Source organism: Hemiscyllium ocellatum, chromosome 5 (assembly GCF_020745735.1).
Source record: "Hemiscyllium ocellatum isolate sHemOce1 chromosome 5, sHemOce1.pat.X.cur, whole genome shotgun sequence".
Taxonomy (NCBI): Eukaryota; Metazoa; Chordata; class Chondrichthyes; order Orectolobiformes; family Hemiscylliidae; genus Hemiscyllium; species Hemiscyllium ocellatum.
Window position 1 is genome coordinate 131,209,302 of NC_083405.1, and position 288,358 is coordinate 131,497,659.

The 288,358-nt window shown below is 43.7% G+C and overlaps 2 protein-coding genes across 2 annotated transcripts; one reads left to right on the plus strand and one right to left on the minus strand.

Annotated features, from left to right (window-relative positions):
- The first annotated feature begins 521 nt into the window (after positions 1-521).
- Positions 522-34,897, plus strand: acaa1 (acetyl-CoA acyltransferase 1). Its single transcript, XM_060825202.1, has 12 exons — positions 522-1,302; positions 2,952-3,045; positions 5,937-5,994; positions 6,081-6,160; positions 12,448-12,490; positions 15,889-15,996; positions 18,380-18,460; positions 20,363-20,553; positions 23,358-23,537; positions 29,109-29,164; positions 30,390-30,535; positions 32,980-34,897. The coding sequence occupies exons 1-12, from the start codon at positions 1,144-1,146 to the stop codon at positions 33,053-33,055; spliced, it is 1,272 nt and encodes a 423-aa protein (XP_060681185.1). The 5' UTR covers positions 522-1,143; the 3' UTR covers positions 33,056-34,897.
- A 9,847-nt stretch (positions 34,898-44,744) lies between these two features.
- On the minus strand, positions 44,745-221,897 carry dlec1 (DLEC1 cilia and flagella associated protein). Its single transcript, XM_060825652.1, has 40 exons — positions 221,796-221,897; positions 213,675-213,805; positions 211,672-211,764; positions 209,275-209,415; positions 203,455-203,623; positions 194,264-194,380; positions 182,403-182,593; positions 179,732-179,943; positions 172,563-172,647; positions 164,603-164,690; positions 153,959-154,132; positions 150,701-150,837; positions 142,031-142,123; positions 138,274-138,364; positions 136,509-136,671; positions 128,025-128,217; positions 122,926-123,008; positions 121,515-121,689; positions 117,722-117,815; positions 110,437-110,567; positions 109,013-109,171; positions 102,860-102,999; positions 92,697-92,850; positions 91,111-91,221; positions 90,384-90,514; positions 90,111-90,290; positions 86,024-86,100; positions 83,371-83,522; positions 79,499-79,614; positions 75,897-75,967; positions 72,155-72,375; positions 71,519-71,656; positions 70,002-70,124; positions 66,210-66,304; positions 64,784-64,871; positions 57,870-58,064; positions 56,270-56,395; positions 53,027-53,180; positions 49,507-49,630; positions 44,745-44,908 (listed from the first exon to the last, which is right to left on the minus strand). The coding sequence occupies exons 2-40, from the start codon at positions 213,780-213,782 to the stop codon at positions 44,785-44,787; spliced, it is 5,217 nt and encodes a 1,738-aa protein (XP_060681635.1). The 5' UTR covers positions 213,783-213,805; positions 221,796-221,897; the 3' UTR covers positions 44,745-44,784.
- Between the last annotated feature and the right edge of the window lie 66,461 nt (positions 221,898-288,358).

Sequence of the window (288,358 nt, forward strand, 5' to 3'; positions counted from 1 at the left end):
CTAATTCTACTCCTGTACCTTATGGTTAAAGTTTTAAAACCAACATGACAGAGCCCTCTCACCATTGGCAGCTTTCCTTCAGTAATTTTTGGATTGTCAAGTTCTGAGCAGGGAAGGGCCAGCTGGATCAGTGCTACACCTCAAATACTCACAACCTACACTAATGACCTAGACATGATCCCGTCTGTGGTAGTTCAAGTTAGTGGTGACACTAAAGTAGATCAGGGAGTGGATTATCTAAAGGAGGTTTACAAAACCTACAAAGATATGTTAAGTGACTAGGCCAAAAAAAGAACAGATAGAAAATGTGCAAATGTCCACTTTCGTGAGAACAGAAAAGCAGCATACTAATTAAATGTTGAGATTGCAGAACTCATTAATTCCCAGGATAACCGTGTGTGAAAAGTGTTGGTACCGGCATTGCTGCCTGCAGACAGTATTCTCACTGGGTCGGATCAGGAGTTCCGGGGTTGGATCAGAGAAGCTGTCATGTGACAGGAAAATGTTACAAATTCGGAAGAGATAGAAATTAGCAGAGCTGCAGGGAAAGAGAGAGACTGTGAAATAGAGAAATTAACAGAGTAATACAGGGGGAGAGACTGGGAACAGAGGGAAATTAACAGAGTAGTACAGGGAGAGAGACTGGGAACAGAGGGAAATTAACAGTAATATAGGGGGAGAGACTGGGAACAGAGGGAAATTAACAGAGTAATATAGGGGGAGAGACTGGGAACAGAGGGAAATTAACAGAGTAATACAGGGGGAGAGACTGGGAACAGAGGGAAATTAACAGAGTAGTATAGGGGGAGAGACTGGGAACAGAGGGAAATTAACAGAGTAATACAGGGGGAGAGACTGGGAACAGAGGGAAATTAACAGAGTAATACAGGGGGAGAGACTGGGAACAGAGGGAAATTAACAGAGTAGTACAGGGGGAGAGACTGGGAACAGAGGGAAATTAACAGAGTAATACAGGGGGAGAGACTGGGAACAGAGGGAAATTAACAGAGTAGTACAGGGGGAGAGACTGGGAACAGAGGGAAATTAACAGACGAAGTGAAAGGCACAGTTTCACTGAAAAGTTTTGGTGCCAGGTAAAAGGCAGTAGCTCCCAGCCGTATCTGCTCCTGTCCTCCCTAGAAGATGCTTCGGCTCCAGGTTCTGTCCGGCCACTTGGCCCCGGGTTCCAGGCAGCAGTTGTCCCAGCCTCAGAGAGTGGAGGCCGGCAGAGCAGAGCAGGACGTGGTATTGGTTCACGGAGTGAGGACTGCGATCGGCAAAGCCAAGAGGGGGAGCTTCAAGGTGACGGAGGGAGGGGAGAGGGTGGTGAAGAGTGGGGAAATTTCTGTGGGAGTGAATGGGGGGGTGGGGGAGGGACTGAGAGAATCAAACAGTATCAGAAGTAGCTGGAAAAGCTCAGTAGGTTGCCAGCTGTGAGGGAAGCCAAGTCAAAATTTTGTGTCCAGTGACTTTTTTTTAACCCATGCCCTTTGATCAGCAGGAACACAATTCCAGGTGGTGACCTTCAGGGCCCGGTTTATGTTGGACTTTTGTCGAGTGGCGATTTCCAACTGGAAATATTCCTCACTGCCTTGAGTCTGTAAATGTTCCCTTCGCAAATCATTGAACACATCCACCCCCACCTCCGTTATTTGCTATTTATATAAATGATTTGGGAGGAATGGTTAGTAAGTTTGTGGATGACACCAAGATTGGTTTGGAGATGCCGGTGTTGGACTGGGGTGGACAAAGTTTAAAAATCACACAACGCCAGGTTATAGTCCAACAGGTTTAATTGGAAGCACTAGCTTTCGGAGCGACGCTCCTTCATCAGGTGGTTGTGAAGCAGAATCATAAGACACAGAATTTAGAGCAAAGGATTACAGTACTGAACAAAACTAGATTAAATCTTCCATCTTTTAGAATGGAATTGTTAGTTTTGATTCTTTAATATGTAAATCCCAGAACCCCAACTACCTCCTCAACCACCTCTCACATTCCCCTCCCACTAGCCCATCCTCGGGAAGTATTTTCCCCCCCAACTGTGTTTGGAAATGTAGGATGATTCAGCGTTCCAATATGATACAGTTAAGGCTGGATTGAGGGAAGTATTTTGAATAATATTTTTTTCTCCGTGACAATTCCTTTGTCTTTCCAGTGGCTCAGTGATTTGCATTGCATGCAATTCTGGTCTCCTTCCTGTTGGAAGGATGTTATGAAACTTGAGAGGGATCAGAAAAGATTTACAAGGATGTTGCCAGGGTTGGAGGATTTGAGCTACAGGGAGATGCTGAACAAGCTGGGCCTGTTTTCTGTGGAGCATCGAAGGCTGAGGGGTGACACCTCAGAGGTTTATAAAATCATGAGGGGCATGGATAGAGTAAATCGGCAAAGTCTCTTCCACTAGTTGGGGGAGTCCAGAACTAGAGGGCATAGGTTTAGGGTGAGAGGGGAAAGATTTAAAAGGGACCTAAGGGGCAGCTTTTTCACGCAGAGGGTGGTACGGGTATGGAATGAGCTGCCAGAGGAAATGGTGGAGGCTGATACAATTGCATTATTTAAAAGACATCTGGATGGGTATATGAATAGGAAGGGTTGAGCAGGATATGGACCAAGTGCTGGCAAATGGGATTAAATTAAGTTGGGATATCTGGTCGGCATGAACGAGTTGGAGCAAAGGGTCTGTTACCGTGCTGTACATCTCTATAACTATGACTCTTTGTGCAGGTTAGTTGAATTGGCCATGCTGAATTGCCCACAGTATTCAAGGATGTGTGGGTTAGGTGCATTGGTCAGGGGTAAATATAGAGTAATAGGGTAGGGGATTGGGTCTGGGTGGGGTATTGTTTGGAGGGTAGGTTTGGACTTGTTGGGCCAAATGGCCTGTTTCCACACTGTAGGGATTCTCTGATTTAACACTGTGGGGTTAGTTATTTCTGTGATTCTTGCAGGACACCACACCAGATGAGCTGCTGTCTGCTGTCATGCTTACTGTGCTGAGAGACGTCAACCTTGACCCAAGTCTCCTTGGGGACATTTGTGTTGGTAATTGAAATTCTTTCCCTCTTAAAATTCCAGGAAAAGTCCTTTTTACTTTCAAATTATAGTCCAATTTATACCCACAACAGAACATGTTAAACACAAAGAATTTTGGATGCTGGATATCTGAAAAATAGAAGTAGCTGAAAGAACTCAGCAGTTCAGCCAGCATCTGTGGAAATAAAACAGAGTTAATGCTTTGGGTTCAGTGATCCTTCTTCAGAATTGATTTGTAGAGTGGAAAAAGTCATACTGAAGATGGGGCTGGGTAGGCAGAGTTGGAGCCGAGAGAGAGAGAGAGAAAACAACAATTGGGAATAATGATGTGGAAGTGCTGGTGTTGGACTGGTATGGACAAAGTTTAAAATCTCACACCAGGTTATAGTCCAACAGGTTTATTTAGAAGCACTAGCTTTAGGAGCATTGCTCCTTCATCAGGTCGAAGGAGCAGCACTCTGAAAACTTGTACTTCTAAATAAACCTGTTAGACTATAACCTTTGTGGGCGGCACGGTGGCACAGTGGTTAGCACTGCTGCCTCACAGCGCCTGTAGACCCGGGTTCAATTCCCGACTCAGGCGACTGACTGTGTGGAGTTTGCACGTTCTCCCCGTGTCTGCGTGGGTTTCCTCCGGGTGCTCCGGTTTCCTCCCACAGTCACAAAGATGTGCGGGTCAGGTGAATTGGCCATGCTAAATTGCCCGTAGTGTTAGGCAAGGGGTAAATGTAGGGGAATGGGTGGGTTGCGCTTCGGCGGGTCGGTGTGGACTTGTTGGGCCGAAGGGCCTGTTTCCACACTGTAAGTCTAATCTAATCTAAAAAATCTAATCTAGTTTTGTGTGTTTTTTAACACTTGGGTAGACAAACAAATGGGTAATGGTCAACCTGGGGAGATCAATAGCTGCTAATGGGGACCATTAGTGGCTGACAATGAATTGTTTGTGGTAGTAGCTGATGTGATGACAAGGCCTGGTGTATGGAGGCTGGTGCACAGGCCCTAAATTTCTTAAACCTGATATTGAGTCCTGAAGGCTGCGGGGTCCACAAGTGGAAAATGTTAGATTGGTTCCTGCAATCAAGGAAGTTGCAGTTCGGTATGGTTTTTCAAGTTAAAAGGATCAAAGGGTGTGGGAGAAAGTGGAAATGGTATTGAGTTAGATTATCACACTGAAAAATGGACAAGCTCAAAAAGCGTACTCCTGCTATTTTCTATCATGTACAAGCGCAAAATTGAAATGGACTCTCCAGTAAACCCTGGGAAGGCCGTATTCGGATAGAAATAAAGTGGTCCTGTACCGTAGCCCCTGTTCCTATGTAGCTAATTTGCACCTGACAATGATCCAAATGAACAGAAATCTAGTTTCTGAAGTCGAGGGGTAAATGTTGTTCATGAGACTGGTTGTGATTGTCATTGCTCTTCACAATAGTGCACTGGAATTGTCAACATTCTGGGGGGTGGGGGTGGGGGGATTGGCATCTCTACTGGCAGCTCTGAGAGAGTGGTATTCCCTCAGAATTGGGAAAACCCAGCCTTAGATTCTGTGCTGAACTCTCTGCAGTGGGTCTTGCACTGACAACTTGACATGAAGTTAGTATGCAGGTGCAGCAAGTGCCTTACAAGTGTCATTTACTGCAAGAAAAATGGAATATTAAAGCTAGGGACCTTTTGCTACAATTGTGTGGAGCATTGGTGTGGCTGTGTCTGGAATACTGTGTGCGCAGATTTAGTTTCCTCCTGTAATGCAGCAGAAGCAGTTCAGAGAAGGATCACTTGGCCGCTACTTGGGATGGGTTGTTATGGGGGAAAGATTGGTCAGATTGGAAATTTAGAGGAACGAAAGGTAGCCTTATTGAAATGTACAGAATCTTGAGATTCTAGCGGGAAGCTGAGACAGTGTTTCCCCTTTTTGGGAGAGATGAGAACTAAGTTTAAAACTCGGGGCCTCTCAATTTAGACGGAGATGAGGAACATTATCTCTGAGGGTAGCCTTTAGAACTCTCTTCCACAGAGAACAGTAAGGCAGGGTAGATAAGTTCTTGACAAACAAGGGAGCCACAGGTTACCAATGGGAAAGTGGAGTAGAGGCCATAATCAGATCACCCGTGATCATATTAAATGATGGAGAAGACTCAAGGGGCTGAATGGCCTTCTCCTGCTCCTAATCTGTCTGCTCATATGTCCTGACTCCGCATTGATAGTGGAGCCCTCTACCAACCCACTGGTCCATAAAGCTGAACCAAGTTTTGACAGTCTAGACGTTACTGCAAACTATAGTAGGTTCTGAATTTATGCCGTCAGGGAGAGCAGATGGGCACGTTGCTAATCTTTCTACCCCTTGTAAAGGAGCAGGGCCCTGACAGAATAGCTGCTTGGGTTGTCAGTCATCGTCCGTAAAGAGGGAAAATAGGTTATTCAGCCGATTGAGTCTGCTCCGCCCCTGAACAGGATCGAGGCTGATCTGGTAGTCCTCAATCCAACTTTCCTGCCTTTATCCCCATAACCCTCGATTCCCTTCCAGGTTCAAAATCTATCTCAGCCATGAATATTTTCAATGACCCAGCCTCGACAGCCCTCTACAGTAAAGAATTCCACAGATTCACTAAGTTCATTTCAGGCATTCCTCTATCTCTAACTTACGTATGCGTGACCCCTCCTTCTGAGATTGCACCCTGTGGTCCTAGACTCTCCCACAAAGGGAAACGACCTCTCTTCATCTCCCCTGTCAAGTTCTCTAAGAATCTTGTATGTTTCAGTCAGGTTGTCCCTCATGCTTTTGAAGTCACTGCCTTCAAAATGTTGACAGCGTGAGAGAGTTTGAGCGTTTGCGAGTGGGAAGTGGATATGAAAGGCAAGTATCTTTTGATGTCACCCTCCGTGTTTGTCTGGTCTTCCTTCAGGAAATGTCCTACAGCCGGGTGCTGGGGCACTGATGGCAAGGGTGGCTCAGTTCTTGAGGTAGGTGTTTCCATTCCGATTCCTCCCAAATCATTTTGACCGTGTACTCTAACTCATTTAATCTGTCTGCTGTCTCTCCTTGCTAGTGGCATTCCTGAGTCTGTCCCTGTGTACTGTGTCAACAGACAGTGTTCTTCTGGGCTGCAGGCTTTCATTAACATTGCGGGTAAGTGCTTTTGGTTCGATCGTGACTGTTCCACACGAATGTCAGTTTTTGTCTTTCTGTACTGGTTTCACGTGGACTGTAGAAGCTGTTACTTTGTTAACCATTGGTGACGCAGAAAGACTTTCACAACCAGTAGAGTAATTTGTGAATTGTAGACGCTGTTGTAATGCAGGAAATATGGCAGCCAGTTTGCACCCACAGACGTGGTTGAGGGATAACAATGGACAGGGACATCAGGGAGAAATTGCCTGCTCATCCTTGAGATATTTGCCATAGGGCCTTTACATCCAACTGCTTAAGACAGCACCTCCTCAGCACCCCCTCAGCACTGCACTGGAATACCAGACCGGACTTTGTTCTCAAAAGCCTCGACTTAGATTAGATTCCCTACACTATGGAAAAGGGCCCTTCGGCCCAACAAGTCCACACCCACCCTCTGAAGAGTAACCCACCCAGACCCGTTACCCTGCATTTACCCCTGACCAATGCACCTAGCACTATGGACAAATTAGCATGGCTGGTTCTCCTGACCTGCACATCTTTCGGATTGTGGGAGGAAACCGGAGCACCCGGAGGAAACCCACACACAAACTCCACACAGACAGTCTCCCAAGGCTGTCGAACCCGGGTCCCTAGCTCTGTGAGGCAGCAGTGCGAACCACTGAGCCACCATGCTGCCCTACTTGAACTTCTGGTTTTGAGGAGGAAATGCTCAGTATAGAAATGTGGTGCCAGTCAAGTGGGGGCTGCTTTGTCCCTGGATGGTGTCAGGCTTCTTGAGTGTTGTTGGGACTGCACCCATCCAGGCAAGTGGGAAGTATTCCATCACAATCCTGACTTTTGCCTTGGAGATGGTGGACAGGCTTTGGGGAGTCAGGAAGTGAGTTACAGGGTTCTCAGCCATTAGCCATTAGGTACCTCTAGCCATTAGGTACATTTTTTTGCAACAGTCCGACAGTTACTTTTACAGATTTTTAATTTCCAGGTCTGGAGCCCATTGATTTGAATTCAAGAAAAACCTGGAATAGAAAGCTAGTCAAATGGCAACCACTAGGCCTTTGTGATTGTTGTAAAAGTCATTAAATCAAGTCATACAGCACAGAAGAGGCTCTTCGGTCCATTGAGTCTGTGCCAACCTATCTGCATTAGTCCTTAATGTCCTTCAGGAGAGGAAATCTGTCGTCCTTACCCAGTCTGGCCTACATGTGACTCCAGACCCACAGCACTGTGGTTGATTCTGGGTGCCCTCTGAGTAATTGGGGACAGGCAATGAATGCAGGACTAGCCAGTGATGCCCACATCACATGAGCAAATATAGAAGAAACATCCAGCAAGTGGTTAGGGTCTGGAATGTCTGGAAATATCATAGAGTCCTACAGGCCCTTCAGCCCAGACTGGTCCATGCCGACCAAAATGTCCATCCACACTAACCTCATTCCCCTACACTTGGCCCACTAACCCTTTCCTATCTGTGTAATTGTCCAAATGCCTTTTAAATGTTAATGTACCCACCTCAGCCACTTTCGCTGGCAGCTCATTCCATATGCCTAACCACCCTCTGTGTAAAAACGTTGCCCCTCAGGTTCCCTTTTATTCTTTCCCCTCTCACCTTAAACTGATGCCCTTGATCCTTGATTCCCCAACCCTGGGAAAAAGACTTGAGTCTATTCACCATCTCCATGCCTCTCATGATCTTATACACCTCTATAAGGTGCCCCCTCAGTCTCCTACACTCCAAAGAAAAAGGTGCTAGGCTTGTCCAACCTCTCCATATAACTCAGACTGTTGTGTCCAGGCAATATCCTTGTAAATTTCTTCTGCACTCTTTCCAGTTTAATAACATCCTTCCAATAGCAAGATGACCAAAACTGAACACAATACTCCAAGTGCGGCTTCACCAATGTCCTGTATAACTGCAGCATAACTTCCCAACGTCTACACTCAGTGCTCTGCCTGATGAAGGCCAGTGTGCCAAAAGCTGCCTTCACTGCCCTGTCTACCTGGGACTCCACTCTCAGAGAACCGTGCACCTGAACTCCAAGATCCCTCTGTTCCACTACAATCATTGAAGCACTACCATTCACCATGAAACTCCTACCTTGATTTGACTTTCCAAAATGCAAGACCTCATATTTATCTGTATTAAACTCCATTTGCCATTTCTTGGCCCACTTCCCCAGCTGATCAAGGGCCTGCTGCAACTTTTGATAACCTTTATCACTGTCCATGGTTTGAAGGAGGATGTTAGATGATAATTTAAATAGAAATATTGTGCTGGGTTTTTTAAAATTTCATTTGGGATGTGGACATCACTGTCTCAACCAGCCCTAATTTATTGCCCAACCCTAATTACCCAGAGGGCAGTTAAGAGTCAACCACACCACTGTGGGCCTGGAGTCACATGTAGGTAAGGATGGCAGATTCCTTCCCTGAAGGACATTAGTTCCAGGGAAAAGGATGGAGAATGGTGCTAAGCCAGGATGCTCATATGGAAGACCAGTGAAAACGAAAAGGCTAACTTGCCTCTTGCTGCTCTGTTGGGGTTCTGTGACTTTGCTCTGAAAATTGGATTTAACTCAATGTTTGGCTCCTGTCACTTGATTGTATCTGAGTGTGTTATTGATGATGGCTGTGTGGGGTTGGACTTTGGTTGAAAGGTAGTGATTGGAGCTGAGCTGGAAGGTCAATGTACTCTGGAGATTAGTGACCTTCATTTACCTCTGTGTGACTAGCCAACGTGCTGTGGATTGTTGACTTAGCTTCTACATCAACAAAGAAAAGGCTTCCATTTATATCAAACCCTTCATGATCGTCAAATATGGTCCCCCCATTTAGCAACACAGTAACGGCCAGACAATCTCTTTTTCCGATGTTGGTTGAGGGAAAATATTACGCAGAGCATCAGGATGAACTGACCTGGACTAATGTTTGGCTGATTTAACAAAAGGTATTGAAAAGCCAGCTGCTCTGACCTTGCAGTGCTCCCTCAGCACTGCATTGGAGTGTTAGCCTTGATTCTTTATCTCACATCCCAGGTGGGACTTGAACCCACAACATTCTGACTCTGGGAAGACCAAATGCTGGCATTGAAGCCACAGTTCAGGAGATTGAAAGTCAGTGCCCAGCAATAATGGTAGATGTTGCAGGGAATAGTTAGAGATTGCGAATGCCCCACAATGGTCCATCATTGCTGTACTGGCACTGTTTAAGTGACAACTGTTCACTCCTACTCCAACATCCTCTATCCCTTATGCTGTATTATATTTTGCTCCTCCTTCTGTTATCAAAGTTCCGTTTGTGTTGTTGTTTCTGTCTGGGCCACTTGCATGTTTTAACAACTCTGCAGGAAAAGGAGCTCCCAGCCTCCCGTTACGGTCAGGCAGCTGATGGCAGGATTTGCTCACTGTTTTCAAAAGCCCTCAGCGGTGAAAGTTTGATGGGCTGAATGGCCTCCTATTGAGCTGTAAGCTCTCCTGATTCTGCTTTCTAACACATCAATGCGAGGTGCTACAGTTTGGGAAAGCAAATCCGAGCAGGGCTTACACACTTAATGGTAAGATCCTAGGGAGTGTTGTTGAACAAAGAGACCTTGGAGTGCAGGTTCATAGCTCCTTGAAAGTAGAGTTGCAGGTAGATAGGATAGTGAAGAAGGTGTTTGGTATGCTTTCCTTTATTGGTCAGAATATTGAGTACAGGAGTTGGGAGGTCATGTTGTGGCTGTACAGGACATTGGTTACGTCTCTTTTGGAATACTATGTGCAGTTCTGGTCTCCCTGTTATAGAAAGGATATTGTGAAACTTGAAAGGGTTAAGAAAAGATTTACAAGGATGTTGCCAGGGTTAGAGGTTATGAGCTACAGGGAGAGGCTGAGGAGGCTGGGATTGTTTTCCCTGGAACGTTGGAGGCTGAGGGGTGACCTTATAGAGCTTTACAAAATCATGAGGGGCATGGATAGGGTAAATAGACAAAGTCTTTTCCCTGGCGTGGGAGAGTCCAGACCTAAAGGGCATAGGTTTAGGATGAAAGGGGTATGACATAAAAGGGACCTAAGGGGCAACTTTTTCAGGCAGAGGATGGTTCTTGATGGTGCCAGAGGAAGTGATGGAGGCTGGTACAATTGCAACCTTTAAAAGGCATCTGGATGGGTATATGAATCGGAAGGGTTTAGAGGGAAATGGGCCAAGTGTTGGTAAAAAGGACTAGACTAATTTAGGATATCTGGTCAGCAAGGACGAGTTGGACCAAAGGGTCTGTTTCCATGCTGTCCATCTCTCTGACTCTATAACAGCTGTCCTTCACAACCATCTCTCCTCGAACAGCAATGGGCTCAGTTTCTCCACTGGGGCTTTGTTCAGTGTAATTCACCTGCTTACTCAGTAACTTACTCCAGCTGCTGTACAGCAAGATCCCAGGCTGCTGTTTGCCTCTCTGGAAACCAAAACTCTGAATCTAATTGTTCTCGGTGGGGTTTTGAGTAAACAATGATATAGTTTGCACTGGTGGAACGGTCAGGAACCAGAGCACGTGGGGTTAAGCTGTTTACGAAACAAGCAGAGGGGAGGTGAAGAAATTTATTTACTCTCTTGGCAGGTTTCCCGAACACAAGGGAGGGTGGGAATGGACTGAGTCGTCACTTTAAAAGGAGGATCAGATAGGTACTTCATCAGAAGACAATGTCAGGGCTATGGAGAGAGAGCAGGGAACATTGAACAAATTGGGAAGAGTTTAAAAATAACACAACATCAGGTTATAAAGTCATAGAGATGTACAGCACGGAAACAGACCCTTCAGTTCAACCCGTCCATGCTGACCAGATATCCCAACCCAATCTAGTCCCACCTGCCAGCACCCGGCCCATATCCCTCCAAACCCTTCCTATTCATATACCCATCCAAATGCTTCTTAAATGTTGCAATTGTTCCAGCCTCCACCACTTCCTCTGGCAGCTCATTCCATACACGTACCATCCTCTGCATGAAAAAGTTGCCCCTTAGGTCCCTTTTATATCTTTCCCCTCTCACCCTGAACCTATGCCCTCTAGTTCTGGACTCCCCGACCCCAGAGAAGAGATTTGTCTATCCATGCCCCTCATAATGTGAACATCTATAAGATCATCCTTCAGCCTCCGACGCTCCAGGGAAAACAGCCCCAGCCTGTTCAGCCTCTCTCTATAACTCAAATCCTCCAACCCTGGCAACATCCTTGTAAGTCTTTTTTGAACCCTTTCAAGTTTCACAACATCTTTCCGATAGGAAGGAGACCAGAATTGCACGCAATATTCCAACAGTGGCCTAACCAATGTCCTGTACAGCCACAACATGACCTCCCAACTCCTGTACTCAATACTCTGACCAATAAATAGTCCAACCGGTTATTTGGATTATAACCTGGTGTTGTGATTTTTAACTTTGTCCGACCCTGTTCAACACTGGCACCTCTGCATATTTGTATAGAGTTATTACACAACAAATGTGGCCATTCAGCCAATTGAGTGTCTGCCAGCTCCCCATGGAGTAATCTGGCCAGTATCCCCTCCCCTTGGCTCTATTCCAACAGCTTTACAAGTTAATAACCCTTTCAAACACTCAAGAAATGTGACACCTTGCAGGATAAAGCAGCTGGTTTGATTGGCACCTCACCCATAAATATCCATTCTCTCCATCTCTGACACTCAGTAGCAGCAGTGTATATTATATGCAAGATACACTGCAGAAGTTCACCAAAGACCCTCAGACAGCACCTTCCTAACCCACCCCACAACCCCACTTCCATCCAGAAGGACAAAGGCAACAGGTACATGGGAACACCACCCCCTGCAAGGTCCCCCAGGCCACTCGCCATCCTGACTTGGGAATGTATCGCTGTTTATTCAGTGTCGCCAGGTCCATTGTACTTCAATGGACTGTAGTGATTCAAGAAAGCAGTTCATCCCCACCTTCTCAAGGGGCAACTAGGGACGGGTTAAAAAATGCTGGGTCCAGTCAACGATGCCCACATCTCATGTGTGAGTTTGAAAAAGAGACTTCACTGTTCATCCCTGCTCCCACAACCCATGTTGGGGGGCAAGTTCCAAGATGGCTCTTTCAGAAAGCCTGCTGGAGTTATGATGGGCCCAATGGCCTTCAGTGCTCTAGCAGTCTAATAGATATAAAGAGCTAAAGTACAGTCACAGGATGTGCAGTTTGCTGCCATTTTTAATGAATGTTTTATGTGGGTTTTAAACTGAAGAAGTGTGACTGATGATGAACATTCAGTGCCTGACTGAAGCAATGCCTTTCTCTTCCAGGTGGTATCAGGAACGGTTCCTATGACATTGGCCTGGCGTGCGGGTAGGTTTCTTGGTGAACGAAGTACTCTGCCACCCCCTCCCCCAGTTTTATTTCTCTGCATGCTATGCATGAGTGGCATGGTCTTCAGGAGGGGTTGGATGTGCTGGCAGTCAGTGCTGACCCAATGGGCTGAATGGCCGATTCTTACCCAGTGCTAATTGCATTACCCGAGGAGCAGGAGAAGCGACGTTTTGGGCATGAGCCCTTCATCAGGCTAACGTTATGCCCATGGGGAGTAGGTGGGAATGTGGATTTGATCAGACCAGCCATGATCTTCATAAATGTAGCAGCAGACTCAAGGGGTCGAATGGCCTCCTCCTGATTTTATGTGACCATTCTGTCTGTACATTTGGAACTAGTTCTCCATGATCCTTTAGAGGTAATTATTTCTGCCCTGATGTGTTGGCAGAACTTGTTCCTCCTAACACAGTGTTGTTTGACAGATGTCCATACACATCTCTAGATAATGACCTTTCAGCCCATTGAATCCTATCCTTTTACCCTTGACCCTTACCCTTCCAGTGAATAGCAACCCTGACCCCTTGGTCTCGGTCTATCTGGGGTTAGTATTTTAGACAAAATCTGTTTTCCTGTTTCCGGTGGGAATTTCAAATTGTACAGTTCAAATCTGTTCAGTTTTAGAGTAGACTTGAAACAAAACATTTGAAATATTAACTCTCTGTCTCCACAGACCTGCTGAGATTCTCCAACACTTTCTGCTTTAGTTCAATTTCTAGCATCCACTGTTCTTATTTTTCTTTGACTGGACAGTTTTAACCTGTTCTGGTTCTGGTTAAATTAGAAAACCAATCTCTCAATTAATCTACAAAAAAAAACCCCGAAACAGGATTGAGTAAACTCCAGGATCCAGATCGCCAAATTATTCCATTTGTCTCGTGCTCCCTGATAATTTGACAGTGATATTGACTTTTATCACATTGCGCTGAATCCAAATCAAAGTCAGTATCTCGAGTTAATCAGGAGTAAGTGAGGACTGCAGATGCTGGAGATCGGAGTCAAAAAATGTGGTGCTGGAAAAGCGCAGCCAGTTGGGCAGCATCTGAGGAGCAGGAGAGTCATCAGGATAAAGAGTTTATGCTTGAAATGTGGACTCTCCTGCTCCTTGGATTCGTCCTGACCGGCTGTGTTTTTCCAGCACCACATTTTTTCGTCTTCAGTTAATTATTGTATTTTCAAGATGTCACTTGAATTTCATAAAGCCGTGAGATGTGGGAGCAGAAGGAGGCCATTCAGTCTATTGAGTCTACACCTGCCATTCAGTGAGAGCATGGCTAGAATTCCTACCGTACCAAAAGAGGCCATTAGGTCCATCGAATCCACATCGACCCTCTGAAGAACATTCCATTCAGATCCAATCTCCTACCCTAACCCTGCATTTCTCATGGCTAATCCATCCAGTCAGAAGACTCTGGGAAATTTATCATGGCCAATCCACCTAATCTGCACATCTTTGGCTTGTGGGAGGAAACCAGAGCACCCGGAGGAAACCCAGGCAGACACAGGGACAATGTGCGAACTCCACACAGACAGTCGCTCGGGGGTGGAACCAAATCCCTGGCGCTGTGAGGTAGCAGCACTAACCACTGAGCCACCGTTCCATCAGTGTCTGATCTGATAGCCCTTAACTCCGCTTCCTGCTTTTTCCCCACAGCCCTTGATTCCCTTCCTGATGAACAGTCTCAGCCTTGAATATACTCAGTGGTCCAGCCTTGACAGCCTTCAATGGTAAAGAATTGCACAGATTCACTCCCCTCAGAGACAGGGCATTCCTCCCACAGGGGAAAATGTGGCACAATTAGGACCAATCATCCATTCAGTATGGGGCTGTGTATGGAGAGAACCACCCCAACAGAACAGCTGAGGTCTGTTGTATCTGGATGGTTTTAATTAATTAATAAAGAGGATTACTAGGATTGTTAATTACTTAATAAACTGATAACATTAAGTGCCACTGACCTGGAACAGTACTAAATGGAGACCTTTCTTTCAACATTTAGCCTTTTCTCACAATCATAACAGTGTAAGGCAGCCATTAGGCCCATCTCCAGTGCCACCTCTTTGAAAGAACTGTTACTGTTCCACTCCCACTTCCCTCTTTCCTCGCAGACCTATAAATTAAGATATTTATCCAGTTTCCCTGTTGTAAGTTCCAGTTGAGGGTTAGGGTTAGGGTTCCTTTCAGGCAGCACGTTCCAGATTGTAGACATTCGCTACGCTGCATTTTACAGAAAAAAACCACGGCTTTCACATCATGTGAGCTGCTCTGATTACCGAACCACCCGCCAGTGGAAATAGTTTCTCTTCGTTTGGTTATCTCTGTTAAATCTCCCCTTCCCCCTCCCAAATCCGGGCAGACTGGAGCAGCTTCTCCAGTCTTCTCACGTAACTAATGTCCTCCATTGTCCTGAGTACCAGGGCGCGAGGGTTTGAGCTGGAGGCGCTGAATAGTCTAGGGCTGTTTTCCCTGGAGCACCAGAGGCTGAGGGGTTACCTCATAGAGGTTTGTAAAATCATGAGAGGCATGGATAGGATAAATAGACAAAGTCTTTTCCCTGGGGTGGGGAGAGTCCAGAACTAGAGGGCATAGGTTTAAGGTGAGAGGGGAAAGATTTAGATTAAATGATTAAATTCCCTACAACGTGGGAGGAAACAGGCCCTTCAGCCCACACCGACCCTCCGAAGAGTAACCCACCCAGACCCATTTCCCACACTATGGCCAATTCATCTGATTTGAACACATTTGGACTGTGGGAGGAAACCGGAGCAAACCCGTACAGACAGTCGCCTGAGGCTGGAATCGAACCTGGGACCCCGGCGCTGTGAGGCAGCAGTGCTAACCACTGACCCACCATGCCGCCCCTAAAAGGATTTAAAAGGAACTCAAGGGGCAACATTTTCACACACACGACGGTATGTGTATGGAAAGAGCTGCCAGAGGAAGTGGTAGAAGCTGGTGCACTTACAGCTTTTAAAAGGGATCTGGATGGGTATATCGATAGAACGGTTTAGAGGGATATGGAGAAAGTGAGGACTGCAGATGCTGGAGATCAGAGTCGAAAAGTGGGGTGTTGGAAAAGCACGACCGATCAGGCCGCATCTGAGGAGCAGGAGAGTCAAGATTTCGGGAATAAGCCCAAAATGTCGACTGTCCTGCTCCTCGCATGCTGCCTGACCTGTGTGCTTTTCCTGTGCCACATTTTTTGACTTAGAGGGATATGGGCCAAATAGGACTAGATTAGTTTAGCATATGTGGTTGGCATGGACGAGTTGGACTGAAGTGTCTGTTGCCATGCTGTACTGTTTGAGTATGGACACAGTATTGCAACTAGGATCAAAGTCAGGAGGTCTTAACGGACAATGTGGTGTTTTTGATGCAGAGTGGAAAGCATGAGCCAACGGGCAGTGGGTGACCCTGACAACCTTCGGGATGTTAGCAACCGGATGATGGACAACGAGAAGGCCCGGGCCTGCCTGATTCCCATGGGGTAAAGCTCACTCTCCTCTCCTAACCTTGGAATGGTTTGTAAACTGTGATTAACTAGCTCTTTCCCCACTCCAAACACCACGCTCGACACATTGATGTTTTTTCCTGGGGTGCGACCGACAAGGGTCTTTTCCCTAGGATGGGGCAGTTCAGAACGAGGGGGTGTATTTTTAAGATGAGGGGAGAAAGGTTTAAAAAGGATGAGAGGCAACTTTTTTTTTACACGGAGTTTGTGTGTTGAATGAACTGCAGAGGAAGTGGTGGATGCAGGTACAATTACAATATTTAAAAGATATTTGGATCAGTACATGAATAGGAAAGCCTTGGGGGGGATATTGGCAAGTGGGACTAGTTCAATTTGGGAACCTTGGTCAGCCAGACTCATTGGACTGAAAGGTCTGTTTCCATGCTGTGTGACTATGACACCGTGCCCCTATGATTCACAAGTCACATTTAGGTTAGACCCGGTAAGGATGGCAGTTTCCTTCCCTGATGGGCATTAGCGAACCAGGTGGGTTTTTGTGATCAAAAACAACAACAGAAACTGCTGGCAAAGCTCAGCAGGTCTGGCAGCATCTGCGGAGAGAAACCAGAGTTAACCTTTTGGGTCCAGTGACCTTTCCTCAGAACACGCTGGGTCAGAGCTACACCACTTTTACTGCATCCACAGTTCTTTGTGTTTCTGTTTAGTTTTTAATGATAGTTGAATTAAACCTCCATGAGCTTCCACCCATAGAACAGTGGCCTGGCCCATGGTTTCCTTGCCCAGTGAGGTTACTGCTATGCTACCATCACGCCTCTAACAGTGCATCTTCTACAATAACATTGAAATCTAGCCTCTTAATTAAAGAGGTTATAAAAGATGAGTCATCTTGGCCTAGTGGTGTTTTTAATCACTTGACTATTAATCCAGAGACCTTGGTAATGTTCTGGGGGCCTGGGTTCAAATCCCACCAAAGTAAATTTGTATTCGATAAAACTTTTGAATTAAGATGATCATTAAACTGTTGTCTGATTGTCAGAAAAAAACCCATCTGGTTCACTAATGTCCTTCAGGGAAGAAAATCTGCCATCCTTACCTGGTCTGGCCTACGTGTGAATCCTGAGCCACAGCAATGTACTTGACATTAAACTGCCCCCTGGGCAATTCGGGATGGACAATAAGTGCTGGCCTAGCCAGTGATGTCGACATTCTATAAATGATTAGGAAGCAAACAATTCAGGGATTCAGGGTCAAAACTGTATTTGAATCATTGATTAGAATTGACTGCAGCTAACGCTATGTGACAGGTTCTGCAATATACACCCTCCAAACAGTAACCAGGAGAACAGGTTCTCCAAAGATTGAGCTTATGGTGTGGGGAGGTGATGGCTGAGTGGTGGTATTGCTGGACTGTTAATCCAGAGGCACCTGGGTTCAAATCACACCAGATGGTGGAATTTGAATTTGAGAAAGGTCTGGGAAAAACAAGAGTCTAATAATGACCATGAATCCATTGTTGGTTTTTTGAAAACCCATCTTGCTCGCTCATGTCACGTAGGGAAGGAAACTGCTACCCTTACCTACATGTGACTGCAGACCCACAGCAATGCAGATGACACTTAGCTGCCCTCTGGGTAATTAGGGATGGGCAATATATAGAACATAGAACATTACAGTGCAGTAGAAACCCTTCAGCCCTCAATGTTGCGTCAACCTGTGAAATCAATCTGAAGCCCATCTAACCTACACTATTCCATTGCCGTCCATATGCCTATCAAATGAGCATTTAAATGCCCTTAAAGTTGGCGAGTTTACTACTGTTGTGTTCCACTCCCCTACTACTCTCTGAATAAAAAAAACTACCTCTGACATCTGTCCTATATCAATCGCCCCTCAATTTAAAGCTATATCCTCTTGTGCTCGCCATCACCATCCGATGAAAAAGGCTTTCACTGTCCACCCTATCCAACCCTCTGATTATCTTATGTCTCAATTAAGTCACATCTCAAAACAGCTTCAAGTCCCTCAGCCATTCCTCATAAGACCTTCCCTCCATACCAGACAACATCCTAGTTAATCTCCTCTGCACCCTTTCCAAAGCAGTGACCAGAACTGTAAGCAGTATTCCAAATGTTGCTGCACCATAGTTTTGTACAGCTGCAGCATGTTGGCGATACCTTCAACCTGTGACAGAATAAATTAAAAAAAGGATGAGAGGGAGCTGCATTTGGATAGCTCCTTTCATAAGCTCAGGATGTCCCCAAATGTGCAGTGTGACTGTTGGTTTTGATGGAGGAACTGATTTAAATGGTGTGGGGGGTGGCAGAGATTGTTTGCTGTCCATCGCTGTGATGTGTCTTAGGATGACCCATTCACTGGTCTCTTTCTCTCTCTCTCTTAGGATAACTTCGGAGAACGTGGCCGAGAGGTTTGGAATTTCCAGGGAAAAGCAGGACTCCTTCGCCGCAGCTTCCCAGCAGAAGTAAGGTGCCCCTCCCCACCCCTGCCAACTCGATGGGTGCATCCAATCAGAACATTAGATCCTCGGCATCCCTTCACTTCTTCAGATAAGCCCTGGTCTGTTTCTCATTCACTTCAGTCCTGGTTCTAATCGCTCTCCCTCTGGTTTATAAGACCAACATCAAATTCTACTTCGAATCATACAGTTCTGAAGAGGCCATTCAACCCATCGTGTCTGTACTGCCAAAGCTGCTGTAAATCACACTAGAAGTCCCACTTTCCAGCACCAGACCCATCGCCTTAAATATTAAGACACTTCAAGTGCTTGTCCTTAAAGATTGCGAGGTTTCCCACATACTGAACCTGTTTTTTTTCTCTCGTGCTTGGCTGTGACAATTCTAATTTGACAATCCTGCAACACACCAACAGGGGGATATATACCTTCCCAAATTACTTCCTGGTCTCTTCACTCCAGTGAGTTATGTTCTCCTGCCATACTGAGTGATGAATGGAGATTGAACCTTCCTGATCAATATGGTCCCTGGGGAAACTCACTGTACTGCAGCCAAAGCAGGAATATCTTTCCTGTAGAAACGTCCACATATTATATAGACATTGTGCTTTTACATTTGAGATGGGAGACGTGCTGCTGGAGTTTTTATCTTGCAATTGTCAGGACACATGCAGGAATGGTAAACGTTAAATGATCACCGCATTTATACTACAGGAATAAAAGGTGCTGACATGTTGTCAATTTGTGCCTTTTATAACAAGCCAGTAAATTGTTATTAACCTTTTATAACTGATTTTCTTTTCTGAATGTTGCAGAAAAAAGACATGTTGTCTGCCAAGAGCAGAGCTCTGTGTCTTAGTATTTATAGCGTACAGTACACGTGAGCCCAATTGACCAACCATCTCCATTTGTTGCCTGTATAATTTCTTTGCGTGTCAGGATTACTCAGCAAATGCAGAATCATGTTGAATGCTGGACAGTTGTGGTTTTTACAAGTGCAGCCTGTATGAGTTAGACTCAGGACCAGACAACTGAAAGGATATGCTGTTTGATACAATTCCTCAGTCTGTCATCCATGGATAGAAACAACATGTCTGTGTGCCTTTTTAACTCAACAAAGTCGGCGATGGCTGTTGAACCCCAAGACAATTGTCTGATTTAAAAAGTAAAGAAAGATTGGCGGTTAACTGTCAATCGTTGTTGATTGGTGCCTATCCTAAGGCAATGCCTCTACTGATTGGAGTCCACTTGGAAACCAGCTAGCACTGTCCTCTCTTGCAGCATAAATGTTTTCTTGAAGTATAAGCGTTTTTCCCTTAAGTCTGGGGCAGCACAGTGGCTCAGTGGTTAGCACTGCTGCCTCCCAGCACCAGGGACCTGGGTTCAATTCCATCCATGGGCGACTGTCTGTGTGGAGTTTGCACATTCTCCCCGTGTCTGCGTGGGTTTCCTCCGGGTGCTCTGGTTTCCTCCCACAGTCCAAAGATGTGCAGGTTAGGGTGGATTGGCCATGGTAAATTGCCCATGGTGTTAGGTGCATTCGTCAGAGGGGAAAGGGTCTGGGTGGGTTACTGTTCAGAGGGTCGGTGTGGACTTGTTGGACCGAAGGGCCTGTTTCCATGCTGATGGGAATCTAATCTAATCTAATCGGTATGCTTGAAAATGTCCTGATGAGTGTAAATTGAAAAGCTTGAACAAAAATGTGTAATTTTCAAATGTTTTGGATGACCAAACAATTTTTTAGAAAAATTAATTTAGAATTAAATGTTCCCACATTAGTAATAGCATTTGAATGTGATTATCCTGAACAGTAGCCTGAGCCTATAGAATGGACAGTCCAGTAAGATCACTACAGTACTATGGTCCCCCATCATCGGTCAGTGCTCATGTACATTTTGTTTGATATTGCAGAGCGGCGCAGGCTCAGAGAATGGGCCTATTTGATGCCGAGATCACACCGGTTAAAACTACCATCCTCGATCCAGACGGCAACTGTAAAACCATCACCGTCACCCAGGATGATGGGATCCGAGCCAGCACGACGCTGGCCGGTCTCGGTAAACTGCGGCCAGCATTCAAGGAGAATGGCAGCACCACGGCAGGTACAGACCCCAGCGCCGGGAGTCAGCCCAGGGTTTGGCAAATCTGACGGTGGGGAGTTATAGACCAGGCCAAACCCGCTCAAAACATTTCAAGAAGGTAGCCCAGACCCTCACTTTGCTAGTTGTTTTAAGCAGGTTAGTACAATGAAGGGATGTAACTTAGTCTGATCTTTAAATAGGATAAAAAGCTGGCACGACATCAAGGGCTAAAGGGCCTGTAGTGTGCTGTACTATGTTTTATAACATGGGTATTCCAGGAGTAATGCAGCTGGTCAAACCACTTAGTTTTAAACAAAACAGAAATGACTTACAAGATTACTGAATGAAACACAAACAAAAGAGAACAGAATACTGAATAACATAACCTGTCTGAAAGACCAACAGATCATCCCAACTTACTGATGCTATTCCCAATACTTGGAACAATCCCCATAAACACCCCCGGCACATATGGTAAAATCAAACACAGGGTCTTATAGGAGAGAAGTCCGAGAGAGCGAGAGGGTCAGCATGGCCCTGATTCTTTGGTTCCAGCAGCTTCCAAACTGTCTTCAGTGAAAAGCCAGACCAAACCAGAGAGAAGCTGGGCTGGGAGAACTGGCCACTCCCCTTTCATTGTGCAAATGTTTTTTTTTAAAAGATTGGAAAGGCTTTTGCCTGAGGCAGTATCTATTAGCTATAATCAAAATGACCCTAAAACCTATTCAAGCCCAGACTTTTCGGAACCTGTGCTTTTATGACCTCCTGAATAAAAACCCAAGGACAATGTAACCTTGTTAAAGGAGCAGTATCGTCACAAGGGATGGATGGAGGGGTGTGGGGCAGTGGGGGAGCGGACATTGGCGATCTTCCAGCTATTTCATTGGGAGGTCCCCGGTACCACACTCGCTGCGTCTGAGAGTGTACAGTCAGAGCAGAGTTGACGCGGTGCTCAGTTGATTTTAAGACAGTAAGGACTGTGGAACCTGGAAGACAGACTCAATAGATGAGAAACTGGATAAGCACAGCCGGTCAGACAGCATCCGAGGAGCAGGAATGTCAACATTTTAGGTCTGAAATGTTAACTTTCCTGCTCCTCGGATGCTGTCTCCATCGATTTTAATCCTGCTGAGCCTGGCAAAGTGAGTATCTTTTACAAGTTGAGAAAGCTGCTTGAAAATTCCCTGAGGCTTCTTGAGCTCAATAAATAGAGGTATTGAGTACAAATCGAGGGTGTGTTGCTAACCTTTGGATGACGCACAGTGAGAGTGTTGCCTCCAATTCTGAGCACCAGACTTTAGGCAGGAGGTCTTTAGGCTTGGAGACGGTCTCGAGGTTTATTTAAATGGTTCCAGCAAATCAAATACAAAAATAGTAATTTACCCATCAGTCTTACGCGTTAATTGGTGAGACCACATCTGGAGAAATGTGTTCCCTTTTAATCTCCTTATTTTGAAAGGATGCAAGTCTGGTGGAAGCGATTTAAATGTTAGTCCTAAGAAAAATGAACAAACAGTGAATTTCCACTGACCCTTAGAGGTGTGTCTGTGTGAATCTCACAGCTGAGGACAGCCGAAGTGTCGTCAGAGGCTGAGGGGTGACCTTATAGATGTTTATAAAATTATGAGGGGCATGATTAAGGTAAATAACGAGGTCTTTGCCCCAGGGAAGGGGTGTCCGAGACTAGAGGGCACAGGTTTAATGTGAGGGGGGAACGATTTAAGAGTGCTGAGGGGTAATGTTTTCACGCAGAGGGTGGTGCGTGTATGGAATGAGGTACCAGAGGAAGTGGTGGAGGCTGGTACAATTACAACATTTAAAAGACATCTAAGTGGGTATATGAATAGGAAGGGTTTAGAGGGATATGGGCCAAGTACTGGCAAATGGGACTAGATTAATTTAGGATATCTGGTCAGTATGGATGGGTTGGACCGAACATCTCCATGACTACAACAGGATTTGGACCAGATGGGCCAATGGGCTGAGAAGTGGCAGATGGAGTTTAATTCAAATAAATGCAAGGTGCTGCATTTTGGGAAAGCAAATCTTAGCAGGACTTGTACACTTAATGGTAAGGTCCTAGGGAGTGTTGCTGAACAAAGAGACCTTGGAGTGCAGGTTCATAGCTCCTTGAAAATGGAGTCACAGATAGATAGGATAATGAAGAAGGCGTTTGGTATGCTTTCCTTTATTGGTCAGAGTATTGAGTACAGGAGTTGGGAGATCATGTTGCGGCTGTACAGACATTGGTTAGGCCACTGTTGAAATATTGCGTGCAATTCTGGTCTCCTTCCCATCAGAAAGATGTTGTGAAACTTGAAAGGGTTCAGAAAAGATTTACAAGGATGTTGCCAGGGTTGGAGGATCTGACCTACAGGGAAAAGCTGAACAGGCTGGGGCTGTTTTCCCTGGACCGTCGGAGGCTGAGGGGTGACCTTATAGAGGTTTACAAAATTGAGGGGTATGGCTAGGATAAATAGACAAGAACCCTTTCAAGTTTCACAACATCTTGGTCCAGATCCCGTTGTAATCTGAGGTAACCTTCTTCGCTGTCCACTACACCTCCAATTTTAGTGTCATCTGCAAACTTACTAACTGTACCTCTTGTCAAAGTGTGCAGAGAGGTTGGAGTTTCATGAAAACTGTGGCTTGCCAGTCCCTCTTGTAAGGTGTCAATGAGCGAATTGTAGTGCAGAATAGGATTTTCCCTGACCTGCTTCCTGGGTTCCCTCTTTCACCCATGTTACCTGGGTCTGCCTCTGCCCCTCTGACCGTTTCTGCATGGTTGGAATGCAAGTGTTGATGACTCTCCTTGTTGTCGCTAGGGAACTCGAGCCAAGTTAGTGATGGTGCGGCGGCAGTTCTGGTGGCAAGGCGTTCCAAGGCCGTTGAGCTGGGCCTTCCCATCCTGGGCGTGCTGAGGTCGTGTGCAGTTGTTGGAGTGCCGCCTGACATCATGGGGATAGGACCTGCCTATGCCATCCCAGCGGCGCTGCTGAAAGCAGGTAAGGAGGGCAGGGTGGTCAGGCAACCCTAAACACGGCGGTATTCCAATGCAGCTTCACTCATCAGCATGTTATAACAACAACTTGCACAACACCCTTTCTATATTTATGAAAAAAAAAGTGCTGAGATTTCACAAGGGAGTGTTTGCAAATGAAATTTGAGGCTGTCGGGGGAGGCTATCGAAACGTCGGTCGAGAGATGTAAGGTTTGAGCAGCATCTTTGAGGGGGAGGTGTTTAGGGAGGGAATTCCAGAACTTTGGGTGTGGGAAGTGTAAGGCCGAGCTATCAATGGCAAAGTGACAGAAATCACTTGGATTAGAGGGTGGCAATGATCTCTGAGGTTTATAGTGTGGAGGAGGTTAGGGGGATAGGGTGGGAACAAGGTCTGAAGAGCACTCTGAGTCACAGGCTGTTTTTTTTTAATGGAGATCTTTCTGGGCCAGGAAACAAATATTATTTGGTGCATGGGGAAAGCGGACAGTCCATCCTGTATATGAAGGAGAGAGTGTGCCTGACTGATGTTTCTGTTACCTGGTCCCTGTACACAGCCCAAGAACCAGGCATTACCCATCATCAGAGAGTGCAGGTGCCTCAGTCCACCACACTGTGACCCATAAATACATACACGCAAGTAACATACGTACAGACACTGGGACACACACACAACACACAAAAGACATACACATGTAATTTCTCACATCGCTTTCACTTTGTTTATACATTACATTAAATCTACATTCCGTTATGAGCTGAAACAGTTTTTAATTCTTCCCCCATCGCTCTGTCCAGCCCACTTGTAATTTTCAAAACTTCAATCATAGTCATAAAATTATAAAGATATACAGCACGGAAACAGACCCTTCTGTACAATCCGTCCATGCCAACCAGATATCCTCAATTAATCTAGTCCCATTTGCCAGCTCTTGGCCTATATCCCTCTTTGGGAGGCAACACGGTGGCTCAGTGGTTAGCACTGCTGCCTCCCAGTGCCAAGGACCTGGGTTCAATTCCAGCCTCGGGCAACTGTCTGTGTGGAGTTTGCACATTCTCCCCGTGTCTGTGTGGAATTCCTCCCGGTGCTCTGGTTTCCTCCCACAGTCCAAAGGTCAAGTGAATTAGTCAGGCTAAATTGCCCATAGTGTTAGGTGCGTTAGTCAGGGATAAGTACAGGGTCGGGGAATGGGTCTAGGTGGGTTACTCTTTGGAGGGTCAGTGTGGACTTGTTGGGCCGAAGGGCCTGTTTCCATACTGTAGGAAATCTAATCCAAACCCCTGCTAATCATATACCCATTCCAATGCCTTTTAAATGTTGTAATTGTACCAGCCTCCACCACATCGTCTGGCGGCTTATTCCATACACACACCACCCTCTGCATGGAAACATTTCCCCTTAGGTCCCTTTTTAAATTTTTCTCCTCTCACCCTAAACCCATGCTGTCTAACTCTGGACTCCCCCATTTTCTGTCAGCCATCTACTTTCCAGGGAGAACAGTCCCCAACTTCTATCTATCCTCACAACTGAGGCTTCTGCTTCCTGGATCCAGTCTTGTGAATCTCTTCTGCAGTCTCTTCAATATTAAAGTATATTCCCTCCAACATGGAAACAGGCCCTTCAGCCCAACAAGTCCACAGCAACCCTCCAGAGTAACCCACTCAGACTCATTTTCCCTCCATTTACCACTGACTAATGCACTTAACACTATAAACAATTTAGCATGGGCAATTCCCCTGACCTGCTCATCTTTGGACTGTGAGGAAACTGGAGAACCCGGAGGAAACCCACACAGACACGGGGAGAATATGCAAACTCCACTCAGACAGTCATCCGAGGCCAGAATCGAACCTGGGTCTCTGGCGCTGTGAGGCAGCAGTTCACTATAATGTGGTATCTACTACTGCACACAGTGCTCCAGCTGATGTCGTACAAATTCAGTATCACCTCCTTGCTCTTATACTCTCTTCCCCTATTAAAGGGGGTGACGCGGTGGCTCAGTGGTTAGCATTGCTGCCTCACAGCGTCAGGGTTTGATTCCGACCTCAGACGACTGTCTGCATGGAATTTGCACATTCTCCCTGTGTCTGCGTGGGTTTTCTCCAGGTGCGCTGGTTCCCTCCCCCCAGTCCAAAGGTGTGCGGGTTAAGTGAACTCACATGCTAAATTACCTATGGTGTTCAGGGATGTGTAGATTAGGTGCATTAGCTCGGGGAAGTCTAGAGTAATCAGTGTAGGGGAATGGGTTTGGGTGGGTTGCTCTTCAGTGTGTTGATGTGGACCTGATGGGCCAATGGCCTGTTTCCACATTGTAGGGATTCTCATTCAAAGCCTCGGGCACTGTATACTTTATTAACTGCTCTGTCTAAGTGTCCCTATACTTTCAATGATCTGTGCACATGAATGCCCAGGTCCCTCTGTCCCTCTATCTTACGTTGTCTTTCAATGATCTTTTGTCCTAAGTACATCACTTCACACACTTCTGCAATATATTCATCTGCCATCTACCTGCCCACACCACCACCTTGTCTTTGTCCTTCTCACATTCCATACTGTCCTCCGCACAGTTCCTCCAAGTCTCATGTCATTTGCAAATTTTGAAGCTGTCCTCTTGCGTACCAAGATCCAGATCTTATAGAAATGTCTAAAATCATGAGGGACATGGTTAGAACGAATAGTCAAGGTCTTTTCCCAAGGATAGGGGAGTCCACAACTAGAGGACATACGGAGGTTTAAGGTGAGAGGGGAAAGATTTAAAAGGGACCTGAGGGGCAACGTTTTCACACAGAGGGTGGTACGTGTATGGAATGAGCTGCCAGAGGGAGTGTTGGAGGCTGGTACAATTACAGCATTTAAAAGCCACCTGGATGGGTATATGAATAGGAAGGGTTTGGAGGGATATGAGCGAAGTGCTGACCAATGGGACGAGATTAGGTTAGGATATCTGCTTGACAAGGATGAATTGGACATAAGGGTATGTCTCCGTGCTGTACATCTCTATGACTGAGTCTCTATCCTTAATGTACATCAGTAAAAGAAAGGGTCCCAGTACTAACCTCTGGGAAATTGCACTGCGAACCTTCCTTCGACCTGAGAAATATCCATTGACCATTAATCTCTGTCTCTCCTCACTTGGTGTGGGGGGGTGGGGAGTGGGTTAGGATAGACTGGCAGTTTTAGCTGAAGAAAGGGCTTTGGAATGAGGAGTGTAGGAGCATTCCATTCAAGGTCGTACCCTTTTTAGCTCCCTGCCCCCTCAAGCTCACTCCCAAAACTCCCTCCCTCCTGTCACTGTCGAAACCTGAGATTTACCTTCAGTCTGATCTCCTGTTCCTCAGGGACTGCATGGCCATCCCTGAGTTAGGGAGCAGCCTCCCAGCCTGACCAAACCCTCTCCAGCCTCAGGTAGTGCTGTTACCCTGAGCCACTTACTCACGTGAAGTGTGCAAATGGATATGGGGCATTCCCTGATAAAGTGGGAGGCGATGGCCTGGTGATATTGTCGCTGAAGATTAATTCAGAGACCCAGGTAATGTTCTCGGTACCTGGGTTCAATTCCAGCAGATGGTGTAATTTGAATTCAATAAAATTTTCATTCAGAGTTTAATTATGACCACAAAACCATTACTGATTGTTGGAAAAACCCACCTAGTTCACTAATGTCCCTCAGGGAAGGAAACTGCCATCCTTACTGACATGTGACTCCAAACCCATAGCAATATGGTTGAATCTCAATTGGCTTCTGGATAATTAGGGACAGACAATAAATGCTGGCCTAGCCAGCGATGCCACGTCTGTGAATGAATTAAAAAAGAATCCTCACCCTGTTGTCTGACACCCCTGCCCATTACTGCCGGGCAGTGTTTTTTTTAGATTACTTAGAGTGGAAACAGGCCCTTCGGCCCATCAAGTCCACACCGACCCGCCAAAGCGCAACCCACCTATACCCCTACGTTTACCCCTTCACCTAATACTATGGGCAATTTAGCATGGCTAATTCACCCTAACCTGCACATCTTTGTGACTGTGGGAGGAAACCGGAGCACCCGGAAGAAACCCACACAGACACGGGGAGAATGTGCAAACTCCACACAGTCAGTCGCCTGAGGTGGGAATTGAACCTGGGTCTCTGGCCCTGTGAGGTAGCAGTGCTAACCACTGTGCCACCGTGCTGCCCATAGGTGGAAGTTTTGATTTGAAATGCAGACGGTGATTCTGGTTTTACTGTTCAGGGCACGATGTTGTGGCCAGTATTAGAATGTGGAAAAGCAGCAAACACATTTCCTCTCGGCCTTCTCTTTTTCTCGGAGAAACATGGTTAATTGACACCATTGCTGCTCATAATCCCCTCCCTCCATCTGCACCATCATTCTACAGTTGGTTCTGCTATAAGGCAATTAAAGAACCTAGACCATTATTTTGCAACGGGAACTTTCCTGACCATTACTGGCTATAATGTGATTCCTGTCCTATTGGTTTAAAGGGTGCTGTTATTACGCGATTTTCTTATAATGCTGGATTGCACAAGAACACGTTATGTCAGAATAAACTGTACTTGTTCGCTCGATTGCAGCACTATGCTGTCTGCGTTGGGACAACACAATGTTCAAAGGAAATCCATTTCGGATTATTAGCAAAATGACCCAGAGTGGAGGGGGCTGGGGAATAAGGAGAATTGCTTTATGGACTATGGGAGGGACCATACTCTGGAAAAAAAACAACTTGCAAAAGCGAATTGGAGGAATACTTGAAAGAATTTTTTTTAAAAGCCAGACTTGCAATTGATGGAAGGCTCTTTGCAATCACTGGACATCTCAAAGTACCGTGTGGTCAGTGAAGGGTTTGTTGAACTGTAGCCAGTGTTGTAATGTGGGGACCTTGGCCTCCACCTTGTACACAACAAACTCCCAGAAGTGGCCGTGTGATAATGACCGGTTAAAATGCTTGCTTCTGTTTGATTGATCAGTCGATTTGTTTAGGGGTAAATATTGGCTAGGCCATCAGGGAGCAGTTCTCTCCTGTTCCTCAAAACCGTGTCGGGAGATCTTCCTCATCCACCCGAGAGAACGAGTCGTGCCTCAGTTTAAAAGGCAGCATCTCCTGAGAGAGGTTTAGAGGGATATGGGGTCAAACGCAGCAAATAGGATTAGTTTAGTTTAGGAAACCTGGTCAGCATGGACGAGTTGGGCTGAAGGGCCTGTGTTTCTGTGCTATGACTGTATAACTGATACTGCACTGGAGCATGAGCCTCGATTCTGTGGTCAAGTACAGAAGTGGCACTTGAACCTGGAACCTTGTGACATGGAAGTCAGTCTGTTACCAACTGATCCACAAGTGGGCAGTAGTTGAAGGAGCAAAATCTCTGAGTCTATGAGGAAAATAATGCAGCGTTTTGAACTGATTGGATTGGTCTTTGAGAGAGCCTGCATGGGTGTGATGGTTAAAATGGCGTCCTGTATTGTATCAGTCTGTGTTCCTGTCTCCTTTGACCAAAGCAATGGTCTTGAGTTCATTGATATCTAAAGACCTTGTTTGGTTTGATTCCTAAGTTTTAATATTTTTCTCCCTCTCCATCAGGACTTACAATCGATGACATTGATGTGTTTGAAATTAATGAGGCGTTCGCTAGCCAGGTGAGACACACTCGCGGTAAACATTAGTTACTACCTAAATCTGTGGATGTACTGAATGGAAGTGCAGAGCAGACCAGCTGAGCTTGTCTGTATTTCCTGTTTTAGGTCTCACTATTAACATGACGGTTTCCAGTGTCCTCCCCTTCATCTTGTAGTTTCCAAATTCGGTAACTCACAACATGTAAATGAAGAAATGAAAATCTATGTCAATTGAAAGCAGATTGTTCCTGCAGCCCTGATGGTTGCAGTGAGTACTGTCTACAAGATGCACTGCAGCAACTCATTAATGCTTCCCTTGGCAGCACCTTCCAAACCTGTGACCTCTACTTCCAAGCAGGATAATTGTATCCACACGTACGCCCCAAGCTCATCACCATCCAAACTTGGAAATGTGTTACCATTCCTTCACCTTCGCTTTGGGTCAAAATTCTGCTACTCCCTCCAAAACAACACCTTTACCAGATGGGCTTATAGGATCCCTATAGTGTGGAAACAGGCTGTTCAGCCCAACAAGTCCACACTGACTCGCCAAAGAGCACCCCACCCAGACTCAGCCTCCTAACCCTATCCCTGTAACCCTGTGTTTCCCATGGCTAATCCACCTAATTTACACATCCCTCAACACTACGGGCAATTTAGCATGACCAATCCACCTGACCTGCACATCTTGGAGTGTGGGAGGAATCCGGAGCACCGGGAGGAAACCCACACAGACTCGGGGAGAATGTGCAAACTCTACACAGACAGTCACCCAAGGCTGGAATCAAACCCAGATCCCGGGCACTGTGAGGCAGCCGTGCTAACCACTGAGCCACCGTGGTACCCAGACTGGATTCTGAAGACCATTGGAGATGGTTAACAAATGCTGGTCATAGAGTCATAAAGATGTACAAAAACATGCTGACCCAATATGCCAAACCAATCGTGTCCTATTTGCCAACATTTGGCCCATATCCCTCTAAAACCTATTCATCCAGATGCCTTTTAAACGTTGTAATTGTACCAGTATCCACCACTTCCTCTGGCAGCTCATTCCACACACGCACCTCTGTATGAAAAGGTTGTTCCTTAGGTCCCTTTTAAAGGTGTTGTCATTGATGTCCACAAACTGTATGGAACTGGGCTAGACAGTAACTGACAGTAACACACACACTCTCACTCTCTCTCTCTCTCTCTCTCTCTCTCTCTCTCCCTTTCCCTCTGTGATTTCTTCCTCCTTTCTCAGGCTTTGTACTGTGTTGAGAAGCTGGGTATCCCCATTGAGAAGGTCAACCCTAATGGGGGTGCCATAGCACTGGGGCATCCATTGGGCTGCACTGGAACCCGACAGATCGTTACCCTGCTAAATGAGCTGAAACGGAGAGGGAGGAGGTAAGTGTCCCCATTTGTACAGCAGAGCCTGCCTTCACACAGTGAGAAATTCCCAGTCCCACTCCCCATCAGTTATCAATGGGGTCATATCCGTTGCATCAGGAGGAAGCAAAATCAAGTTTGACGAAAGGCTATCCAGTCTAGTAAAACTCATCCTTGTGAAATGTTTGCCTAGTTACACTCTTGTTTGATTAGATTAGATTACTTACAGTGTGGAAACAGGCCCTTCGGCCCAACAAGTCCACACCGACCCGCCGAAGAGCAATCCACCCAGACCCGTTCCCCTACATTTACCCCTTCGCCTAACACTACGGGCAATTTCCCATGGCCAATCCACCTAACCTGCACATTTTTGGACTCTGGGAGGAAACCGGAGCACCCGGAGGAGACCCACGAAGACACAGGGAGAATGTGCAAACTCCATACAGTATGTCACCTGAGGTGGGAATTGAACCCAGGTCTCTGGCGCTGTGAGGCAGCAGTGCTAACCACTGTGCCATGTGTGAAAAGTCTTAGAATGTTTTACTATGTTCAAAGTGCTATATAGATGCAAGCTATTGTTGAAAGAACAGAAAACTACTCACATAGTTTGAAGCCCCGGAGATATGAGAAATATCTTGAGAAATAATTAGTTTATAAAAGAAAAACTGGTGGTATTGGCAAGAGAGCAGCGAGAGTGCACTTCTTTGTGGCAGTGCTGTGGGAATCTGTTACATGTAACAGTTAGCTGACAGAGCCTCTGTTTAACAGCTCATCCAAAAGGCAGCTTCCTCTGACAGTGCAGCACACCCTCTCTGCTGTACCAGCCTTAATTCACACACACACACACACAACTGTGAATGCTGGAGATGTCAAACAAAAACAGGAATTGCTGGTGAAAACCAGCAGGCAGGATGTCTGGGAAGAAAGCAGAGTTAAAGTTTTGAGTCCTGTGACTCTTCCCCAGAACTAGCCTAAATGGCTGTGCTCACGTCTCTGGCATGGGTCTTTATATTAATTCATTCACATGATGTGGATATTGCTCACCCAGTCAGCAATTATGCCCTGTCACTAATTGCCCTTGAGAGAGAGTTGGTGTGGAGCTCTCTGCACTGCTGTAGTTCAGCTGGTGAGCTTGAACCTGTAGCTTCTGTCTGAGAGGCAGTATTTACTAACCTGGCTGGTTCTTTCATTATGGCATCTCTGTGTGCTGTGAACAGCCTGGTGTTTTCTAGTGCACACACAACGGGCTGAATGGACCTATCACCAACATTCCCACCCCCATTCACATATTGTACTCTTTGCTAACTGCTCCCCAACCCCACCCCCATTTATCTCTCCACCCTGGAGGCTTCCTGATGAAGGGCTTTTGCCCAAAACGTCAATTTTCCTGCTCCTCGGATGCTGCCTGATCTGCTGTGCTTTTCCAACACCACTCTGATCTAAACAACGGGCTGAATGGCCTCCTGCTCTGTACTAATTCCGTTATTCTCACTTCATTTCCCACTCTCCAGTAAATGATTGACTATTTTTCACCTACAGAGTAACTCTTCCCCAGTTGAAAGCAAAATACTGCAGATGCTGGAAATCTGAAACAAACACAGAATGCTGGAGAAACTCAGGAGGTCTGGCAGCAACAGTGGAGAGAGAAACAGAGTTAATGTTTCAAGTCCAGTAGTTTTGAAGAAGTCATGCTGGACTCAAAATATTAGCTCTGTTTTTTTTCACCTGGTCTTTGCCCCCACATTTGTTTTTCACCCATTCGATGGGTCAGTGGTTAGCACTGCTGCCTCACAGCACCAGGGTCCCAGGTTCGATTCCAGCCTCCAGCGACTGTCTGTGGAGAGTTTGCACATTCTCCCCGTGTCTGCGTGGGTTTCCTCCGGGTGCTCTGGTTTCCTCCCACAGTCCAAAGATGTGCAGGTTAGGTGAATTGGCCAAGCTAAATTGCCCACAGTGTTAGGTGCATTACTCTGAGGGAAATGGGTCTGGGTGGGTCTTCGGAGGGTAGGTGTAGACTAGTTGGGCCGAAGGGCCTGTTTCCACACCATAGAGAATCTAATCTAATCAAAATGTCCTCTGATTCTGCTTTCCAGTTGAACAGAGCTGGGATTTTAATGACAAAAACAGAAGTTGCTGGAAAAGCTCAGCAGGTCTGGCAGCACCTGTGAGGAGAAATCAGAGTTAATGGTTTAGGTCTGGTGACCCTTCCTCAGAACCGAGTTCCTCAGTTCTGAGGAGGGGTCACTGGACCCTGAAACATGCTCCTTGGATGCTGCCTGACCTGTTGTGTTTTCCCAGCACCACACTCTCGACTCTGAAACATGAACTTTGATTTCTCTTCGCAGATGCTGACAAATCTGCTGAGCTTTTCCAGCACACTTGTTTTGTTTGATTTACAGCATCTGCAATTCTTTCATTTTTGTTTAATCTGGGATTTTAATGACCCTTTGTTTGTGTTCCAGGGCCTATGGTGTTGTATCCATGTGTATTGGGACAGGAATGGGAGCTGCTGCTGTCTTTGAATATCCAGCAAACTGAAACCCTCATCATTGAAGATTATGGGTGGATAAACTGCATGGGCACATCACACAAGAGCCCAGTATTTACTCATTGATAATCCCAGCCTGTGCTCTTCCTTCATGATTCAACGATATCTAATAACTTTCACAGAGACTGATAACTTTTAATGAGAAATTCAAACTTCTAATTATTTAGCTGAAAGAGTGACGTCAAAAACAAAATCAATCAAATGCCTAAAAATCATATTCACTAAACACTAAAATAAAACTAAAATACTGTGGATGCTGGAAATCCGAAACCAACGCCGAGAAAGCTGGAGAAACTCAACACCTCTGGCAGCACCTGAGGAGGGAGAAAGAGTTAACGTTTTGAGTCTTCCTCAAGGAGGAAGTTATGAAGAAGTTAAACTAGACTTGAAAAGTTAACCCTGTTTCTCTCTCCACAGATTCTGCCAGACTTGCTGAGTTTCTATAGCACATTCTGTGTTTGACTAAATTTTCTTTTTGTGGTGACAACTTTTAAAGACGTAGAACTTAGAATAAGGCCCTTTTGAACCTTCTCTGCTGTTCAATAAGGTCGAGGTTGTGGTCTCAATCCCACTTTCCTATCTACCCAACCCAATTCCGAGACTCCCTTATCTATGGAGACATTGCACTTATGGTTTAAACTATAGAAATAAAAAATTACTGATCACTTTTCCCAGAATTACAGTTCTGATTGTTCCTAGTGGATTGTTTCCTTTCTACTTCCCAACTTGATAACTACAGAGGAACCTCGATTATCCAAATGACACAGGCAGGGAGTATTTTGTTCGAATAATCGAATGTTCAGAAAATGGAATGTTCCGATAATCACTGGGACACTGCAATCTTGTTCGGATAATCTGAAATTTGGATAATCGATGTTCAGATAATCGTGGTTCCTCTGTACTTGTACTAGAGTTGCCCTTTACTTGGGAGGGTTACACTGTAGGGCTGTTCCTCTAGCTTTGAGCAAATGTTTCAGCCTTCTCTAACTGAGTGTGATCTCCCAACTGCATTCTGAGTGGTGAATGATAGAATCAGCCTTTTGTTTTTTTTTAACATGCAGGTCTGATTTAATTCTATCCTTGCTTTGCTGATGATCTCTCAGTTAGCTGCAGATCTTACAAGAAAAACTTGCGATTGCTGTCTGCCTGAGATATTTGTGCATTTATAGGGAAGCCTGTAACCTGATCTCAAAATGGTTTCCTCTACCCTTTGCTCCATGGCAACAGGAAGCAGATTATCTTTGCATCTCAGTAGATTTGCTAATCAGTTATCCCTGATCCCAACTCTCATATTAGAAGTAAAGAGAGAATTTACAGTACTTAGTTTACAATGTAATAGGTGTAACACCTCTCTGGGACTTTGGGACACAGGGTCTATTCATGGCATGTTCACTACCTGCTGATGTCTCCCAGTGTACTCTCAACAAAATAATCCAAGTTTCTTCAGATCCATAATAGCTCTCAGGTAGCTACTAGCTCTGACTATTCAACAGCGAGAGAACCTTGAATTAGTGGACATTGCATCTCCAGTTTTAAATGAAACTGTAACTAAGGAATATATTTTCCAAGTCCCAGTTTTTAATAAGTAGGTAGACAGATTTTTGAAATATCAGGAGTTGACAGCTATGCTGAGCTGGCATGAAAGAGGTGTTGAGATCTGGGGTAAATCAGCCATGATCTTGCTGAATGTTGGGGCAGGCTGGATGGCCTGCTGCTGTTCCTAAATCTTACATTTCAAGACCCTTTTTGTCTAACCTATATTTAAAATTAATTCGTAAAATATGGTGGAAGATACAATGCCAAGCCATAATAAAGTTATAATTGTAACCGTCTTCCTCAGTCCCTTGGTGTGTTGTTCTGCTCCTGATCAAGTTGCAGTGCCCAGGTCTGATGCTAATACTCTGGAATCAATGGGCTGAACCTCTCTTCAAGGTGGGATAATGTTTTAGCTGGAATTAAGATTTTGTGGAGTTTCAGGTCACCAGGAGTCCATTGCATTTGGAAATCTGTGATGTGATGTAATTAAAAACCCAGTTGCTCGGTTTAACTCTCTGGTTAAAAAGGGGTAGTACCAGGATGATTAGATGTGGCCATTTTAGATTCAGTCACCTTGCTTGATCTGCCATTACGTGGCCAGGCTCACTGACTGCATGGGCACTTGCGTAAATGTGAAATCCTTTAAATTCTGAAGCCTGGACTCATTGCATGATTTCAAAACTGTGCAACTCTCCTCCCTCAGATTTCCCTTTTTAACAGTGTGCACATGTTGGAAACCAACATTTACAGCCTCCCTATTCAGCCAATCCCTATCATTTCTCTTCCACCTTGTAACAGAACCATGATGATGGAAATCTGGGGAGCTCACTGATGTTGTCAGCCTGGCTGATGTGCTGGGGATACTTTGCATCCTTCCCTTCTTGCTGACTAAAACAGCACGTAGGACTGCAGTGCAGCCAGATGTAGAGGCTCTAAACACAGACAACCAGGGACCGCAGCTTGTTTCATTCAATAAAACACAGACTCATTCTTCCTGGCTGATTGGCAGGATGTGTTATTGCTGTCACTATCCTCAGCAACAGGTCACAGTTAGTTTTAATCAACCTGTTCAGAGATGTTAACACACCTTCGGAGCAGATGGCACTTGAGAGCCTGGGCCTCCTGGCTCAGAGGTTAGGACTATACCACTGCACCACATAATCTCTCATCAGGTTATACTGGAAAATTTAATGGTTAATTAAGCATGATTCAGACTAGGATATGTTTGATCTGTAATAAGAAGAAACAACATTCATTCCAAGTGTTTGTTTTTTTGCTGAGGGTGGTAAGTAAAGAGTATTAGATGCATTATGTTTCACGACTAAAATCATCATCTTTCTTACAGTTAAGCTGACTTGTTTTCCAACTTCTTTCTAATAGAGGTGTTATTCTTAAAATACAGTCATCAGTTTGAGTCTCTGTTGCTTCAATTCATTGACCTCTTGGGATTTGAAGGAGTTCAAGAATTGTGCTCATTTCATACTGGTACCTACGTTTACAACTAAAACTTTATGCCAGGCAGATTGGCTTGGTGGGCTTGGGAAGGGAGGGGAGTAGCAGAGGCAGCTGATCGGATTGTCTCCGTCTTCGTGACTGAGAAACCCCATGTATTCCTCACACTTGGAGGGGTGGATGGAGGAGACAGGATGATGGACAGTGTTTTACAAAGGAACAAAACCTGTGTTGGTGATATTTAAGGGTGGCACAGTGGCTCTGTGATTAGCACTGCTGCCCCACAGCGCTAGGGACCCGGGTTTGATTCCAGCCTCAGGTGACTGCATGGAGTTTGCACGTTCTCCCCACGTCTGCGTGGGTTTCCTCCGGGTGCTTCTGTTTCCTCCCACAATCCAAAGAGGTGCAGGTTAGGGTGAATTGGCCACGCTAAATTGCCCGTAGTGCTCAGGGATGTGTTGGTTAGGTGCATTAGATAGGGATAAATGTACAGTATTGGGTAGGGGAATGGGTCTGAGTGGGATACTCTTCGGATGGTCGGTATGGAATTGAGCCAAATGGCCCATTTCCACACTGTAGGGATTCTAATTTTTTTTAAAATGGAATGTGGTTGTGGTTTGGCCATCCTTGATTACATGGGAATATTCTCTTGGATGGGATGTGGGTGTTAATAGTTAAGGCTGATATTGTGGCATTTCAAAGTGCTCATCCAAGTACTTTCTAAAAGTTGTAAGGTTTCCTGCCTCTGAGAAATTACATTACAGATCCCACCACAATCTTCTGGATGAAAAGATTTGGATGCAGTTGGTAGCTTGGGAATAGAGCTTGGTAAAGAGACTGAAAATGATGGTTTTGTTCTTCCTGTATAATTAATTGGAGGAAATCTCTGATTGGCCTGTACTGGATATCAGATAAACAGTCGATAAACAGATATGGTGGAGGAGGTGGAAGTGAGGTAGAGATGACTATCATCAACATAGATCTATATGGTAGAAACAGCAAAGGCAGCTGCTTGGATGGTCTCTGTTAGTGACAAAGATTATTGTTGGAGGTCAGCAGGGAGAGAGGTTTAAAAGGACAATATGCAGGACAGAGCAGTGAGGAATTTTAGCAGATGAAACTGGCACTGACAGTGCTAGGTGTGGGGTCCAGCCACATCTGGTGATGGTTAAACCAATTGTCTGCAATATTCTTCCTAATCTACATTCCTTGCCTTTGAGGAAGTGTGGACATAGACCACAGCAGAAGGAATAGCCAAGCTGGAGAAAGTCACCATTTTATTGGATACTATGTCAAAAGTGGAGGTTAGGTGTGATGAGCAAATTGTAGAAATGTGACAAACAGAGGGTTCTGTGGGGATTTTGAACTCAGTTGTAAGCAAATTGGGGGTAATCTTTTCTTCAGGAGCCACTGCAGAGAGAACTAGCCATTTGGATACAGAACTGGCTCAAAGGTAGAAGACAGAGGTTGGTAGTAGTGGGTTGTTTTTCAGACTGGAGGCCTGTGACCAGTGGAGTGCCACAAGGATCGGTGCTGGGACCTCTGCTTTTTGTCATTTACATAATTGATTTGGATGTGAGCATAAGAGGTACAGTTAGTAAGTTTGCAGATGACACCAAAATTGGAGGTGTAGTGGATAACAATGAGGGTTACCTCAGATTACAACGGGATCTGGACCAGATGGGCCAATGGGCTGAGAAGTGGCAATGGAGTTTAATTCCGATAAATGCGAGGTGCTGCATTTTGGGAAAGCAAATCTTAGCAGGACTTATACACTTAATGGTAAGGTCCTAGGGAGTGTTGCTGAACAAAGAGACCTTGGAGTGCAGATTCATAGCTCCTTGAAAGTGGAGTCACAGGTAGATAGAACATTGGTTAGGCCACTGTTGGAATATTGCGTGCAATTCTGGTCTCCTTCTTATTGGAAAGATGTTGTGAAAATGCCAGGGTTGGAGGATTTGATCTACAGGGAGAGGCTGAACAGGCTGGGGCTGTTTTCCCTGGAGCGTCGGAGGCTGAGGGGTGACCTTATAGAGGTTTACAAAATTATGAGGGGCATAGATAGGGTAAATAAGCAAAGTCTTTTCCCTGGGGTGGGGGAGTCCAGAACCAGAGGGCGAGAGGTCTCTTTTCTATCTTTCTCCTACGGGGCAACGTTTTAACAGAGGGTGGTATGGCGTGGAATGAGCTGCCAGAGGATGTGGTGGAGGCTGGTACAATTACAACATTTAAGAGGCATTTAGATGGGTACATGAATAGGAAGGGTTTGGAGGGATATGGGCTGAGTGCTGGCAGGTGGGACTAGATTGGGTTAGGATATCTGGTCGGCATAGGTGGGTTGGACCGAAGGGTCTGTTTCCATGCTGTACATCTCTATGACTCTAAGTATTGTTTGGGAGTTCAAGGGTGATGTACATGTTGAGTGTTTCAAGGAGATGTTTAGTGTTGCCCATCTGTCTAATATATATGATAGGGCAAGAATTTGAGATGGCCAGATCCCTAGGGATGGGTGTCTAAAGTGGTTTTCTCATAACAGCATCATCGACTTGTACAGCATGGAAACAGACACTTCATTCCAACTCTTTCATTCCAACCAGATATCATGAATTAATCTAGTCCAATTTTTCCAATCCCACTGTTCAGTTGCAAGGTGGGGAAGATTGCAAACACCCAGCAGTACCCGGGTCCCTGGTTAGCACTGATGCCTCACAGCGCCAGGGACCTGGGTTCAATTCCAGCCTTCGGGCGACTGTGTGGAGTTTGCACATTCTCCCCGTGTCTGTGTGGGTTTCCTCCCACAGTCCAAAGATGTGCAGGTTAGGTGAATTGGCCATGCTAAATTGCCCATAGTGTTAGGGGTTACTCTTTGGAGAGTCAGCATGGACTTGTTGGGCCAAATGGCCTGTTTCCACACTGTAGGGAATCTAATCATAATAATAGTAGCTCTAGTTTTAGTCAAGTAGACAGGATAATACCAGAATGAGAACTGAAACATTAACTCTGATTTCTGTCCACTGACGCTGCCAGACCTGCTACATTCTTTCCAGCAATTTGTGTTTTTGTTCTTTCAGTTTTTTTTGTAGAATGATACCAGGATCCAAGATGGAGGAAGGAAAAAATTATGGCTGTAAGAGCTGCTCCTTTTTGAGGTATTTTGGGTGTTGGAGGTCACATCCTTGAATTCTAGGAGCAGCAATTACTGTTTTATATGCTGTTGCGTTATTTTGGAACTTGGGGGAAAAGAAGATCAAAAAGGAGGAAAACAGACGAAAGGCAGTGACCACATGGTCAGTGAGGGAGAGAGAGAAAGAAACCTACACTGCTAACTGACACAGCAGGGAATCTGCACAGTTACTGCCTTTGATGTTTGAGTTCATGTATCTCTAGACATCGGAGTGCGTCTAGGAGAAATTAACAAACAGTGAAATTCACAGCTGATCTTGGAGGAACCTGTGTGGGATAGCTTACAGCACAGGAACAGATTAGTGCATTGTTTTTAAGTGTGGCCTTGCTGTAAATCTACAGTAGTGAGTAGAGTTGGTAATTTCTTGATTTTGATTTATTGAGATAAAAATATAAACCATAAGTACTAAGTTAGCCTGGAGCCCTTTTTTTAGAGCAATACGTGCTATTTTCAAGGTCTACAGATTGTGAAGGAACAAAGATGGCCCTTGGTAGAGTGCTGTGCTCTTCCTGGGTTAAAAACAAGGACTACAGATGCTGGAAACCAGAGTCTAGATTAGAGTGGTGCTGGAAAAGCACAGCAGGTCAGGCAGCATGCTGCCTGACTTGCTCTGCTGTGCTCTTCCTGTCAGATGTGGGAGTTTAGAGAGAATTTCCATGTTACTGAGGATTATGTCTGCAGGAAGTGTCTTTGGTTGCAAATCCTATCAGATCACATGGATTGGTTGGAGCAACAATTAGAGGCAATGAGAATTTACAAGAGCAAGGGGGTGTGATGGATGGAAGTTTTAGAAAGGGAGAAAAGCTACAGATGCAGTCAGGTAGACAGGTTACCTCCAGGAAAGGTAGCAGGGGTAGACAAATAGTCCAGGAGTCTTTCAGGCATCTCAAACAAGTATGCTGTTTTGGAAAATGTAGGGAGTGATGGACTCTCAGGGTAATGTAGCATGAACGGCCAAGTTTCTAGTATCAAGACTGGCTCTTATGTAATGAGGGGAACGTCAGGTTCCAAGTGATCAATTGTTACAGGGGACTCTCTAGTCAGAAGCACAGCTGTAATGCTATCCCTTATCAAAAATATCACTCCCCCCTCCTCTCTTGCCCCCCTTTCTATCTTTCCTGTAGCATTTGTATCCTGGAACATTAAGCTGCCAGTCCTGTCCATCCCTGAGCCACGTCTTTGTAATTGCTATGATATCCTAGTTCAATGTCCCTAACCATGCCCTGAGTTCACCTGCCTTCCCTGTTAGGCCTCTTACATTAAAATATCTGCGGCCAGCAGCGAAAAATCAGAATGGTATGTTGCATCGCTGGTGCCAGGATCAAGGATATCTTAGAGAGGGTGCAGAATGTTCTCAAAGGGGAGAGGGACCAGCAGGAGGTCATTGTACACATTGGAACTAACAAAGGAAGGGAAAAGGATGAGATTCTGAAGGGAGAATATAGAAAGTTAGGCACAACTTAAAAAGGAGGTCCTTGAGGGTCGTAATATCTGGATTACTCCCAGTGCCGTGAGCCAGTGTGGGGAGGAATAGAAGGACAGAGCAGATTAATACGTTGCTGAGGAGCTGGTGTAGGAGAGGAGGGTTCACATTGCTGGATCATTGGAATCTCTTCTGGCGTAGAAGTGACCTGTACAAGAAAGACAGATTGCACCTGAATTGGAAGGGGAGTAATAAACTGGTAGGGAGACTTGCTAGAGCTGCTCGGGAGGATTTAAACTAAAAAGGTGGGGGTATGGGACCCAGGGAAATAGTGAGGAAAGAAATCAATCTGAGACTGGTACAGTTGGAAAAAGGAGCAAGTCAAATAGTCAGAAACAAAGCAAAGTACAAGGTAGGACTGACAAATTAAACTGCATTCATTTTAATGTAAGAGGCTTAACAGGGAAGGCAGGTGAACTCAGGGCATGGTTAGGGACATTCAACTAGGATATCATAGCAATTTACAAAGACATGGCTCAGGGATGGACAGGACTGGCAGCTTATTGTTCCAGGATACAAATGCTATAGGAAGGATAGAAAGGGGGGTAAGAGAGGAGGGGGAGTGACATTTTTGACAAGGGATAGCATTACAGCTGTGCTGAGGGAGGAACATCCTGAGAATACATCCACGGAAGTTATTTGGATGGAACTGCGAAATAAGAAAGGAATGATCACTTATTGGGATTATATTATAAACCCCCTTATAGTCGGCTGGAAATTGAGAAACAAATTTTAAGGAGATTTCAGTTATCTATAAGAATAATAGGGTGGTTATGGTAGGGGATTTTAACTTTCCAAATATAGACTGAAATTGCCATAGTGTTAAGGGTTTAGATGGAGAGGAACTTGTTAAGTGTGTACAAGAACATTTTCTGATTCAGTATGTGGATATATTTGACCTACTCTTGGGAAATAAGGCAGTGCAGGTGACTGAGGTGTCAGTGGGGGAGCACTTTGGGGCCAGTGACCATAATTCTATCAGTTTTAAAGTAGTGATGGAAAAGGGTAGACCGGATCTAAAAGTTGAAGTTCTAAAGTGGAGGAAGGCTAATTTTGACGGTATTAGGCAAGAACTTTCAGAAGTTGACTTTGGGCAGTTTTTTGCAGCTAAAGGGACGGCTGAAAATTTGAAAGCCTTCAAAACTGAGATGACGAGAGTCCAGAGACGGTATATTCCTGTTTGGGTGAAAGGAAAGGATGGTAAGTGTAGGGAATGCTGGATGACTAAAGAAATTGAGAGTTAGTTTAAGAAAAAGAAGGAAGCATATGTCAGGTATAGACAACAGAGATCGAGTGAATCCTTAGGAGAGTATAAATGAAGTAGGAGTATACTTAAGAGGGAAGTCAGGAGGGCAAAAAGGGGACATGACATAGCTTTGGCAAATAGGGTTACGGAGAATCCAAAGAGATTTTATAAATACATTAAGGACAAGAGGGTAACCAGGGTTAGAAGAGGTCCCCTCAAAGATCAGCAAGACAGCCCATGTGTGGAGTCGTAGGTGATCGGGGAGATACTAAACGAGTATTTTGCATCAGTGTTTACTGTGGAGAAGGACATGGGAGATATAAAATATGGGGAAATAGATGGTGACATCTTGAAAAGTGGCCATATTACAAAGGAGGAGCTGCTGGATGTCTTAAAACACATTAAAGGGATAAATCCTCAGGACCTGATCAGACATATGCTTGAACTCTGTGGGAAACTAAAGAAGTGATTGCTGGGCCCCTTGCTGCGATATTTGTATCATCAATAGTCACAGGTTAGGTGCCAGAAGACTGGCGTTTGGCTAACGTGGTGCCACTATTTAAGAAAGATGGTAAGGAAAAGCTAGGGAACTATAGACCAGTGAGTCTGACATTGGTGGTGGGCAAGTTGTTGGAGGGAATCCTGAGGGACAGGATTTACAGTATTTGGAAAGGCAAGGACTAATTAGGGATAGTCAGCATGGCTTTGTGTGTGGGAAATCATGTCTCACAAATTTGATTGAGCTTTTTGAAGAAGTAACGAAGAGGACTGATGAGTGTAGAGCAGTGGACGTGATCTACATAGACTTCAGTAAGACATTCGACAGGTTCCTCAAGGTAAACTGGTTAGCAAGGTTAGATTTTGTGGAATTCAAGGAGAACTAGCTATATGGATACAGTACAGGGTCAAAGGTACAAGACAGTGGGCGGTGGTGAAGTGTTGCTTTTCAGACTGGAGGCCTGTGGCCAGTGTTGTGCCACAAGGATCGATGCTGAGTCCACTGCTTTTCATTATTTATGTTAATGATTTGGATATGACATAAGAGGTATAGTTAGTAAGTTTGCAGGTGAAACTAAAAGCAGAGGTGTAGTGGACAGCGAAGAAGGTTACCACAGACTACAACGGGACCTTGATCAGATGGGCCAATGGGCTGCAGATTGGCAGATGGAGTTTAATTTAGATAAATATGAGATGCTGCATTTTGGAAAAGCAAATCACAGCACGACTTACCATATATAGCAGAGTCATTAAGGACATTTAAGCGACTGCTGGACAGGCACATGGAGAGCAGTGAGTTGAGGGGTGCGTAGGTTAATTATTATATTTTACATTAGGATTAAACCTCAGCATAACATCGTGGGGCAAAGGGCCTGTTCTGTGCCGTACTTTTCTATGTTCTATATACTCGAGTAATAGTCAAATTTTTGACTACTTTTTAAGGTCAAATTTATGGGATCAACTGTCACTACTTTTGAGGGGCTGAAATTCATGCCCATCAAAATTTATGCTGTATCATTAGCAGAAGCCCAACTGATCTGTAAACAAATAAAGGGGGGAAAAGAAACGAATTTATGGTAATTCTGAAAATCTGGAACGGAACATAACAGCCAGCGGACTGGAAGACAGGGCATAGTGTGGAACAATCGGCAAACCGGAAAGCTGGAGCGGAACATGATGGCCGACACACTGACTCATATACGTTGATCTGTTATCTGTGAAGAACTAGGGTCAACCTTTACACAAGATATCTGGAAAATTCCAGGTTACTTGGCCAAAAATAGGGGGTCGATGTCTACATGAGATCGACTATTACTCGAGTATACAGGATATACACTTAATGGTGAGCTCCTGGGGAGTGTTGCTGAACAAAGAGAATTGCAGGTTCATGGTTCCTTGAAAGTGGAGTTGCAGGTAGATAGGATAGTGAAGAAGGCGTTTGGTATGCTTTCCTTTATTGGTCAGAGCATTGAGTACAGGAGTTGGGAGGTCATGTTGCAGCTGTACAGGACATTGATTACATGACTTTTGGAATATTGCGTGCAATTCTGGTCTCCTTTCTATCAGAAGGATGTTGTGAAACTTGAAAGGGTTTCGAAACATTCACAAGGATGTTGCCAGGGTTGGAGGATTTGAGCTACAGGGAGAGGCTGAATAGGCTGGAGCTGTCAGAGGCTGAGGGGTGACCTTATGAGGGGCATGGGTAGGGTAAATAGACAACACCTTTTCCGTGGGATCGTGGAGTCCAGAACTAGAGGGCATAAGTTTCGGGTGAGAGGGGAAGATTTAAAAGGGACCTAAGGAGTAACTTTTTCATGCAGAGGGTGGTGCATGTAAGGAATGAACTGCCAGAGGAAGTGGTGGAGGCTGGTACAATGACATTTAAAAGACAGTTGGATGGGTATATGAAAAGGAAGGGTTTAGAGGGATATGGACCAAGTGCTGGCAAATGGAACTAGATTAGGTTAGGATATCTGGTCGGTATGAACGAGTTGGACTGAAGGGTCTGTTTCCGTGCTATACATCTTTATGGCTCTGACTGTAGTAGAGCACAGAGAGAGTAGCACTGGACATACTAAATAGTCATCATTTCAGCCCTAACCCAGTGTCAATTAAGATTAAATGAAACCTCTCTGTGATAATTAATGAATGCACCGCGTGTGCCTTTCACACAAGAAACAAGCCTCTATTATGGGAAATTTTAGATTTAATAAAAAGGCAAATCCTTTTATAGGTTATATGTTTGTAAAGCTAATACAGCGAAATGTTTACATTGATTGACTTGTCGGAGAAACTTGAGCATTTTCAATTTCTGCTGACACTATGAGACAAACATAGCTTCGTATTTTTCGTCAAGTGTCCCTCTTCCTTGCACTGAGAATTTTACCGGTTTCTCACCCAGAATTCCTTGGATGACAATATTGGTATGATACATTTTCTCATCCCTGTGATGGAATAAAACAAAACAAAATTACTTCACATACAGGAGTGAGTGAGAAGAAATCAGAAAACAAATAAACAGCCTTTAGCAGCAGCAGAAAAAGTCCTGAGGCTGGAAGTGATCATCCAGTGTTCAGATAATGACCCCAGCTTTTCGTCGTATCTTTTGCTATCTTGCCTCTGCACACTTTCCCCACTGTTTCTTAAATACCTAAGCCACTGTACATTCCCCAACTACCACATTCCCTGAATTTAAATTTATAGCTCTGAGTTATTGGCTTCAACAGCATTTCATTGAAATGCTCATTACCAAACTCACGGTGTGGTCAGACAAGACACATAACCGTAAGTTGAGAGTGTGGTGCTAGAAAAGCACAGCAGGTCAGGCAGCATCCGAGGAGCAGGAGACTCAATGTTTTGGGCAAAAGCCCTTCATCAGGGCTGATGAAGGGCTTTTCTGATGATCGGGCCTTTGCCCGAAACGTCGACTCTCCTGCTCCTCATATGCTGCCTGACCTGCTGTGCTTTTCCAGTACCACATTCTCAACTGTAATCTCCAGCATCTGCAGTCCTCACTTTCTCCTAGTTAGCACGGGGTAAACTCTCCTGCTTAATTTAAAACCAGCAACACAGAAAAGATTCATCCCGCGCAATAATCTGTGAAAATTGGAGAGGCCACGAATTATTTAAAGTAAGAATTAACAACTTTATTTCTCAAAGTATAGCAGAGAATAATTAACTAACAACTATTTACAACTCAGTCCTCTAACCTATCGTTTACCTTACACAATACTAGTCCGATAAAACTCCCAATTAAGATTAAAAAAACAAAACTCCTTATCTCAAAACCAGGCAGTTTTTAGTTCTTCCATTTGGATCTTCCTGTGTCTTTTTTTCTTCTTCTTAGGGATTGTGCTGCACAGTTTACTGATTGATAAAGGTACTTTTAAGAGAGCTATTTTTCAGGCAGTCCTTTTACATGCTAGTAGCTTGGCAGTTGTCCTCTCAAATGTTCAATTTTCCCCGGTCTTATACCCCCAAAGCATCGGATGGTGTCATTGGCTTTTAAGATTGTCAATGTACTAAATTCAAACTGGATTGGAGTTGGTATTTTTGGGGGTATAATTTAAACTGATTGGCCTAATTCAAATTTGTTTTGTCGTTTCCAGGTAACCAGCTACCCTAGCTACCCCAGTAACTGGAGCACCTGTTACATTGTATCTTATTGAGAACACTTGGTGCTGTCAGGTAGCTCTACCAGCTTTTAACTCTCTTAAAGGTACAGTACACCCACATCATCATGACACATAACCTTAAGACCATAACCAGTCCAGCCACATCAATGTTATGACTAAAAGGATGAGTCTGAAGCTGGATTCTGAATTCTACGGAAGTAACTCAATGATTCTCAGTGACCTGCTACTATCTACAACATACTGAATGTGCTTGAAAAGATGGTTTTTATGCTTAAAACCAAAATAACCGAGGATGCTGGAAATCAGAAACTGAAAGAGAAATAGAACATAGAACATAGAAAAGTACAGCACAGAACAGGCCCTTTAGCCCACGATATTGTTTCCACCATCACCACTGGCAACGCATTCCATACATTCACAACTCTCTGCATAAAGAACCTTCCTCTGACGTCTCCTCTACACCTTTCCCCTTATATCTTAAAACTATGACCCCTTGTACCAGTCAATTTTGCCCCGGGGAAAAGTCTCTGGCTATTGACTCTATCTATTCCTCTCATTACCTTGTACACCTCGATCAGGCCACCTCTCTTCCTCCTTCTCTCCAGAGAGAAAAGTCCGAGCTTTTTCAACCTTTCTTCATAAGGTAAGCCCTCCAGTCCATGCAGCATCCTGGTAAACCTTCTTTGCACCCTCTCCAAAGCCTCTGTATCTTTCCTATAGTAGGGTGACCAGAACTGGACACAATATTCCAAGTGTGGTCTCACCAGGGACTTGTAGAGCTGCTGCAAAACCTCGTGGCTCTTAAACTTGATCCCTCTGTTAATGAAAGCCAAAACACCATATGCTTTCTTAACAACCCTATCCACGTGGGTGGCAACTTTGAGAGATCTATGTACTTGCACACCCAGATCCCTCTGTTCCTCCACAATATCAAGATTCCTGTCTTTAATCCTATATTCAGCACTCGAGTTCGACCTTCCAAAATGCATCACTTCACATTTATCCAGGTTGAACTCCATCTGCCATTTCTCAGCCCAGCTCTGCATCCTGACAATTTCGTGCTGCAGCCAGCAATAGCCCTCGATACTATCGCCGACACCTCCAACCTTTGTATCATCGGCAAATTTATTAAGCCAACCCTCAACCTCCTTGTCCAAGTCATTTATAAAAACTACAAAGAGCAGAGGCCCAAGAACAGAGCCCTGTGGGACCCCACTCACCACTGACCTCCAGGCAGAATACTTTCCATCTACAACCACTCTCTGCCTTCTGTCAGCCAACCAATTCTGAATCCATGTAGCCAAATCTCCCTCTATCCCATACCTTCTGACTTTATGAATGAGCCTATCATGGGGAACCCTATCAAATGCCTTGCTGAAGTCCATATACACCACATCCACTGCTCGACCTTCGTCGACCCGTCTTGTTACCTCCTCGGAGAACTCAATAAGGTTTGTGAGGCATGACCTGTCCCTCACAAAGCCATGCTGACTGCCTTTGATCACGCTATGCTTTGCCAAATAGTCATAAATCTTATCCCTCAGAATTCTTTCCAAAACTTTGCTGACCACAGACGTAAGACTGACCGGTCTGTAATTGCCAGGGATTTCACTACTATCTTTCTTGAAAAGAGGAACAACATTCGCCTCTTTCCAATCCTCCGGTATGACTCCCGTGGAGAGTGAGGAGGCAAAGATCTTCGCCAGCGGCTCAGCAACCTCCTTTCTCACTTCCCAGAGGAGCCTAGGATAAATCTGGTCTGGCCCTGGGGACTTATCAATCTTAAGGTTTTCCAAAATTTCCAGCACATCAGCTTTATCAATCTTGATCTGGTCAAGCTTGTATCCCAGCTCTTCAAAGTTCTCATTCACAACAAGGTCCCTTTCCTTACAGAAAACTGAATAAATACTCATTTAGGGCTTCCCCTATCTGCTCATATTCCATGCACAAGTTCCCTACGCTATCCCTGATCAGCCCTACCTTCTCCCTGATCATTCTCTTATACCTCACGTATGAGTAAAATGCCTTTGGGTTCTCCCTAATCCTTCTTGCCAAGCCTTTTTCGTGCCCCCTCCTGGCTCTTATCAGTCCATTTCTGAGCTCCTTTTGAGCAAGCCTGTAATCCTCTAAAGCTGTGCTGGATCATTGCTTCCTCCATCTTACATAAGCTGCCTTCTTCCTTTTGATGAGAAGCTCCTCTGTTCTCATCATCCAAGGTTCCTTAATCTTACCCCTTCTCATCTGTCTCAGAGGAACAAATTCGTGCAGCACTCACAACAACTGCTCCTTAAACAGTCTCCACATGTCTGCTGTGCCCTCTCTGTGGAATAATTGCTCCCAGTCTGTACTTCCCAACTCCTGTCTCATAGCATCATAATTTCCTTTTCCCGAATGAAATATCTTCCCTTGAAAGGAGACCTGAATTGACCCTACCCACCACCTTCACCTGGCTGAGTCTATTCTCACATTAAACAACGTTTCCTTTAACCCAGACTCACTTACTCCATGTCAAAGGTGTAGCTCCAGGTACCCATATGGGTCCCAGTTATTCCTATCTCTTTATGGATTACATAGAACACTCCTGTTTCAGTCCTACTCTAGCACCCAGCCACAACTCTTTCTCTGACAGAGTGATTACATCACATAACTACCTTAGGGAGCTCGGTTAGCTCAGTTGGTGGGAAGGCTGGTTCACAACACAGAGAGATATCAGTAGCAAGGGTTAAATTCCCACTACCTGCTGACGTTACCATGGATTCTCCTTCTACCACCAATTGTTGCTCTCTAATCCCAGTCCAAAGATGTGCAGATAAGGTGAATTGGCCATGCTAAATTGCCCATAGCGTGAGGTGGATTAGTCAGAGGTAAATGTAGGGGAATGGGTCTGGGTGGGTTGCTCTTCGGAGGATCAGTGTGGACTTTAGATTAGATTACTTACAGTGTGGAAACAGGCCCTTCGGCCCAACAAGTCCACACCGACCCGCCGAAGCACAACCCACCCATACCCCTAACACTACGGGCAATTTAGCATGGCCAATTCACCTGACCCACACATCTTTGGACTGTGGGAGGAAACCGGAGCACCCGGAGGAAACCCACGCAGACACAGGGAGAACGTGCAAACTCCACACAGTCAGTTGCCTGAGGCAGGAATTGAACCCAGGTCTCTGGCGCTGTGAGGCAGCAGTGCTAACCACTGTGCCACCGTGCCGCCCACTTGTTGGGCTGAAGGGCCTGTTTCCACACTGTAAGGAATCTAATCTAATCTCATAATCTAATCTAATGAGAGAGCAGCCCTAGGGTCTGGTAGCACTGCCTTTATTTTATATCCACAGTTTTGCTTTACAGAGGACAACAATCTGCTGTCTCAGTCAATATAACAAAGATTTGAGAGCACATGTTGATACCTGGCCTTGAATGTGATCTGTATTGCCATTCGACTTGTTGATAAATAGATGGAGTGGGCCGGTAAAACGCCAAGCTCGGGACAAATTTCAAACACACCCTGGTCCTCCTGGCTTTCAACTGGAGCTGTGGAGAGATGAGAAGAGTTCAACATTGATTAACACTATCCATTCAGTCTGGCAACAAAAGACGGTTCACCATTTCCCCCTGGACAGGAAGAAAGTGAAGGAGTGGGATAAAGGACTTTCAAAATGTTGGTACTCTCTTGCCTTGTTGCCTCTGTTGTGTGACTATCCCAATCCCAGCTTCACTAATGCCACTTTGTCCATTCCTGGATTGGCCAGTCTGAGTTTTTGTTCACTCTTTCAGGGGATGGGAACAGATTTGTTGCCCAGGAGAAATTGAAGACTGTAGACGCTGGAGATCAGAGTCAAAGAGTGTGGTGCTGGAAAAGCACAACCGGTCAGGCAACATCCGAGGAACAGGAGAGTTGACGTTTCGAGCGTAAGCTATTCATCAGGAATCAGATTTGTTGCCCAGCCAAATTGCCCTTGAGATCATCAATAAAGTGTCGGTAACAGAAACAGAAATTACTGGAAAAACTCAGCAGGTCTGGCAGCATTGGTGGAGAGCAAAACAGAGTTGATGTTTAGAGTCCAATGACTCATCTTGAGAACTGAAGGACTGGGAAATGATGATTTTTCTCAAGGGGAAGAAGGAGTAAGTCAAACGGATAATGAAGGTTCCCAGAGCAAAAGACAAAGGGAATGCTAATGATGGGAGAAGAGTGATTGAGATGCTAAATGTTAATGATATGTTTGGATAGGTGAAACTAGGTACGCTGTCCTGACAGCAAAGCCAACTAGATGGAGGTGGAAGTGTATGATATGGTGGACAGTACTACTCATGCTCTGAAATAGTTTAACTCAATATTGAGTCCAGATGGCTATAAATTACCTGAACAAAAAATGAGGTGCTATTCCTCCAGCTTATTGCAGTGGAACACAGTGGCCTAAGATGGAAATGTTAGTATAAGAGCAGAATGGTGCATTGAAGTGGCAAGCAACTGGAAAGCCCCTTCACTGGACCCAACAAGTTAACTCTGTTTCTCTCTCCGCAGACACTGCCCGACCTGCTAAGTTTTCCAGCAATTTCTATTTTTGTTTCAGATTTCCAGCATTCGCAGGACCTTGTTTTTTTTTAATAAAGTGCACATCCTGCATGGTCCTGCATCCCTGCTAAGAACTAGGATGACTGGGCCTCCTTCATGGAATGATTGCTGCAGCCAAAAGAGAGGCTTTTCACCTATTCAGGTTAATAGAAGCGAGCCCAGATCATGGAGATGAAAGAATCTAGAACTAGAGGGTCCCCATTTATAACAGAGATTTTTTGAAACCTTTTCCAAAAGTGGACAGTGTTTTGTGTGTTGAAGAATCGATTGTCACATGGTCAGTAGATGAACTTGACATCTTATGTAATTGCTGAAAATGTGTTGCTGGAAAGGCGCTGCAGGTCAGGCATCATCCAAGGAGCAGGAGAATCGACGTTTCAGGCATGAGCCCTTCTTCTGAAGAAACGTCCCGAAACGTCGATTCTCCTGCTCCTTGGGTGCTGCCTGACCTGCTGCGCCTTTCCAACAACACATTTTCAGCTCTGATCTCCAGCAACTGGAGTCCTCACTTTCTCCTAGAAGATCTTATGTAATTGTCAGCCCAAGCCTGGATGGCATCCAGGTCTTGCTGCATTTGGACTATTTCCATATCTGAGGAGTCACGGATGGTGCCTAACATTGTGCAATCATCAGGTGAACAACCCCACTTCTGACCTTAGGATGGAGGGAAAGTCATTGACGAAGCAGCTGAAAATGGTTGGGCCTAGGGACATTGCCCTGAGGAACTCCTGCAGAGAAGTTGTGGAGTTAAGATGAACGCCCTCTAACAACCAAAACCATTGTCTGATGTACCAGGTATAACTCCAACCAGTGGAGAGTTTGCCCCCTGACACCCATTGATTCCAATTTTGCCGGGGCTCCTTGATGTCACACTTGGTAGAATGTCGCCTTAATGTCACAAGAGGTGGTAATGGACTAGTGGCTTTCTGGCTGGACTGTTAATCCAGAGACTCAGGTAATGTTCTGGAGACTTGAATTTAAATAAAAATATGGAAGTAAGAGTCTAATTTTGACATTACTTATTCCTGAAACACCGACTCTTTTGTTCCACAGATGCTGCCTGATCTACTGTGCTTTTCCAGCGCCACACTTTTTAACTCTCATTTCCAGCATCTGTAGTCCTCACCTTCTCCTATTCATTGTTGATTGTTGGAAAACTCCATCTGGTTTACTAATGTCCTTTAGGGAAAGAAACTGCCGTCCAGTTTGGACTACATGTGACTCCAGACCCACAGCAATGTTGTTAACTCTTAACTGCTCTCTGGGATGGGGGGCAATAAATGCTGGCCTAGCCAGCAACATCCACATTGAATGAATGAATTAAAAAAACTGTCTCCCTCACCTCACCCCTCTGGAGTTCATAATTAATTTGACCAAACGGCCCTTCAGTAACTCAAACTGAGTGTTAGTGCATATAGTGATCATGAAACTACTGGATTGTTCAAAAACCCATTAGGTCCACTAATATCCTTTAGGAAAGTTAATCTGTCATCTATCTGGTCATGTCTGTTGTAACTCCAAACCCACAGCAACATGGTTGACTCTTAATTACTCTCTCCAGTGAATTCACAAGCCCCACTCAGCAACGTTCCAGGAGGGTGGCTCCCCACCACCTTCTTAAAGACAATAAGTGCTGACTTTGCCAGTATTGCCAATAATCCGGGAATGAATTTTTAAGAAGTGTTCTGATTAGCCAACTATAAGGAGAGTTATTGGTCTGCTTTTGATAACTGAAGAGCACACAGAGTGGGGAGCTTTGACAGTTAAACCTTTTTATCTCCTAGTGTTTGTATGTTTATCATGGATTTCCCCCCATACCCTTGAATCTAATCCAATTTACAACCCTTTGCATTTAAAAAGAGACCAAATGTTGAAATAATGCTGTTTGCTATTAGCGCTGAAGTCAATTATACATGAAATCAAACAATGCTCGCTCTCATTTCCCTTGGTCCCAAGTGGACCTCCAGAGGTATGTGTGTGGCATGGCTTCTGGAAATGAAAGCCATGCATCAGGTCGCTGATCCATTTGGAAGGAACATTGGTATCAAGTCACTGTTCCAAAGAAGTGTAATATTGGACTAGAAATGTTCACTCTATTTCTCCGTCCACAGATGCTGCCAGACCTACTGAGTTTCTCCAGGATTTCCCTTTCCCTTAAATCAGATTTCCAACATCTGTATTTTGCTTTTATACATTTGGTACCAAGTTAATCTCCCAACTCTGTGTTGGAAGCTGGGATTACACACCAATTGTCCACAGCCCATACATTTGGAAGGCCTATGATGAACTACATTGGTGTACAAAATGGATGGTAATCCTCATCTCAGTGAGTAAGGCACTTCAAGTCTTACCAATTGTTGCAGACCAGAAACTCTTTGACCCCGTCCTGTTCAGGAGGAAGATCTCCTTTCTCCTGCATTGTCCAACCAAGCAGATCCCAAAATTGACATTGTTGGTGGAAAGCTCAAGGAATGGCAGGTCGAAGAAAGCATGGAGAGGAATGAGCTGTAAAGAGGAAACTCAGTTTTCAATCTCAGTCTTCCCCACAGCACAGGTATCCCATACAGTATTCCAAATAACAGAACAAACATTTGTAAATTTGTATTTTGCCAGTCAGGAACAAATGGAGGGTGTATCATGAATGAAGAAGGAGGTAGTAAGGTTGCTTTCAAAAGAGATGTCATTAGAATAGATTAGATTACAGTGTGGAAACAGGCCCTTCGGCCCAACTAGTCCACACCAACCCGGTGAAGCGTAACCCACCCATACCCCTACATTTACCCCTTACCTACCTACACCCCTAACCTAACACTACGGGCAATTTAGCATGGCCAATTCACCTGACCCGCACATCTTTGGACTGTGGGAGGAAAACCGGAGCGCCCGGAGGAAACCCATGCAGACACGGGGAGAATGTGCAAACTCCACACAGTCAGTCGCCTGAGTCGGGAATTGAACCCGGGTCTTGGTGCTGTGAGGCAGCAGTGCTAACCACTGTGCCACCATGCTGCCCATCATCTATGATGTGATCTAAATTTAGTTCATCATTATCCTCCAGGTGAATTGATTGTTAATGAAAATAACCCAAATATCACTGTAGTAATAAAATAACAAAAAAATTGGCAATTCAGTTACAAATACTTTATTCAAGATCAATAAAGAGGGCACTCAGGAGACTGCATATCTTTGCCACTTTGCATTAACTTTATTTGAATTACACATTTTTTCCTGGTTTGTTGAAGCTCTATAACTGTTATAACCTTTGATTAAGAGCTGCCATCTTGCTGAGGAAACAATCAGGCTCATCAGCTTTCTGAAACCTACTGTGGAGGCTCTGCTCACATTTGGACAGCTGTGATATATTGCAGCACAGTAGCTGAGATAATCCGGAAACAGTCAAAATTCGAAAGAAAACAACAAACATCATTTAAAAAGAAAAAAAGCCAATTTTCCCCATCTCTCACAGTTAACTGGTGGATTCTATAAAAAAAACAAATAGAGTCATAGAGACATACAGCGCAGAAACAGACCCTTTAGTCCAACTCGTCCATGCAGACCAGATATCCTAACCTAATCTACTCCCACCTGCCAGCATTTAGCACATGTCCCTCTAAACTCTTCCCATTCATATATCCATCCAGACGCCTTTTAAATGCTGCAATTGTACCAGCCTCCACCATTTCCTCTGGCAGCTCATTCCATACACGTACCACCCTCTGTGTGAAAAAAGTGGCCTAATGAAATGCTTTATACAGTTCCAACATAACCTTCCTGCTCTTAAGCTCTGTGTCTCAGCTAATAAAGACAGGTATCCCTTATGCCTTCTTAACACCTTTATTTACCTGTCCCACTATTTTAAGGGGCTGGTGGACATGGAAACTAAGGTCCCACTGATCCTTGGTGTTTCACAGGATCCGACCATTCATTACGCATTCTTCTGTCTTGCTTGACCTTGTCTTAGAAAGCAGTGAATCTATGAAATTTATTACCGCAGAGTGTTCTAGAGGCTGGGTCATTAGATATACTCAAGGCTGAGAGAAACTCATTTTTAATCAGTAAGGGAATTAAGGATAATGCTGGAAAGAATGGAAAGTGGAGTTGAGGATTATCACATCAGCCATGATTTCCCTGAATGGCAGAGCAGCTAAAGTCTAACTTCTTCTCCAAACCTTATGTTCTCACTTCTTTCCTTTTCTCATGTGGGATGTGGGCATCACTGGTTGGCCAGCATTTATTATCTGTCCCTAGCTGCCCTTGAGAAGCCCATATAATATCTTAACTGTCTCCCTCAGCAATGTGGCTGTCCCTGCATCACATGGTCTCCAGTCGTTTAAGAAAATAGTTCACCACTATGTTCTCCAGATCAATCATGTATCGGCAATAAATAGATACAAAACTGGCTTCATCATAGGAGACAGGGGGTGGTGGTGAAAGGATGCTTTTTGGAATGGAGGGTTGTGACTAGTGGTGTTTCACAAAGATCAGTGTTGGGACCTCTGCTGTTTGTGGTCTACATAAATGATTTTGATGAAAATGTGGGTAGTCTAATTAGTAAGTTTGCGGGTGTTACAAAGATTAGTGGGATTGCAGCCAGTGAGAAGGACTACCAGAAGACAGAGCAGGATATAGATCTGTTGGAGGCATGGGCGGAAAAATGATAGATGGAATTTAATCTGGATAAAAGTGAGGTGATACATTTTGCAAAGTCAAATACAGTTGGAAATTATACAGTAAATGGCAGAATCCTTAAAAGTGTTGATATGCAGAGGGGTCTGGGTGTACCTGTCCACAGATCACTGGAGGTGGCAGTGAAGGTGAATAAGGTAGTAAAGAAGGTCTATGGCATGCTTGCATTCATTGGATGGAGCATTGAGTATAAGAATAGGCAAGTCATGCTGTAGCTTTACAGAACTTTAGTTAGGCCACACTTGGAATATTGCGAACAGTTCTAGTCACCACACTATCAGAAGGATGTGGATATTTTGGAGAGGGTACAGAAAAGATTTGGAAGGATGTTGCCTGATATGGGTGATCTTAACTATGAAGAAAGATTGGATAGATTGGATTTGTTTTCAAATCCAAAGGGTTGAAGGGCAACCTGATAGAGGATTATAAGATTGTGAATGGCATGGACAGAGTGGAAAGTATGAGATTTTTTTCCCAGCGTGGAGGGGCCAATTAGTAGGAAACAGAGGTTCAAGGTGCGGGGAGGGCGGCGTTTACAAGAGATGTACAAAGCAAGATTTTCACACAAAGATGGTGAGTGTCTGGAACGTAGTGCCAGAGGAGGTGGTGAAAGCAGACACAATAGCAGCATTCAAGTAGCACCTGGACAAATACACGAATAGGAAGGGAATATGGATCCTTTAAGTGAATACAGTTTTAGGATGGAAGAGCAATAATTGTCAGTGCAGGCTTGGAGGGCCAAAGGGCCTGTTCCTACACAGTATTGTTCTTTGTTCTTCTTTGTTCTAAGTGCTGGTCCAGTCACATGATATAAACCAATTAATAAAAGAAGAATAATTCTTATGAGGAGGAAAGAGAACCTGGTACAAAAACTTCAAAAGGCCATGTATCCTCTGCCTGTATCTTACCTGTGTTGTCTTATTGTTGTACTCAATCACAAGGTCCTGCTTAAACTCCAGTTTCCGTTTTCTCCTTGGACTCCAATTTTCCTGGCATTTCAACAAGTCCAGAGAAGTGCAAAATGCAATGGTGACCTGCAAAGAAAACCAGGAATCATTAGTGTTGTACGGGACTGGGTACCTGTTCGCATTGTTACAACTGAAGTAGGAGGGGTGCACTGACTCTTTTTTAGTCCCACTCCTCCACTGGTTTTAACACGCCCTAACTATAACCATGTTTATGATATGAGTAATTCTATAACGACTCAGAAATAGGGAGTGTCAGGTTCAATATTAAAAGCAAATCAGCCAGGTTTCTTTAATCAATTGCGAATTGTTTTATTGTCAAAAACAAACTTACTCAAACAAAGGTAAAATAATTAATGACAAACAGTTTGGACTATGCAAATATAGATTCTATGAGCTTTCTAATAAGCTTACACAGGCAGGTGCACAAGCAAACTTGTACAAATAAACATGTGCAAACATTAAAAAACACACAATACACACATACACCGCTACAGAATATTACATTGGTCAAGAACAGCTAAACTCATGAGAAATGGATAAGTCACGATTATCCCAAGTATTCTGATTCTGAAGCTTGTCTGTACACACAAACTGGTGGAATGCCTGGCTGAATTCCCTCTTCCTCAAACGGTGGGGCATATTCAAACAAATCCTCTCCAGCAATTACATCAGAGGATATGAACATTGTGTGGGAATATGGCACTGAAGAGGAGGGTAAAAAGTGAGGTCTGCAGATGCTGGAGATCAGAGCTGAAAATGTGTTGCTGGTTAAAGCACAGCAGGTCAGGCAGCATCCAAGGAACAGGGGATGCTGCCTGATCTGCTGTGCTTTAACCAGCAACACATTTTCAGCACTGAGGAGGAGGGTCAAAATCCTGGAATTCTCTTCCTTAAGGTCTTGTGGCTGTTCCTACACACCAAGGATGGCAGGAGTTTAAGAAGGTGGCTCATCACCACCTTCTCAAGGGCAATTAGGGGTGTGTAAAGAATGCTGGCATGGACAGAGAAGTCTATAACCCATGAACAAATTAAAATAAATGTACCACTCTCACAGTATTTTGTAATAACCCATTCAGTCTATGCATGATTGAACTGGTAAATATGTATTAGGTTTATAGCATAATATTTTCAAAGGAGGCAGGAACACATGATTGGCGGGCATACTAAATGCTGTAATGATGGATAAATGTTTATCCTAGGTGTATGAATTCATAAATGTGGCACATTTAAGAACACAGATTTTGGTACATTGTTGACTCTGCATCAGTAACCATGGCCAGGAACTGCTCCCATGCCTTTGATGTAAGTGTCCCAAAAGCACCTTCTGTACGTGTAAACAGAGTTCCTGCTGCACTTCTGGCAACATTACACATTAGGCTCAGGGAAAGTTCCTCAATTTAGATAGGGCTATGACTTTAAGGCAATGCTAATGGGAAGGGGTGAAGAGAAAACTCTCATGACATCACACTTCAGAACCTAATTTGAGAGAAGGTTGTAGTTAAGTCTCCTTCCCCTGTATTCCCTCCTTGCTGACACTTACATGTGTGCATTCTCGGGGGTTTAGTACCAGCATCTTCGCATTCTCTTCCCTGTCACTGTTTGAAGACTTAAGGCTGTTTTTGGGGTCCACATTCAAAACGCAGAAAGGTCGTTTCAGTAAAAACTGAAAGTATAGAGGAGTCTCAGTGGTATTCGTCAGTTTGAAGCCACGCGTCGTCAGGATTTCCTTTTGGATCTGGATAGAGAGAGAGAGGGTAGGAAGAAAATCAGGGAAAGAGAATACGTAGTTCATGTTACTGAATGGGTAGGGTTTGGAATACACTGACAGGGTGGTGAATGCAGGCATCACACAGGAATTGAATAAACACTTGAAGGAGGAAAACAAATGCAAGGATATAGAGGAAAGGTGGGAGTGCAGACCTAAATGAAACACTGTCTGGTGCAGATTCAATGGGACAAATGGTCACCTTCTGTGTTTTACAATCTATGATTCTATAAAATCTATAGAATTCCAGCCTCTCACTGATTAAGCAGAAAGACTAATACTCCTGCTGTGCTGAAGAAAGAACTATTACCAGCTCTTAGTCTGGTAATCTTTGTTTTAATTAATTTAGCGGTCCTAATTGGTTAAAAATAGAAAATGAATTACTCATTAATTTTAACACAAAGAGACACTCATATAGTCCATTCTGGGGAAGGTGGGACTTGTATATGAAGGACGGGTTGCACCTGATGGGAGATTTGTTCATGTGGTTCAGGAGGATTTAAACTAGTTTGGCAAGTGGGTGGGAACCAGAGCTACATATCTCAGGGGGGGGTTGGAGGATGTAGTGGATCTATCGGGAAGGTTTTTCACGTGAGGAAACAAAGGGATCGGTTAAAGTGTGTCTGCTTTAACAAAAGGAGTGTCAGAAATAACAGTGACGAACTTAGATTATGGATCAGTATTTGCGACTATGATGTTGTGGCTATAACGGAGCCGTGGGTTTCACTGGGGCAGGAATGGTTGCTAGACGTTCCAGGGTTTAGAACATTTAAAAAGAACAGGGAGGGCGGAAAAAGAGAAGAGGGTGTAGCATTGCTAATCAGAGAGTGCATCACAGCTACAGAAAAGAAGGCTGTTGAGGAGGGTTTATCTACTGAGTCAGTATGGGTGGAAGTTAGGAACAGCAAGGGAGCAGCCACCTCATTGGGGGTTTACTGCAGCTCCGTAATAGCAGTAGGGAGATTGAAGATCTCATAGGCCGGCAGATGTTGGAAAAATGCAGATGTAATAGGGTTGTTATTATGGGTGACTTCAACTTTCCCAATATTGACTGGACTTCCTTAGTGCAGGTGGTTTGGATGGAGCCATTTTTGGCAGGTATCCTCAGTAGGGTTTCCCTACAGTATCCCAAAATCATCCATGTGCTTATCTAAGGATTGTTTAAATCTCCCTAATGTGGCTGAGTTGACTACATTGGCAGGTAGGGCATTCCATGCCCTTACCACTCTCTGCATAAAGAACCTGCCTCTGACATCTGTCTTAAATCTATCACCCCTCAATTTGCAATTATGCCCTCTTGTACAAGCTGACATCATCATCCTAGGAAAATGTCTTTCTCTGTCTTCCCTATCTAATCCTCTGATCATCTTGTATGTCTCTATCAAATCCCCCCTTAACCTTCTTCTTTCCAATGAGAAAAGACCCAAGTCTGTCAGCCTTTCCTCACAAGGCCTTCCCTCCAGACCAGGCAACATCCCAGTAAATCTCCTCTGCACCTTTTCCAATGCTTCCACATCCTTCCTGCAATGGGGTGACCAGAACTGTACACAACATTCCAAGTATGGAAGTGTGGCCGCACCAGCGTTTTGTGTAGTTGCAGCATGATATTGCGGTTCCGGAACTCAATTCCTCTACCAATGAAACCTAACACACTGTATGCCTTCTTAACAGCACTATCCACCCGGGTGGCAACTTTCAGGGATCTATGTACATGGACTCCAAGATCCCTCTGCACAGCCACACTACCAAGAATCTTTCCATTGACCAAGTACTCTGTCATCATCCTGTTATTCTTCCCAAACTACATCACCTCACATTTAGCTGCATTGAACTCCATTTGCCACATCTCAGCCCAATTCTGCAGTTTATCCAAATCCCCTGCAACCTGTGACATTCTTCCAAACTGTCCACTACTCCACTGACTTTAGTGTCATCTGCAAATTTATTAATCCATTCACCTATGCCTGTATCTAAGTCACCTGTAAAAATGACAAACAGCAGTGGTCCCAAAACAGATCCTTGTGGCACACCACTAGTAACTGGACTCCAGGCTGAATATTTTCCATCAACCACCACTTGCTGCCTTCTTCCAGAAAGCCAGTTTCTAATCCAAACTGCTAAATCACCCTCAATCCCATGCCTCTGCATTTTCTCCATCAGCCTACTACATGGAACCTTATCAAAGGCTTTACTGAAGTGCATGTATACCACGTCAACTGCTCTACCCTCATCTACATGCTTGGTCACCTTCTCAAAAGACTCAATGAGGTTTGTGAGACATGACCTGCCCTTGATGAAACCATGTTGACTATCTGAAATCACATTGTTGAATGCTAGATGATATAAATCTCATCTCTTATAAGCCTTTCCAAACCTTTCCTACAACAGAAGTAAGGCTCACTGGTCTATAATAAGCTGGGTCATCTCTATTGCCCTTCTTGAACAAGGGCACAACATTTGCAATCCTCCAGTCCTCAGGTACTAAACCTGTAGACAATGACGACTCAAACATCAAAGCCAAAGGCTCTGCAATTTCCTCCCTAGCTTCCCAGAGAATCTTCGGATAAATCCCATCTGTCCCAGGGGACTTGTCTACTTTCACTCTTCTAGAATTGATAACACCTGTGCGTAACTAACCTCAATTCTTTCCAGTCTAATATCTCATACCTCATTTTTCTCCTCTTCCTGAGTAAACACCGATGAGAAATGTTCATTTAGTACCTCTCCGATCTCTCCAGGGTTCACATTCAACTTCCCACTTCTGTCTTTGACTGGCCCTATTCCTACCCTAATCAACCTTTTATTCCTCACATACCTATAGAAAGCTTTAGGATTCTCCTTTATTCTACTTACTAAAGACTTGTAGGGAACTTGTGCGTGGAGTCTGAGCAGATAGGGAAAGCCCTAAATGAGTGAGAAAGGAGGTTGCTAAGCCACTGGCGAAGATCTTTATTTCCTCACTCTCCACGGGATTCGTACTGGAGAATTGGAGGGAGGCAAATGTTCCTCTTTTCAAGAAGAGTAATAGGGAAATCCCTGGCAATTACAGGCCAGTCAGTCTTACGTCTGTGGTCAGCAAGGTTTTGGAAAAGATTCTGAGGGATAGGATTTATGACTATTGGGAAAAGCATAGCGTGATTAAAGGCAGTCAACATGGCTTTGTGAGGGGCAGGTCATGCCTCATAATCTTATTGAGTTCTTTGAGGAGGTGACGAAACAGGTCGACGACAATTAGACAGTGGATGTGGTGTATATGGACTACAGCAAGGCATTTGGTAAAGTTTCCCATGGTAGGCTCATTCATAATTCAGGAGGTATGGCATACATGGAGTTTTGGCTGTCAGGATTCAGAATGGGTTGGCTGACAGAAGGCAGAGAGTGGTTATAGATGGAAAGTATTTTGCCTGGAGGTCAGTGAATTATGGTGAGTGGTGTCCCGCATGGCTCTGTTCTTGGGCCTCTGCTCTTTATGGTTTTTATAAATGACTTGGATGAGGGGTGGGTTAGTAAATTTGCCAATGACACAAAGGTTGGAGGTGCCATTGATAGTATCGAGGGCTATTGCAGGCTGCAGCGTGACATAGACAGGATGCAGAACCAGGGCTAAGAAATGGCAAATGGTGTTCAACCTGGATAAATGCAAAGCGATGCATTTTGGAAGGTCAGACTTGAATGCTGAATATAGGATTAAAGACAGGATTCTTGGCAGTGTGGAGGAACAGTGGAATCTTGTTGTTCAAGTGCATAGATCCCTCAAAGTTGCCACCCAAGTGGATAGGGTTGTTAAGAAAGCATTTGGGTTTTGGCTTTCATTAACAGGGGGATCAAGCTTAAGAGCTGCAAGGTTTTGCTGCAGCTCTACAAGTCTCTGGTGAAACCACACTTGGAATATTGTGTCCAGTTCTGGTTGCCCTACTATAGGAAAGACATGGAGGCTTTGGAGAGGGTGCAAAGAAGGTTTACCAGGATGCTGCCTGGACTGGAGGGCTTGTCTTATGCACAGAAGTTGACTAAGCCTGGACTTTTCTGTCTGGAGAGAAGGAGGAAGAGAGGAGACCTGATCGAAGTATACAAGGTAATGAGAGGCATGGATAGAGTCAATAGCCAGAGACTTTTCCCCAGGGCAGGATGGACTGGTATGAGAGGTCATCGTTTTAAGATATTAGGAGGAAGGTATAGAGGAGACGTCAGAGGTAGTTTCTTTACACAGAGAGCTGTGAATGCATGGAATGCGTTGCCAGCTGTGGTGGTGGAAGCTGGACTGCTGGACATGCACATGGACAGCAGTGAATTGAGGGGTTAAAAGATTAGGTTATTAGATGAGGAATAATCCTCGGCACAACATCGTGGACCGAAGGGCCTGTTCTGTGCTGTACTTTTCTATGTCCTATGTCACAGAGTCATAGAGATCTTCAGAAAAATGGCCTTCAGCCTATCATGCCTAGGCCAGTCAAAAACAATCATTTAACTGATCCAATCTCACTTGACCTATAGCCTTGTATACCTTGGCACTGCAAGTGAACAGCTAAATACTTCTTAAATGTTATGAGGGTTTCAGCCTCCACCCCCACTCACAGGCAGTGAGTTCCAGATTCCCATCCACTGAGTGAACACATTTTTACTCATATCTTCTCTAAATCTCTGGCTCCTTTCCTTAAATCTATTCTCCCAGTGATCCCTCCAACAAGGGGAAATATTTCTACACTATCTATGACCTCCATAATTTTATATGTCACAATCACACTCTGCCCTCAGTCTTCTCTGCTCTAAGGAAAACAATCCCAGTCTCTCTTCATAGCTGTAACTCTCCAGCCAGGGAACATCCTGGCAAACCTCCCTGCAGCATTTCTAGTGCTATCACATCTCTAAACATTAGCTTAAGAAGATGCTGTTTACTTCAAGATAGCAATAGTTACAAGTTATATTGGCCAATTAGATATAACTAACAAGAGACAATGATGACACATCAGTCTCCATCAGTTTTAGAGTCAAAGAGTCATAGAGATGTACAGCACAGAAACAGACCCTTCGGTTCATGCTGACCAGATATCCCAACCCAATCTAGTCCCACCTGCCAGCACCCAGCACATATCCCTCCAAACCCTTCCAATTCATATACCCATCCAAATGCTTCTTAAATGTCGCAATTGTACCAGCCTCCACCACTTTCTCTGGCAGCTCATTCCACACCTGTATCACCCTCCATGTGAAAACGTTGCCCCTTAGATCTCTCTTATATCTTTCCCCTCTCACCCTAAACCTATGCCCTCTAGTTCTGGACTCCCCGATCCCAGGGAAAAGACTTTGCCTATTTATCCTATCCATGCCACTCATAATTTTATAAACCTCGATAAGGTCACCCCTCAGCCTCCGATGCTACAGGGAAAACAGCCCCAGCCTGTTCAGCCTCTCCCTATCGCTCAAATCCTCCAATCCTGGCAACATCCTTGTAAATCTTTGAGCTTGACTTCACTTTCCCTACTGAAGAGTGCAGGACATCATCAGATCAAGTGAACCTTAATACAATCGGCAATATTAATCCTTTAAGAACCATTACCGTATTGAGCAAACACCCAGGACGAAGTGAGGAAGGAGAGCTTATGATCATAGAATCCCTACAGTGTGGAAACTGGCCATTTGATAATTGTACATTGTACACTGTTAAGTCTAATGGGAGGCAATGGCCTAGTGGTATTATCACTAGACTATTAATCCAAGAAACTCAGTTAATGCTCAGGGGACCTGGGTTCAAATCTCACTATGGCAGATGGTGGAATTTGAATTCAATAATAATCTGGAATTAAGGATCTAAGGATGACCATAAAGCCATTGTCAATTGTCAGAAAAGCCCATCTGTTTCACTAATGTCCCTTAGAGAAAGAAATCTGCTATTCTTACCTGATCTAGCCTACATGTGACTGAAGACCCACAGCAATGTGATTGGCTCTTAATTGCCCTCTGGGCAAGTAGGGAGAAGCAATAAATGCTGGCCTAGCCAGAGATGCCCACATCCCATGAGTGAATAAAAAATACTACCTGTTGTCTTCTGAACAGGAGGGGGGTAAAAGGCAAAAGCATCTAGGCCAGGGTTGTGTCAGGTTAGAAGCAGCAAGGCAAAGGGTTCTAGGCTTTGATCATTGAAAGCCCTGCCCCTCAGTGATGGAATAATCAAGAGTTCAGAGGCAGAAGACCATTGGCAATTGATGGGGATATGGGACTGGAGGAATAATTAGAGATCAGACATTGGAGGAAGTTGTAGTTGCAGATGGGAAATTCCAATCTTGAGAGGGTGGCAAAGACAAAGTAATGAATGTAATTCACAAAAGGGGGCTGTGTGCTAAAAGTGGAGTGTGGGGGAGGTGACAGAAGGGTGGGCAAGGAATAAATGGTTGGTGCAGATTTAGGAGAATAGAGATGTGTTGGGGGAGGGGAAATCTTGCTAATGTTCTTCTTGTGGAAACTGCATGTGTGAGAGCTTTATGTGAGAGCAGAGTTAGCCGAGGAATGAAAAGCTTGCTGTCAACTGGTCTTGAGACACAAGTAATAAAAAAAACACTTAGCTAGGTTAGTAGAGGCCTCTATCACCAGGCATACACTGAACTGTATCTCAGCAAGAGATCAAGGTTAAGGGTTTTATTTTAACAAAGTGATACTTGTTTTGAGATCTGAGTCAATGTTAAATCACTCACCTCGCCTTCCAGTCCATCTGGGATCAAGTCACTTGCAGCTGCATAAAATGAAAGGCCTTCATCATCGTCATCCATTTCCACTCTTAACCTGAGCACAGACAGCTTGTGAGTGTATCATATTGTTTTCTGCAGCCATTTAATAATGCTCTATGAGGACCTTTGGTTGCAAGTTTCCCTCAAACTCATGTGGGATGCACCCACCTTTGGTTCCAAGTTTTCTTGCATTCTGTCTGTCATGAATGTTTTCTGTACCTGACCCATTGTAATCTGTGTATACATTCGGCAACTTAAAGAGATCTGTGTCAAACACTGTCACACCGAGCTTCTGATTGAAGGTTTTAAATAGAGGCACCCCTGATGTGGAGGAGTTAATAAACTGATCTCAAACCGACAGCTGGAGTATTATGATAATGTTTCTCGGCTGATGGACTCCAGGATCTTATGTTTTGAGTCAATTGAGCTGCTCTCACTAAAATCGCAATGGGTAAAGACACCATGTGACATCTGAGCTACACAGATCACGAGGATACTGAGGTTAGGCTGTTTCTGCTGTTCTTAACAAGACATGAAAGGTGGTAAGGTAAAAGAAAAGTATTGTGGATGCTAGAGTTTTTAAATAAAACCGAAAATGTTCAGGAAGCATGGCAAGTCTGGCAATATGTGTGGAGAGAGAAAGAGAATTAACATTGTAAAGAAGAGTTTTTTGAACTCAAAACATTCACTCTGTTTTTCTCTCTCCACAGATGCTGCCAGACCTCCTGAGTTTCTCCATAACTTTACGCTTTTGTTTATGAAAGCAATTACAAAATGTATGTCCAAAAGTGTGTGTAATAAGTTACAATCGATTTCAGTATCCTGGTTTGGGAAGGGAAAGAGCCAGCTGATCACCTCATTCCTCATTGTTAACCAGTGACTGATGAGAAAATACAAGAATGTGGATGATAGATAAGGTGAGCAATGGGCTCTACCTATAACGTCTGGCTCTCATTAGTGGTCTAATATAGTGAATGGCCACTTGAATATGGTCATATAGAGGGATCTTATAAGCAGAGGAGAGACTGTGGAGATAAAAGCATTGGTGTGAGGAGAAGGAAGTCAGGCTATTCTCATTTGCGGAGAAAGTGAGGTCTACAGATGCTGGAGATCAGAGCTGAAAATGTGTTGCTGGAAAAGCGCAGCAGGTCAGGCAGCATCCAAGTAACAGGAAATTCGACGTTTCCTGAAGAAGGGCTTATGCCCGAAACGTCGAATTTCCTGTTCCTTGGATGCTGTCTGACCTGCTGCACTTTTCCAGCAACACATTTTCAGCTCTGTTCTCATTTGCATCCTGAGAACTAGGCTTGACAAACTGCCCTCTTAACCACAAGTGCCCAAAGAAATAATAAAGGAGAAAGAAGATGGGTAAAATCAGTGCAGTTATACTCACAAAGCAGGCTTTACAACTGCCTTGAAGTCGAGACGTAATGCCTCTTTATCATAGCCTTGACATCGAGTCACTTTTCCAGGTACTCCAAATGCCAGCTGGGGGTAGTGCACAAAAAATAAGAGTAAGTTTTTTGGCTAATTTAAAACTAACAACATTTTATTACATTTGGAATGTTAGATTGTGTTCACCGATAAAATGGGACAGTGACGCAAACAAAGAAGATGTTAAGACAGCTGAAGAAAGATGTCAGTTTTAAGGAATGTCTTAAAGGAAGAGAGTGGAGCGAAGTGGTTTAGGGAGAAACTCCAAACGACCACTGAAGGCATAACCACCAATTGGGCAGCTGTGTGAATGCTGGAGGTGGCGCAAGAGACCAATATTAGAGGAACACAGCTATCTAGGAGGGTTGTAGGTTTGAGATAGGAAGGCAAGACAAAGCAAGGCCTTGGTATAGTTAAATCTGCATTTAACAAAGACATGAATGAGGGTTTCACCAGTGTATGGGTTTATTTCTGCAAATGTTCCTCCTTTCAGATAGTATAATGGTAGCATTGGTGTGAGTTTGAAAGGTGCGGCACCAGAACCTTGTCCCGGACAGCCTTTAAAAATGGGGGTCTGGAATTGAGAGTCTGAAATGTGGATTATTACCAAGTGACCCACACACACCCAGTTGTACATGCGTCTGAAAGAGTTAATAATTGTTGGGTGCAGTAAGCATCAACATAGTGATGATGTCAATGGACTTGGTCAGAGTGAGGAAGGAGACAGTAGGAGAGATACTTGAGGCTTGTGTGCTCCTTACAATCACTATAGTAATGTCAGGCTTGTCCTTGTAATCTGTGGAAATTGCAGCAGCGCAATAAACTGCATATCATTTACCTCAAGAGATCCTCATCCACACTGGATCACTTCAGGCTTGAAGGAATGTGCACGCGAATGTGCACGCACACATGCCCAACAGGTTTATATTCCATTGCTTCTCCTATCAATCAATCTCCACCATCATGTCTGCCAGTATAGAACTAAGCAAGAGGGCAGCCAGATGTCCAGTTTTGTACTGAACAGTCCAGTCTTTTAGCCAACCTAGTCACAGACTCCACATCCCTTACTTTGATCTTTGTTTATTTAGCTTGGCAAAGCAGTGGCCTATACTCATTCCTTTCCCTGTTGCAGCAGCCTCAATGTGATGGGGTCACAAAAAAACAGGATTTATTTCATTTCCTCAACCCCAAAGTCTGACCAAAGATGCAGAATCTATTAATGTGATGACAGCTACTTCACAACTTATGGCAGTGTCTAGCAGCCTTTGGTGCTGACCATCCTAACATATTAACTGGTATAAGGATGGTTACAGACACAAAGGAGTGTTAACCAAGTATCTGGCAGACTATTAATCAGCCTGTGAATCCTTCCCCTATTTCAAACTCTTCAAGAGAAGATGTCACACAGTAACAATAGGAACCTGCTGGGAAGAAAGTTTTCCTATCTTTTAGTACTGTCTAAAGAGAAAATGCAAGTGAAATTGCTGGAATGATTTAGAGTTGGGGACCCAAGTGTAGTGTCCCAAAGTTTGCAGATGACACTAAACTGAGTGGTAAAGCAAAGTGTGCAGAAGACACTGAACATCTGCAAAGGATATAGATATGTAAAGTGAGTGGGTAGTATAGTACATGCCTTCAACTCCACAACAAAGGTCTGGCAATTGGAGTCCAATGTTGATAAATGTGAAGTCATCCATTTTGGTAAATTAGATGGAAACAGGCCCTTTGGCTCAGCAAGTCCACACCGACCCCCCGAAGAGTAACCCACCCAGACCCATTTCCCACTGACTAATGCAGCTAACGTTATGGGCAAGTTAGCATGACCAATTCACCTGACCTGCACATCTTTGGACTGTGGGAGGAAACCAGAGCACCCGGAAGAAACCCACGTAAATGCAGGGAGAATGTGCAAACTCCACACAGCCCAAGGCAGGAATCAAACCCGGGTCCCTGGTGCTGTAATGCAACAATGCTAACCACTGAGCCGCTGTGCCGTAGGAATAACAGCCAAGTGGACTATTATTTAAATGATGGAAAATTGCAGCATGCTGCTGTGGAGAGGGACCTGGGTGGCCTTGTGCAAGAATCACAAAAAATTGGTTTGCAGGTGCAGCAGGTAATTATGAAGGCAAATAGAATATTGTCCTTCATTGCCAGAGGACTGGAGTTTAAAAATAGGGAGGTTATCCTGCAGTTGTTTTGAGTGCTGGTGAGGCCACATCTGGAGAACTGTATATAGTTTTGGTCTGCTTGCTTGATGAAGGATGTACTGGCAGTGGAGGGGGTGTACAGGAGGTTCACTAGGTTGATTCCAGAGTTGACAGGGTTGGCTTATGAGGAGACATTGAGTAGGCTTGGACTATACTCATTGGAATTTAGAACAGTGAGGGGGGATCATATAAAATTATGAAGGGAACAGTTAAAATAGAAGCAGGGAGGTTGTTTCCTCTGGCGAGTGAAAGTAAAACTAGGAGGCAGAACCTCAAAATAAGGGGGAGCAGATTTAGGACTGAGTTGAGGAGGAATTTCTCCTCTAAAAGGGTTGTGAATCTGTGGAATTCCCTACTCAGTGAAGCAGTTGAGGCTACATCGTTAAATATTCTTACGGCAACGATAGAGTTTTGAACAGCAAAGGAGGGTTATGGTGAGTGGAGGGTGTAAATGGAGCTGAGAACACAAAAAGATCAGCCATAATCTTATTGAATGGCAGAGTGGGATCGATGGGCCAGATGGCCTTCTCCCGCACCTAGCTCTTATGTCATTATGGAAACACTCAGCAATTCAAAGGGTGTTTGTGGATGAGGAAAATGGAAACAGAGTTAATGTTTAGGTTGATGAATTTTCATCAGAAATGGAAAAGGTGTTGAAATGGAATTGGTCTGAAGCAAGGAGAACAGGGAGATGGTTGAAGGGGAAGGTTCAAAAGGGAAGGCCTGTGGCACTGCTGAAATGAGATTAAATGACTGAAGGGTTGGTTACGTGGGACCAAACAGAGTGGGATTGGGTCAAATAAAGAAACAAAAAGGTATTGTCTCGAGAAAGTGTAATGGCAGAACGATGAACAAAATGCTGACCAGGGTCAAAGGAAGGGATAATAAGGCAGCAAAACCAAAACCTTCAAAGAAAATAGAAAGCAACAAAAGTCCAGAAATACATAAATGGCCCACAGTTTCTCGGGCTTATACTGAGTTTCACTGGAACAACACAAGAGCCGAGTGCAAAAATTTCAGTGAGAGCAATGCGGAGAATTAAAGTACTAAGTTTGTGCTAGGAAGAGCATCAGGAAATACTCAATAGCAAAGGTGTTGGTTGTGCAATTTTAAAGGGAGTGGGAATGGAGCACATAAAGAAACAAAGGCTTTAGTCTAGCAGAGGGGCAAATAACAGGATGTTCTGTAAATGTTTTACTGATTCCTTCCACATTTTTCATCGGTACTCAGGTTGATGAAGGATTCCATCATTTCTTTTTAGGCATTGACAAAGCTTTTTAAGGATTTCCATCAATTGTACCAATTTGGGAATTATGTTAACAGGAGAAGACACAGCTCTGGAGCTACACAACATAAATATGACCTGACAAACACTCAATCATCCTCAGTTATTACAGAAATGTTAAATAAACAGGAAAAAAAAAGTGGTAGAGCAATTTCATGATAAATTCTGAGATATTGGTACTGGCACAGCAGAATTTGCTGTTTGTATTTGAATATTTAACATTAAGTTCTCTATCTTTACTGAGATGGTATATCACCTGATCATCTAGACTGAGATATCCGAAAGCAAAACCTTCACACTCTACATTTGCCGTCACTTCAGTCTGTGTGAGTGGAGTGAAGGAGACATTGATGGTGACGAAACTACCAGCTGGAACTACCTGGGAACCAAGAGATTCAACATAAATTATCATGAGTGTGTGAACATATTGAGAAAACTGTCAATCAGTGAATCAGGTTAACATTCCATCTATCAACTAACTGCTATCCTTGCTGAGATATTTCCTCCTTTGCCATGTATCTAAAGTTTTAAACAAACATCTGTTGAGTCATCTTACTGATGAATGCCCTCTGAAAATTCATATTCCTTACATTGACTGCATTCCCTAAATAGTCAGGCAGCATTCAAGGAACAGGAAATTCGACGTTTCGGGCTAAAGCCCTTCATCAGGAAAGCCCGAAACATCGAATTTCCTGTTCCTTGGATGCTGCCTGACCTGCTGCGCTTTTCCAGCAACACATTTTCAGCTCTGATACTCCAGCATCTGCAGACCTCACTTTTTACTCGAAGATTTTAACCTACTGTGAATCCTCTTGCAAGGATGCCTTCCTTGAAGAAGCTCTCTTCCTCCTTCTACAAGGATTTCAGTGAGTCTCTCTCTCACTGCACACCCCAGGACATCTCCTCTGCATATTCCTGATTTAGCCCGAAACGTCGAATTTCCTGTTCCTTGGATGCTGCCTGACCTGCTGCGCTTTTCCAGCAACACATTTTCAGCTGCATTCCCTAAATCAATACCATCGAACACCTCTTCAATGAACTCTACTGATATTATCATTTTGACTTTACTTTAATAATCCCAACTTAGCTGTAATTGATTAACCAATGCATAATGCAATGGTTGCTAATTTTGTCTCATTTTATGGATTGAAATCTTGATTTTAATCAAACCACTCTGGGAAGGAGGGACAGTTGGGGAGATGAAGGTAATGGACTGGAATTACACACTAACTGATTTAACAAATCACAAACCACAAACCACAGTGTAAAATGGCTTTCTGCTCCATTCTCACCAAATGGTTTTAAATTTCAATTGGGATTTATGTAACTGATGCTAAACTAATTGGATTACAATGACCCAGTTTATTCTTCTCTCCAATTTGAGGTAAGGAGCGTGTCAATTGGCTACTTTCCAGACCAGAATAGCAAATCTGAGGAACAATGGAAAGTTTGGCATCTTAGCCCCCTGCTCTTTCTTCTCTGAACCCTTTTTGGCAGCCTGGGATGTGCATTCAGGGCTGGTGGCAGATGGAGATCTGCTCACCTTCGTTTAGATTGAACTGCTTTTCTCTAAACGTCAAGAGAAATAGGGAATTCCTGCCTTTCCTGGCCTAGATCACCTGCGTTCTCACTTCCAGCATCATTTCTCTCTATGCCTGAAATAGGGAATTTTAAGGAAAGCAATTTTTACTGATCACATACTAGTGTTGCCTCGCCATCCTGCACACTGCACCACTCTCTTTGTTGGGCTCTGTGGCATCAGTATCCACTTACCACCTGTCGTGGGGTCACGTAATATGGATAGTCTGCTGCAATGCCCTTGTGGGCTCGTAGAACAACAGAAATTAGAGGGCTTGCTGGCTTTGACTCTTTCTGTTCCTCCTCTGGCACCTCCTCCTCCTCTTCCAGTTCCTAAGAATTAATACAAGTTTAAAAAATGGAAGTTTTTTTGTGAATAGCTCTGAGGAATCTTGAGATTTAAAGCTTCTGCGATATTTCTGTAACTGCAAGAATTGCCATTCAAGTAGAATTTGAAATTTAGCTAGTCTTCAAATCGGACACTAAAGATACAGGCAGTCAGTATAACAGCAATAGGAAAGGCTGATAAACCTAAAAACGAAAAGTCGTGCATTGTCTGTACAAGGGAGCATTTGAGTTTTATGTTGTTACAACTCAACTGGGTTAGCACTGTTAACATTGACTGGGAATAATATTTTGCCATCAAATGTGACCCAAAAGGAATATAAAGTCTCCCTGCATAGGTGGCTTTAGGATCTGGCAAAATAATGCTTCGAGCTAAGTGCCAAACATGATGAGGCAATGATGCCAATAAACCTTAAATCAAGATCATGCATCAAAGTACACAGTCCAGTGGCTGAGTTCCAGATTGTGAATAATTATATCTCTTACACATTCTGTTGTTTGGAGTGCTGAAGAGCTGCTCTCTAGACTGTTAGGAATAGCATCCCAGTCATAGCTGTGTGCACTTTCACTAGGAGCAATGCTAATTCCCATTATCTCAGTACCACTCTCATCCTTCAGTGGGAACTGTTGCCCATAGGAAATAATCAGATCCACCAGCTGCAGGTCATCCTTCACATGGTTGTATGTCTCCCAGTCCAACCGAATATCTAGGATTTTTAATTAAAAGAAGCATTGTTAACCTACAGTCACTTCAGGTCAATTTGGTGTCAGTATGTTGTGTGTAATTTCTTACTGAATAAAGATTATGAAGTTAGATATCAAACTAGCCTGACGCAGGTCCACACTGTGTATTATGCGAGTGGTCAAGTATAGGTTTGTGCACTCAAATACTTATATGTCTACCTGAACTGGTAGGTCAGACAATGAATAAGTGCGTAAAGACACAGAGGGTCATGTTTTATGTCCCTCCAAGTAGAACAGCTCCAGCAGGGGACCCGTACCCCATAACTTCTAGGACCAACCAGGATGGTGTGGAATTGGAACCAAACCACCAGTTCTTGCCAATCACTGGGTCAAAACCCTAAAACACCCTCCCAACCATATTGTGATGGACCCACTCTACATGGACTGCAGCAGTTCAAGAAGGCAGCTTACCACCACTTGCCCAAGGGATGAGCAACAAATATTAGTCTCGCCAATGAAGCCTACATCCCATGAAATAATAGGAAAGAAAATGCCAGATGGATTTAGATATCATAATGTGAGTGTGAAGCACCTTTTTAAAATCATACATTGCACTGGGGAGAGATGTGTAAGAATTGACGGACTGTAGTCCAGTCTCCAAAACATTGCAAGCTGCATCTCACTTAGGTTAAGTCCAGACAAAGAAATTGATAGAACACTGAATTTTATAGAAACAGTAAATAATATAAAAGCTAAAAGGTAATGGTGATACCACATATGAAAAATATCTTGGATTCATATAGTGCTGTTAACATTACAAAATATTCAAAGGCACTTTATCAGGCCGGAATCACACAATGAAGTTTTAGTTTAGATGAATAAAGCTTAGTCAATGAGCAGGCATTAAATGATGTCTGAAAGGAGGCAAGTGAGGTAAAGAGGCAGAGAAGTCAACTATCCCAGCAATTGGGACCTACGTTGGGACCCCTGTGAAAGCACAACCATCACTGATGCAGCAACTAAAACTGAGAATACTCAAGAATTAGAAGTAAAATTAGAAATTTCAGAGAGTTGTTGGGGCTGGAAAAGTTAACAGAGATAGAGCAAAATCAGGTCATGGAAATGTGTGGAAACAAGGATGAGAATTTTAATATCAAGATGTTGTTTGACTGGGAACCAAAGTAGATCAGAGTTGAAAAGTGTGGTGCTGGAAAAGCGCAGCAGGTCAGTCATCATCCGAGGAACAGGAAAATCGACGTTTCGGGCATAAGCCCTTCTTCAGAAATTGCAGAGGGAGGAGGAGAGCTTCTTTAAGGTAGGCATCCTTGCAAGAGGATTCGCAGTAGGTTAGATCAACTCAGAGAAAGTGAGGACTGCAGATGTTGGAGACCAGAGTTGAAAAGTGTAGTGCTGGAAAAGCGCAGCAGGTCAGTCAGCATCCGAGGAGCAGGAAAATCGACGTTTTGGGCATAAGCCCTTCTTCACGATTCCTGATGAAGGGCTTATGCCCGAAACGTCGATTTTCCTGCTCCTCGGATGCTGACTGACCTGCTGCGCTTTTCCAGCACCACACTTTTCAACCAAAGTAGATCAGGTGAGTTCAGGGATTTGGTGCAAGTTTGGGCATAAGCAGCAACAGTTTGGATGATCGCAGTTTATAGTGTACAGAAACAAAAACAGGAATTGCTGGAAAAGCTCAGCAGGTCTGGCTGCATCTGTGGAGAGAAATCAGGGTTAACACTTTAGGTTCAGTGACCCTTCCACAGAAATTGTGGAATGTGCGAGGCCAGTCTGGAGAGTTTTGGAACAGTCAAGCCTAGAGGTAAAAAAGGGTTTCAGCAGCAGATGAGCTAAGATTAGGTGAAGCCGAGACATGTTAAGGGGGTACAGACAATCATAGTGATGGCACAAACATATTGGAAGCTCATTTCAGGGTCTAAGGTGGCGAACAGACTGGTTTAATCTCAGACTGTTACCTGGAGAGTGATGTAGTCAGTTAGTAGGGAATGAGTTCAGAGAGGAGAAAGTGAGGACTGCAGATGCTGGAGATCAGAGCTGAAAATGCGTTGCTGGAAAAGCGCAGCAGGTCAGGCAGCATCCAAGGAGCAGGAGAGTCAACGTTTCAGGCATGAGCCCTTCTTCAGGAAGGGCTTCATGAATGAGTTCAGAGAATCCGGGACAGAAAATAATGGCCTCAGTCTCCAAACGTTTAATTAGAAGAAATTTCTGTTCAATCAATATTGTATGTTGGATAAGCAGTTTGATAATTCAATGACAGCAGAGGAGTTGAAAGTGGTGAGGTAGAGTGGAGCTCGGTGTCATCAGCAGACTTGTACAAACTAACATGTGCCTTTGGACGATGGGGGGAAGCATGAAGAGGAGAAATTGGAGAAGGCCAAGGATAGATTGTTGAAGGAGCAAGAAGAGAAAACAACGTAAGGGATTATTAGATATAAGTGAATGAATAAGAATGAGCTGAAAATGTGTTGCTGGAAAAGCGCAGCAGGTCAGGCAGCATCCAAGGAACAGGAGAATCGACGTTTCGGGCATGAGCCCTTCTTCAGGAATGGAACCAGGAGGGAGCAGTGAAACCCAGCTGGACAACAGTGGAGTGGCGTTGGAGGAGGATGGTGTGTCAGTTGTTTCAAAGGCTTCAAACATATTGAGAAGGATAGTAAAGTGTACCTTCGTTACAACCACATGATGCTAGTTGTGACATATTTCACGACTGTGACAGGGACGGAAATCTAATTGGAGGCGTTCAAACATGCAGCTGCAGGAGGGTTTGAGAGATGACAACATGTTCAAGGATTTGAAAAAAAGGAGAGGTTGAAGGTTGGGCAGCAGTTGGCACAGAAGATTGTAAATCAGATGAATGTCCTTAGTAATTGATAATCACACAACACAAGGTTATAGTCCAACAGGTTTATTTGAAAGTACAAGTTTTTGGAGCATTGCTCCTTCATCAGGTGGCTAGTGGGGCAGGATCATAGGACATAGAATTTATAGTAAAAGATCAAAGTATCATACAACTGATGTGATGTATTGAACAAACCTAGATTTCTCCACATCTTAGTGACTGAAGCAGAGACTCTAGAAATAGGCAAACAGGTGATTGGGAAAAGGGTGGACAAAGAGCACAGGAGACATAGTCGCACTGAGACTATTGCTCACACGCTGGATAGAAGCTTATTGTGGATTGGGTATACAGCCTAGTTTCATGCTGTAATTTCAGCATAATAGCTGAGCTAGCTACACACTATAGCTTCACTAAGACAGCGAGAACATCTGCCCTTGTTAACTCAACCATCTACCGGCTGACCTTGCCAGATAGAAAGCATGTAATGATTTTTAATATCAATTTGATCATGCACAGCTAACTCAATCAACTCCTCACCAATTAAGCCAAGTGTTTGCCCTCACTACTGAATCCAGCAGGAGAGCTAGTTTCAGATTCCCTAGATCAATGACGCTTCCACTGATGTTAAACAAGCTCATGTAAATTTCACTGTGGAGAAAATAAATCACAAGTTGCAAGACCTACCATAGGGACCCGTATTGATGAGACGTAGGGAACGGGAGACAGTGTCACCTCCAGCGATATGGGTACCAAACCTGCAAAACAAAATGTTATGTAAAGCCCCCCTCTGGTTCAGGTATTAGCAGTCAATATGCTAATAAAATGACTACATGCACCAGATCCAGTGTATGAGACAGTCCCGAATTTCCTCACCACAGGTCACTTGCCGTAGGACATTTTGAATAAGCTTAAGTTGCGCTATGATCCAAAAACTGTGATGATTGTGAAACAAGGAACAAGGAAAGTTACCCTAACCCCTCCTTTATATTCCTATCCTCACAAACATCACTTCCATCCATTGATAAAAATCCACATCTAGTTAAACCATCCATGATGTCCCACTCCATAAAGATCAGTTCAACCCACCCGCAGCCTGCCTTCTAACTCACCACCCAATATGGGGCAACTTGCCTGAGCAAAACCTTCCAACAAACACAACTTGGATCAAGGAAAGGGGAAATAACAGCAAGTCACAAACAAGTTTCTTGTGACAAACTCCTTCTGCCTAATGCAGGTTTTGAATTACCATGGTGAGAGTGGTCCTTGCTAAACAGGTTCAGGACAAGCTCATGCCCCTGTGCAGTCAATCTCTGCTGTGTAGAAGCTAGAAAGCTTGTGAGGGGTGGCACGGTGGCTCAGTGGTTAGCACTGCTGCCTCACAGCCCTAGGGTCCCAGGTTCAATCCCAACCTTGGGCAACTATCCGTGTGGAGTTTGCACATTGTCTGCGGGGGTTTCCTCCAGGTGTTCTGGTTTCCTCCCACAGTCCAAAGATGTGCCTGTTTCCACACTGTAGATAATCTAATCTAATTACAGGCCAGTTTAATTTCAGTGGAGCCTCTAGAAATGATTATTTGGGACTACCATTAGTAGTCACAATGAAAAAGGTAGGCTGATTAGGAAGAGTTATAGTAACATAGAAAATAGGAGCAGCAATAGTTCATTTGGCCCTTTGAGCTTGCTCCTTCAATCAATTCAACTCAACTCCCGTTCCCACTTTCTCCCCATACCCTTTAGCCCTAAGGCCTACATCTAACTACTTTTTGAAAACATTCAATATTTTAGCTTCAACTACTTTCTGTGGCAGAGAACCCGAGTAAAAAATGAGGTCTGCAGATGCTGGAGATCACAGCTGCAAATGTGTTGCTGGTCAAAGCACAGCAGGTTAGGCAGCATCTCAGGAATAGAGAATTCGACGTTTCGAGCATAAGCCCTTCATCAGGAATGGCTTCCTGATGAAGGGCTTATGCTCGAAACGTCGAATTCTCTATTCCTGAGATGCTGCCTAACCTGCTGTGCTTTGACCAGCAACACATTTGCAGCTGTGGCAGAAAACCCCACAGGCTCACTACTCTCTGTTTCTGCAACTGGTGTTTCAGTATAAACTTATTACACACTTCCCATGGGAAGACACAAACAATGTTGCACATTACTGAGAACATAGAACATAGAACATTACAGCACAGTACAGGCCCTTCGGTCCTCGATGTTGCACCGAACAGTCATACCAATCTGAAGCCCATCTAACCTACACTATTCCATGTACGCCCAGAAGTGCATCCTCTACAGATAGAAAGCATACTGATCAGTTTAGATTTAGCAAATGAGGAAGTTATTGCTAGTCTTTGGGAATTTGTATCCATTGTATACATTACAGCCTTGAACAGACTGGATTGATCTCTAACTGTTGCCAGGGGCAGGGATGGAGCTGGTAGCAAGGGAACAGTGTGTGGATTGAGGGCTGGTAACAATGGTTTCCCAATATTTAGTTGGAGGACATTTTGGCTAATGCAGTACTGCATGCTGGGTAAGCAGCAGTCAGATAACTTAGCAACAAAACGGAGATGATGTTGCCAAGGGACAGCTGAGAAAGGAGTGGGTGAGTGACTCTCAAGTGATACCAAAAGTATCAGTATGGGAGAGGGAAACAGGCAAGTGCAAGTGATTCTTTGGTTCCATTTTGATGATTCAGAATAGAACTGTGTAAGAGCAGTTCCACCCAGCTGGACCACAGGAGAAAAGAAGGACGACACAGTCAAATGAGTAATTTCAGAGCGACACATGGAATGACACAGTGGCTCAGTGGTTCGCACTGCTGTCTCACAGTGCCAGGGACCTGGGTTTGATGATGAAGGGCTTATGCTCGAAACGTCGAATTCCCTATTCCTGAGATGCTGCCTGACCTGCTGTGCTTTAACCAGCAACACATTTTCACCTGGGTTTGATTCCAGCCTCGGGTGACTGTCTGTGTGGAGTTTGCACATTCTCCCTGTGTCTGTGGGTTTCCTCCGGGTAATCTGGTTTCCTTTCACAGTCCAAAGCTGTGCAGGTCAGGTGAATTGGCCCTGCAAAATTGCCCATAGAGTTCAGGGGTGGATAGGTTAGGTGCATTAGTCAGGGGTAAACATAGGGTAGAGGGAATGGGTCTGGGTGTGTTATTCTTCAGAGGGTCAGTGTGGACTTGTTGGGCTGAAGAGCCTGTTTCTGCACTGTAGGGATACTATCCTAAGAGGATGTCATATGATTCATTTGCTTATTTTACCATCCACTAGATGCAATGTGAGCTGAATGTTTACATAGATGTTTTTGTCAGGTAAAAGACAGAAACTGGCCATTCAGCCCACAGTCAGCCCATGTTAGGGTATACTCTCTGTTAGTAAGTTATTCTGATCACATTTACCCTCCCTGTGCTTATGGCCCCTCAACATCTTTACATTCATCCACCTATTCAAGTAAATCTTGAACACTGTCATAGTTTATAATTAAATTTCCTACAGTGTTGAAACAGGCCCTTCGGCCCAACCAGTCCACACTGACCCTCCAAAAAGTAACCCACCCAGACCCATTTTCTCTCTGACTAATGGACCCAGCACTATGGGCAATTTAGCATGGCCAATTCACCTAACCTGCACATCTTTGGACTGTGGAAGGAAACCACAGCACCCGGAGGAAACACACACAGACACAGGGAAAATGTGCAGACTCCACACAGATAGTCACCCGAGGCATGGAATTGAACCTTGGACCCTGGTGCTGTGCGACAGCAATACTAGCCACTAAGCCACCATGCCACTCACTACGTGTCTCACTCTGGAAGGGAAACACAAAGTCTCACAGCTTGTGAGGGCAGAGGTTTCTCACACTTTCTGCTGGAGATCCCTTACATTTAATAGTGTAGGGTCTGGGGGGTGGGTCTCTGCCAATAATACAGCAAAATCTGTCTCTACTACTGTCTGACCTTTCTGAAAAATAAGTTGGAAAGGAAAAGGCTGGGGACTCTTGAAAAGATTCACAGAGAGGATTGCCCAGGCAGATCCATTGTTTCTGCCTGCTCCTGCCCCAAAGAACTTATTTCTTCCTACCTTCACTCTTTTTCTCCCCCCTTGGTCAACCCCTTCCCACTTACATCTTCTAATGCTTTATGTCAGTTTTAGAATTTCCAGTTGGCACAGCAATTGCTCCACCTCCTCTTCCTTTAAGAGCAAGCTAAAGGAGTGTCACCATTGGAAAACCCATTGTCCCAATATGATGGAGGTAGTAAAATCATAGACTCAACAATCCTTGTACCTGACTACCGGGCCTTGCATCTGGTTGTCCTTCTGAGGTCCTAAAACCTTGAAGTACAGTGGAATGCCTTTAACAGACAGTTGCATGGGCACATAGGTAGGCTCCAGATCTCCAACCTAATGGAATAATGGATATCATTGGTATATTACACATACACATTGGATATAAATGCAAAATATTCAGTAAAACACATTGCATCTCTGTGGTCTCATGAATAAAGGAGCGAGACCGAAATATTCATAATAAAATATATATGGAAAATAGATAATATCAGTGCTGACATTCCAGTGCAGTACTGAAGGAGCACTGAACTGTCAGAGATGTTATCTTTCCAATGAGACTCAATCTACCTGCTTGAGTATATGTAAAAGGTCTCATTGAGGCTATTTTAAGGGGAGCTGAGGAATTACCCCCAGCGTCTTTGCCAATATGTATCCCTCTGACAACATCAGAAAAACAAATTATGTGGTCATTAAAACAGCAACTACAGTTTTAATTGAGCATAAAGCACTCCATAAAGAGATGACTGCGAGTGAATACGTCAGAGTGTCTTTTGCTTCCTTATTCAATGGCCATAAAGGAACATGCTCGGTTTTAATCTTGATTCCCCGCACAGACAAATAGCTTCAGCATGCAGTGAGTAGGGGAAGGCAACCAGTTGCTGGGGACCTGCAACTCAGCCTGGAGCTTTGAGAGCGAAGGAAAATAAATTGGAAAGAAAAAGGCTGGAGAGTCTTGAAAAGGTCCACAGAGAGGATTGCCCAGACAGACCCATTGTTTCTGCCTGTTCCTGCCCCGCAGAACTTATTTCTGCCGACCTCGACTCTCTTTTCTCCCGCCACACGCCCCTTGGCCAATCCTTTTCCACTTACATCTGCGATTCTTCTGATGCTTTATGTTAGTTTTAGATTTTCCAGTTTGCAATTCCAGTCACCTCCTCTTTACTATGGACGTGCAACCCCTTTACAGGTCCATCCTTCATCATGGTGGTCTCAGGGATCTATGCTACTTCCTGGAAAATAAAAGCCTGAACCGGCCCCATCCACCATTACCCTCCTCCACCTGGCTGAGCTTATCCTCACTCTGAACAACTTCTCCTTTAACTCCTCCCACTTTCTTCAGATCAAAGGTGGGGCCATGGGTACCTGCATGTGCCCCAGTTATGCCTGTCTCTCTCTATGGGCTATGTGGACCACTCTTTGTTTCAGTCCTACTCTGAGCCCCACACATAACTCTTTCTCCAGTAAATTGATTACATCATTAGTGCTGCCTCCCTCTTTTGTCTGGAATTGGATAAGTTTATCAATTTTGCTTCCTTTTTCCACTCCACTTTCACCTTCACCTGGTCCACATCCTTTCCCCTCCTTGACATCTCTGTTTCCATTTCTGGGGCTAGACTGACAACCACTATCTACTACAAACCTACTGACTCTCACAGTTACCTTGACTACATCGTCACACCCAGTTTCCTATAAAGGCTCCATTCCATTCTCTCCATTTCTGTCCCCATTGCACGTGTTCCGATGATGCCAGATTTACAAGATGGTCTCTGACATGTCCATCCTCTTCCTCAACTACGATTCCCCAAAATGGTAGTTGACAGAACCCTCAGGTGTGTCCAATCCATCTCCCGCACTTTGGCCCTCACCTCTTCTCTTCCTTCCCACAACAGCAATAGGGTCCCCCTGGTCCTCATGTATTCACCCCACCAGCATCCACACCCAAAGGATCATTAGCTGCCACTTCCGCCCACACCCAGCGAGATATTACCACAAGATCCACATTCCCCTCCCCTCCCTTGTCAGCTTTCCATAGGGGCCATTCCCTCCAGGACATCCTGATCCACTCTCACCTTCATTCCCAAAATGTCCCCACAACCCCATGGCACCTTCTCATGCAATGGCTAAAGGTGTAACACTTGCCCATTTACCTCCTCCCTCCTTATTATCCATGGCCCCAGACAAACCTTCAAGGTGAAGCAGCGATTTACCTGCACTTCACTTAATCTAGTCTACTACATTAGCTGCTCACTATGTGGCCTCCTTGACGTTAGGGAGATAAAACGCTTTGGGGTGAATGCTTTGTGGAACACCTATGTTTTGTCCATAAAAATGACCCGAGCTTCCAGTTGCCTGTCACTTCAACACTGTGTTCTGTGGCCAATATCTGTGTCTCAGGCTTGCTGTAGTACTGCAAAAAAATCTCAGTGCAAGCTGGAAGAACAGCATCTCATTTTCAATTTGGGGATCCTGCAGGCTTCAGGTCTCAATATCAAGTTCAATAATTTAGGGTCCGAGCACCTTCTCACATGTCCTTACCCTGACCCTCACACCATGCCTTGTCATCACACGGACTGCTACCACAAACAAGACATTGTCACCCAGTAATCAGCAACTACTGATGCCCCAGGGCTGACCTTTATCTATTTCTTTGTCTGTTGTTCTCTCTTTCTCTCTCTGAGCTTCACCTCCACCTATCATTTACTCCTCCTCCTCTTCCCCCACATTTTCAGCATAAATGCCAACCTTTCGCTTGCTACAATCAGTTCTGAAGAAGAGTCACTGGACTCTAAATGTTAGCTCTGCTTTCTCTCCACAGATGCTGCCAGACCTTCTGAGTTTTCCCAGCAATTTGTTTTTGTTTCTGATTTCCACCATCCGCAGTTATTTAGTTTTGTTATTGCCTCCTTTCTTGAAAAGTTCCCTCTTTCTTAAACGGATTATGATTCTTATTAAAGTGACATTCTCCAGTTGGTAACCCACATGTATCCTGCTGGCTGCGAGGGATACTAGGGTTATACTCAATGTTTGCATCTGTAAGACACCTCCATGAATATCACCATATTCTGGTCCATACAAACATGAATGACAAACAACACTTTCCATCAGGGAAGATTAAACAGGAGGGGTCTCTTTGCCTTTGACAAGTGAAGGGTGAGGGGTGAGCTGTTAAAGATCAATACAGAAGGTGGTTCCTCTTTTGCTGGATTCCAAGACTGCAACTGGAATTGATGTTTCTATCATAATCCACTTAAGAAAGAGGGATCTTTTCGAGAAAACTAAATAACTGCAGATGCTGGAAATCAGAAACAAAAACAGAAATTGCTGGGAAAACTCAGCAGGTCTGGCAGCATCTGCGGAGACAAAGCAGAGTTAACATTTAGGGTCCAGTGACCCTTCTTCAAAACTGATGGCGGTGACAGGGTCAAGTGTGAGCCGGTGTGGTACCCGGCATCGGTGGCATCTGCATTGGTGAAGTCCAGTGAGGACTCATAGTGGCGAGGGGGAGGTTAGATGATGCTGAAGAGTGGAGACTTTTATTCCAAAGTCCTGAAGGGACTCCTGCCTGGCCACCAGGCCCATGGCAGAGCACTTAATAAAACAGACTGTAAAGTTGAACACTTTGTCTTTATTTCTTTATTCTTCTGCCTTTATATTCGAGATGTTTTGATTTATTTTTCTGTGTTTTAAGATGGCGCTGGAAAATGGCAACACCATACAACACTTTTTCACTGTTATTTCACACAATAAATAAATCAAATCAAATCAAATAAATAAATCAAAAGAAATCATAAACAGGGTTTGTCAATATAAAATAGTCACGAATAAACCTTAAAAGGAATTCAGGAGAAATTCCTGTACTCAGAGCACAGGGTAAAATGTGGAAAACATGATCGCAAAGAGTGATTGAGGTGAAATGCATTGAAGTACTTTAATAAGAGGTTTGATAGGTACATGGGGGAGAAAGGAATAGAAGGATATGCTGAAAAGGCTCATGTGCAGTGTAAACATAAATCTTGATAGGCTGGGTCAGATGGGTTGTTTCTGTGGTGTAGGTTCTATCTAGAGGACAATGAAACAAAAAATACAAACTCTGCAAATCAAATAATCGCTGTAGTCTCCCCACATGTTGGCAAAGGCTGTGATTTCAATGGTCAGCTGTTGGTATGGCTGCAGGGTCCCTGTCTTCGGTTGGACAACAAACGCTGCCCCTTTCCTGTGACAGAGCAGTACGTCCTCAAATTCTGTTGGGGGGAACAGAGGAGGAGAAGGAAAAGTGAAAAGATCTGAAAGATGTGTGGCAAATGTATCTAAATGGTTGAGCATCAGTCCAGTACTTGAACACATAATCTGCACTGGCATTCTCAGTATGGAGCTGAGGGAGCGCACACCATTGGAGGTGCCACCCTTCAGTTAAGACTTTAAACTGAGGTTCCATGATGCTGCAATCAAGTGGATGTAGACAATTCCATTATGCTATTTTGAGCAAGTGCGGGGTTGAAAGATCTCATCTACAAGATGGCATTTTCAACAGTATGGAACTCCTTCTGTATCACATTGAAGGGACAGCCGAAGGTTTTGTGCTCTAGACTATGGTGTGGCATTTGACCCACAATCTACATGAACCAGCAGCAAGCTGGGAGACAATTGGAGCCAAAACATCCGCGTTGCTGTGACACAGCCACCAGGAAGAGTGGCCCTAGCCATAAAATTGGCTCCTCCTTCCACTTCGCCAGCCTAACTGGGTGAGACCATCTTCATTCTCAAAATTGCAGAAGGAATCTATGCGCACTCCTATTTTGAGGTGAACTTGCAAAATCATTTCTGCGTCTGATAGAGCCTCTTGACTTGCAAACCCTACCACCACCTTTAAAAGGACAACGAATCTGTTGACAGACGGCATGCTAGGTGACCTAACAATATGCATGAACTCAGGACTGCCAACACACTAAAAAGTCAGACTCCCAACACGCACTAGATAGCTCAGCCCAAAGTGTTTAATCTTTATTTTCTTCTAAACAGAACTGCAGAATCATTCTACATTCTTCAGACAGGGAGGTCAGGATGTCTGTTTAGTATCTTACCTGAAAGATGGCTTCACTAATACTGCAATACTCCCTTAGCCTAAGTTAATATGCTCAATGTTATTGAGTTAAGCTGACACAACCTGCATTACTCTCAACACTGAGAAAAGGATGTTGTTAGGTTAAGCTCCACATAAAACTGCGTTGATATTTTGGCACAAACTTGGAGGGATACTGCTTCACAGAATGAACCTGTTGGAGGCCAAGTCTGCCTGTGGACATCAAAGGTTCCAATGGCACTATTTGAAGAACAGGAAGTTCTCTGGGTGACCTGGTCAATTTCCTCCACTAATCAATGACGACCAAAAACAGATCGATGTTGAGGGTTATTTAGGTTAAATCATGAAGAAGTAGGAGGCCACTAAGCCATTGGGCCTGCACTGGCTCTCTGACAAAGCTATTGATTAATCTCAGAATCTGTCAAGAGAGACGTGGCCTTTCAAAACAATATAAAGTATCTGTAAGGGACTATTCTGGCACGTAGTTAGTGTAATTTCTAATGTAATAGGCCAGAAGGTCTAGGTTCAAGTCCCACCTACAAATCAGCTATGTCTGAATTGGTTGATTAAAACACATTTTATAAAGTATTCCTTTGTTTTTTATTTTTGGTCTGTGGTATTTTAGTTTTATTCATCCGGGAATGTGTGCAAGAATTATAGAATTCCTACAGTGTGAAAGCAGGCCATTCAGTCCATCAAGTCCACACCGACCCTCTGAAAATCATCCAACCTAGACCGACCCTCTTACCCTAACCCTGTAACTCTACATTTCCCATGGCTACGCCACTGAGCCTGTACATTCCTGGATGCTATGGGCAATTCAGCATGGCCAATCCATCTAACCTGAAATCTTTGGACTGTGGAAGGAAACCAGAGCACCTAAAGGAAACCCACGCAGACACTGAGAGAAGGTCTGCACATTCGCCCAAGAGTTGAATTGAACCTAGGGCTCTGGTGGTGTGAGACTGCAGTGCTAACCACTGTCCCACCGTGCTACTGTAAGAAACCATCTCAAGATATTCCATGAACCTCTCACCCAGACTATTAATGCTAACCTGATGTTTTCCAGTCTATTGGTAGATTAGTCATCCTTAATTGTGTTCTCCCTTTATCACAAATATCCAATATTTCTTCTTGTATACTATGTGCTACATTGTGGCATCATATGAACCCAGTACGACACACTGGTAGAGGTGGCAAATGCCACAAGATATAAGGAGCCATCATCTCACAAGAAAATACAGTATATTGCCATTCTTTCATTGTCATTGAACACAATCCTGGAACTGCTACCCCTCATCACTTGGACTGCAGCTTTTTCAAGAAAGCAGCTTAGCACCATCTTCTTATGAACAATCAAAAATGCAGAATAAATGCTGGACCAAAGTTCACATCCAATGGACAACCAAAGGCCTGTGGAGAAATACTGAGCTAATGTGGATCTATCAGGTGGACAACTTGTGTGTGGGATTTGCTGGCTGGGCCAGTATTTATTGCCCATCCTTAGCTCCCCATGAAAAGAGTTGCCTTCTCAAACTGTTGCAGCCCACATTTCAGATCTTGAGACTCAGGCTTTATCCTGAGTTACCTGTAGATCAGCAATCTTGCAATATTATTTAATTGACATAGTTGCTGCAATAGTATTATGGGTTGTGTTCTTACCACGCTGTAGTTGATTCTGTGACTTGCTTGGACCTTCTGTAAGGCTCACTGTTCTTTTAAGGAGTGGTGTTCTGGACCTTAAATATGTGAAAAGAATCCAGAATTATCCTTTCAATATACTGCTGAGAATATAAAATTGTTGGGAATCACAGGAGCAATGATAGAAAATGGGAATATTGTGGTCATCTGTTGTGATTCCTTGGATGGTTCAGTGTTAAATTTTGATTGATAATTGCTCTGCGAAGGGGAGGCTTTACTGCATTCAAGATACTATATAAATGCATGTTGCTGTTATTTGGAATCTGGGTCAGTCGTAAATGTTAAATATAACTGAAATTAGGAGATGTTACTGGAGAAATGATTTTGGTGCAGCATAACAGAAAGTGCCAATTTGGCAGCTAGTGACATAACTGTGAAGATGGGAGAACTAGAGACTGGATCCAGAATAAGCTGGAGTTATGGTAAGGGAGAGTTGCAGGAGGCAGAATAGAGGAATTGTAGAACTGGAGGAAATTACAGAGATAGGAAGCAGTGTGGTCAACAAATACGCAATATTGGAGGACCAAGAGCCAATGTATCATAACATTAAGGAGTGAGTGCGACAAAAGGAGGCCACTCAATCCATTATGTCTGTGCTGGCTGTCTTCAAGAGTAATTCATCTAGTCTTTTCCTTTTAGCACTTTTTCCTCCACGTCTGTGGACGGCACAGTGGCACAGTGGTTAGCACTGCTGCCTCACAGTGCCAGAGACCTGGGTTCAATTCCTGCCTTGGGCAACTGTCTGTGTGGAGTTTGCACATTCTCCCTGTGTCTGCGTGGGTTTCCTCCGGGTACTCCGGTTTCCTCCCACAGTCACAAAGATGTGCAGTTAGGTGAATTGGCTAAATTGCCTGTAGTGTCAGGTGAAGGGGTAAATGTAGGGGAATGGGTCTGGGTGGGTTGCTCTTCAGAGGGTCAGTGTGGACTTGTTGGGCTGAAGGGCCTGTTACCACACGTTTGAGGCGGCACGGTGGCACAGTGGTTAGCACTGCTGCCTCACAGCGCCAGGGACCTGGGTTCAATTCCCGCCTCAGGCGACTGACTGTGTGGAGTTTGCACGTTCTCCCCGTGTCTGCGTGGGTTTCCTCCGGGTGCTCCGGTTTCCTCCCACAGTCCAAAGATGTGCGGGTCAGGTGAATTGGCCATGCTAAATTGCCCGTAGTGTTAGGTAAGGGGTATATGTAGGGGTATGGGTGGGTTGTCGCTTCGGCGGGTCGGTGTGGACTTGTTGGGCCGAAGGGCCTGTTTCCACACTGTAAGTCATCTAATCACACTGTAATTAATCTAATCCTCAAAGTGGTGTCCTCTGATTCTCAATCCTTTCATCATTGGAACAGTTTCTCCTGGGTGTGAATCCCCTGTCAACCTTTCCTTCACCAATGTGATGAGCTCTAGCTTCTCTAATCTAATCATTCAACTTCCTCATTCCTGGAACCATTTTCATACATCTTTTATAATGTCTTTTCATCCTTTCTAAAGAATGGTGCCCAGAACTGGAGGCAGCTCAGTACGCAATATTTCAAGGTGATCTATATGGGTTTATCATAAATAGCCTAGCTTTGCTCTCAATTTCCCAACTTATAATGTCCAGATCCTGCATGTTTTAATAACTGGCCTTTCAACCTGTCCTGCCACCTTTAACCATTTGTGCACAGATCCCTCTGTTTCTACACCTCCTTTAGAATTGTACTTTTCATTTTATAGTGCCTCACCATGCTTTTTTTACCAAAATTCACACCTCTCTGCAATACATTTAATCTCTCCCCGACAAGACCCACTTCTTGATCAACCAAGAAATCAATAATTAGTTTCACTCACAGATGATAAAAGCAGAGGCAAGGATTTCATAGCAGTTAAAACAGGGCAGGGACAGAAACAAGTAATGGAAGTAGAAATTATTTGACATGGAGGAGTAATGGGGTCAGAAGCAAAGCGTACAGTCACATATAATGCTGAATTTGCAAAGTGTAGTCTATGACCACTTCACCCTGATGGAGGAGCAACTCTCCAAAAGCTTGTGATTTTAGATAAACCTCTTAGACTATAACCTGGCATCATGTGACTTAGTTTATGACTGATACGATGTGAGATAGACCCAGGATAGAGAGTTTGTGCAGGACTGAAAACATCAGCAAGGCAAAAGTGAGGACTACAGATGCTGGAAACCAGAGTTTAGATCAGAGTGGTGCTGGAAAAGCACAGCAGGTCAGGCAGCATCCGAGGAGCAGGAAAATCGACGTTTCCTGATGAAGGGCTTTTGCCCGAAACATCGACTTTCCTGCTCCTCGGATGCTGCCTGACTTGTGCTTTTCCAGCACCACTCTGATCTGAAAACATCAGCATAACTCTGCTCAATGTTTAGCTAGCGTAATTTTCAGCTCATCCAACATTAAATATTGTGAAGCAGTAAGATACAGTAGAGGCAGCAGAGGGGACAAGCTACAACGCGGCAAAAAATGATCCCCTAACTGGAGAGAATATCGTAAATGTGAGGAGCAAATGAGGAAGGGTTTGATCTTTGTGATATTCCTGAAGTGATATTGCAAGGATGGGAATGAGAGTCATGGCTGGAAATGATGGATCTCTGTTGAAGCAGCTCAGACATGCATCAAACAAAGAACTTTACCTCCACCTGCCCCTAATGTAGACAACAAAGGACAGGCACTGGAAATAGATGGATCTGGTGGCCTCTACTCAAGGCATCAGGCAGGCCAAGAAGAGAAAGGAGGAATAGAAAATCCTCCGTGGGTAAAGTACACAGAAAATACTATTCTTGGTTTTGTTTAGGAGCCTTTCTTTGTGGTGGGAGAGCTGGGAACAGATTTGAAAGGCAGTTTCTGGGTCTCAGAGATGACATTAGAGGAAAGGGAAATTACTGATGATTGCAAGAATTGAGGGGTTGAGGCTGAGGTTTTCTTTAAAGAAGAATTGCAATTGTGCATTTGAAAAGGGTTAGACCCTGAAGAAAGGGAAGCATTTATAATGTCAGTTTGTATGGGAGTCAGATGGGGACGTTTGCTTTTCAGGGATTTAGTGGGAATATAGCAAGGTCTCAAAATTTATGGTGACTTCTCATGTTTGGATGCTATCAATGCAAGGAAACACGTGTAGAAGAAACTAACGCAAAAAAATTATAAAATTTATCAGTTGCTTATGTGTTACAACATTCAAATGTCAGTTAGTTCAGCTGGCTGGATAGCTGGTTTGGCATGCAGAGTGACACCAGTAGCTGAGGTTACCACGGAAATCCCCTCTTCTCAACCTCACCCCTCACCTGAGGTGTGGTGACCCTCAGGTTAAACTCAGCACCAGTTATCTCTCTCTCTCTCTCTAATGAGCAAGTAGCACTGTGGTGCCCTGGATTGTGGTGACTTTATCTTAGAACACTGAAATAATGAAAATAGAGGGTGCACAAGATGCCATAAACACTGATATCTCAGAAGACTACATGAGATTAAAAGTAAGAAATTTAGCAAAGACAGCATGAAAGCTATTCTTTTTACAGAGAGGGTTGTAACTGAAATGGAAACCATGTTAATGTTATTTTGATATTGCAGTGTAAAGAGATATACTGACAAAGAATTTCATTGTTGGGGGAACAGCCATTCATGGTTCATTCCCCATGCCAATGCCTTGACCAGTCAGAGTCGATTTGTCTGATTTAAAATTAAAAAAAGCTTGGATGTTATCCTTTTCCTGGTGCGTTCTCCGTGGCAATACCTCAGCCAGAGTATATTTTCCAACACATTAGCACCCTCTTGTCATGCAGTGTGAATTGTTATTCCCTGTAAGATTTGGTATTCCTGCCATTCTGTCCTGACGTAGGCCAGATGACAAGCACTGAAAGCGTGTTTCTTTTTCAGCAATACTCTATAACGTAAGTATGTTACTGCTTGCGTGGAGAATAAGGATGTGTAGGCTGGTCAGACAAAACAGTTGTGTTATGATTTATGAGTAATTCTATTTGACTATTTAGATATGTAAAATTCTGGTTGAACAGTGTGGGAAATACAAATACCTCAAACCCTGGTTTTGCGACGTTACTTACTGATTACTTGACTGACTAACTGCCAGCCTGCTGACTGAGGGGGGCACTGGAGAGCAGCTGCTAAAGTAGTCCACTTCCAGATTGAACGCTGCTGGAATGGCAGTGTTGTTGGTGATCAACAGCTGCCTCTTCATTGTGCCATGCACCATTACCTCACTGAAATTCAAAAGTAGCGAGTTGCTGTGTAAAGAAGACATGAGCAATCAGGATTGCACGTTGTGCATAATTATAACCATTTAAATTATGAACAGAGAAAGCAGTCCCAAGGATTACCTCTCCTCGTTGCTGTCAGCAGGAATGCTGTAAGTGATGTTCAGGCCCTTTGGCTTAGCCAGTATCTCCAGCAGAAGAGGTTCTTTCATCTCCTCTACTATGCATGAGAGCATCAAACCACTCAATTCACGCTACAAGGAAGGATCACATTACTCAAAGACAGCATCATTGAGGTTTGCTTGCAGCAAGCTGAAGACATAAACCAGAATATTCATAATTGCTTTGAAATCTAATGATATGTGCACTTTAAAACCGAACAAACAAGTTGCTATTGTGTTTTTTTCCAGCCTGAGGATTGCCAATCTTCCAGGATTGTCCTGGTGTCTTCAGGAATTGATAATTAATCTCCAAGAGACACTGCAACACACCTGGAAGAAAAGGCACAGAGGATTTGAAGAATTCTTTCACCATTTGGGGAAGAATGTCTGTGCAGCTGACACTCATGCATCATCCAATTGGCTAATGAAAATCTATTTATCTTCAGCTGTGAGAAGGCATTGCATCGTGAGAATGGACAAATCAACCAATCAGCGTGGGAAGGACGAAGAGACAGGGCAGTTAGAGGGAGGAGGTTGTGTGATGTAGCTCCAGGAACACATCCTATTGAGTGCGAATCATTGGACAACTTCCTCAGAGGCTGTAGAAACGGGATTGTAATATTATAAATCCCTCATAATAACACGTCAGCACTGCTAGTGCTGACTTGATGATGTTCCTGTACACTCACCATGCTATAAGCTGTTAATTCCACACACGCTGTGACTTCTTCATTTGGCCCCAGAGTGTAACTTGCTGCAGAGACGGTGACTCTATATCGATGAGCTTCACTTTCATGCAACTTATTGACAAAGATGGACACATATGATCAAATCAGTATCATCAAGGAGTCATTGATTTTCAACAACATGGAAAAAGCCCTTCAGCATGTCAGGTCTGCACTGTCATCAACCACCTTTCTATTCTAATCCCATTTGTCCAGTACATGGCTTGTTCTAATCAACCTGTTCAGAGTTGTCATTACAAATGGACACTACCACTCTGCCACATGAATTTCCACCTGTAGCCTTGTACACCTGATGGGGATCTACGGTTTACATGCTTTAACAAGACAGAGGTCCGCTGACCCGAGAGACTTTGTGCCACAACACTGTTAAAACAATGGAGATTACAATAAATTTCAAAGATGTATGTGGCATTGTTAGCATAATGTATCTGAATGCACACTTATGGGACAGGCCAGCATTTAGTGCATGTCATTGTACTTAAAAATAAGGGCAAGAATTTTGAAATCAAGATGTTGGGGTTGATGAATGGAACTGGGTATGATTAGATACAAGCACCATGCCTCTGGATGATATAAAGAAGTGAGGACTGCCGATGCTGGAGATCACAGTCTAGATGAGAGTAGTGTTGGAAAAGCACAGCTGGTCATTTCGGGCAAAAGCCCTTCATCAGGGCTTTTCCTGCTCCTCAGATGCTGCCTAACCTGCTGTGCTTTTCCAGCACCACTCTAATCTAGACTCTGATATAAACTTGTAGACAACTCTCTCCTTGAAGAATTCGCCTTTGAAATTTTTCAATATTTACATTCAGGGTAAACTAACAATTCAAAAATGTGTGTACAGTTTTAAATAGAGGTCAAAAATTTTCAGGCAGCTCATCACAAATTCACAAGATAATTGTGGACAAGAAAATTAATTCAACACATTTTATGATTAGATTAGATTCCCTACAGTGTGGAAACTGGCCCAGCCAGTCCACACCAACCCTCCAAACAGTAACCCACCCAGACCCAATTCCCTCTGCACCTACCACTACGGGCAATTTAGCATGGCCAATTCACCTGACCTGCACATCTCTGGACTCTTAGTTCACTCACCTAGAATGACCGTGGTATCAAAAATAGGCTACCAGCACCATCCAATCAACTCATCCATAAACCATTCAACAGTGTAACAATCTACATGGCCCTTCTCATAGTCTCAGAGTAGGAAGGGGGAATGGCTTCTTGAGGTCAAAGATAAATAGGTATGATACGTTGGTTAAACCATATATCTTGAAAAGAAAATGTGATATTAATATTAACTGAAAATAGTACCTGATCAGGTTGATGAACTGCTCGATGAGATGGTTCTCACACATTATAGCACCTCATGTTCAAGCAATAGATAAAGAAAGACTGCGCAAAATATATGCTGCATGGTGTGTGTACCTACACCACATGGACTACAGCTGTTTAAGAAGGCAGGATTACATCACTGGATTAGTACTGCAATTGTTTGCCTATGTGCTTAGGGCTTTTCTCAGACTTACCTCTCCCCACGTATATTTTGTTGGTAGTAATGTCTGGTTGAAGATTTTCACTGTCTCCTGTGCAGGGATCCCAACGTAGATATCTTTGAAAGTGACTGTAGAGGACAGCAGGCACACCTGAACTGCCTGGACTTCAGCCTTCACTGCAATATGACTAGTGAGGAAAACAGTAGTTATCAAAGCTTTTATTCTGCTCTGTACCCACTTTCTAAATGCTGTATTTTAGGTAGGACATTAAACCCATGCCCCTGCAATCTCAGGCTGATGTAGAAGCTCTGAAGGTGAACAAGGGAGGATTCCCTGGTAGGCTAAGATAAAAGGTAGGGAGGAGGGACTTGGGGGAGGGGCATCTCCATCACCCCTCCCCCAAGTCCCTCCTCCCTACCTTTTATCTTAGCCTGCCTGGCACCCTCTCCTCATTCCTGATGAAGGGCTCTGGCCCGAAACGTCAAATTTCCTGTTCCTTGGATGCTGCCTGACCTGCTGTGCTTTAACCAGCAACACATTTTCAGCTCTGATCTCCAGCATCTGCAGACCTCACTTTTTACTCGAGGATTCCCTGGTATGCTGGCCAACAATTATCCCTCAATCAAATTACTGAAAACAGAGACATTGCTGCAATGGTAATGTCATATGACTTTGCCAAGTCTTTGAGTGGAACTTAATGCCCTTCCCTGTGGTGAGCTTGATGGAATGGAATTATGGTGGCTCAGTGGTTAGCACTGCTGCCTCACAGTGCCAGGGACCTGTGGGTGATTAGGATAGAATGAGGGGCTGTATCTGGACAGGGTACTCTTTGGAGGTCAGTGCAGACTTGATGGGCATGAATAGCCTTTTTCTGCACTGTATCAGGATTACTTGATCAGACAGGAGTGCATGAGGTAGGGAATCTGTCTTCCCACCTCAACTTGGATTACATCCAAGAACAGACCTCTACTGCCACTGCCAATTAAGACCTTTCAGTAGCAGTGCATTAACATAATGACTGATTGAGAGGATTAGCATCAGGAAGGGGACAGATTCTCATTGAGAATCACCCCATCCTTGCTGTCGACCACCCTTGCCAACAACTCCCTCTCGCCATCATCCCTGGGATACAGGAACAGTATGAGATGGAATATAATATCGGTAATATCGGTAAAAGAGGCAGCATGGATTTCGGTCATCTGCCTTCTAGCTCATGTCACTTCCATTCAAACCTGCTCTGATTTCCTCCTGCTTATGTTGTACCATCAGCATCAACAACAATACATTCTATCCCTTCATTCAAGTAATTGATTTAGAACATAGAACATATAGCGCAGAACAGGCCCTTCGGCCCTCGATGTTGCACCGACCTGTGAACTATTCTCAGCTTGTCCCCCTACACTATCCCAAAATCATCCATGTGCTTATCTAAGGATTGTTTAAATCTCCCTAATGTGGCTGAGTTGACTACATTGGCAGGTAGGGCATTCTACGCCCTTACCACTCTCTGCATAAAGAATATGCCTCTTCTGTCTTAAATCTATCACCCCTCAATTTGTAGTTATGACCCCTCATACATGCTGACGTCATCATTAGATTATATTACTTACAGTGTGGAAACAGGCCCTTCGGCCCAACAAGTCCACACCAACCTGCCGAAGCACAATCCACCCATTCCCCTACCTTTACCCCTGTACCTAACACTACAGGCAATTTTAGCATGGCCAATTCACCTGACCTGCACATCCGGAGCACCAGGAGGAAACCCACACAGACACGGGGAGAATGTGCAAACTCCACACAGTCAGTCGCATGAGTCGGGAATTGAACCCGGGTCTCTAGCGCTGTGAGGCAGCAGTGCTAACCACAGTGCCACCGTGCCGCCCACTATCCTAGGAAAAGGACTTTCACTGTCTACCCTATCTAATCCTTTGATCATCTTATATGTCTCTACCAAATCCCCTCTTAGCCTTCTTCTTTCCAATGAGAACAGATCCAAGTCTCTTTTCCTTTCCTCATATGACCTTCCCTCCAGTCCAGGCAACATCCTGGTAAATCTCCTCTGCAGCTTTTCCAATGCTTCCACATCCTTCCCGAACTATGGGGACCAGAACTGTACACAATATTCCAAGTGTGACCGCACTAGTGTTTTGTATAGTTGCAGCATGATTGTTATTGTGAATAGTTAATGCCCCAGCTCTGATCCCTGTGGCACTCTACTAGTTACAGTTTGCTAACCTGAAAATGACCAACCTATTTCAATTCTATGCTTCTTGCTCAATAGCCCCTCCCAATCTCCTTTCTCTCCCAGCACCAGCCCCCCTCCAACCATAAGACCATAAGACATAGGAGTGGAAGTAAGGCCATTCGGCCCATCGAGTCCACTCCGCCATTTAATCATGGCTGATGGGCATTTCAACTCCATTTACCAGCGTTCTCCCTGTAGCCCTTAATTCCTCGAGACAACAAGAATCACACCATATCCAACCCTCACCCAGCACATGCCGTCACCCCTCCCCCTCCCAACCATCAGAACAACTCCAAAACCTCACCCTGAGCCTTGCCACATATTCACTAGCTCCCCACCCCATGACCTTGAACTCTCTGAGGCCAAACAGCCTGTCCTCAGGATCGGGCTCACGTTTGTGCCCCTCCACCTGCACCATGGCGAGTTCTGGAACCGCCACAACGTGGAACTCTTCCTTCACCACCTCTGCCTCCGTGCCTTCTTCTTTGACAAAAACTTCCAACCTCCCTCTGAGGACCCCTTCTTCTGCTTCCCACCTTACCCATGCACTCGGTCACCTCCCCACCGACCTTGTGGCCGGCCTACACCTCTTCATTGCAGACTGCCGACATGACACTTTCTTCACCCTCCTCACCCTCTCCAACCTCACCTCCTCCAACATCACTCCCTCCGAACATGCAACACTCCACTCACTCCGCACCAATCCAATCCCGCTGACAAAGGCAGGGTTGTGGTCTGGTGGATGGACCTCTATGTCGCAGAGGCCAAACACCAACTCTCCGATACCGCATCTTAACGTCCACTTACCCACGACCCCACTGCGACCCATCAGGCCAAAATCACTTGCACTGTCCGTGCCCTCATTGCCTCAGGTGATCTCCCCTACACTGCCTCCAAACTCATAGTCCTCCAGCCCCACACTGCTGGTTCTACCTGCTCCCCAAGATCCACAAGCCCAACTACCTTGGCCGACCCATCGTCTCGGCATGCTCCTGCCGCACCGAATTCATCTCGCCTTACCTCAACTCCATCTTAGCCCCCTTGGTTCAGGCACCTCCCACCTATATCCACAACACCAAGCATGCCCTTCATCTCTTCAGTAAGTTGCAGTTCCCTGGCCCTCAGTGCTTTATCTTCACTATGGACATGAGTCCTTATACACGTCTGTACCCGACATGGATGGCCTCCAGACCCTCCACTTCTTCTTCTCCAACAGTTCTGGTTCTCACCCTCAACAATTTTTCCTTTAGCTCCTCCCATTTTCTCCAAATCCAGGGTGTGGCCATGGTACCCAGATGGGCCCCAGCTACGCCCTTCTTCTTTGTTAGCTAAGTCGAACAGTCCCTCTTTAGTACCAACACAGGCACAGTGCCACAACTCTTCCACCGTTGCAGTCATCGATGTATTGGTGCAGCATCCTGCACCCAGGCTGAACTGGAGCAGTTCATCAACTTTGTCCACAACTTCCACCCTGCCCTCAAATTCACTTGATCCATCTCAGACTCCTGTTCCCCTTTCTTGACCTCTCCATTTCTATGCTGAAAATGTGTTGCTGGAAAAGCGCAGCAGGTCAGGCAGCATCCAAGGAGCAGGAGAATCGACATTTCAGGCATGAGCCCTTCTTCAGGAATGAGGAGAGTGTACCAAGCAGGCTAAGATAAAGTGTAGGGAGGAGGGACTTGGGGGAGGGGCGATAGGTGGAAGGAGGTTAAGCTGAGGGTGATAGGCCAGAGTGGGGGTGGGGGCGGAGAGGTCAGGAAGAAGATTGCAGGTTAGGAAATTGGTGCTGAGTTTGAGGGTTGGGACTGAGACAAGGTGGGGGGAGGGGAAATGAGGAAACTGGAGAAATCTGAATTCATCCCTTGTGGTTGGAGGGTACCTAGGCAGAAGATGAGGCACTCTTCCTCCAGCCGTCGTGTTGCTATGGTCTGGCGATGGAGGAGTCCAAGGACCTGCATGTCCTTGGTGGAGAGGGAGGGGGGGGTTGGAGTGTTGAGCCATGGGGTGGTTGGGTTGGTTGGTCCGGGTGTCCCAGAGGTGTTCCCTGAAACGTTCCACAAGAGGGCGACCTATCTCCCCAATATAGAGGAGGCCACATTGGGTGCAGCGGATGCAGTAAATGAGTAAATGATGTGTGTGGAGGTGCAGGTGAATTTGTGGCGGATATGGAAGGATCCCTTGGGACCTTGGAGGGAAGTAAGGGGGAGGTGTGGGTGCAAGTTTTCATTTCTTGCGGTTGCAGGGAAAGGTGCCGGGAGTGGAGATTGGGTTGGTGGGGGGTGTGGACTTGACAAGGGAGTCACAGAGGGAGTGGTCTTTTCGGAACGCTGATAGGGGAGGGGAGGGGAATATATCCCTGGTGGTGGGGTCCGTTTGGAGGTGGTGGAAATGACGACGGATGATGTGATATATATGGAGGTTGGTGGGGTGGTAGGTGAGGACCAGTGGGGTTCTGTCCTGGTGGCAGTTGGAGGGGCGGGGCTCAAGGGCGGAGAAGCGAGAAGTGGAGGAGATGCGGTGGAGGGCATCGTCGATCATGTCTGGTGGGAAATTGCAGTCTTTGAAGAAGGAGGCCATCTGGGCTGTGCGGTGTTGGAATTGGTCCTCCTGGGAGCAGATGCAGTGGAGACAAAGGAATTGGGAATATGGGACGGCGTTTTTACAGGGGGCAGGGTGGGAGAAGGTGTAGTCTAGGTAGCTGTGGGAGTTGGTCGGTTTATAGTAAATGTCTGTGTTGATTCGGTCGCCCGAGATAAAAGTGGAGAGGTCTAGGAAGGGGAGGGAGGAGTCTGAGACGGTCCAGGTAAATTTGAGGTCGGGGTGGAAGGTGTTAGTAAAGTGGACGAACTGTTCAACCTCCTCGTGGGAGCACGAGGCAGCGCCGATACAGTCATCGATGTAGTGGAGGAAAAGGTGGGGGGTGGTGCCAGTGTAGCTGCAGAAGATGGACTGTTCCACATATCCTACGAAGAGGCAGGCATAGCTGGGGCCCATGCGGGTGCTCATGGCTACGCGTTTGGTTTGGAGGAAGTGGGAGGATTGGAAAGAGAAGTTGTTCAGGGTGAGGACCAGTTCAGTCAGTTGAAGGAGGGTGTCAGTGGAAGGGTACTGGTTGGTACAGCGGGAAAGGAAGAAGCGGAGGGCTTTGAGTCCTTCGTGATGGGGGATGGAGGTGTACAGGGACTGGATGTCCATGGTGAAGATAAGGCATTGGGGACCGGGGAAGCGAAAATCATGGAGGTGGTGGAGGGTGTGGGTGGTGTCCCGAACGTAGGTGGGGAGTTCTTGGACTAAGGGGGACAGGACCGTGTCGAGGTATGCAGAGATGAGTTCAGTGGGGCAGGAGCAGGCTGAGACAATGGGTCGGCCAGGGCAGGCAGGTTTGTAGATTTTGGGCAGGAGGTAGAAACGGGCAGTGTGGGGTTGTGGGGCTATGAGGTTGGAGACGGTGGATGGGAGATCCCCTGAGGTGATGAGGTTATGGATGGTCTGGGAGATGATGGTTTGGTGGTGGGAGGAGGGCTCATGATCAAGGGGGCAGTAGGAGGTGTCCGCGAGCTGGCATCTAGCCTCAGCGGTGTTAAGGTCAGTGCGCCAAACTACTACCGTGCCTCCCTTGTCTGCAGGTTTGATAGTAAGTTTGGGGTTGGAATGGAGGGATGTAGGGCTGCACGTTCCGAGGGTGAGAGGTTGGAGTGGGTGAGAGGGGTGGACAGGTTGAGGCGGCTAATATCGCGGCGGCAGTAGACTATGAAGAGATCGAGGGTGGGTAAGAGGCCAGCACGGGGTGTCCGGGTGGATGGGGTGTGTTGGAGGCAGGAGAAGGGGTCGTCAGAGGGTGGGCGCGAATCCTGGTTGAAGAAGTAGGCGCGGAGGCGAAGGCAGCGGAAGAATTGTTCGATGTCTCACCGCGTGTTAAACTCGTTAATCCGAGAGCGTAGGGGGATGAAGGTGAGGCCTCTGCTGAGGACTGATCTTTCATCCTCAGAGAGGGGGAGGTCTGGAGAGACTGGGAGCTATGACCTCGTGTGGGCCTGGAGCTGGGAGTGGAGGCAGGGTTAGGCGTGGGAATCGGGGCTGGGATGGAGATCGGGGCGGTGGTGGGGTTTGGCGTGGGGGCAGGGTTAGGCGTGGTGACAGAGATCTGCGTGGGGGCGGAGACGCATGCGGCGTGGTCGTTGTGCAGGTGAGTGATGTCACTGGGGACAGAAGTGGCTGAGGTGACGGCAACCCAGGGGGCGGACGTGGCTGTGGCGATGGCAGAAACGGTGTTGTTCCTGACAGCCGTGGACCCCACGGAGGCCGCGAATCTGTCGGCGATGGTCTTCCTGGCGATTATGGAGGCAGCTGTCTGGGTGGCGACCGTGGAGGCTGCAAGGTCGCTGGGGGTGGAAGTGATGTCATGGTTTGTGGCAGCTATTGCTGTACACCTCCATCCCCCATCACGAAGGACTCCAAGCCCTCCACTTCTTCCTTTCCCGCCGTACCAACCAGTACCCTTCCACTGACACCCTCCTTCAACTGACTGAACTGGTCCTCACTCTGAACAACTTCTCTTTTCAATCCTTCCACTTCCTCCAAACCAAAGGAGTTGCCATGAGCACCCGCATGGGCCCCAGCTATGCCTGCCTCTTCGTAGGATATGTGGAACAGTCCATCTTCCGCAGCTACACCGGCACCACCCCCCACCTTTTCCTCCGCTACATCGATGACTGTATCGGCGCTGCCTCGTGCTCCCACGAGGAGGTTGAACAGTTCATTCACTTTACCAACACCTTCCACCCCGACCTCAAATTTACCTGGACCGTCTCAGACTCCTCCCTCCCCTTCCTAGACCTCTCCATTTCTATCTTGGACAACCAAATCAACACAGACATTTACTATAAACCGACCAACTCCCACAGCTACCTAGACTACACCTTCTCCCACCTTGCCCCCTATAAAAACTCCATCCCATATTCCCAATTCCTTTGTCTCCACCGCATCTGCTCCCAGGAGGACCAGTTCCAATACCGAACAACCCAGATGGCCTCCTTCTTCAAAGACTGCAATTTCCCACCAGACATGATTGACAATGCTCTCCACCGTATCTCCTCCACTTCTAGCTCCTCCGCCCTTGAGCCCCGCCCCTCCAATCGCCACCAGGACAGAACCCCACTGGGGTCCTCACCTACCACCCCACCAACCTCCATATACATCATATCATCCGTCGTCATTTCCGCCACCTCCAAACGGACCCCACCACCAGGGATATATTTCCCTCCCCTCCCCTATCAGCGTTCCCAAAAGACCACTCCTTCCGTGACTCCCTTGTCAGGACCACACACCTCCACCAACCCAATCTCCACTCCCGGCACCTTCCCCCGCAACCGCAAGAAATGCAAAACTTGCACCCACACCTCCCCCCTCACTTCCCTCCAAGGTCCCAAGGGATACTTCCACATCCGCCACAAATTCACCTGCACCTCCACACACATCATTTACTGCATCCGCAGCACCCGATGTGGCCTCCTCTATATTGGGGAGACAGGTCGCCTACTTGCGGAACGTTTCAGAGAACACCTCTGGGACATCTGGACCAACCAACCCAACCACCCCATGGCTCAACACTCCAACCCCCCCCCCCCCACTTCACCAAGGACATGGAGGTCCTTGGACTCCTCCATCGCCAGACCATAGCAACACGACAGCTGGAGGAAGAGCGCCTCATCTTCTGCCTAGGTACCCTCCAACCACAAGGGATGAATGCAGACTTCTCCAGTTTCCTCATTTCCCCTCCCACCACCTTGTCTCAGTCCCAACCCTCGAACTCAGCACCAACTTCCTAACCTGCAATCTTCTTCCTGACCTCTCCGCCCCCACCCCCACTCTGGCCTATCACCCTCAGCTTAACCTCCTTCCACCCATCACATTTCCAACGCCCCTCCCCCAAGTCCATCCTCCCTACGTTTTATCTTAGCCTGCTTGGTACACTCTCCTCATTCCTGAAGAAGGGCTCATGCCCGAAACGTCGATTCTCCTGCTCCTTGGATGCTGCCTGACCTGCTGCGCTTTTCCAGCAACACATTTTCATCTCTGATCTCCAGCATCTGCAGTCTTCACTTTTTCCTCTCCATTTCTATCTCTGGTGACATTCTCCAGACAGATGTTTTCTACAAACCCACAGATTCCCATAACTAACTGGACTACACCTCCTCCCACCCAGTATCGTGCAAGAACTCTATCCCATTCTCCCAATTCCTCTGCCTCCGCCACATTTGCTCAGATAAGGGGACTTCCCACCTGTGAGCATCCCAGATCTTCATCTGTTTCAAACAACATGCTTTTCCTCCCTCTGTCATCCAGACAGCTCTCCACCTCACCACCTCCATTCCCCGTTCCACTGCTCTAAACCCCCCCCAATCCAACGCAATAAGGATAGAGACACCTTGTCCTTACCTAACAAACCAGCAATCCAACACATCGTCCTTAAACACTTCTGCCAACTCCAACTAGACCCCATCACTAAGAACGTCTTCCCCTTCTTACCCCCCTCTGCCTTCTGCAAGGGCCAGTCTCCCCACCAAAGCCCCAAAATCCCCAGGTACCTTCCCCTGCAACCGGAAAAGAAGTAAAACCTGCCAGTACACCACCCTCCTCACCTCCATCCAGGGCCCCAAACAGTCCTTCCAGGTGAGACAGAGGTTCACCTGCCTCTCTTCCAACCTAGTTTACTGCATCAGATACTCTCGATGTGGTCTTCTCTGCATCAGGCAGACCAAACGTAAACTTAGGGAATAGTTCGCAGAGCATCACAGCCAACCAGACCTCCCAGTCACCGCCCATTTTAATTTCCCTTCCCACTCCCTTTCCAACATGACCATCCTTGGCCTCATCCATTGCCACAATGAACCAAACCGCAAATCGGAGGAACAATATTTCATCTTACCCGGGCAGCCTACAGCCCGGAGGACTCAACACTGAGTTCCCCAATTTCAAATACCCTCTCTTCCCATCCCCGACTCCCTTCCCAGACCCTCCCCCTCCCTTCCACTCCTCCCTTCCACTCCCTGCCACTCCTCCCATTGACCAACCAGATCATACCCTCTGCTGTCATCTTCAATCCCCACTTCAACACCGTGCCCCTGCTACCCCCTTGATCTGCAGCTCCCGCTACAGTCCTGAAGAAGGGTTACACCTCAAACATCGACTTCCCCACCTCCTGATGCTGCTTGGCTTGCTGTGTTCTTCCAGCTTCCTGCCTGTCTACTTTTAATATTCCTTCAATACAATGAGCTCTCAACTTGAATAATGAACTTACATGTGGGAACTACCAAATGCCTTCTGGACATCTAAATACATTAGTGGGTTTTAAGAAGATTTGTAGCTCAGGTTGAGGTTCTGGATATAGGTTTGCTTGCTGAGCTAGAAGGTTTATTTTTCAGACTTTTTGTCACCATACTAGGCAACATCTCACTAGTATCCTTACATATGGATGAGGAAGGACACCACTTCGACTGGGACAACAAATCCATGCTAGGATAAGCCAGACAGAGACACGCATGAGAATTCCTAGAAGCATGGCATTCCAACCAGAACTCTATTAACAAACACTTTGACTAGGATCCCATTTACTACCCCTTGAGAAAAAGAACAGGAAATGGCTTCACCATAGGAAATTATATCACCACAGGAATTGACATCACCATCCAAGGAAACCCAAACACGTAACTAAAAAGTGGGCTATACCACCAGTGCTTCATCCGGAGGCTCACTGAAGATGTTACCTAGTATGGTGACGAAATGTCTGAAAACGAACTTTCCAGCTCAGCAAGCAAACCTAATCCAGAATCTAAATACATTTCATCTATCAGTTCCCCTTTATCCATCCTGCTTGACATATCTTAAAACACACTATGTTCACATCAAATACAGGAAATTGTGGAGAAGGCTTTTTAGCCCTGTTTACCTTGTATTTCCATTTTCCACTTTCAACTCAAGAACTGTCTTCAGGCTTTGACACTTTGTTGGAGTAAACAGGATAGTCACATTGTGCTCAGCCAGTGGTAGCAGTTCTCCACTGGACGGTTCAAAGGTAAACTGTGAGACCTGGAATGGGAAAATGGTTCATGCCACAAGTCTCTAACATCTATATGTTTGAAAAGAAAAACATTGCAAGACTAGTGGAGAAAAGCAGGAAGGTATGACTGATTCAATGGCTCTTTCAAAGAGGTCCTACAGGATTGAGGTGCATTGCAGAAAGATTCTCTGAATAGGTTTGTGCTTCTTCTAGTTCATAAGAATAATGTGACCACAAGAATATATCAGGGGCAATTCTGAGGAAATTACCCCAACTTCTATCTCCCCAATTCCTGCCCACCATTTTCCAGAAATGCGAATGGAATACTTTCCACTTGACTGGATGAGTGTTGTTCCAATATCAAGAAGCTTGATATCATCTGGAACAAAGTAGGCTGCTTGATTGTCACCTCATCACTTTAAATAAATATGACTTCCATCACTGATGCAGAACAACAGGATGTATAACTTAAAAGGTATACTTCAGCAACTTGTCAAGCCTCCTTTTTTCATTTATACGCTTGTAAGATCTGGATGTCACTGGCTTGCCAGCATTTGTTCCCGTCCATATTTGCCCTTGAGAAGGTGGTAGTGAGCTGCTTTCTTGACCTGCTGAAGTTCATGTGTTGTAGGTAGACCCAAAATGCTATAATGAAGGGAATTCCAGGATTTTACCGAGTGACACTGAAGGAACGGTGATATATTTCCAGGTCACAATGGTAAATGGCTTGGAGGGGAATTTGCAAGTGATAGTGTTCCCATGTAGCTGCTGCCCTTTTACTTCTAGATAGGCGTGGTCATGGGTTTAGACCATAAGATATGAGAGCAGAATCAGGCCATTTGGCCTATCAAGTCTGCTCCACCATTCAATCATGGCTGATCTGTATCTCAACTCTACTCTTCTGCCTTCTCCCCATATCCCTTGACCCCATTACTAATCAAGAATCTATCTATTTCTGTCTCAAATACACATAATGACTTGGCCTCCATAGCCTTTTGCAGGAATGAGATCCACAGGTTCACCACCCTCTGGCTGAAAATATTCCTTCTCATCCGCAAGATGACGCCCGGGCATGGCAACTCTTTGTGCACTGCCACCAGCAGATCATCATCTATTACAATCATTATACTCTTTTAAATCTCAATTTCAAGTATGCCAGGATTATTAATGATGTTATCTTAAATCTACTTTCAGGTCTGGCACCCCACTGTTATCAGACTTTTGAATGGAACCTTATATATTAAAGTTGATCTTTCTCTGCACCTTCTCTGCAGCTGTAATGCTATATTCTGCATTCTGTTCTATTGCCTCAATGTACTTATGTATGGAGTGATTTGCCTGGATAAAAAACTGCAGATGCTGGAATCCAAAGCTGACATGTAGGAGGCTGGAAGAGCACAACAAGCCGGGCAACATCAGGAGTTGGAGAAGTCGGCATTTTGGATATAACCCGTTATAACCCAAGGGTTGTCCTTTCACTCTGAGGATGAGGAAGCTGTACACTGCTTCTACTGAGCATTGGTGGTAGAGGGAGTGGATGTTTGTGCATGTGGTGACAATGTAACTAGAAAACTGACAATCTCTATCATCTCAAAGGACCAAGGGGAGCAGATACATAGGAACACCACCACCAGCAAGTTCGTCTCCAAGCCACTCTCTAATTTGACTTGGAAATGTATCACCATTCTTTCAATGTCACTGGATCAAAATCCTAGAGCTGCAGTGGATATACCTGTACATGGACATGGACTGTAACTGTTCAAGACAACAGCTCAGCACTACTTTCTCCAGGGCATTACAATAAATGCTGACCCACCCAGAGATGCACAGATTTTGTAAATAAACAAAAGAAAAATGATCCCATTGATAGGAGAATTGCAAATTTGGTTTTACTGCAGTATTCCAGCAATGAGAAAAGATTACTGCCATTCGTACCTTTCAGAATTGTTCAACAATTCAGTTAGATCATCCCTGATCCATACATCAATATCAAGTAATCTTCTTTCTTCTGATTTCTTAATATAACCCCAGTTCTTAAATTTTCAGTTAAACCCAACATCCACAGCCTCTTAGGGGGCAGAGGGTTCCACGTTTCGAACTGTATATGCAGCTGTTTCCTGACTTCACTACAAAGGAGAGACTAAATGATCCCATTAAACACAGATTGGAGATGGAAAGGTGGCACACCAGCATTGCACTTATCCACATTCCCACATACAAAGGAACCACGATTACCTGAAGTTGATGGGTGGGCAGTTTTTAATTCGGATCATTGATTATTCGGATAATTTATGCAACCTTAAACAAAGGAAGCCTTACTGCACATAATTGTGTTCAAAAGCATGTTTACAGAGTTTTTATTTCATTCAATCACTAAAGTTTGTACAAACGCTGGATATCACTTAAAAATTCATGACAGTCTACGAATCAAATCACTTTTTGTGCACCTGTACAGTAAATAAAATTTATTGAGGTGAAGGTTAGTTATTACTTTCAAACAAAATATCCAGCCACTGTTGCTTGAGGTGCTGCTATCTCTTTCTTTTTTGCAAATGATAACATTTGATGATAATTCATCAACTTAACGGCATTGACTGCATCTTGTGCCTCGTAACATTCCCTGAAAATTCACAAACTGTCGACAGCTTCGTTAATGGGATCTGGAGGAGGTGTCGGTATCAGATTTTCCTTACCATCCACGGCATCCATAATTTCCTGCTGTTCTTCTGCAACGATGTTGACTATCTGATCATCGCGGAGTGTCTCCGTTCCGATGTTGTTGTCACAGTTTACCCAAGCATCGATCTCAGCCTGTACAAAGTCTCCTAATCCCAGCTGTCTGCCGTTTTCGGTGATGTCAGTGGTTAGCCTTTGATCTGGATGGGTGTCCTATTCACTGGCACAGTTACCAACATGCCAGCCATTGTACCAACATTCCGCGACTGTCGATGGCTTGATGTGGTCCCAAGATTCAGTAATCATGAACAAAGTGTCCTTGACTGTGAACGTCTTTATAAGTTCCTGCAGTCCTTTCTTTGCATTGTCTTCACCCAGGACAGCACACAATATGTTACAGCGATAATATCTTTTCATGATTGCGATGATTCCCTGATCAAGAGGGTGTAATCTTGAAGTAGTGTTTGGTGGTAAAAACAAACACTTGATAGCTCCCGTCTGCTGATTCTAACTGGCTGCCTTTCACAGTGTGTGCCCCCGTGTTGTCAACAAGCAGAAGGGTGCGTTGTTTGTGTCCAGTGCCTGCCAAATGTGACTTGACAGCGGGTACAAATTCTTCATGAAACCAGGATGAAGAAAGTAGATATGTCATCAATGCCTTATTTTGTTGTTTGTACTTTTCGGGAATCGAGTTTCTGTCACAGTTCTTGAAGCAACGTGGATGAGCATATCATCCTTTGCAGACAAGCGGTAATTTGAGTGCTGGTGGTGTTGACACAAGGGAAAATCATGATCCAATCCTTCTGCGCTTTATATCCCGACACCTGCTTTTCCGTGGTGGATGCCAGAACAATCCACTTCCATCAGCATTGTACAATTGCTCAGGTTCATGAATGATGGAGTGCAGTTTCTGTCTGTAGCCTTCCACGGTGCTGTCATCCACGGAATTCTGCTTTCCAAGAACGCTGAGTTGCCTAATGCCGTGACGATGCTTGAAGTGGTGCAACCAGCCAATGATACGCTGTGATCAAACTCACCAGCGTGGAGTCATTCATGGCAACTGGCAGCTTTTTCTAGTATCATCGGGCCAGATACGGGAATCCCCTTTTCACGCTGCTATGAACACCACAAAAACACAGCTTGATCGAGTTGCTTATCCTTAGCTGGCTTCTTGGATTTTCTTTTTAATGCATTTGTAGTGTCACTTTGGCTGATGAATTTCTCAGTCACCGGTCTTGCTTTCCTGATGTTGGACACTGTCACTATTCCTATGTTGTACTCCTGTGCAATCTTTGATGCCTTTTCACCACAATCTAGATGCTGTAAAATCTCACTTTACTGCTCAATTGCCACTGTGGTCTGTTTTCTCTTCACAGACATGGCAAGTACATACAACAAACTCAATCAGTTATACCAGATACAAACTTGGAACAAAGTCGTAGAGGGAATGAAGACACCATTGATTTTGTCATGCATTTTAAATCCTTCAGCATGTCAGTCATTTTTATGTGTTAAAGTTCTTTCAACACTGCTACAATTGACCCACTGAGATTGTTGCACCAGTGTCATTAACACCTCTCTTGTTGATGTAATGTTTGCACATCCTCTTCAGTGCAAGTAACCCTCATTTACCCTGTTCTGTAAACCAAAGACGCGATCGGCGCACCATTGTCGGTTACACCATCTGTAACGGTTTCACGTGATCTACCGATCCGGTTCGGATAATCTGATTTTCCGATAATTGATGTTAGGATAATCGAGGTTCCTCTGTATTGGGTTCAGTTTGCATTTTGTCCAAAGCAAGATGGACACAGCCCAGTCCATCTCACAATCCAACATGCCATGCATTGACTCCGTCTACATTTCTCGCTGCCTCAGAAAGGCAGCCAACGTCATCAAAGACCCATCCCACCCCGGTTAGAATCTCTTCCAACCGCTTCTGTCAGAAAGAAGACCCAAAGGCTTGAACACTTGTACCAACAGGTTCAAGACGAGCTTTTTCCCCGCTGTTATTAGACTGCTGAATTTCAAATGTAATGCTGATCTTGCTTTTCGTGCAACATTTTTGCAGCCTTAACATTGTATTCCTCGCCCTGTTCTATGACACTGTGAAATTTGTCCAGTATGATCTGCCTGTACTGCACACAAAACAAAACTTTCCACTGTACTTAGGTGCATGTGGCAATAATAAATCAAATCAAAAGAGGGATTTCACACACTGGAGCAATCCTTTTATAACACCTCCATGTCCATCTGACCCCACAGGTTTTCAGATTGTGCTTTTCTTTTAAATTTCGGCTATTTCTTTGTGATGAAAAGAAGATATATCTTGGGAATCACGTCTGTGACCAGCGGAGTGCCACAAGGATTGGTGCTGGGTCCACTACTTTTCGTCATTTATATAAATGATATGGATGTGAGGATAAGAGGTATAGTTAGTAAGTTTGCAGAAAATACCAAAATTGGAGGTGTACTGGACAGCGAAGATCTTGATCAGATGGACCACTGGGCTGAGGAGTGGCAGATAGAGTTTAATTCAGATAAATGTGAGGTGCTGCATTTTGGGAAAGCAAATCTTAGTAGGACTTGTACACTTAATGGTAAGGTCCTAGGGAGTGTTGCTGAACAAAGAGACCTTGGAGTGCAAGTTCATAGCTGCTTGAAAATAGAGTCACAGGTAGATAGGATAGTGAAGAAAGCATTTGGAATGCTTTCCTTTATTGGTCAGAGTATTGAGTACAGGAGTTGCGAGGTCATGTTGCAGCTGTACAGGACATTGGTTCGGCCACTTTTGGAATATTGCATGCAATTCTGGTCTCCTTCCTATCAGAAGGATGTTGTGAAACTTGAAAGGGTTCAGAAAAGACTTACAAAGATGTTGCCAGGGTTGGAAGATTTGAGCTATGGGGAAAGTTGGAATAGGCTAGGGTTGTTTTCCCTACAGCGTCAGAGACTGAGGGGTGATCTTATCGAGGTTTATAAAATCATGAGGGGCATGGACAGGGTAAATAGACAAGGTCTTTTCCCTGAGGTGGGGGAGTCCAGAACTAGAGGGCATAGGTTTAGGGTGAGAGGGAAAGGTATAAAAGAGACCTAAGAGGCAAAGTTTTCACGCAGAGGGTGGTGCATGTGCGGAATGGGCTGCCAGAGGAAGTGGTGGAGGCTGGTACAATTGCAACATTTAAAAGGCATCTGGATGGGTATATGAATAGGAAGGGTTTGAAGGGATATGGGCTGGGTGCCGGCAGGTGGGACTAGTCTGGGATGGGATATCTGGTCGGCATGGACAGGTTGGACCGAAGGGTCTGTTTCCGTGCTGTACATCTCTATGACTCTAAGTCTCTCACATTCCGAAGCCACACTGACCTCTTCATTCCGTTCCTTCAGGCATTCTGGACTCTCCTGCAGATGCCACAAAGCTGAAAGCTGGCATGTGTTCTTGATCTGGATGGTGCACATGGCACTAGTTCCCAGTCTCATTAGACAGAAATCCAGAGACGGAAGGTCAATGCAAACCTGGGCACCCTGCAACAGCAGCACAAGCAGTGTATATTTAGAATTTGCAGGGGAATACTGTAACGGTGGCAATAAAACAGCATCTGGGTCCTAGGGAATTTTACTCAACAAAGAAGCCTTGGAGTGCAAGTTTATAGCTACTTGAAAGTGGAGTCACAGGATAGTGAAGAAGGTGTTTGGTACGCTTTCCTTTATTGGTCAGAGCATTGTAGTTGCGGTTGCACAGGACATTAGTTAGGCCACTTTTGTGCAATTCTGGTCTCCTTCCTATCAGAAGGATATTGTGAAACTTGAAATGGTTCAGAAAAGATTTATAAGGATGTTGCCAGGGTTGAGCTATACAGAGAGGCTGAATAGGCTGGGGCTTTTTCCCTGGATAGTCGGAGGCTGAGGGGTGACCTTATGGTGGTTTATAAAATCATGAGGGGCATGGATAAGGTAAATACAAGGTCTTTTCCCTGGGGTGCAGGAGTCCAGAACTAGAGGGCATAGGTTTAGGGTGAGAGGGGAAAGATTTCAAAGGGACCTAAGGGGCAATTTTTTCATGCAGAGGGTGGTACATGTATGGAATGAGCTGCCAGAGAAAGGGGTGGAGGCTGATGCAATTGCAACACTTAAGAGGCTTCTGGATGGGTACATGAAGAGGAAGGGTTTAGAGGGATATGGACCAAGTGCTGGCAGGTGGGACTAGATTAGGTTAGGATATCTGGTTGACATGGACGGGTTGGACCAAAGCGTCTGTTTCTGTGCTGTACATCTCTATGACTTGATCTAATGGAAAATCTGAACAAACTAAACTTATCTCCACTGAACTTTAGAAAAGTAAGAGTTGATTGACACATACAAGATCCTGAGGGACAGAAAGAGAAATTGCTGGAAAAACTCAGTAGGTCTGTCAGCATTTGTGCAGAGAAAGCAGAGTTAACACTTCAGATCCAGTGACACTCCTGAAAATGCATCTGACATTTGGAGTTCTTTGGTTTTCTCGTAAGATCCTGAGGGAGCTTAACAGGGTTGATCTGAAAAGGATGTCTACTGTTGAGGGAGAATCCAGAAACTGAGGTTGTCATTTTGAAATAAAGGGTCATCTGTTTAAGACAGAGATGAGGAGAACTGTTTTCTCTCCAATGCTCTTCATGATGTTTTGTTACATTAAATTTGCTGTACAAATATCAGTTTTTGTTGACATTAAGCCCTCCAGCAGACAGAATATTAACCTCTAGGATATTTTGGAGAATTCATGCTTCTACTTTGTAATATAATAGCTCACTGACCATAAAAGCTGCCTCCACATAAAGGACCACTGGCTCTTCCTGATATCTGATGTGACATGGCAGACGGTGCTTTATTTTCTCCACCTTGCCTCCAGTAAGCAACAGCTCCAGGTCACAGTAATCATTGGGCTCTATAAAGAACACAGAGAGCTCCAGTCAGACATTTTATTTTAAGAAAGGTAATAGCATAGAGCTTGTTGATGATTAAATGACCAAACCACCAAGGTGTTAACCAAAATAACTTGCCCTTTTCAGCATTTTTCACAATGTTACAATATCTCAAAGCACTTTCAACCAATGACGTACTTTTGAAGAGTAGCCGCAGTCATAATTGGTCCAGTCCCAGCTGATGTTATCACTGGACAAGTGAGATCTCAGATAAAAGTCCAGCTTGATAGATTATATTTTATATATTTGGTTTAACAATGCTGCAGGTTTGGCTTTAACAATAAAGTAAGATTATAATGCAAAAGAAATGAAAATAGAATAGATCAAATAATTTACATTTGACATACATTTTAAGATTTGAAAATATGATAAAATTATAATCCCGTTAATTGCAAAGGCATCTCTTTCTGCACTCACATCAAAGACAATTCCTTTCTCTCTAATCCCTCTCTGATTTAACTTAATGGTGACTTCAACTCCCAGACTTGAGAATCTGATAATTTCTTAATAAAGCCTTCATACTGCAACTAAGCTTAAACTTTCTCAACTTCAAGTAACATCTTTAGTATTTGAAGCTAACACTTCCAATCTGGAACCTTTACAGAATGCCTTAGAAGAAGAAAACTACTTTTATCTTGTCCCTTTGTCATGAACAACTGTTTTACATACCCAGCTGAAACAAACAAAAAACCTTTCCAAGCTATGGCCTCTAATAACAAAAAAAACATATTCTATTAAATTGAAAAGTTAATGTACAACTATTTTACGGTTTTTTGCTCAAAAAATGTTTGCAATATCAAGAAAAACCCACTAAACTCCAGGAATTTCACACAGTGTTTTAAGAGAAATCACTATAACTTCACAAATAAATACAAGTTAGTCATTAAACCCCTTCAGACAAACAGAAAACCCATATATAACTAGTTCAAAACTTTAAAAATTCAAACTCAAAATAAATAATATTAAAATATACATAAATTATTCAGTTTACATCACATAATCACACAACCATTTTGAGAACAGTAAAATACAGCAATGTAGGTGCTCTTTTTTTCTGAAATATCTACCAAGAAAAGTAGGGTACATTTTTTGCACGAGAAATTAGAAAGTAGTTTTTGTTAATGGCATCATGATTCCTTCAAGGGCACTGATATTAGTATACCTTTCCTCCCAGTTGACTCACAGAATTAATCTCAAACAGCATTGAAAATACTTCTTAAGGACCTTGGGATAGTATCTATATGTAGTCCAGGTCTTGGAGACATCTAGAAAGGACAGAAAGATGACTGCCTTACACACAATATTTGGCTCCTCAGCCCAACCAGCCGCTTCCTCTTTCCTTACCCTTTTTTATCTTCTTTCTTTTTCTTTTTCTTCATCTTCTTCCATTTGGCAGCAAAAGGGAAGGTGACATCACAGACGAGGGTGGCCAGAGCATCACTCGAGGTGAGGTGGCGCAGTGGCCTAGCCTGGTAGTGGAGCCAGGGACTCCTGATTATGGTAGGCCCAGAGTTTGTCAGCAAGCCTGTGGTGGCAGTTCCTGGTTATGGTAGGCCCAGAGCAGGGACTCCTGGTTATCAGCAAGACCTCAGAGCCAGGGACTCCCAGTTGCAGAGCCAGAGTGGGTCCAGCATCAGCACTGGTAGTGGAGTTGACAAAGTGGGCCCAACAGAGAAGAGATGGTGCCTGAAGAGTGGTGGCACTGATGTTGATGGTCTGGTGCAGGCAGTGGAGGTGGGGTGGTGGCGCAGGTGTTGTTGGTCAGCTGGCTCAGAGCTCAGGATCCATGGTGGAGGTGGTGGAACCAAGGTGGACACTCTTTCAGCTATATTTTTTATATTCTTAAACTATTCAAAATGGCACCAGATTGAAGATTTTTACTGTAATTTATTGTATTGTCCACAGTAAAATGCAAGTGATAATAAATCATTCAAATTCACAAGGATTTTGGTATTAGTTACAATTTTTAAAAGACATTCAGACATGGACATAAATGGGACACGTTTGGTGGGATATGGGTCAAGCACAACAGGTGGGACTGCTTTATTTTGGAATTATGGTTGGCATGGACTGAAGGATCTAAAGGGAGTTCTCATAGACTGGGTGCAGTGTTAGGTCTAAGTTGATTTCAGTCTTAGATAAGAACTGGGCTCCCAGTTAGGGAACTGTTCCAAGTTTGGGAGGATCTCCAATAACCTTGATGGAGGAATGGACCAGAACCTGCCCTGGGAAGGGCTGGTAAAGGACTTGAGTCTTCTTGAGGTTGAGGCAGAGACGGTAAGGAGAAAGTAGCTCTCGGCCTGAAAAGTTGACTTCTTGCTCTTCGGATGCTGTCTGACCTGCTGTGCTTTTCCAGTTTCACATCTATTAACACTTGCTCCCAGCCTCTGCAGTCCTTACTGTCTTCAAATGAAAAAGTAGTATTGTGCACAAATAATTTCTTCCCATTTTAAAGAGATATTTTTATAGTGGTTCTGTTCACCGAGCTGGAAGTTTTTGTTGCAAACGTTTCGTCCCCTGGCTAGGAGACCTCATCAGTGCTCTGGAGCCTCCTGCGAAGCGCTTCTTTGATGTTTCTTCCGGTATTTACCTGGAGCTTCGCAGGAGGCTCCAGAGCACTGATGATGTCTCCTAGCCAGGGGACGAAACGTTTGCAACAAAAACTTCCAGCTCGGCGAACAGAACCACAACAACAAGCACCCGAGCTACAAATCTTCACACAAACTTTGAACACTTACGGGCGAGAGACGCTGAGACAAGCCAGGAAATGGGAATCCTGCACTAACCGCCTAAGCGCAACATATGAACAACTCCGGTTCCTACACATGACCACTATAAATACCGGAAGAAACATCAAAGAAGCGCTTCGCAGGAGGCTCCAGACCACTGATGATGTCTCCTAGCCAGGGGACGAAACGTTTGCAACAAAAACTTCCAGCTCGGCGAACAGACCCACTACAACAAGCACCTGAGCTACAAATCTTCGCACAAACTTTGAAGATATTTTTAACTTTAGCAAAGCTGTCAGATAGCAGTATGCAATTGACTTCAATGGAAAAGAATCAGATACTCAACATCATCTTTTGTTCATGAAATATATCTAAGTTTCACTGCTGACCTAGCATTTATTGCCCAATCTCTAGATGCCCTTGACGAGGTGATGGTGAGTTGTCTCCCTTGAACTGCTGCAGGCTATTTGGCGGAGGTACACCCATAGAACTGGTTAACGAGTGAGTTTCAGGATTTTGACCCAGGAACACTGAAGAAGCCGCAACATATTTTCAAGTGAGGCCACTTAGCAGCTTTAAGGGGAACTTTCAGGTGGTGTCTTGTAACTGCTGCCCTTGTCCTTCTAAATGGTAATTATAATGGGTTTGGAAGGTGCTGTCTAAGGAACCTTGGTGAATTTATGCAGTGCGCCTGAGGTGAGATCAGAACTGAGTGTCACCCATTTCACACTAATAGATAAATTCCCTTCCCAGTCTAAAGCACCCTCCCCTGTTTTCCATTTTGCCTCTGTTTCACCCATCCCCCCATCCCCTACATATTTTGTCACATAGCACTGGCTTCGGCCTTGTTCATTCACAGCTCCTAATCTCACTATAATCTCTCTCTGCACTGTCATTATCACCTCTTTATTGCTACCTTGGCTTCTGTAGCCATGACTCACCTTCTCTCAGCCCAGTATAAATACCTCCCTATTTCTCCCTTTTTTTTAGCTTTGACAAAGGGTCAGTTAGACTCAAAACGTCAGCTCTTTTCTCTCCTTACAGATGCTGCCAGACCTGCTGAGATTTTCCAGCATTTCTCTTTTGGTTAAAGCACCCTCCTTCCACTTAAAATAGATGCACAGCAGGGTTACAATCAATCAAACAAATTACAGATTCAACACAAAAGAAACGAGAAAGGTTCTATGTTTAATCTCACATCCATCCTGAATCAGCCAATCTCAGTCAGTGTAATTAGATTGATTCATTCAAATGCAAGTTAGACTTCTTATAGAAAACTTTGTTTAAGGATAAAATATTTGAGCAATTTAAGACATATTGTAGAATCATAGATAGGAATAATACAAAAGGGGAGGCCAGTCAATCCTTTCTGTCTGTGCTGTCTTGGTGCAAGAGTTACTCAGTTAATCCCAATTTCCACTACCTACCCATAACATTGACTTTGTCAAACAATTAAAATGCTGCATCTGTTTATACTCAGGCTGGAACATCACATTCTGGATCAGTGGTGCTGGAAGAGCACAGCAGTTCAGGCAGCATCCAACGAGCCGCGAAATCGACCTTTCGGGCAAAAGCCCTTCATTTATTCCTGATGAAGGACTTTTGCCCGAAACGTCGATTTCGCTGCTCGTTGGATGCTGCCTGAACTGCTGTGCTCTTCCAGCACCACTGATCCAGAATCTGGTTTCCAGCATCTGCAGTCATTGTTTTTACCTGGAACATCACATTGTCAATGAAGCAGCTGGTTGAAATTTCAAAACAAAAATTGCTTGGACGATGCAAAGATGTTTTTTAATCTAATTAAATCTGAGGAAGAGGAATCTGAAAAATATTGGCTTAAAGCAAAGATGGCAAAACCAATGGATAGGGTGAAAATTGATAGGAGGTCATTGTGGAAATGCTTAAACTGCATAAGTCACCTGGTCCAGATCACTTTCATCCCAGACTGTTAAAGGAAGTAGTAATACAGATAGAGGAAGGGCTTGCCTTGGCCTGTTTCTGGTTAGGTGAATATTCCTCGTTAGTAAGTTGAAAATCATTTCCTTCTCTTTGCGCACTTCCCACTGCCTCAGGAAAGCAGCCAATATAATCAGAGACATCTACTACCCAGTTATACTCTCTTCTGCCTTCTTTCATTGGACAGAAGGTATAAAAGTTTGAAAACACTTACCAACAGATTTAAGAACAGTTTCTTCCCCACTGCTTTCAGGCTTATAAACAGAACTCACATAAATCAGAGTTGATCATTCTCTGTACTTTTTCTGTTGATGTAACACTATATTCTGCATTCTGTTCTATTACCCTGATCTGCTTATGTAAGGTATGATTTATCTGGTTAGCATACAAAACAATACCTTTTACTGTATATCGTACATGTGACAACAATAAATTAAATAAAATCAAACCAGGCGATCTCCACCCATTGCTGTCTCTCTTCTCTGTCTACAGAATCTCTGCCCATTTTATTTTAGATTAGATTATCTACAGTGTGGAAACAGGTCCTTTGCCCCAACATGTCCACACCGACCCTCCAAAGATTAACCCACCCAGACCCATTTCCCTTTGACTAATGCACCTAACACTTCGGGCAATTTAGAATGGCCAATTCACCTGACCCACACATCTTTGGACTGTGGGAGGAAACGCACGCAGACATTGGGAGAATGTGCAAACTCCACACAGACAGTTGCCCAAGGCTGGAATCAAACCTGGGTCCCTGGTGCTATGAGGCACCATATGGCCCATTTTCCCACTTCGCAGTTCCTTACTCCCAATGGCAGGCCCTCACCTCTCCCGTAACCCCGTCTCCCATTTAGAGCGCCTCTCTCCTCTCTGCAGCCTGATATGATAAACCCTTAATCTCATTAATTCCAAAAGCATCCCTTTACAGTACTCATATCAGAAAGAATTCCCTTCTCTATCTGAAGGGTCTGAAGAACAGTCATTGCACCCAAAAAATTAACCCTGCTTCCTCTCCACAGATACTGCCAGGCCTGCTATTTTCCAGTAATGTTTAAGTTTGTTTCTACTTTCCAGCATCTGCAGTTATACAGTTACAGTCATACAGATGTACAGCACGGATACAGACCCTTTGGTCTAACCTGTCCATGCCGACCAGATATCCTAAATTAATCTAGTCCTATTTGCAAGCATTTGGCCCATATCCCTGTATTCATGTACCCGTTCAGATGTCTTTTAGATGTTGTAAAAGCCTCCACCACTTCTATTGGCAATTCATTCCATACAAGCACCAACCTCTGAGTGAAAAAGTTGCCCCTCAGGTCTCTTTTAAATCTTTTCCCCTTTCACCTTAAACCTATGCCCTCTAGTTTTGGACACCCCTACGCTGGGGAAAAAAATCTTGACTATTCACCCTATCCATGCCCCTCATGATTTTATAAACCTCTAGAAGGTTACCCCTCAGCCTTTGACACAGCAGGTAAAATAACCCCAGCTTATTCAACCTTTCCCTATAGCTCAAACCTTCCAACCCTGGCAACATCCTTGTAAATCATTTCTGAATCCTTTCAAGTTTAACAACATCTTTCCTGTAGCGGGGAGACCAGAACTGAACACAATATTCCAAAAGTGTCCTGAAAAATGTCTTGTACAGCTGCAACATGACCTCTCAACTCCTGTACTCAATCCACTGACCAAAGGCAAGGTTTTAGATTTTTTTTGTTCTTTTTGTTTAATTGACCAATCTCAAAATTTCACCTGACCCTCAGGAATCGAGGTCTACCACCCTTTTTGTGAAAATGTAATTCTTCACATCATCCTGAATGCCTCTTGATTAGATTAGATTAGACTTACAGTGTGGAAACAGGCCCTTCGGCCCAACAAGTCCACACCGACCCGCCGAAGCGCAACCCACCCATACCCCTACATATACCCCTTACCTAACACTACGGGCAATTTAGCTTGGCCAATTCACCTGACCCGCACATCTTTGGACTGTGGGAGGAAACCGGAGCACCCGGAGGAAACCCACGCAGACACGGGGAGAACGTGCAAACTCCACACAGTCAGTCGCCTGAGTCGGGAATTGAACCCGGGTCTACAGGTGCTGTGAGGCAGCAGTGCTAACCACTGTGCCACCGTGCCGCCCACTGTGCCACCGTGCCGCCCACTGTGCCACCGTGCCACCCACTGTGCCACCGTGCCGCCCACTGTGCCACCGTGCCGCCCTCTTGCTTGGAATTCTGTACCAAAATTTAAAAAAATCTCTTTCTCTATCCACCCTATTTAATTATCTTAAACATTTTGGTTAATTTACCAATTTTCTACATTCAGGAGAATACATAGCTAGTCTATTCCAGCTGCCCCTAAGTACTTAAGCACCTTAGCCTCAATGTTATTCTGAGCGATTCGCAGTTTCATGATATTACCTATGGCTCCACAAGGTGGCAGCACCTCCAGGATGTGAGAATCGTGCACACTCTCCCATTCGAAGTATATGGTGGACTTGCTATAATTCCACATCTGCAGTAAACACAGCACAAAAAGGTTGAATGTATTTGTCGTGAATTACCATGTATGATACAGATTAGTTTGTTTTAAGTCCCTCATGTTTTTCCTTCTGAAACACTTTCTGGTTAAACTGATGGGATGTTTAGGTTACTGTTAACATGTGGAACAGAGGGAGCTGCTAACTCACATGTCCTCACCAGGAGATTTTCTGGGCACTGACTGACTGAGAAGTAAGCCCACCTGCAGAAGTACTGTGGGTGGCGTTAATGAGGGAAAAATGGGACTTCCATCCTCTCACTGGAAATTGCAAACTGGGAGCTACCAGCACTGCAGGCAGGTTCACAAGCAAGGCAGTCGTGACTGAAGTAAGCTGGAGGGGCATTGGCTTGGATCAACTTAGGAAGAGGGTGGTGGATTCAGAGAGCAGGCTGGTATGAAAGAAGAAGTGGTGGGCATTATCCCTGGAGGTTATGGCCAGGGGAAATGGGCCACATCGGTGTTCAAAGCTGGTGGATCCTCTGGGCCTCTAGGGGAATCACAGTGTTTGGGTCATGGTCAGGGTGAGCCCAGGGACATGGGCCAGGGGCAGCAGTAGGGCCTCCAGTTGGGAGCTTACCCAGACATACAAAGAGTCTCCACAAAGTTAGTAACCATGCCTCCTCACCACCATCTTCCTGCTGCTTTAAAAACTTTCTTTTACAAAAACTCTCAGCCATCCATATTATGGCAGAGGTTACATATTTCAATTTTCCCACTTCCACATCATGGGGGTGAGCTCGGGAATGGTGGAAAGGTATTGGGCTGGTCATCAGCCCTGTTTGAAATGTACCTCTTCCACCTGAAAACTCACCTGGTGGAAGCACGTAGGAATAGAGGAACAGGAGGAGGCCATTTAGCCCCTCGAGCCTGTTACATCATTCAATGAGATCATGGCTGATCTGTGGCCTAACTTCATTTCTCTGCCTTCGGCCCATATCCCAAAAGCACACTTTTGCTTAACAAAAAAAATTATCTATCTCAGATTTAAAACTAACAACTGATCCAGCATGCACTGCAGTCTGTGGAATAGAGTTCCAAACCTCTGCCCCATTTTGGATATACAAATGTTTCCTGACAACTCTTGAGTGTCTAGCCCTAATGTTTAGACTATGCCTCCTTGTAAAATCCAGCCTTTTGTGGCCCCATACTTAAATGCTTATTCTTTTTTTGTCTGATTCTAACTCTAGTGCACAACTCAAATCTGGAAAGCATCAGAACTGAGCTCTACACTAACCTTCACTGATGTATCGTCACAAAAGTGCATTTTCACAAGAGGCAACTGGATAGCAATTAAACCTGTTTATTTCACCTGTCCTGGGGGCAACTTTTCACCCATTTATACATTATCTTTCATTACTGCTCTCCACCTGTTAATTTTTATAGAATAACATTCAGGGCCCATGTTACTAGAGTTGAGGAGAAAATGAGGTCTGCAGATGCTGATGAAGGGCTTATGCCCGAAACGTCGAATTTCCTGTTCCTTGGATGCTGCCTGACCTGCTGTGCCTTTACTAGAGTTGAGGCCTTGAATAACTTAGGATGAAGTCAGAAGTCACAAGATACCAGGTAATAGTCCACAGGTTTAATTGAAATCACAAGCTTTCAGTGTGCTGCTCCTTTGTCACCTCCGAAAGCTCATGATTTCAAATAAACCTGTTGGATTATAACCCGGTGTCCTGTGACTTCTGACTTTGTCCACCCAGTCCAACACCAGCACCTCCACATCACAGCTTAGGATGAGTAGGTCAGCTGGTGGCAGGCAGCACCAATAGGCAAATCCTCCACAGAGGAAGGGATTCAGACCTTAAGTATCGAATATAATTGCATGAGGCTGAGTTAGAGGGACAAGGGAATGAAGGATTATGGGGGGCAGGCAAGAAAATGGAGTTAAGGTCACAAACAGATCAATCTTGATCATATTGGCTGACAGCAGGCTGAAGGGGCTGAATAGCCTACTTCTGCTTGTCGTTCTCACATTAAATTATTTCTCTTTTCCCTCGGATACTGGCTGACCTGCTGAGTGTTTCCAGCATGCTTAGCTTTACTCACACAGGCAGTGCAACCAGATATATTTACCATTCAAATCCTCCTAATATTTATTGAGAAAATTTCATCTCTTAGACAAAGAGACATAATAAAATAATTACACTGAAATTAGAAGGCACAACAATGCCTTTTCTTCCTCAGGCAGCTTACGAAGTTCAGCATGTCCATAAAAACACTCAGCGACTTCTACAGATGCCCCATTGAGAGCATACTGTCTGGGTGCATAATGGCCTTGTACAGCAGCTGTCTGCCCAGGACCGTAGAAAACTACAGAAGGTGGTGTGCACAGCCCAGACCATCACGGAAACCAACCTCCCATCCACGGACTCAATTTATATTTCTCGTTGTTGTGGAAAGGCTGCCAACATCATCAAAGACCTCTCCGTACAACCTCTTCTGTCAGGCAGAAGATACAGAAGCGCAAACACATGCACTAGCAGGTTCAGGAACAACTTCGTCCCTACTGTTATTAGGCTGATTAATGGACTCAAATAATAAGACCTTGCTAATGTTGATCTTTCTTTGCACATCTCCTGTATGGTGTAACCTGTATGCCTCACTCTGTCTACACACCCTATGATATGCATGTTCTTGTTTGCTATGATCAGTCTGTACTGCTCGCAAACGAAGTTTTTCACTGTATTTTGGTACATGAGACTACAATGAATCGAATCAAATCAAATCGTTAACAAGCTATTTGTGACAACTGGCCTATGTGTGTGTTTATAAACACATAAAAGTTCCTCCTATATTCATCTAAACTTATCAGTGTAACCTTCAATTACTTTCTTCTTCGTGTACTTATCAAGCTTCCCCTTAAACATCCTTCTCCTTATTACATCAACTACAGACTTCCAGTTTGTTATCCAGATTTATTTCCCTTCGTTCCCAACCAGATATTTAATGTTTTCTAAAGACTACATCAGCATTGGCATTTCTTGCATATATCTTATCTTAAGTACACGCAGCTCAAGAGAGTGTGCTGCATGAACATATACACTTCTGCAAAATCTGACCATGAACTGAACTCTGGGCTCAGGTCAGAGCTTTTCAGGAGCAGGCTGGTACATTAATATCTCTGTGCTGATCATACTGGTCTCATTCTCTATATCTCACTGCTGAATCACTAGATTTTAGAAACCTCTATTGGGTTAGCCCTTAGTCTTGTGAAAGCAACCCAAGCCTGTTCAGCCTTTCCTGGTAAGCTTACAGTCGATGAAATGTGGAGCTGGAAAACGCACAGCAAGTCAAGCAGCGTCAGAGAAGTGGGGAAATCGACGATTCAGATCAGAACCTTTCATGAGTCCCCTGCTCCTCTGATGCTGCTTTTCCCAGTTCCACATTTCATCGACTCTGACTTTCCAGCATTTGCAGTCCCCACTTCTTCTAAGCTGATAAGCCTTACAATCTCAGTGCTGGTATTCTACCTGAAAATACACATGCATCCTCTTCAGTGCCCTGATAAGGAGTATAAAACTCAGTACAATCCTCCCAGGTGCGGTCTGTCCAAGCTTCTACACATGTTCAATATAATTTCACTGCTCTCCAATTCTAGATATGAACCTTCTAGAAATGAACCTCGGTACTTGATTTGCTTTTTTCATCCAGAGACATTTAAATTCAAACCTCAAAATACTTTTTCAGAGTTGTGCCCAGGTAGTTCTCGCCGGGGATGAAAATGGCATAAGGCCTCAATAAGACTTGAAATGGCTCGGTGTAGCCCTTAACCTCCAGCTCCATGCCGACGATATTAGTCATTGCTGCAGAAGCTGTTTTCATTGACCTTTCCAAACTACTTTTCCTGAAATGTATGAGTGGAGAAAAGGATTTAGTTTGAAGGAAGTAAACCTTTGGCACATTGATTTTATTTTGTATCCAGCAACGATTATTATAGAGTCATAGAGATGTACAGCATGGAAACAGACCCTTCGGTCCAACCCGTCCATGCCAACCAGATATCCAAACCCAATCTAGTCCCACCTGCCAGCACCTGATCCATATCCCTCCAAACCCTTCCTATTCATATACCCATCCAAATGCCTCTTAAATGTTGCAATTGTACTAGACTCCATCACGTACCACCCTCTGCATGAAAAAGTTGCCCCTTAGGTCCCTTTTATATCTTTCCCCTCTCACCCTAAACCTATGCCCTCTAGTTCTGGACTCCCTGACCCCAGGGTAAAGACTTTGTCTATTTATCCTATCCATGCCCTTCATGATTTTGTAAACCTCTATAAGGTCACCCCTCAGCCTCCGATGCTCCAGGGAAAACAGCCCCAGCCTGTTCGGCTTCTCCCTATAGCTCAAATCCTCTAACCCTGGCAACATCCTTGTAAATCTTTTCTGAACCCTTTCAAGTTTCACAACATCTTTCAGATAGAAAGGAGACCAGAATTGCACGCAATATTTCAAAAATGGGCTAACCAATGTCCTGTACAGCTGCAACATGGCCTCCCAACTCCTGTGCTCAATACTCTAACCGATAAAGGAAAGCATACCAAACGCCTTCTTCACTATCCTATCTACCTGCGACTCCACTATCATAGATTCAGATTTATTTCAGGGAGAACTGATCCTTTCGTGACAAGGAGGGCACAGCTGGCAAAGGGCATGGATTCTTGTTAACCTACGATAAAGTCACACAGTCATACAGCAGGGAGACGAGCTCTTCAGCCCAACTCATCCATGCTGATCAGGTTTCCTGAACTGAACTAGTCCTATTTGCTTGCGTTTGGTCCATACTCCTCTAAACTTTTCCTATTTGTGTACCTGTCCAAATATCTTTTAAATGTTTTAATCATACCCGCCTCTACCACTTCCTCTGGCAGCTCGTTCCATACATGCACCATACTCTGTGTGAAAATGTTGCCCTTCAGGTCGTTTTTAGATCTCTCCCCTCTCACCATAAACCTATGCCCTCTAATTTTAGACTTCCCTATCCTGCAGAGAAGACCATGGTGTGGGAATTCATTCGAAGTATGAGTACAAAACAAGGTGAGGCATGAGAGAGAGATGTGCAGGCACATATCGAGCTCACCTACTGGTGTTACACTCATTGGCATTCAAAGGCTCTGGAACATCTTGTAATACAAGGTAAAACACATTGTGATACTCCTTCAGCTGCAAAACAAAAACAACATTTCATTCAAGGAAGAAATTAACTTCAAATAAATATCATAATTATAACCTTTTGTCAGTCTTTGTGATGATAGTTCAAAATTGATGTTTCAGATGATCTGTGTGACTACTCTTTCTACATATCCATGGGCCTATTGGTCATTTATATTTTTAACATCTCTAAACAGGCAGACATGCCCTTAGTTTAACACCTCATCACAAAGATAGCATGCCCTGGGGTTCTCATCTAGATTAGTCAGTGTGAGTTTTGATTGAGCACAGGTGTAGGCATTTAGAAATGCAAAATTATAATCAGGAAGAATCCACCTCCAAGTTTAAAAATTGGACAGCATATTGGTTCAGTGGTTAGCACTGATGCCTCACATTTTACGATTTTACCCTCGGGCAACTGTCTGTGTGGAGTTTGCACGTTCTCCCTATGACTGTGTGGGTTTCCTCTGGGTGTTCCAGTTTCCTCCCACAAGTCCAAAGATGCATAGGTTAAGGGGATTGGCCATGTTAAAATTGCCCATAGTATCCAGAGATGTGCAGGCTAGGTGGATTAGCCACAGTATTTGCTATGTTACAGGGATGGGGTGGGTCTGGTTGAGATGCCCTTTCGAGGGTGAGTGTGGACTTGATGGGCTGAGTGGCTTGTATCCACACTGTACGGATTCTCTAATCCTAAGAATCAGCATATCTTCATTAAGTATGTCATGCCTGACAAAATTCTTGAACTCTTTCAGAAGGATACTAGATGGTTATTTGGATAGTAATCATATGCAGTAATATGGGGAAAAGGCAGGGGATTGGCACTAGATAATAGAGCTAGTGTAGGCACAGTGGGCCAAATGGTCTCCTTCTGCACCATGATAGGCAACAAGCAGGTTAGGTAAAGGGAAATCAGTAGAAGTAAAATGTTTGGAATGCCAGAGGGTGTTTGATATGGTACTGCACATAAGGCAACTTGATAAAATAATAGCCCACGAGAGGTGTAATAAATTAATATGGATGAAGGATTGACTAAAATACAAACAGGAAGTTGGGATAAGTTTTGAGAATGGCAACTTTTAACTAATGGAGTGCCACAGCAGTTGCCACTTAGACCACAATTACAAACAATATATATTAATGAAATGGGTGAGGGAAGGGAATGTACTATCACCAACTATATGAATGACATAGAACGAGGGAGGAAGATAGGTACAGAAGATGATACAAAGTGTCTACAGTGGGAAGCAAGAGGGCAAAACTTGGCAGATGGAAAATAATTTGGGGTATGTGAGGTTATGCACTTTGGCAGGAATTATAGAAGAGCTGAATATTATTTAAAAAGGGAAACACTGCAGAAAGTTGTAGCTCAGAGGAATTTGGGTGTCTTTGTGCATGAATCACAAAAGTCTAGCATCCAAGTTTAGTTAGCAACTGGGAAAGCAAAGGGAATGTTGACCTTTATTTCAAGGAGAACCGAGTTAAAAAAAGATCTTCCTGGGGAAAAGACCTTCACTATCCATCCTATCCGTGCCCCTCATGATTTTAAAAACCTCTATAAGGTCACCCCTCAGCCTCCGATGCTCCAGGAAAAATAGCCCAAGGTTGGTTTTTAGATTAGATTCCCTACAGTGTAGAAACAGGCCCTTCGGCCCAACAAGTCCACAACGACCCTCCGAAGAGTAACCCATCCAGACTCATTATCCCCTGACTAATGTACCTAACACTATGGGCAATTTAGCGTGGTCAATTCACCTGAGCTGCACATTTTTGGATTGTAGGAGGAAACCGGAGCACCTGGAGGAAACCCATGCAGACACAGGGAGAATGTGCAAACTCCACACAAACAGTCACCTGAGGCTGGGATCAAACCCAGGACCCTGGCACTGTGAGGCAGCAGTGCTAACCACTGAGCAACCGTGCCACCCATTATTCCAGAGTTATTCAGCCTCCTCCCTATAGCTCAAACCCTCCAACCCTGACAGCATCCTTGCAAATCTTTTCTGAACCCTTTCAAGTTTCACAACGAATTTCCTATAGTAGGGAATACACAGTATTCAAAAAGTCGCCTGACCAATGTCCTATACAGACTCAACATGACTTCCCAATTCCTATACTCAATGCACTGACCAATAAAGGCAAGTGTACCAAACACCTTCACTACCCTATCTACCTGCGACTCCACTTTCAAGGAGGTATGAACCTGCATCCCAAGGTCTCTTTGTTCAGCAACACTCTTCAGGACCTTCCCGTTAATTGTATAAGTCCTGCCCTGGTTTGCCTTACTAAAATGCAGCACCTCACATCTTTCTAAGTTAAAAGGCCACTGTTGGAATATTGCGTGCAATTCTGGTCTCCTTCCTATCTGAAAGATGTTGTGAAACTTGAAAGGGTTCAGAAAAGATTTACAAGGATGTTGCCAGGGTTGGAGGATTTGAGTAATAGGGAGAGGCTGAACAGGCTAGGGCTGTTTTCCCTGGAGCGTTGGAGGCTAAGGAGTGACCTTATAGAGGTTTACAAAATTATGAGGGGCATGAATAGGGTAAAAAGGCAAAGTCTTTTACCTGGGGTCGGGGAGTCCAGAACTAGAGGGCATAGGTTTAGGGTGAGAGGGGAAAGATATAAAAGAAACCTAAGGGGCAACTTTTTCACGCAGAGGGTGGTACGGGTGTGGAATGAGCTGCCAGAGGATGTGGTGGAGACTAGTACAATTGCATTTGAATGGGTATATGAATAGGAAGGGTTATGGGCCGGGTGCTGGAAGGTGGGACTAGATTGGGTTGGGATATCTGGTCAGCATGGACTGGTTGGACCGAAGGGTCTGTTTCCATGCTGTACATCTCTATGACTCTAAACTCCATCTACTACCCCTTGGCCCACTGGCTCATCTGATCAAGAACCGGTTGTACTCTGAGGTAATCTTTTTCGCTGTACGCTACATCACCATGTCATCTGCAAACGTACTAACCATACCTCCTATGTTCACAGCTAAATCATTTATATAAATGACAAAAAGTAATGGACGCAGCACCGATCCTTGTAGCACACACCCTGCTGGTCACAGGCCTGCAGTCCAAAAAAATAGATGGGTAAATATTTATACTTTTGTATTGCAGATCTTGTATGAACCATCTTAAATTGTTTGGATAAGTCTTGCAGGAATAGGGGTCTGAGTTGAATGTTCAGCTATGATCATATTGAGTTGCACAACAGACTGAAAGGGACAAATGGCCTTTCCTGCTCCTATTTTCTATATTTTATTTATTAAAGATATTATTATTTTGAACCTAATACAGGGAAGATATATAATTAGCCATGTTGATAATTGGGCAGACCATTTAAATTTATGCTGCGATCAGTAACATCATGGAATATGAGGGCTATCTTTTTATTTTGTGGTTTTTAAAAAAAAATTGCAGACTGAAATGAGAAAGAACTATTTTAAAGCTAATATTTTGAAAGAATGGCTGTATGGTTTGAAAGTAAGTAATCTGACACCCATGGCAACTGTTTGAACAAGTAGTAATTGAAATGGTTGCACAGGGAGAGCCACGTGGGGGGGTTCTACGTACCGTATCTACATGCAAGAAGAAGTTGATTGGTCAATGCACTAGTGAATAGTTGTCAATGACAAAGGCCTTTTGCCTGCCAACAGCCATGTGATTGGTTGTCAAGAAACCAAACACTTGGGACTGGGTCCAAGATACTGAGAATAGATTTGATCTCTACCATCTCAGGACTGCCTCCCTGAACTTGCAAGTCAATTGAGGGCAGCATGTTGGCTCTGTGGTTAGCACGGCTGCCTCACAGCGCCAGGGACCTGGGTTTGATTCCAGCCTCATGCGACTGTCTGTGTGGAGTTTGCACATTCTTCCTGTGTCTGTGTGGGTTTCCGCTGGGTGCTCTGGTTTCCTCCCACAGCCCAAAGATGTGCAAGGTAGGTGGATTGACCATGCTAAATTGCCCATAGTGTTCAGGGATGTGTAAGCTAGGTGCATTAGTCACAGGCAAATATAGGGTAGGGAAATGGGTCTGGGTGGGATACTGTTTGGAAGGTTGGTGTGGACTTGTTGGGCCAAATGGTCTGTTTTCACACTAGGGACTCTATGATTCTATAACTCACTTTAAACCTGAAGAAAACCAGTTAATCGTTCCTTCAGCAGTTGCTGTAAGCTGTGACTTATAATTGATCAATCTGAGACATTGCATGAGTGAAGCAGTCACTATGTTCCTCATTAAAGGGAATCAGGGAAGAGAAGTTTGGATCAGAGAAGAACCAACTCATCAGAATTTGAGGACAAAGACTATGGACCTGTCTTTCCAGTGTTTGCTCTTCATCAATGTTTTTTTTCAACGTTTGAACTTCTGTGTATGCAATGAGGAATTGAGTTTTAACAAATAGTGCGACATGCCTATGGGTTGATAATGCTTTCCCTGTTTCTCGAGACGAATAACTTGTAATAAATAGTAATTCTTGTTCATTACTGACACCTGGTCCATGCTTTCTATCAAACTGGGTCCGAAAATCAGTTAACTTGGTACTTTTATAAAGTCATTTCGAAATCTTTAATATCGGTGACAAATCTGAGAATAGCAAGATTGGATTTCCAACATGCTACCCCAATGAGTCATAGCAAGGACCAGAGATAAACAGTGGACTCCTCCAACCTTGGTCATCACAGAATCTTGTCTGAGTGATATGGAGCACGAAACCATCATTGATCGTTGTAAAGATCCATCTAGCTCACTTATGACCTTTAGGGAAGGAATTCTGCCATCCAGACCTAATGCAATATGGTTGACACTTAGCTGGCCTCTGAAATGCACTCTGTCCAAGGATAATTAGGTATGGGCAATCATTGTTACCCTTGCCAACAACACTCACATTCCATGAACAACGAATGTTTTTTTTGGTTTACTCTTATCAGCTGATGGGGGAAATAGAAAGGAGTTGAAAAGATGTGGCAAATTGAGGTTTGAACAGCGATTTGGAAATTTCAGAACGACAGAGAGAAAAATGTTTCTCACCTCCCGCGGGAAATAAGCAAGGATGAACTCATGATCCTGGTGAGGCGCCAAAACTCCATTATCTGGGCTGATGTGAAAGGCGGATTTTAAATCCTGATCGTAATCCAGGTTGGTGGGTACGACTGACTCTCCAGGAATAGGACATACCAGATTCGGCTTTAGTACTTGCCAGCAAAAGGGGAGCTCCACATGCCTAGAAACAAGGGATATTTACAGAAGCTACAAACTCATCATAAGTGGGAGTTGGTACAATTGCAACATTTAAAAGGCATTTGGATGGGTACATGAATATGAAAGGTTTGGAGGGATATGGGCTGGGTGCTAGCAGGTGGAACTAGATTAGGTTGGGATATCTGGTCGGCATAGACGAGTTGGACCGAAGGGTCTGTTTCCGTACTGTACATCTCTATGACTCCAATCCCATCTCACTGCACACAGCCCATAGCCCTGCAGCTTACAACACTTAAAGTGCAGATCCAGGTACTTTTTGAAAGAATTTAGGGTCTCTGCCTCCACCACCAACTCAGCCAGCAAATTTCAGATTCCCACTATCCTCTGCATAGAAATGTTTTTCCTCACCCATCTCATCCCCCACCACCACCAATCCTTCTACCGCTTAGCTTGAATCTATGACCCCTGGTTTTGAATTCTTAACCACTACTGCCACCCAACCCACCACTCCTTTTATTGTCACCCACTCCATCCTCCCTGAAAACTCTATGTCCAGACAAATGGAGCTGCCAATTTTGCCCCTCTGTTAACAAGGTTTCCATTACAGCGACAACATTGTGCTCTTAGTTCATCTGCCTTGTTTGTAATGCTCATTGATTTGAAGTATAAACAGCTTCACCCCGTCGATTTCCTTTGCTGGATGCTTTTTAATCCTCGTTGCTTTTGTCTTTCCAGGTCGCTGACTACATCACTACTGTTCTACCTCCTGTTTCTTGACCTGAATCTGACTCAGCTAAGCCGACACTTTGGTTCCCATCCCCTGTCATACTCATTTACTAGCCACACCTTCTCAACTTTGTTTCTCGCCTGAGATGTGGTAATGCTTATGTTAAACTTGCCACCAGTTGTTTCTCTCTAATGAGAGATCAGTCATGTGGGACTATGGCAACTTTATTTTGTAATTCATATGTAAAACACCAGATCACTTGCATAAATGTGCAGAGACACAGTTACAGAGCAGCTAAAGGTCAAATAGTTATTCACAATGATGTTGATAATCTCCAATAAAAAATAAATCAGGTGCATTCATAATCTAATTGTTTTAGCAAGAAGATGTTTACGTCAATGGACATCTTAATAATTTAAAGTTGGTTACCAGAATAAGATTCCCTATAAGATTGTATACCATGGGTGAAGAAACAGAGGTTACAAGCAACCACTGTGAGACTACATGGTCCTGGAGGTAAACTCCTCAAAATTAAAACTTTGCTACAAGCAACTGTGTACACAAGGGGTGTAAGACAGTCAAGAATATATATGTCATAAAATCAGAAGTTGCTGGAAAAGCTCAGCAGATCTGGCAGCATCTGTGCAGAGAAATCAGAGTTAATGTTTCGGGTCCGTTGATCCTTCCTCAGAACACATATATATGTATTTCCCAAATCGGGAATTTTTAATCTTGAGCAAGAACGCTTGTTTTGCTCTCAAAGTTCTTTGAAAAGTCAATGAAGCTGGACAGTGCAGGAGTACTTAAATTGTTCAGCTCTTCTAATACAGTGCCCTTACCTCAGGGCTGAAAGGCCTAGATTCAGGTCCAACCTGCTGCAAATATTTGTCTGGGCAGATTGATTAAAATGTACCCTAATTTGTTTCCAGGATTAGAGATAAGCATTACTGAACACAGTGTTAAAGGAGGATGTGAAGCAAAGGTTCTGGTAGGTGCCATTGAACAAGCTCCAAGATTGATTATCACATTAATAGTGTGAGAGTTTTCCTCAACCAACAGTGCCATTTGGGATTGCCTCAGCACAGGCACTTTTCAACAGATTACAAACAATATTCTGAAAAGTTTAGAAGGCATATGACACACAGCAAGACTGTCAAGGAACATGAGTTACCAAATGCCTACAAACTCCAGGACTCACCCTCAAAACTAAGTGTGAATTTTCTGAGGAATCTATTCATTTCTTAGGACACGTGGTCAGAAGTGATGGAATAAAAGCAAAAGCACAGAAAACTAAGTCTGCTGTCAGTTCCTGAGGTTTAGGGATGATAAACCAGAGCGTCAAAACTTGCTTAATTTGGCAATTTGACTGAACCCTTGAGACAACTCCTCAAGAAGATGGAAGGCTGATGCTGGAATCTACATCAGGGAAATGTTTTCCAAGAGATCAAGGATGTGTTGACATCCACAGACACCCTGGGCCACTACAATTCAGTCCTTTCCAACAATTATAGTTGTTGATGCTTCAGGCTTAGGAGCAGTGGTATTTTAGGATCAACCAGAAAGATGTTGGAAACCTGCGTATTTAACCATCAGGGCATTGTTAGGCATAGAAGCTCATTATACAGACATAGAGAACGAGGCTCTCTCAATCATATGGGCTTGCAAGAGGTTTTCAGACCATATTGTTTGGCCTAAAACTACTCATAGAAATAGACAATAAACTGTTAGCCTCCTTGAGGCTAGCAAGGATTTTGTCCATGGACACAGATTTACCTACGAGACATGTTCAGGGATAGCTACAGATGATGGCAGATTAGTGTAGGGTGACAATTGATAACCATAAACACATGACAAATTTGTTAAGAAAATTGTGTACATGGGCACTGTATAACTGTGATGTAGTGGCAGCAGACTAAAATAAGCTCAAGCAACTATAACAAGAACAGAAGAAAGACTGAGAATGTGTAGCCCCTCATAGGTTTTGTGGTGAAGGTTGGCCAGATCAAAGGTCGAATTCACTGGCCCTGAGACCTATTTTGAGCATCAACAGCAGTCCACAACCATGGAAGACTTACTGATGTTTGATGAAAGCTTGGATGTTCCAGCTTTGTTGCAGGAAGGTATCCGAGAGATGATACATCAGAGAAATTTGGAGATCACCAACTACAGACCTAGTCTCGCTTCGTGGCTCAGATCTCAAGAGATTGAGAACCTTACAATCAATTGTGACATTTGGGTATTAACAGGGCTGAGCGGAAAGCACTACTGATACCTTCCAATTTCCCTACCCAACACTGAGGAGTGGATTTATGCCTAAGAAATGTCCTATTTTATTATGGTTGACTGTCTTTCACAGTGAATAAAGGTAAATTTGACTTATTATTGTCACATGTATCCTAGATACAGTGAAAAGTTCTGTTTTGCAATACAGGCAGTTCGTACCATACAAACTGTATAGGGGTAGTAGAACAGAGCGAGGAATACAATGTGGCAGCTGCAGAGAAGATGCACAAAGAGTGAGATCAACGTTAAATTTAATGTTTGAGCGGTCCATTCAGAGTCGAAAAACAGTGGGGAAGAAGCTGTTCTTGAATCTGTTCGTTCATGTGTTTAAGCTTTGGAAGAGGTTGGAAGAGATTATAACTGGGGTGAGAGGGGTCTTTGATGATGTTGGCTGCCTTTCTAAGGCAGCAAGAAACATAGATGGAGTCAATGGATGGAAGGTAGGCTTGTGTAGTGGACTGTGCTGCGTTCACAACTCTCTACAGTTTCATACGATCCTGGGCAGAGCAGTTGCCGTACTAAGCCATGATGTATCCAGATAGAATGCTTTCTATAGGGTGCATAGAGGAGAACAGAATATTCTTTTATTGTCACATGTACTCCATTATCAGTGTACAATGTCCACCTCTAACGGTGACATCTTAGGGGCAAGTGCCTGGATATAGTTCTTGGATACAGCAGTGGAATAAAAGTTATTGCATTACTTTACAGAGTTGAAAAATAAGTCAAAAATAGGAGATCATTAAAGGGTTGACAAAACAGTAAGGTAGGACATTTCAAATAGATATTACGGTGCAGCAGCTCAGTGCAGGGCCTCTGCATGTGGTCGAACCGCCTGCAGCAGCCCCAGTCCAACAGCTGTACACCCCCCCCCTCTGCTCCAAGCCCCAGTCCACTCTGTACCGGCTCTCAGCTGCTCCGAGACAAGTTCCAATCCTGCCTCCACCATGCTGGTGGCCACCTGGGACCCGCTGCAATGCTCTGGGGCTGCTGCCCCATGCGGGTGTGGGGCTCACAGCCCATGTGCTGTACCAGGGACTCATTGCTCACACTGTTCCAGGCTCACAGCCCATGTGCTGTACCAGGGGCTCACTGCTCACACTGTTCCAGGCTCACAGCCCATGTGCAGTACCAGGGGCTCACTGCTCACGCTATTCCAGGCTCACAGCCCATGTGCTGTACCAGGGACTCACTGCTCACACTGTTCCAGGCTCACAGCCCATGTGCAGTACCAGGGGCTCACTGCTCACACTGTTCCAGGCTCACAGCCCATGTGCTGTACCAGGGGCTCACTGCTCACACTGTTCCAGGCTCACAGCCCATGTGCAGTACCAGGGGCTCACTGCTCACGCTATTCCAGGCTCACAGCCCATGTGCTGTACCAGGGACTCACTGCTCACACTGTTCCAGGCTCACAGCCCATGTGCTGTACCATGGCTCACTGCATACACTGTTCCAGGCTCACAGCCCATGTGCTGTACCAGGGGCTCACTGCTCACACTGTTCCAGGCTCACAGCCCATGTGCTGTACCAGGGCTCACTGCTCACACTGTTCCAGGCTCACAGCCCATGTGCTGTACCAGGGCTCACTGCTCAAACTGTTCCAGGCTCACAGCCCATGTGCTGTACCAGGGGCTCACTGCTCACACTGTTCCAGGCTCACAGCCCATGTGCAGTACCAGGGGCTCACTGCTCAGACTGTTCCAGGCTCACAGCCCATGTGCTGTACCAGGGACTCACTGCTCACACTGTTCCAGACTCACAGCCCATGTGCTGTACCAGGGCTCACTGCTCAAACTGTTCCAGACTCACAGCCCATGTGCTGTACCAGGGCTCACTGCTCACACTGTTCCAGGCTCACAGCCCATGTGCTGTACCAGGGGCTCACTGCTCACCCTGTTCCAGACTCACAGCCCATGTGCTGTACCATGGGCTCACTGCTCACCCTGTTCCAGACTCACAGCCCATGTGCTGTACCAGGGGCTCACTGCTCACACTGTTCCAGGCTCACAGCCCATGTGCAGTACCAGGGGCTCACTGCTCACGCTATTCCAGGCTCACAGCCCATGTGCTGTACCAGGGACTCACTGCTCACACTGTTCCAGGCTCACAGCCCATGTGCTGTACCAGGGGCTCACTGCTCACACTGTTCCAGGCTCACAGCCCATGTGCTGTACCAGGGGCTCACTGCTCACACTGTTCCAGGCTCACAGCCCATGTGCAGTACCAGGGGCTCACTGCTCACGCTATTCCAGGCTCACAGCCCATGTGCTGTACCAGGGACTCACTGCTCACACTGTTCCAGGCTCACAGCCCATGTGCTGTACCAGGGCTCACTGCATACACTGTTCCAGGCTCACAGCCCATGTGCTGTACCAGGGGCTCACTGCTCACACTGTTCCAGGCTCACAGCCCATGTGCTGTACCAGGGCTCACTGCTCACGCTGTTCCAGGCTCACAGCCCATGTGCTGTACCAGGGGCTCACTGCTCACCCTGTTCCAGACTCACAGCCCATGTGCTGTACCATGGGCTCACTGCTCACCCTGTTCCAGACTCACAGCCCATGTGCTGTACCATGGGCTCACTGCTCACACTGTTCCAGGCTCACAGCCCATGTGCTGTACCAGGGCTCACTGCTCACACTGTTCCAGGCTCACAGCCCATGTGCTGTACCAGGGGCTCACTGCTCACACTGTTCCAGGCTCACAGCCCATGTGCTGTACCAGGGCTCACTGCTCACACTGTTCCAGGCTCACAGCCCATGTGCTGTACCAGGGCTCACTGCTCACACTGTTCCAGGCTCACAGCCCATGTGCTGTACCAGGGCTCACTGCTCACACTGTTCCAGGCTCACAGCCCTCCAGGGGCTCACTGCTCACACTGTTCCAGGCTCACAGCCGTCTAGGGCTCACTGTTCATGCTGCTCTGGGACTCCCAGCCCAAGTGCTGCTCCAGGGCTGACTGCTCCAGAGTCTTGCTGTTGATGACTCCAGCTGCTCCAGGATTCACCTCCAGTGTTAAGGGGAGAGAAGAAGGAAAAAAGAGAGGAAAGAATAGGAAAAAGAAAGAAAGGAACAGGCAGTGCAAAGGAGCTTTGGGAGGAGCATCCTACTCTGCTGCCATCGTGTTGCCAATAAAAATTGGTAAGAGTCTTTACCGATGTGCCAAAATTCCTTTGACTCCTGAGGAAGTAGCGGTGTTGTTGTGCTTTTTTGGCCATCGTATCAATGTGGGTGGACCAGGACACATTGTTGGTGATCGTCATTCCCAGGGACTTGATGCTTTCGACTATCTCCACCTCAGCTGCATTGAGTAGATAGGCATGCCCTCCTCCTTGCTTCCTGAAGTCAATGACCAGCTCTTTTGTTTTGCTGACATTGAGGGAGAGATTGCTTCTGGCACAGGTGGGGTAGGTGATATTTGATGAGTTGGATGACTGAAAACTAAAATACATTATCTTCCATTTTATGATCCATGTTGGCAAATAACAATATAACATATATCTTCATTACTGAAGGATCAACAAGCTGTCCACAATAATAGATCTAACTGTGCACGATAGTTAAACCAAAGGGAAACAGGAATGGATAGGGGACCACAACAGGAAAGATTCGGTTGTTCAAGAGGCAGCAGACCACAATAATATATTGTTTGTGTAGCTCAGGGAACTGTACAGAGTAAACAGAAGAATTGCATTCCATTGTGAACCAATCATCCAACAATACTTGACTGGGATATAGCCAATTAAGGGTGTAATGATGAAGTGGATATATAGATTTCACAAGGTCAAGAACAGAATCAAAGTTAATAGTTCCCAATAAGTCAAAGACCAACCAATCTTCCAAGTCTGAAGAGAATGTGCTTTGGAAGATTAGTGAATTCCTCCAGACTGCCTGAATTTGTGAAGTCAGAGACTGGGGGTCGAGGGAATGGGGTAAAGGTAAATGTAATAATATAAATGAATGTAGAAATGGTAATAATGGAAACAAACACTTGGGGAGACGATGTATTGGGTGTCTAGTTCTAAAAACATTATGCTCAACCAAATACAATGATGTCTTAAGAATTTGAATGGGTGAATAGGATCTGGATCTCAAATCTCTTCATAGACTTAGTATAGTCATAGACACAGTTAGTATCAACATAACTTCCACCTGATTGCTATCATGCAATAAACTACATTGTTTGTAAGGCAAGAATTTCTTATTCAAGAGTGTGTTGCTGGGAAAGCACAGAAGGTCAGGCAGCACCCAAAGTGCGGGAGAATCAACATTTCAGGCATAAGCCCTTCATCAGGAATTCCTGATGAAGGGCTTATTCCCGAAACTTTGATTTTCCTGCTCCTTGGATGCTGCCTGATCTGCTGTGCTTTCCCAGCAACACACTTTGACTCTGATCTCCAACATCTTCAGTCCTCACTTTCTCCAAGAATTTCTTATTGTATTCCTCTACCATTCTAGAAAAAGCAGACCATGTGATTCTGAACCTAAAAGGGGTGTTGTGGCAGGAAATCTACCATATGGTGACCAAGAGTCCAGCTAACTCATAGATGAAGAACAGTGGTGAGGAACCATCAGACAACAAGGTGGGCTCAGTGGGAAGGCCATATCAGCTGCTGGATCTTTAGAAATTATTAGGCGCACTTAGACTGGCAACATTTAAGTTAGTTCAGCAAAGTGCAGGCCCCATTTGGAACATTTTCTTAAAATCACTTTGATGCCAAAGAATCATAGAATCAGGTGACTTCAGGTTACACTGTGTCTAAATTCTTCCGTGAGCTAAAGATATTGCAGTAAAGATATATAGGGGAAATGTGTGAGCTGGTCTTTTGCACGATTGCATAGAACAAACTTGCAGAAAGCTTTTTTTATAGCAATTGTAATGAGGTCAGCCAGCTGGACTGCATAGCACATAGAATAGGAATCCATTCTATCCAAACAGGAAGTCCTGATTGACATAAAAAGATTATTGACACTGTGGTGCCTGACTTTGTATGAGGTAGTACTCAAGTCAAGGACTGTTCATTTGTAAATAAAGGGCAACTTGGTGATGGGATACCAACCTCTGTAGACTGACTTCACTTTCAGTAAATGTGCCTCAGAAACAATGTCAAGGAAGTTTACCATATTAGTGTATTTACAAAATTCTCAGAATGACTCCAGAATATTGGGCCAAAATAAAAAAAACACAGAATACCTCTATCTGTGGCAGTTTTTTTTTCAAGCATGAAGCCACTGGGAGGACTGGAGCCTTAGTCCCCAAGATTTAATTGATTCCTAATTGAGACGTTGGAAAGACTTACGTAGCATTGCGGAGGCTGAGTATCTTTTGAGAACAAACACATGGGTTGGTAGCATCAAAACGCACAAAGTGGTCTGCTGTTACATCTCTACATTCTCCTGGGGCAGTTATACTCTCTCTGCCAGAGATAGAGATGAACTCCAAAGCAACATACTGACCACTGCCTGCAAAGACACAGGTAAATGAACAGTGAAAAGTTGTGTTTATGTCTCTTTTTTTGATTGTCAGCTAATGTGTGATTTACTGAGTAAAATAATTCACTTAAAAGGTTTACTCTGCCTGTTTTAAATGAAAATAGCAACTCAATCTGGTTGCAAAACTTGTGGATTAACTGTATAAACTGTGGGTTAAAGCCTCAATTAATTTACACCTATTGAGAATGCTGGGTTATGCAGGAATATATTTCTATTGGTCCATTCCAAGTGCTCTTTATTCCTTGCATAACAAAGAGCTGACCAATTAACAAAAGCAACTCAACCAATTCTTCCATTGGCTGGGTACAATGTAACCCACTCTTCCATACACTGTGTACAACATAATCTACTCCCACAGACAGTTTTGTTTTATATGTTCACAGGTTGTTAGCTGTAACAGCATTTATTGCCTATCCATAATTACCCAGAGGGCATTTAGGAATCACCCACATTGCTGTGGGTCTGGAGTCATGTGTAGACCAGACCAGATAAGGTCTGGCAGTTTCCTTCCCTGAAGGACATTAGTGAACCAGGTGGATTTTACAACAATCTACAGTGGTTACATTGACCTAATTTATTTGAAATATTATTGAGTTCAAATTTCATCACCTGCCATGGACTTCAAAATCATATCCCCACAAAATTGGCCTAGGATTCTGGATTGTAAACCCAATGACATTGCCACAATGCCACTACCTCACCTACAGTACAATCTAATCTGCCCTTTCAGAGATCATGTACAATCTAACCCAGTCTTCCATAGATTGTGGACAATCTAACACTATTCCATGGATGTGTACTCACTATTTCACACAGTGTGTAGAATGTAATCTAATTTTCCATAGATTATGTAAAGTCTAGCCTACACTTTCATAAACTGTACAACTGAATCTAACCTTCAATAGATCATGTACAATCTAACTAACAATTCCACAGACTGTGTGCAATCTAACCAACCCTTCCATGGAGATGTAAAGTTAATCCATTCTTCCATAGACCATGTACAATCTAACTAACAATTCCATAGACTATGTACAATCTAACCCACTCTTCATGCAATCTAACTAACTGTTCCATAGACCTGTATCATTTAATTTGCTTTTGCAATGACTGTCTAAACTTTTACAATTTTCCATTGACTATGTACAATCTAAGTTACTATTCCATAAACTGTGTACAAATTAAATGAATGTTCCACAGACTATGTACAAACTAGCTAACCTTTGTGTAGAATGTGTATAATCTGCCTCCTCTTCCAAAAGCTATGTATCAAAACAGTTCTTTTGTAGACATTGTTCAACCTAATCTATTCTTTCATTGGCTCTACACAACCTGACTAATTCTTTTCACAACTCCATCCAATCTTACACACGCCTTCCACTCTCTTCTCACAGGTAATGCAGAATAACACTAATGCCCCACTAACACTAAATAGCTAGGCTGTAATTTAAAACAACATTTCCACGTACTTATATTACCAGTGAAGATCTTGGATGATGTGTTGGAGATAGATTTGGAGGCAGACACATTATATTACAGATCAAAAACACTGATGGAATTTCAGATTGTTACCTCTGAGTACAAAGTCTTTCACGTGGCAGTTGTCACAGACCATAGTAACAGTTTGGGAGAAGGTATCTGAAGAAGGTGGAAGAAAAGCAACCTAGAAATACAGATATCATATCATCAAAATGGTTTTGTGTAATTCTTCTCAGTCAGTGGGATGAAGGCTTTATTATTAAAGCTTAAAGCACATAAGACAGTAGAAATGTTGCAAGGGGTGTGGCACAGTAATTGCTGTCGAAAAAACTACATGCTACAGTCTCAGTTATGCAATATCAGGGAGGGACTGTAGTGTAATGGTCTCATCAATGGACTAATAATTCAGCAAAGCAGGCTAATGCTGTGGGGACATTGGTTTGAATCATTTCAATGCAGATGGTGAAATTCGAATCATTAAAAATTTGAAATTTAAAATCAGCACAATGGCGGCCACTGTAAATTTATGTAAAAATCCATATGGTTCACCAATGTTTTAGGGAAGAAAATCAGTCTTCATTACCCAGTCAAGCCCATATGTGACTGCATGTTAACTGTCCTCAATCTGACCCCAGCAAGCCAGTCAGTTCAAGCCATAATTAGGCGTGGGCAATATATGCTGGCCCAGCCAACAATGCCCACATCCAATTAATATATAAAAACTTGCATACATATAGCACCTTGATTCTAGTATGAATTTTCCAAAGCACATTACAGAACTCTTATCAGTCAAATTTTGACCTTGAGACAGATAATGAGATATTAAGACAAGTGACCAAAGCTTGGTCAAATTTACGTACAAAATCATGAGGGACACAGTTAAGGTAAATAGGTCTTTTTCCCTAAGATGAGGGAGTTCAAAGCCAGGGGGCATATTTTTAAGGCGAGTAGAGAAAGTTTTAAAAAGAATATGAGAAGAAACCTTTTTACACAGAGAGTGGTTAATGTGTAGATCGACTTACCAAAGGAAATGGTGGGTGCAGGTACAGTTACAACATTTAAAAGATGTTTGGATAAATACATTAATAGGAAAGGTTTTGAGGTATATGGGCCAAATGCAAGCAGGGGATAACTGGTTTAATTTGGGAACATGGTCAGAGTGGACTAGTTGGGCTGAAGGTTCTGTTTCCCATTCTGTATAACTTTATAGCTCTATGAAAACAGAGAACAGTAGTGATGTGAAGGCGATTGGTTAGATCAGTTAGCTGGACAGTTCGCTCACAATGCAGAGTCAACGCCAACAGCAGGGGTTCAATTCCCACACTGGCCGAGGCTACCATGGAGAGTCTCTCCTTCTCAAAATCTCATGAGATAGCTTTGGCAAATAGAATTAAGGAGAATCCAAAGGGTTTTTACAAATATATTAAGGACAAAAGGGTAACTAGAGAGAGAATAGGGCCCCTCAAAGAGCAGCAAGGCGGCCTTTGTGTGGAGCCACAGAAAATGGGGGAGATACTAATTAAATATTTTGCATCAGTATTTACTGTGGAAAAGGATATGGAAGATATAGACTGTAGGGAAATAGATGGTGACATCTTGCAAAATATCCAGATTACAGAGGAGGAAGTACTGGATGTTTTGAAATGGTTAAAAGTGGATAAATCCCCAGGACCTGATCAGGTGTACCCGAGAACTCTGTGGGAAGCTAGAGAAGTGATTGCCGGAAGACTGGAGGTTGGCAAACGTGGTGCCACTGTTTAAGAAGGGTGGAAAAGACAAGCCAGGGAACTATAGACCGGTGAGCCTGACCTCGGTGGTGGGCAAGTTGTTGGAGGGAATCCTGAGGGACAGGATGTACATGTATTTGGAAAGGCAAGGACTGATTCGGGATAGACAACATGGTTTTGTGTGTGGGAAATCATGTCTCACAAACTTGATTGAGTTTTTTGAAGTAACAAAGAAGATTGATGAGGGCAGAGCAGTAGATGTGATCTATATGGACTTCAGTAAGGCGTTCGACAAGGTTGCCCATGGGAGACTGATTAGCAAGATTAGATCTCATGGAATACAGGGAGAACCAGCCATTTGGATACAGAACTGGCTCAAAGGTAGAAGACAGAGGGTGGTGGTGGAGGGTTGTTTTTCAGACTGGAGGCCTGTGACCAGTGGAGTACCACAAGGATCGGTGCTGGGCCCTCTACTTTTTGTCATTTACATAAATGATTTGGATGTGAGCATAAGAGGTACAGTTAGTAAGTTTGCAGATGACACCAAAATTGGATGTGTAGTGGACAGCGAAGATTACAACAGGATCTGGACCAGATGGACCAATGGGCTGAGAAGTGGCAGATGGAGTTTAATTCAGATAAATGTGAGGTGCTGCATTTTGGGAAAGCAAATCTTAGCAGGACTTATACACTTAACGGTAAGGTCCTAGGGAGTGTTGCTGAACAAAGAGACTTGGAGTGCAGGTTCATAGCTCCTTGAAAGTGGAGTCGCAGGTGGATAGGATAGTGAAGAAGGCGTTTGGTATGCTTTCCTTTATTGGTCAGAGTATTGAGTACAGGAGTTGGGAGCTCATGTTGCGGCTCCACAGGACATTGGTCAGGCCTCTGTTGGAGTATTATGTACAATTCTGGTCTCCTTCCCATTGAAAAGATGTTGTGAAACTTGAAAGGGTTCAGAAAAGATTTACAAGGATATTGCCAGGGTTAGAGGATCTGAGCTACAGGGAGAGGCCGAACAGGCTGGGGCTGATTTCCCTGAAGCGTTGGAGGCTGAGGGGTGATCTTATAGAGGTTTACAAAATTATGAGGGCTATGGATAGGATAAATAAGACAATCTTTTCGCTGGAGTAGGGGAGTCCACAACTAGAGGGCATAGGTTTAGGGTGAGAGGGGAAAGATATAAAAGCGAACTAAGGGGCAACTTTTTCACGCAGAGGGTGGTACGTGTATGGAATGAGCTGCCAGAGGAAGTGGTGGAGGCTGGTACAATTGCCATATTTAAGAGGCATTTGGATGGGTATACGAATAGGAAGGGTTTGGAGGGATATGGGCCGGGTGCTGGCAGGTGGGACTAGATTGGGTTGGGATATCTGGTCGGCATGGACGGGTTGGACCGAAGGGTCTGTTTCCATGCTGTACATCTCTATGACTCTTTGACTCTATGACTCTCACCTGAGATTTGGTGACCCACCCAGTAAACTACCACTACTCTTCATTGAGGGGTCAGCTGTGTGGTGTGGTCAGACTACGGTGATTTTGCCTTTTACTTTAGGATCTGCTTAGAGAGGAACTTAAAGGGTTTTTAGTACCAGCTAATTGAAGTGATGAACATTGGGAATGCACATCTTGTCATATCTGTAGGAGTGACGAGATCTCAGAGAGTCCTGAGGTTAATGAAAGTTAAGGAGATAGTAAGGATTGAGGCCGCAGAGGGATTTTTAACACCAATTGATCATTTTAAAATTATGATATTTATAGATTTGAGATCAATTTGGGTCAGCAAACACAGGGTGAAGGGTGAATGGGACTTAGTGGAGGTTACGATATTGACAGCAAACGTTTTGGATGACTTCAACTCTATCAAAGGTGAAAGATAGGAGGGCAGCTAGGGGTGAATTAGTACAGTCAAACGTTACTAATTGTTCCATTCAGATATTGAAGAAGCACATTTTGTCCTAGTGTGTCTTAATTAGTATTACACAACACTGCTGACACTGACCCTATTGCAATTATCTGTCCTTTCCTGAATTCCTACATATTTAAAATCTTAATTTAAATGGTTGTAATTGGATTAAAGTTTCATGAAATAAGTTAGAGCATAAATCGTAAAAGGTTTTACTGACCTCCATGATCAGGGCCTGGCCTGGACTCAGTTCAAACACTGCAGGCCTGATTGCAAATGGAGCGACATCTAGAAACCCAGCAGCTGCCACACTCTACGGAATAAAAAGGAGACACTGCTTGAATCTTGAATATGGTAATATCAAATAACAAGATTTTTAAACTTTTGTTAAGATGGATGATGATCGTGATTAGAACATAGAACATAGAAAAGTACAGCACAGAACAGGCCCTTTGGCCCATGATGTTGTGCCAAGGTTTAATCCTAATGTAAAATATAGTAACTTAACGATGCACCCCTCAACTCACTGCTATCCGTGTGCATGTCCAGCTGTCCCTTAAATGTCCCCAATGTCTCTGCTTCCACCACCACCGCTGGCAATTCATTCCATGCATTCACAACTCTCTGCATAAAGAACCTACGTCTGATGTCTCCTTTATACTTTCCTCCTAGTATCTTCAAATTATGACTCCTCATACCAGTCAATCCTGCCCTGGGGAAAAGTCTCTGCCAATGACTCCATCTATTCCACTCATTGTTTTGTATACCTCGATCAGGTCTCCTCTCTTCCTCCTTCTTTCCAGAGAGAAAAGTCTGAGCTTATTCAACCTTTCTTCATAAGGCAAGCCCTCCAGTCCATGCAGCATCCTGGTAAACCTTCTTTGCACCCTCTCCAAAGCCTCTGAATCTTTCCTATTATATTATTTGTATATGCAACTGAATCCAAGCAATGACAAGTCTATGATTGCTCAAAGAACATAGTGGCACCAGGAAGCATTCCTATCAGGTAGTCACATCTCTGGGTACAGGATGCTGTGAATAATGAGTAAAGCTTTGCTCTGTTTATTGAAATTCATTGTCAGAAATACTGCTATTTCCATTAGCCACACCTAGTACCATAAGGAATGAAATTTATAGCTTTTGTGCAGTCGGCTCATATCCGCTGTAGACTGGACAAAGCTATTTCCAAAATCATTTCAGCAAGAACCCTCACAGACAGATTACCATATAGTCTTTCAGCACAGGAGGTTTTGAATAAACAACAATAAAATTTATGAAACAAGAAAATTAAAAACATCGATAGTGTATGGGACCACCTATTTTACTTTTGGACCATAAGTTGGAAAATGGTAGTTGGATATTGCTATATTATTAAAAACTACTGGGAGAGTTTGTTTTTAATGCAACTTGAAGATCAAGTGAGATTATGTAACGTACACTTTCACTCTACAAGATTACAGGCTTAATCTTACTAATAATTGACCAAGTGTTATTTATGGTGAGTTTACCTCAACTCACTGGAGTAGCATGCTGGAAATCAAGATCTGTTATTCCAGAAGTCATCACAAAAGTTAATTTACTCATATTCTAGACCCAGGTTGACAGAAAGCCCAGATCAGGTTTCTATACTTAACAAAACTACTATTTATTACAAACAAATCAACTGTAGGTACTTGTACACAGTCATGAACCATGGACATATAACTCTATTAATTAAAGTGAACACATTTTCAAAAGCTCTACCTACAGGTAAACAATTATAACACTACTAGTCAAAACTCTAATCCCCTTGTAAGCTACTCTTCTCTCGCTCTCACACACACACACACATACAAATGCACGCATGCAAAAACATAGTTGTTATGGATGGGGGAGCACTGGGAAAGCAGTTTAGCGGCCATCATTCACACAATCTGTTAAGATGATTCTTGTGCTGAACAGAATGCTGCTTCTGGGTCTTCCACTTTCCAGATGCATCCATTGGTTTGCAAGAGGCACAGGGTGGGCTGGTTCATTGTTTAAAAAGTCTCTAACTAAAAGTCACTGCTTACAGCAACTATTGAACAAAAGGCAAACTTGTTTTCTTCAGGCTTAAAATGGCTTTTGCTGCAGAGAATTGAGAGAGTTCAGAGCTGGTGGAGGTGTTCAGGCTTTTTTGTATCATATTCACAGCCCCAAGCTGTTCAGATACCTAAGTTGTTCAATCACATAACTCTTGACAGACAGGAGACCTTTGTCATTGATAAATGGTCACTGGTGCACAAACAACTCTGTTACACATTGCCAACCACATCTCCATTTACACACAACCTTTTGACTTTAGTTTGTGTTTAACCACAGCTGTTAGAGCTGCACAAACAGTGTTCACAATGAGTATCATGTTACTTGCTTTCAACCAATGCAGCAATCTTTGTAATCCCTGGCTTTAAAATAGCTTTTTCTCATTTCAATCCACAATTTAACGAACACATAATCAAGCAGACAGGTCTTTTGCAAGCTTCATGGAAATGTTTCTCTCCACAAAGCTTAGCGAGCTTTCTCACACCATCATCACAAACCCAACTCACTACCTATGCATCACTCTCTTATAGCATCTCACTCATCACATTCTCCCACTTGTCACAGATGGAAGTATGCATCACTGCCAGGATACGCCATGATCCCTGGCATCGACTTCTTGTCTGAGCCCCAGTCATGCCTTGGCAAGTACCGGCAGTCCAGAATTGCCCTTCACTGTGCATGAAGTGGAACATCAACCATAAACCAATGCTTCTCAGATAAGTGGCACAGCTGAGACTTCATTACCCATAGAAGTGCACAGCAAAGCCATATAGCGTACACATCCTCAGCCTTATGTTACAACCCCATCTTAGTCTTTCTCCAACGTCCAGTGTCGCTCAGAGTCTTTTCATTGTTTAATGTGCAATCATCACATATAGGAAGAACTTGCAAAAGGTAAGGCTGATGCATTGGCAACAATCCTTGGCCAGGAGTGCTGAACAGATGATCCATCTCAGCCTCCTCCAGAGGTCCCAGCATCAAAGATGCCAATTAAGATTATTTCATCTGCCCACAACCTCTGCAGATTTATAGCAATGTCAAAAGCTGGCAAACTAATGGTTTGTTCAGCACCTAAACTTCCATTATATAAATTAGAGCAGAACAAAAACCTAATTATCCATTTTTTAAAAATCATACAACACCAGGTTATAGTCCAACAGGTTTAATTGGAAGCACTAGCTTTCAGAGCGCCGTTCCTTCATCAGGTGGTTGTGGAGGGCACAATTCTGAGACAGAATTTATAGGAAAAGTTTACAGTGCGATGTCACTGAAACTATATATTGAAAGATACCTTGATTGTTTGTTCAGTATCTCATCTGTTAGAATGACCATGATAGTTTCATTCTAACAGATGAGAGACTTAACAAACTATCAAGGTATTTTCAATGTATAATTTCAGCTACATCACACTGTAAACTTTTGCTATAAATTTTGTCTTACAATTGTGTCCTCCACAACCACCTGATGAAGGAGCGTCGCTCCGAAAGCTAGTACTTCCAATTAAACTTGTTGGACTATAACCTGGGATTATGTGATTTTTAACTTTGTACACCCCAGTCCAACAACGACATCTCCGAATCATAAATATCCATTGACATTTAGAGTTAAAATAAGTTAACTGTGCGGGAGGAAGAAATCCTTTAACTCCATAGGCTCAGTACTTAATAGAGCATCCAGAATGCTAGACACAGTTGAATTTGGGTTGTTCTGAAATGTTAACTTTGGTTCTTTCTACACAGATGCTGAGAGACTTGTCAAGTTTCTCCAGCATTCTCTGTGTTTGTTTCAGATATCAGTTTCAGTATTTTGCTTTCATTTAAGGAAGTGGGATGCCTCATTCAGGATTTCCATGATTTAAGGTCCCTTGCAGCCATAAAATCACAGGGTTTATTATCTCGAAGTAGTCATTATCTACCTTATGCTCCTTCTTACAGTCCCAGCAATGCTCACTTGAGCTCTGGCACTGCTGGGAGTGATGGGACTATCAGATTGTCTGGCAGGTCCTAAGGTAGTGGGGGAGTAGAAGTCGCACTATTAACTGTGGGGCAGACTTTTGAGGAGTGAGCTGGCTTCCAGACAACTTTCCATCTGGATGAGCAGTCCATGCTGCCTAAAATCCAGCCCCATAAGTTCATTTCTATTCAAAACAAAGAATTCTGTCAAAAGTTTCATAAGCCCTGGCTCTTTCAGTCACCTGCCAAGAAACATTGCTTGAAACTTGTTCAAGGTACAGTAGGACAGTGTCATTCATTGCAGTTTTTCTGTTGCCCTTGTTGTGAAGTTGAAGGTGTGTACTGTACCTTTAAGAAAGAGAGACTGCTGTTCTGAACTGAGAGATTAGAAGCACCTGTGTACATGATAGATGACAATCCCAGAGTGTACTGGAAAATTGAAAAGATGTAATATTTGGCTGTGAAATGGATACCTGAGTTTTGGTTTCTGTTTTGACATAATTCAAATTTAACCGAACACTTTAAATTATGTCCCAGGATACTAAAACCCAATCTAATTTGAATTTATTGTTTTGCCAAAATGTGGATATAAAAATGTGGGCAGATTGAAAATTGGTCAGAGAGCAGCTGCCTTAGAGAAACTGGAGAGCTAATTGCCTAACATCTTGCTCTCCAAGAAATTAGGAAACTCTCTCTATCAAAGGTACCTTTTCACGTGAAACATTCTCACGCCAAAAAGAAAGAAGTCAACCTCATCCGGAAGAGTACAAACACAGAAGAAAACAGCGCTGTGTGGTTTTGAAATTAAGTGGATACAATTTTAATAAGTGTCTTATTGGAACAGCATATTGTTATAGAGTTGGAGGCAGATAGTAAGCAGTTAAGAGAAAAAGGGGGCTTAGAGTTGTGAATAGTGGTTGTTTAATGTTCACTTGAAGAGTTAAAAAACAAATTAATGTTACTTTCTTTCAATAGTGGAATTTGGGAGTTCTCTGTCACTCATATTTTAACAGATTATGAGGCAAGATGAGCTTATCTGGGTGTTCGGTTTAATTAACAAAGGGGATCACTTCTGTGTCGCAACATCCTTAAGATCATTTTGTTGAAGTCATGGGTCACCCAAAGGACACTCTGAGACGTTGAATGGTCAACAGAGACTGAAGGTGATTGCCAGCCAAATTGATGGTATGAGCAAAGACCTTTTCACAGTGTACACTGCCACACAGAGTTACTTAGCTGTAAACTTCAAAGAAAATAATAGGAGAAGAATTTGCAGAGATATGAAGAAAAACTGTTGAATGGACAGAACTGGATAACTCTTTGAAAGAGCAAGCACAGACTGAATGGGTTGAATAGTGATGAACTTAAGATTATAGATCAGTACTTGGGGCGATGATATTGTGGCCATAACGGAGACATGGGTTTCACAGGGGCAGGAATGATTGCTAAATGTTCCAGGGTTTAGAACATTTAAAAAGAACAGGGAAGTGGAAAAAGAGGAGGGGGTGTAGCATTGCTGATCAGAGAGTGCATCACAGCTACAGAAACGAAGGCTGTTGAGGAAGGTTTGTCTACTGAGTCAGTAAGGGTGGAAGATAGGAACAGCAAGGAGATAGCCACCTCATTGGGAGTTTTCTTCAGACCCCCTAATAGCAGTAGGGAGATTGAAGAACTCATAGGCCGGCAGATTTTGAAAAAATGCAGATGTAGTAGGGTTGTTGTTATGGGTGACTTCAACTTTCCCAATATTGACTGGAGCCTCCTTAGTACAGATGGTTTGGATACAGCCATTTTTGTCGGGTGTGTTCAGGAGGGTTTCGTTACTCAGTGTGGAGACAGGCTGACAAGGGGGGAGGCCATTTTGGATTTGGTGCTCGGCAATGAGCCAGGACAGGTGTCAGATCCCGCAGTGGGAGAACACTTTGGTGACAGTGACCACAACTGCCTCACATTTACCATAGCCTTGGAGAGGGAAAGAAGCAGTTACCGAGGGAAGATATTTAACTGGGGAAAAGGAAATTATGATGCTATCAGACAGGAGTTGGGAAGTTCAGATTGGGAGCAATTGTTCCACAGAAAGGACACAGCAGACATGTGGAGACTGTTTAAGGAGCAGTTGTTGCGAGTGCTGCACAAATTTGTTCCGCTGAGACAGGTAAGAAGGGGTAAGATTAAGGAGCCTTGGATGACGAGAACAGAGGGGCATCTTGTCAAAAGGAGGAAGGCAGCTTATGTAAGGTGGAGGAAGCAGGGATCTAGCTTTAGAGGATTACAGGCTGGCTAGAAAGGTGCTGAGAAATGGACTGAGGAGAGCCAGGAGGGGGCACGAAAAAAGCTTGGCAGGATGGATTAGGGAGAACCCAAAGGCATTTTTCACATACGTGAGGTATAAGAGAATGATCAGGGAGAAAGAAGGACCGATCAGGGATAGCGTAGGGAACTCGTGCACAGAGTCTGAGCAGATAGAGGAAGTCCTAAATGAGTATTTTGCTTCGGTTTAAGATTAATAAGTCCCCAAGGCCAGACCAGATTTATCCTTGGTTGCTCTGGGAAGTAAGAAAGGAGGTTGCTAAGTTGCTGGCAAAGATCTTTGCTACCTCACTCTCCATGGGAGTCGTACTGGAGGATTGGAAGGAGGCGAATGTTGTTCCTCTTTTCAAGAAGGGTAATAGGGAAATCCCTGACAATTACAGACCAGACAGTCTCACGTCTGTGGTCAGCAAAGTTTTGGAAAGAATTCTAAGGGATAGGATTTATGACTATTTGGAAAAGCAGAGCGTGATTGAAAGCAGTCAGCATGGCTTTGTGAGGGGCAGGTCATGCCTCACAAATCTTACTGAGTTCTTTGAGGAGGTGAAGAGACAGGTAGATGAAGGTCGAGCAATGGACGTGGCATTTGATGTGGCAAGACATTTGATAAGGTTCCCCATGGTAGGCTCATTCATAAATTCAGGAAGTATGGGATACAGGGAGATTTGGCTATCTGGATTCAGAATTGGCTGGCTGACAGAAAGCAAAGAGTGCAGCTGCAAATGTGTTGCTGGTCAAAGCACAGCAGGCCAGGCAGCATCTCAGGAATAGAGAATTCGACGTTTCGAGCATAAGCCCTTCATCAGGAATAAGAGAGAGAGAGCCAAGCAGGCTAAGATAAAAGGTAGGGAGGAGGGACTAGGGGGAGGGGCGATGGAGGTGGGATAGGTGGAAGGAGGTCAAGGTGAGGGTGATAGGCCGGAGTGGGGTGGGGGCGGAGAGGTATGACCTGGGGGGTGCAGTGAGAGAGGGACTCACTGAAATCCTTGTAGAGGGAGGAAGAGAGCTTCTTCAAGGAAGGCATCCTTGTAAGAGGATTCGCAGTAGGTTAAAATCTTCGAGTAAAAAATGAGGTCTGCAGATGCTGGAGATCACAGCTGCAAATGTGTTGCTGGTCAAAGCACAGCAGGCCACAGCTGCAAATGTGTTGCTGGTCAAAGCACAGCAGGCCACAGCTGCAAATGTGTTGCTGGTCAAAGCACAGCAGGCCACAGCTGCAAATGTGTTGCTGGTCAAAGCACAGCAGGCCACAGGGAGTGGTTGTAGATGGAAAGTATTCTGCCTGGAGGTCAGTGTTGAGTGGTGTCCCACAGCACTCTGTTCCTGGGCCTCTGCTCTTTGTAGTTTTTATAAATGGATGAGGAGGTTGAGGAGTAACGTAGTAAATTTGCTGATGACACAAAAGTTGGAGGTAGTGTTGACAATATTGAGGGCTGTTGTAGGCTGCAATGTGACATAGACAGGATACAGAGCTGGGCTGATATATGGCAAATATTTTGGCTTACATTAACAGTGGGATCAAATTTAAGAGCCCCCCCCTCAAGGTTTTGCTACAGCTTGAAAAGTCCTTGGTGAGACCACACTTGGAATATTGTGTCCAGTTGTGGTCGCCCTACTATAGGAAAGATACAGAGGCTTTGGAGAGGGTGCAAAGATGGTTTACCAGGATGCTGCCTGAACTGGAGGTCTTGCCTTATGAAGGGACATTGACTAAGTTCGGACTTTTCTCTCTGGAGAGAAGGAGGAAAAGAGGTGATCTGATCGAGGTATACAAGATAATGAGAGGCATTGATAGAGTCAATAGCCAAAAACTCTTCCCCAGGTCAGGGGTGACTGGCATGAGGGGTCATAATTTTAAGATATCAGGAGAAAGGTATAGAGGGGATGTCAGAGGTAGGTTCTTTACGCAGAGAGTTGTGAATGCATGGAATGTATTGCCAGCGGTGGTGGTGGAAGCAGAGTCATTAGGGACATTTAAGCAACTACTGGACATGCACATGGACAGCAGTGAATTGAGGGGTGCACGGTTAGATTATTTTATTTTACATTAGGATTAACCCTCGGCACAACATCGTGGGCCGAAGGGCCTGTTCTGTACTGTACTTTTCTAAAATAGATGTTTGTGTCATTGCTATATTGTTCAGTGCTATTGCCAGAATTATAGTCTGTGTTGGTAATTTACCACATGGGTGAACTTCTGATCCCAACTGCGTGACTGAAATTGGTTTAATAGTAGTTCTTTCAGTTGTGCCACAGACATTGAGATAGCAATAGATCCTGAAGCTATACCCAAAATGGCAAGTTGAACCAACAACTTTCTAGTCGTACAGTTCGGCAATATCTATAGCACAGTCAACCACAAAGTGAGTCTCTCAATTAAAATAAAGAACAGTCATTTGTTCAAAAGTCTCTTTAGTCACTTATTTTTACAAGGAATTTCCCCTAAATAAGCAAAAATTCCAAAGCTTAATCATGAAACACACATTCATGAAAACACCGCAAAGACAATCCAACTTACTATACCTTCATTTTTTTTTGAGTCCAAAATCTTGGCACGCAGAACTCACCCTGAAATTTGTAGTTGGCCACATTTTCTTTGGCATCACACAAAAACAGCCAGAGTTGTAGCCATCATTTCTACAAAGGAACTCTGTGATCTTCACTCCACCCACCAGGCAATATCCACAGTCTAAAGTACCAGGTACTGTGAGTCAGATAGAAAACAGCCGTTTATTCTTTGCATTAATCATACAACAAAAGGTCAAAATTCTGTTCCATTTCAATCTTTCTGACTTTTGGTGCTGGTTTGGTTTGCATTATCAACTGCTCCAAATCTAGAACCCTCTTTTCCCTTGTGCTTATATTACGTCTCCTAGAAGCTTCTTAAAGTGTTCTAAAGAGGGGCATGGATAGGATTAATGGTAGTTGTCTTTTTCCTCGGATGGGGGCACATTTTTTAAGGTGAGAGGAGAGCAATTTTAAAAAAGACATGAGGGGCTTTTTTTTTACACAGAGGGTTGTTTGTATATGTAATGAAATTCCTGAGAAAGTGGTGGATATGGATACAATTACAGCAATTAAAAGGCATTTGGATAAGTACATGAATAGAAAAGGTTTGGACAGATATGAACCAGGAGCAGGCAGATGGGACTAGTTTAGTTTGGAATTATGTTCAGCATAGACTGGTTGGGCCGAAGGTTCTGTTTCTGTGCTGTATGACTCTATTCATTGAATCCCTATGGTGTGGAAATAGGCCATTTGGTTCAAGAAGTCCACACTGACCCTCCATTCAGTAACCCACTCAAAACCATTCCCTATTACTTTACATTGCCCCTAACTAATGCACCTAACCTACACATCCCTGAACACTATGGACAATTTAACATAGTCAACTCATCTAGCCTGCACATCTTTGGGCTGTGGGGAGAAACCGGAGGAAACCCGCACAGACAGGTGAAGAATATGCAAACTCCACTCCTTACTGGCCCATGGCTGGAATCAAACCCTGGTCCCTAGCGCTGTGAGGCAGCAGTGCTAACTGCTCAGCCACCGTGCCACCCAGGAACAACTTTGAAAATCTATGACTGTCTTGTAGAAAGATTGAGTTGCCATTATGATTACAAACAAGCACAATGAATTCTCTTTAGGTAACACAGTGGGGTACAATATTATCTGTAAAAAGCTCATTTGGTACAAATTTATCAAGTAAAACATCATTCCAGATTTTATATTCTGCCCCGGGTCTAATTTGAGACTCTTGAATTAGTTACTAGGGAACACAGCTATTTGCATCATGATGCCTTCCCAATAGTTTTTACCTATGGAGTACTTTCAGTTAAGTGGGCTGCAATCAGGGGTGGAGAGCAACAATTGCTCCTTATAATAGGGATCGGCTACCCCATTGAACAGAGGTACTGTCACTGGACATCAATTCAAGATTCAGAACTGGAATTCCGATGTTTGTTCCTGGAGTGCTGGTCAAAACCATCCCTCCAACTCTGCAGTAACAATCTGAGCTTAGCCAAAATTCAGTATCCTGCTGGATTTAGACATCACTGCCAGAATTTTCCTCACAGGCTTCACATCACACTTTGGAATACAGAAGTCAAAGGTCAAAAGAACTGGGATTGTCTACTCTTTAGAAAAGGTCAAGGAGCCTAGTGGGAAAAAGCTTTTAAAAGAGAATTAAGAAGTTGTTTTATTCCTTAATTGCTGGAGAAAAACACTTTGTTTTGGAAGGGTCTAGTGCTGGAGATTGCCTAACTACAGTCTGTGGTCTTTTAGATTCTGTTTTGCTACAGACAGAATTGTTCTGCTATGGATAGGCTTAGAAAGAAGTAATTTTATCTATCTCTTTTGTTTTCTCATACTCTCTCTCAATGAGTTACAACATACCCTAAGAAGAAAACCAGTTGAAGAAATATCTCAGTGAAATATTTCCTGAGGATTGGAAAATCTCCAGGAATCAATATATTAGAAGTTTACTGAGGTAACTTGTACCAAATATTATTCCATTTAGATAGAGAGCCTTTGCTTTTCTTCCTTTTAGTATTTTTGTAACCTTTAACCTTGATTTACACTTATATTTATATTCTCTCTCTCTTTCTGTCATTTGTTTGTGATTTCCCATATTAATACATTTCTCTCTTCCTTTGTCTCTACTCTCTGATTTATGAAACATTCGCAAATGTGATTCCTTGCCCAACTATTTAGTTTAAAGCTCTCTCTACTGGTTATGCAGCTTTTGGAACATGCTTCAGATGTAGAATGTCTAAAACAATATACTGTATATTCCACTGTCCCACATACTAGTCCCAGTTCTCCGGAAATAGAACCCACTTCTCCCGAACTAGTCTTTCAGCCACACTTTAGCTTCCCTAATTTTATTTATTCTAATCCAATTTGCTGTGACTCAGGTAATAATCTAGAAATTATTTATCCGAAGATAATCCAGAGATGATTACCTTTGAGATATCGCTTTTAAATTTCATACTGCCTATGCAGAACCTCTTTCCTTGTTTTCTCTACGTCATTGGTATCTACATGAATCAACAACTGGATCCTCTACCTCCCACTGCATGATCCTCTCCAACTCTGAGAAGGTTCCCCAAACCCCGGTACCAGATAGGCAAGACATCCTCCTGAACTTTAACTGAACTATGGAGAATAATGTCAATCTCCTTCACTATAGTGTCCCCTACAACCAACATATTCTTCTTTGCTTCCTTCCACTTGAATGGCTTCCTGAAAATTATGCAAATTGTACAATTATATGACACTGAATAGAAATCGTCCCCAGTTTCTTTGCCAACATTCTTCTGTCAACAATTAGACATACCATTTCATTACACATCCATCTCATTGCTATTTACAGAGCATTACCAATTCAGTATCAAATGGTTGCTAAGCTTATTTATATATTGGAAGACTTCAAAACGAATCATTGTGCCAAAGAACCTTAAGGCATTCCACTATACTATGATCCTGGGTAAAGCAACAGCGTATTGGAAAAAAGATTAAGGGCGGTGAGCCTTCCTAACCTCTTTGTCATTGTTGGCATGGAGGTAACAAGAAAGAGGAAGTCACAAAAATAAAGAAAATTAAAATAGTATCAAGCTGACTTGCAAAATGAAAGGGGAATTTCCAAGAAGGTTCTCCTGCATGCCTACTGTAATAACCATTTAGACTTTTTTTCCTGGGTTTTATTGACAAAGCTACAGGAGAACTTCACTTACAAAATTCTTTGGTGTTTGTTGATTGTTAATTGTCTCATAATAACAGCCCCACCCCTCCACCACCACACCCCTACCATAAGAATTACGCACAGGTTAATATGGGAGGAGATCTTCTGGCTTCAATGGGGACGACGAGTGGATAGGGTGTCTGTGTCTCCACTATTAGGAAATCCTCATATTCAGCTGGTGAATCAGGAGCAAATCGGACAGTGTACTGGCAGCTCATACCCGGAGCAACGATGCCTCCCTCTCCTGGAAATTTACCTGTTTGGTGACACAGAGTTAGACAAAAGGAAAGCAATTAATGTGATGCTTTGACAGCATGCATCACCACCAGAGACAAGTTAATCATAGAATGATTAGCCTATCATTTTTGTGCAAGTTGTCTGACAGGGCGACCAATTAATCCAATTCCCCTTTGATTTTCTTTTCTCAAGTAATTTACCCAGTTCCCTTCCGAAAGTGACTATTGAATTTTACCACCTGTCAATGAGTGCACAATTAACCATAACTTTTGCAGAGTGAAAAAAAAGTATCTACTGCTTTGGCTTCTTTCTTACATGTGTTTCATTATTGTTTCATACATGTAGACTGTTAAGGTGCAAAGACGGTTTTGAGTAGAGTGATATGATTTTCCTGTTGGATGTAGGACATTAGGAAAAATTTCCACATTACTGATGATTATGTCTGCATGAAATGTGTTTGCGAATCCTATCAGATTGCATGGATTGGTTGAAGTAGCAGTTAGAGTCAATGAAAAAATTTATCGGAGTCAGGGGACAGAAAAGGTGGGAAGAGTCAAAGGTAGAAAAACCACAGATACAATCAGGTAGATAGATGGGTTACCTTGAGGAAAGATAGGAGAGGTAAGTAATTCATGCAGGAGTCTCCTGTGGCTATCCCCAACTCAAACGAGTATACTGTTTTGGAAAATGTAGGAGGTGATAGACTCTCAGGGAATGTAGCACTGACAGCCATGTTTCTGGTACTGAGACGTGCTCTACTGTGATGAGGGGTATATCAGGTTTCAAGTGATTGGTTGTGAGAAGGAACACTCTAGTCAGAGGCACAGACAGACCAAGGTCAAAGATGTCTTGGAGAGGGTGCAGAATATTCTCAAAGGGGAGAGAGAGAGAGAGAGACAAGCTGGTGGTTGTTGTACGCATTGGAACCAATGACATAGGGAGAGAAGAGGACAAGCTTCTGAGGAGAGAACATAGGAAATAAGACAGGAATTTACAAAGTAGGTCCTCAAGGCTAGTGAGGAGGATAGAGCAGATGAATGCAGGGAAGAAGGATACACAGATATGGATCATTAGTATCTCTTCTGGAATAGAAGTAACCTGTATAAGAAGAATGAGTTGCACCTTAATTAGAAGGAGACTCATATACTGGTGGGGAGATTTGATGGAGCCACTTGGGAGGATTTAAACTAGTAGGGTTAAACCCAGAGAGATAGTGAGAAATAGAAACACAGGAAATAGGTGCAGGAGTAGGCCATTCAGCCTTTCAAGCCTGCATCACCATACACTGTGATCATGGCAGATCATGCAATCTCAGTATTCCATTCCTGCTTTCTCTCCATACCCCTCGATCCTATAGCCACAACGGCCATGTCCAGCTCCCTCTTTATATATCGAATAAACTGGCCCCAACAGCTTCCTATGATCCAACAGTTCCACAGGTTCACAACTCTCTGAGTGAAGAAATTCTTCCTCATCTCAGTCCTGAGTGGCATATCCCTTATTCTTAGACTTGGTAGTTCTGGACTTCCCCAACATCGGGAACACACTTCCCGCATCCAGTCTGCCCAGTCTCATTAGGATTTTATATGTTTCTATGAGATTCCCTCCTCTTCCTACTAAACTCCAGTGGGTACTAGCCCAGTCGATCCAGCCTTTTTTCTTATGTCAGTCCCATCATCCCGGGAATCAGTCTGGTGAACCTTCACTGGACTGCCTCAATCACAAGAATGTCCTTACTCAGACTAGGAGACACACAATACACAAGGTAGGGCCTCACCAATACCCTGTATAATTGCAGCAAGACATTCTTACTCTGACACTCAAATCCTCTCACTATGAAGGCCAGCATGCCACAAACTTTCCTCATCACCTACTGCACCTGCATGCCATCTTTCAGCGACAGTTCCACATTAAGCAGGAGAGGGTTCAGAAGAGATTTACTAGGATATTGCCGGGTATGGAAGGGTTGAGTTATAAAGAAAGGCTGGATAGGCTGGGACTTTTTTCACTGGAATGTTGGAGGTTGAGAGGTGACCTTACAGAAATTCATAAAATAATGGATGTTTTAGATAGGGTTAATTATAGTTGTCTTTTCCCGAGGATGGGGGATTTCAAGACTAGGGGACAGATTTTAAAGAGGGATTTAAAAAAAGACAGCAGGAGCAAATGTTTTACACAGAAGGTGGTTTACGTGTGGAACGAACTTCCTGAGTAAGTGATGAATGTGGGTACAATCACAATGTTCAAGAGTCGTTTGGATATGTACATGAAAAGGAAAGGTTTGAAGGGATAGGCAGGTGAAACTAGTTTAGGTTGGGATTACATTTGGCATGGAGTGGTCTGACTGAAGGTTCTGTTCCTATGCTGTTATGACTCTATGGCATCCAGGTCTCATTGCACCTCAGCATTTCCTAAAATATTCCTATAATAATGTTTTTGGAAGCTCACATTTATCCACATTATATTGCATTTGCCAACTTAGCAAACCTGTCCAAGTCACCCTGCAACTTTGAATCATAGAATCCCTACAGTGTGGAAGCAGGCCATACGACCCATTAAGACCACACCAATCCTCTGAAGAGCATCCCTCTCAGACCCACCCCCTCTATCCTATCCCACCCTATTCCCATGGCTAACCTACCTAATCTGCACACCCCTGACACTAAGGTGCAATTTAGCATGGCCAATCCATCTAAGGTGCACATCTTGAATTGTGGGAGGAAACCAGAACACCTGGAGGAACTAGACGTAGACATGGGGAGAATGTGCAAATTGAACCCAGGTCAATGGCACTGTGAGGCAGAAGTGCTAACCACTCAGCCACCGTGCCACCCCCTCTGAGCATCCTCCTCACAGAACACGCTGCCACTCAGATTAGTGTTGCCTGAAAATTTGGAGATGTTGCATTCAGTTCCTTCATCCAAATTGCTCATGTATATTGTGAACAGCTGGGATCCCAGCACTGAACCCTGCAGTACCCCACTTGTCACTGCCTGCTGCTCTGAAAAGGACCCATTTATTCCAACTTTCTGCTTCCTTCCTGCCAACCAGCTCTCCAGCCATGTCATTACATGACCTCCAATACCATGAGCTTTAATTTTCCTTACTAATCTCTTGTGTGGAACCTTGTCAAAAGCCTCTGGAAAGTCCAGATGCACAACATCCACTGATTCACTCTTGTGCATTTCATTGGTCACTTAGAACATAGAACAATACAGCACAGAACAGGCCCTTCGGCCCACGATGTTGTGCCGAACATTTGTCCTAGCTTAAGCACCTATCCATGTACCCATCCAATTGCCGCTTAAAGGTCACCAATGATTCTGACTCTGCCACTCCCACAGGCAGCGCATTCCATGCCCCCACCACTCTTTGGGTAAAGAACCTACCCCTGACATCCCCCTATACCTTCCACCCTTCACCTTAAATTTATGTCCCCTTGTAACACTCTGTTGTACCTGGGGAAAAAGTCTCTGACTGTCTACTCTATCTATTCCCCTGATCATCTTATAAACCTCTATCAAGTCACCCCTCATCCTTCGCCGTTCCAATGAGAAAAGGCCTAGCACTCTCAACCTATCCTTGTACGACCTATTCTCCATTCCAGGCAACATCCTGGTAAATCTCCTCTGCACCCTCTCCAAAGCTTCCACATCTTTCCTAAAGTGAGGCGATCAGAACTGCACACAGTACTCCAAATGTGGCCTTACCAAGGTCCTGTACAGCTGCAACATCACCCCACGACTCTTGAATTCAATCTCTCTGCTAATGAACGCTAATACACCATAGGCCTTCTTATAAGCTCTATCCACCTGAGTGGCAACTTTCAAGATCTATGAACATAGACCCCAAGATTCCTCTGCTCCTCCACCTTACTAAGAACCCTACCGTTAACCCTGTATTCTGCATTCTTATTTGTCCTTCCAAAATGGACAACCTCACACTTGACAGGATTGAACTCCATCTGCCACTCCTCAGCCCAGCTCTTCATCATATCTAAGTCCCTTTGCAGCCGACAACAGCCCTCCTCACTATTCACAACTCCACTAATCTTCGTATCATCTGCAAATTTACTGACCCACCCTTCGACTCCCTCTTCCAAGTCATTAATAAAAATTACAAACAGCAGAGGACCCAGAACTGATCCCTGCGGAAATCCACTTATAACTGGGCTCCAGGCTGAATATTTACCATCTACCACCACTCTCTGAATTCGACCGGTTAGCCAGTTCTCTATCCAACTGGCCAAACTTCCCACTGTCCCATGCCTCCTGACTTTCCGCATAAGCCTACCATGGGGAACCTTATCCATGTGTACTAAAATCCACTGCTCTACCCTCATCCACATGCTGGGTCACCTCCTCAAAGAATTCAATAAGACTTGTAAGGCAAGACCTACCCCTCACAAATCCGTGCTGGCTGTCCCTAATCAAGCAGTGTCTTTCTAGATACTCATAAATCCTATCCCTCAGTACCCTTTCCATTACTTTGCCTACCACCAGAGTAAGACTAACTGGCTTGTAATTCCCGGAGTTATCCCTATTCCCTTTTTTGAACAGAGGCACAACATTCGCCACTCTCCAGTCCCCTGGCACCACTCTCATTGACAGTGAAGACGAAAAGATCATTGCCAACGGTTCTGCAATTTCCTCTCTTGCTTCCCACATAATCCTAGGATATATCCCATCAGGCCCAGGGGACTTGTCTATCCTCAAGTTTTTCAAATGCCCAACACATCTTCCTTCCTAACAAGTATCTTCTCTAGCTTACCATCCGAGAGTCCAGCCCACACATTATTAAACATTGCATTCTATTGCACAAAATTGCCACTCTTGCTGATATTTGATTATTATTAATTTTTATCAATTTTGATTTGGAGCTGTGAACTGGGAGTTGTAAGCTGAAGATGACTTGTGGATTTTGTAACAGCTTGTGGTAAAAGGCAAAGAATGGGTCAAACCAGATTTTGTTTCTTGAGGTCAGGCCTGGAGGTTAATTGCAGGCTGAATCTTGATCGAAACAGTTCCTTGAACATAACAGCACACAACCAATAGCCACTCTCAGACAACAACTCACCAGAACGAAGGATCCGATACCCAGCATGAGCAAAACCAACGTAGTGTACAAAATCCCATGCAAGGACTGCACAAAACACTACATAGGACAAACTGGAAGACAGCTGACGATCCGCACCCATGAACACCAACTAGGCACGAAACGACACAACCAGCTATCCTTAATAGCCACACACGCAGATGACAAGCAACATGAATTCGACTGGGACAACACTCCTATTATAGGACAAGCCAAACAGAGAACAGACAGGGAATTCCTAGAGGCATGGCACTCATCCACAGATTCAATCAATAAGCACATCGACCTGGACCCAATATACCGACCACTGCAGCGGACAGCTGGAACTGACAACCGGAAGCAGCAGATTCAAACCACTATAAATGGCGGAGGAAAGATCACAGAAGCGCTTCACAGGAGGCTCCCAAGCACTGAGGATGTCACCTAGACAGGGGACGAAACGTCTGCAACACAAATTACCAGCTCGGCGAACAGAACCACAACAACATTCCTTGAAACACAGCAACCCTGGGAAGAACATTGTGTTTAAACAGATAGCAGAAGTTGGTACTTAATGAAGTCAGTACCTGAGAATCAATTCCAGCATGTCTGGTAGAGACTCTGTATTTAAGCAGATGACAGATGTTGAATGGTAACTGTGGCCTTGGGAAAAGATGGTCAGTCTCTCAGGGTGGAGTTGGGGTTTGAATTGTTCTTTTGAAGTGTGTTTTCTGGGAAGATAAGTTTGGTTGCAGGTCACACAGCATGAAGATTTGGAAGCTCCCTACCTGATTCCCCCATACCAGCTTCCAGAAGCCCAAGGGGTATAAAGCTGAGTTAGCCTGAGTGAACTGAAAAGGTGACCCTGATCAAAGTTTCCAGAAAAGCAACCAGGGGATCCACAACCATGCTGGTGAAACAGTACATCCTGAAAGCCATGACAGCTGATCTAGCTTGGTATTTCTTGGCTGATTACAGTGATTGCCTAATTTAAACATGGGTTGTTTAAGCAAAGCTACACAGAAAGAATGTGCAATAGCTGAATTTAGCTTCTAAATGCTGACAATTTCATGGTTCAAGCAACACTTCATGGATCTCTTAGCTTTTCCTTATTTGTAATAGTGATGAAACTGTTAATTTAACAGTTTAAGAGTCATTAAGTTTAAAATGCAACTGTCAAATCAATTAGTCACACTTTACCTTTCTTTATCAGTGATAAGTGTGCAACTGAGCCACATATATCAGTGTGGTTTCCAGCAGGATTGCTCTTTCCCATGATTTTCTGTGCGTCTCCAATATTCTAATGTTCATTCACTCATTGTTTTTAAGACCTGAAGAATTTTGGGCTGTTTCTGTATTATTGATTCAGTTAGGCACAACATTACCACTTCATTCAAGGAGGGTCAGCAATGAATTCTGACTCACTTGCATCAAACCTGGTGTGACACAAAGAGGAAGGTCAATCACCTTTTTACAGTAGCCAGGGATGTTGATAGTCCAGATGTTCCTGGGAAGGAAATCCAGGCTTTTGACCACACAAAGAGGAATGACCTCTTGCAAGGATCACTGCACCGTGTACAATCATACACCACAAGAAGTCATTTTGTCTATGTTGCCTAGGCTGAGACTTTGAAAGACGTATCTCATTAATCCTATCCCCACCCCCTGCTGTTTCATGCAAATAAGCCCTGAAAATTTCCTCTTTCCAATTATATGTCCAATTTCTTTGAAAATGACTATTGAAACTGTTTCCACTCCCATTCAGAGTTGAATAGAATGGACCAGACTGATTGGGTAAGGATACTTCCTTAGAATCCTTAGTGTGGAAACAGGCCCTTCAGCCCAACAAGTTCACACCAACCCTCTGAAGAGTATCCCTTCCAAACCCATTCCCCAATACTCTACGGCCTTGACTAATGCACCAAACATTCTTGTGCGAGGTTTTGTCTATTTCATTGGTATCTTAACTGTTCATTGAAATGGCCATCTATTTTAAGATTTCAGATTTTACATAGAAAAATCTGGCAAATAAAACTTTACTTGTCTGCTAAGTTTGAATGCAGCCCCCAAGACATCTGTCCCAAAGAATCGACCAGAGGCTTCATTTCCTGGTCTGCATTGAAAGGGTTGATATTAGCCATTGAGCCATGGGCTAGGGAGTAGAAACATCAACTAGCTTTCCTTGTTGTCAGTGATTTCAGCTGGCAGGTATGTAAGTCTCAGGCTCATCTTAATCTAATTATATGCAGTAAAATATGACATTCATTTCCTTCCTTAATGCCAGAGATCTGATCAAAGTGCATTGCATACCAATCCTGTTATAAGAACGGCCATCACTGCTTTATACTCTCAGGTATTCTTCCTTCCTTCAAACCAAGCTATCACCTGTAGGTGGAATGTGGCTACATGCAGTAGTGTTCTAAAAGCATTCAGGATGAAAGTTGAGTGTAAAAGTAACTCCAGCATCTATTCCTGGCCTGGTCGATGTCTGGGCATCTGTCATTATTACGTTTACAGTAAATGCATCCTCTGAGGCAGGTAAACAGCAAGTCTCAGCATATCAGCAGAGAAATATTTGGCATCTGATATGTGCTGTACATTATGTTCTTGTTCTATATTCTTTACATTTCTTCACATCTTGCAGATGATGATTAGAATATGTAACTGATTATTTTTATGCATGACAATACTTGTTTTACAGAGGTTCAGCGAAGGAATACAAACAGAGTATGCCACAGGAACAGCACCAGCTTTCTTTTGCGTGGCTCAGAATATGCATAGGGAGGCAAGGACACGGATATCCCTCTGCCCCGTTGTGTCCTTTCTGGGTATAAGACACATTTCCTTTAAATATCACATTTATTTCCAGTAACAGTTTCTTGTGACACTGCCGTGTAAATTGTTTGACATATTTAGTCACCATAAAGCAATGATACTGTGTGATATATAGTCAAACTCCTTTAACAGTAGAAACAGCAAATTCTGATTCCCATCATGATTATGTACCGACACAGCTAAGTAAATAAACCGATGAGATCCTGCTTTTCCCATGTATTGTGCCAGCAGAGGCATCCCCCAGCAATGCAGCTCTATAAATTATCTGAAAAGACAACACTTTGTAATTTTAAAACATCTTTAACATAATAAGTACAGACAGGAGCAGCGATGACTTGCTCCAATTGTACAGGGCGTTGGTGAGACCAAATCTGGAGTGTATTGTGTGGTTTTATTCTCCTCATCTGAGGAAGGATGTTCTTGCTATGAAGGAAGTGCAAGAAAAGTTTACCAGACTGATTCCTATGAAGACAGACTAGATCAGTTAGGACTATATTCACTAGAGTTTAGAAGAATTAGGGGGAATCTCATAGTAATCTATAAAATTCTAATAAGGCTAGACAGGCTAAATGCAAAACAGGATGGACCCGATGACCAAGGAGTTGACACTAAGTCTCACTGTTTAAGAATACCAAATATCCCATTTGTGACTGAAATCAGAAGAAATTTCTTCACCCAGAGTTGTGAATCTCCCTGCGACAGAAAGCAGTTGAAAGCAAATCATTGAATATTTTCAAGAAAGAGATAGGTACAGTTCTTAGGAATAAAGGGATCAAATTGGACTAGCCATTTGGATACAGATCTGGCTCAAAGGTAGAAGACAGAGGGTGGTGGTGGAGGGTTGTTTTTCAGACTGGAAGCCTGTGACCAGTGGAGTGCCACAAGGATTGGTGCTGGGTCCACTACTTTTTGTCATATACATAAATGACTCTTTGTGAGCTTAAGAGGTATAGTTAGTAAGTTTGTAGATGACACCAAAATTGGAGGTGTACTGGACAGCGAAGAAGGTTACCTCAGATTACAATGGAAACTTGATCAGATGAGCCATTGGGCTGCAGAGTGGCAGATGGAGTTTAATTTAGATAAACGCTACATTTTGGGAAAGCAAATCTTCGCAGGACTTATATACTTAATGCTAAGACCCTAGGAAGTGTTGCTGAACAAAGAGACCTTGGAGTGCAGGTTCATAGCTCCTTGAAAGTAGAGTCGCAGGTAGATAGGATAGTGAAGAAGGTGTTTGGTATGCTTTCCTTTATTGGTCAGAGTATTGAGTACAGGAGTTGGGAGGTCATGTTGCAGCTATATAGGACATTAGTTAGGCCACTTTTGGAATATTGCGTGCACTTTTGGTCTCCTTCCTATTGGAAGGTTGTTGTGAAACTTGAAAGGGTTCAGAAAAGATTTACAAGGATGTTGCCAGGATTGGAGGATTTGAGCTATAGGAAGAGCTTGAATAGGCTAGGGCTGTTTTCCCTGGCGTATCGGAGGCTGAGGGGTGACCTTATCGAGATTTATAAAATCATGAGAGGCATAGATAGGATAAATAGACAAGGTCTTTTCCCTGAGGCGGGGGATAGAGGGCATAGGTTGAGGGTGAGAGGGGAAAGATGTAGAAGAGACCTAAGGGGCAACTTTTCTACACAGAGGGTGGTGTGTGTGTGTGTGGAATGGGCTGCCAGAGGAAGTGGTGGAGGCTAGTACAACTGCAACATTTAAAAGGCATCTGGATGGGTAGATGACTAGGAAGGGTTTGGAGGGATATGGGCCGGGTGCTGACAGGTGGGACTAGATTGGGTTGGGATATCTGGTTGGCATGGACGAGTTGGACTGAAGGGTCTGTTTCTGTGCTGTACATCTCTATGACTCTATAACTCTAAATCGTAGTGGGAGAAAGCCGGAATAGGTTACTGAGTCGTATGCTCGATGATTATATTGAAAAGCGGAGCAGGTTCGAAAGGCTGAATGGCCTACTCCTGCTCCTATTTTCAATGCTTCCCTAGAATGTCCTGAGGAGCTTCATAGGAATATAATCACATGATCATAATAAGTGTGAGCAGAATTAGGTCAATTGGCTCATTGAGTCTGTGCCACCATTCCATTGATATCGTGGCTGATTTGATAAAATCTCAATTTAACTTTCCTGCCTTCTTGTCATCACCCTTGAATACACTTAATCATCAAGCCTCGTCAGCCCTCTGCAGTAAACAAGTCCACAGATTCACTGTCATCTGAGAGAACCAATTCCTCCTCATCTCTACCTTAAATTGTCAAATAAAGTTTAACGAATAAAGATGGACGTCAATTCAGACAAACAAATTTTAAAAAAGGATAAACATCAGAATTTTGCATTAAAGATCTTGCTTTATGGGTTGGCAGAGGAGGCCTTTAAGGAGGACTGAGAGGTAGAGATGTTACGGAGAGAAATTCCAGAACTTAGTTCCTCAGTGGCTAAAGGTACAGTCATCAAAGGTGGAATGAAGTAAGTTGGGAATGTACAAGATGTTCATCATTATAATGTACTTACACCTGACTGTGCATGTTTTGACAGTCACAAAAATACTATGCAAAAGTGTTTGCTCACCGAGTCCGATGGAAAAAAATGAGGTACTTGGTGGGATGACTCTCAGATGGCGGCTGCTGGAAGTCAGGTTTCTCAGCTCAACATTTGTCTGGAAAAAGATAAATGAAAGTAAAAAGATGCTCTTTGTATTAAATTTGAAAATGTCAGAGTTAAAAAAATTCAAAGATTTATCAGTAGGGTATTTGTATTTTTCTAGTGCTTGTATCAAACAAGCAAATCTCCCCATGATATTATAGATTTGCATTTACTCTACATTATAACCACAAAATAAAACTACAAGCACAATGCATTATTCTGCTATTAATGTGCAGATATGTAGAATGTGAGTGTCCCTTTAAGACAATAATTGCTGATAAAGTCAGTACTTCTGGTACCAGTTCAAGGATACTTTATTTTGCCGGGGATGTTCTATTGTGGCCTGGTTTTAATTTAAAATCCATAATGCAGCTTGAACAGTATCTATGTGAACTCCTGGCCCACAGAATTCTGAACAGGTACCAATAGTGGTTCAGCTGGCAATACCCATGTTGTTGAACCATAATGTCCAGCACACAACATTCTCTCTAGGATTCAAACATGCAAAAACCATGGTTGACATCCCAGGACAGTCTCTGATTTGATGTATTGTAGTCACGTGCACCTAAGTACAGTGAAAAGCTTTGTTTGCAAGCAGTACCAGCAGACCATAGTGAGCAAGGACATACAGATCATAGCATATTTAGACAGAGTGAGGCATACAGGTTACACAGCACACAAAGTATGTGAAGCAAGATCAACATTAACAAAATCAACATTATTTGAAGTAAAGGAGTCTTAGTCATTGGTCTAATAATGGCAGGGAAGAACTGCACTGTCAGAGATGTTGTCTTTTGGGTGAGATGTTGAACCAAAGTCATCTCTGCCTGTACTAGTGGATGTAAAAGATCCTACAGGACTATTTCAAAGAACAGGGTTCTTACCTTGTCAATATCTATCCCTTAATCAACATCACACAAAAAAACAGATCATCTAATCATTATCATAATATTAACCATTAATTTTAAATGAAATGTTGGTGGAATACAGATATCAGCCTATGATCCAACACAACTGAAGCACAGACAGTAAGTTATTTGATGCCTCAGTTCAAAATTTGTTTGGATGTTACCAATAGTGATTGCAGGTGTTGTGCTGTGAGAACCTAAGTGAAGTGAATGTACAGATGTTCTGTTTGGAACATAGATTGGACAGAGACAATGAAAGATCTAGTAGCAGGTATGTGCACACACATATAAATCTATGGAGTGAACTTGTTTTTGCAGAATTATATTTGTAGATATATTCTATTTTGCTCAAAAAATGCACAATCTGCAGGCAGTCAATTCATGTAATATTTTGAAAATTCCACTTTGGAAATAGAACCAGTCTGGCTCAAGATTAGGATACAAAGAGACTCTAACCTCACATCTTTCATGCATCGTCTGAGCTGAGATGTCACCTTTTGTTATAAAACCTTTAGTTATGTCGAGGAGGTGACTTAAAAGAAGTTCTGGGATTTACATATTAATGAACTGAAACCTGCAGCCCATTCTAAAAGATGAAAAACCTAACATCCAGGTTTTTTCAATATATCATTTTAAATTGTATGACACTGTAATCTTTTGCTATAAATTCTGTATCTTATGGTGTTACTCTCCACCACCACCTGATGAGGGAGCAGCACTCCAAAAGTTAGTGCTTCCAAATAAACCTGTTGGACTATAACCTGATGGTGTGTGATTTTTTAACTTTGTACGCCCCAATCCAACACCAGCTCCTCCACATCATGACTACATATTGTCTCAGTTTACAATTTTACTGCCTGGAAAGAGATAGTGGTTCAGTAGTAATGTCACTAGCCTGGTAATCCAGATATCCTACTTTAATACTTTTGGATTTAAATTCAACTGTTTACATAAATCTGGAATTGAAAAGATAACCTAATAACCAATTACTATAAATGGGTCACATGTCTTTTAGAGATAGAAACATTTTATCACAACCCGGTTAGGCCTATGCATGACTCTCGATCCACAGAAGTAACTGATACATGTAGAAATGGTACAGCCCGTTATCATGGGGGATTTTAATCTACATTTTGATTGGTCAAACCAAGTCCATCACGGCAGCCTTGAGGAAGAGTTCATAAAATGTATTCACGATAGTTTCCTCAAACAGTATGTAATGGAACCTATGAGTGAGCAAGGTGTCCTAGATCTGTTCCTGTGTAATGAGATAGAAATAATTGATGATCTTATAGATAGGGGTCCGCTTGGAAGGAGCAATCACAGTATAGTTGAACTTAATATACAGCTGGAGGGTGAGAAGGTAAAATCCAAAACCAATGTCTTGTGCTTAAACAAAGGAGACTACAAGAGGATGAGGGAGGAGTTGGCTTGGGTAGACTGGGAGAAAAGACTATAAGGTGGGACAATTGAGGAACAGTGGAGGACTTTCAAAGCGATTATTCACAATGCTCAGCAAAGGTATATACCAGTGAAAAGGAGGGACTGTAGGAAAAGGGGATATCAGCCAGGGATAGCTAAGGAAATAAAGGAGGATATCAAATTGAAAGCAAATGCATACAAAGTGGCAAAGGTGAGTAGTAAACTATAGGATTGGGAAATCTTTGAAGGTCAACAGAGAGCCATGAGAAAGCCTACAAAGAAAAATAAGATGAATCATGAGAGTAAACTAGCTCAGAATATAAAAACAGACAGCAATTATTTAAAACTAGAAAGAATGGCTAAGGTAAACATTAGTCCTTTAGAGAATGAGAACGGGAAATAATGGAAAATAAGGAAATGGCTGAGGCATTAAACAGATATTTTGTGTTGGCCTTCACATTGGAAGACACAAATAACATGCCAATAATTGATGACAAGGAGGTTATGACAAGTGAGGATCTAGAAACTATTATTATCCATAAAGAGGTAGTGTTGGGAAAGCTAATGGGACTAAAGATAGGCAAGTCACCTGGCCCTGATGGAATGCATCCTAGGGTACTGAAAGAGATGGCAGGGGAAGTAATAAATGTGCTCATCGTAATTTATCAAAATTCAGTGGCTCTGGTATAGTTCTGGCATATTGGAAAACAGCAAATGTGATGCTATTGTTTAAAAAAGGAGGTAGACAAAAGGTGGATAACTATAGGCCCATTAGCTTAACTTCTGTAGTGAGGTAAACGCTTAAATCTATTGTCAAAGCAGAAATAGCAAGATATCTTGATAGAAACTGTCCCATCAAGCAAATGTAGCATGGGTTCAAGAAAGGCAGGTCACGGTTTAACAAATTTACTGGTATTCTTTAAGGACATTACAAATGCAATCGACAACAGGGAACCAGTGAACGTGTTGTATCTAGATTTCCAGAAGGCATTCGACAAGGTGCCACACAAAAGGCTGCTGCATAAGATAAAGGTGCATGATGTTATGGGTAATGTATTAGCACAGATAGAAGATAGTTAACTAACAGAAAGCAAAGTATGGGGTTAAATGGATGTTTTTCTGGTTGGCAATCAGTGGCTAGTGGTGTACCTCAGGGACCACAATTGCTTACAATTTACAAAGATGATTTAGAGTTGGGGACTAAGTGTAATGTGTCAAACTTTGCAGATGATGCTCAGATGAGTGGTAGAACAAAGTATGCAGAGGACACAAAGTTTGCAGAGGGATTAATGGGTTAAGTGAGTGGACAAGGTTCTGGCAGATAGAAGACAATGTTGCTAAATGTGAGGTCATGCATTTTGGTAGGAATAACAGCAAAATGGACTATTATTTAAATGGTGAAAAATCACAGCATGCTGCTGTCCAGAGGGACCTGGGTATCTTTGTGCATAAATCACAAAAAGTTGGTTTGCAGGTGCAGCAGGCAATTAAGAAGACAAATTGAATATTATCCTTCATTGCTAGAGGGAAGAAGTTTAAAAATAGGGAGGTTATATTGATAGATGCAGGGAAGTTGTTTCCACTGGTGGGTGTAACCACTAATGGGGGGGCTTACCCTCAAAACAAGGGAGAGCAGATTTAGGACTGAGTTGAGGAGGAACTTCTCAAAGGGTTGTGAATCTGTGGCATTCCCTGCTCAGTGAAGCAGTTGAGGTGATCTCAATGTATGTTTTTTAGGTAAAGATAATTTTTTGAACTATAAAGGAATTAAGGGTTATAGTGAACAGGTGAGTAAGTGGAGCTCAGTCCATGGATAGATGGACTGATTTAGGGCGGCACGGTGGCACAGTGGCTAGCACTGCTGCCTCACAGCGCCAGGGACCTGGGTTCGATTCCCGCCTCAGGCGACTGACTGTGTGGAGTTTGCACGTTCTCCCCGTGTCTGCGTGGGTTTCCTCCGGGTGCTCCGGTTTCCTCCCACAGTCACAAAGATGTGCGGGTTAGGTGAATTGGCCATGCTAAATTGCCCGTAGTGTTAGGTAAGGGGTATATGTATGGGTGGGTTGCGCTTCGGCGGGTCGGTGTGGACTTGTTGGGCCGAAGGGCCTGTTTCCACACTGTAAGTAATCTAATCTAAAAAAAACTTAGATCAACCATGATATTATGAAATAGAAGAGCAGGCTCAATGGGTCAGATGGCCTATTTATTCGCCTATTTCTTATGCTCTTATGAAATGTGATTGACTCCAACAGCCCCTCTCAAATGGCTCGAAAAAGCCACCAAGGGATAGTTAATGATAAGAACTAAATGCTGGCCCACGAACAAATAAAAATGCTATTTTGCTTATGCAAAATATTAGGTGAAGGCAGTCTTGTGTTCAAATTGTTTGGTCGTGTTCACATTTGTGTTGTAATTGTGAATTATTTGTGGTTATATCATTATTACATTTCTTTGTCTATGTCATCAATTTTCTACCTTACCTGACTAAGTTATTTGCTATGTGTGTAGAGTGTGGGAGTTTGGTGGAAGGGCTATGTGCTAAGATTGGCGGGTGGGGTCTTGCAACATTTTTGTGGGGAGTGTTAAGTCTTTGTGAATTTCACTGGTCTTCCAGGAGCTTTAGAAAACCATTTGTCTCAGTCCAAAAGGCACATTCCAGGCCACATCGAAGCAACCAACTCTACATCCTGTAGACAATGTTAATTGCTCTTTACAATCTTATTAACTTAAAGCTGGCTCCCAGGTCATGGCTGGGAATGCAGCAAAAGGCATCTGTACTTGTGGGAGTCAGGTTGTGACAATGCCAGGCTGTTAGCACTCACTGCCAAAAACTAGGCAAGAATCCAGAGGCATCCAGGTAATTTGACAACAAAGAATTAATGGCTTCAGAAGGAGAGGGCAAAGGGGAGATTTGGCTAAACAAAATTGACAACTACAAAGGAACAATATTTAAGGTTGATAGGACAAAGAAGACCAAATATTTTCTCGCAAAGTACCTTGACTACTCTGTAGTTAATGGAATGTAGCTGAGCAGGACTGAATCATAGCATGTGATGATAGACTGACAGCCGAACGTATTTGGCTATGTTACCGTGGGAAGCATGGGCAAATATTGCATAGAAGCTCCCTCAAAGGTCTAGCTGTGGATTTTAATCTCCCTCAGAAATTAAATTATTTGCAATAAGTTGAAATCAGTTGTTTCATGGGTCAAGTATCACATTTTCTTTTAAGTTCCTACTATATGGTTAGGTTAGTTGGTTGAATGGCTGCTTTGCAATACAGAGCAAAGTCAAAAGCATGGATTCAATTCCTGCTCAGGTTAACATGCAGGTAGCCTTGAGATACGGTAACCCTCAGATTAAACTATTAAAACCACTCATTTCCTTCTAATGAGAGAGCAGCCCAATGGGAAGATCATTGTGACTTTATCTTTAGGTTAACCTGCATCTCAATATAAATAAAAGATGGTCCACCAAGCAAATCTTTGAAATTATGTTGTGGCATAACAGGTTATAAATGCTTACTTAAAATTCCTGTGTGCACTGATTCTGTGGTGGCAAAAAACACATTTATTTAAAAAGTAAAACAATTTTGTAAAATGTATGACCTTCAAAAAAAAATTGCCAGACTTAAAGGCAGCTAGCCTCCTGGAAGGTCACTTTCCCTTATCATCTGCAAAGGCTGTAACTATTTTAAATGCATATTTTAGCCATTATTTGGAGAAAGAATGACTTTCACAACCTGATGATGTCACAATGGAGTTTGAAGAGAATCCTTGAATTGGTTACTCTTTGAAGTGTAATCATTGGAATAAATTAGGCAATATCATAGCCAATTTGAACACTGCAAGGTGTCACAAAAAGTAATCATCTGACAAACTTTTGTGATGTTGATGGAGGGATAATTGTTGACCAAGACACTGGGATTACTCCCTGGTTATTCTTATCATAGTGCCATAGGGTCTTTTATGTCTTCTTGATGGGGCAGATAGAAGATCTCAGTTTAAAATCTCAACCAAATGATAGAACCTCAAACAGTATAGTAATAACTGGAGTCTCAGATTAGATTTTGTGCTCAGTCCCTGGACAGGACAGTTGAATGGGGAGAAAGCAGGAAGAGAGTGTTGAGTTGATTATACGGAAAGGCTGAATAGCTACTATTTTCTAGCTTTCTATGATTCTTCCTGATCAACCCATCACTTTCCATGTGGCTGCTAATGCTATCCCAAAGAACTGGTCTGAGAAGTGTCCCCACCACCCAAGTTAATCTGATTGGTTTGTAATTGCTGGGATTATCCTTACAATCTTTCTTGAATAAGGCCACAGTGTTTGCCATTTTCCAGTATTTTGGCATCTTGCCTGAGTCCAGGGATGAATGAAAGATCATGGCCAGTGCCCCTACCCATTTTCCTCCAAATCTTTAGTTACACCTCATCTGGTCCTGGTGTCTTGTCAACATTAAGTGTTTACAATCTATCCAAAACTCCTTCTTTATTCATTTTGGATCCTTCTAGTGACAGCATTTCCCCCTCTATTGTCATGCCTAGGAAGCATCCTGCTCTTTTGTAAAGACAGATGAAAAATATCCATTTAACACCTCTGCCATGATCCCTGCCTACATGTGTAAACTTCGGGTAAAAAATGAGGTCTGCAGATGCTGGAGATCACAGTTGAAAATGTGTTGCTGGTTAAAGCACAGCAGGTCAGGCAGCATCCAAGGAATAAGAAATTCGACGTTTCGGGCATAAACCCTTCATCAGGATGAAGGGCTTATGCCCGAAACGTCGAATTTCCTATTCCTTGGATGCTGCCTGACCTGCTGTGCTTTAACCAGCAACACATTTTCAACTTACATGTGTAAACTCTCCTTTTTAGCACCTAATCAGCCCTTTCTTCCTTTAATCAGTCATTCACTATTTATATGTCAAATGAAGACTTTGAGATTCCTCTTTATGTTAACTACTGGTCTTTTCTCTTAATTCCTCTTTGTTTCTCTTAATTGCTTTCAACTCTCCTTAAAACCTTTGATATTCCTGTTGGTTCTCAATTGTACTTCCTGCCTTATCTCATCGTAAGCACACTTTTTTCTTTCTAGTATTAATTCTAAATCATTTGTCATCCAGGGAACTCTGGATTTGATTGTCTTATCTTTCATTTGAAGGAGTATACCCCAGATGTACCTGAACACTATGCTCTTTGAAGTTAGCCCATTATTCAATTGTTCTCATAGCGCCAGAAGTTTGGTTCTGACTGGATTCCCTTGAGGAAGCAATGCCATCATCAGCTTCCAAAATGGAAAGCTGATTTGCAGTAGGACTCCAGGGTACTCCTGCACTACCTGCCTGTTTCTCATGGTTTGCCAGGCAGTCACCCATTTCCTTTAGTCCCTCCCTCCAGTCCCTTAAGCTGCGATGTGACCATTTCCCTAAACCTGCCATTCGTCTCTCAGCTTTGTGGCTGGATTGGGTGGCTGGGGAGAAGGTGGAGGGTGAGGGGAAAACACAAGCAATATATTTAACTTAACTATTTGAAATTACTGACACCACTTGTACTTACTTCATACACCTGCCCCACTTTGTAGTTTGTGAAGAGGATAATAGGTGGATTTGCCAGAAAGACAGGAATAGGTTCATTGGGGTCACTGCACCACAGAAAGAAACAATATTGTACGTTAATCTCACAAAAAAATCCAGGTTTTTGTCCTCAGTGCTTTGCTATTTTTCAGGTACCCTTCAGGCTCTCCGCCTCTTTTCCTGATGAAGGGCTTTTGCCCGAAACATCGATTTTACTGCTCCTCGGATGCTGACTGAACTGCTGTGCTCTTCCAGCACCACTAATCCAGAATCTTTGTTATTTTTGATATTGAATGTTCTGATTGAAGACAAACACTGCACCTTACAGACTCTTTTACTTCCCATCATATTCACATTATTAATGTGTAATGTTTCTGTTTTGGTTAATTTTAGGAGAGGCGATGACATCACGGTGTTGTCATTGGACTAGTAATCAGAGACGAGGCAATATTCTGGGGGCTTCAAATATCAGCTTGACAGTTACTGGAATTTGAATTCAATAAACTCTTCAATTAAAAGACTAATGACCAAGAAATCATTGTCAATTGTCATTAAAAAAAAACATCTGGTGCACTAATACTCTTTAGGAAAAAGAAATGCCTGGAGGTGGGGGACCCTATTGTGGTTCATATTGACCACATCTGTAGCAAGTGTTGCTTGCTGCAGGATCTCCGGCTCAGATTGCTGAGCTGAATTCTGAGCTTCAGCTTCAGATACATTAGGGAGGGGGAGAGTTACCTGGACACTGTATTTCAGGAGGCAATCACATCCCTTAGATGAACTACTTGGAATTTGGTCAGTGGTCAGTGACAGGACAATGTGACTACAAACGAGGCAGGCAGAAGGATCCAGAATGTAATGCTGAAAGAGCCTCAGCCCTTGAGCTCGTCTAACAGGTTTGAGATTCATGCTTTCTATGTGGATGAGAGTGTGGGTTGGAGGGAAAAATGAGCTGAAAATGTGTTGCTGGAAAAGCGCAGCAGGTCAGGCAGCACCCAAGGAGCAGGAGAATCGACGTTTCTGGCATGAGCCCTTCTTCAGGATTCCTGAAGAAGGGCTCATGCCCGAAATGTTGATTCTCCTGCTCCTTGGATGCTGCCTGATCTGCTGCGCTTTTCCAGCAACACATTTTCAGCTCTGATCTCCAGCATCTGCAGTCCTCACTTTCTCCTGGAGGGAAAGTGAGCAAACTGACCACAGCATCTTGGCATGGGGAGCCATTCGACAGGGTGGTAGAAAGAGAATTGCAGATGAAACCGGGGATAGTATAGTTAGGGGAGCAGATACTGTTCTCTGTGGCATAAACATGGGAATACCACCCTTCAAGCTCCCCTCCAAGCACTCCCTGTCCCAATTTGCTCACCATTCCTTCACTGTTGCTGGGTCAAAATCCTGGAATTTCCTCCCTAAAGGCATTGTACGTCAACGCACAGTCAACACAGCAATTCAAGTCAACGCACAAATCAACGCAGCAATTCAAAAAGGCAGCTCACCACAACCATCTCAAGGTGCAACTAGAGACGGGCAATAAATGCTAGCCCAGTCAGTGACGCCCACATCCCACTAATGCATTTAAAAAATTACCGGGATAAAAGTGATGTGCAAGCAGACATTGAGAATCCCAAAGACTGTGTTACCTGCCTGGTGCAGGGATTCAGGATGTCTAGACTGAGCTGCAGAGGAACCAGGAGGGGGAGGGAAAGATGTAGTTGTCATGGTCCACATACGTGTGAACAATGAAGGCTCTGAAGAAGGGTCACTGACTTTCCCTCTACAGATGCTGCCAGACATGTTGAGTTTCTCCAATAATTTCTATTTTTGTTTAAGTTAGAACCTAGGTCTAATTATTATTCAATTAGAAGTCTTTAGTGAGTAAAAAACTCAGTTAACTTTTCCTGTACAACTTAACTGTAATTGTCCTCAAATGACAACCTTCTGGAAATTAGGTTTTCAGACCAATGTTAGGGTCCATTTAAGGCTATTTTCAGAAACAGTCCTATACACTCCGTGAATACTTAACTGAATAGTTCTTCCAAAACTGATATGGATGTTAAAGATGTTAAAGGATTAATCACATATTGAGATTTTTTCACTACCTCTCATGTATAACAGAACTACAGTACGTCAGTTAAAATACCTGTTCATTGATATTCTTGTGTCCTTTCATAGGAATTTCATATGCTACTCACAATATCTCCTTACAATTTCTGGGAGGCACCATTAACCGATGTGGAACCGTCCATTCATTGTCCGCAGGCCTGTCGCAACATCCATGTCCAAACTCTACTTTTAACGTAATAACACTCCAGAACTCTTCCAGTCTCAACTTCAGTGCAAACTGACTGTACTAGCTTGTTTAACTCTGGATCTGATTCTGACCCTCAATTAAATGAAGACACATGACACATTTTTTTTGAACATCCCCTCCTTAAAGAAAGTTTTGACCAACTAATGTCTGCTTGCACATCACTTTTATCCCGGTAATCTTTTAAATGCATTAGTGGGATGTGGGCGTCACTGACTGGGCTAGCGTTTATTGCCCGTCTCTAGTTGCACCTTGAGATGGTTGTGGTGAGCTGCCTTTTTGAATTGCTGTGTTGATTTGTGCGTTGACTTGAATTGTTGTGTTGACTGTGCGTTGACGTACAATGCCTTTAGGGAGGAAATTCCAGGATTTTGACCCAGCAACAGTGAAGGAATGGTGATCAAATTGGGACGGGGAGTGCTTGGAGGGGAGCTTGAAGGGTGGTATTCCCATGTTTATGCTGTCCTTGTACTTTTAGATAGAAGTGGTTGTGGGTTTGGAAGAGGCTATGTGATGATTTTTGGTGAATTTCTACAGTGTATTTTATAGATGTACAGACTGTTACTACTGAGCATTGGTGGTGAAGGGAGTGGATGTTTGTGGATATGGTGCCAAGCAAACAAGCTGCCTTGTCCTGGATGTTGTGAAACTTCATGAGTGTTTTGGAGCTGCACCCATCCAGGCAAGTGGGGAGTATTCCATCACACTCCTGACTTGTACTTTATCAATGATGGACGGACTTTGCAGAGTCAGGTGGTAAGTCACTCACTGCAGTATTCCTAGCCTGTGACCTGCATTTGTAGCCACAGTGTTTATATGGTGAGTCCAGTTGAGTTTCTGGTCAATGGTAACCCCAAGGATGTTGATAGTGGGGGATTGAGCATCGAGCAGCAGTGTTGGATTGTCTCTAAGTGGAGATGTTCATTGCCTGGCATTTATGTGGCGTGAATGTCACTTGCCACTTGAGCCCAAACCTGGATATTGACCAGATCTTGATACCTTTGAACATGCACTGCTTCAGTATCTGAGGAGTCGTGAATGGTGCAGAACATTGTGCAACCATGAGCGAACAACCCCACTTCTGACATTATGATGGAGGAAAGGTGATGAAGCAGCTGAAGATGGTTGGGCCTATGAGATCATCCTATTGAACTCCTGCAGAGATGTCATCGACCTGAGATGACTGACCTCCAACAACCACGACTATCTTCCTGTGTGCTAGGTATGACTCCAACCAGCTGAGAGTTTACCCCTGATACCCATTGATTCCAGTTTTGTGAGGGCTCCTTGATGTCACACTCGTTCAAATGGAGCCTTGATGTCATGGGCTGTCACTCTCACCTCACCTCTGGAATCCAGCTCTTTCATCTATGTTTGAATCAAGGCTGAAATGAGGTCAGGATCTGTTTGGCCCTGGTAGAACCCAAACTGGGCCTCAGTGAGCAGGTTATTGCATCACTTTACTCAGATACAGGGCATACATGGCAATTTTCCACATTGCTGGTCTTGTAACAGTACTGGAAGAACTTGGCTATGGATGCAGCCCATTTTGAAATTGAAATCTTCAGCACTGTTGGCAGAATATTGACAGGGCCTGTAGCCTTTGCAGCATCCAGTACCTCCAACCGTTTCTTGATATCATGTGGGGTGAATTGAATTGGCTGAAGTCTGGTATCTATAATGCTGGGGACCACTGGAAGAGGCTGAGATGGATCATCCACTTCTGGCTGAAGATTGCTGTGAATGCTTTAGCCTTATCTTTTGCTCTGATGTATTTGTAAAACCCCTTTGGATTCTTCTTAACTCTATTTGCCAAAGCTATCTCATGTCCCCTTTATGCCCTCCAGATTTCTCTCTTAAGTATACTCCTATTGCCTTTATAGTCTTCTAAGGATTCACTCGATCTATCCTGTCTATACCTGAAATATGCTTCCTTTTTCTTAACCACAAAAAAGTCTGTGAGACAGCCCTCCCAACTTAGGCATTAGTCCCCAGGACTTCATGGGGTCAACAAGCTTATTTCTGCCATTGTCTTTTCTGGTGGCCCATCTGGTTTCATTTCTTTGAGACTTTGTAGCAATTGATACAACAGAATGGCTTACTAGGCAATTTCAGAGGGCAGCTGAGAGTCAACCATATTGCTGTGTGTCACATGTAGGCCAGACCAGGTGAGGATGGTAGACTCCCTTCTCAGAAGGACATTAGTGACCAGATGAGTTTTTCAGACAATTGACAATGATTTCATGGTCATCAATAGATTCTCAATTCTGCTGTAGTGGGATTCAAAACCTTGTTAACTCAACTGACTGACCACTCTGTGTACCTAATCTTTCCTGTATATTCAATGATGCTTTGCCAATCTCTCAATACCTCTACTTCCTTGGTTCTGTTAGGCAATTCCACCTTTAATCTTATTGCCAATTCTATCAGTCTGGCTTGTGTCAATTCCCGTAAATCTATCTAATGGCAGGATGGTTTTAGCTGTTTCCAATGCCATCTTATTTTAGTATGAGAAACCTGCTATATATATTTTTATCCTATTCCACATACCCTTATACTAGATCCAATCTTATGCTGCCCTTGTTCAAAAGATCCCAGGCTCTGAGCTCCCAAACTTTTGTCATGACTTAACTGAGAACAGTGCTCTGATAACCATGCTCCACTGTTCCACAAACTGTCACAAAGTGTATAATGCCCCCAATTAGACCACCAAGGTTATCAATTTGATTGGCTGGTTGCTGTTCAGTACAAAAGCAGAACAAAAACAGAAAGTAACCCTATTTATTGTGACACACTTAGTTTTAACAAATCGCAGAGATAAGAAAGAATTCCTAAGTTATTGCTATGCAACTTAAACCATCCCTTTAAAAAAACCCAAAATACTTACAAACTCAGTCATGATTTAGACAGACAAAAGACAGGTAGTTTTCTCAGTATATTGTCAATATTACCTTAATAATAGATCCAGCAAATTCCCAACAATTGATGTTAAGCTACCAGGCCTGTAGGAACCCATTTTCCCTCTCATTTCTTTCTTGAAAAGTAGTATAACATTTGCCCATTTCCAATCTGATGGGACTATTCCTGAATCTAAGAAATTTTGGAAAATCATAACAAGTGCATCCACTGTATCTTCAGCTCTCTGTTTTAGAACGCTAGAGTGTAGGCCATTGAGTTTTACGGTTTATTAGATTTTATTCCTTTAAATTTCTCCAATACTTTTATCTCTGTTGATATTATTTTCTTCAATTTCCCTACTGATTTTAGCTCCTAGGTTGTCATCTGTTCCCAGTTAGACTTGTGTTTTCTGCTGTCAAAACCGTCACAAAATACTTATTCAGTGCCTCTGCCACTTTATCATTTCTCCTGTCTTGCTTCTAAGAGACCAATGTTTACTTTAGCTGCTCTCTTATTTCAATATATTTATAAAATCTCTTACAATCTGTAATTATATTACTGGATAACGACATTCATAATCTATTTTTTGTTCTTTTTTTAAATCAATGTTTTCGGACCCCTTTGCTGGTTTCTAATACACTCCTAATCCTTAGGCCTTTTTTGTGTACAAGACTATAAGGCATGTTTTTTAAAGCAAATACTAGCCTTAATTTCCTGTGTGTTTTTGCTGAATTTTTGGTTTAGAATTTAGAGTTTTTACATTTTTAACTATTCACACACAGCCAAATGTTTTAGCCTATTCATGCAATTAGCCCTCTTCAGTCAGTAATCGGTTTTGTCAAAGATGATGGCCCCTCACATTGCCTTTGTTACAAGCTCCAATAATTTTTTTTAAAGTTCGTTCATGGGATGTGGGTGTCACTGGCTAGACCAGCATTTATTTCCATCTTAGATGGCAGTTAAGAGTCAACCACATGGATCTGGAGATACATGTAGGCCAGCGGTTTCCTTCCCTAAAGGACATTAGTGAACCAGATGCATTTTTCCCTGACAATTGTTTCATGGTTGTTACGAGACCCTTAATTTCAGATTTTTATTGTTTTCAAATTCCATCATTTGCTATAGTGGGATTTGAGCCCAGGTCCTCAGAACATTCTTTGGGTCAGTCTAGCAACAGCACCACAAAGCCATCACCTCTCCAACTTCTTGTTTAATGCTTTCACCAATGCTACAACTACTGTTAAGGGGCCTATAAACTACCCCAATCAGTGTTTTCTGGTTCTTGCTATTCCTATTTTCTACCCATACCGATTTTATTTTCTTATCTTCTTAAGTCAGATCCTTTCTCACTAATGTCATCCTTCACTGTCAGGGCTACCCTTCCTCCTTTGGAATTTTTTCTGTCTCTTGCAAATATTGTGTATTTCTCATCCTGTTCACTTTATACTTACAACCCTGTATTGGCAATTAAATTTGAATCACTCATCTCTATTTTTGCCATTAGTTCAATGCCAGGCAGATATACTCTTCCCCTCAACTAAGCCACGTGCTAGCAAGCCAATCTGACCAGTTTTTGATAAAAGAAGTTTCTCTTGAACTCGGAATTGCATTTATCAGTGGTTGTTTTATATTTATGGCTTCCTGTCTTGCCTGAAACTGGAAAAATCTTTTCTATATTCATCCTATTGAATCCCTTCATGATTATAAAGATTTCTGTCGTGTCACTGCAAGAAAAGAGTATTTTACTGATAAGTATTGTCTGTCAGTTCTAGTATCATTCAAGACTTCTCCTGCGCCCAAACTTTAGACTTATTATTATATGAAAACAAAAGGGTGCACAGTCCTAAGTGCAGTCCAATTAAGTTTCTGTATGAATTTGACATGACTTCTCTGCTTTTCAATTCTACATCTCTAGAAATAAACCACGTACTAAGCTGAGCACTTTATACCTTTTGTCTACAAATATGCGTCTTCCGGCAACTTTCTTTGGCACCTTCTTTTTTGGAATGATAAGTGATTTGCCTCCTTCTTGAGGAGGCAGGTGGCGCGGGTTCTTCAGGAAGTTGTGGCATTTCTCAAACTTTGTCATAACTTCTCGTGCCTGTATTCGATCAGCCACAGGCAGTTGATCCCTCCAAAGGTACTTGTTGGATTTTTCTTCCTTTCAAAACATGGAGAAATTTACAATTGGGTTTGGATTTAAAAACTGACAACTTAACTGCTTACTTTACCATCATGTAAAAAATGAGGTCTGCAGATGCTGGAGATCACAGCTGAAAATGTGTTGCTGGTTAAAGCACAGCAGGTTAGGCAGCATCCAAGGAATACTTTACCATCATGCCTTGCCTGTCTAAATTGACAGTGTTTAACCTGAAAAGAAATGCTGATGTAAGATGGCAGTCAAAAAACCTGCAAAGTATAACATTAGAAAGTTATTCTCAGATAAGGCAGTCCTTGTACTTATGGGTGTAGATCAGAGTGGTGCTGGAAAAGCTCAGCAGGTCAGGTAGTATCAGAGGAGCAGCAGGCTGCCTGAACTGCTGTGCTTTTCCAGCACCACTCTGATCTATACTCTGGTTTCCAGCATCTGCAGTCCTCACTTTTGCCTAGTCCTTGTATTTATGATTAGCTTACATGATGGAAAAGGCAGAGCTGGTAATACCTGATCATTTTAACTATCTGGTCATCACATGTTTTTCTGGGATGATATGCAAAGCTCCACCAACATAGTAGCCAAGTCAGAAAGTGGGCAGTACAGGTACCGTCTGATGAGGGAAGACGAAACTAGGAATGTGATAACCACAATGGTTCCAGATATGTGAGTATGCAAGAGGTTTAAAATACACACAGCAGTATTGAATAGTAATGCACAAAACCCTTCACTCTCAAGCTAGATTTCAAAAACTGTTTTTAAAATAAATCGCCATGTTTACAGAAATGCTTACAAGTTAATTATTGACTTCAGATACACAGAAAATCAACCAGTTAATAACTCAAAATCCAGAAACCCGAGCTTACTATAAATAATATTTTATATATATATATATAAAAAACATATTTAATATATTACAGTTTATCCCACAAAAGTGAGAGCAGCAAAATAGATACAAAATTAAGGAGTAGTAGTTGTTTGTCGGACTAAAGCAATGTTTATGGTGGATATCCCCAGGAATTGTTATTAGGAATATTGCTCTTCCTTATGCGTAGTAATGATCCAGGTTTTAATATACAAGGCACAATTTCAAACCTTGCGGATGATATGAAATATAGGTGTATGGTGAACCATATGTAGGACCATGTAGGACTAAAAAGGACATGGACATGTTGGTGAATCGTGCAAACAACTGGCAGATGAAATGAAATGCAATGCAGAGACATGTGCACGAATTAACTTTGAAACAATGAAATATAAAATGAAAGGTAAAATTCTGGGTGTATATGTGCATAAAATCATTGCAGGCAGCGGAGCAAGCTGAGAAAGTGGTTGATGAAGCATACGGCATTCTGGACTTTGTCAAGAGAGGCAGAGATCACAAAATCAGAGAAATTATGTTAAAACTGCATAAAGTACAGGTTTAGCCTCACTTTGGAATATTGTGGCTAGTTCTGGGCATCAAGTTTATGAAAGCATTAGTTAGGGTGCAAAATAGATTCATGAAAATGGTTCCAGAGACATAGGTACACTGGATGACTTTAGATTGTTTTCCTTGGAGAAGAAAAGATTGAGGGAATTTGACAGAGGGGTAAAATCTTGAGGGGCATGGACAAAGTAGAGGGGGAGAAATTGTTTCCATTGGTGGAAGGAATGTGAAACAGAGAGCAGAGATATAAGGCAATTGGCAAGAAGCATTGGTGACATGAGGAAAAAAATTTTCACATGACAAGTGGTTGGGATATAGAATATATTACTTGAGAGTGCAGCGTTGGTCAGGAAAATTGAGATTTTCAAGAGGAATTGGACTAATACCTGAAAAGGAAACATTTGCAGGACCATGTGCAAATGTCAGAGAAGTGGCATTATGAGAACTGCTCTTCAGAGGGTTAGCAAAGCCAAACAATGAACTGATTTGTGGGAAGAGATAATGGTAAAGTCATTGGACTAGCAATTCAGACCCTAGGCTAATGTATATGGGTTTGAATCCCAATAAGGTAGCATCTGAATTCAGTACAAATTCAAAATAAAAAGGCAGCCTAATGCCTACCAAAGCATTGTCAATTGACTCAAAACTCTATCTGGTTCATCAGTGTCCGATAGGGAAGGAAATCTACCATCTACCATCTACATGTGACTCCAGACCCACAGAAATGTGGTTGACTCTTAATTCCCATCTAAGGCCATTCAGATTCAGGAAAGTAAATACCGGCCTAGCCAGTAACATCCACCATGACCAAATATTAAAAGGCCTATTTCAGTGCTGTGACCATTCTAGGATTCTATCTTTATCAGTGATTTATTGACTTTACCAATTAACCCTGTCAGACTTATAACAGATAACCCACATTCTTACAGCCCAAGCTGAATGAATATCAATAGAATGCAATACTATTTTTCAAACACAAATCCTAAGCAGAGCACTTCAATATCTAATGACATCCAGGTATTTGGGCTGGAAGACCTACCTGGGACTTGGATACTTTTGGATCAATTGACTCCTCAGAGGATGACAGCAAAGTTAAAGATGATTTGCACTCTAATAATCCACAAGGACCCTTAAGTTGGCTCATGTCGGTGTATCCATCATCTACTGGGCTTTTCGAAATCCGTTTCTTGAAAGTTTTTGTCAGTTTTGGAACATAGGTCTGAGGTTTTGCTGAACAAGAAAAATAAAAAAAAACATAGTCCTCACTAACTATAAATTCAGAACATAGAACATAGAAAAGTACAGCACAGACAGGCCTTTTGGCCCACGATGTTGTGCCGAGATTTAATCCTAATGTAAAATATAGTATCTTAACCTACACACCCCTCTCCTCACTGCTATCCATGTGCATGTCCAGCAGTCGCTTAAATGTCCCCAGGGACTCTGCTTCCACCACCACCGCTGGCAACGCATTCCATGCATTCACAACTCTCTGTGTAAAGAACCTACCTCTGACGCCTCCTCTATACCTTCCTCCTAATACCTTCAAACTATGACTTCTCGTACCAGTCAATCCTGCTCTGGAGAAAAGTGCCTGGCTACTGACTATCCATGCCTCTCATTACCTTGTATATCTCGATCAGGTCTCCTCTCTTCCTCCTTCTCTCCAGAGAGAAAAGTCCGAGCTTATTCAACCTTTCTTCATAAGGAAAGCCCTCCAGTCCAGGCAGCATCCTGGTAAACCTTCTTTGCACCCTCTCCAAAGCCTCTGTATCTTTCCTTTAGTAGGGCGACCAGAACTGGACACAATATTTCAAGTGTGGCCTCACCAGGGACTTGTAGAGCTGCAGCAAAACCTCACAGCTCTTAAACTCTACCCCCCTGTTAATGAAAACCAAAACACTATATGCTTTCTTAACAACCCTATCCACATGGGTAGCAACTTTGAGGAATCTAAGTACTTGCAAACTCAGGTCCCTCTGTTCCTCCACACTGCCAAGAATTTTAATTCATATTAATTTGCTTCTGGTGTCTGTGAGCCATATAATAATCACAGTCCCCGTCAATACGATGACAGCTGTAGCTCAGTTGGTAGTATGTTTGCCAATGAACTAGAAGGTGGTGGGTTCAATTCCCCCTGCATACTTTAGAGCATAACAAATCTAGATTGGTATTTCTAAACAGTACTGAGGGAGTACTCCATTGCTGGAGGTTGCTCTGTTCAAAAGGAAATATATAAAATTTGCATAACACTCTATTGAATATTCCTAAATAGTTACAGAGAGAGAGGGAGCTAGGGTCTGTGCGCATACTTCTTCAAAAGGTGACAAGAATTCTGACAGAGGTACTGAATAAAAAAGCAGAGAAGTTATATTAAACCTTTAACAAAACCTGGATGCCACAAATAGAATATTAAATCACATTCTGGTCAAAACACGTTAAGAAGAATGTTAAAACCTTTCAGAAGGTGCAGTGGGAGATTTAATATAATGGTTCCAGGGGTGTGGCATTTTAATGACAAGCATAGTATGGAGAAGCTGGGCATGTTCTCCTCAGACATAAAACATGGAACATCGAATATTACAGCGCAGTATGGACCCTTTGGTCCTCGATGTTGAGCCGAACTGTGGAACCAATCTGAAGCCCAACTGTCCTATACTATTCCATTTTCATCCATATGTTTATCCAATGACTATTTAAATGCCCTTGAAGTTTGCGAGTCTACTACTGTTGCAGGCAGTGCGTTCCACGCCCCTACTACTCTCTGAGTAAAGAAACTACCTCTGACATCTGTCCTATTTCTATTACTCCTCAATTTAAAGCTATACACCCTCATGCTAGCCATCACCATCCGAGGAAAAAGGCTCTCACTGCCCACCTTAACTCCTCTGATTATCTTGTATGTCTCAATTAAGTCACCTCTCAACCTTCTTAACAAAAACAGCCTCAAGTCCCTCAGCCTTTCCTTATAAGACCTTCCCTCCATACCAGGCAACATCCTAGCAAATCTCCTCTGAACCCTTTCGAAACCCTCCACGTAATGTGGTGACCAAAACTGTATGCAATATTCCAAGTGCGGCCACACCAGAGTTTTGTACAGCTAGAGCAATGACCTCGTGGCTCCGAAACTCAATCCCTCTACCAATAAAAGCTAACACACCGTATGCCTTCTTAACAACCCTATCAACCTGGGTGGCAACTTTCAGGGATCAATTTACATGGACACCGAGAACTCTCTGCTCATCCACACTACCAAGAATTCTTACCATTAGCCCAGTACTCTTTTGCTGTTGCTCCTTCCAAAGTGACTCACCTCACACTTGTCCGCATTAAACTTCATTTGCCACCTCTCAGCCCACTCTGCAGCTTATCTATGTTCCTCTGTAACCTGCAACACCCTTCCACACTATCCACAACTCCATTGACTTCAGTGTCATCTGCAAATTTACTAACTCATCCTTCTATGCCCTCATCTAGGTCATTTATAAAAATGACAAACAGCAGTGGCCCAAAACAGATCCTTGCAGTACACCACTCGTAACTGAACTCCAGGATGAACATTTCCCATCAACCACCTCTGTCTTCTTTGAACTAGCCAACTTCTGATCTAAACTGCTAAATCCAAACCCTCAATCCCATGCCTCTGTATTTTGTGCAATAGCTCACCATGGGGAACTTTATCAAACGCTTTACAGAAATCCATTCACACCATTTTACCCTCATCCACCTGTTTGGTCACCTTCTCAATTAAGTCACCTCTCAACCTTCTTAACAAAAACAGCCTCAAGTCCCTCAGCCTTTCCTTATAAGACCTTCCCTCCATACCAGGCAACATCCTAGCAAATCTCCTCTGAACCCTTTCGAAACCCTCCACATAATGTGGTGACCAAAACTGTATGCAATATTCCAAGTGCGGCCACACCAGAGTTTTGTACAGCTAGAGCAATGACCTCGTGGCTCCGAAACTCAATCCCTCTACCAATAAAAGCTAACACACCGTATGCCGTTAATAAGGTTTGTGACGTACGACCTACCCTTCGCAAAACCATGTTGACTATCCCTAATCAACTTATTCCTCTTTAGATGAATAAAAATCCTATCTCCTATAACCTTTTCCAACACTTTACCCACACCCAAAGTAAGGCTCACTGGTCTACAATTACTAGGGTTGTCTCTACTCCCTTTCTTGAACAAGGGGACAACATTTGCTATCCTCCAGTCTTCTGGCACTATTCCTGTAGATAATGACGACATTAAGATCAAAGCCAAATGCTGTGAAATCTCCTTCCTAGCCTCCCAGAGAATTTTAGGATAAATCCCATCTGGCCCAGGGGACTTATCTATTTCCACACTTTCCAGAATTGTTAACACCTCCTCTTTGCAAACGTCAATCCCGTCTAGTCTAGTAGCCTGTATCTCAGTATTCTCCTCAACCACATTGTCTTTTTCCAGTGTGAATATAGAGGAAAACTATTCATTTAGCCCTACCTGACAACTACTTCTCATGTCCCCTCCTGGCTCTTCTTAGCTTTCCTTTCTGGTCTTTCCTCACTCACCATAAATCTCAAGTGGCCTAACTGAACTTTCATGTCTCATCCTAATATAAGCCTTCTTCTTGATAAGAGATTCAACTTGTTTAGTAAACCACGGCTCGTTCGCTCAACCGCTTCCTCCCTGCCTGACAGGTATATACTTCTCAAGGACATGTAGTAGCTGTTCTCTGAATAAGCTCCACATTTCAATTGTGCTCATTTCCTGCAGTTTCCAGTTCGAATCCTGGATGAACCCCCAAACTGTTACAACACGGGGTAAACTCTCCTGCTTAATTTAAACCAGCAATCCAGAAAAGATTTATCCCATGCAGTAATCTGTGAAAACTCAAAAATTAACAACTTCATTTCTTAAAGTATAACAGGGAATCATTAAGTAACAGCTATTTACAACTCCTTCCTCTAACCTATCTTTTATCTTCCCTTATATAGTACAAATCCAATTAAACTCCTGATTAAGATTTACCAAGACTTCAAGTTTTCAAAACCAGCCAGCTGTTGGGTCTTCTATTTGGATCTTCCTGTGTCTTCTTTTCTTCTTAGGGACTATGCTTCACCGGTCACGGATCGATGAAGGTACCTTTAAGAGAGCTATTTTTTGGGCAACTCTATATGCTGGTGGCGTGGCAGTTCTCCACCCAACTGTTCAATTTTCCCCTGTCTTATACTCCTAAACTATCGGATTGTGTCACTGGCTTTTAAAATTGTCAATATACTAAATCCAAACTTGATTAGAATTTAGTATATTTCGAGGTATAATTTAAACTGATTGGCCTAATTTGAATCTCTTTCTGTCTCTAGGCAACCAGCTACCCTAGCTTTTGACCAAGTGTCACATTGTTACCTTATTGAGAACACTTGGTGCTGTCAGGCAGTTCTGTTAGCTTTTAACTCTTTTAAAGGTAGACTGCAACCACATCTTCATACCACTATACATCCTAAATCTTCCCTAATCGCATCATAATTGCCTTTACCCCAGTAATAATTCTTGCCTTGCATTATATACCTATCTCTTTCATCACTAAAGTAAACATAAACGAATTGTGGTCACTGTCACCAAAGTGCTCACCTCCCTCCAAACCTAACTGCTGGCCAGGTTTATTACCTAGTACCTAATCCAGTGTGACCTCGCCCCTTGTTGATTTATTAGTTTAGCCCATCAATTTGAAGATTCAGGAATTTTTTATGTTTTGAGGAAAATAAATCAGAACCAAATAGACTTATCCAATTCTCTTTGTCAATAGTTCATATAGAGTCATACAGTCATGATGTACAGCACGGAAACAGACCCTTCGGTCCAACCCATCCATGCCGACCAGATATCCCAACCCAATCTAGTCCCACTTGCAAGCACCCGGCCCATATCCCTCCAAATCCTTCCTATTCGTTTATCCATCCAGCTGCCTCTTAAATGTTACAATTGCACTCGCCTCCACCACTTCCTCTGGCAGCTCATTCCATACACGTACCACCCTCTGAGTGAAAACGTTGCCCCTGATTCGGTCTCTTTTATATCTTTCCCCTCTCACTCTAAACCTATGCCCTCTAGTTCTGGAAACCCCCACCACAGGGAAAAGACCTTGTCTATTTACCCTGTCCATGTTCATGATTTTATAAACCTCTATAAGGTCATCCTCTGACACTTCGGGAAAAATAGCCCTAGCCAATTCAACCTCTCCCTATAGCTCAAATCCTCCAGCCCTAGCAACATCCTTGTAAATCTTTTCTGAACCCTTTCAAGTTTTACAACATCCTTCTGATAGGAAAAAAAATTTTTTGATTGCCCTGAAACATTGCTCATTTTTTAGTTCATTCTAAGTAAATATATTCTCTTGATTGGATTTGTTATAATGTGTACCTAAGTACAGTGAAAAGCTTTGTTTCCAAGCAGTACAGGCATATCATGGTAAGCAAGGACGTACAGAGCAACGGGTGAATGAAAAGCTTGGACAGAGTAAGGCACACAGGTTAACCACACAGGACATAGGCCAGGCAAGATCAACATTATTTGAAGTTAGAGAATCCATTCATCAATCTAATAATGGCATAGAAGAAGCATACATTCAAGCTTCTGTATCTTCTGCCTGATGGTAGCATTTGTAGGAGAGTATTATCAGGATGGGGTGGGTCTTTGATGATGTTGGTAGCCTTTCTGCAGCAATAAGACATGTAAGTGAAGTCCATGGATGGCACATTGGCTTCCATGATGGTCTGTGCTGTGTACACAACCTTCAGTAGTTTCTTATGGTCCTAGACAGAGCAGTTGCCAAACCATGCCATTACGCACTTGGACAGTGTGTTTTCTATGGTGCATCAATAAAAGTTAGTGAGGATTCTTGCGGACATGACAATTTCCTGAGTCACCTGAGGAAGAAGGGGCATTGTTGTGCCTTCTTGACCATCGCATATACATGGGAAATCAAGGACAGTTTGTTAGTTATTGTCACTTCTTGGGACCTGACGGTCTCAACCCTCTCAATCACCTCTCAGTTGATAGAGATGGAAAAGTGTTCTCCTCTTTTCTTCCTGAAGTCAATGATCAGTCCTATTGTTTTGCCAACATGAGAGGGAGGTTGTTCTCGTTGCACCATGACACTAAGTCCTCTATCTCCTTTCTGTATTCTGACTCATCATCATTTGATATCTGTCCTACTATTGTGGTGTTGTCAGCAAACTTGTAGATGGCATTCATTCTGAATTTTGCAATACAGCAGTGGGTGTACAGGGAGTATAGTCGGGGTCTGAGAACGCATTCTCAACAGGTCCCAGTGTTGAATGTTATTGTGGAGGAGGTGCAGTTGTCTATCTTCGCTGATTGTCGTCTGTGGGTCTGTGGGCAGAGTTGGGCTGAGAAATGGCAGATGGAGTTCAACCTGGATAAAAGCGAAGTGATGCATTTTGGAAGGTCGAACTTGAATGCTGAATATAGGATTAAAGACAGGATTCTTGGCAGCGGGATCTTGGTCTTCAACTGCATAGATTCTGCAAAATTGCCACCCACGTGGATAGGGTTGCTAAGAAAGCGCATACCGTGTTTAGGCTTTCATCAACAGGGGGATCAAGTTCAAGAGCTGCGAGGTTTTTCTGCAGCTGTACAAAACCCTGGTGAGACCACACTTGGAATATTGTGTCCAGTTCTGGTCACCCTATCATAGTTATACAAGATAATGAGACACATGGATAGAGTCGATAGCCAGAGACTTTTCTCCAGAGCAGGATTGACTGCCATGAGGGGTCATGGTTTTAAGGTGTTAGGAGGAAGGTATAGAGGAAACATCAGAGGTTGGTTCTTTACGCAAAGAGTTGTGAACACATGGAATGCATTGCCAGTGCTATTGGTGGAAGCAGAGTCATTAGGGACATTCAAGTGACTGCTGGACATGCACATGGACAGCAGCGAATTGAGGGGTGTGTAGGTTAGGCTATTTTATTTTAGGTTAGCATTAATCCTCGGCACAACATTGTGGACCAAAGGGCCTGTTCTGTGCTCTACTTTTCTGTGTTCTATGTTGTAAAAGCTTACACACACACACACACACACACACACACACTTCTAGAATGGGGTTCTGCTTGCCTTTCTTTCTTTGTTACAACTTCTCAAATCTGACACAAATGGAGGTGTAAAAACCCAACCCTGAGTCTGTATGCAGGACCTAAGGGTTCTGGAAATCAGTTACACAAAAGAGCTGAAAGGACAGGGAAGTGCAATTTAAGCATCCTGACCTCCAAAGACAAATAAAATCAGACACATGACATGGCCAGAGAAAGACGTTAAAAAAATGTACTATCTTGAAGGATAACTCCGATTCCAATGTGAGGTTTGATGTAGCCAGAAATCCACAGTTAGTGCTTAAATTTAAAAAGGACGGAATTGAAATATATTTCAACTGAATTTAAGCAAACAATAGATCTTAATGATGCAGAGTTTTGACAGGGAAAGATGTGAATTGACTCAGCCAGATTGCTAATAGAACAATCTGCCGACTACTAAACTGTTTTAAAAATAGTTCAATGCTTATCAGCTTATTCATGAAGTTAATCAATTAATATTTAGCATCACAAGAAAGAAACCTAATCAGATTTTGTGGAATTTGCGCAACTAAGAAAAAAACGCTGTGGGATCAGTGGATTTTGATCACTGATGGTAGAGAAATAATTGAGCATGTGATAGAAATCTTATAATGGAAAAATTGAGAAATACCATTCCAGTAAACCTTAAAAACTGATATAGATAAGCTGCAGGTGCCAAAGAGCTGAAAAACAGCATCCCAGGTAGATATCTATGATATCTCATACCGTAACATTGGAGTGATGGGCATGTGGGAATTCTCAAGGAAATTGGAGGGATAGAAGATCTGTGGATGGAAGAAGTACTAGTTTTATGAAGCAAACAGAAGGATGCTAAAACAATAGATAATGGCTGAAAAAGTGATGTAAAGAAAATAACACATTTCCATTGAATTAAGATTGGTAATACCAAAGTGCTGGAAGTTAAATGGGTGCTCATGAAAGTTAAATTGTTGCAGAAATACAAATTCCTAAGAAATCCTCAGAAAAGGGTACATTGGGAAAACTATAGCTGTCATATCTGCTTCAAGAAGACCACCAACATCCCAATACCCAAGAAAGCACATGCAATGTGCTTCAATGACTACCGCCCAGTGGGTCTGACCTCCATCATCATGAAGTGCTTCAAGAGGCTGGTCATGGCCGACATCAACTCCAGTCTCCCAGCCTGCCTCGACCCTTGCAATTTGCCTACTGACATAACATGTCCACAGCGGATGCCATTTTCCTGGCCCTGTGGATGTGGTGTATATGGACTTCAGCAAGGCATTTGATAAGGTTCCCCTTGGTAGGCTCATTCATAAACGCAGCTGCAAATGTGTTGCTGGTCAAAGCACAGCAGGTTAGGCAGCATCTCAGGAATAGAGAATTCGACGTTTCGAGCATAAGCCCTTCATCATTCATAAAGTCAGGAGATATGGGATACAGGGAGATTTGACTATTTGGATTCAGAATTGGTTAGCTGACAGAAGGCAGAGAGTATTTGTAGATGGAAAGTATTCTGCCTGGAGGTCAGTGGTGAGTGGCGTGCCGCGGGGCTCTGTTCTGGTGCCTCTGCTCTTTGTATGTTTTTATAAAGACTTGGATGAGGAGGTTGAGGGATGGGTTAGTAAATTTGTTGAGGACACAAAGGTTGGAGGTGTCGTCGATAGTACCACGGGCTATCGTCATTGGTGTCAATATGTACCACGATTTCTGGCGGATCACCCTCCCCCTTCAGAATCTTGTAAACCCAATCGGCGACATCCCGGACCCTGGCACCGGGAAGCAACATACCTTCCAGGAGTGTTCCTGACCACTAAATCTCTTGTCAATCCGTCTAACTATTGAGTCTCCTACGACTAGTGCTCTTCTATTCTCCCCCCTTCCTTTAGCCACAGTGCCAAGCTCAGTGCCAGAGGCCTGACATCTATGGCAACTTGACAACTATTTTTATCCCTGACTTTCATCAAATTCAATGCCATGGTGGGATTTGATCTCAAGTCATCAGAACATTAGTCTAAAATCCTGGACTACTACCCAGTGACCTCACCACCTCCCATAATAACACCTGGGTTCAGGCCTGACCCCACCACCCAGTCCTGAGAAGGGTGGGTTAGAACTGCTGGGCAAGGATAGGATCACACCATCAAGAAATAGCCTCCTTAGCAATTTCTGACTCCAGGATGAAACTCCAGTGCTACTTTTCAAGGAACATGTGGAGTCATTGTATTTCCTATTAAAATGTATTAACTTGCAAATATCTATATTGAGATGCATTTTCCAGTTCCATGTCAATTCGAGAAATCTACTAATGTCTTTCTATACTTTAGATAGGATCAAAGAAAACTCTCCGGCCTTCTATAGGTATATCAGGAAGAAAAGAATGACTAGAAATAAGATTAGGGCCAATCAAAGATAGTAGTGGAAAGTTGTGTGTGGAATCTGAGGACATAGGGGAAGCACTTAATGAATACTTTTCATCAGTGTTCACATTGGAAAGGGCAATGTTAGTGAGAACAGGGAGATACAGGCTGCTAGATTCGATGGGATTGAGGTTGACAAACACATGGCTGAACATAAAGAGGTTGATGTGGCGCATATGGACTTCAGTAAGGTGTTTGATAAGGTTCCACATGGTAGGCTATTGCACAAAATACAGGTTTCAGGATTGAAGGTGATGTAGCAGTTTGGATCAGAAATTGGCTAGCTGAAAGAAGACAGAGGGTGGTGGTTGAGGGGAAATGTTCATGCTAGAGTTCAGTCATAGCGTCATAGAAATGCGCAGCATGGAAACAGACCCTTCGGTCCAACCCGTCCATGCCGACCAGATATTCCAACCCAATCTAGTCCCACTTGCTAGCACCCGGCCCATATCCCTCCAAACCCTTCCTATTCATATACCCATCCAAATGCCTCTTAAATGTTGCAATTGTACCAGCCTCCACCACTTCCTCTGGCAGCTCATTCCATACACGTACCACCCTCTGGGTGAGAAAGTTGCCCCTGAGGTCTCTTTTATATCTTTCCCCTCTCACCCTAAACCTATGCCCTCTAGTTCTGGACTCCCCTACCTCAGGGAAAAGACTTTGCCTGTTTACCCTATACATGCCGCTCATAATTTTGTAAACCTCTATAAGGTCACCCCTCAGCCTCCGACGCTCCAGGGAAAACAGCCCCAGCCTGTTCAGCCTCTCCTTGTAGGTCAGATCCTCCAACCCTGGCAACATCATAGTAAATCTTTTCTGAACCCTTTCAAGTTTCACAACATATTTCCGATAAGGAGAGCAGAATTGCACGCAATATTCCAACAGTGGCCTAACCAATGCAGATGACATTGTGATGTAGCGTACAGCGAAAAAGATTACCTCAGAGTACAACCGGTTCTTGATCAGATGAGCCAGTGGGCCAAGGGGTAGCAGATGCAGTTTAGAGTCATAGAGTCATAGAGATGTACAGCACGGAAACAGACCCTTCTGTCCAACCAGTCCATGCCGACCAGATATCCCAACCCAATCTAGTCCCACCTGCTAGCATCCAGCCCATAACCCTCCAAACCCTTCCTATTCACATACCCATCCAAATGCCTCTTAAATGTTGCAATATACGAGCCTCCACCACTTCCTCTGGCCGCTCATTCGATACACGTATCACCCTCTGCATGAAAAACCTGCCCCATAGGTCTCTTTTATATCTTTCCCCTCTCACCCTAAACCCTCTAGTTCTGGACTCCCTGACCCCACGAAAACGATTTTGCCTATTTACCCTATCCATGCCCCTCATAATTTTGTAAACCTCTATAAGGTCACCTGACAGCCTCTGACGCTCCAGGGAAAACAGCCCCAGCCTGTTCAGCCTCTCCCTATAGCTCGAATCCTCCAACCCTGGCAACATCATTGTAAATCTTTTCTGAACCCTTCAAGTTTCACAACATCTTTCCAATAGGAAGGAGACCAGAATTGCACGCAATATTCCAACAGTGGCCTAAGCAATGTCCTGTACATCCGAAACATGACCTCCCAACTCATTGTACTCAGTACTCTGACCAATAAAGGAAAGCATACCAAGCGCCTTCTTTATTGTCCTATTTACCTGCGACTCCACTTTCAAGTAGTTATGAACCTGCTCTCCAAGATCTCTTTGTTCAGCAACACTCCCTAGGACTTTACCATTAAATGTATAAGTCCTGCTAAGATTTGCTTTCCCAAAATGCAGCACCTTGCATTTATCTGAATTAAACTCCATCTGCCACTTCTCAGCCCATTGGCCCATCTGGTCCAGATCCTGTTGTAATCTGAGGTAGCCCTCTTTGCTGTCCACTACACCTCCAATTTTGGTGTCATCTGCAAACTTACTAACTGTACCTCTTATGCTTGCATCCTGTCCTGCTACCCTGATGCACATTGTATGTTATGATTTGCCTGTATAGCACACAAAACAATATGTTTCATTGTGAGTTGGGATATGTGACAACAATAAATCAATCTATTTTATCAGTTTGTTTGTCTTACGCCACATGAGTCATGAGTATCAAACCAATGTTAAATTCCCAACATATTATGTGCAGTGCATAACCTTTATGTTAACTTTGAAAATCTAACATCGTTCAAACATAATCTTCTCCTAAAAAATCTGTAATAACCACTCTTTGTTTTCCATTCTTGGATACATTTTTGCTGTGTTTTTGTACAGGTTTCTATTATCTTTCCTCCTGCTAATGTTAAGTGAATAGTTACTGGCTTGCTCTTTCTCACTATATTGCATTTAGGAATCAAATTAGCTGTTGCAAGTCCTCAGATGTTACCTGCAGGTATCGGTGCTTTGCTACTCGTTCGCTTCTCAGTGATATAATCCTCTGGAACGATCAAGTTATGTGTCTTAAGCAGCTCACTGTCTATGCAGTCCCTGAATGTGGACTTCACTGTAAGGGACAGATAGATAAAATATTAATGTTATTGTAGATTGTGGTCTGATTTAATTATGGCTGTCCATGCTATATCACCCTCACTTGCCACTAGCATATGTTTTCTGAATCCCAATCAACACCTGGAACTCAATCTCAGAGAGAACCTAATGCAACGTAAAGGCTTTCCTAAAGAATTACAGTTTGAAGGACATTTGAAGTATTATAACGTAGAAAACACAACACCTCAAATTGTGTACAGCAAAATCCCACAATCAGCAATGTGATGATTAATTTTAATGACATTGGTTAAGGAAGAAATATTGGCCAGGAGTTCAGGGACAGCCCTCCATATGTTCTTCCAAATACAGAGGAACCTTGATTACTCAATGCCTCTCCTCTGAGGCTCAGGGTTTTCTGAAGTTTCCTTTTTCCTCACTTTGCCTGCCTTCCTCTCTGTCTGTCTCAGGGCTGGTTTCTGGGCAAACACACACTTGTGCGTAAGGGACCTGCAGCATTGCTGAAACGTCTCTCCCCCACCCCGCCCAACCAGTTCAATTGAATTGAGACAGCGAGCACTTGCTAAGTGTGCTCACCATTCAGGACAGTAGGCAGCAGTACACCACGGTCGAGCCCCTGCTCCCCTGACTGCTTCCCCCCTCCACTGGGACGGGGGGAGGGAGGCAGCCAGAACAGGACACCAACAGCAAGACTGTTGCTGCCTTTGGAGGGATGAGTCTCAAAATAATTACTGCAACGTTTTGATAAATTCCACCTTTGCCCTGTACAGGACAATGTTGGAGAGATTATCTGGGGAAGGGGGGTTAAGGGTACACCCTGTGTAGAACTCCAGGGAAAGTGTGGGGACAGAGAGAGGGCGGGCAGTCAGTCATTTGGAGACTGTGCCTGGGCTCCCATCAATGCCCAGGACTGTTCTTGGCAGCATTTCAGTAAGCCGAGTTCATTTTTAATCATTGTAAACAAAAGACACGATCAGTGTTGGAAACACCTCTTTGATGTAACATTTCTATCGCGACCTTGAGATCTTCTTCGGACAATCCAAAGGAATCTTTAATGTCTGCAGATGGGGTCTCAGTTTATTGAGTTCTCTGAAAGAAAGCACTGTGAATAGTGCCAAACTCTCTCATTCATACACTGGTAAACTAGTGGAATTTGCTAGATATTGCCACAGGCTTATATTGATTACACATGGGATATCTGCAACTTCAGCTAGCACCTGAAACAACAGGAATGCAGCCAGGTTGCAACAGTAGGAGGTAATGGCCCAGTGGTATTATCACTGGACTGTTAATCTAGTGACCAGATAATGTTCTAGTTTGAATCCTACCACAGCAAATGGTAGAATTTGAATTCAATTTTTTTTAAAATCTGGAATTAAGTGTCCAACGATGACATAAATCCATTATTGATTGTTGGAAAAACCCATCTGGTTCACTAACATCCTTTAGCGAAGGAAATAGCCATCCTCTGGTCTGGTCTACATGTGACTCCAGACCCCTTGACTGTTAACTGCCCAACTGGCAAAATATACTGGCCTGGTCAGTGAAGTTCACTCCCCATGAATGGATTTTTTAAAATCTCAATTATACAGAGAAGAGCTTAATTTTCTTAAAATATTGACAAATTATTAAAGCATAATAGAATACCAGGTGATATCTTAACTTTCATTATTATTTATTTCTGGGAGTGAGGCAAAGAATCAGCTGTCACAGTTTAGTGTTTAAAAGGCTTTCCAGCCTATCATTTTCACAGCCCTGCCAATCCGCTTGTTGAACCAGACATGTTCCAAACATCCTGCGCACTGGCTGTTAAGGCCAGAATGCCTGGTTAAATCTTCCATCAGTTAGCTCTTCATACATGATAACCAGCAACTAGAACATAAGAGCATGAGTACGCTGCCTGGCCCATCGAGCCTGCTCCACCATTCAATATGATGATGGGTGGGACTCAGCTCCACCTTCCTGCCCAACCACCATAAACCTTATTTCCCTTTACTGTTCAAAGATCGATATTTGCCTTAAAAACATTCAATGAGGCAGCCTGAACTGCTTCATTGGGCAGGGAATTCCACAGATTCACAACCCTTTTAGAAGAAGTTCCTCCTCAATTCAGTCCTAAATCTGCACTCCCTTATTTTGAGACTATACCCCCTTGTTCTAGTTTCACCTGCCAGTGGAAAATGCTTCCTGCTTCTATCTTATCTATTCCCTTCATAATTTATTACATTTCTGAAAGATCCCCTGTCATTCTTTTAAATTCAAACAAATGCAGTCCCAGTTTACACAATCTTTCCACATAAGGCAGCCTTCTCAATTCCAGAGTCAACCTAGTGAACCTCCTCTGCACACCCTCCAATGCCAGTCCATCCTTTCTCAAGTGTGTGGCCTAACTAGCACCATATACAGCTGCAACATAACCTCCTTATTTCTAAACTCCATCCCTCTGACAATAAAGGACAATAGTCCATTTTCCTTCTTAATTTCCTGCTGCACCTGCAAACCAACTTTTTTGTGATTCATGCACAAGGACATCCAGGTCCCTCTGCACAGCATCATGCTACAATTTTTCACCATTTAATAAACAGTTCATTTTGCTGTTATTCCTACCAAAATAGATGACCTCACATTTACCAACATTGTACTCCATCTGCCAAACCCTTGCACATTCACTTCACCTATCTGTATTCCTCTGAAGACTTTGTGTTCCCTGCACACTTAACTCTACCACCCATTTTAGTATCATCCAGTAGTTGACACATTACACTTGTTCCCCAATTCTGTGTAAATTGTAAACAATTACAATCCCAACACGGATCCCTGAGTCACTCCACTAGCCATTAATCACCAACCAGGAAAACACCAATTTATCCTCACTCTTTGCTTTCTATTAGTTAACCCTCTTCTACTCATACTAATTCACTACCCATAATGTCATGCAGTAGCCTTTTATGTGGTACTTTGTGGAATGCCTTCTGGAAATCCACATACACCACATCCATTGGTTCCCTGTTGTCCACTGCACTCACAATGTCCTCAAAGAATTCCAGTAAATTTGTTAAACATGATCTTCCTTTCATGAACCCATGCTGGGACAATTTCTATCCAGATGTCTTGCAGTTTCTTCTTTGATTATAGATTCAAGCATTTTCCACACTACGTAAATCAAGCTAACAGGCTTATGGATACCTGCCTTTTGTCTATCTCTTTTTTTCAACAGTGGCATCACATTTGCAGTTTTTCAATCTGCTGCAAACGCCCCAGAGTCCATCAAATTTTGGAGAACTACCACTAGCGCATCTGCTATCTCTCCTATCATCTCTTTTAGTAACTTGGGATGCATTTCATCAGGGACAGGAGATTTGGCTAATTTTAGCCCCATAGCTTTCCTAACACTACCTCTTTAGTGATAATAATAGTTTCTAGGTCCTCACCTGCTACATCCTCCTTGTCATCAATTATTGGCATGTTATTTGTGTCTTCAAATGTAAGACTGACACAAAGTACATGCTTAAAGCTGCAGCCATTTCCTCTTTTCCCACGATTAAATTCCCCCTTTCATCCTCTGAGGGACCAATGTTTACCTTAGCCAATCTTTTTCATTTTAAATATTTGTAGAACTTACCTACATATAATGGGGAGGCAAAGGCTTCTTGGTACTGTTGCTGACAATAATCCAGGGATCCAGATAATATTCTGGGACCTGGATTTGAATCCCAGTATGGCAAATGGTGCATTTTGAATTCAATAAAAGTCTGGAATTAAAAGTCTAATGATGACCATGAAGTCATTGTCAATTGTCAGAAAAAGCCAAGTGGTTCACTGATGTCCTTCAGAGAAAGAAGCTGCCACCCTTACTTGGTCTGGCGTACATATGATGCCAGATTCAATGTGGGAGATTCTTAACTATCCTCTGGGCAATTAGGATGGGCAATAAATGCTGGCCTAGCCAGTGACGCCCTCATTCCATGTGTTATGAAGATGTGGTGTACTGTACCTTTAAGAGAGTTAAAAGCTAGCAGAACTACCTGACAGCACCAAATGTTCTCAACAAGATACAATGTAGCATGTGGTACAGCAGTTAGTGCAGCTGGTTGCCTGATGACAAAAACAGATTTGAATTAGGCCAATCAATTTAAATTATATCCCCCAAAAAAACAAATTCCAATCAAGTTTGAATTGAGTATATTGACAATCTTACAGGCCAATGACATAATCTGATGCTTTGAGGGTACAAGACTGAGTAAAATTGAACAGTTGACAGAAGAACTGCCACGCCACCAGCATGTATAATTAGCATGAAAAATAGCTCTCTTAAAGGTACTTTTATCAATCCATGACCAGTGAATCATAATCCCAAAGAAGAAGAAAAGAAGATACAGGAAGATCCAAATAGAAGATTCAACAGCTGGCTGGTTTTAAAAACTTGAATATTAGGTAAATCTTAATGGGGGGGGGGGTTTATCAGACTAGTATTATATAAGGGAAGATAAAAGATAGGTTAGAGGAAGGAGTTGTAAATAGTTAATTGTTCTCTGTTTTAACTTAAGAAATAAAGTTGTTAATTTTTACTTTAAATAGTTCTTGGCCTCTTGGATTTTCACAGATTACTGCATGGGATAAGTCTTTTTTGTATTGCTGGTTTAAATTAAGCAGGAGGGTTTAACCCATATTGTAACATGTGAATGAATATAAATCAAAAATGCCTTGAGGTTTACCCACTAGCTTCAAGCTATGCACCGGTTAAGTCCTGAAGTCATCAAGGCCAAATCAGATTTTGATATACCAACATCTTGCCATTTATTTTCTAATGAGGTAAAAACAATGACTGCAGATGCTGGAAACCAGATTCTGGATCAGTGGTGCTGGAAGAGCACAGCAGTTCAGCAGCATCCAAGGAGCAACGAAATTAACGTTTCGGGCAAAAGCCGTTCATCAGGGATAATGGCAGAGAGCCTGAAGCGTGGAGAGATAAGCTAGAGGAGGGTGGCGGTGGGGAGAAAGTAGCATAGAGTACAATAGGTGAGTGGGGGAAGGGATGAAGGTGATAGGTCAGGGAGGAGAGGGTGAAGTGGATAGGTGGAAAAGGAAATAGGCAGGTAGGACAACTCCGGACAAGTCATGGGGACTTGCTGAGCTGGAGGTTTGGAACTAGGGTGAGGTGGGGGAAGGGGAAATGAGGAAACTGTTGAAGTCCACATTGATGCCCTGGGGTTGAAGTGTTCCGAGGCAGAAGATGGGACATTCTTCCTCCAGGCGTCTGGTGGTGAGGGAGTGGCGGTGAAGGAGGCCCAGGACCTCCATGTCCTCGGCAGAGTGGGAGGGGGAGTTGAAATGTTGGGCCACGGGGCGGTGTGGTTGATTGGTGCGGGTGTCCCGGAGATGTTCTCTAAAGCACTCTGCGAGGAGGCGCCCAGTCTCCCCAATGCAGAGGAGACCACATCGGGAGCAATGGGTACAATAAATGATATGAGTGGATGTGCAGGTAAAACTTTGATGGATGTGGAAGGCTCCTTTACGGCCTTGGATAGAGGTGAGGGAGGTGGTGTGGGCACAGGTTTTACAGTTCCTGCGGTGGCAGGGGAAGGTGCCAGGATTCGAGGATGGGTTGTGGGGGGCATGGACCTGACCAGGTAGTCACGGAGGGAACGGTCTTTGCGGAAGGTGGAAAGAGGTGGGGAGGGAAATATATCCCTGGTGCTGGGGTCTGGAGAGGAAAAAAACGGAGGGCCAGCACCTAACCTCTCTACAGTCATCCCTGCCTCAGCTGAGGGCCACACTCTCTCAGAATTGCAAAGGACCCACTCTATACTACATCCTCAGGAGAATTCATACTCTCAACAAACAGTTTTACAATTCCATCTCCAACATCAAAAACTGTAAGTACAACAAACTTTTATCTACCCACCTCCATAACCAGCACTCCTCAAACATCCCAGAAGATTCCCCTGGCCTCGGAAACTATTCAGACGCCATTAGCCATGCAGCTGATGCAGCTGCCATCCCAACGCTGATTGATGATGTCACTTCTGTCCTCATCATGGCCACTCCCACAACCACTTCCGCCCCTCACATCATCGCTGATGCCGCACGCTCAGTGACTTCCGCCACCCCTACTGCCGTGGTCACCACCACTTCCGACCCCACCAGCGCCACTCACCTGCATTCTGCTGACACGCCCCTCACAGGCCCCACTGTCACTATCCCCACCCCCCCAGAACCCCGAGGGGAACACTACCCCTGCTCATGACTCCACCCCCATTCCTCCCCCACCACACCCACTCCGGTTCCTGGCTCTGCTCCCACTCCCAGCTCCACACCCACACCAGATCCCAGCTCCCAGCCCTGCCGAGTTTTCACCATCCCTCCAGACCTCCCCCTCACTGAGGACGAATGATCAGTCCTCAGCAAAGGACTCACCTCCATCCCCCTCCGTCCACGCATCAATGAATTTAATACATGCCGTGACGTTGAACAATTCTTCCGTCGCCGCCGCCTCCGAGCTTACTTTCACAATCAGGATTCCCGCCCACCTTCCGAGGTCCCCTTCGCCCACCTCCAACACACTGCATTCACCTGGACGTCCCGCGCTGGCCTATTACCCGCCCTCGACCTCTTCATTTCCAACTGCCGCCAGGACATTAACCGCCTCAACCTGTCTACGCCCCTCCCCCACTCCAACCTCTCACCCTCACAACGCACAGCCCTCCAATCCCTCTGCTTCAATCCCAACCTCACCATCAAGCCAGCAGATAAAGGGGGTGCAGTGGTAGTCTGGTGCACTGACCTCTACACTGCTGAAGCCAAACGCCAACTCGAGGATACCTCTTCCTACCTCCCCCTCGACCATCACCCCACACCCCATCACCAAACCATCATCTCCCAGACCATACAGAACCTCATCACCTCAGGGGATCTCCCACCCACAGCTTCCAAACTCATAGTCCGGGAACCCCGCACTGCCTGGTTCTACCTCTTTCCCAAGATTGACAAGCCTGACCACCCTGGCCGACCCATTGTCTCAGCATGCTCCTGCCCCACTGAACTCATCTCTACCTACCTCGACACTGCCCTAGTCCAAGAGCTCCCCACATACGTTCGAGACACCACCCACGCCTTCCACCTCCTCCAAGACTTCCGTTTCCCCAGCCCCCAACGCCTCATCTTCGCCATGGATATCCAATCCCTCTACACCTCCATCCGCCATGACCACGGCCTCCAAGCCTCTCCAGACGTCCCCAACAGTACCCTTCCACCGACACTCTCATTCGTTTGGCCAAACTGGTCCTCACCCTTAATAATTTCTCCTTCGAATCCTCCCACTTCCTCTAGACCAAAGGGGTAGCCATGAGCACACGTATGGGCCCCGGCTATGCCTGTCTCTTTGTTGGCTACGTAGAACAGTTGATCTTCTGTAATTACACCGGCACCACTCCCCACCTCTTCCTCCACTACATTGATGACTGCATTGGCGCCACCTTGTGCTCCCGCGAGGAGGTTGAGGAATTCATCAACTTCACCAACACATTCCACCCTGACCTTAAATTTACCTGGACCATCTCTGACACCTCCCTCCCCTTCCTGGATCTCTCCATCTCCATTAATGACGACCGACTTGACACTGACATTTTTTACAAACCCACCGACTTCCACAGCTACCTGGATTACACTTCTTCCCACCCTACCTCTTGCAAAAATGTCACCCCGTATTTCCAACTCCTCCGCCTCCGCCGTATCTACTCCCAGGAGGACCAGTTCCACCCCAGAACACGCCAGATGGCCTCCTTCTTTAGAGACTGCAATTTCCCTTCCCATGTGGTTAAAGATGCCCTCCAATGCATCCCGTCCACATCCCACACCTCCGCCCTCAGACCCCACCCCTCCAACCGTAACAAGGACAGATAGCCCCTGGTGCTCACCTTCAACCCTACAAACCTTTGCATAAACCAAATCATCCGCCGACGTTTCCGCCACCTCCAAAAAGACCCCAGCACCAGGGATATATTTCCCTCCCCACCCCTTTCCGCCTTCCGCAAAGACCGTTCCCTCCGTGACTATCTGGTCAGGTCCACGCCCCCCCCCCCCCCACAACTCACCCTCCCATCCTGGCACCTTCCCCTGCCACCGCAGGAACTGTAAAACCTGCGCCCACACCTCCTTCCTCACATCTATCCAAGGCCCTAAAGGAGCATTCCACATCCATCAAAGTTTTACCTGCACATCCACTAATATCACATATTGTATCCATTGCTCCCGATGTGGTCTCCTCTACATTGGGGAGGCTGGGCGCCTCCTAGCAGAGCGCTTTAGGGAATATCTCCGGGACACCCGCACCAATCAACCACACCGCCCCGTGGCCCAACATTTCAACTCCCCCTCCCACTCTGCCGAGGACATAGAGGTCCTGGGCCTCCTTCACCGCTGTTCCCTCACCACCGGATGCCTGGAAGAAGACTGCCTCATCTTCCGCTTCGGAACACCTCAACCCCAGGGCATCAACGTGGACTTCAACAGTTTCCTCATTTCCCCTTCCCCCACCTCACCCTAGTTCGAAGCCTTCAGCTCAGCACTGTCCCCATGACTTGTCCGGACTTGTCCTACCTGCCTATCTCCTTTTCCACCTATCCACTCCACCCTCTCCTCCCTGACCTATCACCTTCATCCCTTCCCCCACTCACCTATTGTACTCTATGCTACTTTCTCCCCACCGCCACCCTCCTCTAGCTTATCTCTCCACGCTTCGGGCTCTCTGTATTTATTCCTGATGAAGGGCTTTTGCCCGAAACATCGATTTCGCTGCTCCTTGGATGCTGCCTGAACTGCTGTGCTCTTCCAGCACCACTGATCCAGAATCCATTTATTTTCTAATGCCTACCCCCAGCTCCCAGTCATTTCTTGCAAGAACAGACACTGGTGAAACACCAGAAGATGAGCAAATCCAGTGGAACCAGATTCGGTCAGAAGTTAATCTATCAAGGATGGGAAGGAAAGTTAACAAGACGGAGGTCTTTGTTAATTTGTTAACCGTGATGTCTTCCCATCTACCAATAACATTATGTAACGAATAGGTTTTACCTGTTGGCAATCCAAGTGATTTATCATCCAGGGATTTAAAGTCAATTCCACTTTCCTTTTCTTTATTCAGAGCCTTCTCCTCTGCCGCTGTGGCTCGTGCTCGGGCCTGGATGATGTGTTTTTCCACTGCGTCAGCTTCTGCAATTCGTTTGTCATATTCTGCAAGAATCTATTTAGCGATCATTAAGGTTAATCAGTCTACAATGAGACAAACATTTTTACATGTTAGTGATGTCTCTAGTACCTCAGCAGCACATTTGATAAGGTTCTCATGGGAGGCTCATTCATAAAGCCATGAGGTATGGGATACAGGGAGATTTGGCTATCTGGATTCAGAATTGGTTGACAGAAGGCAGAGGGTGGTTACAGATGGAAAGTATTCTGCCTGGAAGTGAGTGATGAGTGGTGTCCTGCAGTGCTCTGTTCTTGGGGCTCTGCTTTTTGTAATTTTTAGAAATGACTTGGATGAAGTGCTTGGGGGCTGGGTTAGTAAATTTGCTGATGACACAAAGGTTGGAGGTGCCGTTGACAGTATCAAGGGCTATTGCAGGGTGCAGCGCAACATTGACAGGATGCAGACCTGGACTGAGAAATGGCTGAGGAATTCAACCTGGATAAATGTGAAGTGATGCATTTTGGAAGGACGAACTTGAATGCTGAATATAGGATAAAAGACAGAATTCTTGGCAATGTGGACGAACAGCAGAATCTTGGTGTTCAAGTGCATAGATCCCTCAAAGTTGCAACCCAAGTGAATAGGGTTGTTAAGAAAGCATATGGTTTTCATGAACAGGGGGATCGAGTTTAAGAGCTGTGAGTTTTTGTTGCAGCTCTACAAGTCCCTGGTGAGACCATACTTGGAATATTGTGTCCAGTCTGATCGCTCTTTTATAGGAAAGGTATTAGAGAGGGTGCAAAGGAGGTTTACCAGGATGCTGCCTGGACTGAAGGGTTTGTCTTACGAAGAGAGGTTGATGAAGCTCAGACTTTTCTCTCTGGAGAGAATGAGGAAGAGAGGTGACCTGTTTGAGGTGTACAAGGTAATGAGAGGCATGGATAGAGTCTATAGCCACAGATTTTTCCCCAGGGCAGGATTGACTGCCATGAGGGGTCGTAGTCTTAAGATATTAGGAGAAAGGTATAGAGGAGACGTCAGAGGTAGGTTCTTTATGCAGAGTTGTGAATGCACGGAATGTATTGCCAGCGGTGGTGACGGAAGCAGAGTCATTAGGGACATTTAAGCGATTACTGGACATGCACATGGACAGCAGTGAATTGAGTGTGTGTAGATTAGGTTATTTCATTTCCTCCGCACAACATCGTGGGCCAAAGGGCCTGTTCGGTGCTGTACTTTTCGTGATCTTTATGGACTTCAGTAAGGCGCTCAGCAATGTTCCCCATGAGAGACTGGTTAGCAAAGTTAGATCTCATGGAATACACAGAAAACTAGCCATTTGGATACAAAACTGGCTCAAAGATAGAATATGCAGGGTGGTGGTGGATGGTTGTTTTTCAGAATGGAGGCCTGTGACCAGTGGAGTGCCACAAGGATCGGTGCTGGGTCCACTACTTTTCATCGTTTATATAAACAGTTTGGATATGAGCATAAGAGGTATAGTTAGTACGTTTGCAGATGACACCAAAATTGGAGGTGTAGTGGACAGCGAAGAAGGTTACCTCAGATTACAATGGGATCTTGATCAGATGGGCCAGTGGGCCGGGGAGTGGCAGATGGAGTTTAATGTAGATAAATGTGAGGTGCTGCATTTTGGGAAAGCAAGTCTTAGCAGGATGTAATGGTAAGGTCATCGGGTGTGTTGCTGAACAAAGAGACCTGGTGTGCAAGTTCATAGCTCCTTGAAAGTGGAGTCGCAGTTAGGTAGGATAATAAAGAAAATGTTTGGTATGCTTTCTTTTATTGGTCAGAGTATTAAGTACAGGGGTTGGGAGGCCATGTTGCCGCTGTACAGGGCATTGGTTAGGCCACTGTTGAAATTTTGCGTGCAATTCTGGTCTCCTTCCTATCGAAAAGATGTTGTTAAACTTGAAAGGGTTCAGAAAAGATTTACTATGATGTTGCCAGGGTTGGAGGATCTGACCTACAGGGAGAGGCTGAACATGCTGGGGCTGTTTTCCCTGGAGCGTCGGAGGCTGAGGGGTGACCTTATAGAGGTTTACAAAATTATGAGCGGCATGGATGGGATAAATAGACAAAGTCTTTTCCCTGAGGTAGGGGAGTCCAGAACTAGAGGGCATAGGTTTAGGGTGAGAGGGGAAAGATATAAAAGAGACCTAAGGGACAACTTTTTCACACAGGGTCTGTTTCCATGCTGTACATCACTATGACTCTACGATTCTAATAGGAAGGGTTTGGAGGGATATGGGCCAGGTGCTGACAGGTGGGACTAGATTGGGTTGGGGTATTTGGTCGGCATGGACGAGATGGACTGTAGGGTCTGTTTCCAACCCAAACTAAAGGAGTTGCCATGGGCACCCGCATGGGCCCCAGCTATGCCTGCCTCTTCGTAGGATATGTGGAACAGTCCATCTTCCGCAACTACACTGGCACCACCCCCCACCTTTTCCTCCGCTACATCGATAACTGTATCGGCGCTGCCTCGTGCTCCCACGAGGAGGTTGAACAGTTCATCAACTTTACTAACACCTTCCATCCCGACCTGAAATTCACCTGGACTGTCTCAGACTCCTCCCTCCCCTTCCTAGACCTTTCCATTTCTATCTCGGGCGACCGACTCAACACAGACATCTATTATAAACCGACTGACTCCCACAGCTACCTGGACTACACCTCCTCCCACCCTGCCCCTGTAAAAACGCCATCCCATATTCCCAATTCCTTCGTCTCCGCCGCATCTGCTCCCAGGAGGACCAATTCCAACACCGCACAGCCCAGATGGCCTCCTTCTTCAAGGACCGCAGATTCCCCCCAGACGTGATCGACGATGCCCTCCACCGCATCTCCTCCACTTCCCGCTCCTCCGCCCTTGAGCCCCGCTCCTCCAACCGCCACCAAGACAGAACCCCACTGGTTCTCACCTACCACCCCACCAACCTCCGCATACAACGTATCATCCGCCGCCATTTCCGCCACCTCCAAACGGACCCCACCACCAAGGATATATTTCCCTCCCCTCCCCTATCAGCGTTCCGCAAGGACCACTCCCTTCGTGACTCCCTCGTCAGATCCACACCCCCCACCAACCCAACCTCCACCCCCGGCACCTTCCCCTGCAACCACAGGAAATGTAAAACTTGCGCCCACACCTCCACACTCACTTCCCTCCAAGGCCCCAAGGGATCCTTCCATATCCGCCACAAGTTCACCTGTACCTCCACACACATCATCTATTGCATCCGCTGCACCCGATGTGGCCTCCTCTATATTGGTGAGACAGGCCACTTACTTGCGGAACGCTTCAGAGAACACCTCCGGGCCGCCCGAACCAACCAACCCAATCACCCCGTGGCTCAACACTTTAACTCTCCCTCCCACTCCACCGAGGACATGCAGGTCCTTGGACTCCTCCACCGGCAGAACACAACTACACGACGGCTGGAGGAGGAGCGCCTCATCTTCCGCCTGGGAACCCTCCAACCACAAGGTATGAATTCAGATTTCTCCAGCTTCCTCATTTCCCCTCCCCCCACCTTGTCTCAGTCGGTTCCCTCAACTCAGCACCACCCTCCTAACCTGCAATCCTCTTCCTGACCTCTCCGCCCCCACCCCACTCCGGCCTATCACCCTCACCTTGACCTCCTTCCACCTATCCCACCTCCATCGCCCCTCCCCCTAGTCCCTCCTCCCTACCTTTTATCTTAGCCTGCTTGGCTCTCTCTCTCTTATTCCTGATGAAGGGCTTATGCTCGAAACGTCGAATTCTCTATTCCTGAGATGCTGCCTGGCCTGCTGTGCTTTGACCAGCAACACATTTGCAGCTGTGATCTCCAGCATCTGCAGACCTCATTTTTTACTCGTACATCTCAATGCACCTACGTTCTATGTTCTACTGATCAAGAATTGCTGTGTACAATTTTGGCCTATTTAATTCCTTCAGGTACTGACTGACCCTATTGGGCCTCCTGTTCTGAACGGATCACCTGTAACCAAAACCTTTAGTTTAACCGAGAGGAGGTGATGACCTAGAGTTACTGTCCTTGGACTACTAATCCAGAGGCCTAATCAATGTTCTGGGAGATGAAAATCTGGGATCAAAAGTCCAATGATGACCATGAAACTGTTGTCAATTGTCAGAAAAACCCATCTGATTCACTAATGTCCTTTAGGGAAGGAAACTACCATCCTTATCTGGTCTGGCCTACATGTGACTCCAGAACCAAAGCAATGGGATTGACTTTTAACTGCTCTCTGGCCAATAAGGCAGTAGCAATAAATGCTAGCCTAGCCAGCACCACCCTCATCCTGTGAATGAATTTAAAACAAAGTCCTCCACTTATGGTCTAACACAAAGGTACAACAGCTTTATGGTAGATCTTGGATATAAATTTACATTTCAGAAGTTTATCACATACAGAGGAGCATTGATTATCCGAAGGACACAAGCAGGGAGTATTTCGTTCAGTTAATCAAATGCCAGATAACATCGGTTAGCCGAGCATCGGGACCTTGCAATCTTGCCAGATAATCCAAAATTTGGATAATCGTGGTTCATCTGTATAAATCTTCCAACCTCAGCTCTCTAGGGATTGAAGTAACTGCAAATTTACTTTGAGGTATTTTTTGACACTTGAAAGAGTTGGATGCTTGGGGGAGATCAAATGAGTATGAAAGAAAAATTGCAAAAATCAAGAGAAGAAATTACTCTTAACATTCATCTTGCAATGTCAAAAGTATAGCTAGTAAAAAAGAAAATTAAACAAACTACCACACATGCCTGAAAGCACAAACAGAATATGGAGTTGAAACAACCAGTGCTTAAATCTATTGGAACAACAAAAAGAAAGATGAAGTTTCGAATCAATGACCTATCAATAGGGTTAGGTTAATATCAATATTGAACGATGTTAGTGAAGAATGGTTTTAAAATAAGCACAGATGTCAGAGAAAAGGGAAAGTGGGAAAGTTACTTAATGTTGCACATAGAAACAAAAGATGTGTCCAAAGGAAAAATAAATGGAAGAATAACAGATGGAAAGGGAACATGGCAGCAGAAAGGCAGGTGTGAATAACCCTAAAACAGTGTGCCATTAGAGGACCTCCACTCAAACAGCCAGCCTACATCACCTCCACTCACAGTGTACCTGAAGTGGTAAGGTACAGACACCCAGATTTGATCTCTGTTATCTGTTCTCAGTTCAGTTAGAATGACAGCTGAAAATGTGTTGCTGGTCAAAGCACAGCAGGCCAGGCAGCATCTCAGGAATAGAGAATTCGACGTTTCGAGCATAAGCCCTTCATCAGGAAAACTCAGAATGACAGCCTCCTTATATGGCAACAGGCTCTGGGATAAAGAGTGGAAAATTAAGAAGGGTTCCTGCTCCAGTAAATGTTCAGTGACTTCATTCTGGAAATGACAAGCTTTTTGGACATCAAGGAGAGCTGCATTAAGCTCACCCATCAAGCTTCTCACTGTGGGTTACACTGCTGGCACTCACAGGCTCAACATTTGCTCTATGATCAGTTGAACTGCAGTAGCAAATGTGCTCCGCTGAGGAAAGAGTGAACATCTTCAAGAGAGAAAGAGGTGAGCAATCATGTGCAATTTGGTAGAAAATGGAACACTCAAAAGGGAACCTTGTAAAATGAAGGGACTGTATGAAAGGAGGAAAAGGCGATTGTACCTCTTGAAGCTGTTGCACAAATTGCTCGTGGTACTCATCATCTCCACCACGTGACCTCAAAAGGTTCTTTATTATGTCCTCTCCAATAACTCCTCCAGTGTAAAGGTCCTTAAAGATACTTGCCAATAAAAAAGAAATGTCCTATTTGACAAAAACAGAAAGTGAGACACATTGCAAGATCACACATTTCTTCAGCAATCTGGATTAATAGTCCCTTCATAGACCAGAAGTTGAATATTGTTGGAAAAAAGGAACATGCTGTTGAAGATATTCATCCAAACATTGCCTTTTTTAAGTGAAACAAATGAGGGGGGCAATGGTTCCCTGGTGCATTTACCATGGCAACACCTCAACCGATTAGAGTCTACTTACCAATCAATCAGCATCCTTTTCTAATGCTGTATAAAGTGTAATCACTTTGGTTTGGACGTATATATGAATAGGAAAGGTTTGGGGCCAAATGCAGGCAAATGGGAGTAGTCAATTTAGGAAATCTTGTCAGCATGGACATGTTGGGCTGAAGGGTCTGTTTCTGTGCTATATGACTCTATGAAATTTGGCATTCTTGAACTTGTCATGATGCATACAAGATGAAAAGCTTCAACAGCATGTTTCTTTGTACAGCAACAAAGTGGAGTGACGTTATTTAGCTCTGTTGAATAGCAACAGAAGTATTACAATTGATTTCAGCATCCTGGAGGTGGGGGGAAGGGGAAATCTGCAGATTCCCAGCCTCTATTCACTGTCTGGAACTCTTCAGTTCAAAGTGCACATCTGTGGGTTTGGCTCAAGGGCAGAATCAAGCTCTCATGTGATATTATTTTTCCTTAAATCAACCTGTTCAAATATGCTATTACACACCTCTGGATTGGGGTGGGACTTGAATTCAGGCCTCCTGGCTCAGACATAGGGACATACCATTGTGCCACAAGAACCTTAGATCTGTGATATTGACCGTGATAAAAACAACGAGGTAAAAACAATGACTGCAGATGCTGGAAACCAAATTCTGGATTAGTAGTGCTGGAAGAGCACAGCAGTTCAGGCAGCACCCAAGGAGCAGTGAAATTGACGTTTCGGGCAAAAGCCCTTCATCAAGAATAAAGGCAGAGAGCCTGAAGCGTGGAGAGATAAGCTCCTCTAGCTTATCTCTCCACGCTTCAGGATCTCTGCCTTTATTCCTGATGAAGGACTTTTGCCCGAAACATCGATTTCGCTGCTCCTTGGATGCTGCCTGAACTGCTGTGCTCTTCCAGCACTACTAATCCAGAACATGATAAAAACAGTGACACTTAACGCTGTTGTGTCAGCCAATATGTTGGAGGTGAGACAGGAATTAAGCAAGACTCACACAAGTGATCTATTTTAAGACAAACCAAGGTTATTTATTCAGAAAATAACAAAGCAAACAACGCTAATCGAAAAGTGCACACTATGATCTAAATTCCACAGCAGCTACTTTAACTGTCACTTGGGGAAACAGAACACATTACTAAGACTACAGCAACTAATCTTGATTAAAACAAAAAAATGATTGCAGAACAATTGACAGATTCTGCATTTTATTCTGACAGGAAGGTAAGAGGAATTCTAAAACAACTAATTATTTTATCCGCTGCAAGCCTTGATGAATTGGTTATACCACTGGTTGACAAGAAAAGTTTCACCACTTTTGACTTTGGTTTCAGCCCACAGAATCATAAAGTCATACAAAGTGGAAACAGGCCTTTCAGTCCAATAAGTTCAGCTGACCAAACTAACCTAGTCCCACTTGTCTGCATTTGGCCAATATCCCTCCAAACCTTTTCTATTCATGTACTTATCCATATGTCTTTTCAACACTGTAACTGTACCTGCATCCACCATTTCCTCTGGCAGTTCATTCTACACACAAATCACTCTCATGTCCTTTTTAAAACTTTCTCCTCTCAACTGAAAAATATGTCCCTTAGTTTTGAACACTCCCACTCTAGGAAAAAGACCCTTGCTATTCACCTTACCTATACCCCTCATGGTTTTATAAACCTCTGTAAGGTCACCTCTCAACCTCCTATGCTCCTGTGAAAGAAGTCCCTTCATTCTCGGCAAGATCCTGGTAAATCTTTTCTGAACTCTCTCCAAATTAATAATATTCTTTCTAAAGCAGGGTGACCAAACTGCACACAGAAGTCTAGAAGACACCCCACCAATAGCTCTAATAAGTAGTTAGTATATTAATGGAAATCATTAAAGCTATATTAGAATGTCTTGTTCTGATTCTTCGCACTAGAGTAATTGACTTTACTTGACACACTTAATCTTGATATTAGGTACATTGAATACCATGCAGTTTTAAATTCTTTCCACCTAACGACTAGGATAGATTTGGTTGACTACACTAACTTAATGTCTTTTTACCTGTGTTCTTCCTGATGTTGGCCGGTGTCTGTACATAAACGGTTCTGAAGAAGTAGCCTGGTCATTTTCATTTTCATATGGCTCACAGACATCCTGACAGGAACAAGAAAAAGAAATGACAATAATTGAAAGCTTTTTTCCTACTTAAGTAATATAATCTTCGGTGTCTGTAAAAGAAAATGATTGACATTTTCTTGTTTCTGAAGGAAGTGTTCAAAACTGTTCATTATGGTGAAGTGTTCCAAGGCATGGATGTAAAATTCTTTGGGGTATCTGAGATCATGCAAACAGTTCAGCCTTCAACATTATTTTCCCCTCAAGACTGACTGATAAACTCAATGATCTTGGACTAAGCCCCATTCTCCGCAACTGGATCCTCAGTTTCCTGACCCACAGTGAAGATTGGGGACAATATTTCATCCTCACTAACACTCAACACTGGAGTCCCCCCAGGGATGTGTACTTAGCCCCCCACTGTACTGGCTGTATGCCCATGACTGCTCACCAAATATTAGACTAATACCATTTACAAGTTCGCTGATGACACCACCATAGTTGGTCGAATCTCAGCTGATGACAAAACAGACTACAAATGGGAGGTGGAAGACCTGGATAAATGGTGCGCTGAGAACAACCTAGCTCTCAATGCCGGCAAAACCAAAGAACTCATTAGTGACTTTCGGCTGGATGTTATTCATGCCCCCCTACACATCAACAGCACAGAGATGAAATGAGTGAAGAGTGTCAAGCTTCTGGGAGTGGTCACCCACAACATGCTTTCTTGGACTCTTCATGTGGATGCACTGGTTACAAAAGCTCAACAACGTCTCTTCTTTCTCAGGCAGCTGAGGAAATTTGGCATGACCGCGAATACCCTTGCCAACTTTTATAGATGCGCCATCGAGAGCATTCTGTCTGGATGTATCACCACCTGGTATGGCAATTGTACCATTCAAGATCAGAGATGGTTACAGAGAGTGGTGCACTCGGCCCGGACAATCACAAAGGCCAACCTCCCATCTATAGAATCCATCTACCAGACCCGTTGTCAAGGAAAGGCCACCAGCGTTCTCAAAGATCCACCCCAACCTGGCAATGTTTTTCTACAACCTCCTCCATTGGGGAAGCCTGAACACACGCACCAGCCGGTTTCATAACAGTTTCTACCCTACTGTTGTTAGAATACTGAATGGACTCTCAAACTCTTAACATTCACCTGTACCTGTGTTTTTGTTTTTGTCAATGTTTGCCTATTATTTACTTACTTATGCTACTTAACTCGGTGATCTGCCTGCTTTGCTCACAAGACAAAGCTTCTCACTGTGCCTCAGTACACATGACAATAAATTCAATTCAATTAGAGTTAGACTTAGACTTACAGTGTGGAAACAGGCCCTTCGGCCCAACAAGTCCACACCGACCCGCCGAAGCGCAACCCACCCATACCCTTACATTTACCCCTTACCTAACACTACGGGCAATTTAGCATGGCCAATTCACCTGACCCGCACATCTTTGTGACTGTGGGAGGAAACCGGAGCACCCGGAGGAAACCCACGCAGACACGGGGAGAAAGTGCAAACTCCACACAGTCAGTCGCCTGAGTCGGGAATTGAACCCGGGTCTCTGGTGCTGTGAGGCAGCAGTGCTAACCACTGTGCCACCGTGCCGCCCAAATTAATTCAGTAAGATTCTACTGTCAAGACATCAACACCAACATTATAATTTTAATTTGTTATGGATATATTGGTGAGGAGAAGAAATTTATTTACTGAAATATCTAAGTGGTAATTATTTTTCAGGATAGTTGATCAATCAAGATAATAAGCAAAACTCAATGTACTATTTCTGAGGGCACCTCTTTTTTTTTGCAGTGGGAACTTGTACAATCTTCCAGCCACTGGAATTCCACAAGAGGTAAGCTAGTAAAGGAAAAAATAGTGTCCAGGTCTTTCATCGTTTATCTCTTCCTCAATGTCCATTAAGTCTAATGTCTATTTTACCTTTGTCAGTTCTGAAACTGAATTTTGTGGTGTTGGGGTTTGCAGCACAAAGATTTCACTTTCCACTGAACTGGAACCATTCTTTTCCACAGTCTCCTCTTCAAGCATTTCACAAATATTCTGTCAGCAACCTAAAAAAAAAATTGTCTTAATTATTAGGGAAAGGAAGAAGAGATGTAACAGGAATGAAAAGAAAGCTACTAAATTGACATGGCTCATTGGGTTAAATCGTCTCCTTCTGTGGTGTAACAACACTCCTGTTCCACTTCTCTTTGTTCGGCACTGTCTATGTACTGTGGAGATTCCTGACTAAGACATACCTGCTCTTTGCATTGTGCTGAGTGAATATCTGTGTGTTGAAAGACTTTCAGCAATGCACGCTTTATTTTTGCAATGTATTTCTTCTTAGGCTGTGGGTGACACAGGCAATGTCACATTTCTTGTTGATTAGAGTGATGCTGGAAAAACAGAGCAGGTCATGCAGCATCCGAGGAGCAGGAAAATCGACGTTTTGGGCAGAAGCCCTTCATCAGGAACTGAAACATTGATTTTCCTACTCCTTGGATGCTGCCTGACCTGCTCTGTTTTTCCAGCATCACTCTAATCTTGACTCTAATCTCCAGCACCTACAGTCCTCAAGTTCACCTACATTTCTCGTTGATCCCTAGTTTCATTTCATTGACATTGGGTTAGAATCTTGGAACCAATGAACTCCGAGCTGAAAGGCTGCATCAGTTCAAGAGGAAAGCTCACTGCCACCTTCTCAGTGGCTACAGGATGGAAAATTATGCCAGCCTTTCCTGCAAAGTACACATAACAAGGATATGCAAGATATATTTTAATTTCTTTTATTTATGAGTTTGGATTTTGAACTAGTGGTGTTAAGTTTGGTCTGTCTGTCTGAAGGGATTTAATATTAACTTGTAAGCATTTCTGCAGCCATGGTGATTGACTTTGAATCACAGTATTTGAGAGAGACTTTGTGCAATCAATGGGACAGCTTACAAGTGAAATAAGTAAAATGCAAAGTATAGTGCATTACGCTTTCAGATAGAAGATTCTAGAATTTTTTGTTTGGTTTAAGATAAATACCCAAAGCTTTAAAAAAAATTTATGTTTTAGTTAGGAAGTTTGCAGACATCTTCGTAGAAGTTGGATATGGAAAATATGTTTTGTAGAAAGGGAGGCACTATTAAGAAAGAGATTACATTAGTGTTAAGAGTTTAGTTCAAAAGCTCCAAATCAGAAGTGACTGGTTAAAACATTGAACCTGATATGTAAAGCTGAGAAAGTTTAAGTTCAGTTATATGATATATCATGGAGAAAGATTCTCACGTCCAGAAATTAAAGTCACAGCTAAGTCAAACCTCATGCAGAATTGACAAGAGTATTGGCTCGTGGTGTGCCTCAGGGGTTGGTGCTGGGTCCATTGTTGTTTGTTATCTATATCAATGATTTGGATGAGAATATACAAGGCACGGTGAGTGAGTTTGCAGATAACACTAAAATAGGTGGCATTGTGGATAGTGAGGAAGGTTCTCAGAAATTGCAGCTGGGGATGTGGGCTGAGAAATGGCAAATGGAGTTTAATTTCCATAAGTGTGAGGTCTTGCATTATGGAAAGTCAAATCAAGGTAGGAGTTTCATGGAGAATGGTAGGGCACTAATGATTGTAGTGGAACACAGGGTCCTTGGAGTTCAGGTGCATAGTTCTCTGAAAGTGGAGTCACAGGTAGACAGGGCAGTGAAGAAGGCTTTTGGCACACTGGCCTTCATCAGGCAGAGCATTGAGTATAAAAGTTGGGAAGTTATTTTGCAGTTGTACAGGATGTTGGTGAGGCCACACTTGGAATATTGTGTTCAGTTTTGGTCACATTGCTATTGGAAGGCTGTTATCAAACTGCAAACAGTGCAGAAAATATTTATAAGGATGTTGCCAGAACTTAAGGGTCTGAGTTATAGAGAGAGATTGGACAAGCTAGGACTTTTCTCTTTAGAGTGTAGGAGACTAAGGGGGGACCCTATAAGATCATGAGTGGCATGGATAGGTTGAATGCACTCAGTCTTTTTCCCAGGGTTAGGGAATCAAGGATTAGAGACCATCAGTTTAAGGTTAGAGGGGAAAGAATAAAAGGAAACCTGAGGGGCAACTTTTTTACACAGAGTGGTTAGGCATATGGAATGACCTGCCAGCGAAAATGGTTGAGGCATTAACAACATTTAAAAGACATTTGGACAAATACACAGACAGGAAAGGATTACAAGGATATGGGCCAAATGCAGAGAAATGAGGTTAGTCTGGATGGACATTTTGGTCAGCATAGAGCAGTTAGGGTCAAAAGGTCTGTCTCGGTGCTATAGGACTCTATGTTATCGTCCTTCTGGTGTTTGAGTGCTACTACAGGCTGCTGTGGGATTAACGGATTTGTATTTTTACCATGTGTTTCAACATCTTTAAAACTTGTGCTACATGTAAATGAATATGTTTATTCTACTTTATCTTCATTTCTTTTGTGTAATAAACTTGAAGTTTAGCACAGTGGAGGCCGGTACGTTAAATGTCTTTAAGTCTGAGATTGATAAATTTTTGATCTCACAAAGAGTTAAGGACGAAGGGGAGAGTGGAGGTGGATAAGTGGAGTTGAAATGCCATCAGACATGATTAAATAGCAGAGTGGACTCGATGGGCCAAATGGCCTTACTTCCACTCCTATGTCTTATGGTCTTAATCCTTAACTTCACTTTCCTGCTTTTGCTCCATAACTCTTGATTCCCTTATTGATTCAAATTCTATCTATCTATCTCTGCCTTAAATATATTTAATCACCCAGGCCACAACACCCACAATCTGTGAATAAATTTTTTTAAAGTGTCTTATTTGATATTATCAAATGTCGTATGAAAGTCTCAATATATTACATTCACTGGTTCCCATTGATCAACGCGTGTTAACTCCTCATTGAACTATAATAAATTTGACAGGCCTGATTTCCCCTTCATGAAACAATGTGATTTTGTTGATTATGTTATGTTTGTAAATGCTCTGCTATTACATCCTTTATAATGGACTCTAACATTTCTCAATGACAGTTATCAAGTCACCTGCCTAGTTACCAATGGTGTTACATTGGCAGTTTTCCAGTCCTCTGGGACTTTTCCAGAATTTAAAGATGCTTGGAAGATTACTACCAGTGCACTGACAATCTCTGAAGGTTCTTCCTTTAAAATCCTAGGTTGAAATCCATCAAGTCCAGGAACCTATCAGCTTTCAGCCCTATTTGTTTCTATAGAACTTTTTTTCTCCAGTGATAGTTGTTGTGCTTATTGCTTTCCTCTATCTCCCCAGCCTCATTATCTAAGGACCCTAAGCTCATTGTTGCCTCTTTCCTCTTTTTGCATATATTTAAAGAATATATTTAAGAAAAATACATATTGTGATATTTGCAAGTTTGTCCTCACAGTTAATTTTCTCTCTTTTTTCAAGTTTTGTGGTCATCTTTTGTTGGATTTTAAAACTTTGCCAATCCCCTGATTTACCACTAATGTTTACCACATTGTTTTTTTTCTTTCATTTTGATACTGTCCTTAGCATCACTGTTTGGCCACAGTTGATTGAACTTCTTCCTAGAATCCTCCTTCCTCATTTGGATATAACTTTGCAATGAGTCATGAACTAGTTTTTTTAAAACATTTGCATTTTAGTAAATCAAACAAAGACAAGACTTGTGCAAATAACGTCTTGGCCAGTGTTGGAGAACACAGAGACCTCAGAGTTCAAGTAAATAATTATTTGAAGTTTGTGTATAGATGGGGTGGTAAGGCATTTAGCTTGCTTGCCTTCATTGCTCAGATCTTTGAGCATAGGAGTTGGGACATTATGTTAAGGTTATACAAGACATGGGTGAGGCATCATTGAGTGAGTACTCTGTCCAGTTCTGGTCTCCCTGTTATTGAAAGGATATTATTAAGCTGGAGAGCGTTCAGAAGAGATTTACTGGAATGTTGCCAGGAATGGAGGGTTTCAGTTAGAAGAAGAAGCTGGAAAGGCTGGGGCTTTTTCACTGGAGTGTAGGAGGTTGAGAAATGACTTTATAGAGGTTTATACAATAATGAGGGGTATAGATAAGGTGAATATCGGGTGTCTTTGCCCTAGGGTGGAGGATTTCAAGACTAGGGGTCTTATTTTCAAGGTGAGAGGAGAAAGATTTTAAAAGGATGTGGCAGTTTTTTTACACTGAGAATGGTTCGTGTGAGAAATGAATTTCCAGAGGAAGCAATGAAGGCAGGTACAGTTACAATATTTAAAAGACATTTAGATAAGTACATAAATAAGAAATGTTTGAAAGGGTATGGATCAAGAGCAGCAGGTGGGTCTAGTTTAGTTTGGTAATATGGTCAGCATGCACTGATTGGACTGAAGGGTCTGTTTCCATACTGTATTGACTCTAACTCCCAGTCTACTCCAGTCAACTCTATCCTTGTTCCCAAGTAATTATTTTTATTTAAGTTTAGCATAGTTGCTTCTGACTCAAGTTTCTCAGTCTCCTACCATGTTACAGTCACATTTCCCTCGAGGATTTTTTATTCTAGGATCATTTATAAAACCTGCCTCATTAACACATTACCAGATCCAAAACAGCCTGATCTTTGAATGGATCCAGAACTTATTATTCTAAGAAACCATCCTGAATATACTCTGCGTTCTTCCTCATGGTGCATGGCCTGACTACAGAAGTAAGGATATTGTACTGCAAGACTTAGTGAAACCATACCTGGAGTACTGAATGCAGTTTTTGGTCTCCTCACCTAAGGGTGGATACACTTGCCAATGACAGAGTGCAATAGAGGTTCACCAGACCACTCCTGTTCCTACTTTTTGTGTTTTTATTAGCAGATCTTGAGTTTCAACTCGATATTCCAGCCCACTTTCAAAATTCCTTGATTTCCTGAGAGATCAAAAAACTGTCTTTCCCAACCTTCAAGATGAAGTATCCATAATCCTCTGAGACAGAATTTCAAAGATTTACAAGCATTTCAAGAAATTTCTCCTCAAAGCAATCCAAAATGTTCTCTCCATTATCCTAAGGCAATGTCCCAGATCGTAGATTCCCTAGCGAGTAGAAACAATGTCTGTGTGTTCCCAAGGTATTAAATATTTACTAATGAACAAAGGCCCCCTTTCCTCCCTGTTCAGCAGTCTATCCCCTTTTGCACCTTTCACATATTTCACTCCTGTCTTTCTCTTCTTATCACCTTCATCCATCGTCTCCCTACTCATATCAACTTCCTTCTCCATCCAGCACTACTCCTCTCCATTGGACATCATCCCCACTGTTCCTGATCTTTTTTTACAAATCCCAATCTACTCTAACCAGACCCCTCATGATTTTGAATGCACCAATCAAATCTCCAAATACCATTCTATTCTTTAAATATCATTGTCCCACCTTTGCCAAACTATCTTCATAACGTATGTTTCTCATCTTTGGAAACCTCTTCTGCACTCTCTCAAACAAGTTCACATCTTTCGCATAATATTTGCCCAGAATAGTGCACAATATGACAAATGAGGTCTAACAAATCTTAAAAAAAATTCAGCATCACCTCCTTGTTCTTGTTCTCTATGCCCCTACTAATAAAGCTGAGGATACTGTATACTTTATTCACTGCCATCTTCAATGATCAATGTACATGTACACGCAGTTCCTTCACTGCTGTACCCTCTTTAGAATTGTATCTCTTATTATATACTGTCTGTCTCATGTTCCTCCATCCAAAAAGCATCACCACATATTTGCATTAAATTCATCTACTACCTAGTGTCCATTCCAATAATGTCTTTTTAAGTTCTGTACTGTTGTCTTCATAGTTTACAATGCTTCTAAGTTTTGTATCATCTGAAAACATTGAGGTGTGCCCTCCACATCAAGGTCTCAGTCAGTAATAAATATCATGAAAAGCAAGGGTTCCAATATTGATGCTTAGGGAGCTTTCACTACAAATGTCCCTCTAGGCTAAAAATTATCCATTTCTTATTACTCAGCCAATTCTATATCCTTCCTTTTATATCTGACCTTTCCTCCAGTATAAGGTCAGAAGTGAGGATGTTAGAAATTATTCACAATGTTCAGTGTCATTCATAACTCCTCAGGTATTGAAGCAGTCCATGATCAAATGTAACAAAATCTGGATAATATCCCGGCTTGGGCTGATAAGTGCAAGTATCATCTGCGGCACACAAAGGCCAGGCAATGGCCATCTCCAATAAGTCTCTGATAAGAGGCAATCTAACCACCGCTCCTCGACATTCAATGGTGTTACCATCACTGAATCCACCACTATCAATATCCTGTAGGGTTACCATTGATCAGAAACTCAACTGGACTCACAACATAAATAAAGTGCCCACAAGAGCATGTCAGAGGCTAGGAATTCTGTCATAAGTAACTCACCACCTGACTCCCCAAAAGTTGTTCACCATCTGCAAGGAACAAGTCAACAGTAAGTTGGAAGACCGAGACTCCACCTCCCTCCCTTCCCCCAACCCACTTGCTTGTGTGAGTACAGCTCCAACAATACTCAATACACCATCCAGGTCAAAGCGGCCTGTTTTATTGGCACCACTTCCACAAGCATCCACCATCACCACTCAGCAGCAGCGTGTACAGTCTACAAGATTCACGGCAGAAATTCACCCAAAATACTCAGACAGCATCTTCCAAACCCACGACTATTTCCATTTAGAAGAACAAGAGTAGCAGATACTTCGGAACACCACCTCCTGCAAATTCCCCTCCAAGCCACTCACCAGCCTGATTTAGAAATATATCGCCATTCCTTTAATTTCACTGGGTCAACTCATCTACTGTGTCCGTTACTCTCAATATGATCTCCTCTACACACACACACACACACACCATCCTGTAGCTGACCACATCAACTCCCTCTCCCACTCCACCAAAGACATGCAATGGCCTCCTCCATTTCTAAATCCAAGCCATCCGACAACTGGAAGAAGAATGCTTCATCTTCCACCTTGGGTCCCTTCAACCACATGGCATCAATGATGACTTCACCAGTTTCCTTATCTCCCCTTCCCCCACCTCATCCTAGATCCATCCTCCAACTTAGCACTGCCCTCTTGAACTGTCCTATATGTCCATTTTCCTTCCCACCTATTCAATCCACCCTCTCCTCTGACCTACCACTATCACCTCTCACCTGAAACCACCTATTGCCTTCCCAGTTACCTTCCCCCAACCCTAACCCTCCTATTTATCTCTTAACCCCCTTTCCCCATCCCCACTCCTGATGAAAGGCTTATGCCCGAAACCTCGGCTCTCCTGCTCTTTGGATGCTGCGTGCCCTGCTGTACCTTTCCAGTGCCACACTCACCTGCACCGGACCACCAAGATCAGAGTCGCTACTCTTCAGGTGACTCACACACACACACACACAGAGACAAAGACCCGCATGCACACATATATTTTGTGGGGTGAATTTGTACTTGCAGGGTTACATTGTCCTTTGTTCAAAAACTGCATACATTCATGTAAAACTCTGTTATCTCACTTTTTAGATTAGAATCAATCTAAATATCATGGCATAGGCAGAGAACACAGGGGGCCAACACCTTCAACATATTGTCTAGTGATCACCATTGATAACAGCTAACCCAAGAATGCAACTTTAAAAAAGGTTTTGTGATTTACAAATGAAAGAAGTGAAATTATCACTGTATTCTAACAGATGAAAGACTTAACAGGCAATCAATTTTTCAATGTATAATTTCAGTTACATCACACTGTAAATTTTTGCTATAAATTCTGTGTTAGGATTGAGTCCTCCACTATCACCTGATGAAGGACCGTCGCTCCGAAAGCTAGTGTGCTTCCAATTAAACCTATTGGACTATAACCTGGTGTTGTGTGATTTTTAACTTTGTACACCCCAGTCCAACACCGGCACCTCCATTAAAAAAGAAAATTATCTCTGCATCTGTAAACAGGAGGTTTTGCATCATGTTCTATTCTGATGCTAACGAGCACAGACCGTATTAGAGCCAAAGAGTCATGGCCATCCTCTCCCAGATAGTAAAGTGATGAATTGATAAATACACACAGTTTGCAGAATGCGAAAGCCTGGGCGAGGTTCCCCAAGTTTTCCCTCTCCCTCGGTCAGATTGCCTCACTGAAAACGCAAATTCCAACCGGCCAACGCCATCATGTCTGTTTGACAGCGGTTACCATGGCAGCCAGGCACGGCCCGCCATGACTGACATCTCACTGGCTGCCCATGCTACCCAATTATGTCACCGGGGCCGACGACCAACCAATCACACTCAGGGACTGCAAGGACTTGCCTTGTCATTGGACCTCATTACGCGGGCTGCCCAATGGCCGAAACGCATTTCCCAATCTCTCGGCCCAATTGGCCGTCCTGCGGCTGACAGACATCCAATAAGGGGGCGTTGTCCGGCTTGTTCATCATTATTGGCTGCTCCGCGAATAGTGGGCGGGATTGGTTGACCGCGCCAAGAGGCGGTGTTATGCAATCTCTCGACTGTGTTGGCTAATGTTTTGAGGTGTTGCCCCATGGGCGCGTGAATGACGTGAAGGAGGCGGCCGCCGCCATTTTGGAGAAGGAGACAGCGGGCTGCTAAGTAAAGGGAGCTCACTGGATCAGGTGGTCATTTCCATATTACCTTTTTAAAGGGAATGTCTGTTTGTGTTTTAAAACCTGCCGATCAAAAATATCATACTAAAAAGTATTTCTGGGCACTTTGCTATTCAACCTGTTCAGTGATGCTCCACACAGCTATGGAGCAGGCAGTACTGGCTCAGAGGTCAGACCTCAACTTCTGCTCCAGATGCTAAAGTTCTTATCACAAAGAAAAGACTGGGGGGCAAAATCAATAGGGGATGAAATCCACAGTAAAAAATGAGGTCTGCAGATGCTGGAGATCACAGCTGCAAATGTGTTGCTGGTCAAAGCACAGCAGGTTAGGCAGCATCTCAGGAATAGAGAATTCGACGTTTCGAGCATAAGCCCTTCATCAGGAATAGCCACAGGTCCAGGTCTGGTGACCCTTCCTCAGAACTGGTCATCCTGTGGTGCAGTGTAGTGGCCCAGTGCAGAGATAAAAAGGAAGCTCTTAGTGAGAATAGTGAATCTATGGAAATTCTTTGCTGCAGATGATGGTTGAGAATGTCGTTAAGTATATCCAAGAGGTAGACTGATTTTTTTTTAATCATTAAGAGGAAATCAAGAGTTGTGTGGCAGGACATTGGAATTGAGGATGATCACATCTTACTGAATGGCAGAGCAGACTCAATGGGCTGAATGACTAGCTTCTGCTTCTACTATATCTCATGGTCTTGTTATTTTTGAAGATGTAGGTTCTTGCCCAGGGATGAAAATGTGTTGCTGAAAAAGCGCCAGCATCTGCAGACCTCACTTTCTTCTTGCCCAGGGATATTTCACAACCTTTATGAACACGTTGATTGAAATTTTTTTTTTGTCATTTGCAGCACTGAGTTAGATGTTTCAGCCATTGAATCTATACCATCAAGCACTTATCAAAGTGAATCTGCACTTGGCCAGTAGCTTTACATGCTATAGGTGTGTTTCAAGTACTCCTCTAAATACTAAAATGGTGAGAATTCCAGCCCCTACTGCCCTTTTCCAATAGAGTTCCAAATATCCAACATCCTTTTAATCCTAACCCTCCTGCCTCTTTCAATAAAACAATCTACATTGGTCATTGACACCCCTCTTAAGGGAAAGGTTTCTCCCTGTTTATGTCCCTCATAATTTTGTATACCTCAATCAAGTCTTTGTCTTCCTGCAAATTCTAAACACATTCCACTCCAGTCTTCTCTTTCATAGCTAATATGCTCTATCTGGGGGTAACATTATGGTGAATCATCTCTGCACCCTGTCTAATATAGTCACACCTTCAGAGAATGTGGTGACCAGACCTGCACACAGTACTCTACCTGTGGTCTAGCTTATGTCTAGTTTCAGGCATAAGCCCTTCTTCAGGAATGATTCCTGAAGAAGGGTTTATAACGGAAATGTCGAATCTCCTGTTCCTTGGATGCTGCCTGACCTGCTGCGCTTTTCCAGCAACACATTTTTAGCTTGTGATTAATACAGACAAGTATTCTCTATGCTGCCTTAAACACTGAAAAGACTGTCTTTTTATTCTATGTTTTTAATTGTGAACTGAAATGAGAAAAGTGATTTTAAAACAAAGTATTGCTGCATTGTTTTGAAAGCAAATCACCTGGCATGCATTGTAAACACTTTACCCCACTGTAACTGAAATGTAGTTTGCCAACAAACTAGAACAGAAGGGTCTAGTAGAAATGGAGCTCTGGTTGGCTACAAGTAGCTGATTAGTCTCTGATCAGTTATTGATGACAGCGGATGTCTGCCTGCCAGCAATGATATGATTAGTCGTCAGGTAATTGAACCTTTTGCTGCTTGGAACAAGATACAGAGAAGCCTGCAGGCCTCTGCAGTTTTGATGCTCTCTACAATAAATGCTAATTCAAGCCTGAGGAAAACCCATATATTTTTTTTCTTCAGCAGTTGCTATAAGGTGTGACTTTTTAAATTTATAGCTTAGACACCTTCTGTAAGAATGAACCTGCTCCTTGTGCCTCCTGCACCCCAGTGAAACATCTAGAGAAGAAATACCGACCAGCAGCATTCTCTTCAGCATAAGAACCATCAGCAGATCCTGAAAACAGACCACTGAACTGATTTGCCAGTTATTCCTCTATCTGTAACATCTGTTGATGGTTAGTGTGTGTCTGTTTCTAAAGTGTTTAGAGTTTTCAGTAAGAGTTCTACCAATGATTCATAATTCTTTAACTGTTCATAATAAACAATAATTCTTTTCAGGTTTAAAAACCTGGAACATGATTTTTGTCAACCTGGGTTTAAAAAACAGAAATTGGGAAATTTTTTGCACACTTCTGGAGAATCTTAACTTTATGATGACTACCCTGGTGAGACATGACACCAACTTATCCATCTGAAATGTATGATTTCTTCTTTCCAAAAATAACTATCTCATCATTTTATCACTTCTTGTGACTGTAGGCTTTCCTTTGTGTTGTTTATATTAACAGAAGACTCCAAAAAAACCTTACAATGTAGGAGGAGGTTATTCAGCATCTTGTGCAACAAATAGTCATAAAGAGCATGGAATTAGACCCTTCTGTCCAACTCCTCCATGCCAACCCGATATCCTAAATTAATCTAGTTCTGTCAGCATTTGCTTCATATCCCTCTAAACCCTTCCTATTAGGACATTACAGTGCAGTACAGGCCCTTCAGCCCTTAATGTAGTGCCAACTGTGGAACCAATCTGAAGCCCATCTAACCTACAGTACTCCATTCACATCCATATGCCCTTACAGTTGGCAAGTCGACTACTGTTGCAGGCAGTGCGTTCCACACCCATACTACTGTCTGAGTAAAGTAACTATCTCTCTGACATCTGTTCTATATCTATCACCCCTCAATTTAAAGCTATATCCCCTCATGCTAGCCATCACTGTCTGAGGAAAAAAGCTAAAACTGTTCAACCTATCTAACCCTCTTACCTTGTGTCTCAATTAAGTCACCTCTCAAACTTCTTTCTAATGAATTCAGCCTTCCCTCATAAGACCTTCCCTCCATACCAGGCAACATCTCAGTAAATCTCCTCCAAACCTGATCCAAAGCTTCCATCTCCTATAAATGCAGTGACCAGAACTGTACACAGTACTTCAAATGTGGCCACACCAGAGTTTTGTACAGCTGCAGCATAATCTCTTGGTTCTGAAACTCAATCCCTCTACCAATAAAAGCTAACCTGCTGTATGCCTTCTGATCAATCCTATCAACCTGTGTGCATAAATCCTTTCAGGGATTTATGCACATGGACACAGATCTCTCTGCTCACCTACACTACCAAGAATCTTACCATCAGCATGTACTCTGCATTCCTGTTACTCCTTCCAAAGTGAATCATTCCTGATGAAGGGCTTATGCTCGAAACGTCGAATTCTCTATTCCTGAGATGCTGCCTAACCTGCTGTGCTTTGACCAGCAACACATTTGCAGCACCTCACACTTCTCCACATTAAACTCCATTTGCCACCTCTCGGCCCAGCTCTGCAGCTTATCTATGTGTCTCTAACCTACAACATCCTTCGTCACTATCTACAACTCTACCGACTTTACTGTCATCCACAAATTTACTAACTCATCCTTCTATGCCTTCATCAGGTCATTTATAAAAATGACAATGTGCTCCCAAAACAGATCCTTGCAGTACCCTACTAGTAATTGAGCTCCAGGATGAATATTTCCTATCATCCACCACTCTGTCTTTCAGCTAGCCAATTTTTGATCCAAACTACCACATCACCCTCAATCCCATGCCTCTATTTTCTGCAATACCCTACCACGAGGAACTTGATCAAAAGCTTTACTGAAATCCATATACACCACATCAGCGGCTTGATCCTAAGGTTTGCGAGGCATGACCTACCCTTAACAAGATCATGTTGACTATCCCGAACCAACTTGTTCCTTTCTAGATGATAAATCCTCTTAAAATTCTTTCCAACACTTTACCCACAACTGAAGTAAGGCTCACTGGTCTAAATTGCCAGGGGTGTCTCTACTCCCCTTCTTCAACAAGTGGACAACATTTGCTATCCTCCAGTCTTCTGGCACTATTCCTGTAGACAATTTTGATATAAAGATCAAAGCCAAAGGCACAGCAATCTCCTCCCTGGCTTCCCGGATAAATCCCATTCAGCCCAGGGGACTTATCTATTTTTACACTTCCCATAATTGCTAACACCTCCTGCTTATGCACCTCAATCCCATCTCGCCTAGTAGCCTGTATCTCTGTATTCTCCTTGACTGCATTGTCTTTTTCTAGAGTGAATACTGACAAAGTATTAATTTAGTGTTTCCCTTAGCTCCTCTGACTCCATGCACAACTTCCCACTACTGTGCTTGATTGGCCTAATCTTACTCTAGATTAGAGTAGTGCTGGAAAAACACAGCAGGTCAGGCAGCATCCAAGGAGCAGGAATATCGACATTTCAGGCAAAAGCCCTTCACCAGGAATAGAGGCAGGGTGCCTGCAGAGTGGAATGATAAATGAGGTGGAGGTGGGGAGAAAGTAGCATAGAGTACAGTGGGTGAATGGGGATGGGGATGAAGGTGATAGGTCAGAGAGGGGGGTGGAGTGGATAGGTGGAAAGGAAGATGGGCAGGTAGGACAAGTCATTGGGGCAATGCTGAGCTGGAAGGTTGGAGCTGGGGTGATGTATAGGAAGGGGAAATGACGAAACTGGTGAAATCCACATTGATACCATGGGGTTGAAGTGTTCCGAGGCGGAAGATGCGGTGTTCTTCCTCCAGGCACCGGGTGGTGAGGGAGTTTTTAACCTAGTTTTTACCTAATCTTACTCTAGTCATTCTTCTATTCCTGATAGAGCTATAGAAAGCCTTAAGGTTTTCCTTAATCCTATCTGCCAACGACTTCTCATGTCCACTCCTGGTGCTTCTTAGCCAGGAAAGACCTAATGGGAGAGCTAACTTGGAACTCTCAAACATCCTAACAAGAGATTAAACTTCCTTAGTAAACCACAGCACCTGCGCTCGACAACTTCCTCTCTGCCTGACTGGAGTAGCTGGTCCTTGAATAAGCTGCGCATGTCAATTGTGCCGTCACCTGCAGCTTCCTTCCCCATCCTATGCATCCTAAATATAGCCTGATCTCATTGTAATTGCATTTCCCCAGCTCTAACTCTTGCCCTGCAGTATATACCTATCCCTTTCCATCAATAAAGTAAACATAAATGAATTGTGGTCATTATCACCAAAGTGCTCACCTGCCTCCAAATCGAACACCAGGCCAAGTTCATTACACAGTACCAAATCTAATGTGGCCTAGTCCCTTGGCTTGTCTACGTACTGTCAGGAAATCCTCCTGCACACATTGGACCAAAACTGACCCATCTAAAGTATTTGAACTATGGTATTTCCAGTCAATATTTGAAAAGTTAATAACTACCTGTCACTCTCCCTCCTATCGAGGATCATCTTTACTAACCTCTCCTCTACATCTCTGGAACTATTTGGAGGCCTATAGAAAACTCCCAACATGGTGACCACTCCTTTCCTGTTTCGAATCTCAGCCTATACTACTTCAGTCAATGAGTCCTCAGATGTCCTTTCTGCAATAATAATAATACTGTCCTTGACTAACAGAGCCACACCACCCCCTCTTTTACCATTTTTTTCTGTTCTTACTGAAACATCTGCATCCCGGAAGCTGCAATAACCATTCCTGTCCCTTCTCTCTGAAATGGCCACAACATCAAAATCCCAGGTACCAACCCATGTGGCACGTCCACCCACTTTATTCCAGATGCTCCTGGCGTTGAAGTAAACTTTTGAAACCAACGTTTTGCTTGCCAGTGCCACCTCATAATCTTAATCTTAGTTCAGTCTTCACTATTCTCAACCTCCTGTATACTCTAAATACAATTTCGGTTCCCATCCCTCTGCTGAATTAGTTTAAACCCACCTGAAGAGCTTTAGCAAATTCCACCCCCCTCCCCCCAGGATATTGGTACCCCTCTGGTTCAGGTGAAGACCATCCTGTTTGTAGAAGTCCCACCTACCCCAGAAAGAGCCCGAATTATCCAGGAATCCAAAACCTTCCATCCTGCACCATTCTTGTAGCCACGTGTTCAACTCTTCTCTCTATTCCTTGTCTCGCTAGCATGTGGCATAGGCAACAAACCAGAGACAACAACTGTTTGTTCTAGCTCTAAGCTTCCACCCTGGCTCCCTGAATTTCTGTCTTAAATCTCCATCCCTCTTCCTACCTGTATAATTGGTACCTATATGGACCACAACTTGGGGCTGTTCCCTCACCCCCTCAAGGATCCCAAAAACACCATCCGAACCCTGGCACCTGGGAGACAACACACCAACCGTGTATTCATATACCCATCTGGATGTTTTTTAAATGTTGTAATTGTACCAACCTCCACCACTTCCCCTGGCAGTTCATTCCATACACGCACCACCCTCTGCCCCTTAGGTCCATTTTAAATCTTTCCCCTCTCATCTTAAACCTATGCTGTCTAGTTTTGGACCCCCCGACTCTGGGTAAAACACCTTGACTATGCACCCTATCCATGCCCCTGCAGCATACTGCTGGTCACAGGTCTCCAGTCCAATAAGCAACTCTCCTCCACCCTCAAGGAGAGCAATTGAAACTCACTTCCCAACTCTCGGTTTGTGGCCCTATAGGATAATGACATCTCCATCGGTGTTTTTCAATGCTATGAGAGTATCTGTCTATCATACCTGTCCTAGCAGACCCCTGCCAGGCTCTGGGCAAACGGTTTTCCTTTAACACCCCTCTATCAACATGTTGATTATTACTCAGGGTCATGTAAATGGAGTCTATGAATGAAAGGTTGGCTTCCATGATGGTCTGGGCTATACTCAAAACCTTTTTGTAGTTTCTTACAGTCCTGGGCAGAGAGGTTGCCATACAGTATGGTTTCAGTGATGCATCTTTAAAGGTTGGTGAGGGTCCTTATGGCTGTGCCAAATTTACTGAGCAGCCTGAGAAAGAAAAGGCATTGTTGTGCTCTTTTGACTGTCGCATCCAAATGGGAGGTCCAGGACAGATTATCGATTATCATCACTCCTAGGAATTTTATCGCACTGTACCCTCTCAACCTCTGTTTCATTGATGTAAAAAGAGGCCTTTCTTTCTGAAATCAATGATCAGTTATTTAGTTTTACCAGTGTTGACAGGCTGCTCTCACCGCACCATGTCACCAAGCCCTCTTATCTTCTTTCTGTATTCTGAGTCTTTGCTGTTGGATATCTATCCTAGTTTCTTTTGGTCTTTGGAAGATCAGTTGCCATACCACATTGGGGTGCATCTAGAAAGGATACTTTCTATGATGCATCTGTAAAAATTGGTAAGTGTCTTTATGGACACGCCGAATTTCCTTAGCCTCTTGAGGAAGTAGAGCTTTCTTGATCGTAGTGTCAACGTGGGTAGACGAGAGAGATTCTTGGTGATCATCACTCCCTGGAACCCTAATTCTCTCAACCATCTCCACATCAGCACCATTGATGCAGACAGAGGTATGTCCTCCACGCTGCTTCCCAAAGTCTCTTGTGTTGCTGACATCAATGGAGAGATTGTTATCTTTGTACCAAGACATCAAGCATTTGTGGTGGGGAAAATCACTAGTTTCGGAGTCAGAGTGGGGTTCAATGGCAGAGTTTATTGCACAAGGAAATACCAGAGCTCTGGGGAGAGAGATAAAAACAGTACATGTCAGCTGCGAGTCTTCTCTCCACTTGGATTACATGTCGAGAAATCTTTATACATCTTGTGATGACATAGGTCAGTGATGAGATTATTGTCTTTGTACATGGCTTGTTTATAGTAATCACTGCAGAATCATTGATAGTTGTCAGTTTCAGGGTAAACAATGTCAGTTTCAATGTCTGCATGGAATTTCATTGCTGTAGTAATGGGCACTAGTTGCTCTTCCTGAGAAGGACGATTACTGCAACCCTGGCTGCTAACATTTCATATTGAGTCTGTATCAAATTGTTACCATTTCTATAAGAGGTGCTGTGCTGGCGTTCTGGTGGTCTCGGGCAGTGTCTGTATCTGCTCTACTGTTTCCATCTTGTGATCTGACGGCTATCTTATGTGTCAAGTTGGCCAGCTGATGGCTCAGTGGCCATCTTATGTGTCCATGTGCCTAGTATCATCATGTCCCGTGCCATCTCCCTCTTCACATTCTATCTCCTTTATCATTCTCTGTCTTGTTGTTTGAAATCCTACCTGCAACAGTATTGTCATCAGCAAACTTGGGTGTAAATGGGGTTGGCGTGGAATTTGGCCACACAGTCCTGAGTATATAAGAAGCATAAGAGGGGAGTGAGTATGCAGCCTTATAAGGCACCAGTGTTAAGGATAATCATGGAGAGGGTGTTGTCACCTATTCTTATTAACTGCTGTCTGTTGGTCAGGAAGCTGGCCAGAATGCTGGGTGTACCCTACTCATCTTTAGAATTGTGCCATTGTGTTTTTGCATCCAATTGAGAATGGGGTTCTCTTCCAAAAGACATCATTCAGACGGTGAAGCTTTTCATCAGTCTAGGCCTGAATATTATCTTTAATTTTGACCGCATCTTAGTGAAATGGGGGTGAGTAAAATCAACACAGCTGAGGCTGAAATGAGAAGACTTTTTACCCCACAAATGCCAGAAGCAAACATTTTAAGGACTGATCTTCAGAGCAGGTACAGACCTTTCAGCTCTCCAAGCTTGCTCTGTCATTCAATAAGATCATGGTTGATCTGTTTGGAAAGCGAGTTGAAACTATAGTCTGCTCTCCCCACACCACCCCCCTGTTGCTGAGAAATTGGTGGACTGTGTTCATTGGGTACCCATTCTTTTTGAACACACACAAGCTGCATCAGAACATTATTTCAATGAGCCAACACACACTGCAGCACAAAGGAACTACGCAGAGGAGAGGAAAATCACCTTTGCCGTGTATTCAAAAAGAATGGGTCCCAATGAACACAGTCTGCCGATCTCTCCGCAACAAATCCAAACAGCAGACAAAACACGTCCAGAAACCCTAGCCACTCTCCCCTACATCAAAGGCATCTTGGAAATGACTGCCAGACTACTCAGACCCCTTGGCATCATGGTAACCCACCAACACACTAAAACAGCAGCTAATGAACTTGAAAGACCCTATACAGACAATGAACAAAACTAACGTTATTTACAAAATACGGTGCAAGGACTGTAACAAACAATACATTGGACAAACAGGCAGAAAACTAGCCACCAGGATACATGAACAACAACTAGCCACAAAAAGACATGACCCTCTCTCACTAGTATCCTTACATACGGATGAGGAAGGACACCATTTCGACTGGGACAATACATCCAACCGAGGACAAGCCAAACAAAGACATGCACAAGAATTCCTAGAAGCATGGCATTACAACCGGAAGTCTATCAACAAACACATCGAGTTAGACCCCATCTACCACCCCCTGAGAAAAGGAACAGGAAGTGACTTCACACAGGAACTAACATCACCAAAGGAGATGACATCACCAATCCAAAGAAACCCAAACATATAAATTGAAAGCAGGAAGTTTCAGCATTGCTTTGCGTGAGGTTCATTGAAGATGTCACCTAGTAAGGTAATGAAATGTCTGGAAATGAACCTTTCAGCTCAGCAGGTAAACCTACATCCAAAACCTCAACCTGAGCTACAAATCTTCTCAAAACGCACTAAGACCTACAACAGATGTTAGGCTCACTGGTCTGTAGTTCCCAGTCTTTTCTTTGTAGCCTTTCATGAATAGGGACACAACATTTACTGCCCTCCAGTCTTCTGGGACCTCACCTGTGGTTAACGATGAGCACAAATATCAGCCAGGGCCCTTGCAACTTTTTCTCTAGCCTCTTGCAGCATTCTTGGATATATCTCATCAGGATCAGGAGATTTATTCTCCTGCATACATTCAAATACATTCAATACCTCCTCCACATTGATATGGATTGTCCCCAAGATATGACCACTAACTTCCCCAAGTTCCCAAGTCTTCATTATCTTTCTCCACAGTAAACACAGAGGAGAAATATTCATTGAAGATTTCACCCATCTCCTGTGGTTCTACACGTACATGTCCATGTTGATCCTTGAGGGGTCCTGTTCTCTCTAGTTAATCTTTTTCCTTTAATATATTTAAAGAACCTCATTCAACCGCTAAGTGATAAAAGGCTTTCTCCAATCTACTAAACCATTTGTTCCTAACCTTAAAAGTATGCTCTATGATCTTGTATCTTTTAATAAGATCACCCATCATGCATTTAAACCCGAATGGATGAAGGCCAAATCTGCTCAACATTTCTTCAGAAAATAAGCCATAAATACCTGTACTTAAATGAACCTCTTTAAGAACTAATTTAATGCAATTATATAATTTTTCAAATGAGACAAAATTATACACCACTCCAGATGTAACCTCACCAAGGCCCCGAGTGATTGCAGTAAAACTTCCTAACTCTAGTATTCTGTTCACCGTGCAATTAACATCAACATTACATTTGCTTTCATTATCACTTGCATATTAAAATTTTGTTAGTCATGTACCAGGAAACCCGGATCCCTTTCTGCCTCAGTTCTGCAATATCTCTGCACTTAAAAAATCCACTGCTTATCCAAAGTGGACAAGTTCACATTTTCCCACATTGTACTCCGTCTGTAAAATTTTGTCCACTCACTTAACCTATTGAGATCCCTTTACAGATTTCTCATGTTTTCCTCACAGCTTACTTAGTTGGATTTTTAGGTGAGGACATTAAGGAACCAAGGCGGATGAATAAATTTGAGGGATCATCCAATTGCATTGAATTGAGGAACTGCTTAAGGGGCAGCAAGATCTACTCCTGTCGAAAGTTCCTAAAGCGTAATATCTGAAGAACAGGAGTGAATAAACACACAGTGAAAAGAAAGGAAAGAAGATGACCTACATTTAATGCCCTTTGGGAAGAAAGTCTGGTCTGGCCAGCATGTGACTCCAGGCCCACAGCAATGTGGTTGTCTCTTAAGTGCCCTCTGAAATGGCCTGTAGCAAACCACTCAGTTCAAGGGCAGTTGGGATTGGGGAACAAACACTGGCCCTGCCCTTCTAAGTCAAGGGAAAAAGACAAGGCAAAGGAGGGTGTGATGTTGTGTGTAACAATGGGTGCAAAATGGATGCTGCAAGATTCAGGCTACTTTGTTTATTTTGCCGTGACTCATACTGTAAAATATTCATGAGAAACAGGGATCAACTGATCGTGTTTAAACCAATCAAGTACTTATTATAGGATACCATACACCTTCCCCTTAATTAAATATAACACAGATTATCAGTCTTTTTCTCATGACTATTTTGTCAGAACATGATAAGCTCAGGCTCACTTCACCTTCAGCAAGTCTTGAGTTTTATTCCTAATTGTTTATATTAATACTGCCTCAGGGCTGGGTGGTGCTGTCAGTTAACCCAATATTCTTTTCAACTCTGGGATGAGAATTCAAGTCAAACCCATGTTAACTAAATGAAATTTCCTGTCATAAGTATTTTAAGGTTTTTACAACAATCAGTCAGTTCACAGCATTTCACACAGATGAATCAATATTTCAAAAGTAGACTTGGTAATAACTTGAGCAGAAAATTTAAATGCTTGAAGAGGTAAAATTTGGAGGAAAAAGCAGAGTGAGAGTAATTGGAGAGCTCTTTGAAAAAGCTAGCACAGGCAAAATAAACCACCTGTCCTTCAATTGTGCAGTGCCATTCTGTCAATCACATCAATTGCTGAAGACATCTGAAAAGCTATTTTTTATTGTCTGCAATGAAGAAATATGTTGAAGATCTCTGAGATTTGGAAGTGATTTATTCACAGTCCTGCTCCAAAGAAATTAACAACTATGCAACTAAAATGCAGCTTTAATTTTTCTTTAAAAATTTCCACAAAGGAATTTTTTGGGTTATGTTTGGCTGCTATCTTATAGGATGGTTTAACTATTCATCATAGATTGTATCTGTTTTTCTGCAAAATACGTTAGATGTATATTGAGGTCATTTGGTAAAAGATAACAAAATATGTGAATGTCTTCAGTATTATTAGATTCCCTACAGTGTGGAAACAGGCCCTTTGGTCCATTTTTGCCAGCACCTGTACCTCATCTAGAGTGCCAGGGTAAATCACTCTTCAAAATCATCATACATTCTGCAAAAACCATCAGAGACCCATCCTTTGCTTCAGCAATATTCAATCCCCTCCTTCCTTCCTGACTTGTGGAAGCTCTTCATTAGTCAGCATGGAATTTTACCTTGCCACTTATCTCTTAGTCTGATTGCTTCTTCCTTATGCACATAATAGTAATCTGCTTCATACATGTTTAAAAACAATTGTATGTCAGTTTTTAACTCTTTTAACTCCTGCAAGAGATGTTGGCAAATCCAAAAGGAGAGAACTAATACAGATTCAGTCTCAGTGCAAACACTGATGTCTACAGAAACCATCCACTTTGTCAGGAAACATGGAGCAGTTAACATGGTCTAGGCCAGGCACAACAGAATGTATTGACAACTTTTCTTCCTTGTCTCTGACTCCTTTCTTCATGGTGTGGAGGAGCCGGTGTTGAACTGGGGTGGACAAAGTTAGAAATCACACAATACCAGGTTAGAGTCTAACAGGTTTATTTGGAAGCACTAGCTTTCGGAGTGCTGCTCCTTCACCTGATCAAGGAGCAACGCTCTGAAAGCTAGTGTTTCCAAATAAACCTGTTGGACTATAACCTGATGTCGTGTGATTTCTAACTTTTGTCCTTTTTTTTCAGTCATGTAATAACACGAGTGACATGTTTATGATTGCCAGTTACTGACCATCCACAGTGTCTTTTCAACTTATGTCTGCTGGCTACAGATGAACTACACAATTTAATCAAAATAAGCTGAGAAATATATTTTGTTTTCTCAAGGTGCATCCTGCTCTCCTCTGTAATTCTTTCTAAATCGTCATTACAGGGAGGATTCCAAAAGCCTCCGTGAAGAATGTTACAGGTACCAAGGCAATTTTTGCAAAATTTGTTGGGAAACCTGAATTATGAATGGCTGTCAATAAAGCTGTAAGTACAGACGTTTAGATCAGAGTGGTGCTGGAAAAGCACAGCAGGTCAGGCAGCATCGAAGGAGCAGGAAATCAACGTTTTGGGCAAAAGCCCTTCATCAGGAAGCTTCGAGAGTGGAGAGATAATTGGGTGGGGGGCGGGGAGAAGGTAGCAAAGAGTACTATAGGTGATTGCGGCTGGGATGAAGGTGATAGGTCAGAGGGGAGGGTGGAGCAGATAGGTAGGAAGGTAGATTGGTGGGTAGGACAGGTCATGAGGATAGTGCTGAGTTGGAAGGTTAGAACTGAGGTAAGGTGGGGGGAGGGGAAATGAGGAAACTGGTGAAATCCACATTGATGCCCTGGGGTTGAAGTGTTCCGAGGCGGAACATGAGGTGTTCTTCCTCCAGGCGTCTGGTGGTGAGGGAGTGATGGTGGAGGAGGCCCAGGGGCGGTGAAGCGCTCTGCGAAGAGGAACATCTCCAGGACACCCACACTAATCAACCCCACTGCCCCATGACCCAACATTTCAACTCCCCCTCCCACTCTACCAAGGACATGCAAGTCCTGGACCGCTTCCATTGCCACTCCCTCACCACCAGACGCCTGAAGGAAGAACGCCTCGTCTTCCGCCTCGGAACACTTCAACCCCAGGGCATTAATGTGGACTTCACCAGTTTCCTCATTTTCCCCCCCCCCCACCTCAGTTCCAACCTTCCAGCTCAGCACTGTCCCCATGACCTGTCCTACCTCCCTTCCCACCTATCCGCTCCACCCTTCCTCTTTCCCCCCGACCTATCACCTCCATCCCCACCCCCATTCACCTATTGTACTCTTTGCTACCTTCTTTCCCCCCCACTCCATTTATCTTTCCACCCTGAAGGCTTCCTGCCTCTATTCCTGATGAAGGGGCTTTTGCCCGAAACGTCAATTTTCCTGCTCCTCAGATGCTGCCTGACCTGCTTGCTTTTCCAACACCGCTCTGATCTAAACTCTGGTTTCCAGCATCTGCAGTTCTCACTTTTTTACAGAACTTTAGCTGGATCACTCATCCATGTCTACACCAAAAATTCTTTTCTAGATCAGAGAAGGCAGGTTGGTATTTGGATCTTTCCCCTTAGAGAGGCCGATCTTGTTTAAATATAACTTTTTTTATGGGACCTCTATAGAAGTTTATAAAGTCATGAGAGGCTTGGATAGGGTGAATAGTCAAGGTCTTTTCTCTTGGGCACTCCAAAATTAGAGAGCATTGGTTTAAGGTGAGAGAGGAAAGATGTAAAAGCGACCTGACCGGCATTTTATTCATGCAGAAGGTGGTACGTGTATGGAATGAGCTGCCAGAGGAAGTGTGGAGGCTGGTACAATGACAACATTTTAGAAGTCATCTGGATGGCTAAATTATTGGAATATAGGCCAAATGCTGGCAAATGGGACTAGATTAATTTGCAATATCTGTTCTACCTGGACAAGTTGGACCAAAGTGTCTGTTTCTATGCTCGTACATCTCTATGACTGATTTATATCCTTCCATTTTTTCTAGAGTAACCCTTCCCATTCTATGCCAAGCTGTTTGTCACCTGCTTCCAAGGGCTTTCCCTCTTTTGTTTTCTTCTGATAGCTATTTACACATAGGATGCAAATCACCCTTCCTGAACTTAAAAGGGCAAACAATTAGCCTTGGAGAGATGCTTGCACCCTCCCACCATTTTCACCTCTTCAGTAATTTAGAAATGTCCATTCTCAACTCTTCATAAATTAACACCTTGAAGCGGTCAATTAATGGCTACTTATGGGCCTCAACATGACATCAGCCCAATTAACTGGCTTCCTGGCAGGTCAGAAAACTGCCTGACAGGGTAACCTGCTTTGAGTTATTTGGCTGGAAGGGATTTTTCAGGCCTCCATTTTACCCCAATCTATGGTTAAGGGGGATGCCACTGCTCTTGCCTCCAACCCCACCCACTAAATCCCCTTCTTACAACCTTAACCCCATGAGACCAGAAGCAAACAAATTTTCTCTCTCCTTTTGGATCCCCTAAAAACTAGGCCTCCAGTGACAATCTCGGATTGAGAAGCCATTCACTTCTGATTGGCCAGCAGCCTTTAGCGAAGTGAGACTTTAACGTTCAGCTGTGTGATTCACTGGGGAACTCACCAGTCAGCTCCTAACAAACTGATTGGAGCTGAGTTCAGTGAGCTTTCACAATGGGATGAAACATTTGTTGCCCCACACTTAGGCGACAAAATGGAAAATCCTGGAACCCCAGTTAGATGGATAATTAATTGGAGAGAAGACTTTGAAAGGATGAGTCTCTAAGAGGACTAGAGATATCATATTATATAGGATTTACAGGAAGTGTAACTAGCTTTGCAAAAAGATGGCAGCTCCACGATAATGCTGTTTCTTACAGATTAACATAGTTACATCTTTAATTTGAACCATTAGAACATGTACCACCTTCATACTCAAAGGTTAGGCAAATCTACTCACTAAACAGTTTCCACATCTTCTGTGGAATATCTTTGAATTTAGTTGCAAAACAAATATTTGCAAAGCACTGCCTTTGGATTTCATGACTACTTAAACAAGGATGTTTCATATGTGGAATCATCAACCACATATTGAGCTCAACCATGACAATTGTAACGCAACAAACATTTTCTGATGCTCATACAATTAAATACCAGCAAATCAGAATAACAAAATGTGAAAATAATAACACCATATTATACCATCTCAAGTTTCAGAGCCGTTAGGCATTTTTCTACAGAAGAGGTTTCAAATACAAGTTTTGTGTTTCAAAGTACACTTAATTCTCACGTTCATAAAAGGCAATTGAGACAATTGGGGCTGAAATGATAATTAATTACGTATGTTTTGTGATAGACTATTGGATGGCAGTTGTGGTTCGGTGGTATCATGCTCACCTCTGAATTAAACAATCATGATTCAAGATCCATGCCAGAAACTTGTAGTACAAAGTGTATGCTGTCATCTGTCAGAGGTGTGGTCTACTGGATGAAAATCATATCAAATTTGAATCTAGAACAGGTCATTCGTCCATTTGGTCAATGCCAGTGTCTTTGTGCTCCACACAAACATCATATACTACTTCATCTAACCATGTTAAAAATCACACAACACCAGGTTATTTGGAAGCACTAGCTTTTAGAACACTGCTCCTTCAACCACTTGCTGAAGGAGCAGCACTCTGAAACCTAGTGCTTCCAATTAAACCTGTTGGACTATAACCTGGTGTTGTGCGAATTTTAACTTTGTACACCCCAGTCCAACACCGACATCTCCAAATCATCTAACCATGTTTACTTTCCTTCTGTTCTTTTCAAGCTCATTAATTAATCTAACTTCTCATTAAATACATTAATCCAAAATCCAAAAAAATGGTGATGAGCCTCCTTCAACTGCCATTCATTCAGTCTGGATGTACACAGCTGTTAAGAAGTGCACTCCAGGACTTTGACCCAGATTAGTTACTATCTTAACAGTAACTCATAAGCAGAACCATTCGAGTGTGAACATAGGAACAAGTGTAGACAAATCAGCCTGTCAAACATATTATGCCATTCAATACGATCTAAGACTTCAATGCCTTTTACCTCCCCACTCCCATAAATGTATGCACCACTGGTAATCAGAAATCTATTGATCTCTATCTCGGGATGGTCAACATGGCATTGTGCGTGGGAAATCATGTCTTACAAACTTGATTGAGTTTTTTGAAGAAGATTGAGGGCAGAGCAGTAGATGTGACCAATATGGATTCAGTCAGGCGTTTGACAAGGTTCCCCATGGGAGACTGATTAGCAAGGTTAGATCTCATGGAATACAGGGAGAACTAGCCATTTGGATACAGAACTGGCTCAAAGGTAGAAGACAGAGGGTGGTTGTGGAGGGTTGTTTTTAAGACTGGAGGCCTGTGACCAGTGGAGTGCCACAAGGATCGGTGCTGGGCCCTCTACTTTTTGTCATTTACATAAATGATTTGGATGCGAGCATAAGAGGTACAGTTAGTAAGTTTGCAGATGACACCAAAGTTGGAGGTGTAGTGGACGGCGAAGAGGGTTACCTCAGATTACAACAGGATCTGGACCAGATGGGCCAATGGGCTGAGAAGTGGCAGATTGGAGTTTAATTCAGATAAATGCGAGGTGCTGCATTTTGGGAAAGCAAATCTTAGCAGGACTTATACACTTAATGGTAAGGTCCTAGGGAGTGTTGCTGAACAAAGACCTTGGAGTGCAGTTTCATAGCTCCTTGAAAGTGGAGTCGCAGGTGGATAGGATAGTGAAGAAGGCGTTTGGTATGCCTTTATTGGTCAGAATATTGAGTACAGGAGTTGGGAGGTCATGTTACGGCTGTACAGGACATTGGTTAGGCCACTGTTGGAATATTGCATGCAATTCTGGTCTCCTTCCTATCGGAAAGATGTTGTGAAACTTGAAAGCGTTCAGAAAAGATTTGCAAGAGTTGGAGGATCTGAGCTACAGGGAGAGGCTGAACAGGCTGGGGCTGTTTGCCTTGGAGTGTCGGAGGCTGAGGGGTGACACTATAGAAGTTTACAAAATTATGAAAGGCATGGATAGGATAAATAGACAAAGTCTTTTCCCTGGGGTTGGGGAGTCTAGAACTAGTGGATTTAGGATGACAGGGGAAAGATAAAAAAGAGACCTAAGGGGCAACTTTTTCACACAGAGGGTGGTACGTGTATGGAATGAGCTGCCAGAGGAAGTGGTGGAGGCTGGTACAATTGCAACATTTAAGAGGCATTTGGATGGGTATATGAATAGGAAGGGTTTGGAGGGATATGGGCCGGGTGCTGGCAGGTGGGACTAAATTGGGTTGGGATATCTGGTCAGCATGGATGGGTTGGACCGAAGGGTCTTTTTCCATGCTGTACATCACTATGATTTTACTTTTAAAAATATTCAGAGACTGAGCCTCCACAATCCTCTGTGGGAGAAAATTCCAAAGGTCCACAACTCTCTCAATAAAATAAATTCCCCTCATCTCTGACTTAAGCGGCATCCTTTTTAATTTTAAATTGTGTCCCCTGGTTCTAGGTTCCCCAACCCGGAGCAACATCTTACCCGAATCTATCCTGTCTATTCATTAAGTATTGTGTAGGTTTCAATGAGATCGTCTCTCATTCGATGAGACTTTAGAGAAAACCGACCAAGTTTGCCCATTTCTCTTTGTATGACAGTCCTGCCATCCGGGAATAAGTCTGGTGAACCTTTGTTGCATTCTCTCTGTGGCAATAATATCTTTTGAGACAAGGAGACCAAATCTGCATACATTATTCGAGATGTGAGATCTAATCAAGCTCCTACACAATTAAAATATTAAAACTAAAAGTCTAACTACCTCTCCGGTGGGTGTAAAGATTCCTGATAACTGTTTTGAAGAGAGTAGGGAAATTCTTTCACGTTTCTTAGTCAATATCAGTACTTCACTTAGTGAAAAGAGGTAATCTTATCATTCTAAACTTCTGTGTATATATTGTTTGCTGCATTTACCTCTGACAGCAGTCCAATTGGAGTAAACAGGTCCTGAACAGAGTTTGGGTTCCTGTTTGCTATATTCCAGATACCTATGGTATGTTTCAGGTGAGTGCTGTCAATAACTAAGAATCAACCTAACATAAATGGCAGAGAATCTTTTAAAATGCTGCTGTATTTAAAGCCAATGAAGCAATGTTGAATTTCTTCCCCAGAAACAGAGGCAGTCCGTCCGGGTTTTAGAACATTGCATTTTGTAAATGCAGTGAAGTCCAGCAAAAGGTTAGAGTATAGACTTTGCACTTAACTGGGAAGCTAATTTGGATAATCCTTGAATAGGCACTTGTTACTGTTAATTGAAATGCACACTGCGTGTCACCTTCATGTTACCTGCTAATGGTGATAATGCCTATTTACTACTATTGGAGTGTACATTGGCTGCTCATGATAGAAAAGATCCAAACATTACTATTATTAGCACCTCTTAAAGCCAGCCTACACCTCTTATTGGGAAATCTGCTGTGGCTGTAAGTCATCAGTCTATCCTGCAAAACTTAGGAATGCCACAACTTCAGGAAAAGGGGGCTCCAAATTTTTAAATGCTTCACTGGAAGTTTTGGTTAAGACGGTACAGGGTGAACGGAAGTCATCTGGGTTGGATACAAAAGGCAGTGGGAGTAGCTAGCCACCTCTGTGTTTTAAAAATATTCAATGACTCCACTGCCTTCTGAGGTAGAGAGTTCCAAAGTTGCATAAGGGAAAGTAAATCTCTGTCCTAAAAAGATGACCCTTAATTTTTAAACCGAGTTTAGAAAAAGGAAACATCCTTTCCTTCTTTACCTTGTCAAGACTGTTCAGGATCTTAGTTGCCCTCCACTCTTAACTCCAGTGGAAACAAGACCAAACTGTCCATTGTTTATGAAAAACACTGAACATTTGTACAATCATGGCAACCACCAGAATAAATCTCTGACAGCCAGCCACCTCATCAATCAATGGTTTGTGCAGTGGTGATCAACTGTTAAGCATTGCCTAGTGTGACTCAAGATCATTACTTCTGTTCTCGAAACCCCTTGCAATGTTAGACTAAATGTGATTTATCTTCCTAATTGTTTGCTATGCAGCTAGCTTCTACAGACCGACATCTAGCCCAAAGGAAGTTGTCTGAAGCAGCTGGAAGTCAGTTATCTATGGCAAAGGACATTACTGCTGAAGTTCGCCAGAGCAGTCTCCGAAGTCCAACTACTGTCAGCTGTTTCATCAGTAACCTTGTCTGTATCATGAGGTCAGAAGTAGAAATGTTTACTGATGTTTGCACATTGTTCGGTATCATTCATGACTCCTCAGATATTGAAAGTGGACAAGCAAGAGCCTGGAGCAACACAGCAAGCCAGGCAGCATCAAGAGGTGTAGAAGTCATCATTTTGGGTATAACCCTTCTTCAGGAATGGAACTGAGGGTAGGGGGAGGGAGCAAGCTGCAGATAAAGGGAGGGGGGGTAGGGAGATGATGGGAATGGTGAGGTACTGATAGGTGAATACAGGTGGTGTGTGCGACCTGATTGGTTGATAGGAAGAATGAATCCAGTTAGTAGCTGGAAGGAAGGGTCAATAGGAAGAATGACCGGGAAGAGGTGGGCTGGAGAGGGAGTCGGGCTGGCTGGGAAGGTTATTTGAAATTTGAGAACTCCATCTTGAATACTCCAGGCTGTAGGCTGCCCAGACAAAAGATAGGATGTTTAACTAAAGGAACCTTTCGCCAAGTCTAATGCTCCCTATTCGGTCTTCTCTACATCGGTGAGACCAAACGTAAACTAAGGGAAGGTTTCACTGAGCATTGCAGCCAGGCCAGCATGACCTCCCAGTCACCACCCATTTTAATTCCCGCTCCCACTCCCTCTCTGAAATGTCCATCCTTCGCCTCCTCCATTGCCACAGTGGATCAGACTGCAGTTGGAGGAACGACATCTTAAGTTCCACCTGGGCAGCCTACAACCGCCCAACCAGGTTGTACACAATATCTGTATTCACCTACCTTAGCATTGCACCCCTCTCCCCACCCCCCTTTATCTGCAGCTCCCTCACCCTACCCCCACGTCCATTCCTGAAGAAGGGTTATACCTAAAATATTGACGTCTCCACCTCCTGATGCTACCTGGCTTGCTGGGATCCTCCAGCCTCCTGTTGTCTACTTTAGATTCCAGCCTCTGCAGTTTTTTGTCTCCTCATATATTGAAGCAGTCTGTTGTTCATTTGCTGCAATACCTAGGCAGTATTGTGGCTTAGGACAAGTGCCAAGTAATATTTAAAAAGTCAAGTGCCAGGCGATGAACATCTCCAACAAAAGGGAATTTAATGATTTGGCTGTGGGTGTTCAATGCTGTTACCATCACTGAATCCCCCAATATCAACATACTGGGTGGTAGTGTTGCCGAGAAACTGAAGTGAAGCGGCCACCTAAGTATAGTATTAACAAAGGCAGGTCAGAGGCTAGAAATCATGCAGCGAGTAACTCCAGTACTCTTTCCCTGAAGCCTCTCCACTATCTACAATGCACAAGTGTGGTAGAAGTTAACCTTCACTTTTCTGGACATGTGTTGTTCTGTCAACATTCAGGAAGCTTAATATCATCCAGGACAAAGTAGCCCACTTTATTAGTACGCATTCACCATCTTTAACTTGCATACCCTTCATGACCACCACATCATGGCAACCGTGTGTATTGTCAGTGTTGGAAATGTAGGTCTCTTTTAAGGATTGACTAGATCACCCCCAAAGATGATTGAGATGAAGGAATGCTCTTAGACATCGGAGAAGAACCTGGCTCTTAAGTAAGGTTTGGTGGGTTGGGAGGGGTTGCTTGGGAGCAGTGAGTTGCCTTTTGGATGGGGCAAGTGTCCAGAAATTAGTGATGGAAACTGATGTATGTGCTGACCTATAGATTTACAATGAAACCCTTGTACATCCCTGAAAGTCTTTTGGTTCCTAATTCGACATATGGATATGAGCATTTCTACATGTACCACCTGCGAAATGTTCTCACCCAGGTTCCTTTGACTGCACTTTCTACACCTGAAATCTCTATCGCCTGGAAGAACACGGCAGATACATGGAAACGCCACTACCTGCAAGTTCCTCTCCAGGCTATACACGATCTAATTTGGAACGATATTGCTAATCTTTCACTACTGTTATATCAAAATCCTTGAACACCCTTCTGAGCAAGCACTGTCTCTACACAACATAGATGTCAATGGTTCCAGAAGATGGCTGGACACTTCAGGATGGTTAGCAAATGTTGACCTACCCAGTGACCCCCATGTCCTATGAATGGAAAATGCTGTCCAGCTGATTCAAATTGTCTGCTCTTTTCCCCACAGTCCTAGAAAATTTGTGATATGGAGGTGCCAGTGTTGGACTGGGGTGGACAAAGTCAGAAGTCAAACAACACCAGTTTAATTTGTAATCAGGTTATTTGACTGTTTCAAATAAACAGTCCAGCAGGTTTGAAATCACTTTTGAAGCACTGCTCCTTTGTCAGGTAAATTTAACCCATCAATATTTCACAAATTCCTTTTTTGGGCGTTACTAATGAATCTGCACTATCATTCTCTCGTGCTGCTTGTTCTAGATCATAACAGATTGCAGCATGGAACACCAGTTTTCTCCTGATGCCTTTGGTTCAGTCATTCCTGAATGAATTTATCTCCCTTTTAGATGTCAATATTTCCCAACCTCGCAATTTTTTTGGGGGGGAAGTGGATTATTTCTCACTTATTCCATCTGGCATGTTCTTCCCATTCTTTTAGCCTGCCCAAATTCCCTGAAACTGCCTTGCACCCTCCTCAAAGCTTGCATTCCCATTTAATTTTGTTTCATCATAAAACTTGGAAATACTACATTTGATCCTTATATCCAAATCATTTAAATAGTGAACCCTTGTAGCTCCAGGACTGATCTTTAGCCTGCCATTCTGAGAGTTGTTTGATTGTTCCTGCTATGTTTTCTGTCTGTCAGCCAATTCTCAATAAAGCTGCAAATGTGTTGCTGGAAAATCGCAGCAGGTCAAGCAGCATCCAAGGAGCAGGAGAATCGACGTTTCGGGCATGAGCCTTTCTTCAGAAATGAGGAAAGTGTGCCAAGCAGGTTAAGATAAAAAGTAGGGAGGAGGGACTTGGGGGAAGGGTTTTGTAAATGCGATAGGTGGAAGAAGGTTAAGGTGAGGATGATAAGGTGAGGGTGATAGGCCGGAGTGGGGGCGGAGAGGTCAGGAAGAAGATTGCAGGTTAGGAAGGTGGTGCTGAATTCAAGGGTTGGGACTGAGACAAGGTGGGGGGAGGGGAAATGAGGAAACTGGAGAAATCTGAATTCATCCCTTGTGGTTGGAGGGTTCCTAGGTGGAAGATGAGGCGCTCTTCCTCTAGCCGTCGTGTTGCTATGGTCTGGCGATGGAGGAGTCCAAGGACCTGCATGTCCTTGGTGGAGTGGGAGGGGGAGTTGAAGTGTTGAGCTACGGGGTGGTTGGGTTGGTTGTTTCAGGTGTCCCAGAGGTGTTCTTTGAAACGTTCCGCAAGTAGGCAGCCTGTCTCCCCAATGTAGAGGAGGCCGCATCAGGTGCAGCGGATGCAGAAAATGTGTGTGGAGGTGCAGGTGAATTTGTGGCGGATATGGAAGCATCCCTTGGGGCACTTTCTTCATTCCTGAAGAAGGGCTCATGCCCGAAACGTCGATTCTCCTGCTCCTTGGATGTTGCCTGACCTGCTGCGCTTTTCCAGCAATATATTTTCAGCTCTGATTTCCAGCATCTGCAGTCCTCACTTTCTCCTAGAATTCTCAATAAAGACCAATATACTACCTCCCAATTGCACATTAAATGTAAAACTAGGATTTGGGATTGATGTGAGAATATCGAAAGAAATTAAATAACAGCAATTCAGTCAGTGATGGTTTCTCTAAATAGCTCAGATGGGGGCTAATTTGATTTTGATTTAATTGTGGACTTTAAGGGAGAGTGTTGGCTGGAGGACTGAGTTCCAAAATGACGGTTCTGGCAACAAATCAGCATCGTGCTCCCATTGGCATTATGATCTAGTTATAATGTATACATTGAATAGATATTAGCTGTGCAAGAGGACTTGACAACTTTCCATGTAGTGCATCCATGTAGCTGTATGAATACTTCAGTTGCCTTTTTATTTCCTAAATGGCATATTTAGTGCCCCCAAAAAATTGCATGCTACTGAGTCACCTTCCAAGCCTATTTGTTTACTTTATGCTTGACAGTTGCTTGATGGGGATGAAGTAGAATAATAATTATTTAGAATGTTCAAATTCGGTTAGTACATAATTGTTGTTCTGCATGTCCACCCACTCTGAAATAAAATACCAATTCACATCCAGCCTCTGTTTTTTTTTTATTGTTTCTTTTGTCCCCGTTCACACCACGACTCTTGAGTTGTGCTGCAATATTGGGTGATATAGGTTGACCTTTAAATATAAGATGCTTAGACTACTAAGAAGGGAAACCAGCACTACTGAATCTGAATGAGTATAAAGAACAAAATCACTTGCATTGAAGTAGTGCCTTTCATGTCATCAGAATGCCCCACAATGCTTTGCATTCAAAGAGTTAGTATGTAAGAATAGTGATTTCTTATGTGGGAAAATAGTGAGTCCAATTTGCACTCAGCAATCTGATAAATGGTCAGAATATCTGTTAATAAGTATTGTATACAAGATAAGCTTGTTTCCAAAGACCAAAAAACCGTAACATTGCGCACCAAGCAATACTGCACCCAATTAGGCACCTTTGGAATACAGTGACTGTTACTGTATAGAACAAATTAACAAGCATATTTAATATCTCAAAAAAATAATTCATTAGGTCAACAGCCAGTCAGATTATTGTTCAGATAGTGTTGCCTAATAGGCAAAATGTTGAACATGACTGCAGTCTCTACTGCCACAGCATCATTATTTCTATTGAACCCATAGTTCAATGTCTTGCCTAAACAACATGGTCAAGGATGAGCATTTCTTCAGTATTGCTCTGAGTTGTGAAGTGGATAATGAGATGAAACACCAATTACAGGTTCAAACAACATTCAGCCTGAGCAGCAAGACTGATGCCAGTTGAGACAAGTTGACGTCCATTATCCCTTCAGTGTGCTCGAAAGGTTTATGGTATCACTAGCTGTAACTATCCTATTTTGAGATAGTTTCAACATAATGAGAATTTATCTGTCCCTGTTGGAATCTTGGCACATCAGTTTATACCATGAATATCCCCCAAATTCAGTCTTCCATTCTGCCGTTAAAAAAAAATAATTGCTGTCACTTCTGATATACTGTCACAGCCCACCGATATGACCACAGCAAAAGCTACCAGTTTAATCAACACAGATGCCTATCATCTGAACCCTAAAGCACTCCATCCTTCAGAAGAGTGTTTGAGAGCAGAGAATTTGTTGACAGGACAGACTAATTTCTATATGGATAAGTTTTGGATGGACATGTACACACAAAATAGCCTGGCATCAGAAATTTGACAAAGAAGTTAGTCTTGCAATAAATAATGTTTGGCTGCAATTCCTGTCAAGAAATATTATTTATGGTTAGCACTTATTAATTGTCACGGATATTGTAAAGAGTGCCACTTTGGCATCATGAGATCTTTGGTTTAAAATTAAGGAAGTTAATGGTTTCTATATTAAAGATGATATCACCAGCAACTAAATGAGTTTTAAAAACGACGGTGGGACTGGTTAACTGATTTGGGAATTGTGGGCATGACTAGGTGGATTTGACTCCAACAAACACACAGGTGGTAATGTTGAGGTAATATTACTTGACAAGTAAACCACCAGCTCAGGCTAATGCTCGAGGCATGTGCCTTTATCTCGCCATGGGACTGGATGGACTTTTAATGCAATTAGTATATCTGGAATAAAGATCTCACAATTCAGCAATAGTTATGGAAATTATAGGGTTCCCCTTTAAGAAAGGAAATCTGCTAACCTTACATTTGTAACTCTTAACTGCCATTTGAAATAGCCAAGCAAGCCACCTAATTGTATCAAACTGCTACCTAGTATTAGCACTGCAATAGAATTACAACAGTGCAAGGGGGCTCACCACCATTTTCTCAAAGTTAATTGGCTTGCTTACATTCTGAACTTTTTTTTAAATGAAAGCTATAGTTATGATGCTAGAGATGTTAAGCTATGGCGATTCCCAATACAGGTCAACAGATTAAGGTTAGCCACTAAAGAAGGTAAATAGCTGATCCAAATGACGACGTTAAGATTTTGAAATTAATCATGATGCTAGTGTTGGACTGGAGTGTGCAAAGTTAAAAATCACACAACACCAGGTTATAGTCCAACAGATTTAATTGGAAGCACACTAGCTTTCGGAACGACAACCACCTGATGAAGGAGAGGCACTCCGAAAGCTAGTGTGCTTCCAATTAAATCTGTTGGACTATAATCTGGTACCAATTATTGAATTTTGCTCCTTCCTAGCACCCTATTTCTAAATGCTAACTAGTCATTTTGAAGAAGTGGAATAGACCTTAACTTTGTGCAGTTGTGTAACTGCAATTGAAATAAAATTTAGGAAAGATGGAAAACAGAGTGCTCTATGACTGATTTCACATCATTACCCAAAGTCAGAATCTACCTCAGCAAATGAAAATAAATATTGATCTGCTTTGATTGTGATGCTTCACAGATTGAAATAATTTGCTGGCATTCAAAAGTATGTTTTCTCAAAATGTGCTGCTAGCTCTGAACTTCACTCACCAGGAGCACACATTGCAAAATATGTTTTTTCAGTTGTACAGTAAGTTGTGATATTATTGTCTCTGGATTCCAAACACACATAAGAAGCACATATTCTGAAATTCATTTCTGTACTCATCCTGAAAAGATAAAGGATAAGGTGATGAAGCTTCAGAATTGAGCCTCCTCTTAGGACAAATAGTGTGGCTAACCCCAAGATTACCTGGAATTTCCGGGAAATAAGGTTAATTTCCACGTCAAAACTGTCAATAATCCAGGAGAAAATGGATGTGAAAAATTGTTTTATAAAAACACAGTTTGACTAATTTTATTTGTTCATGGGGAGAAAAATTGACTACATTCAAGAAAATCAGAATCGTGAAAAATAGGAGTCGGCCATTCAATCCTTTAAGCTTGCTCCATCATTCATGGCTGATCACCTAATGTCGTGTCCTGTTCCTGCTTTATTCCTATACCCTTTGATCTGTTTAGCACTAAGAGCTATATCAAACTCTTTATAGCATTCAATGTTTTAGCCTCAACCACTTTCTGTGCCAGAGAATTCTACAGCTTGCCCCTGTCTGGCTGAAGAAATTTTTCCATTTGTTCTAAATGGTCTACCCCTTATCCTTAGACTGTGACCCTTGGTTCTGGACTTTCCCAGCTATTAGGAACATCTTGCATTTAGTCTGTCTGCTCATGTTAGATTTTTATGAACCCCCCCCCCCAACCATTCCTCCAAACTGTGATGAATATAATCTGAACTGATCCAGTCCCTCCTCATGCATCACTCCTGCTATCCCTGGAATGTAGTAAAAAAAAGTGCTCATTTTTGGACTAGTTAAGAAAACGGGACACCACAAATATTGCAGTCATGAGCTGTAAGGGGGCAAGCCATTGGTAAGATGAAATCTTTTGATTAAACCTCAGGAAATATGTCCAGCCCAGGTTGACTACCCTAACAATAGAGGGCAACATAAATCATAAGGAAGCAAAGGAAGAAAGGGTATTTTAAAAAGTATATATACTTTTAATGTGGTGCAATGAAAATATGCTTACGTAAACAAACTGAAGTAGAATAGATACTTTACTACTTTCACATGACCAAAGACACTTACAACTTGCATGGAAACATGTACCTTTTTTGTCAGTATTAAATCTAATCTCCATCTTCCTAAATTCTGCAAGCTTCTACACGAACTAGATTTTCCACATTCCATCAGAACCTATTCATTACATATTACCCCATCTACATTCCTTCATGTTGCTAACTTTGTCTAAATATCAGTGATACATGCTAGAACATAGAACATAACAGCGCAATACAGGCCTTTCAGCCCTCGATGTAGCGCCAACCTGTGAAACTAATCTAAAGCCCATTTAATCTACACTATTCCATTATCATCCGTATGTTTATCCAATGAACATTTAAATGCACTTAAAGTTGGTGAGTCTACCACTGTGCAGGTAGGGCATTCAACACCCTTACTACTCTCTGAGTAAAGAACCTACCTCTGACATCTGTCCTATATCTCTCATCCCTCAATTTAAAACTATGTCCACTCATGCTAGCCATCACCATCTGAGGAAAAAGGCTCTCACTCTCCACCTTATCTAATCCTCTGATCATCTTGTATGTCTCTATTAAGTCACTTCTTAACCTCCTCTCTCATGAAAACAGCTTCAAATCCCTCAGTCTTTCCTCAAGACCTTTCCTCCATATCAGGAAACATCCTGGTAAATCTCCACTGCACCCTTCCCAATGCTTCCATCTCCTTCCTATAAAGCGGTGACCAGAACTGTATGCAATACTCCAAGGGCGGCTGCACCAGAGTTTTGTACAGCTGCACATGACCTCATGGCTCTGAAACTCAATCCCTCTACCAAGAAAAGCTAACACACAGTATACCTTCTTAATAACCCAATCAACCTGGGTGGCAACTTTCAGGGATCTATGCACGTGGACACTGAGCTCATCTGCTCTCTGCTCATCTGCTCTCTGCTCATCTACACTACCAAGAATATAATCATTAGCTCAGTACTCTGTACTCCTGTTACTCCTTTCAAAGTGAATCACATCACACTTTTCCACATTAAACTCCATTTGCCACCTCTCAGCCAAGCTCTGCAGCTTATCTATGTCCCTCTGTAACCTGCAACATTCTTCTGCACTATCCACAACTCCACTGACTTTACTGTCATCCCCAAATTTACTAATCCATCCTTCTATGTCCTCATTCAGGCCATTTATAAAAATGACAAACAGCAATGCCTGCAAAACAGATCCTTGCAGTACACCACTAGTAACTGAACTCCAGGATGAATATTTCCCATCACCCACCATCCTCTGTCTTCTTTCAGCGAGCCAATTTTTGATCCAAACTGCTAAATCACTCTCAATCCCATGCCTCTGTATTTTCTGCAATAGCTTACCATGGGGAACTTTATCAAATGCTTTATTGAAATAATATACCACATCAACCACTTGACCCCCATCCACCTGTTTGGGCACCTTCTCAAAGAACTCAATGAAGTTTGTGAGACACAACCTACCCTTCACAAAATGGTGTTGACTATGCCAAATTATTCCTTTCTAGATCATTATAAATCCTATGTCTTATAATCCTTTCTAACACTTTGCCCACAACCAAAGTTAGGCTCAACAGTCTATAATTACCAGGGTTGGCTCTACTCCCCTTCTGGAAGAAGGGGATGACATTTGCTATCCTCCAGTTTTCTGGACCTATTCCTGTAGACAATGATGACATAAAGATCAAAGCCAAAGGCTTCCCAGAGAATTGTAGGATAAAACCCATCTGGCCCAGGGGACTTAACTATTTTCACACTTCCCAAAACTGCTAACACTTCCTCCTTATGAACCTCAATCCCATCTAGTCTAATAGCCTGTATCTCAGTATTCTCCTTGACAACATTGTCTTTTTCCTGTGTGAATATTGACGAGAAATATTCATTTAGCTCCTCTCCCATCTCTTCAGACTCCACGCACAACTGCCCACTACTGTCCTTGACTGGCCTTAACCTTACTCCAGTCATTCTTTTATTCCTGACATACCTATAGAAAGCTTTAGGGTTTCCTTGCCAAAGTCTTCTCTTGACCCCTTTTGGTTCTTCTTAGCTTTTTAGGTCTTCCCTGGCTAACTTTTATCTTTCAAGCACCCTGGCTGAGCTTCATGCCTCAACTTAACATAAGCCTCCTTCTTCCTCTTGACAAGAGATTTAACTTCTTTAGTAAACCAAGGTTCCCTCACTCAACCACTTCCTCCCAGCCTGACAGATACATACTTAGGAGAAAGTGAGGACTGCAGATGCTGGAGATCAGAATTGAGAGTATGGTGCTAGAAAAGCACAGCAGGTCAGGCAGCTTCCAAGGAGCAGGAGAATCCACATTTCAGCCATAAGCCCTTCAATAGGAATGAGACTTGTGGGCCGAGGTGCTGTGATAAATGGGAGGATGGGGGTAAGGTAGATGAGAATGTGATAGGTAGATGAGGATGGGGGAGAAGGTGATAGGTGGGAGAGGAGGGTGGAGCAGATAGATGGGAAAGATGATGGACAGGTCAGGAGGACACTGTCGAGTTGGAGGCTTGGGATTGGGATAATGTGGGGGGCGGGGAAATGAGGAAACAGATGAAATCCACATTGATCCCATGTGTTTGCAGCATTCCAAGGCGGAATATGAGGCATTCTTCCTCCAGGCATCAGGTGGTAAGGGTTTGGCAATGGAGGAGGCCCATGACCTCCATGTCCTTGGCGGAGTGGGAGGGGGCTTTGAAGTATTCAGTCACAGGGCAGTGGGGTTAGTTGAATCGGGTGATCCAGAGATGTTCTCTGAAACAATCCGCAAGTTGGCATCATGTCCCCCCAATGTAGAGGAGACCTCATCGGGTGCAATGGATACTGTAGATGACATCGGTGGAGGTATAGGTAAATTTCTGTTGGATGTGGACAGATCCTTTGGGGCCTTGGATGGAGGTAAGGGGGGGTGGGGGTGTGGGCGCAGGTTTTGCACTTCTTCCAGTGGCAGGGGAAGATCCCAGGATTGGGGTGTGGGCTAGTGGGGGGGGGGGCATGGATCTGACAAGGGAATCACGGAGGGAATGGTCTGTCCAGAATGCTGATAGGGATGGGGAGGGAAATATATCTCTGATGGTGGGGTCCATTTGTAGGTGGCGGAAGTGGCAGAGGATGATGCAATGTATACCGAAGTTGGTGGAGTGGAAGGTGAGGACTGGGTGGTACATACTTACCTAAGATATGCAGTAGCTGTTCCTTGAACAAGGTCCACATTTCAGTTCTGCCCATCCCCTGCAATTTCCTTCCCCATCCTGTGCATCCTAAATCTTGCCTAATTGCCTTTCCCCCAGTTATAACTCTTTCCCTGTGGTTTATACCTCTCCCTTTCCATTGTTAAAGTAAACATAACTGAATTGTGGTCACCAACACCAAAGTGCTCACCTACCTCCAAATCTAACACCTGGCCTGGTTCACTAGCCGGTACCAAATCCAATGTTGTTTCGCCTCTTGCTGGCCTATCTACATACTGTGTCAGGGGGTTGGTGATGATTCACCACAGCAGATTATCTGCCGATGATTAGCCACGGCCGGTTCTCCACCAGCGTCTCTCCACTGGACTCGTTTGACCTCTGGAGACTATTTGCCACTGGAAATATATATGTGTACTGATTGTTTTCCCTCCCGCCTGTTCTTTCATACTTCTCAGTCCCCTTTATTTATATAACTACATATTACATATTGATAAAAAAAGGTAAAATAACTATCATTTTATTGGTTTATATATAAAAATGAGCTACAAACTTTAACCAGAAAAGGAAATATATTTTTAAAATCTTTATAATGGCATTAATATTAAACTATGAAATTTCAGTTCATTTGATAGTGACGCGCTATTCCTCTAAGACATTCCAAACAATCTCATTCGCTGTTTTCAAGAACAATTATTTTTTATTCTGTTGTCTGCATCTCGATACTTTTTTAGCTTTATTTGTGGTGGCCCTTTTAACATCACCAAGACTTAACACTTGAATCACTCTTGAATAGTTTATCAAAAATATATATAAAACCATCGTGGTAAAACTTCTTACTTCCATGTTTACTAATAATTTCTGTTTCTATACTAAAGATTCCTGTTCCAAAAATACAAGCTTAAAAAACTCTCCTGTAATGAAAGTAAGTTGTTATTGAAACAATGCAAACACTACCTTAACCAATATAGTGACAATTTTTTATACCACTAATATTCAAAATATACGACTTACGTGCGGTGGCGAATCGTTTTCAGTGGCTAATGGGCGGTGGCTAAGCGTCCTCGGTGATCAAAGGGCAGTGGCTAATCGTCGGCGGTGAATCTGCTGTGGTGAATGGTCCCATCCCAATGTCAGGAAACCCTCCAGCACACATTGCGCAAAAACTGACCTATCTGAAGTACGTCTAAATTGTTTCCAGTCAATATTTGGAAAGTTAAAATCCCTCATAACAACTACCCTGCTACTTTTGCACCAATCCAGAATCATCTTTGCAATCCTTTCCTCTACATCTCTGGAACTTTTTGGAGACCTATAGAAAACTGCCAACAGGGTGACCTCTCCTTTCCTGTTTCTAATCTCAACCCATACTATCTCAGTAGACAAGTCTTCTTTTCTGCCACCGTAATACTGTCCTTGACTAACAATGCCACACCTCCCCCTCTTTGACCACCTTCCCTGCTGGCAAAATATTCTTGTTTTCTATGAAGGATGTACTTGTAGATCATTGATATGTTTACCTAACTACAATCTAACCGATCAAGATGCCTTTGGAGCATCATGCCACTTGCTGTTGACCTCTGAAGAACTTTTTGTTCAGATCACTGAAGTATGCAAATTAGAGCAATTTATTTTGCTTTCTGCTTGTGGGGAATTATAGACCACTGCCCAAAATGCTCAACACTAATTAGATGGGGCTTCTGTAACATTGCAAAACCTACACAACCAAGGTAACCATCTGTGAACTGAATATATTCAACAGATTACATTTTTTTTAGGGGATGCAAGCATTACTGGTTAGGCCAATGTTTGCTGCCCATCTCTAGATTCCTTTGAGACGTTGCAAGCGAACAGCCTTTTTGAACTGTTGCTGTTTGTCTGGTGTAGGTACACCCATATTATTTCACACATCATTTGCAGTCACAGAATAACTCATTTTGGACAGTGAGTTGAGCATCTCATCAGGACAAGGTAATAATATCTTATAACATTGATGGAAATAGCTTCCTCTGCATGACAAAATTCTCTGTACAAGCAACCCAATTTTCAACACGAACAGAGTAGCAGCCAAGAAACAAGTTAGTGCTGAAATTGGGCTCAAGGCCCACCTAATTACCTTCTTCAAGATAACATTGAATTATTTGTTTGAGGCAAGTCCTCCATTTGTTCATTAAGTTCTGAGATGGCTGGTAATTCCAAGCTGGGCTTTTATTTTGAATAATCATTCATGGAATGTCAGTGTTTCTGGCTAGCAAGCATTTTTTGCCCATCCTAAATGAGAAGATGGTGGGTGAGCTACCTTCTTGAATACTGAAGTACTTGAGTGTAGATATGCATTTAGTCATACTAGGTAGAGAGTTCCAGGATTTTGACTCAGTGACAGTAGAGGAACAGCAACATTCTACATGCCAGGATGGTGGAAGTGGTGGTGCTCTTTTGATCTACTGCCCTTTTCCTTCTGCCCTGGGTTAGTGGTTGCAAGTTTGGAAGTTTTGAAGGAGCTGAGGTGAGTTGGTTTGCAGTAGAAGGAGTGAATATTGAAGGCTGCATGAGGTGACAATCAAATGGACTGCTTTGACCTGGATGGTGCCAAACTTCTTGAGTGATGTTCAAGCTGCATTGTGGGGAGTATTTCATCACACCTCTGACTTCTGCTTTGAAGATGGTCGACAGGTATTAGGAGACAGGGGATTGACTTAATTGCCACAGCATTCCTAGCCTCTGACCTCCTCTTGTTGCTGCAGTACTTTTATGGCTGGTCCAGTTCAGTTTCTTCTAGGAGAAAGTGAAGACTGCAGATGCTGGAGATCAGAGATGAAAATGTGTTGCTGGAAAAGCTCAGCTGGTCAGGCAGCATCCAAGGAGCAGGAGAATCGACATTTCGGGCATAAAGAAGGGCTCATGCCCGAAACGTCGATTCTCCTGTTCCTTGGATGCTGCCTGACCTGCTGCGCTTTTCCAGCAATACATTTTCAACTCAGTTCAGTTTCTTGTCAATGGGAGCCTCTGTGATGCTGATAGTGGAGGATTCAATTAATAAATGACAATGCTGTTAGATTTCAAGAGGAGGCAGGTTTGATTCCCTTTTGTTGGAGATGATCATTGCTTGGCTGTTGTGAACTGAAATGTCACTTACCAAACATCAGCCAGAAACTGACTGCTTCAGTACTGAGGATTCAAAATACATACTGCACATCAGTGAACAGCCCCACTTCTGAAATTATAATCATGAGAAAGTTATTGATTAAGCAGCTGAAGATGGTTGGGCTTAGAACACCACCCTGAGGAACTCCTGCATGTATGTCCTGAGACTGAGATAATTAGCGTCCAAAAACCATCACCATCCCTCATGAGTCCTGCAGTGTGGGAGATGCCCTCTGTGTCACTAACTGGAGCCTCATGCCATCACGTCAAACCTGTGCAAGAAACCTCTTACTGATTACCATTCATTGCCCCTCCAACTTTTAGCTCAATAATCAGAGCTCCTTCATTAAGAATGGCAAGGATACAACGTACTGTGGGTGGGGTACTTCAAAGTTCATCAGCAAGATAGGCCCAGAAATATCACTACTGACCAAGCTGTCCAAGTCCTAACGAACATCGCTGTTAACCTATGGAGGGAAAATCCCACCTGGCTTTGTCCTCACCAACTACCTCGTGCAAATGCATCTGTCCATAATAGAATTGGTAGCAGTGAACACTGTACAGTTCTGGAAACGAAATCACTTCTTCACATTGCAAGTATCCTCCATCATGCTCTGTGGGATAGTGATGTGATGTCTGAATCACTCTCTGTAAGCTATGATTCTGTAAGTATGACTTTGCCAGGTTATTGCTTGACTAATCTTGAGACAGCTCTTCCAGTGTAAACAAGTTAGTAAGAAGCAGGGTCATCAGAGCTGTGTTTGCCATTGTCATTTCCACTGCTGAGAGCTATTCCTTTTCTTAGACTTTGTAGCAGTTAGTTACAACTAAGTGGCTTGCAAGGCCAGTTATATCATGTAGACCAAATCAGTTAAGTATGGTAGATTTCCTTCCCTGAACCAGGTGTGTTTTTACAGGATTCAAAAATGGTTTCATGATTTCATTTGATAAGTTTTTCATTCCATATGTAACTGCAATACTTTTTTAAATAGAGGGTGTTTCGTATTAGAATGAACTACAAGAATGGTAGATGCAAGTACAAATACAACATTTGAAAGACATTTGGACAGGTACATGAATAGGAAAGGTTAGAGGGATGTAGACCAAATGCAGGCATGTGGGACAAGTTCAGATTGGGAAACATGGTCAACATAGATGGGCTGGATTGAAGGGTCTGTTTCCATGCTGTATAACTCTGTGATCCTACAACATGAGGTTTAAACTCACAGACAGCCCAAAGATCATGAAGAAGAAACTTTTTGTTCCACTGGCATCAGGTCATTTTGGGAAAGAAATTAGAAGCCCGATTTTCTGAGGAGTGGAAATTTCACACAGTTTGCTACTTCACTGCATGTTTTTTGCAAAAGAAGGGAGCTCCATGTTTCTGAGAGATAATTCTGCTCATAGCTCCCTCAGAAATACAAAGCCTGTTTTCCTTCAGAACTGACAAAGGAAGGCAAACATTCTGAAATGTAAAGGCCCAGACAGCCACTTTACCAGCTGTTGACAAGAGGAAAACTTATAACTATGACATTATAGTGCTTTCCTGAAGAAGGACTTATGCCCGAAACATCGATTCTCCTGTTCCTTGGATGCTGCCTGACCTGCTGCACTTTTCCAGCAACACATTTTCAGCTCTGATCTCCAGCATCTGCAGTCCTCACTTTCTCCTCGAAGATTTTAAACTACTGCGAATCCTCTTGCAAGGATGCTGGATTCCTGAAGAAGGGCTTATGCCTGAAACGTCGATTCTCCTGTTCCTTGGATGCTGCCTGACCTGCTGCGCTTTTCTAGCAACACATTTTCAGTGCTGCAAAGAATAAGGAGCCAGATGGCTAAAGGATAAGGTGTATGTAATTAGTATGCCAGCTGAGTAGCATGTCAGGTGAATAAGAGGTAGGATGCCAGATAAGTAAGATGTCAGGTGGGAAGATAAAGTGGGATGCCAGCTGGATAGGATGCCAGAGGGAATAATGCCAGATAGGTAGGGTGCTGAACAAGTAGGGTACAAACTGGGTAGGAGATTGGATGTCAGGTGGATAGGGTGCCAAGGTGATAAGGGAGTCAGTTAGATAATGCAGTGATTAGTATAAGTTGGGAGAAATTAAGTTTATTGAGAAGGATGGGTGTCAGCTCCAGCTACAATGGCAAGATGGAGTGGTTAGGTGTCAGGTCAAGGGTTGGATTGGGTGGGATGGTCAGATTCAGAGCAAGGTGGAGGAGTCCGGTTCTTGGGGATATAAGGGGTCTGAGATGTATTGTTGGGGATAAGTATAAGTCTAGTAAATAGTTACTCAGGAATTAGACTATATTTTGATTGTGTGGCTTTCTCTGCGTAAATATTTTCCATCAGAATTCTCCAAAGGATTTGAATAGACACTTTCAGAAGGTTCCATAGAAATTGCCTTCTAGAAAATACAATTTCCCAAGCATTCCTCTGGAGTGTGCTTGATGAGGATTGCATAGGGTTGCCACATAAAATCCCCATCTATGCTGGAATAATGACTGGCCATTGGAAAATCAGGGCCTAAGGTTAAACAAGGAAAACGTGGCGTGAAGCCTGTGATTTGTAGCTCGTTGAAGAAATCCTTTTTTTCTGTCTGATTTTTCTTCCTTCCTCCAGATGATCTTTTCTCCAGAGTGGATATATTTGCCTGCTCAGTGCCCTCCTACACCATTGCTATTTGCTATTGGAAGTTCAGATGCTGTCAGACCTGCAAAGTTTCTCTGGCAATTTCTGTTTTTATTCCAGACAGACTAGTTGTGTGAGCAGGCAGAATTAGAGCCTTCACTCCCACCCCTTCCTGCTTTTAAACAATCTGGAATAAAGGAAATGACTATGCTGTAACTAAGTAACAAAGCAACTTGTGAGGAGGATACAAAGAGTCTGAATAGGTTTATTAAGTGAGTGGACAAAAAAAATGTGTTTGGGGTATACTATGGGGAAAATATGAGGTTGTCTTCTTTGACAAGAAAAATAGAAAACTGGCATGCTATTTAAATTAAGAGAGATTGCAAATGATTTCTGTTGTAGAGAGATCTAGGTGTCGTTGTATTTGTATCAAAACATTAGCTTGGAGGTACAGTCAGTAATTAGGAAGGCAAATGGAATATTGGCCTTTATTGTAAAGAATTATGGTACATAAAAGTAAGAAATATTTGCTACAACTGACCATCCCATTGGTGGGCCCACACTTAAAGTATAATGCACAATTTTGATTTCCTTACTTAAGTAAGTATATACTTGTATTGGAGGCATTCAGAGAATGTTCATTAGGCTAATTTTTGGAATGAAGGGATTGTTTTAGGAAGAAAGGTTGAGTTAGTTGTGCTCATAGGCACTAGAATTGAGAAGAATGAGATGTTGTCTATTGAAACATATAGAATCACGAGGAGTCTTGAAAGTGTAGCTGCTGAGAGGAATATAATGGGAATCTCAAATTAGGTGCCACAGTTTCAGGATGTGGTATCCCATCAAAGAGAAACATGAGGAATAATTTCTCACAGAGGGATGTTAGTCTGCAGAATTCTTTCCCCCAGAAAACTATGGTGATTGAGTCATTGAATGTACTGAAGGCTCCATTGAATGTATTTAAGGCTGAGTCATACAGATTTCCGGTTGATAATGGGAATCAAGGTTTATGGGTTGCCAGGAAAATGGAATTAAGGCTTTAATCAAATCACTATGATTTCATTGCTCAACGGGCTGAATGCCTGACTCTTATTTCAATTTAGAGGCTGGTACAATTACAACATTTAAGAGGCATTTGGATGGGTATATGAATAGGAAGAGTTTAGAGGGATATGGGCTAGGTGCTGGCAGGTGGAACTAGAATGGGTTGGGATATCTGGTCAGCATGGACGGGTTGGACTGAAGGGTCTGTTTCCATGCTGTACATATCTATGACCCTATGACCAAATGAAATCAAAAGAAGTGTTCAGGGTGGTGGGGTGGACAGGGAAGACATACAACAAGAGAATAAGGTCAGTCAATTTACAGATATTGGATATGTTTTTGTAGGGATAGAACTAGTGTTAGTTATTTAAGATTGGAGTGATATTCAGGCAGGTCTGGGTCATAAGTAGGCCAGACAAAGTATGGAAAACAGATTTCATACCCTAGGGCATTGGTGACCTAGATGAGTTTTTACTTTAATCCATAAACTTAACTGGCACCATTATTAATGATAGTCTTTTATTGCATATTTAAGCATTGCTGAAAAATGACACAGTTGGTCAAGGTTTTTCAGCTTGAACTCATCATAAGAATACCAATTTAATGAGAAAATCAGTATTTATACTACTTGAGAATAGTGTTCTGTTTGACATTTAACATCCAGGCTTTAAGTTTTAAACCAGGCAGACTGACTGATTGGTCAGGCATTGCCCTGAGAAATGAACAAATAAATGGCTATCATCTATTTTGTTGAGTTGAAAGAAGCATTGTGCTTGTATGTGATCTTTCTGTCTGCAAAAAACAGGGCCCTATGTATTAATACATGTAGCTTCCAGTATACGTACCTCATAGTGAGCCCTACTAATAATTCTAAATTGATTGTTAATGTAAATTTTAAATTATTGAAACTAGGAACATGCTGCTTTGGCCATTTGACCCTGCTCTGATATTCAATATGATCAATGTGACAATGAAATCTTAAATCAAAATCTGATCATGCTGATCCTCTACCTTAATGACATATCACCACTTTCTCCCCATTCTCCATGATACCTTTAACATCTGAAAGTCTATCTGTCTCTTTTTGGAATATATTCTGTCACTTGGCCTTCACAGCCTTCTGTGGTAGAGAATTCCACAGATTCACTACTCTTTAAAAGAAGAGTAGTGACCTACCCAGCATCCTGAGATTGTGACCCCGATTCTAGATTCCCCAACGAGGAGAAACATTTTCTCTGCATCTCGATAGCCCTCTTAAAATTTTACACATTTTGATCTGATCCCCTTTCATTCTTCCAAGCTCAGAATCATAGAATTGTGACATGGGAATCCATTGGCCCTATTGTGCCTGTAGCAGCTCTTCAAACAAGCAACATTACCCAGTGTTAATCTCCATTTTTTTTTTCCAAATACTTGCACATTATCTTTATTCAAATGATCAACCAATGCCTCTTGGTTGAGATCCAAGATGGCGGCGACTCAGCAAGTCTGAGTTGACAGAGCTCTTCCCAAAACCTGGGTAAAGTGAGTTACTCATCCCCACCACACTTACCAAACCACCCAAAAAAAATTTCTAACCTTAATTAGCTGTTTACTATTATATTTAAGCAGTTTAATATTAAGTGGATAATGAGTAAACCAAAGGGATCCCGCAGCTCTCAGAAAACAAAGACCCCTCCCCCACCCTCCTCTCCTCCTCCGGCTGCAGCTGATGTAAAAACAGGCCTTGAAGAGATGATTGCCAGGCTGGAAACGACACTCGTCAATTTCATCGCAGAATCCAGACAGAGATGGAATGCATTCGAAGAAAAGTTACAAAAGTACAGCGAGGCTCTCGAGGAATTACAGGGCCGAGTGAAGGGGGCGGAGCTAAAGGCCACGACCTCCGAGGCTGCAGCACAAACAGCTGCAGAACAGGTGCCAGCTCTGGAGCAGAGAGTCCGGGCCTTTGAAATCTACATGGATGACCTGGATAATAGAAATCGGAGAAAGAATATCCGTCTTCTGGGCCTCCCTGAACAAGAAGAGAAGGGACAGTTAGCAGTATTTCTGGAGCGATGGTTGCCCCAGCTTTTAAACCTGGGGGCTGAAACTGACCGGGTAAGGGTGGAGTGGGCCTACCGGGTCGCAGTACGCGGATCTGGCCCAAACCAGCGCCCACGCCCGGTCCTGTTCTGGCTGCAGAGTTATAGGGAGAGGCAGATACTCCTGGATGCCTCCAGAAATCTTGGAAAGGATCCTAAAGCCATGATCCATGAAGGATCCAAGATTATGTTATTTCAGGACTTCTCCCCGGCTTTGGCACGAAGAAGGAAGGCGTTTGATGAGGTGAAGAAATGTCTAAGGAACTTAAATATTCAATACACCTTACGCTACCCAGCGACGTTATGCTTTACCCACGAAGGATCCGAGTATAATTTTAGATCACCAGAAGAGGCTAAGGAACTTTTAGACTCGTTTAAATAAATCGTAAGAGACAATTTATGTTGGCTTGCCTCTTCCACACTCCGTGGGGAGAAATGGATACTTTACTCTACTTTACTTTTGCTTCTGGGAGCAGGGTTGTCTTCTCTTGCTATTTTATGTTATTATACTTAACTGTAATTTGTTGGAGTTGTAATTTTATAGTTATGTGTGTTTGTATGTGGCATTGATGCTATCAGATATACTCAGGTATGGGTGGGGAGGGGTGGGGGTGGGGCGCTCACTGCCAACTCTAGCTCGGTATTATATCTAAATCCTATTAAGGATCGCCCGGGTCAAGGGTGGGACACTGTTTGGGAGAGGATATGGTGGACCTTTAGAAAGGAAGTAAGGCCCCCTGAGAACAAGGGGGAGGATCTCCATTCAAACATGTTTTTTTTTTGTTCTTATTGTTTGGAAATAGTTTCCTTTTTATTATACTGTTATGAGTGTATTAGAGAACATTTTCTCTTGTTTGAAGGATGTAAATGACTCAACTATACACTCTGGATAATTGTGGATTAGATTAGTAGTTAACTGAGTTTCATTGTTTTTCTTTCTTCTTTAGTATCATTCCTTTGAATTTTGATGATTATATATTTAAGATCTATTTTTATATTAATGTTTGTGCGTGAAAGTTCTGTTTATTTTTGTAAATCTGTCAAAATATTAAATTTCTAATAAAAATATCTTTTTAAAAAAAAACCAATGCCTCTTGAAATGAATCTATTGAACCTGCCTTCAACACACTTCCAGACAGTGCATTCACTTAGCAACTTGCTAAGTGAAAATGTTTATCCTCATTCACCTTTGCTTCTTTTGCACATCATTTTAAATCTATGCCCTCTTATTCTTGTTAGCATTATGAGCAGGCACGGTTTCTCCCTGTCCGTACTATCCAGACTGTTCATGATTTTGAAAACCTCTGGTAGATCTCCTCTTAGCCTTCTGCTCTCCAAGGAGGATAGTCCCAACTTCTTCAATCTATCCTCAGAACTGAAGTTGCTCATCCTTGGAACTATTCTAGTAAATTGCTTCTACACTCTCTCAAATGAATCCACATTCTTCCTATAATATGGCACCCAGAACTGTACACAGTGCTGCAGCTGAGGTCTAGCAAGTGTCTTAAACAAGTTCAATATCACCTCTGTTTTTGTACTCTATGTCCCTATGGATAAAGCTGAGGATACTATATACTTTACTTACTGCTCTCTCTGCCCGTCCTACTACTTTCAATGATCATATGTAAACATATAAACTCATGTCCCCCTGCTCTTGCACTCATTTAGAATTGTACCCCCTATTTTATATTGCCTTTCAATGTTCTTCCTCCCATAATGGATCATCCCAAACTTCTCTGCATTGAAATTCATCTGGTACCTATTTGCCCACTCCACCAACTCTGGAGATCTACTCTGTACTGTTCACAGTTTAGAATTTATCCAAGTTTTGTATCATCTTAAAAATTTGATATTATCCCTGTACACCCCCAAAATCCAGATCCGTGCCTTATCAGGTCAGCCATAGGCAATGAAGCTTCCTGCTCATTACCACTTACCAAGACCCCTCAGATGATGAATCAGTTCTTCACGTTGAATACCAAATGGAAGAAGCATTGAGGATAGCAAAGGCACAGTGTACACTATGAAGGTCCCACCTTCTCAAACCTGTCCCTTACCCGAGGCAAAGTGACCCTCAGGTTAAACAACCACCTGTGGTCCTCTGGGTCAATTGTGACTTTATCTTTACCTACCTATCACATCACAGACTGTAAAATAGGTGGGCTCACTATCACCTTTTCAAGGGCAATAAGCGTTTGTTTAGCCAGCAACACCCAGATCCTGTAAACAAATATACATACTTCTAAAAGCCTGCTAGGTACAATTGAATTCATAAATGTCGGAGGAAATGGAAAATTCAGCAAACAAATCATTGCACAGGTTGGAGAGAAAATCACCCATATGAAGTGGTGCTATTCACAATTACTTTGACTTCCTGCAACCAGACTGTAGGTGACCGTTAGTAGGATGGCAGCTGTCTCAAGCTGTCAATACAAGTCTACGTAGCACCACAAGAAAACATGTTATATTGAGAAATTTCTCACCAAATGTGCAAGTAACAAAGACATTCATGATGTTTTCAGCAGCAATCTCACCACTCACAGCTTGTTAGAGTAGATGGGGTCAATTGATGGAGGTAACACAAACCACTTACCACAGACCATTTCCCACATACCACTTAATTTACCCATGTGAATAAAATGCAGCTGATAAGATTTATTTGAGATAATAAGTGGAAAATCAAAATACTGCTTAAAGTTACACCATGACCACAGAACAAGAGAACCAAGGCACGAATTGGGAAGGAGACAAATTTATGGCTAGTGTCCAAAATTTATTCATCACTTGATTGAGTTTCCCAGCAGTTCCATGGAGTCAGAACTGCTTAGTACAATTTAAGAAGTAGTTGGATGCTGCAACATAAGAAGTAGAAATGTTGTGGTTGGGAGGCTTAGGTTGGGTGTAATGGCTATCACATCTTTATATATCTGCTGGAGAACATCTGGCCATGGGCAACTAGGTATGAGGACAGAGTTGAGGTAATGGTATTATTGACCAGTGAGAGGTAAAACATATATAGTTAACGAATAGATGTTCCCAGTTATGAAGGTTTTTGACAGAGTGAATTTGAAAAGATTACTTGCTCTATTTGAAAGGTCATCAAGTTAAAATCATCACCTACAGAGTGAAGAGAAATTTCTTTGCATGTAGCAGGCAGTTGGTGCATAGAATTCTTTGATCAAGGAAACAGCTGAGATGTGGATAAAAATTTGAAAAAGAGATTGGAGAGCTAGGATTGTGGTGGAGAGTTACTGTTTGCTGTGGAGACCAATAGGATCAGTTTTGGATTAACCCCAAGGTGTGCTGGAATAAACATGTCAACCCCTTTTTAAAAAATTACTAGAAAGGAAAATTGTGCAATTGCTGGTCAGATTTCAACAACTGACAAAGCATAAAGGTTCTTTCAACTTGAAGAAACAACTGCTGACAGTTACACCGATAGGTAAGTTAATCTCTTATTTCTTGCTCATAAGTTTCAATTGTTTCCTTTACTTGGGACAGTCACCTATTCTGCAGCTATTATGAATCATGAATTTCATAACTCAAAATATTTTGTTTGTGAATCATAGTGGCTGCATTTGAAGCAGTTACACCCATATTCAAAATGAAGGAACCCATCTATAAAGCAAATACTTTAATGAATTTACCAGCATGGGGAGAACACTGCTGCAGTATATGAGTTTCTCAGGGGTTGGGTGGGGCACTAACTTTGTAACTTCACACTCACAATGGTGTAACATTTGTCTTCTACCTGTCATTAATCTAGAACAGTATAACTGAGATCAGAAACACAATAGATGGGCAGTTCCCAATTCTTAAAAGAACGTTTGACAGTGTCACCATGAACCTAAAACCTCTTACAGTAATCACAGAATCACTGTGGTGCAGAAAAAGACCATTCACCTCATCATGACTACAAGAGTTATCTGAGCATTTGAACCCAATGCCAATCTCCCGCCTTCTGCAAAACACCATATGTCATTTCTATTTCAATAATCATCCATTGCCTTCTTCCACAATTGAACCTGTTTCCATCACAGTCACAGGCAACATATTATACATTCTAGTTACTTGCTCTGTGAAATAGTTTTCTCTCACCTCACATTTCTTTATTTTGCGGAACACTTTATACCCGTGCCCTGGTTCTCTGTCTCCTTACAAGGTGAAGATTTCTCCCTATTCATACTCCTTATAATTTTGAAATCTTCCATCTAATCTTTTTAACAGTCTTCTCTCTGTGTCCCAGTTTCTCCAGTCTTTCCTCATGACTGTAGTGTTTCATTCTCGTAAGCCTCTTGTGCACTCTGTCAAATGCATACATATCCTTCCTTTAGTGTGGTGTCAGAAACGTATTCAATATTCCAACTAAGGTGTGCCTAGAAGCCATAGTATTATTGAGTGGCAGAGGAGCTTGTTATAATTACTTTTCCCTCTTCAACCTCTACCTTCTCTTTGTACCTTTACTGTTTGAAATCAAAATACATTATACAATCTCTTAAATTCAAAATGGAAAGTCTTTATCTTTGTTTGTCTTCCTCAAACTTTTAAACAGCTTACAGAGGTTCAGGCCCGCGATTCTGGGGGAGCTCTGTACATCAGCACCAAAAGATAAGGTTGAAGTATTTGTCCCCATCTTCAGGCAGAAGTGCTGAATGAATGGTTTTATCTGGGTGATCTCTTGAGGTTCCCATCATCACAAGTGCCTTTGAGTCATACAACACGGAAACAGACCCTTCAGTCCGACTCATCCATGCCAACCAAGTTTCACAAACTAAACTAGTCCCACTTACCTGTACCTGGCCAAATGTCTTTTAAATGTTGTAACTGTATCTGCATCTACAACTGTCTCTGGCAGTTCATTCCATACACGAACCACCCTCTGTGTGAAAAAGCTGCTACTCTGGTCCCTTTTACCTTTCTCCTCTCACCTTAAAAATATGTACCCTAGTTTTGAATTTCTCTATCTTAGGGGAAAAACCATTGCTATTCACCTGATCTATGCCCCTCACAATTTTATAAATTTCTATAAGGTCACCCCTCAAACTCACACTCCGGTGAAAAAAATCCCTACCCATCGAGTCTCTACATATAACTCAAACCCTCCAGTGCTGGCAACATCCTGGTAAATCTTTTCTGAACCCTCTCCAATTTAATAATATCCTCCTTTAGCAGGGTGACAAGAACTATACACATCATCTCTAAAAGTGACCTCACCAACATCCCGTACAATCTCAATGTGATGTCCCAACTCCTGTACTAAATGAAAACCAGAAGAACTGCAGATGCTATAAGTCAGAAACAAAAACAGAAGTTGCTGGAAAAGCTCAGCAGGTCTGGCAACATCTGTAAAGTGAAATCAGGGTTAACGTTTCAGGTCCAGCGACCTTTTCTCAGAACTCAATGCACTCAATGGTCTGAGCAATGAAGGCAAGCATGCTAAATGCCTTCTTAACTATCTTGTCTACCTGTGACACAGCTTTCAAAGAACTATGTAGCTGAACCCTTGGGTCTCTCTGTTCAACAACACCACCCAGGGCTATACCATTAATTGTATAAGTCCGGCCCTTGTTTGTTTCACCATAATGTAATGCCTCAAATTATCTGCCACTCCTCACCCATTGACCCAATCAATCAAGATCCTTTTCTAATCTTAACTAACCTACTTCACTGTCAAGTAAACCACCAATTTTGGTATCATCCATAAACTTATTAACTATGTCTCCAAAATTCTCATCCAAACCATTTATAACAATGACAAACAAAATTGGATCCAACACGGATTCCCTTTATGCCACTGTTTACAGGCCTTTGAAATAAAACCTCTATCACCAACCTCTGTCTCCTACCGTCAAGCCAATTTTGTATCCAGTTGGTAAGCTCACGCTGAATCCCATGTGATCTAGCTTTACTAATTAGTCTACCCTGTGGAACCTTGTCAAAGGCTTTACTGAAGTCCAATATACAACATCTTTCGCTCTGCCCTCATCCGTTACATCGTCAAAAACCTCAATCAAGTTTAGGAGACATGATTTCCCAATGCATGTAGCCATGCTGACTATCCCTAATCAGTTCTTGCCTCTCCAAATGTACATAAATCCTATTTCCCAGAATCCCCTCTAACAACTTACTCACCACTGATGTCAGACTCACAGGTATGTAGTTTCCAGGCTTCTCCTTACAGTCTTTCTGGAATAAAGGCACAACATTAGCCACCCTCCAGTCCTCTGGCATCTCACCCATGGCTGTGGATGATAAAAATAACCTGTTAGGGTCCCCACAATTTCTTCCCTAACTTCCCACATTATCTTGGAATACACTTCATCAGGTCCCTGAGATTTATCCACTTTTATATTTTTAAGACCTCCAGCACTTCCTGTTCTGTAATGTGGACAGTTTTCAAGACATCAATATTCATTTCCCCGAGTCCCACACCTCCATTTCTTTCTCTACAGTAGACACCAATTCCTGTACAGAAATACAGAAATATTCCTGTAGACTGTCTGTCTGTCTGTCTGTCTCTCTCTCTCTCTCTCTCTATCCCACCCCCACCCCTCACCTCCTGTGATTCCACATATAGACAACCTATAGGGACCCTATTCTCTCTCTAGTTGCTCTTTTGCGCTTGATGTACTTGTAGAATTTCTTTGAATTATCCTTAATATCTGCCAAGGCAACCTGATATTCCCTTTTTCCTTTCTGATTTCCCACTTAAGGGTGTCCCTACTCCCTTTATACTCTTCAAAGAGATTCACTTGATCCCAGTTGTCTATACCTAATATGTGACTCTTATTTTTGACCAGAGCCTCAGTATCTTTATTTATCTGCTTTACCCTTCACTCTAACTGGAACATACTGCCTCTAAACTCTCGTTATCTCACTTTTGGAAGCCTTCACTTGCCTCCCATTACCTGCCATAGTCTATTCCAATCAACTCTTGAAAGTTCCGATCTCAAACCATCAGGACTTGCCTTCCTTCAATTAAGAATTTTAAATAATTTTTATCCAAAAACATTTATAACTTTTATGCCAGTCTTCGACCATTTGGATTCACACAACATGGTATCAAGAAACAGCTGAAGCATTGCATATTGACATGGCCATAAGCACTGACAACATTCCAAGCAACAATACTAAAGGTGTGCTCCAGAACTAGCCATGCACCTAACGAATTTGTGAAACTACAGTTACAAACTCCCTGACAATGTGAAAAATTGCCAAGGCATGTACAAAAGGCAAAACAAATCAACCAGACCTGGAGGAGCAGGAGACAGTCACCAGCACTTAACCGAGTTGGAGACAGCTGAAGTAGAGACAGTCACTGGCACCTAAAAGTATGAGAGAGAGAAGGACACTGCTTCTGAAATAAAAAGCACAAGGAGGGTGGGAACAGCAGTTTCATAAGAATGGACCAGTGTGAGAGTGCAGCAGGAGTGGGAGACAGAAGCCAGCAGCACAAGCCCCTGTTTCTGGTTTTTCAGAGTTGAAGTGTAACATCACAAGAAAATGAAAAGGTGATTAGTGGTAATCCCTCTGTGACTCTTCTGATTGGCCAAGGTGCCTAAATAAGGAGACATTATTACAGTTGAAGAGTACAGTTAAGAAGTTAAATTTTAAAATACTTAATATCAAAACTGATTAAATAGAATAGAAGTGATTAGGCAGGCAATGTGTTGCAGCTGTGGTATGTGGCAGCCAGTGAATGCTGGTGTAATCCACCCTGATTGCATTCGCAGCAAGTATTGACTGCTCAAGGATCGTCAACTAAGAGTTGATGGCTCGATTCTAAGCTGTGCTCCCGTAACCCATCAGGGAGAGGTATCTGGACACTGTATTTTGTGAGGTAGTTACTGCGAGTGACACAGTTATTGGAATCTAGAATTTAGCTTTGGACAGGCCTCAGCCAATGCCCCTTTCAATAGAAATGAGGTTCTTGCTCCTGGTGTGGATGAGAACACAGACTGCAGGGAGGATAAGTGAACTGACCACAGTACTAGGGTCCAGAGTTCCATTCAAGTGGGGAGAGAAGAGAGAAATGGGAGTTACCATGAAATAAGGAAATAGTAAGCCATCAAGAAGATCATAGTTGATCAGTCATTATTTGGAGATGCCGGTATTGGACTGGGGTGTACAAAGTTAAAAATCACACACTAGGTTATAGTCCAACAGGTTTAATTGGAAGCACACTAGCTTTCGGAGCAACGCTTCTTCATCAGGTGATAGTTACCTGATGAAGGAGCGTCACTCCGAAAGCTAGTATGCTTCCAATTAAACCTGTTGGACTATAACCTGGTGTTGTGTGATTTTTAACATAGTTGATCAGATAATCCTCCGCTCCACTTTGCTGCCTTTTGCTCATAACCCATGATTCCTTTCTTGATAAAAATGCTGTCCATGTCAGTCTTGAATGTACTTAATGACCCCAACCTGCCTTTAAAAAGATTTTACACTGTGCAAATTTGACAAACAGATGTGAAAATCCAGACTCTTGAGGCATCACTCCCACGCATCACTGATTTAGAAGCAAGACTTGATAATGTTATAACGGAGTCTATTTGTGTCTTACCAAATCAAATCCTTGCTGAGTTGACAAACATATATCCTTGTATGCTCTTCTACAGCAGCTACCAGATGTTCCAGCCCTGGTGAGAGACATTCGACGTCAGCATGATGACTATGTTCCATTTTCTGAGGAATTGCTATGGCCACTTATTGATTTGTGAAGATTTTGTGAAGAATTACTTCAGTCTTTCTGGGAACATGAGCTTTTGTCTGTGGAGATTACATGGTAATTTGTGAAGCCTTCTCAAGTTATATTTGTGAAGAATCTTCTCAATTTTCCCAAGGTGTTGATCACCTTTCTGATCCTTCTCCAATCATGTTGGAAGAAGATGAGCCTGTTCCTTCTTCAGAGACCCCTACTTAGGAGATACACACCCAGTGGGTGAATCTGATAATATGATACTATCAACAGGATTTCAGATTTCAGAAAGAAAATCATGTGGTTTCTGATTCTTTGGTTCTTGATGCAGTACATGAAAATCCCTCTGATATACTTCCAGAAAGGAATGAGCAAATTTCCTTACCTACTTTTATGATGATGTCATTTTGTATGATTAACAGTGTTAATGAAGAAACACGACATGCGGCTGTTGTAGATGTAATGGAAGTTCCAATACTTCCAATTTTACAAGGTGGTCACAACGATCTTTCACCTGGAAACAAACAGTGTGGTTCAAGGTTACTGCTGCAAATGTGTTGCTGGTCAAAGCACAGCAGGTTAGGCAGCATCTCAGGAATAGAGAATTCGACGTTTCGAGAAGGGCTTATGCTCGAAACGTCGAATTCTCTATTCCTGAGATGCTGCCTAACCTGCTGTGCTTTGACCAGCAACACATTTGCAGCTGTGATCTCCAGCATCTGCAGACCTCATTTTTTACTCAAGGTTACTGGTCAGTTAACTCACTTGGCTGGACAGCTGATTTTGTTGAAAAATGCCAACAGCAGTGGGTTCAATTCCTGCTCTGGCTGAAGTTCCGATGAAGGATTATTCTCAAACTTTCTCCTCACCGGAGGTATGGTGATGCTCAGGTTAAACCACTGTCAGTTCCCTCTCTCTAATGAGAGACTAACTCTGTGGTATACTGAAAATGTGTTGCTGGAAAAGCGCAGCAGGTCAGGCAGCATCCAAGGAACAGGAGAATCGACGTTTTGGGCATAGGCCCTTCTTCAGGAATGAGGAAAGTGTGTCCAGCAGGCTAAGATAAAAGGTAGGAAGGAGGGACTTGGGGGAGGGGCGTTGGAGATGAGATAGGTGGAAGGAGGTCAAGATGAGGGTGATAGGCCGGAGTGGGGTGGGGGCGGAGAGGTCAGGAAGAAGATTGCAGGTTAGGAAGGTGGTGCTGAGTTCGAGGGATTTGACTCAGACAAGATGGGGGGAGGGGAAATGAGGAAACTGGAGAAATCTGAGTTCATCCCTTGTGGTTGGAGGGTTCCCAGGCGGAAGGATGAGGTGCTCTTCCTCCAACCGTCGTGTTGTTATGGTCTGGCGGTAGAGGAGTCCAAGGACCTGCATGTCCTTGGTGGAGTGGGAGGGGGAGTTGAAGTGTTGAGCCACGGGGTGGTTGGGTTGGTTGGTCTGGGTGTCCCAGAGGTGTTCTCTGAAACGTTCTGCAAGTAGGCAGCCTGTCTCCTAACTCTGTGGTATGGTAAGACAATGATAACTTTACGTTATTGAATACTGCACGTAAAAGAAAATTGTTGGGCAACACTGAAGCATGAGAATGATAATCTAGTTTTGATTGAGACAACAGCAGATTCTTTATCTTCATTTAGTGGTACAGACATACTATTAGAAGCAGCAGAAGATAATTCTGATGCCCCATTCATTGTTGTTTTATCACCCAGAATGCTTTGCAATAACTACAGATGCACTCTCAATGGTCCTGATTACAAATTTTCCAGTGCAAGCAACAATCTCTGAAGAGATCTTTGTTAATCCTTCCCAGCTATAGAGTCATAGATATATACAGCATGGAAACAGACCCTTTGTTCCAATTTGTCCATGCTGACCAGATATCCTATATAAATGTTAATCCCATTTGCCAGCATTTGGGTCATATCTCTCTAAACCATTCCTATTCATGTCCTCCTCCAGATGTGTTTTAAATGTTGTACCGTAACAACCTCCACCACTTCCTCTGGCAGCTCATTCTATACATGCACCACCCTCTGCATGAAACTGTTGCCCCTTAGGTCCCTTCTTCTCCTCTCACCTTAAACCTATGCCCTCTAGTTTTGGACTCCCCTACTGTCAGGAGAAGACTTTCAGTATTTACCCTATCTATGTCCCTCATGATTTTATAAACCTCTATAAGGTCCCCCCTCAGCCTCTGACACTTCAGGGAAAATAGCCCCAGCCTGTTCAGCCTCTCCTTATAGCTCAAACCCTCCAGCTCTGGCAACATCTTCATAAATCTTTTCTGAACCCTTTCAAGTTTCACAACATCCTTTCTATTCGAGGGAGACCAGATTGACACACAATACTCCAAAAGTGGCCTAATCAATGCCCTGTACAGCTGCAACATGACCTCCCAACTCCTGTACTCAATACTCTGACCAATAAAGGTAAGCATTCTAAACACTACCTTCACTATCCTTTCTATCAGCAACTTCACTTTCAAAGATCTATGAACCTGCACTCCAAGGTCATTTTGTTCAGCAACACATAGGAGGTGATGGTCGAGTTGTATTATCACTAGACTGTTAATCCAGAATGATCAGGTAATGTTCTTGGGATCCTGTTTCAAATCCTGTCATAGCAGGTGCTGGAATTTGAATTCAGTAAAGAATCTGGAATTAAGTATCTTAAAAAAGACTCCTCAGGACCTTACCATTAAGTTTATATGTTCTAACCTGATTTGCCTTTTAAAAATGCAGCACCTCATATTTATCTAAATTAAACTCCATCTGCGACTCTTTGGCCCATCTGATCAAGATCCCATTGTAATCTGAGGTAACCTTCTTTGCTGTCCACTGCACCTTCAATTTTAGTGTCATCTGCAAACTTACCCATACCTCCTATCTAAAATCATTGAAACAAATGACAAAAAGTAGTGAATCCAGCACCAACCCTTGTGGCACACCGCTGGTCACATGCCTCCAATCCGAAAAGCAACTATCCATCACCACTTTCGTCTCTTACCTTCGAGACTGTTATGTATTCAAATAACTAGTTCTCCTTTTATTGTGTGTGATCTAAACTTGTTAATCAGTCTATCATGAGGAACCTTGGTGAATGCCTTACTGAAGTCCATATAGGTCACATCCACTGCTCTGCCCTCATCAGTCCTCTTCGTTACTTCTTCAAAAAACTCAATCAAGTTAGTGAGACAAGATTTCCCACAGTTAAGCCATGTTTGCCTTTCCAAATACATGTAAATCCTGTCCCTCAGGATTCCTTCCAACAACATGTTCACCACCAATGTCAAGCTCACTGATCTATAGATCCCTGGCTATTCCTTACCACCTTTCTTAAATAGTGGCACCACGTTAGCCACTATTCGTCTTCCGGCACCTCACCTGTGGCTATCGATTATACAAATATCTCAGTAAAGGCTCAGAAATCACTTCCTTCGCTTCTCACTGAGTTCTAGGATACACCTGATCAGGTCCTGCAGATTTATCCACCTTAATGCATTTCAAGAGGACCAGCACCTCCTCCTCTGTAATATGGACATTTTTCAAGATGTCACTATTTATTTCCCCAAGTTCTCTGCCTTCCACATCCTTCTCCACAGAAGACGCTGATGTAAAATATTTGTTTAGTATCTTCCCAATATCCTGCGATTCAACACATAGGTGGCTTTGCTGATGTTTAAGGGGCCACATTCTCTCCCTAGTTACCCTTTTATCCTTAATGTATTTATAGAATCCCTTTGGATTCTCCTTAACCTTATTTGCCACAGCTATTTCATGTCCCCTTTTTGCCCTCCCGATTTCCCTCTTAAATATATTCCTACTGCCTTTACACTCTTCTCGGGATTCACTCAATCTCTGCTGTCCAAAACTGGATATATTCTTCCTTCTTTTTCTTTACCAAAAGCTCAATTTCTCTAGTCATCCAGCATTCCCTACATCTACCTTGCTCTTCACCTTAATGGGAACATGCTGTTTCTGGACTCTCATTATCTCATTTCTGAAGGTTTCCCATTATCCAGTCATCCTTTTACCTTCGAACATCTGCTCTCAATCAACTTTTGTAAGTTCTTGCCTAATACTGTCAAAATTGGCCTTCCTTCAATTTAGAACTTTAACTTTTAGATTAGATTAGATTCCCTACAGTGTGGAAACAGGCCCTTCGGCCCAACAAATCCACACTGACCCTCCAAAGAGCAATCCACCCAGACCCATTTCCCCACCTCTGACCCGACTAATGCACCTAACACTAAGTGCAATTTAGCATGTCAAATTCACCTAATCTGCACATCGTTGGACTGTGGGAGGAAACCGGAGCACCCGGAGGAAACCCACGCAGACACGGGGAGAATGTGCAAACTCTACACAGACAGTTGCCTGAGGCTGGAATTGAACCCGGATCCCTGGTGCTGGGAGGCAGCAGTGCTAACCACTGAGTCACTGTGCCGCTCCTAATAGTTTATAAGTTCCCTGCAGCGTGGAAACAGGCCATACGACCCAACAAGTCCACACTGACCCTCTAAAGAGTATCCCACAGATTCCCCACTCTATCCCTGTTACCTTGCATTTTCCATGGCTAATCCATCTAAAACACACATCCCTGAACATTGGCATGACCAATCCACCTACCCTACACATCTTTGGACTTTGGGAGGAAACTGGACACCCAGTGGAAACCCACGCAGACCTGGGGAGAATGTACTGTCTCTGTACTCTCATTTCTGAAGGTTTCCCATTTTCCAGTCATCCTTTTACCTTCGAACATCAGCTCTCAATCAACTTTTGCAAGTTCTTTCCTAATACTGTCAAAATTGGCCTTCCTCCAATTCAGAACCTTAACTTTTAGGTCTGTTCTTTTCCATCCCTATTTTAAAACTAATAGAATCATGGTCACTGGCACCAAAGTGCTCCTCCACTGACACCTCAGTCACCTGCTCTGCCTTATTCCCAAGAGTAGGTCAGGCTTTGCACCTTCTGTAATAGGTTCATTCACATACTGAATCAGACAATTTTCATGTGTACACTTAACAAATTCCTCTATGAAGGTATAATCCAACACAATGCAGTCTTTCTGAGGTTTCACTCTTCATCCTAAATTGAAGAATACCCGAGGCAAGAACCTTGTGATCTCATTGTGCTGCTCCTGCCATTGAATGGTGATATTCCTCAGCTGATCTTCAGCGATGCACCTTCACCATTCAGTGGTCTTTCATTGACAGATTGTCTCATCAGCCAAAGGTATATAGAAAAGAATCCCTACAGGCCATTTGGCCCAACAAGTTCACACCAACCCTCCAAAGAATACCCCACACAGATCCATTCCCCTACTTTATTACTCTACATTTTCCTCTGACTAACGCACATAACCTACACATCTCTGAACACTATGGGCAGTTTAACACGGTGAATTCACCTAACCTGCACATCTTTGGACTGTGGGAGGAAACCCACGCAGACCTTGGGAGAATATGCAAACTCCACACAGACAGTCGCCCAAGGCTGGAATCAAACTGGGTCCTTGGTGCTGTGAGGCATCAGTGCTAACCACTGAGCCACCGTGCTGTCCTACAAGCCACTGTGCTTTATCATGGAAGAGATAAAACTAAATCAGTATCCAGTCATGTGGAAATAATACCCTCTCATTTGAATACCTTGACATAGCAGCCACTGAGGACAATCTTTTCAGTATAGTAAGTCCTCATTGAATGTTGCCTTGTTTGACATCATTTTGCTTTAACATTAAAGCCTGTAATCTCATTAAGGATTTTGAGATTCATTTTCATATCAGCTCCCATGGCCTCTCCTACTGTCTAACTCTACAACTTGCAGACTCTAATGTCCCTTCCCTGCAGCTTGTCACCCCTCACTCATGATACGCTGCCTCTACTCATACCTTCCCCATAACTTGCAGCCTCTCTCCTTGCATTTTCCATGACTTGCACCTTTTAGTCAGGCCTTCCCTGTGACTTGTGACTGCTCCCCTCCATTTCCTGGAGTTCCATTGTGAATGGTGCTAGCCAGAGGCAGAGCTGCTTCAGCAGATAATTTTTAAATTATCAGATTCTAGCAGCCCAAGGACTTTTGCAGCCATCTTTGAGCTTTTTAAAAGAAATGGAGGTGCTGAGGGAAGGACATCCAGCAAATGGCAGACAGTTAGCTGAAGGATTAGCTCCTATTAGGTGGACCAGGAGATGAGAAACTAGGATGATACTGGAGTCATAAACATGTACAGCATGGTCGAACTTGTCCATGCTGACCAGATATCCTAGATTAAACTAATCCCATTTAAAGGTATAATTGTACTGGCTTTCCACCACTTCCTCTGACAGTTCATTCCGTACATGCTCCACTCTCTGTCTGATAAAGTTGCCCTTGAGGTCCGTTTTAAATCATTCTCCTCTCGCCTTAAACCTATGTTGAAGAAGAAGATGGTCAGGGAATTTGATGAATTCTTGGTAAGTAACAAGTTAAATTTTAATTTTACTTTTAAGTATATTCTATTTTACTCACTGTTTCATTTAGCAATGTAAAGCATTTCACCTTACAGGAACATATTGACTTACTGTTTATAAAGAAAAAGAGGATTCTAATGATTCCTTTTGAAACCTGTGTTTCACATAAAATTGAAGTTTGAAGGAACATAGCCACAACTTTAAGTGAGTACTTTTGTAGTTGGAGCTTTGCAATACCGTTACTAAACCAACTTTTTTTGTTTTAGCTGCTGAAGCTACAGCTCTAGGTCAGGCTTCATGCCATTGCCCTCCTGCACCATTTCAAAAGACCACATCAGGAAGAACTATGCGATCTCAACGTCATCCAAATCTATGAATACACACTTTGGTAGGGTTGGAAATACATTCAGTTTGAAGAGAATATTAATGTTTTAGCAATAATATTCAGAAGATACTTTTAGTTAATAATGTTGGAAATTGAGATTGAGAAGTAGCGACAGGGCTTAATGAAGTAAGCAATGGTATAATTGTGACCGCAGAAATCCTGAGCTAATACTGGGCTAGGAGGTTGGAATCAGTGCAGGTCAGAGGTTTTTGCTTTGTAGCCTCGCCCCATGCACAGTCTGTTAATAAACATTGAAAGTAACTTAAAACTGTGGCTTGTGCTTTTATGAAGTTGCAAAGCACTCATATTGGAACAGTTTGCATTAGTAGAACTGAAATGCATAAAAGAGTCAAACAGCATTATCATCGATATATATACCCCCTTACAGTGTGGAAGTAGACCATTCAGCCATATTGACCCTCCCAACCCATAACCCTACATTTCCCATGGCTAACTCACCTATCCTGCACATTATGAGAAATGTAGCACAGTCAATCTACCTAAACTGCAAAGCTTTGGACTATGGGAGGAAGTGCATGCAGAGAACATGCAAACTCTACATAGACAGTTCCCTGAGGGTGGAATTGAACCTTATCCCTGGTGCTGTGAGGCAGCAGTGTTAGCCACTATGCCACCTATTATTTTCATACATATGTGAAATCCCTTTTCCAAATTCCTTTAATGATGGCAGTGGCCTATTTTTTTTAAATGGGTTAATGCCTTCCCACACAATGAGAGTAAAGACATTTCATCTAAATCCCAGAATTCCTACTTCAAAGATTAAGTGATTTCACCAAAGAATACCAAAATGTCAGCTCTTTCTTTGACCCTGCTACCGCAGAAGATCTTTTACCATATTATTTAAATAGAGACTGCATAAAGCTGAAATATAGGGACTTTGGGGCTCCTTGTGCTTGAATAACAAGGGGATAACATCCAGATTCATTGGGTAAGAGGGAAGGTGAATGGAATGTTGGCCTTTGTTTCAAAGGGAATGGAGTATAAAAATTGAAAAAATAAGCATGATAAATCTATACAAAGCATTCGTCAGACAAATGGTGCCAGACCTGCTGAGTTTTTTCCAGCAATTTCTGTTTTTGTTTCTGACTTCCATCATCCACAGTTCTTCAGTTTTTGGTTTTGCTGAGAATACTGTGAACATTTTTTGGCCCCTTACCGAAGGAACGAATATACAGACATTGGCAGCAATTCGCTATATTGATCTTTGGTATGGAGGCCTTATGAGGAAAGATTGAGCAGTCTGCACCTATACTCATTCGAGTTTAGAAGATTGCAAGGTCATCTTACTAAAACATAAATGGTCATCCCTAATTCTTAAATTATGGCCTCCCACCTTAGACGGTTACACAAGGGGAAACATCCTCTCTGCATCTATCATGTTAAGTCTCTGAAGAATTTTTTATGTTTCATAGACAGAGATGTGAAGGAATTTCTTTTCTCATAGGGTAGTGAATTTGTGGAATTCTTTACCGCAGAGGGATGTCAAGGCCTTCTCACTAAGAATATTCATGGTGAAATAGCTAGTTAACTAGTAAGGGAATCTAGGGGTATGGGGAAAAGGCAGGAAAATGGAATTGAGCACTATGAAATCAGCCATAGCCTCATTAAATGATGGAACACACTCAATGGGCCGAAAAGCTAGTACTTCCAAATAAATGTGTTGGACTATAACCTGGTGTTGTATGATTTTTAGCTTTGTCCATCCCAGTCCGACACCAGCACCTCCGCATTGTGGAATAATCAGACATTCAATTTCCAACTCACTCCAGGGGATACAATTCAACTGTGAACAACGTGGAGCCCGTAATTGGACAAGGCAACAATAACTGCTATCTGAAATAACTCCATGAAGGCCAGTATCCCGTCACCAAGTCACTCTTTATTTACATGTGGACAGTAAATGACACTGACCCAGCTAGTTCAGAGCCAGATCCTAGAATGAGCAGAACTCCTGACACTCCTGTTTATATTTCTTTCGCTTTTTTCCCTAAACTGAGGAGACTCTAAATCTTCTAGTTATATATTTTTTTCTTCTAAACCCCCCACACTGCCATGCTGTGTGTGTGCAGGTGTGAGACACAGTGAAAGACAACATTAAGTTAAAAATCACACAACACCAGGTTATAGTCCAACAGGTTTAATTGGAAGCACATTAGCTTTCGGAGCAACGCTCCTTTATCAGGTGATAGTGGAGGGCTCGATCATAACACAGAATTTATAGAAAAAATTTACAGTGTGATGTAACTGAACTTATACATTGAAAAATTGATTGTCTGTTAAGCCTTTCATCTGTTAGAATACAGTGATAGTTTCACTTCTTTCATGTGTAAATCACAAAACCTTTTTCTAAAGTTGCATTCTCGGGTTAGCTGTTAACAATGGTGATAGCTAGACAATATGTTGAAGGTGTTGGCCCCATGTTCTCTGTCTATGACCTGATGTTTAGATTGATTCTAATCTAAAAAGTGAGATAACAGTTTTACATAAATTCATGCAGTTTTTGAGCTCAGAGTTCTACATGAATGCATGCAATTTTTGAGCAAAGTACAATGTAACTCTGCAAGTACAAATTCACCCCACAAAATATATGTGTTCATGTGGGTCTTTGTCTGTGTGTGCCTGTCTGGGGTGGGGGTTGTGAGTCTGAGAAAGTGTGTGTGTGTGTGTGTGTGTGTGTGTGTGTATAGTGAGTGCAGAGTGTCTTAAGTCTGTGAGGGGGGGTGCATGCGTGAGTGTGGGAGTGTGTGTGTCTGTAAGGATGTGTGGGGGTGTCTGTGTGTACCTGTGTCCGTGTGTATGTGAGAGTGTGTGTGTGTGTATAGTGCAGTGGTGATCACCTGTAATGTGACATGAACCCAAGGTCCTGGTTGAGGTCCTCCCTATGGGTACCGAAGTTAGCTATCAGCCTCTGCTCGGCCACTTTTCTCTGCTGCCTGTCCCGAAATCCACCTTGGAGGATGGTCACCCGAAGGTCCGAGGCTGAATGTCCTGGACCACTGGAATGTTCCCCAACTGGGAGGGAACCCTCCTGTCTGTTGATTGTTGTGCGGTGTCCATTCATGAAAGACAACAGCTATACAAATCTTTATTCAATTCCCACCAGCAGGGAAAAAAAGGAAACACCCAAGTGGCCAGTGACAAGCAGTGCCCTCCACATCAAAGGGCAATGCTATGTGAACACTCCTGTTTATTTTTTTTAAATTCACTACCGCAGTTAGGTGGTAGTGGGGGTTCTTATTTTTTCCCCTAGCACCCATGTTGCGTGTGTACAGGTGTGAGACACAGGGAAAGACACAAGGTGTATGAATCTTTATTCAATTTCCACCACCAGGAAGAAAGGAAACACCCGAGTGGCCAATGACAAGCAGTGCCCTTCACATCAAAAGGCAATGCGGTGTGATCAAACAGTGAAGGGGAGGGCAGGGATTAAATCAAAATAGAGTTGGAGGGGGAAATAATGCACTCCACTCCCTGCGGCGCCCACCTCTCCCTGAACAACTCCAGGGTGTTGGTGGACACTGCATGCTCCTTCTCCAAGGACACCCAGGGTCTAACATAACCGCAGAAGAGGGGCAGGCAGTCGGCCCTAATGACCCTCTCCATGGCCCACTTCCTGGACCTGTTTATGACCAGTTTGGCCAGGCCCAGGAGCAGACCCACGAGGAGGTCTTCAGACCTGCCCTTCCTCCTCCGTACCGGGTGCCCGAAGATCGGGAGCATAGGATTGAAGTGCAACCAAAAGCAGAGGAGAAGGTTTTTGAGAAAATCAAAAAAAGAGTGCAAATGCCCACACCCAATATACACATGATCCACGGACTACAAGCAGTTGGGCTGGGAGTCCATGAGCCACTGCAATCTGCGGTTGCAGGGGACCGCTGTCTGCAGCACCCTCCACCCCAGATCCCCAAGAGAAAGGGGGAGGACTCCTGCATAGAGAGCCCTCCACTGGGGATCCCCACTGCCTGGTGGCAAATGGGCACGCCAAGGCATGTCCAGACGGTGGATGAGGGAGAAGAGGTGGACGGTATGCAGCAGCAGCCTATATAGGACCTGCCTTTTTACGTCCTTAAAAAAAAGGGACAAAACTTAAAATTCCGGAGGCGGCTCAGGTTGTGGGGCACAGGCTCCCGCGGGAAGTACAGGACCTTGGGGCCAATGTGAAATTCTGTCCGGGCTGGGGTGAGCATGGACGGGATCCCACCGCACACCTGAACGTCCTCCAACTGGTGCACTACGTTGGGTCCGAGCACCGCCATTTTAAAGGCGTCGGATGGCAGTGGCCACGTACCAGATGTCTACCACTGCCCTGCTCGCTATGTCCTGCAGCAGCTTCCAGTCCAGGCCCCCGGCACCCAGCACGTCCCCGACCCTGGTCGCCCTCGCTGCCACGGCCCTCCCCTCCGACAGCCACTCGAACCCGCGAGCATGGAGATGCAGATTCCTGAGCAACGGCTCCCTGATGACAGCCGCTACTCCTGCCGGAGGGTAGGTACGATGCGATTCGACCACGTTCCAGACAGTGATCAGGTCCTGGTAAAAGACAGGCAGCACCTTGAGGGCGACCTCCAAACCATCACGGTTGATGAACGGGAGCTGCGTATCATTGTTAAGGTCACGCACCTGGCGGAAAAAATACGTCGCCAGGGCGCACCACCAAGGAGGAGGCTCGACGTAAAAAAGGTATTGCCGCAAGGTCCGAAGGCGGAACGTCGCGACTTGGGTGCGGACGCTCACCAGCGACTGACCGCCCTCCCCAATAGCGAGACTCAGAACGCAGTGACCCAGTGCATCTTTTTGTCCCAGAAGAAGAAAAAATAAATATCGACCAACGTTTTCTGGATGTCAGTGACAAAGCCAGGATGAAGGACCAAAGTGACCAGCCGGTACCACAGCATGGCGGCCACCAGCTGGTTTATGACCAGCACTCGGCTCCTGTAAGATAGCACTCGGAGCAGTCCTGTCCAGCGGCCTAGGCGAGCCGAGACTTTGGCCTCCAGCTCCTGCCAGTTGGCCGGCCGGGCTGAGGTAGACCCCCAGGTAGAGGAGATGGGTGGTACTCCAGCTGAACCCCTGTAACTCCTCCGGCAGGGAGTCCACCCGCCATGGACCCACCAGTAGTCCGGAACATTTGGCCCAGTTGATCCTGGCGAAAGACGCTGCCGAGTACACGGCCTGGCACTCTCACATCCTCCCCAGGTCAGCCGGGTCAGTGACAGTGAGGAGCACGTCGTCGACATAGGCCGAAAGGACCACCCCCGTGCCCACGCCGCACAGAACCAGCCCCAACAACCTCCTCCGCAAGAGGCACAGGAAAGGCTCCACGCACAGGGAATACAGCTGGCCGGACAGGGGGCAGCCCTGACGCACTCCTCTCCCGAAGCGAAGGGGCGCAGTCAGGGACCTGTTAACTTTAACCAGACACTCTGCGGCGGCATACAAAAGTCGGATCCGGGCAACGAACTGCGTCCCGAACCCAAACGCCCGCAGAGTCCCGAGCAGGTCCTCGTGATCGACCCTGTCGAACACCTTCTCCTGGTCCAGAGACAGGAAGGTGCTCGGCAGACCAGCCCGTCGACAGAAATGGATCAGGTCCCGGCCCAGGTGGACGTTGTCGTGTATCCTCCAGCCCGGGACCGTGTAGGACTGGTCCGGGTGAATCATGTAAGCCAGCACAAGCAAGAAGACAACACCCTGGCAAAGATTTTGTAGTCCGTGCTGAGGGAGACCGGACGCCAGTTCTTCAAAGAACGAAGGTCCCCCTTCTTTGGCAGCAGGACAATGACTGCCCTGCACCAAGTAAGGGGCAGCACTCCAGCATTTAGACACTGCCCCAGGACCTGGGCGTAATCGTTCCCCAGGATGTCCCAGAACGTCCTGAAGAACTCCACAGTCAGCCCGTCCAGCCCCAGGGATTTGCCCCTCGAGAGAGTCAGTCGCTTCCTCTAAAAGTGACGGGAGCGTCGAGCCTTCCGGTGTCCTCCAGGCCGAGCTGCGGCAGGTCCTCCCACAGATCTCTGCGAGCATCCTCGCTGGACAGATCTGGAGAGAACAGAGCCGTGTAATAGTTTTGGACGTGGGCCCTGATACCCTCCAGATCAGAGACAAGGGACCCGTCGTCATCCAGCAGCACAAGGAGCTGCTGACGGGTGCCACGCCTTTTTTCCAGAGAGTAGAAGGGGGAACCAAGATCCAGGTCCCAGAGGAGCTGGATCCATGACCTCACGTGTGCACCCCAAGTCCCGACAAGCTGCAGGTCCCAGAGCATGGCCTTCTCTTTGTACACCCCGCGCAGGGCCGGGTCTGCGTCGGGCTGACCGAGGCGTGACTCCAGGTCGAGCATCTCCCTCTCCAACTCCCTAATCCTGGATTTCCGCCTCTTTGTCGACCCCGTCACGTACTCCTGACGGAAGACGTGGATGTGAGCCTTGCCCACGTCCCACCATAGCCTCAGGGAGGGGAAGCTTCCCTGCTTCCTTCTCCAGCCGGCCCAGAAACGACGAAACGAGTCCCAAAACCACTCCTCCTCCAGCAGCAGGTTGTTAAAGTGCCAGTATGCGGAGCCGAGCCTGGTGCCGAACGGAAGGAGTTCCGCTCACGCCAGGTGATGGTCCGTGCACAACACTTGCCGCATGGAGGCAGTCGGGAAACAGCAAGTGTACGCCCGTGAAACGTACAAACGGTCGATTCTGGACGCTCCGACCCCAGGCTTCATGAAGGAGGAGCCGATGGAGATTCCGCCAGACGTCCACCAGCTCAAAGGACTTGACCAAGTCCCCCAACCTCCTCCCAGACACCCAACCGGTGTGGGCACCGCCGTGGTCCCTGTCCTTGAGGACGCAGTTAAAATCTCCCCCAAGGACGACACACTGGTTCTCGTCGATGGAGGCAAGATGAGCGGACATTTCTCTGAAGAAGCTCGCTTGCCTCGGCCCGGCCAGGGGAGTGTAGACGTTCACCAAGTGAAGCACCGCGCCCCCCCCAGCCAAACCGTCAGGTGAAACAAACGGCCTGGCACAGGCTCCCTGACCCTCAAGATCTGACTGAAAATGCAGGGCCAAGCCAGGTGGCTTCGTCTCCCAGGGTAGTGTGGGTTTCTTACAGGAAGCACAACGCAAACCTCCCGTCCCAAAGGACTGAGGGGGTCTGGAATCTGCACTGTGACTCCCTGCTGCCGTTGACGTTGAGGCTGGCTACAGTTGTCTCCATGTCAGAAGCATTGTGCAACCACCATCAAAACAGTTAAAAAAACTATATATACACACATTTACTGGGAGGACGAGGGAGGGGCACAGAAGTCCCTCACCCTTGCCAGGAGTGCCTCCAGGAAGTTCCTGACGCGCTTTCGCTCATTCACGTCGAGCCCAGGTGCCTGGCCGACCAGTAAACTCTCTCAAAGGAGTTCCAGCGGTCGAGCGCCAGTTGGGCTCTATCTTGGCGACTCCGAGTTTCCTCGACAAACTCCCAGAGTTCCTCGAGGGGGATGAGGGGGAGATCGGTGGGGGGGGGGGGCACATGGGACTCAAACGACGCTGGGGACAGACTCCACGTCATCCCTGTGTCCGCCACAAATCCCGAACCCTCCTCCGGGAGGTTGCCCTCGGTCACTGACCCCTCCCCCACCGAGAGAATGGGGTCTGGTCCAGCACCGCCAACTGGCCTCAAACCCCCAGCAATCCCACCCCTAGGGTCACTGGCAGTAACTTCCTTGGCGCACCCCTTCCTGGATTGCCCGAGTTTGGGGCCCCACTTCTCTCCCGACACTGGGACACCCACCTCTTCAGGGGAAAAAAGGTCCTCCCCCAGGGCCAAGGTCCTGGGAAAAGTCTGGGAGGGAGGAGCGAGGATAGCACCTTCCTCCCCTCCACCGCTCGATAACCCAGCAGAGAATTCACCATTATCACCCGCACTATGACCCGTGTGGTTGTTAAGTCCTCCCCAGGGGCTGGAGGAGTTATGGCAGCAGAAGGTCCCGCTGTGGCAGCTGGGGGCTTAAGCAGGTCAGGCCACAGAGCAGGAGATACCGTTGGCTCGTTTCCCCCAGGAGAGGAGCAGCGCACTGCTGGGATATCTCTCTTCTCTAAGTACCAGCACCTCTACCCCAGCCTGACGGGGAGAATTTATGGGCCTTCACCTCCCCGCCCACCTTAGTGGTCATGGGGCCTGAGGTCCCTCCCCCCACCTTTCCCAGAATACGATTGGCTGGGGGAAGACAGGGGATGTGGCCAGGATGGGGAGGGTCAGCCGTGTCACTTCCTGCCCTGCCCCCTGGTTTATCAGGTGGTGTGGGTGTGGGGCTCAGTTCCCTCACCGGGGCCTAGAGACACGATCTCTGCAGGAGGTGAGGCAGCGATGGTTCCCCTCAGGTTAGTGCCAGGGTGTGGCGGGACTCGGGCTCAGGGGCCCCTGGGCCAGGTGCAGGCGTTGAAGCCCCACGGGTGTCTGTAACGGGGCGGGGGTTGGGTGTGGGGTCAGTGGGGCCAGGATCAGGTACGGGTTTGTGGGTGTGGGGGTCAGGGATCCCGTGCCGGGGTGACGTTGGCATGGCCATGGGGGCATTGTCGTGCTGGGGTAGGGCAGGTCGTGGGCTAGGTGGAGGGGAAGGGGATAGGGTGGTCTCCCTGTGGGCATGCCTGACGCGTTGCGTCTTCCTGGGTGCCTTCTGGCCGGTCGGAAGCTCATCCCCTTCCCTACCAGAGGCTGAGGCATTGGGAGTCTCCAGCGTAGCCCCCAGTGCTGGGTCTTGTGGTGTTGACTTCGAGGGAGGGGGAGTGGGTGCGGCGGTGCCACCTTCAGCCATTGGTATGGGCTGGGGCGACTTCTGGATGAGGCAGTTTTTTCTGATGTGCCCCACCTCACGGCACTGCACGCTGTCCAGAAGATGCGTTAGGCCGCGCCTGCGTGGAGGAAGGTGAAAGTGCTTTCGGTGACCTCCTCCCAGGCCAGGCAGATGAACACTTGGCGTCGGAAGGAGTATACGTGCCAGAGGGCGGGGTCCTTAAGACCAAGCAGGAGTGGTTGGCCACCTGACCGGATCTCCCCCAAGGTGGTGAGGTGGGGGTGAAGGAGCTCATTGGCAATGAAGGACGGGACATTGGAGACCACGATCCTCTGGGCCGTAACCTCCAGAGGGTCGACGGGCAGATGTGAGCCCACAGTGAGCCCCCTCTCCACGGCCAGGTGGACCGCTTGCTCGGTCTTTAGGAAAAAGACAGCCTTCCCATACATCCTGGCTGCAGCGACGATGGCCAGTGGGCCAACCACACTAGCCATGGCCTTACTGCAGGCCTCGATGGTCATGTTGGGATGGGGATAGGCCTTTACCCCCAGGGTGCCTGAAGGGGGTCCTGGTTGCAGCCGGGGTTGCAGCAGCCGAGCCTAAAACAGCGGCTACCCTGGCATAGGTGCGGCTGCGCCCTGCGACCTTTAGGCTCGCCATGCTTTGCTGTCTTCCACGGGCCGGGTCCCCAGGCAGCAGCAGCAGTGGAAGCAGGCCTCCGGCAAGTCCCAGGCAGGCCCTTGGTCGCAGCAGTGGGAGCAGACCTGTTGGAGAGGGTCCCAGGCAGCCCCAAAATTTAGTCCCGGGTGGCAGCGGTGGAGGTAGGCCTCAGGTTGCAGCACTGGTGGAGGTCGTGGGGAGGGGCCCAAGGCGAGTCCCAGGCAGCGGTGGTGGAGGCAGGCCTCAGCGTTGGAAGCAGGCCTCTGGCAAGTCCTAGGCAGGCCCTTAGTCGCAGCAGTGGAGGCAGACCTGTTGGGGAGGGTCCCCGAGGCAAGTCCCAGGCAGCAGCATAGTGGAGTTGGGCCTCTAGCGGCAGTGGTGGAGCTCCTGGGAGGGGCCCCAAGGCGAGTCCCATGCAGCAGCAATGAGGCAGGCATGGGCGGGGTCCCAGAGACCAGCAGTGGGAGTGGGCTCCAGGTCAGCAGCAACACTCCCTTGACCTGGGTGAGGCCCAGGCTGCAGCTCCAAAAGTAGGCCCAAGACTCAGAACTCTCACCTCCTTCTGCCTCTTCCTCCTCCCTTCCTTTCTTTCCTCCTCCCTTCCTTTCTTTCCTCCTCCCTTCCTTTCTTTCCTCCTCCCTTCCTTTCTTTCCTCCTCCCTTCCTTCCTAGAGCGCTCTCGATGTGGGGCAGCTGGTTCAGTCCCCTTCCTCTCAGACACCTTCAAGGGGGAGTCCTTGCACGCCACACACACTGATCCAGCTCCCTCAGAGGTAGCTCTCAGAGTGTCAGGAGGTTCAACACTCTTGTTTTTTTTTTCTTTTTTTCTTCTTACCGCCACACTACCGCCTAGTTGCAGTAGTGCTTATTTTTCCCGGCACCCAAATCTCCTGTCTTTTTTCTCTTTTTCTTTTTTTTTTTCTTTTTTTTTCTTTTGTGAGACACAAGGTGCACGAATCTTTATTCAATTTCCACCACCAGGAAGAAAGGAAACACCCGAATGACCAGTGACAAAACACTCCTGTTTATTTTTTCTTATAGAGCCAGCTCTCAGAGTGAACGCTTCTGTTCATTTCTTTCTTTCTTTTTAAAATTTTTTTCTTTTCTTAATTAACCCCCACCGCCTAACTGCGGTAGTGCAACACTCCTGTTTATACCTGTCAGCCAAGGCTCTCTGGACCAGGTTAACAGCCCTAATCTGGCAAATCTGATTCTGTGAGGTCCACCTGGCTGGCATCATTCCATTCACTGCAGTATCAAAGTTCTTTGATAAACATGAAATAAACAGCCTAAACGAAATAATTAAGAAATTAGTCCAGGAAGAGTTAGATAATGCCTAAGGAGGGTTTTAGTCGAGTGTAGTCAAATTCTCGTCAATTAACAATATTGTCCATATTTCATGAAAGAATACAAAAGAAGATCGCTGAAGATTTTTAGTTGGGTTAGTCTCA

Coding starts and splice junctions, on each gene's coding strand:
- acaa1 (XM_060825202.1), top strand. CDS start 1,144: ATGCTTCGGCTCCAGGTTCTGTCCGGCCACTTGGCCCCGGGTTCCAGG. Junction 20,554..23,357: donor GAATGGCAGCACCACGGCAG/GTACAGACCCCA, acceptor TGTTGTCGCTAG/GGAACTCGAGCCAAGTTAGT. Junction 30,536..32,979: donor CTGAAACGGAGAGGGAGGAG/GTAAGTGTCCCC, acceptor TTTGTGTTCCAG/GGCCTATGGTGTTGTATCCA.
- dlec1 (XM_060825652.1), bottom strand. CDS start 213,782: ATGCTTGAAGAGGAGACTGTGGAAAAGAATGGTTCCAGTTCAGTGGAA. Junction 154,133..164,602: donor ATTTTTTTCCATCGGACTCG/GTGAGCAAACAC, acceptor GTCACCAAACAG/GTAAATTTCCAGGAGAGGGA. Junction 90,291..90,383: donor GCTGACAGCAACGAGGAGAG/GTAATCCTTGGG, acceptor TTCTTTACACAG/CAACTCGCTACTTTTGAATT.